General features: G+C 40.9%; 1 protein-coding gene across 2 annotated transcripts; it reads right to left on the reverse strand.

Moving 5' to 3' along the window:
* Positions 1-71,314: 71,314 nt before the first annotated feature.
* On the reverse strand, positions 71,315-199,269 carry ADCY8 (adenylate cyclase 8). 2 transcript variants are annotated; one of them, XM_063327542.1, is made up of 18 exons: positions 198,209-199,269; positions 167,297-167,446; positions 148,871-149,001; positions 146,133-146,244; positions 133,951-134,078; positions 124,531-124,689; positions 120,123-120,393; positions 113,759-113,956; positions 106,943-107,043; positions 101,720-101,921; positions 98,330-98,419; positions 96,819-96,991; positions 93,822-93,903; positions 88,115-88,273; positions 84,803-84,949; positions 78,001-78,093; positions 73,363-73,477; positions 71,315-71,864 (listed from the first exon to the last, which is right to left on the reverse strand). In XM_063327542.1, exons 1-18 carry the CDS (start codon positions 199,145-199,147, stop codon positions 71,377-71,379), a joined length of 3,738 nt encoding a protein of 1,245 aa, XP_063183612.1. In that variant the 5' UTR covers positions 199,148-199,269; the 3' UTR covers positions 71,315-71,376. The 2 variants fall into 2 exon arrangements, with proteins under 2 accessions (XP_063183612.1, XP_063183613.1); XM_063327543.1 differs by lacking the exon at positions 113,759-113,956.
* Positions 199,270-288,358: the final 89,089 nt, after the last annotated feature.

Here is a 288,358-nt window from a genome sequence, read left to right on the forward strand (position 1 = left end):
GATGATGTTTGCAATCCTCTCCCAGGTGCATAATACAAAGGAGTGTTAATTATTTAACGATGTGTACAGGCAGTCCATGGGAATGGAGAGAGTAGGAAATAAGCAAGACGAGTAGAAAGAAGCAAAGAGAGCAACCTAATGTAAATAATGAAACTTGTAAAGCTCTGTCCTAAAAAAACTTTAGTATTACCATAGCAACAGAATACAGGAGCATGGCATGGGCACCATCTCCATCCCCCCCAAAGACAGCTGCTGCTGAAGGGAAGTGAGCTTCTGAGATGAGCTTTGCAGGTTGTTTTTTTTTTGGGATCCTTTGCTTAGGAGGATGGAATCTGTTCCCTTAGATTTAGATGCCTTCCAGGAGATGCATAAACGTTCCTTCTGGCACTCATTCCTTTTTGGCAGAGCTTGGACTCTTCCCAGGGACTGCTTCCTGGAAGAGTACTGTCTATGCCAGTCCTGAGAAACAATCTTTCATACCTACTCCAGGCTCAAAGCCAAAATAGAGCTTCACAGCATATAGTTTCTGTACTCAGACCACAAATATCATACCCATGCCCTCTGTCAGACCCCAGACTATAGTTAAGCTAGAGTTCTGTGGACCAAGTCAGAGAGGACTGGAGAAAGTGAAGTTCCACCAATGCTACAAGACCCTGCAGTGGCAGAAATTGATTTTAGGAGTTGCACCAGGATGTTATTTGTGTGTCTACATGGGCCCTGAAAGCCAACTCTGTAGATAACCTGGGTAACAAAGAAATTTCCATTTAAACAATCCAACAGGTTAGTGCAGCTTCCACTGAAATTGCCAGGGGCTGGGTTTTTTTCTTCAATGGAAGCAACTCTAAATCTTTATTGCTTCATAGTGTTTTTTCATACATGCTAGAGCTTGGGAGAATTAAAAAATTCATATACCAAGTTAAAATAATAAATAATCAGTGAGGGGGCTTACAATTCACAGTACATAAGAAAAGATGGACCATTATAGCTTATTATAAAGTTCCCCTTGTAGCCATGCCTTGGGGTTCAGTGCCATAACATAATAAAGCCAGTGAAACTGTAATTAAACTCTGCTTCCCCAGCCCCTTGAAATTCAGGTGGGAAACGTGCAGGAAGGGGATATGATTCAAATGGTGATGGGAGGGAATGGTAATAACACAGAGTCAAAGAGAGGTCATTCTGAAACACACCTTGGGGACAGCAGGTGTGGTAATAAATTAACTGTATATACTTCTTCAAGGCAGGGCGAAAGAGACGCAGAGGAATTACAAGGAAGAGTAAATTGCACATGGCAGAGCCTGCCAAGCAATAACCTGCTGATTTAGGGTCCATTCTTGGAGGTGCTCCATGCTCAAAATGTCTACAGACAACTGGACAAACAGGACCAGGCTTGTTCTTGCAGTGCGCCCCTTTCCTGTCCTAGTGCCTTTCCAGCATGCTGCATTGATCTACGAGTGACAGAGATGGTTCCCCCTGGCCAATAAAAGGCATTGGAACACAAGGTGCCCTTGGAGAAGTTTTGGATCCATCATTCCTTCCATACATACACTGAGATAATTGCAGCGCCACCTAATCTATTTAGTGTCCCATGGCTGTGGAGCTGACCTCCTAGTCTAGAAAATAGCTCTTGGGGAACTGTGGTAGCCTGCTCTCCCCAGCTAATCCAGGAAGGGGGGGAATTCATCCCTTTCCATCCCTTATCATGGAGGGTAACTCAAGGGAACAAGGCTTTGAGGTACAGCAAAACTCGCTCTGCCCTCCTGTGGGCCATTATCCTGACAGGGAGGAGCACAGAAACCTGATGGTGCAGACACTTACAAAGACCTAAGACTGCAGTAGCTTGATGTTTTCACCCAAGACTCAGACAGACTCACACAAATAGGCTCATTACTGCTCATTTCATCCTTGTCCAATGTTTTATAAACTAGATATTGAAAATCAATGTACGACTTGCACCATTTTGAAAATCGTGTGGACAACCCCCCGAACAATCAGGAGAAACCCAATCCAGCGTTAGCAATTGCTGAACAGACAGTTTTATGGCTGCAGCCTTCAGGCTTTGGAACAAAAGAAAAGATTTTACTTGCAGCAGTTATTGCAGTTGAATGTTAATCACCCCAGACTATGAAGTTTTGTTGACATTTGCAGGCTCTGAAATTACCTGACCTAGATTCTGCAAATCCTTTTTTCTCATTTCAGGAGTCCAGATTTGAGAAGCAGATCTCTGTTTGTGACATTTTAATGACCTGCAATTTACACAAAAGAATGGGAGACTCAATAGAGAGCTTTTGACAGTACATTTTTTGGTAGGAAGTTTTACTCTACACTCCCTCTTTTGATCCTGTATCCATATGCTGAAAAGTTTTGTGTATGCAAAGATGGTAGGACTGAATCTTAAAAGGAAATCAGAGTGCTTTTCCATCTCTTCTCCCCCAGTGTATGTTGTTTATATAGATGCCATGTTATACTCTAATATAGAGATAGTCTTCTACGTGATAACATTTACAAAATACATCCCAGCTGAACTGACAGAAAGTGGGTAATTTGCCTGTCTGGATTTCTGGAAATAAGGAATTTTATAGTGAAACAAACTTGGCTAATCTTCTCTAAGAGCTACATTTTGCTTTATGTCTGAAACATCAATAGTTTTCTTCAGTTCTCTTTGAGAGAAAGAGACTGTTTAGCATTTTTGTCCAGTGTCTCCCTGCTGAAGGGTGTAAGGGGCTATGGAAAGAAATAAGATATCTTTAGTTAATGGATTTTACATGGTAATTAATGGGAGAAAGATTGGTGGCCTTGCTTTCTACGTACAAGTTTAATTCACTATCAAGGGTTGGTAGAGAAATCAATGATCATAACATGCCTTGGATATTCCTGCCTAAAGAGGAAGAGTCTTTGCCTATAATGTATAGAATAATTATGTTCTTGAGAAATAGCTGATTATCTTTGTACATGTCACGAGTAGAGATGACTTCCTTGACATCCAGATCCAAGCAATAGCACAACACATCCTGTCACAGAAATGGAATTCATATCAGGACAGGGCGTGAGAAACAGTTTAGAAAAGGACAGAAAAGGAAATGATGCCTCTATGTTATTAGATAGGAGAGAATCATATGTAAGAACCTATTGGAGTACAGGTTAAAAAAAAATGGGAAAGAAAATAACTCCTGTCCTACTCAAACTGGGCAATGCAGAAAGAAGCTAGAATTGTCCAAAAGAGGAGAAAAGTCTAAGGAAAACTGAGCAGGTCTCCTGCAAGGGGAAAGGCAGAACAGCCCAGTTATTTTCCAGGAGAAAGAGGGGAAGCTTTTATTAACTACTATGAACTGGAGACATCAAAGAAAGGTTCATTGCACAGATCCTGGAAGACATTGCAAATCCGAGGAGAGTTGTCTCTTGGTAGCAGAGAAGCAAGATGCTGGGGAAGATAGGTGAGCAATGTAAGGAGGATCCTTTCAGTTCTGTAACTTTGGAAGGGAAAGGAAAAAGAGGAGACACTTTTCATCACAGCTCATGTTGCCATTATGAGCCCATATGTGATTCCAGGTCAGAGACAATGCTTGAATACTTACAGATTTGAAATACTACAGTGTAAGATGTTTAGCAGTTACCACTTCCGCTCAGCTTTCATTGGACTACACAAGTGTCTTCTCCTCAAACATCTGTTTGCAATGTGGGAACGTAAGTGGCAAATCTTAATGAACATTGTAAATTGATTATCTGAATACTCTTGAAGTATCATAAAATTATGATCCTCCAAACACAAGAAAGTTGGTTTTTTTGGGAAAAAAAAAAGACATCCTGTAGGAAAAAGCACCTGTGAAGCATAAACATTTCCCAGTTATAAAGAACAGGAAAGAAATGGGAGTAAATAACCATGAATGTAAGTTACAAGTTTAAAATATAAGTGGTTGATAGAAAAAGCTAAAGAATCAGTGCAATAGAGACAATTGACAGAATTACAAACAATAAGAGCAAATATTTTAGGAGAGCAAAAAAAAGCTAAGGTCAGGTATAAGTCATTTACTGGATACAGATGCAAGATCATTTAATAAGTAAATGTAAAATCATAAATAGTAATGTAAAAATGTTCAGCAGATATTTCTGTTATGTATTTGAAGGACACAAAACAAAGAAGAAAACACCAACCCAAGTGATGTTGTGGATGAAAAAGAATTTTTTCTACTCTTATCTGAAGAAGCTATGAAGCAGCACTTAGTACCAGACTTCTTCAAGTAAACAAACCAAGAAAATAATTTACATTCAAGAGCTGAGAAGGGCTGAGGCAAGAATTACCCTAAACCTCTGTGATTAGTTCGTAATTCATCCTGGTAAATAAGGCATCATCAGACAATACTCCTGCGATTCCTATAGTTAGAGAGAAAAGGCATAAAGCAGAGAAGATCAGTCAGCCTGATGTTCCTTGGGGGCCAGACAGTGGGCCAGTGAATTCAGGACTCTGTCAATGAAGAGTTAGAACTTAAGAAGGTAATTGACGGGAGGCAAAATGCTTTTAATGGAAGGTACATCTTGTTAAACAAGTCCGTTATCTCTTTTTGATAAGATTATAGGTTTGGATGATTAAGACAGCTGTGCTGAGGTGGTACCTTTGGATTTCTCCAAGGCTCTTCACTTAATACTGCCTGACACACTGATTAAAATCTTGCATTAAAAGGAATCAACAGGGCACAAAATAGATGAAAAACTGGCTCACTAACAGACCTTGAAATGGAGTTGTTAATGTAGCTGTTCCTGAGTGAGGCCATTAGTATAGGACCAGCTCTTGGTCTGGTCCCATATGATGTTTTTATCCCTGATGTAGCAGGTGATAATAAATATTTGCTGGTTAACACATGTTGTGAGAAGGATGATTGGAAATGTCTGCTTTTTTGTTTTCATCCAGAGAATTAAATCTCATGTGGCCTAATCAAGGCACAAAGACAGGAAAGACAGAAAACAAATGTCTCCACAGGGCCTATACGGGAAAAAAAGGGTATGTTTGCATGGGAGCGATACTTTCTTTAGACACAACAGTGCGTGGTTCATTAACAAAATATCGCATCCAATTGAGATGACCATCCTTACAGACAGATATGTAAATAACAGAAAAAGTCCAGAAGAGGCCAAAACATTATCTGGAAGCTAGGAAATTAGCCTTCCTTTAGAAAGTTTAAAGAGCACAATCTATTCAGGTTAAAGCAAAAGTGGGAATGAAGGATTTGGTCCTATCTGTGTCCCTGGATATGGTTAAGAACAGATGTCAAATACATCAGCAGTTTAGGTGAAGCTGATCCCTTCCTGGAACAAGGTGAACCAAGGGACTGCTCAGGGTCCTTCCCAGACTTGTCCTCTATTATATTGTGACATGATGTGTTATAAATTAGAAAAAAATGGCAATGTCCTAGTTGTGAGATTACTTAAACATTGGAGCAGCTACTAGCAAAGGTGCTGAACTCACCTTTGTTTGAAGGAGATTAGCTATCTCTATTAAAACTGGACTAAGTTTTTGGGGAAGAATGCAATGGCCTGTGCCACTCTGCAGGATCCTGGTGGCCCGCTGCCTCCTGGCCTTGAAACCTGACTGTAAATCTACAGATTGGGAATATTTCTCTCAACATACCTTTGCTACTTGCACCTCCATGCATCTTCTTCCCTGATTGGCTTTTCCTGTGGCACCTGAACATCTCACCGTCTTCTATTAATTTAATATTCACAATCCTGAGGTTAAGGCTCTTCACGGTGCTTCTTCATTATACAGCACTAGCTTCACAAAATTGCCCTTGAAACTGTTAATCTGGACTTTTCGGGGGGCTGAGGTAATTTTAAAAGCCTGATGGGGTGGTAAAATGTTCAGCCGTATCTTCACGCTGCTCTGTGTATCCCCTGAGGACTTGGACACATCTCAACTACTTTCTTCTGTCACCCTTCGTGTCTGGCTTGGGTCTTCTTATAGGGTAGTACTGCAGTTTTCTTCCAAAATGTTTGTGTCAGGGAAATCTAGCTGCAGATAGATGATTTAAAGTATATAGAGCGTTTTACTTGTTCAAATGAGGAACACAATGTCAGAATTGAATCCTCCTCATTTAACTGAAGGGTGAATGGAGTGGTGGTTTGGGTGCAGACCTTGGGCTCAGCGCTGCGTGGTGGGGAGGAGCTGCAGCCAAAGGACTGCTCTGCACATCCCAGCCTCTCCCTGGCCCTGCGATGGGCTGCCACGGAGGACCTCTCCCAGCAGGTCTGGTTTCCCATTTCTCGAACCTGTTTCTGCAACAAGGGCTTATCTCTGATATATGAAGAAAAGCCAGTCATACTTGGTAAAATTCCAAGAAACTAAGTGTCTTGGAAGAAAATTAATATGCCTTTGCTGTGAGCAGTCATGCAATTATTATAATACAATCTTGTTCCATAGTTATAGTTTACTATTATATTTAATGTTTATAAAGCAGGTTGGAAGTAAAGTGCACACTTTTATTACTTTGCAGAACCCAATGATCAGAAATATTCTTACAGTCTAGTTCCAAGAAATAATTGTCTGGTTCTGGTTTGTTTGGAAATAACTCAATCCTAAATTATTGGGTTTTTTGCATCAAAGAATTTTGTCTTCTTCTTGTGCTTTATTTTTGCAAGTGATATCTCAAACTGCATTGTCTTGTAATAATTCAGCAAGATGTCAAGGCTAGACTGTAGCGCTAAGAAAAACGGATGGCAGGTTTGGATAATGTCACAAATTGTGATGTGGAGAATACAGTAGACAAAATTCACCCTCTCTGCAAAGAGTGTTTTGCAAGAATTCCTCATAGAAACTCCTGAGACTGAAACATTACTGTGAGTACCAATACTGATTTAGGGAACCAGCAGGCTAGGAGGGATTATTTTCTTTTCAAGGCAGTTCCATTTAGCCCTTCTGACTCTGAGAGAAAAGCTAGAACTCTTACATTATCATCAGTCTTTTGCCTTATTTTCTTTTCTGTCCTTGTATCACAGTTTTTCCCCTTAGCAAACAGAAGATACAACACAGTGCTGCTCAGTTAGAAAAGCTCTTTTGGAAAAGAATGGATGCTGTCAAATCACTGTGCATGCTCATTTTGTTTTCTGAATTCATTACTAGGTCTCTAAAGGCAACTTCTGATTTATTACTCCAGGAATAATTATTAAAATTATTAAGGCTCATGGTATCTGGTCTCCTGCTGATAATGTTTCTATTGTAAACATTTTAAAGAAAAGTTGATAACTTAGTCTATTGTACCCTATAAAACCTCATTCCCACTGATTTCAGTGGGAACAGGGTAGCATCAGTTGATTCCTACTGATTTCAGCAGGATGTTAGGAGCCGTCTAAATAGGAATTAGAAACCTAAATACTTTGTTATAGCAGGAGCTTAGGGAGTAATAAGATGGATTTCTGTTATAAGCTGGGAGCTCATCAGCAGGAAATAACTAAGGAGAAGAAAGACTTGTGTGTAACAGTCAGATAAAAGCTGAGCGTGAGCCACAAAAGTGATTCAGCTATGGAGAAGGCAAAGGCAGTCCTGGAGTGTCTCAAGGAAAGTATTTCCATCAGGAAAGCGTTAAGTTGTGCTGCATACTGCACAGTTCTTGTCACCCATCTGAAAAGAAAGATGAGTTTATACTGCAGGAGTCACAGACAGAGGTCATGGTGGTGACCAGGGAAGGGAGAGTTCATCATTTGCAAAGAGTCTAACTGAGCTGGGGGCTTCTCTGGTCCCGCAGAAGAAAGAGTGAGAAGGGATGTGGCTGTCGGCTACAAATACACCAACGGGTGAACACAAGGGAAAGATCAGAATTAATTAATTTCAGGGATACAACTAGAAGAACAATTAGGTACCAACTGCTTATGGATAAATCTGGGCTGGAATTTAGAAAAATGGTTCTAATTGTTGTGTCAGTGAAATTCTGGAAGACCCTCTGGTAGTGATAATGATTACAAAAATCCCTCCTCCTGTTAGTTTTTATTTTTTAAGTTGAAACGTGATCAGCTTAAAAACTGAACTCCACGATACAGGGCAGCTGGGGATGAGACTTGGCCTAGGAGATTCTTCCAGTCTCCTGCTCCTAGGGGATGTTCAGGATTATTTAAACACAGGATTGTCCTCCTCTATCTCTCAAGGAGGCAGGGATTTCCAGTGGGGGCTAATTCCTGCCAACTTTTTGTGTGCGACAAGAAGAGCCTGGATCACAACAAAGCCTGCCACCAGTCTCCAGTGTGCCCAGTCTGTGGAGATCTCCCATTTTTCTGGGGTATAGGGTTGTCCTTAAGGATGACTGGGGAAAGCTCAGGAATGTAAAGAGAGGTCAGTGCCATTTTTGAAAGTCTCAACAAAGATGCTGCTGCAAGAAGTAGGACAAATGAACAAAAAATGAGGATGAAGCCCGTTCTTTTGCAAGAGATGGGAAAAAAGAAGTCTGTCCTGCATGTCCCTTTGGGACTATTTATCTTTTTAAAAGAAATGGTGTTTTCTCTCACTATTTATTACTGCTTGTTCCTGAAATAAGAAATACTGATTCTGGAGTCCAAGGTGATATAAAACTTTTTGTGCATTGAAATAGTCTCATGGCTATCATTCTGACCTGATGGGGTTTTTTTTCTGTTGTTTTGGGAAGATGTCACAGAGCGGTGAGGTCAGCCCTGGCTCCCAGGCTAGCTTGCTCAGCTCAAGAACTCCATGTGCCCGGAGGGAGGCTGCTTATAACTTAACAAGCTGAATATAGCTTGTGAAATCTCATCATTTCCACTGAGCCTTACAGTGCTTAGACTTGTACAACTTAGGTGCCTGTCAAATGAGGCTTTAGGCAGATTTGCTAATGACCTTGAGAGATGGACAGTACTAAAGCAGCGCTGAATGTACAACATTTTCCATTTTAGGCTGACAGAGTTGGGGTTGTTCAGTCTGGAGAAGACAAGGCTCCAGGAAGACCTTATAGCAGCCTTCCAGTACCTGAAGGGCGCCTAAAGGAAAGATGAGGAGGGGCTTTTTATCAGGGAGTGGAGTGGTAGGATGAGGGGTAATGGTTTTAAACTGAAAGAGGGGAGATTTAGATTGGATATCAGGAAGAAATTATTTACTGTGAGGGTGGTGAGACACTGGCACAGGTTGCCCAGAGAAGCTGTGGATGCCCCATCCCTGGAAGTGCTCAAGGCCAGGCTGGATGGGGCTTGGAGCAGCCTGGTCTAGTGGGAGGTGTCCCTGCCCATGTCAGGGGGGTTGGAGTTAGACGATCTTTAAGTTGCCCTCCAACTCTAACCATTCTATGATTTCAACATGTTGCACTCCGCTGAGCACAGCTCTTCTGTGATCTCCGAGTTCAGGAGAGGGAGACTGAGGCATGATGGTAGCTTACAAGAGCCTTCTTTAATTAAAAAGAAAGTACCTTCTTTAATAAAAAAAAATGTGGAGGTATTATGGTGCTTCATTTGTTGGACATACCTACCCACTGTCTTCAGTCAATCTGAGCTGCAGCTCAGACTATTCAGCTTCCAGAAGCTGAAATTTGCCTTTAGTAATAACAGCCAACTAAATTCTTTAATATTCATTGCAGGAAGCACATTTACAGAAGGTGCTCACGGTTGATCATACTATCAGACAAGTAGGGGCAATGTGCCTGGCCACTTGAGTTATATTTAGAAAAGACAAAAAAAAATCCCATTTTATTCTACTATTATTATTTAAGTCACACCCAGGGGGTCCTTAAGCAAACTGGGCTCGTTGTGCTAGATTCTGTACATATGTAATGAGGAGTCAGGAGTCTGGCTCAAAGCCTCTCACAATCAAAGCAATAAAAGTGTGAAAGTGGGACAGAGATGCTGGTAATTAGCCTATTCTGTGAGCCTTGCTTAGGTGTTGTAAGAATTCCCTGCTCTCTGTGCAGATCCTAGGAAATAAGTCCTGATCAGGCTCATTTATCACTCAGATGTCAGAGTAGCTGCTGTAGCTGAAATTGGGCATCTATGGGACCTGTACCTTCTGTTCACTATAAAAGGAGTCCAGATGCTGATGCCTGTGCTGGGGTGTCCTCCTTTTCTTCAGATGAACTGCGTGCTGTGGCAGAGCTGTATCAAAATTTAGTTCATTCCTTGATGGCAGATGCGTTTTTCCTTAATTCCTTATAATTAATGGATTTTTGTAACAAGGTGATCGTTCACATACCTGGAACAGTTGAATACAGCTGTTAAATGGACTAGAGCTTCTGTGCATGCTAATGAAACCAGAAAAATAAGACACAGAGAAACAGGCTAGAAATACAGAACAAGAAGTAACACAATAAGTGTCAGAAAAATGCTAGTTGCTCTCATATAGTGTGTGGGAAATAGTTTGAGCAGAGGCATTACGATGATGGGGGACATATAATTTGTCAGTTCGATATTATCAGCAAATAAAGCAAAGCAGAATTGCAGTTAAAGACCAAAGAGATAATTGAAGCTTTTTGTAGCTCTTAGAGACTTTGCTGTAACTGCACTGGGCATATTGCATTAAGTTCTAACCACTGGAAATTAGAAGGCATTCAGGAGAGCAATAAAAATGATTAGGGGCCTGAAATTACTGACCTAGGAAAAAAAGAGGAGGTAGATTAAAGCGCATCCTTGAAAAGATGAAATGATGAGCTAATTGCTCCACAAAGAGCTCCACATGTGGTTTTCCACACCACCCAGAGCTTCAAAGGACCACAGTGTAGGTGAATGACAGTTCTGATGTGTTAGTGATGTAAAAATCCAGTTTAATCCAGAAACACAAGCTTTATTCATTTTTGATGCCTTCTGACCCTGAAAGGCTGTTTCTATAACCACAAACCCAAGGGCTGTAAAATCCCTTTGAATTTCTTCCTTCAGCCTCTTCTTTTCTAAGTACTTGGTGCCTTTCTTTTAGGACAGAAACTCAGATCATATTGGTGAAACACAATGCTTTTAAAATCTTTATGCAATACTGGCACAAATGGGTTATCTCTCTGCAAGGCCTGTGGGCAAACTTCCTGTATATGCCAATAGAAATTCAGTGTATAGATTGAAGTGAAAATATAGTCCCGAGCAAAGGAACTTTTTTCACAACTCCAAATTTGTCACTGCTCTATTTTGTGGTTTAATTGCCACCTAGAGCATTTGGATGCCAGCAGAAGTCAAAGAACTCATCTGTAAATATTTCACCAGTGCCAGTGGCAAGAGCCTCTAAAAATACACAGTAGAGGACAAAAAGCTCGGGCCGAACATCAAACTTATGTCTGAAAATGCCGACAATCCAGTGAATTAATTTCCCGCTTGATGGTATTGTCCTGAGCATAGGCCAACCCGCAGTGAATCAAACTGGAGGACTAGGTATTGTCATCGTGCACGCTACCCCCACGGGTAGTAGAAAAGTGCACTGACAAACAGACTGTTTTTCTGGAGGGTGAGCAGCGCAGGGCCAAGAACTTGAAGCTGACTAGGAACTCTTTGAAGCAGGAGTTATTATTCGCAAGAGCTAGCCGTTATAAATAAACTAAACCACATCAAAGCTGCGGAGGTTATGTGAGGATCCTAACATATCCTTGGCTTTCCAGAACCCACAGGATCTGGGCTGAGCAGACCTGAGACAAAGCTACAAGTGCAAACTCTGGCTGCTCTTAATGATCACACCGTTCTTAATGATGATGCGGGAGAAAGAAAGAAATCAGGATCCAGTTCAGCGGCATGGTGCATCCTGCCTTTAATGTAAATCAAATTCGGATGAACTCCTTTGCATGTGCTCGTGTCACTCTGGAATTCACAGGATTTAAACAAGAGTCATTTTGCAGAGTAAGCATATGGTTAAGTGCTCTCTGAAATAGAGATGCTTTCCTGGAACACGATTGAAATCAGAAAGAGAAAATACTAAGACTGAAAATAAACACTGTGATAAAATAATCCGATCTTCTCTCTACCGGATGCCATGAAATGTCACCCATGGGGTCCTGTGTCACTTCTGTGGAGAGCTGGAACATAATTTTCTTCTTCATTTAAAGATCTGCCATGATGGAGCTCTGGCCTTCAGTTAGTTATGCCAGTGCTTATTTATTCTGTCAGAGCATTAAAAAGTCCCTTATCTCAGCAGTTGTTCATCACTTTGATTATTAAAAAAAGAAACTGTTACAAAACCCCAATGCCTTTTAGGGTCAAATATGTAGGTTAAGAGGAATTGCTTGAACTGAGCCCGTTAACCAATCCCTCCCTCCCACTTCCTCTCTGGTCACACCTTTTAAAATCATTAACTCTTTAGCCATACGTCTGTTCCTCTTGCTTTGGATCTAAAACATGCTTGGGCTCTGTGCCGTAGCTCTAAATCAGGAAAGCACCTTAGGAGAGGAATAATATAAAAGAACATTAATTAATGGAGTAGCAAAAGTCTTCTGAGCTCCCAGTAACAGCTACCAAAACTTTGAGACAGATTTACTCTAAATGTGATCCAAATTGTACTTGCTGTGTGGAAAGCATGGGCTGCAAGGCTTCTCCCAGGTAGTTAAAATTCAATATTGTTCTATAAATTTGAAATGTCAAGTCATATCAAAGAATTTGAAGCCATCCAAGGAGCGCGCTGCAAACACTGCACGCTAAGTGCCCGCAGGTTCTCACAGCCTGCCAGCTGGGTATCTTCTACCTGGCACATGCTCACCAAAGGCAGGCAGCCATTAAGGAGGCAGGTGGAGGGATAATTCTCTACCAGATCATTCATTCATTCTCCAGGGGTGACAAATTTGCAGATAGTATCGGCAAATCAGCTCTCTTTTGCAGTATCCAGCGTCCAGCATACTGACAGCGGCCAAAAAACCAGCACGTCACTGTAGTTCAACATCTTCAAAATGACACCTCCCCTGCAGTCCTATGGCAGTGAATAACAACAAATTCCTGTAGAGGAGAAATAACAAAGAGTCCTTGTATTAATGTTACCCCTGAGCTGGCTCTTTTGCGCTGTGTGTGCTCGATGGACCTACTCCTATTCCTTCTTTGGAGGCATCAGCAGAGAATCTGTCTCCTTTTTCCCTTTGGAAGAGGACATGGTGAAATCCTGGCACCTGCGAAGCTGGTGGGGATTTTGCCAGGGTACCCTGAAAGGCTTTGAGACTGGGTGAAACGATAACCCAATTCTATTATTTGCTGCGTCTTTGTAGGTGCACTTCTGAAAGAGACTAGCTTCATTAAACAAGCGTATCAGGTATCAAAGGGTCGCTGCTGACATCAAGTGTGTTGGAAAAGTGGCCTTTACCACTGCATCAGCTGGGAGAGCTGAAAATGGCCTGGGTGACTCCCGTGGTGCTTTGGGAAAGCCTAGCAACTAATTTTTAAGATGACAGAGTGACACAGATTCACGTATCACCTCTCCCCCTTCATGTATCACCAGAAATTAAAATAATTTAAAAACATCAGTATGGTTTTCCTAGATTAGCATGTTTTATCTTCACGCGCAGAAGGAATCTTTAAACTGAATGTGATAAAATTTGACTGCCAGTTACTGAGATGTTATTTTATTTGACACTCAGTTCCATCTCCTCTGTTCCTTTCTTGCCCTGTCCTTTCTTTTTACTTCAGTTTCTCACTGGATTTCTCCTTTGATTCTTTCCCTTTTCCTCTTTAAATTCTCCCCAAAGTAGAGATCAAACACAAAAGGTCCAAGTTCTAATCCAACATTTAAAATCACCAAGATGACAGGAAAACGTTCTGTGAATACATTAGATATATAAAGAAGGAAAAGGGAGTGCATAGCTGCCCACCATTTAATGGGAAGAACAAAAAAAAGGGGTTATTGCAGAGAAGGATGAGAATAATTGCCATTTTTGCTTCAATTCTCTCCCCAAAAAAGATTACTTATGCCTAGATACATGACAAAATTAATTTCAACAAAGAGATTGAAATGCAAATGAGATCAGGGAGTGAACCAGAAGTCAACGGTTATTTATATAAAATAGATGTGTTCGGCTCAGCAGGGCCTGATAAAATTGAGCGGATTTAAAGAACTAGTTGAGGCAGCTCTGAATTGTTGGTGATTATCTCTGAGAAATCAGCAAGGGCACTGTGGTCCCAGAGGACTGGAGGAAAACATACATCGTGCCAGGGATTTCAAGATCAGCTGGTTTAACTTTGTTACCCAGGTAGGTACCAGAAAAGATTATTAAATAATCAATTTCTGCAGGTTTGTAGAATAATAAAAGATGCTTAAAAAGCAAGAGTGTAGGTGTATCAGTATCAAATTGGGCCAAACCAATTTAATTTCCTTTTTTGTGAAAGAGAATTGGAAAACCGTGTGGATACAGAAGATGAGATCTATTTAGCAAATTATAGATCCAGGTTTAGTGATGCTATTGGTGATCTCCCAATCGACAGTAGCACATAAACTAGGAGAACACAGTTTAGACCACTGACAGCCAATGTTCACTGGCACAGGAGAGGGACAGAACAAATAATGGGTGGTGTTAGTCTGTTTTCCTTCATTTCCACCTCCCCATTTTCCACTAAGAGGGTCCTGGGTTGAAGACCAGGGTCTAAATGATGTCAGTGGATATAAATACAGATTGAGGAGCTACAGAGAAAGAGTGGATTTTCACAGTGAAAGAGGGGTTCAGTGGGGCCCAGTCTGGGCTCCTGTGCTGGTCATAATTTTTGTGAGTGATTTTGATGATGAAGAGACAACATGCTCAGGACAGCTGAAGAGACCCTTGGATGGAAGTGAGCTGTAAGCTTTTGGTAGGACGTCTGCCTTGAAAATAGTCTTGATGAATTGGAAAGGGTGTCTGAAACCACTCAGATGAAATTCAATGAAAGTCAGGAGCTGGGTGCTGTATCTTGGGAGGAAAAGTGGAGAAATACAAAGTGGCTAATGCTTGCATTAGTATAGCAACTACCAAAAACAGTATGGTGAATATAGCAGATCACAAACTGAATCTATATTAAAATGAGGGTGTGTTGCAAGGTTGAAAAATTTTCTTCTGAGAGGTATTGAGTGAGATTTTGGATGTAAGATCGAAGAGGTATGAGTTCCAGAATAACTTAAAAAAGATATAGGCAACATCAAAAGAATCCAAATTAAATCCACAGAAAAAAATGAAGTACGAAAAGGATGAAAAAGTGCGTTCGTTAATCTAGAAAAGAGAAGGTTCAGTCATGGTCATTCAGCATGTAAAATGGTGTGATGAGGCCAACGAGAATTTCATCATTTGTGCTTATGGTAGGATAGGAAGAAATCAGTTCACATTAGTTAATCTGCAAGGAAAAGGTAAATTACATATTAGGAAAATGTTTCAAAATAAGAAATATGCAAAGCACAGACAGTGTGCAGGTTTTGTGGGATCTTCTTCACTGACAATTTCTAAGACTAGTAGGACAACAAGTTTTCATGGACAATCTAAATATAAATACCTGTCCTTAGGGTAAATTGGTCTATTGTCATTCTTTCTGGTCCTAGACTTCCAGGCATGCCTGATCAAGTGATGAAGTGAATTTACCCATCCGTGCTGCCTGCATACATGTAAAACATTGTCAGGATGTGCTGAAGCAGGAAAAGGGGTGGAGTGGCTGTGGTGCGACATCAGGAAGGAACTGACTCTGGCTTGTAGCGATAAGAAATGCAGAGCCCCATTTTTTGAGACTTTTTAAATATGGCTTGCACAGTACAACTTGTCCTATCTCTGTAGACATCTCATTGAAGCTATTGGATTGGGACTGAAAAAAAAAAGATGCTGGAAGAAGTTAAACTGAAATCTTAAGAGAACAGCGAATACACACAAATCCAAGTGATAATTTGCAGTAAGCCTTGAATGAATGACAGAAATGGCATAGTGCAGCATGGAAGCAAGGACGAAAACAGTGGCCTTGTGGCCATGAGCTGGCAATCAGAAAGGGTCCAAAAGGAGACACGTGATGTCTGTGTTTCTCCATGGTGGTGATTCAGAAGTTAGTAAACTTTAGATAATGAAATAAAGTGCACCCAATATTTCCTTAGAGCTACAGTGTTCTTCCTGGTACCCAGCTTTGCCCAGCACCCACACCTGACATTTGAGTTCCTGGACCTCTGCATGTCTTGACTATCTGGACCTCATTTTAGAGAAAAGCCAATATAAGCTTGGAAAAACTTTCCAAATACATGTCTATGCTAAAAGCAAAACACAAATACTGTACTCATGTCTTGAGTTCAGTATTTCAAGCAAAATGGATGCAGTGCTCAGGCTCTTCGGGGGGACAAGGACCTATTTAAACACTATCATTCAGCCTTGCTGATACCATCTAAGGTGTTATGATGGAGGGGTCATAAGAAGGTATATAGAGATATGAAGTTCTTAAGTAATTTGTCACATCACAGTTTAGAACAAAATTTGGACCTCATTACTCTGAGGTTTAGCTCTGATTTTACATTTTCGTCTGTTGCGAAGTAGAACACATCTAGATTTTTATAATGACTTTCCATTCTAGCACAGCATCAATGAAAATCCTTCATGACTGAGCTCTATTGACCTAAACTTGTTAAAATGCTATTTCTATTTCATTAACTCTGAAGGTATTATTGCACTTTTACTGGCTCTTTCTTTGTAAGACTTATGTTTCAAGGCAATTTTTGAAAGCAAATTTTAATCCACTCTCTCCCATTCTTGCATGTTTTTTTCTTTCTCTAATGAATACTAATGCTGGCAAGGAACACAAGGCTTGACCCAGAAATAAATTTATGCAAAGCTTGTACACTCTTGCTTTAGGAACCTAAAGGACCTAAAGGAACAATAGTCAAAGTCACTTCATTTCTATTTCCACTGTACAGATTAATTAATTTGTGTCCACAAAGTGCTCTGAAAATTTTGGCTAGTGGTGCTTATATAAGTGCTAATGTTAATATTGTGAAGATTTTTTTTCCTAGTATGTTTCAATAGACATCAGTATCAGGAGGGAACGCACTGAAATTAGTGGCTAGCTTGCTAGTATTCTGAGGCAGATTATTATTATTGGAGAAGGACAGAAGGTTTAGATGAAGTTTTGCTGAACACTTACATTCTTTGATCATTATTGATGCGTGACTGACAGCCGTAACAAAGGTCTGAGATGGAGCAGCATATCTAAGTGACTTGTGTGTGTCAATGTCTCACACAGGTAGTGTTTGGGGTAGACCTGTTGATCTTCACCTACCATTTTGAGGTGGGGTGGAGTAATTTACAGTTTCTTTATCATATTCATCTTGTCCTATATACAAACACTGCACAAAGGGCCAAAAGAAGTTTTCATTAGTGCCAGAGGACTGGAATTTAACTGAATTGCCAGGTTATACTTGTTGGGACAAAGAAAAATGCACACTCCACCGTGATGCCTTCATTAAGGACCCTTAGTGGGAGAGAATGGTGAAGGAGCTGGGATGTTTCTAGTGTCTGTTTTTACTTTGGGAGACCCTTGTTCCTTTCTCCAAGCCATAGTCAGCTGTGGCCAAGAAGGCCAATGGCATCCTGGGGTGCATCGAGAAGATTGTGGCCAGCATTTCGAGGGAGGTCATCCTCCCCTTCTACTCTGCCTTGGTGAGGCCACACCTGGAGTGCTGTGTCCAGTTCTGAGCTCCCTGGTTCAAGAAGGGCAGGGAACTGCTGGAGAGAGTGCAGCAAAGGGTTACAAAGATGATTAGGGGATTGGAACATCTGTCTTATGAAGAAAGGCTGAGGGATTTGTGTCTCTTCAGTCTGGAAAAAAAAACGACTGAGGGGGGATCTTATCAATGCTTATAAATACTTAAAGGGTGGGTGTCAGGAGGATGGGGCCAGGCTTTTTTCAGTGGTGCCCATTGACAGGATAAGAGGTAATGGGCACAAACTTGAGCATAGGAAGTTCCACCTAAACAGGAGAAGGAACTTCTTTCCTTTGAGGGTGTCAGAGCACTGGAACAGGCTGCCCAGAGAGGTGGTGGAGTCTCTGTCTCTGGAGACATTCAAAACCCACCTGGACACGTTCCTGTGCAACCTGCTCTAGGTGATCCTGCTCTGACAGGGGGGTTGGACTAGATCATCTCTAGAGGTCCCTTCCAACCCTACCATTCTGTGATTCTGTGATATATTCCGAGTCTCCTTAGAGCTGTAGTGTCGAGCTCTTGCAACGGTCATCTTCAAAGACCACCCAGGCTGTGGAGCAGTGGTGGAAAACAGCATCTCCTTGGCCTCTCAGTAATGCAGGGCTGATTTAAGTAGCTCTGATAAAATAAAACTCAAAAAGCTTGAAAGCACAACATAGCTAAATAAAATCATCAATGTTTTATACGCAGACATAGCTCATTTATCAGACCTCACAAGTATCTTCTCTCTAAGTGCGCCAGACTTTATGCTCTGGGTCATGGGACTTGGACAATATGCTGGGTTACGTGATACTTGGCCTGGGCCGCCTTCTAGTGCTATATGTTCAGCCACCCTCCACAGTCTTCTTCTGCTAGGGGCTTTGACCCTTCTCACTAGGATATTCTGTTGTTATGTTCCGTTTTTTATTTATACTGTCTGAAAAGCAATGCAGTACTTTCATACAGCTGGTCAGAAACCACCCATGAAGCAGCAACAAGACAACACACCAGAGCACAAAGACTATCAGCTCTGACTTCTCTTACTCATTGACCATTTCATTGTGTTGTGTTACATATTAGCTGATTGGCTTTATAGTTCCTACACTTAACAATGCAAATCGCACTTCTGGTATATGCCCACCCATACAATGGTTGTTACAGCTGTTTCAAAAAGCATATAAAAAGGTCAGTTGAATGCCAGGTATTCTGTTTCTGCTAGGCTCTAAATTGTGTGTTAAGTCCCGTCCATGTTGGACTTCTCAAAGTTTAGCTTCACAGACAAGATCTGAGTAATCAACTTCCCTGTTTGAGGAGTTCCCCTGATGAATAGATTCGCTCATTGCCAAACTTACTGCTAGGTTCACAGCCAGGGCTTCTTTAAACACAGTTTTCCATTTTCGTGGCACATCAGCAGCTGTGATGCAAGCCAGTGCCCCTCTTCCACACTGTGGTGAAGTAGTGCATCCTGCATGGTCCCCTTCACAGGAAAAGGTGAATCTGGGAGGTCTAATGAAGACAGTGGCGGAGAAGTCCTGGATGTGATGCTACGTATGTCCTACCTGTAGGGTAACTTGTGGCAGAAGCCAGTTGTGACCCTCATGTTCAGTACATGAAGCTCTGCAGGTCTGTTTTAAGTGTGTGTGCTTTGGTAGTAGCAGTTACTGCTTCCTATTTCAAAAAAGGGAAAAAAAGGAAGACTGGAGGAACTAGAGGCTGGTCAGTCTCACCTCCCATCCAGCAAGATCATGGAGCAAATCCTTTTGGAATCTCTGCTAAGGCACATGGAAACGAAGGAGGTGATTGGTGACAGCCAAGATGGCTTCACTAAGGGCAAATCATGCCTGACAAATTTGGTATCCTTCTACGACAGAGTTACAGCATTGATGGATAAAAGGAGAACAACAGACATCATCTACCTGGACTTGTGCAAAGCATTTGACACTGTCCCACGCGACATCCTGGTCTCTGAATTGCGAAGACATGGATTTGATGGATGGACCACTCAGTGGATAAGGAATTGGTTGTATGGCACTCAAAGGGTTGTGGTCAACAGCTCAATGTCCAAGTGGAAATCAGTGACGAGTAACGTCCCTCAGGGGTCGGTACTGGAACCGGTGCTGTTTAACAACTTTGTTGGTGACGTGGCCTGTGGGATTGAGTGCACCCTCCGCAAGTTTGCTGATGACACCAAGCTATGTGATGCGGTTGACACTCTGAAGGGAAGAGATGCCACCCAGAGGGACCTGGACAGGCTTGAGAGGTGGGCCTGTGCAAACCTCATGAAGTTCCACAAGGCCAAGTGCAAGGTCCTGCACCTGGGTCATGTCAACCCCAGGCACAAATACAGGCTGGGCGGAGAATGGCTTGAGAGCAGCCCTGAGAAGAAGGACTCGGGGGTGTTGGTGGACAGGAAGCTCAACATCAGTCAGCAATGTGTGCTTGCAGCCCAGAAAGTCAACTGCATCCTGGGCTGCATCAAAAACAGCATGGCCAGCAGATTGAGGGAGGCGATTCTGCCTCTCTACTCTGCTCTGGTGAGACCCCACCTTGAGTATTGTATCCAGCTTTGGAGTTCTCAGCACAGGAAGGACATGGACCTGTTGGAACAGGTCCAGAGGAGGGCCACAAAGATGATCAGAGGGTTGGAGCACCTCTCCTATGAGGACAGGCTGAGAGAGCTGGGGTTGTTCAGCCTAGAGAAGAGAAGACTCCAGGGAAACCTTGTAGCAGCAGTCCATTACCTGAAGGGGGCCTACAGGAGAGATGAGGAGGGACACATTTTCAGGGAGTGTGGCAATAGGAAGAGGGGTAATGGTTTTAAACTGAAAGAGGGGAGATTTAGATTAGATATTAGGAAGAAATTCTTTACTGTGAGGGTGGTGAGACACCGGCACAGGTTGCCCAGAGAAGCTGTGGATGCCCCATCCCTGGAAGTGTTCAAGTTCAGGCTGGATGGGGCTTTGAGCAACCTGGTCTAGTGGGTCTAGTGGGAGGTGTCCCTGCCCATGGCAGGGCAGGGCGAGCAAGATGATCTTTAAGGTCCCTTCCGACACAAACCATTCTATGATTCTATGATCTGCAATAATTGCCATGTGGTCTAAGCAAGACGATGAAGCTCATCTCATTCTCTGACCTTATCAGCTGGTCTGATAGAAGACAAGTCCTATTCCCCAAACTTTGCTTCCCTCTTTGTACTTCTATAAACAACTACTTTCCTATTTATAAACCAAGTGCTGCAGTGCTAAAGAGCCTCATAGAAAATTCTGGCTTATATTTTCCTTGGATGTAAGTGTGGTCTCCCTCATGTAGTGTCTCCAGGAAGCTCTTTCATGTGCTTTCATGCACAAAGAAATGTCATTCTACTGTTACTATTTATTATCAGGATATAGACATTTAAAAAGTTTTAAAATATCAGCTTTAAACTGGCCCGGTGATTACTCTATTGCTGTAAACCTGCAATGGGGAGCAAGGGACAGAAAGGAAGGAAACCTTTGGAAAAAATAATAGAATAATTCAGTATTTCTTTATGTAAAGAAAAATGGGTTCAGGCTTGTCAGTGTGCCATTTATTAAACACTATTTTACTTTTGTTTTGCTATTTACTTCAAATGCCAAAGAACCTCTGAATTGGCGGTGATGAATGGAAGTTTTCTGGCATGCAGCACCACTGAGTTCAAAAGGAACAAATGTGATCAAGGCCCACTAAAACACGTTCCCTGTTTCATTGTATGCAGCCTCTCTTGTGTGTTTATTTAACTTCCCTCTACTCATACATGACAGAAATGATGAGATGCAAGAGTACCTGGTAGCCTTCTTGCAAAAACATTGCTATTTTGACCCATCTCAGCAACAATAATGTATTCAAAACAGATCTTTGGCTTAATACAATCCTTGCTTTCAAGGTCAGCCAAGGTTATAGTAACAATGCCTAAATCTTGTATGGTGAATTATCCCCAAGCTTGAAAGCACTTTGTAAAAGAAAGGTTTTAATATTAGTAAATCTGTTTTCAGATGGGGACAACGAAGCAAAAGTGAAATAAGTTTCTCCAATAAGCAAGTCAGTGGCAGAGCCAGGAATGAAACTTACTAGCATTATAACTTGAGGGATCTTAACCAACGTTAGACTATAAAACTCCTGAAAGGGGTATTAAAGTTTAATTTCAGCAAAGCTACGAAGTTATGCAATAGCTGAAGAGTGAGGCACTTCTGCAGAAGCATTACCTTGTAGTTTGCACTAGGGAACAACTGGCTGAAAGAGATCTTTGGTGAGTCTTTTTCTTGAGTCACATCAGACTTGCTAAAGCTTACCTGTTCCTGAATCTCAGCAAACTAATAAATAGGTGTTCTGGAGTAGCTTGGCCATGATCTGATGGGCATGGGCTGCCCTCAGGCAGAACAGGCAGTCAGAAGGCTCTCAGCTGCTGCTATAAATAAAAAATGTTATTGCAAGATGTTCTCTGTGTTGTTTATGTGTGAAGGCAATGCTATTAGGATAGCAGCCCTAGTCTGGGAAAGTCTTCTGTAAATGTATGGGTATTGCGCAATAACATCCCAAATGCTTGTGCACATACTGCATGGTTGGGAAAGGAGATAAAGTATTGGCTTTCAGCTGCAAAACTAAGGTGATGGCCTTTTTTATGGGATTGTTATCTGTGCCGTATAGTCCACTGAGAAATGAGAGGTTTTGGTGTGAAATTCAGCATTTCCTAGATAAGGAGCTAGTACTAAGAGCCTTCAGCTCCGAAAACAGCTTCTTCTTTCTTCCTGAACTGTCTGAAATGGACAGTGCTATGTCCCTGACAGTTTAAAGCTACAATTAATTGGCAAATGATTGATAATACCCTCCTTGCCCCCACTGCCAGCCAAGAAATTGGTGGCAAAAAATTAGTAACTGGCTTAAGGCTATGCCCTGTAAGCTCATGGCAAAGGGATGGAGTGACAGCAGGGCATGGTTAGGATGTCCTCATGCAAAACCACTAAGTGTTGGACTCCAGGCTCAACAAGTATTTGCTAAAGGAAGCAGTAATGGATATAAATGCCTGGAGCAGGAAGGAAGGTGTGAGAGGAGGCCTGGCTACGTGATGGGGTCTGACTGCCATCGAAAAAGGGCCCTGGGGGAACTACCTTGGCATACTCTTTCCCATTCCATTTTTCCCCTTCTCCCCACTGATGTGGCAAGCTGATGGCTGTTGGAGATGGAAAGGGGCTGATATTTCCAAATCTGGGCCCTGGTAATGCAACGTGGCAACTCCTGCCAGTTGAGTGTAGGGACCAAACCCCACTGGCTGTTGTTTAAACCCTGCCACTGCTATGCCATCTCATGCATAGCCATGGAGGAAGGTGGCCTTGCAGAAACCCACTGGCCTGCACAATATTCAAGGATGAAACTATGCCACCGAGCCACTTTCTCAGCCCACATTACATCCCATGAGTCTAGTACAGTACCACAGATACATGGCACTTGGCCACCTGATGTTTAATTCCAGGCTTATGCAGTGTTTGACAAACCCTACCAGAAGTTAGCGAACGTGGTTCGGTCCTTCCAGTCCATCTGTCATAAAACAGGTTGCACAAAATGCAAGCTATTTCTTAAAAGGGCCATTTTGGATATTTCAGAGGAAGGTTTATCTCTGAAGTGATCACCTGAAAATCCCTGTCCTCCACCAGCTGTCACCCTGGTCTCTGATAGCCAAATCGTTTCAAATCCTTAAACAGAGGTTAATCGGCTCTTCCAAATCTTATCTCTTTAGTCAGTCTAGGGCAACTTGGATATCAAGACCGTGCCAGGCAATTGCTTGTGCACTTTACCATCTTGCTGAATCCCAGACCTTGACAACTTGCTGTATTACAGGGCAAACAGCTGAATTGCATGTGATGTATGAAAACCTTACTAGTTTTGAACTTTCTATTTTCATTTTTGGGGAATACCTCCTTGGTCCTGAATGAAAACTGGCAGAACAAGCTTCTTTGGGTGGCACATTATTTCTCCTTCTCACCAAGGAATGACTTTACCGGGGACAGAGAAGGGCTGAAGAGCATCCAGCTCCCTTTCGGCGGCAGCAGCTGCTGCTGCACCTTGGCCAGAGTCTGCTGATATGACTCTCAGTGTAGACATACAGACACCACCCTGTGCAGCCTGGGGGCCCTTCAGGTTAACAGTCCCTCCCTCTTCAGCATCTCTTCAGATTAGGCTTTGACATACATACAAAAGGAGGGACCGCTAGGAGATGCCCATTTTCCCAAATCCCTACTTTGACGCAAGGCAGCAAGAATGATTGCAGGCAAGTAATGGCCTGATTCGAGCAAGCCGTTGGAGAGGAATATCTGCCTCCAGTGACAGCCTGCACCCTGCCGTTGTCCTTGTCGTGGTGGCCCTGCAGCAGCCCTGGGGGAGCAGCTGGGGACTGAAATGACCCTCGTTAGAAATGAAGGGAAGACATAGAACTTGTGGTTCTCTTTCGTCACAGAGGGAGGGGAAAAAACATTTCTTTCTGAGGAGCTTCAATTGGCCTCAGCCTGTTCTAACTACAAAGATGGTCTGTTTGGTTTGGTTTTTTTTCTGTCCTTAGGAAGACTGAATGACTGTCGCCAGAGATGCTCTAAAAATATCCAGGCGGATCTCTGGACTGCTCCAGGGAGGCAGTGAGCTCCCTGCAGGAGATGACAAGCCAGGCTTAGATCACAGCAGAACCCAGGTCAGGGCTGCAAAGCACTGCTTCCATCATTGATTGCAGCCTGCTAGCAATTTAGAGGTGCTAATCAAAACTTTGGAGCAGTAACTTGTCCTTCAGCTAGGTGGGAGGAGATATAAGGATTAAACAAATTTCTCAGCCCATTGCTTTCATTTAGGCAAGCTTTGATCTTGTGCCTATCTTCCGAAAAGGTATCCTAAAGGAACAGTGACTTGTGGTCATTGTGGCTTTGTCCTGCACTTTTTTCCCCTTGCCCTGCCCTTGTCACTCCTCTTTTCCTTGCATAAGTAGAAGGGGCAGGTTTGTCCTTAAATTAACTGAAATGTCAGCTTGTACCTGTAGTTCTTGGCCTCTACATCTTTGTATTGATTCATACCAGCTGGTAAATTGATCTACTTCTCTAATTACTAGACTTAGATACTATACATGAAACCAGTTTGTAAAGACAACATTTTCCTATATTAGTATCTCTATTGGGAGAAAAGTTTTTTTATTTTACTTTCCCTAATGTCAGTTCTGCTTTTTAACAGTTTTATGTTAATTTATGTTTTGTTGTAATAGATTTATGCATGCAGAAAAACGCTTGAAAATTATCATAAAACCTGGGGAGGGAGGGATGAAGGAGAAAGGAACCACAGAATCATAGAATAGTTTGGGTTGGAAGGGACCTTAAAGATCATCCCGTTCCAACCCCCTGCCATGGGCAGGGACACCATGGATGCTATGGGCAGGAAGGACCTTTAGTTTCTGTATATGTGTCCAGCAGCTGTTTTCTGCTTTGATTTTTTTTTTGCACTGAGTGATGGAGAAGGTCCCCATTTAAGCATTTTGACTGATGTTCCGAGTCATAGGCAGTCTGCCGGAAGTGGCAAGTGGAGTTGTTGCTCTGAGCATATCCCACATGAACAAACTGCCACAGCAGAATCAGGAGGAAGATGCTGCACTCCCATGTGGTCTCTCAGTGATGCTCCATGTACAGTTTTGCTGCACACTGGTAGGCAGCAAGGTTTGTATTTGGGACGTTCAGCCCTGCTGAAGGAATTCCCTTGGAGTTGTGAGATGGTGAGACATTTGCATCTGGTAACCAGGCTGGGAAGTGAGAACAGTAGAATTCAATTGGTAGTGCTCTGTGAGCTGGCAAATGTGAGGCTCCCTCTGGAGTGAGTGCAGAAGAGCATGTCTGGGAAGGAATCATGAAAGAAAGTTTTCAATTTGGTACCTGGTCCCACTTTTCCAATGATTGGAGGGAACCTGGAGTTTGAGGTGAATGGAGACATGGGAGTGAATCTCACCTTTGTCATTAAGTTTGCGAGAACTTTTGTCTCTGTTCTCTGCCCCAGCCTTCTGCTTGGGAAGGCAAGTCCCAAGTGCTCTAGGGTTGACACACACTTCATCAATGTGCTGAACCTCGCCTCTCCCACAAGCAGCTGCACCTGCTCCCAACTGTTTGCATAAGCAAAGTGTGGAGATCATTTATTACTCCAAAAACGAGCACATTCTGTATCATGGACTCAGGTTTGCTTTGCCTTATGGAGGTTCCTTTCTCATGGCTATCTTGTCAGTGTGCCTCAGCTTGGCAAACAGGAAGTTTGTTGAAGGGAATAACAGTGCATGTATATTTAGGAGGGCACTAAGATAGATGGTTCTGACCCAAAGTGACTAATTGCTTCTGATAAAGGACTGGGAGACATTTGCACCAGTGGTTTCTGAAACTGCTGTTCCTGGTGGTGTACTGACAGGTAATGAATGAGGATGCTGCTGAACAGGGATGTAAACAAAAAAGACGGCAAGTTCAACTGCATCATAGCTAAAAACCAGGAGAGAAAGCAAACAGAGAGCAGTGCCTCAGAAAGGTAAAAGGACAAAAATGTGCAGAGAAGAGAAATGTTACTGTCTTGCTTCCAGGGTTGCAATTAAACAAGTGATAAAATGCACAGATACTGTGTCATTAATATGAGGTTCCAAGTGCTTTACAAACATTTTAATTAATAGTTCGCAGAATCATTCTGAGCCAGAAAAGTAGCATCAGCCTTTCATAGCCCATGTGGACAGGAGAATTCAAACTGCTGTTTGTCTCTTTAAAGAGGAGAGAGAGATGATAGACACAAATCTTTTATGGAGTTTTTTGGGGGTTTGTTTGTTTGTTTGGGTTTTGTTTGGGTTTTTTGTTTGTTTTTTATATACAAAATGCTGTTTTTCTGTGCACAGGAAAAACAAAATGAGTAAAGCATCCCCATTCTCTATTCGAAAACCACCCCAGCACTTAACACAAAAGTTCCTAATTTTCTTTCCAGAATGAGCTCTCGGACTCATTCAGTGTGATCCTTCCCTTTTTTATGCCCCCAGACTTCTTCCCTTCACGCCTTGCTCTACTCTGCCTCTTGCTCAAGCAGCCCTGGTATGAGTCAGTCAAACCACTTCAGTGCACCTATCTTGTTTCATACAGTGATATATCCAGGGTGGAACTGTTATGTTTTTATCTTTATTTCTATGAGGAATGTAACTGTTCCTACCAGTAGCCTACAAATAGAAAGATGATGAAGGCCTTATACTTCTTATCTGGGTCAAATGGTTTCCTAAATGCACGGATCAGACCCGAAAGCTTCTTGGTTTTTGAGTGGCTTGGAGGGATACCCCAGAAATCAGGATGTCAGCCCTTGGAAGACCCTTCTTCTTCCTCAGCTCTCCAGCTTTCCATGCTTCATATTGCAGCTGCAGTGACTCCTGGATACTGATGGATGCTTTCTGCTTTTCCACATCCCTCCCAGAACACTCTTCTCTACAGGAGCCATCAGATACAGCTCTCCCAGACTTTTCTTGTTCTCTCTGTGACCCAACAGGTTCAGAAAACCTGAAGTGCTCTTACACCTTCCTTTAATCGTTAGCTCAGAAGACCAGTCTAAGACAGCTAAAATGACGACCAAGAAGATCCTGATTCCGAGGAGCCTTTGACGTCAGCAAGAGGCTGGGACACCTAAAATGAAGACCAAGAAGATTCGGACTCTGAGAAGCCTTTGACATCACAAAGAGGCTTGGTTTCAACAGGGCTTGGGGATGCTGCTTTGCCCCTTCTTTAAGACAGTCTTGAGCTCAGACTGACTTTCTACTAGTGAATCATCTGTGTGCTCCCAAAGGGCAATTTCATCTAAATCAAATGTGATGAACAACTTTTAGGAATGACAAAAACTGTGTATTTCCTAGGGGCGATGTCCTCATCTGAACAACAGAGTCACAAGGGGATGGAATCTTAAAACAGGGACAAGATGCTGCTCTGTCTTTCTTCCACCAAATAGCGCTCAGACACTCACCTCACACATGGGAAGGCACTTTAGGATTCAGAACAGGGGGATAAACCATGTCTTTGCCCTGCTCAGGCCACTGGCATGGCCAGTAAACCACAAGTCTTCCCAGCGCATGGGTCTCAGTCTGATCAGTTGTTTGGCTTAGCAGGGCCTGAGGCACACAACCAGCAACGTGAAATAAATGTTTGCCCAACCGCTATTTTCAGGGCCCCCCATATCTCTGAACTGCATGTTTTGGGATTGCAGCCGAGCAGCTGTGCAGCCAAATACAAATGAGATGTTAATTAAGTAGAAGTAGGTAGGAGAACTTTTCTTTCTTCTTCTTGTAAGTCCAGGAGTGGGGGATGCCCTTTACCTCGGTGATGCCTTGGCACCTTCTTCACCTACCCTACCCTGCGGTGAAATGACTGGGATTACGCAAGCTCAGCACCTGTGAAAACATGAACCAATTATTTTTTAAAAGCTGGCAGTGAGTGCCTATCAAAGAGCTTTCTGACAGCAGCCGTGTTGTTTAGGAAAGGGTTTGTGTGGCACAATAATTATGTCAAGTTGTCCCAGCCCTGTAAAGACATCGCATACAGAAATGGCTTTGAATGTGCTTTAGAAATGCAGCTGGTCACATTCCCCTTCCCAGCAGCACTCTCCGGGGATGCTGGAATGGGAGGGAGATGACAGTGAAATGTTGGTGCTGGTGTCAAGATGCAATCCACACTTAGTTGACGCCAGCAGTGGTGCTATCCACCATGCCGGGAGACACCATATGATTAAATATGAAATGATCATGGGGCATTTCACTGCTCAGAGGTGTTTATTTGGGTGGAACAGCATGGTTGTTTCAGAAAAATCCTTTTCTCGCTCTGTCAGGGCTTGCATGGGAATGGGATGTAAGAAAAAAAAAAACAAAGGCATAGCAGGGTTTGCCCAGTAAGAGCTCACAAACAGCAGGGGAACAGTGGCAGCACACACAGGGGGTGGCAAGCAGCAGAGACCAGGGCAGGGCTGAGTCCCCGATGGATCCCCTTCCACAGAGAGAGTTGGCAGCATCCCCTGAGCCTGGTTCCTTTGGGTACCGCGCATCCCCCGATCTCTTGCAAGGAGGGCTGGAGGACTCCCTGCTGTGCAGATTGCCTCCCCAAGATTCCTACCTCCTCCCGGCAGCAGGCAGACACAGTTACCTGCCTTCCAGCCTGGGTTTAGCAGAGGAGCAGCAATTCCAAGGCCGGCTCCAGCAGCTCTCTTGCGAGCCCTAGTGATAGCAGGACCTGCCTGCAGACAGCCGGGGCCTCTGAAATACAAGCCTGTTCTGGCAGCGAGCACCTGCTAGGAAAAAAGGGAAAACGTTTCATTCCTATGCTAAGTAGGTTTCTTTTTCCATCCTCCTCTTCTCCCTTTCTTTCCCTGAGAGGACTGAAACACCATCACTGACCTCCATGAAGGTCTGCAGAGTGGAGAGACTTGTATTGTGTTCATCCCCAAGGCAGAGAAAAGAAAGGGGCCAAGACAGAAATGAAAAAGGGAGGGCAGAACTATTTGAAATAAAAATAAACATTTCTTCCTATGACATCTGAAATCTCAAGACATTTGCATTCAGGAGGTTGTGCACCTGGTAACAGCCATTTAGCCCCCCATTCCACTAAGCCATGAAACGCATGCCTTCATCCATGGGGAATGGTTGTGTGGAACAAGGATGGGCACCCAACTGCTGTCCTGAGTGGGGATGCAGTTCCCAGCCAAAAACCTGGCTTTCTACTAGAGCTCAAGAGTAGAAACATCCTGATGTTTTTGTGAGTTTTATTTATTCCAGAGGCCTCTTCTCCTGCATTTTATCACAAGTTCACTCTAGGCCTTAGGAATTGGGATACTGAGTATCGATACACGCACACAAGTAGCGCAGGTAGCTTCTTTGTCAAGTAACATTTTTATAACTGCAGTTTTGCTTTACAGGCAAGTCTGGTTCAACGGAAAAATCAAACACCCAACGATTCATATCCAAGTTCATATTCCCAGGCAAATGGTGACGGGGAAAACAGAACATGCAGCGTGTTTCGTAATTCAGAGAATGTCTAATTTACCATCCCCGTACTAGAGCAAAATTACTTTTTAATCTGAAAACTGGAATTAACAACTGGCAGGTATTGTTAAGGACAATATCTGCCCCAATACGTGCTCCTGGTGAATGTGCCTCTGCCCTACACAGGTCAGATCAAAAGGCAGTTGGTGTATCTCTTCGAATCCAGCAGCAGTCTCATATTAAGGGAATTGCTGAGAGCTGTCAGGATATTGCTTCTGGAGTTTCTGAACAACTAACATTTACTTCAGGCTTCTTCCCTCCCATCTGATGAAATTAGAACGACTATGACAGGGGGAGAAAAGAAAACAGACGTAGACAAGGATCTGAAAGCGGTGTGTGTGTACTTGTGTATGTATATATATATATACACACATACAAACACTACTAATTTTTATAGTCATCCTGAGGAGTTATTTTAAATCTTCCTTATTTTGCTCGTTGACATGAAATGGGCAAATTTAAAAAGATAATTTGCACTTTATGGGGCAAGTTCTGGTCTTTTGTAGTATTGTGCACGATATTTACATTTATACCACAATAAAACAACACACCCCCCCCCGCCATTTATATACTTATATTTACACGATAATAATAAGGAAGATCAGAATTTTGGAAAAAAGTGTATCCTGCATATGATAAAAAAACCCCTCTCAGTCTTCTTTAAATAAATAGACATTTTCCATCTGGCTAGTACTTGGTCTGAAAATACAGTTTTTTTCATGAGCAACTTCCAGAACTGATAAGTCTGAGAGTTCAGAGTTTCCGCCTTGTTCTCAGCCAGCTTCTTTTTTTATTGACAGTGTCTGGGCAACTATAGGAATATAGCAACAAATCTGTTCTTCCTGGACTTCTAATTGCTTCAGTCTTCTAAAAAGCTGTCTGGCAAGGGTGCTCCATTTATCTTCAAGACTGAAATTTAAGTAGTTTGGAGACAAAACAGTTGAACACAGGCCTCATTTTTCTTTTAGCACAGGCAGCAAGAGGTTTCCCACTGACTTAAAACAAGGAAAGCTGGATCTGTGTAGACTTCTGGATATGCTTCATCTAGGCTTAGGCACAAGCATTCAAGGAGACAACTCATCATTCCAGGAAAAATTACCTGGTTTACTCCATACTGACTGTGAAAAGGAAACCAAAGGGGGAAAAAAATGTCAACTTCACCGTATGTCAAGGTGATCCTCTTTATCACCATGACCATACTGTACCTTACCCTGTGATAATCCAGCTTCTGGTTCAAACCTCTCATCTGGGATGGTCAAAATAATTTAGAGACATTCACTTTATCTCCCAAAACCTGTACGTGGGGAGCATAAAATAACAAGTAGGGGAAAGGAGGAATGTGGGGGAAGGCCTGGTCCTGGTTCCCAGGTACTCTTTACAAATAACCATCCTCTTCCTGTAGAGGGGCAAACTCCTTCAGCTCATGTGCATTGTCTTCAGCCCACAGTATCCCAGACAGGCATCACCTCAGGTTCTCAATCGTGTCTCCCACAGTCAGCAATTAAAAGGAAGGCAAAGCAGTCCAGATGATTCTAAGTAAGGGACATTTTAGTCCTGCCTTGTTGCACGGTGATTACAGAGTGTTCAACAGCTTCCAGGGCTGAATCAGGCCTCTGGTCAATGCCTGGAGAAGTGGTTGCTCCCCTGGTGGCCCAGTCTGTGTGACCATGGCGAGAAAGATTTGTGTGTCCTTCTTAAAACACAGTCAGTTTGGTTTTTAGGTTTTTTTTAGGTTTTGTTTTTTTATTTTTAGGGTTATTTTAAGATAAGAAAACGAGAGTGATGAAACTTATTCTCAAGAAACCACTTTTATCTTGCTTTGCTTAAAATTTTTTTGTGAAATGATAGATAACAGGACTGAAAATCCTCACATGATAGCCAGTGGCATTTAAAGTTCAACCAAAGACTTTGACATATAAATAATAATATGAACCATATTTATCACCTGATAAAGCACTTTCTGCTTTCCATGTACTCTCATAACATCAACTCATTAATCCTCATAACAACCAACAGAGTGTTTTACAGTTGAGAAAACACATGGAGAGGCTCTGTTAAGAGACCAGAATAAGGCTATAAAATGACTTCTGGCTGTTCGAAAGAACACTAAATACTCAAGGTGCTGTGGCAAAATCTGCGATTATATCATAAATAAAAAACCTGTATATACAAGTGCAAATATACACTTCTCTATGTATACAGAGAAGAGAGAGTCTGAGGAGGAGGAAGGAACAACATTTAGCAACTTGTAAGTCTCCTACCGAGATGCGTAGGGCAGCGCCACCAGCCTGGTGGCTGATTTGAAGAGGAGAGGTACAAGTCCATGTCCTATCTTCCCCACTGCGAGCCAAACCTAGAAACTGCTGTCAAATGACAATAAAATGGCCATTTGTAGGTAGTATGAAGATCTGTCAGAAAACTACCCTGTGGTTTTAGCGCAGTTTGTTGCTCTGTTCCTCTTGTGGGATTTATAGTTTTGCTGAACTAAAGTCTGACACAAACACTTTGGTATATTAAGTCACAGTTTGTTATAAAAATCCCATTGCCTCTTTCAAAATATGAAATATTGTCTCAGCTACACCTGTTATCATCCATTATTTTGGCTGTTCGTTAGCATGAGGTTTTACGCGCTTATGATAAGCCGTGTCACAAACTTGCAACGTGCTTTGCTAACACAGCTTTAGGCCTGGACAAACTTTTCAAGATCTCATATTTCACCTAGCAGGTTGCAGAAGGCTTTTTGGATTGCTAACCCAGAGCTTGCTATTTCAGAGTTCTGCATTTTTCCTACTTTCCCTTCCGAGCCAGGTTTTATCTAACAGCCAGATGGCTGCTAGAAAACAGGAAGGCCTGTAGGTGGTCTTTATGATGAATATTTTAGTAGATTGGTACAGCTGCTTATTCGATGGTCAAATAGAGATTATGTCAGCCTACAGAAAACATGCAATTAACTAACGAACAGTGAATATAAATGTAACTGTGCATTTTTAAAATTTGTCTTCATTTTGATCTGATGTTTATAGCAGGAACAAGAGCAAAGGATTTTATAGCACATATCTTTTTAAAGATGATTAGTTATGGCCTTTTATAGCTTCAGTCAACAAATAGACCGAACCAAGCTGGTCTTCTGAAGTCATATTTATAAATTAATTGCTAATATTCACCAAGCTGTGAACTACTTTGAAATGTGAGAAGTACTGCATTAATCCACTGACAGAACCAGCAAGAGAAGGATTATTTTACACGTAGGTGTTCACAACACTGTATGAAGATTGCAACTGGGTTTCGTACCCCTCCCTAGCACAGGTATTCCCTCTTTAAGCATCTAACAGCTGGCTAAATCGGATCCGTGGCCAGCTGGTCAGTCCCGTAAGTGGGCAAGGCAACACAGAAGAATACTGAAGTGCTACAAGGAGTGCAGTAGTGCAAAATGAAACAGATGGGGTACAATTTTTCACCTCACCGGAAGATTCAAGACAAAAGCAAAACAAGAAACTAAACCAAATTGCTCTTTGGAGCTGTAAATGAATCTTATTCTGCCAGATTGCAAAACATAAAGCCTATACTCCTATAATATACCTACATACCTATGTTGTTTGTTTGGGTGGTTTTTAAGTAAGAATTTTGGAATAGGTCATCTTAATCTGCATGATTAAGACTAATGGATATGTCATTTGTTTATATAAAAACCATATTTTTAGTTTAGGACAATACACATTTCCAATAACTTTTTAAGAATATTTACCAAGGTAATTTCAGGGGGGCGGAAAAAAAAAAAAAGTACAATTAATATTAGTACTGAAAAAAGACCCAGGTGTAGCAAAACAGAAAAAGGCAGACAATGCACACAAAACCCATTATGGCCATCTTTACCATTAAATAACTATACAGTTATGGTCAGTGAACACCAGTGTTGAAGAGGCTCAATTAGAATCGATTGCTAAAGAGGTGTTCCTGAGGCATTTGGCTTCACAGTAGAATTAATGTTGAGGTTGCCTCCTATATACAGTTTCATATCTTCCCTGTCTTTAGACTACAATTAAGATTAGACTGCAGTTAGGTTTAACCCTAACTGTTAATCAATTGCTGTGCTGTCTGTGGAATGTAGCTAAACAGGAGTCTCAAATCTGTGAGCAGTTTTAAGTAGAAGAACAGTCTCACTGAAGCCAGGGAAAGCTGTTTCTCACACTTCTCACTCCTTTCTCACAGCTGCTGCGCAGTGGTTTTTTTCCCTTACTTGAATTGTTATCACGGAGGTGGTACCACCATTGCCGATGGGCTCAGCTTTGGCCAGCAGTGAGTCTGTCTTGGGGCTGGCTGGAGTTGGCTCTGTCTGACATGAGGGCAAGGCCCTGGTATCAACCCACATTTGCTGTGTAAATACACAGGAAGTAGTTTGGAAACATCAGCTTTGATTGTCCTTCAACTGCCTTCTCAATCTGAATAAAAGGTTACCTATCTAGTGGGCATTTGGGAGATCTCTAGGTTTTCGGTCTGGACACATGCAGATGTGCTAGAATTGAGATTTGAGATGCTTCTTCAGGTGGAGTGTGTGCAGACTTCATGTGAATGAGAACTGGGAGAAAGGAAGAAGGCAAGTGACACTCTATGCTGCCTGAAAGCTTGGAAGATTTATACTTGTGAAGACGACTCACCACACAAAATTTTGGCAAGGGATTCCTGTTATTTTTCAGATATACACATACCTCTTTCCTGCTCTGAAAGAATAAATTGTGTGCTGTTAAGATACTGCTCTGCTGTGTCATTGCGCTGTCATACGGTCCAAATCCACAACAAAGTTGCCCACTGAACGTAGAGCTGCATAAGCCCCTGAGAAGTTTAGGTCTTCTCAGGATAATAGTCCATGTGCACCACAAGCCAGCAGACACAGATTTAGATATGTCCTCTACAGAAACTGCAGAACATGCCCAGTCATACCCAAACAATGAGGGTAGAGGCAGTCCTCAGCCCTTCCTGAGGCAGCCACGTGGAGACAGAGCACTCCTTGGTTGCGCCTGCACTGGGATCAAATCTTGTGGAGAATAAACTTAGCCACTCATACCACACATGTCCTTGCATGGCTGGGTTATGGCAGCGTGATTAAGAATCCACTGAATCAGAGCCCTAGGGTGGCTGCCGTATGAACTGGAAATATCAATTGAATATGACAGCATGGATCGCACTCTGAAACCCTTTTTTTTTTTTAGCAATGACTGTTTCAGTTCAAATTTGCAAACTGTCAGCTTTGCTGGAGAAGTCCCTTTCTTGGATGTTCTTTAGCTTATCATTTTCCATGACATGTGTTGCACTGTAATAGTAAAAGCATTATCCTGAGAACAGCATTCTGTGGGTGCTCTCCTGCAAAGTGAGTTTTCTTCAACTTCAGTTCTGCTGTCACTTAGCAACCAAGAGGATAACCAGTGAAATTCTAAATATTATCTTGTCAGGGAGATCAAAACACAAAATGCATACTGAAATTGTTCGGGAAACTACCTCACCTTTTTGGTTTTGGGTTTTTTTTTTGCCCTTGCTTCAGCATCTCTCAGTGGCAGATGCACAAAATATTGCTAGTCATAGTGATCATGTACTGCAGTCTAAGGATCTGGAAGACAGTTCCAGGGACGGATGCCTTTTAATACTCTTTAAGTCAAAAATGGTCCAAGGAGATATGGAGGTGGATCTGCTGAAGACAGGGTTATCACTCAGGATGCTACCAAGAGTAATATCCTTTACCTGCTGATGTTGCGATGTGATCAAAGGTTTTGTTCACAGAGATCAGTGAAACTTCACGTACTGGAAGGGTTACATAGAGAACACAGCAAGATTAAGTCTATGCAAGAGTTTTAGAGAAGCAGGATACAATTGTAGATTGGGACTGTGGACAAAGAGTTGGAAGAATTGGGTCCCACTGGCTTAACCCATCATTTTTGCCTTGTGATTTGACTTCCCGGGTCACTCAGGCCCCAGAGTATCACATAGCGATTCTGTTTCACATCCATGACTGAGTTAAAAACATCTTCGTAGAGAGGCAGAGCGGCACAGAATATGCATTTAAAGTTTGATGGTTATTTAATCGCATTGTAAAAAAAGGTTTTCAGTGATTAATTATCCATTAAAACATGCTATTTTATTTCCAGTCTGAATTTGTCTTGCTTTAAAAGAGTCTGTATTCCGTCCTTTTCTATTACATTAAGCAATCTTTATAGTGGTCATCTTTTCCTCATGGAAGCATTTATAGTCTGTCATCAAATCATCTTCTCGCCTTCCTTTTTATTAAGTTTTGCTATTGACCTTTAATCTCCCTCCCTAGTGCTGTCTCCAGCCTTTCCTTAGACCATTCTTGGAACTATTGTTTCTTAGAAACTAGAGAAAATGAATAAAAAAATCTCACAAACTGGACGGTTGGTGGAACCCATCATTCTCCAAGTGCAAACCTTAGCACTGGGCTCAGTAACCTAGCACTGAGCTCCTCATGCAAAGATAATATTATCTTCCTTTTCCTGACTATCATTTCCTTTCCACAGTTGGGTATGAGGCTGGGTCTGTTTAGTTATTTATTGCAAAAAGAGTCAGTGTCATCTGGCTACCCTCAGGGAAGTAGGAGCTGCCTTTTTTTGAAACATAATTCTTTATTATGAAAGCACATCTTAGCCACTGTGATGAACCTTAATGTAGCCTGTATTAAATGACATATTGCAAGAGTCCATCTTGCATATGTTCTAGATCACACTGGATAATTCATCTTCCCTTAGATAAACTTATCAGGTTTTGAGTCATTCTATATCTTTACTGCTTACTGTTTGGTCATTTCTTCTGGCTAATAACTAGCAATCATAGACTATAAGATTAGAATGGACTTCAGTAAAGGGGCCTACAGGAAAGATGGGGAGGGACTCTTTATCAGGAAGTGTAGAGATAGGACAAGGGGTAATGGTTTTAAACTGGAAGAGGGGAGATTTAGATTATATATTAGGAATAAATTCTTTACTTTGAGGGTGGTAAGACACTGGAAGAGTTTGCCCAGGGAAGCTGTGGATGCCCCATCCCTGGAAGTGTTGAAGGCCAGGCTGGATGGGGCTTTGAGCAGCCTGGTCTAGTGGGAGGTGTCCCTGCCCATGGCGGGGAGGTTAGAACTGCAGGATCTTTAAGGTACTTTCTAAGCTGAACCGTTCTATGATCTAATCCATTTTGCTGAAAACAGACAACTAATATCTAATAAAAGTCTTGATCAGGTGAGGTTCAGAGGTTGAGCGAAGTCACTCCAGTTTCATAGCTAGTAGCACACAAGGGCAGGGGAAGATACGATCAGCATTTCCACCTGCCCATCTTGAATTCTTGGCGTGAGTGATCACGTACCTGCTTACAACTGGATCACTTGGAGGTGGTCTTCAGTAACGGTCCCCAGCAAGGTCCCAGCTCATGCTTTTGAAGCTGGAGGTCCTTGCCGACCTAACAGCAGCAAAGTTGTCCCCTGGCATTCTACTGGGATGGCTGGCAGAATTTAAGACAAACAAGCAGCTCCCTCAAGATGTGGCTCCTGGATTTCAGAAACCAGTGGCCCAAGCAGGCAAAGCTTTCCACGAGAGGAGACTGTTAAAAAGTAGCAGCAGCTACTGCCGTCGAAGACTATGTTGTCATCAGAGCAGAGGACTGTGCAGGGGCGTTGCAGCCTTAGGCCATACAACTGCAATTGATGATATTAATGTTTCCTGCTAAAATCCATGTGGCTAAGCTTAACTGGTTCTGATAGAGTTGTTTCTTATTAAATAGGGAGAAAATGAACAGGAAAAAAACATTTAGGAGTGTGTATGTAGTTCAGAATATCATGAAAGTAAATGAAGAAAAAGCAAAAGAAGTCATTTCTCTCCATTTTCAGTTCCATTAATAGTTGATACGCTGCCTTCAGAGGCCCTGAGGACTCTGTGAAAAAAACATTACCGTCCCCTTCCTGACAAAAGTCACAGAGATAAGGTGACTTGGGGAATGTCACACAATCATCATTAAATATGTGAGTTGTAAAAAACCCCCACAGGTGTCTGACTTTCATTTCTAAGCACTGCTTGATAGATAACTCCTACATTTATTCAGAAAATACATAGGGCTGCTGTCACTGACAAATGATTTATTTCAGCTCCCATTTGTAGCCACACAAATGATAAAATTAATCTATATGCAAGAACTCAGAGGACAAAGTCAACTCACTTGTAAGATGATGTTATGGAGGAAAACAGACTTCCAGTATGTTTTCCTGATCACTTGCCACAAAAGACCTGTCTGATCACCTATTCTCTACTTATTTTATTATTTCCTACTGCCTAACTTTGAGCTCCTTAGACCTCTAACCAGGAAAGAAGACCATGCTGACAAATTTCCAGGATCTCTGGCTAAAATGCTGATGGATTATCCTAAACTGACGTACACCACATGTTAGCCTGGACTCTTCCTGGGATGCAGTTCGTATAAAAGGGACATGCAGCATTAAGCAATATCTGAAGCCTCCCAATTGCACACCTCTTTGCTTTTATCCAATCTTCTCACTTTTTCTTCCATGTTTTCAGAAGTGCTGGACCTAATCTGACTTCTCTTCCTTCTGTTTTGGGGTTTTCTTTTGCAATGGGTTAACCTTGGCTGGATGCCAGGTGCCCACCAAGCCACTCTATCACTCCCACTCCTCAGCTGGATAGGGGAAGAAAAGTACAATGAAAGGGAGATCACTCAGAAATTACTGTTATGGGGAAAACAGACTTGACTTAGGGAAATTAATTTAATTTATTACCAATCAAATTAGAGCAGGATAGTGAGAGAGAAAACCAAATCTTAAAATACCTTCTGCCTACCTCTCCTTTCTTCCCAACCTCAACTTCACTACTGATTTCTCTACCTACTCTCCCTGAGCAGTGCAGGGGGACGGAGAATGGGGCTTGCGGCAAGTTCATCACACGTTGTCTCTGCCGCTCCTTCCTCCTCACACACTTCCCCTGCTCCAGCGCAGGCTTCCCATGGGGTCACAGCCTCCCTTGGGCATCCACCTGCTCCGACATAGGGTCCTCCACTGACTGCAGGTGGATATCTGCTCCACTGTTAACCGTCATGGGCTACAGGGGAACAGCCTGTCTTGGTGAGACAGGATGGTCTTCACCATGGGCTGCAGGAGAATCCCTGCTCCAGTGCCTGGTGCACCACCTCCCCCTCCTTCTTCACTGACATTGATGTCTGCAGGGTTTTTTCTCTCATATATTCTCAGTCCTCTCCTCTGGCTGCTGTTGTGCAGCAGTTTTTGCCCCTTCTGAAATGTGTTATCCCAGAGGCACTATCACCATCACTGATGGGTTTGGCCTTGGTCAGCCGCAGGTCCGTCTTGGAGCCAGCTGGCATTGGCTTTATTGGACATGGGGGAAGCTTCTAGCAGCTTCTCACAGAAGCCACCCACCGCAACACACCGCCAGACCCAATCACATTATAAGCTAGCAATAGATCTATTTTAACCCTTTGGCCACTTCTGTCTTCCCGCCATTTACTGAGTCTGATGAGCTTATATCCTTTGTGTGAAGCTTTATCTCTTCATGCTCTTCGTAGCTCTCAGGAGATCCTGGGTCCTGGAAGACTGTGATTAGCCTACAGGTGCTAAATACTTACATTATCACATAAGAGCCAACTCCAATAACCTGCACTCATATAAAACCCTCTCCTACTGATTGCCTAAAGTGACCCTTACAGTGCAACAAGAGGAGAAAATTCTGTGGATGCTGTCCTTTCCACAGCGTGACAAATACAAAGTGAAAGAGTAACGTGGGAGCAGATATCAATAATGGTCCAGATAAAAAGGCACAGCAAGTGGCGAGGGGTCCATATGCAGGGATGATCCGTATTCCTGTTTTTTATATGGCAGCTGCACTTTCCCCAGGATGGCACATACTCCCATCAGCCAGTACTTCCTCAACCTGGTGGGAGGCCGAACCTTCCCTCCTGAGATGATAATTTGATGCCTTTGTCTTCCCCTGCAGTCTGTCATCCTGTAGCACTTGTGATGTTGAAAGCCAGGGTGGGAATTTTAATGTTCCCTGTATGTACGTTTATGAACTATGAAAGAAATTAAAATTAGCATTTCTGTGCCATTGGCTGGGGGCCATAAGTTGGCTGAAGGGTATCCTCATTTATAACAGCATCGGCGAAAGGAGCCGATATGAAAGCTCATGAACTGTTTCCGTCCCCTTTTGATAGTGGTTGAACAACAAAGAAAGAGCAACCGATGTTCTCACATTAAACATTTTGTTCAATATTTAAACATCAAGGCCTAAATTTTTAACATGGTGCGGAAAGCTTCAGCTGTGTGCCTCCCATGGAAGGTAATAGGAGGCGTGGAGCTAAATCCCACCACCGCACATTTAATATTTATCCCTAAAGGTTTCTGCTGCTGCTGAAGAGATTTGAGCACATCGCACTAGCTGAGGCTTTCGGAGGGATTCCAATATCACCTAGATAATTATGCTTTTTGCAAAGAGCATATTAACTTTCTGCTTAGGGGAAAAAAGCCAAACAGTTGTGCCCAGCTGCAGGCAACAAAAGAAGTTTGTAAGATTTAAAGGGAAATCAGAGGTTTAGTTAAACAATCCAGCCTAAATAGTTTAATATACTGATCCAACAGGACTAGATAAAAAGATAAAAGAAGAACAAATAGAGCCTATATATTTAGTATCCTGTATTTTTAGATCTTGTCTGCAAAACATGTTTATTTATGTTATCCTTTATTTAAGCTCCTCTTTGCGTCTATGCAACTTCAGTGCTCAGATTTTCATCAAATCTCTGAAGAGTCAATGGCACATACTTGTTCTATGCTAGATCATTTGAGTCATTTTTCCAACATGCTCCTTGGTTCACACTCTTGTCTGGGGAAAGCTGTGCCAGTTTTATACTCAACACAGTGTATTTTTCCCTCCACTCTTCCTGAACTGTGCAATTCACTTGTGGGAGGAAAATCTATACCCGTTGCCACCCCACAGACTGCTGGGATACAGAGGAAGAAGCCTGGTGCCTTCCACGATGGTTCCCCAGCCTGTGATGCAGTGTTGGTCATGGACCATCAGTTTGAGGATGCAGAGGAGCACAGAGCAAGAGGCAGGATTACCCCAATGAGGTTAGGGTGTAAGTGGGAGGTTAGATGAGGAAGTCTGTGGGTTCTCCCACTTTTTCTTTTGGCATACAGATACACTGAGAAGTGTGGCTGTAGCACTTCATGCTTCCCGTCCTGTCCTTTTCTTCCCAAAACTGCTGAGTGAATAACTTTCATGGTGATGGGGTACTTACCTGGGCACACCTCAGGTGTTAGCTCATAGTATGGACTGTTTATGAGTCTGGTCTTGAAGCTGGACTCAGCAATGCAGGCACAGCCTATATTCCTTATCTTGTGAAAGATCCCATGCAAAGCCTTGCGTAGTTTTTCTCTCCTTGGAAGTAACTCATCAGCGCTACCTTGATTCAAACAGTTCTTGGCCTGTGCTGTTGAGACCAGTCCCAGAAGTAATCAGATGGCATTTGCAGATTCCTGAAGAAACCTTTATAGGGCTACAGCTGATTAATGAGATGTATCAATTAAACCAGTATAGGGACTACTATCTAGTAACTAGCTGAGCTAGTGATGGATCAATTAAGAGATTTCAGGAGTTAAAAATTTCCATAATCTGATTAGGGTTATCTGTGGTTTGTTAAATGTTGATTAATGGAAACTCTGAGATAAAGTTTATAATTATGATGAATTTTCAGTATAACAATATAAAAGCAATAAACACTAAGGCATGTGAGAAACTGAGAGAGGGCATTTAGCAGGGCTACTTACTACACAGCATTTAACCAGCATATTTCAGGGTATAGTTACTTTTTTATCATTATGCTTATAGTTTTTTAATACATATGAGAAAATGAAAATAAGATTCCTATGTGACCCTAAAAAGTTAGTAATTTTAAATGCAGGTAAAAAATTTTCATTGATGTATTAGTAAGTTCTCCTGTTGAAGTGTCCAATACACAATGCTGGAGAATTACTACAATTGTAATGCCAGACACCATGTGTTTTTCCCACAGAAGAGAGTCTGTGGGGCTTGACCCCAGTGCAGGGTGGCTATTTGAGCCTAAGGTGGGAATAGGAGGGCTGATCTTACATGCAGGTTCCAGAAGATTTCCTTCCTCCTCCCTGAATTACTCTCTTCACAGGCTGGTTATGCTTCTGTGCCAGGTCAACCTCTTATTCATCTTTAGGTGGAGCCAAGAGACCACTAAGACATACCACCAATCTTGCAGTCTGACTCTGTTATGTATAGAATCTGGTAAAATAATAATATCATTATTATGGTGAGCAGCATCGTTATTGCTGAGCAGTGCTTACACAGCATCAAGCTGGTGAGGGGTCTGGAGAACAAGTCCTATGAGGAGAGGCTGAGGGAACTGGGCATGTTTAGGTTGGAGAAGAGGAGGCTGAGGGGAGACCTCATTGCCCTCTACAACTACCTGAAAGGAGGTTGGAGAGAGGTGGGTGTTGGCCTCTTCTCCCAAGGGAATAACGACAGGACCAGAGGAAATGGTATGAAGCTGCGGCAGGGGAGGTTTAGATTAGATATTAGGAAGAATGACTTTACTGAAAGAGCGGTCAGGCACTGGAACAGCCTGCCCAGGGAGGTGGTGGAGTCACCATCCCTGGAGGTATTTAAGAAACGTGTAGACATGGCTCTTCAGGGCATGGTCTAGTGCCCAAGATTATTGTTTGTGGTGGGGTGTTGTGTGTGGGGTTGTGGGTGTGGAGTTTAGTAGGTGGGTGCTTTTTTTTTTTTTTTTTTTTTTTTGTGGTTGGACTCGTTCATCTCAGAGGTCCCTTCCAACCACTAAGATTCTGTGATTCTGTGATTCTGTGATTATCTTCAGTGGCAATGCTTGCAGCAATGAATCAAGAGGCGTATGAGCTGTAGTCTCCTGGTATGGTAGAGACATGATATGGGATGTATCAAATAATAAATAAAAAGCAGTGGAAATCAGACTATACCTCTCCAGCTGCAATTTTACAATCACTGCTCATAACTGTGCAATGCACTTTATTTCATTTTGCATACGGTCTTCCTTATATGCTCCTCTTAGCAACTGGCAGTATGAATATGTGTTGATTTTGGCTGAGGTATAGTTAATTTTCTTCATGGTAGCTAGTATGGGGCTGTGGTTTGGATTTGTGCTGGAAACAGTGTTGATAATGCAGAGATGTTTTCGTTATTGCTGAGCAGTGCTTACACAGCATCAAGGCCTTTTCTGCTCCTCACACCACCTCACCAGAGGGTAGGCTTGGGATGCACAAGAAGTTGGGAGGAGACACAGCCGGGACAGATGACCACAACTGACCAAAGGGATATCCCATACCATATGATGTCACGCTTGGTATATAAAGCTGGGGAAGAAGAAGGAAGGGTGGGATGTTCAGAGCGATGGCGTTTGTATTCTCAAGTAACCACTGTGTGTGACGGAGCCCTGTTTTCCTGGAGATGGTGGAACACCTGCCTGCTGATGGGAAGTGTTGAATTAATTGCTTATTTTGCTTTGCTTATGTGTGTAGCTTTTGCTTTGCCTATTAACCTGTCTTTATCTCAACCCACGAGTTTTCTCTCTTTTACTCTTCTGATTCTCTCCTCCATCCCACTGGGAGGGAGTAAGTGAGTGGCTGCGTGATGATGGTGCTTCATTGCCATCTGGGGTTAAAAAGTGATAGAATAGGATAAGGCCTTATATATCCTACTGCGTTAGAGCTTTACCAAGCATTTGCAGATGCATTTGTGACCTGTGAGAGCATTGCTTTGGTTTGGGACTGCTTTGTTTTGGGACAGCACAATGAACGATACTCCTGTGAAACCTTTCAGGAACCTGCATGAAGGCAGCACAGCAAATGGTGTGCTGCTCTGTAAGAGAAGATGGCTGGAGCTGCAACACTTTTATGAGTGAAGTTGCCAAACTTACATTGTTCTGCAGTTGCCTCCCTACAGTGACCAAAGGCTGAGGAATTACAATGCTAGTGAAAGAAAAAAACAAACCACATGCAGGCTGCCTCTGTAAAAATGTATGTGTGAAACTGGAGAGCAAAATCCCCTCCTAAGCCCATTACTAAATTATTTACCTGAATTTTAATTGCTGTCGTTGGATTGAGTCTTTTGGCTCAGACATATGCATTGAAGGCGTTTCTCTGAATCCCTTCAAAAGTGTTCTAAGGAAGATGTCATGTTACAATGCAATTCCTCCTTTACTCCTGTCTTGCTCTGCACAGGGAATAAGTTACCTCGTTCCTTTCTGGCATGCAGCATTCCACAGAAGTGGAAAATCACTATCAAGTGGAAAAATGTGTTCTTTTTTGATCCCACAAGTCACAAAAATGACTGTACAAAGTGAGGTTCCTTCTGGTCTCATGAAGTCGGAATTGAAAGTAACTTTAAAAGATCTGATACAGTGATATGCAACTAAAATGTTTTTTTTTTCTCAATTCATTGTCATTTATTACTTCCACCTAAAATCAATCTCGTAACCAATCAGTCACCCTTGAGAATAATGTCATAATTTCCTCCACAAGTTGAAAAGATGTTATCTGTCTGAGGAGGTGTTCTGAAACAAAGCCACCACAATCTGGAAGGATAGCAGAAAGTTAGATGGATGGTTACTCTTAAACCAAGTTTTAATTTATAAGGTAGTGAGTTCTGCAAACCAGATGTGATACCCATGTAAGACAGGTAAGCCTTCAAACCCAGGGGAGGAAGCAGCCCTGGCATACAATGAAGGGACCAAAAGTAGATGAGCCAGAGCTGGCAGCAAAGATCAGGAAAACCTCTAGTTGCAATATCTTCTCTTGAGGTTGCTGATTGGAGATGTGGAAAATTATATTAGGGAGGCAATGAACAATTCAACCCTTAAAGGAATAAGAAAACTGTAAATTTTAAAGCTAATTTAGTCACAGCCCTGTTGAAAGCTCATTCCTTGGGCTTTATAACTATCTCATAAGATTCACTGTCCATTTTAAACCCAGTTCACTTATTTTTATTTGTTTTACATGAGTCGTTAACAATAAATCATCATAACTTTCATCTACAGCAATAAAAGTAGTACTCCTGCAATCGCCTGCTCGTACTGTCATCCAATTTTAACTTTTTGTTTTCACTGAAGGTATTTACAATGACTACAATAACCTGTTGTTATTGCCACCAAGTGTAAATACTTTATGGTACTTCTCTCTCTGTCTGTTTTCACTGGGAAAAATCACAAAAATACTGGGCTGGAAGAACCTTGTTACTAAAATAGGAGCAAGTGTATCCAGACTGTCCCTGGCAGGTAACATCACAGGAGCACACAGAGAATGTGGGCAAAGCTGTGATGGATATAATGGCAGAAGATAAGCTGTTGCTCTAGTAAGGGGTTAAACTTTGACCATCTCATGGCAAACAGTTTTTGCCCAATCAGGACTCAAAATCACTATGGAAGGAGGGTCCATGGCCTTCTGCAGGTATCTTCTTCCCGTGCTTCACTACCCGTGTTGTGGAAGGGTTTTCCTCAGATTTAACCAGGTTTACCATGCTTGAAATTAAACTCAGGATTTCATGTGGGAGCATGTGGAAAACAGAATTAAGAGCACTGTTAGCAAACAGCTGACTGCAATTCCTTTCAGTATGAGCTCATCTGCTCTTGTTCCTTCACGCTCCTTCCTTTTTTTTTTCTTCACTTCTATTCCTTCAGCACTGATCTTTTCTTTTCAGGGCTTAATATGGTAATTCTTAAAAAAACTCTCAGAGGCCATATTTTGCAGAGTGTTTATCTTTTTTGTTTCTCTCTAGATGCCCACTGGCATCCCTGAGCTCAGTTCTGTAACTGATGCTTCAGTAATGTGAAGACTAGAAGAGTGATGATGTCCCACAGCTTACACACATCGCACCTGTTCATTCCTCATGGAAGGAAATTCTTCTTTTTGGACAGCAACAGCAGTCGCTGCCCAGATGTAGCTTCCAAAGTCTATTTTTTCCATGTTATCGCTAAGCCCATTGATCTTCATGTTGTATTTGCATATTTTCTTTCTCCTCCAGAAATGCAATGTGACACTTCTGTTTACTGAACGTCAGCTAATGTATAAAAAAACATGCATACTCTGTCCCTCATCTAAAGTGCTTTTACAAGTGCATGCCATTACATCAATCAAGCTGTTAATGAGAATCCTGATTAGGACAGGGCAGAAGAGACCCTTTTAAACCTCCACATGAAATGCTGTTTCTGCATTTTAGCCAGCTAATGGTGTGGAACTTTACAAGGCAGTTATCAACCAATTGTTCAGCCACTTTAAGGTGAATTAGAGACTATATTCCATTTGTTTATGAGAACATCACGTGAGAAAGTTTCAAATAGCTTTCTAATTTTCACATATCACACTTCTGTGTGCTCTTCTAATTCAGCTGACCATCTACATAGCTGGTAAAACATAGCTGGTCCTTTGCTAACTCCAGCACTTAGCCCGCTCCAGTTGGTTGCAATGGACATCTGGCAGGTTCATTTCCCATGGCAATGCAAAAACTTCTCCCCTTTTTCTTAAAATGTTTTATTTCCCATTGTTCTTCAGCTTATGTAAAATCATTTAGCTCAGTACTTATATTCATTTTGTATGTGCTTTTATTGCATTTGAGGCATCGTTAGCCAAGTAGATCTAGTGAATTGCTTACAAAATTTAATCTCATAAATTTCACTTTGCATAAAATATGAATTTACATTAGGTTTTCAAGGTGTGCATCTTCTGGGTAAAACTACCATTTCTTTGTAAGCAAAGACATTTGTGTATTATGAGCAGACACACATCTGTATGTGGTGTCTGAGGAGAAGTTCTAATATGATGTTGCATAAGGCATTGCCTTCATAAGTTAATGAGAGGAAAATTTAATCTATTTCATCTGAAGATGCAGCAATGTCAATCACAGTTATCTTGATTAGATGGCAAGAAGTATAATTGCTGTTCAAGTGAAATGTCTTCATTGATTGCTGACTGTGTAATCGTGAGGCTTGATAAAACACCCTGGCAACATGGACATTAACGCTATGCCGCTTTTCTGGGATTTTAAAGGAGGTGTAGTTATATGGTTGGTAAATAATTGTATTGAAGCAAGGTATTCAGTTCTTTGTCATGCTGCACTTGTAGGCGCTTATACAAGGTAATTGAAACATTATTAAAAGACAAATTTGTAAATCCCACTCTGTGTGGGCTGAGGAAGCAATCACATTAATTGATTTGGAAGAACTGGACCTTGGGCCTTTTTTTTTTGCATAGGTCAAAACTGACACTTTAAAAGGTTAGAGGGAGCTTTACACGGGCCAGAGCTGTAGAATAAGTATTCGAGGCTGCTCCTGTGAGTAAGGCAACATCTCAGGCCTCAGGTCAGCTATGACTTTTAACACATTCTCTGTGATCTTTTTCAAATTAGGCTTTTCATACATTAGCACTCCTAAAGTAATACAGATATTACACTTCTTCAGTAATCTTCTCCTTACAGTAAAGCTGCTGCATGGCCTCAAAAAGACAAAAGTTGAAGGAGACTAATCACATTTTGGGGTTCATATCCTGCTGTTAATGAAGAAAATCCCCTGGCTTTGCAGGCTGAATCTCCCTCTAACATACCTGTACAGGTTATTTCCCTTGCTGAGGGTTTGACAGACACTACAAACTAAAATCTTTCCATCCCTAGGGGTGACCTGATTAACTTTACTTTGAGAAGCAGGATATTTTTAAACCTCATTTTACACCGCTTCTGTCAGTGGTGACAATTCATTATGATAATGAAGGATAATAGCGAGGAACTTTTTTCCAGCAGCCACAAGAGATCATCTTTAATTCTCTATATAGTATCCTTATGAAAAACCTTAATTCTGCTTGAACAATAGACATCATATTAATAACAATGATAAAAAGGGAGTTTCTGAAGAGAAGTACATTAATATCAGCTTGAACATTAGCTAGAGAATTAAACAAACAATTTGCTTGGTGAAAAGCAAAGTGGAAAGATAATGAGCCATCAAGCCTTGAAAAATAAAAGCATAGTAGGATTTTATAATTACATTTTATTGAGGCCATTCGAGAGTGAGGGGAGGCAGAATGACTTTGGAAGATCTTGTGTATGGACACTAAGTATTGAAATGCTGACCCAGCTCTCTCTGCAAAGGATGGAGCCAGACCTCTGACCTTGCAGTTCTTCTTGAAAGGAAGAGCTGACCTCCTCTCCAGGATCCTAGTTCAGCTTTACATTGCATTACCAGAAAGTTTGTGTGATACCCACTGCCCTCAAATGCCAGGAGGGAGGTGCCTGTGGAGGGATATAACTTGCTTAGTTTTAGGTGTTTATAATATAGACTCCAATATGGGACCACGGGATCCCTGCATAATCATTGGAGATCTGTTCAGTAGAGTCAACAGGGTGTGGGGTGTGATTTGTCTTACTGCAAAGTAGGTGCCCACATTTGACCTTATGGGTCACAACCCAGACTCCACTGACTCGTCATTGACTACAAGGGCACTTAGACAGCTGGTCAAGATAGATGCCAATAGTTGGGATGAATTCCTTCTTGGGGTCTGGCTTGCAAGATGCCAGTCCATAAGCGAGTAGACAGAAACACCGTGGATTAAACTCCATTCTTAGTACTTCACTGTGGTCTCCCATAGCTTTTTGTGCCCACTTACCCCATGACGTCGGTTACTCTTGAGGTCCGGTGTTTTGACACATTGGACCCGCATCATCGTACGCATGGGTTGACGTAGAAATAAACCAGACCCAGAAGTCTTCAAGTAGAATTCATTTCAAGCAGTTGCTTGTGGGATTAAAGACTCTCTAAGTCAGTTTCTACCCATGCTGCTGTTTGTATTGAATTTACCAATGTTAAACAGTAATCACAGTGTCTTTGTAGCTGGCTGGGGGCTAGTCAAACTACAGGAAGGCCCCAGCTGGTTTTAATGAGATAGGAGAGAAGCCTTTAGTTAGGCATTAAGTGTGAGACTTTGCAATGAGCTGACAGGAAAGTCATGGTTTTATATCCCTGCCATGGGAAGCCTTCTGTTGGAATAAAAATGAGTCCTCTTCAGGGACTGCCAAATGCTGATGTATCTCTCTAGAAAATTTCTTTTTTACCAGTTCTGTAAAATACACATCCTCAATGTGCTAGTTCAGATCTTGTTAGAAAATCTTCCTAGACTTGAGGTGCACAAATGGGAGCTTGTGTTTGGAGACGTCTAAAGAAGTTTATGCAAGGTTTTGCAGAAACTTCTCTCACTTTAAAGAGGAGAGAATATAGCCTTTGTGCGGGGCTGGATGAGTTCCCTGTGAATACCTGTTGAGGGCTAGTTCTAAGCAGATGACAACGTATTTCTGATATCTTTTTAGGAAAGCACTATTTTTGCTAATATTTCCTATGCCACAGCAAAAGAGTGAAATAACTCATCAAGAGTATGAGAAGAAGTCATTGCTTAGTAGTTCAGAAACATTTCCTGGATGTGAAATGGCCATTTAAATATCCTTAACTTTTGAATTTGACCAGTGGTTCATTCTTCCTGTAAACCTATGTCTCAAGGCAGTGATTTCAATGCTAATTACATTCTCTCCTGATTAAAGCAGGTGGTTGAATTAGGGGTCTATTACACAGATCATTTCCTGTTCTAAGACTGGTAAATGTATAATTGTGCTGCTGTTCTTCAAGCTATCTAAGCACAGGTTTGGAATTCTTTTTCCTACTTGCAGAGCTGGGCAAAGATCTGTGCAGCCTCCTATTCCTGTGAATAAATGCTTTCTCTGCTGCCTGAAAATCTAAATCTCTCACAGCCTAAATTTCCTTAAGCATAAAACCAATTAAAAGCATAGAAGAATATCTCCCAAAACTAATTAGCCCTTCTTAGCCAAGCTTTTAAACCATTCGGTTTGAAGCTAGTGAGCCACCTCAAGGCAGAGACATCTGCCAGGTCTGTGCAGCCGTTAATGCGCAGCTTTGAGGCTCAGGTATTGTAGACATCAGCTGGAAAGAAATAGATTTGAATCTACACTCACTTGTTCATAATGGGCTGACGCTGAGGTATCCTGGCGTCATGCAACGGCGAGTGAAGGTCTCTATACTTCTATAACTGACTCCCAGAGGGACCCGAGGCAAGCAAGCACCTTGAGTGGTTCAGATGATGAGACATGAGCTCTCAGGTGTGCCACGCTTCTGAGAGCCACCCACCTAAAGGTCACGGGTTCTTCTACAGCATTTCAGCAGTAGAAAAAGAGCCATTGTGCTATTTTGCTGAATAGTGCCTCTCAGGGCTGTGACTGCCTTCGGTTCCCACACGCTCAGTGCCCAGATGCAGGGTCCAACCGCCCCATCAGGTACTACGAAAGAGGCTCTTTTTTCTTCTCACCTCCCTGGAGCTGAGGCACAGTCTGAATGACAAAGAGACACATTCATTCAAGTGAACAACACCATAACTTGAAAAGCATCAGACAATTGGGATAGCTCTGAAAATATAGAGAAGAGTGCTCAGAAGATGAAAGGAAAATGATCCTGGCAATTGCTGTTCCTTAAACTACAAATAAAGTGATAAGCGTGTCCTGAAATGAAAAAGTTAGTGACACTGTGTGCAAAAAAGCATGGGACATTTTGAAGACTTGACTTTTGACAGAATTACACTGCAAAGGTTTGCCCTCTGCAGCTCTCCTTAAACATCAGGATCTAGACGGACAAATGAAATGGGAGAATCGTCTTTGGATTTCAAGGAGATATTGTGAATCATGTTTAAATAAATCTTGTCCAAAGTATTAATTCAAAATGTCTTTGAAGGCAAGTTTGCTAAAAACTACTGAAACTGCAGCATTTTTGAAGAGCTGGCTGATGGGTTACCGTTAGAGTCAATCTTGTTTAACATCCATGTTAATGGTCTAAGAAGGCTGAGTAGGCTGCTTGTTAATGGGATTCTTAGACTATTAAATTGAAGGGAAAAGTGAACACCAGGCAGGAGAAAGTAATAATGATAAAAGGACACAAAGCTGCCAGCAAATTACAAAATGAGGTTTGGTTTAGAGGAAAAGAAGCAAAATGATCCAGTGAAAATGATTTTTGTTTTAGGCAGCAGGTAGAGGAATATTAAAAATTAATGGTGCTGAATAAAACGTAGAGACAGAAATCTATGGGAATGTTATAGGTGGAGGTCACGGTGTTTGGGTCATGGGGATGGCCCAGATGCTTTCTTCCTCTCTGTCCTATTTTCTAGAGCTCTGCAAGTTTTCAATAAGCTGCTACTGAAACTTTTTGGTCTGCATAAACAAACTGAGCAAAACAAGCTGATCAATCAGCTGAGAGGTGTCAGTCTTTATATCCAGAGCATCATTGTACAGAGGTCCATGCATTCAAAATGCTGAAGATTCAAAGAACAAAAAATAAGGCATTCGGTAAACCAGAGGAATTAAATAAAACAGAAAAGATTAGTTGCTAAATTAATCTAGCTAAATAAGGTCTTGTAACCAGGGCTGGGTGGAGTTGCAGAGCAGATGAACAGGAGCTGCTTTTCCATGCCATGGCACCGTGGCTCAGCGGTGGCTTTTCAGACGTGTCAGTGCACTGTAGCGCAGGGCTCCAAAACACGGTGAGCAGATGAGAGTGGGGCTGGGTGGCGGACCTGCACCTTTCATGATCACCAGCTGATGCATGGATAGGATATCCTGGGGAATCAAAACTGTCACTGTAGGTATCTGAATTGCCCCCAGAATATTTGGGGATTGAATAAAATGGGACATCAATTCCCGCCTGCCTTGGTAGGTACTCCTTCCCAACACAAAGTAGTATCTCTATCTGTAGATGCAGGACAGGTGTTTCTTATCTCCCTTCATTTTGGATGCTGTGCAGGGGACTCCCCGTGTGTCTGTGGGGCAGAGAAAACTGTGACATGCAGAGATTGCACCCTCTAACAAAGCTGTTTCATTACGTGCACCTGGCTCATAAACCCTGCAGGCCGCTCTCCTGCCATCACAGGCAACTGCAGTCCTCGCCAGTCACCAGCTGAGACGCAGCTCAAAGGCAATTCTTTTGATTGGAAACCTCCCAGGTCAATCTCAGTTTCATGGATGAGGTTCTCCTTGGGATGTTACTGAGCTCTTTTTTCTCTGACCATTTCAAAATCTCATCAGACCTGAATAATAGCACCCCAGCAGGTCATAAACTAAGGAGTGGCTTGTGAAGGTAAGGACTTCTTCTCCTGGAGCCGACAGCTCCATGCAGAGATGACCTACCTAGTGTCTCCTTGCATCTCTTGGCACAAGGTGGTGAAAAGAGTTGCACCTTGCAACTCTTTTTCACCACTGTGTGGGCTTAGGGAAGACTCCTAGGAGAACCTCCCCCGATATATGATCTGGGCTTACGCTGTGGGGCACAACAGAACCAGCTCCTGGGAAAGCTGCCGAATGGTGATGACGTCAGCTTAAAGCACTGGTAAAATAGCTCAGGAGCAAGAGGTGGAAGACTGAGGTCCTTGTAGTAGAGTGCATCAAGCTATTCCAGCCCAGGGTGGATGGAGGAGTTTGTGAACATGAGAATCTCCCTGGACATGGTCACCTAGAAAACAGCTTGTTTATGGCTTGTTCTTGGAAGCAAGAATTGGCATGGCCATGCAGCAGATGCAGAGTGAATAGGTGTCACTGTGCTATCTGGAGGGTTCTGGGAGTGAGTAGATGCACAGATAAGTCAGACGGGCTTGGGGTTGGGGTTTTGTCCAATGTCCTTCTCTGTGAGCATGGGCAGCCCCTTCTTGAAAGCAGTGGCCATAAAAAGCATAGATACTTTGCTGTACTCTCAGACTGAGTCCCGTCCATCGCTCCAAACCTACTTCTGCTCTTGATTTTTTCTCCTTGGCTTAATTTCTGTATTTGTCTGTTTCTTCCCTACAAAACCTCACAGGCAAAGACAAACACCACCACCACAAGGGCAGAAGACACCAGACTTCACACCTCTTATACCCACCCCAAACTTGTGCCACTCCTTTTAATCTGAGAATTTTGGAACTGGGATTATCCTATGCTCCGTGTTATGCTCCATGGATAGCACACAAAGGATATAGTTTACAAATCTAGAAAGGTAAAAGGGCCTTGGTCTTTGTTGGGGCTTATATAGGACAATAATAGATGTATTTAACGAAGGAAAAACATTAATGGAAATGCCTATTCCCATGAGGAATGCAAATGAGAAGTTTTTGAAACACGAAAGTAACAAGGAGAAAATCGTAGTGACTCTTCCAGCCATAACAGTACAATATGATTCTTCAACTCATCTTATTTCAAACGATTCTGCTGCCAGGGGTGGGGGAAAAAAGAATAAAAAAAAAAAAAAGAAAAAAGCGAAGCAAAGTAAAGGCCTGTAAGTAAGATACATTATTTTCCAGAGTGAATAAGTGTATTGTTAGTGTTCACAGACAAAATAATGTGGTGAATTCATGAAGTATGAATAAGCAGGGCTGTCATCACAGTTTGGCAACCAGGACTCTTCCATGTGTCCCTGAATTGCTGCAGAACTGAATGTGTTGCTCATTGCTGAAAATCAACAGGTCAGACACTAATTGGCATCACTTCCTTCTCTCATCATTTATGCTGTGTGTTGTGTGTGTTAAATGTTACTGCAGGGCCAGTGAGTGGAAAACTGTGATTTTACATTGAGTTCACCCATTTTGCCACATTCTGGATGAGGAAAAAAAGAAAAAAAATTATTCCAGAAAATTGGGACCTGAAGGTGTTATTTTGTTTTTAATGCTCAGAGCATGAGATTGGTTAGGGTGTTCCTTAAATTAAACATGAGGAAAATAATGACTTATGGGCTAGAAAATTCTGCAGGTGTAAATTAGCGTAGCATCAGTTGATGCAACACAGCTATACCAATTTGCACCAATTGGTGATTTACAGAAATTTACATTGACTTAGAACAGCATCCTGATTTCCTTTGCATACCTTCCCCACATGTCGATGCAATAGGTATTTTTGCTCTTCATGTTTGGACTGGTTGTTAATGAGATACGTGACAGGTGGTACATGAATTTATTGAAGTGACACTGATTTAAACAAAACAGTAATTACTGTAGCAAATTACTGATGATAACATTTGCCTGGCTCCATCATAAGGTAGTGCAGTCTCTTACTGTGTGCTATTACATGGTCAGAGGAGGTAAAGAGAGCTTGGAGTTCACGTGAGTAGAGAGCATCAGTGAATTGCCAGACTATTTTGCACACTGAATAGCATTCATCACCCATAGTAAGGCACTCACAGCTAGTTATGCCAGACATTACTTGAACAAATAGAGCATTTTCTGTCCTCAGAGAATGCAAACATTATGCAGTATGTTCAAGTGGGCAGATTACTGGACTCCAGTTCAAAGAATGGAGTTTTCTTGCCTGCTGCGTGACCTTGAATAAATTGATTTGCCTCTCTGTGCCTTAGTTTTGTCATCTATAGAATTGTGGCTATGTTGCCGATCTCCACTGGAAAACGTTTTGAATAAACTGCTGAAAAGAACATCCTAGTGATGCCTAGTTCATTATCTCTAGCAGACCCTAGCTGGAAAGCTTTAAATTTTAGTGCCAATCTCATAGTAGATGAATCCATTCTGTTGCAGTGATTCACCCTCTTGAACTGAGGTCTTGGGTCACAACACCACTTTTGACAATATATTTTTCATTGTTTCCTGCAAAACTAAGAGGGAAGTAGCTGATCTATATTACTGCAGCATCATGAATGAATTGCTTGATGACTAACTTTCCCACTCCATCTGCTACATGTCCTCTTCTAGGATATGTGGTCTCCCCCTTTAAACTTTTTTTTAAGTAATCCAGTGAATTTACACAGAGAATGCTCTTTTTTTCTCTGAATGATCACAGAATCATGAACACAAAGCATTTGTAGTTGTCTTGGATATTGGAGTTCACTTGTACTAAAAACTGAGATGCAGCACAGTCCAACAGGAAGACCCGTAGTGATACTCTCCTCTGGAAACAGCAGGGTGCTGATGGGGGTCTTTGAAAAAATCCCCTCAGGTGAACTCACTGTGTTTCAATATGCCACTATTTTATACAAAAGTCTAATATTTGGGTTTACTTCAGCAGTGACTGTGAAGTACCCCAAAGAACGCACTAGTTTAATGAATAAATCTGCTTGGGGAAGGGGGAGGTAGGGTGATCCCCCAAATCCACCTCCCTTATGGTTTACATTTAGCGTAGCCAAGGCACCCCCAAACAACTAACCTGGCCTGCTTGTATGTGCCACCTTTGCCCGAAGAGACATCTGAAAGGGGTTTGTAGTGGATTTACAGAAGAGTGCTCCTTCCTCTGCTTGGGTTAATGACCACTCCAAAGCTTTTGTTTGGTTTTGTTGTCAGGCTGACGACAGGCCATGCCCAGGGAAAGAGAGACTTGGTGCATCTTGCTGAAAACTCATGGGAAGACTTTAGCGTAGTATGGACTGCCTGAGTTTTGGAAATGGCAGACACTTCTGAAAGACGTAAATATCTGCCTGTTTTTTTATAGGATTCAATCTTTGTCTTCCTAAAGAGATAAACTTTAACTGGAGAGGAAAAGAGATGCAGAAATAATTGTGAGATAACACATTTAAAGTGTCTCAGCTGATGCTGTTTTCAGTGCCTTATTGAGAGACCGTGTCTCATTGCAAAGCTGTATCTACAGAGCCCTGCAGTCCCACAGACTTTTAAAACACTGTTCTGCTGAAATGACATAAAGACCATCAGGCCTCACAGGTTTATGTCACGTAGTCTGTGGATATTTTCCTTGACAGTGAAGGAAGCTGGAAGCAGCCTTGGCTGCAGCTCATCCAGAGATGATTGCATTATCTGCTCTGGGCCACCCTGTATTGGATAATAACATTTGGTTACTCATACATAAAGATCGTGTGGCACCGTTATTCAGAAATTAAACATGTTAATAAACTAGTACTGTGAAAGGGAACCTACTATGGCTATAAAACATTCAGATCAATTCTTATGATTTACCACCATAAAGTTATAGTGTATGTTCATGATGCCACTGGGAGAAAACATACTTAAATTGCCTGTGACTTTTGTAAATCATACCAACTTTAGCAGTCCTTTGAGGATCTAGCTTATGTTTATTCTGGTTTTTTTTTTTTGAAGATTTTCTGTACTTTCCCTATTTTGGATAAGAAGACTGCATGGAGAATGGTAAAGTGTACTTCTTATTATCATAATCGTATCTGTGCCAACAAAAAATGTTTCCCTCAAAATAAACAAGGACTTGCATAATCTTCAGCATTCATCATCTCAAGCAGTTCCATAAACAGATAAACCCAAGAATGATCTTTCTTCAGCTATTTTTTAAGGTTAAAGCTGCATTACCCCAAAGAATAGATCTCTTCTTGGAAAATGTTGGATAACAATGTACTTGCAGAGGTGAAATTCATCTGTAATGCAAGATGCAAGCACAGTGCAAGTGACACTGAGATCCTCAGAACTGATGGGCTGCAAACTTGTCTTGTGACCTGAGTTTGCAGGTAAATGCGTGGCTCTCAAATGCAATGAAGGTGTGTGAGATCACTCTTCAGCCTCACCCACTGGGAGCTTGTGAACATTTAATGTCTTCATCATATATTGGCTTTTCACCTCAGCATTTTCATATTTAATGGAATGCAAAATTCAGCTGTTAATCTTGTCTGACTCTTTGTCTTCAAACTCTGGAATGGGACCAGTCTCTCAAAAACCGCATTGGCTTCACAGCTCATCCAAAAACATTTTATTTGTCTGTCCTAGAGGTCATGGCAGTAAGGATGAGAATTCTGCTTTAGCTGCACTAAGTAAACTCTTATGTATATTTTACTTTCTCTACAGATGCATATATATGTGTGTATATATATGTATACGTTTATATAACACCTGTGTATACAGGTTTATACTGTATACATGCATATATGTATATTCCCCTGCAGCTCATTCAAGAAAAAATTGTTTCATGCTGGTTTCACCGGACCTGAACAATGTCGTTTTCCGACATGGATAATTTACATTTGAGGTGTTTTATCAGACAGAGAACGGCATTCAAAGAAAACCTCCTCTCGTGCAGAAACTGTATGAAATAAACCAAACTTCTTTCACAGAGATCTATCTCCAGTCTCCGCGAATTTAGGTCAGGATAGATTTTGGTGAATGAAGCCTTTTATTTTTTGTTCTGAATGGACGTTTTGTCTATTATCCCACAAGAGGGCAGCAAAGGAAAATGGTTGCCAAAACACAAGACAAAAACATTCAAGGACATTTAAGCATTTAAGTTTCCTACTGCGTTTAATAAGATACTGAAAATACCATTGTGTGGGAACTAGGAGAGCTTGTAGAAAGCCACCTGGTGAGAGAAAGAGAGATTTTTTTTTCCAAATACTCTCCAAGCTTCCCAATCTATTGAGAGCTTAATGAAGTTACTTGCTATTACCTTCAAATATACTCCCCGGTCATGTGATAATAGCACAGCAGCTAAGCAAGGTCTCCTGGGCTTCAGCATCCTCATCTCTAGTGCCAATTGCTCTATTCTCGCAGAATTTAAGTGCTTTCACCCAAATCCCTCCCTCCCTTTCTAAGCCACTCTTTGCCTGAGGAAGCACTGTCAAATGGGGAAGGTTACACTTGAAGAACAACCTGGTGACAATGAAACCATCTCACTTTTCACCCAAGATCCCACCTAAGTAATAAAGGAATCATGATTTGGGGTGGGGGCGGGGGCTGTTGTCCGGCAGCCGTAGCTAGAGCTATTCAATCAGGAGCCAGGGTGTTACAGCTGGTTCGAGTTACTGGGGGACTGTCTGTATGCCACAGCGGCCGTGCTGAATGCAAATAGAGATTTAGTCAAAGAAGTGGTTCTTTGCCGCATCCTACATTTTCATTCATGCATTCTGCAATCCTGCAGGCAATCAGGGCACCAGCATGTTAATTACCTTTAAAATATACAGGAGACTTTTCCCCATTTTGAATGTTTGAATGTTTCAGCTTCTAAATAAATGACAAACAGAAGGCAGAGGAAAAAAAAAGAAACTCGCACAGGAAAGTGAAGGCATCTTTCCAAGGGCTGCATTAGGGCTTGAATGCGGACCCAAATCTCAGCCATTCTGTTGTCTTGGGATGATGGTGTTTTCTGCTGCTACTGCTGCCATGTTGTACCGAACAGAAAGTGTGCTCTGGGTGACACCTGAACACAAATAAGAGGGACCACACAGGGACAGGTTTGTTTATTCAAAGCAGGATCCCACTCCGTGCTGATTGCTTCCAATGAATGCGGTAGAATGAGATGTGAAATGCAGAAAGACACAAGTGTAACATTACAATTTAGCTGAGGCTGAGGATGCAAATAAACTATTGCTTTAAATGATGCTCTTGGGTCTGGATGTGAGACCTGGGCATCCCTCCACCATATGCCTGATTGCCAGAAAAGAAACCTGAGTACCTGCCTCAGGGGAAGCACCAACGTGCTCCAACCCTCCGACCTGCTGCTCAGATGGAGAAGTGGACCGTGTCCCCACTGCCATCTGTGGTAGATGTGGCCGTACAGAGACGATGTCTTAACTGGGACTGGGGCAACTTTGGCTGCCTGGAAGGTCACCCTAAAGAAGGCTATTATGTTACTTCTGTGTGCCTCTGTCCCACCTGGTTTGCTGCAAACCAGCCTATTTCTGATTTCCTGGTGAAACCTCACTCCTCAAACTTAAACTGGCAGTTATACAATGAGGGGTGATGGCTTCAAAATGGAAAAGGGTAGATTTAGGTTAGATATGAGGAAGAAATTTTTCACTCTGAGGGTGGTGAGGCACTGGAACAGGTTGCCCAGAGAAGCTGTGGATGCCCCATCCCTGGAGGTGTTCAAGGCCAGGCTGGATGGGGCTTTGAGCAGCCTGGTCTAGTGGGAGGTGTCCCTGCCCATGGCAGGGGGGTTGGAACTAGATGCTCTTTAATGCTCCTTCCAACCTAAACCATTTTATGATTCTATGATTCTACGATAACCACTGTACCCTGTCTGCTGCTACTTACAGACTGACATGGTCCAACATTCACTACGGAACTTCAGGCTTTACGCCCCACTGCGGGCAGCACGCTGGGTCCTGCCGGGGACCTGCTTGCAGCTGTGTAAAAGTTTTCTCAGTACATCTGCCTGGCAGCAGGGCACCATGTCTTTACGTGGTCTTTGTGTCATGCTTCTGCTATGGCTTGCTGCGATGGGGTACATGATCCTGTGCCTTCAGGGTTGCAAGAATCAACCCTAAATCTCTTCCAGGGCAGGAAAGGCCCTGGCCAAGCCCCAGTTAAGACCAAAAGAATAGCACACATGGTATACAACCATGCACTCGGTATAACACTTTCAAGTATGGGAAAATGAAATCTTTTTCATGTTAGACTGAACATCTAAAATAGTAAGTATAGCTCGGCTCTCGAGAGCTCTAGCAGATGGATGGACTGGGAGTGTTTTTTAAGCCAATGTGCATCTCTCCAAGCAAAATGCCACTCTCCATTATTCTGAGCTGGAAGAATAATGAAAGAATCAATCAAATCCTCTAACAGTGACAGAAAACAGACAAAAATCCATGTGAGTCTCTTTTGAGGCTCTAAGAGGATTAGCCTTCTCAGGCAGGAACTCTACTATAAGGGTTTGTTTATGGGGAGGAAGAAAAGTTTGACAGATGTGTATGGTCAGTTCAGCAAAGCAGCCTGTAAAAACCATGTACGCTATCTGCAGTGACGCAACTCAGTTCTTTAGGTCAACGTTAGGATCAAGGATTCGAAATGCAATTTTGACACTGACATTAACAGGCCAAGAAGCATCACACAAATCCCTCTGGTGCTTAGGGCTTTTGATTTCCTTCCCTATTCATCCCATTTGTCTACTTTGGTTGCAAACTCTTCAAGGCTGTCACTATAGACACACTTCCAGGAGCAACTAGTGAAGTGATTAATACAACCTGAGACCCACTCAGAGTCTCGTGGAGTCCCACTGTGCTAGATCTGTGTGCGGTGATGGAGATGAGGGGTGCCAATGAAGCCTCTCTCCCTTTAGCAGTGTCTTCTGGGGTGACAGCACTTCATGTGAGATTGTAGTAGTGCAAGAACCCTGCTGAATACTTCCCCTCATCCACAGTGTGACTGCATGTGGCTCTGTGTCTGATAACATTTCCAGGGGCACTGAAGAGATAATTAACTCCATTTACACCATATGGAGTGGAGTAAAGTGGGATTCCAACCTTGGCTAGAGCCTGTATCACAAATCAACAAGAGTCTGGCGTACTATAGAGCCGGTGTAGGATGAATTAGCCAGACAGCTTGGACCTTGCATTTTGTTCATGGAAGAGAACGTTTTGGAGAATAAAATGCATAGGGTAGAGTTGTCATGATTTTCTAGTACAATAACTCCAGTAGAAAGAGTTTTTAATATTAACTTTCCCCTTTAACGTCAGAAAGTGCTGGGTTATGTGATACACAAGGTGAAACTACTAAGCAAGATTTATTTCTCCCAGGTGATTGAGATGACTTCCAATGACTGATGCCATTCACAGACTCGGGCAGGGTCTGGGGCTGTGTTCTCCTGGTCAGAAACAACGGAGGTCCCAGAACTTCATGAGTCACAATATGTCATGAAGGTTGTTTTAAACAGACTTTACTTTGCAGTTGCCAGGGGCTATCAGCAGGCACCCAGTCAATGGCAACTGGTACCTTTGTGGGGAACAACAATTTCTCTGTGCAACTGGAGCGTGGCTGTGTTCATTACTGCAGCATCTTGTGTTAAACATACAGAGATGTATACACTGGGTAGCTGCAGTCCTATAAAGTTCAGGGTTTACTGAGGTCCAGCAGGGAGAATGGTGGTGTTCTGGGTATTATTGCTCACGGTTCTTTTCTTTTAAGTCTTAACGACACACCTGGCTGCTTTATAGGACGAAGATACTCAAACAATCCCTGTCCCAGGCTGAAGGGAAACACAGGAAATACTGGGGATTGCCAGAAAAAAATCAGGTTAGAAAAGTCCATCTGTTCTCCCCGTCCCCGTCCTTCTCATTTTGATTCCTATCATCTCATTCAAAGCATGACGATTTCCCATCAAACCCACACATTTCCCAATTGATATGCCAAACCTTTCTAGGTTAGTTTGGGCCCTACAGCTGACCTGAAAACCTCAGAAATGTTATGTGACCTTCTGTGAAACTGATGTTATCTTTAAGCAAAGTCAGATGATTTCCATGCACTTTAATTTGGTGCTCTAAACTTTTTGCTCAGCTATAAATACAGTAGCATAATATTTTTGGGTATATATCTGGCTTCTTTGTTCCAGGCAGAGGGTGTTGGGCATGAGAAGAGCATCTGATGCTTATTTGTTAGGGGCCCACATGAGTTAAGATCTCCTTTTAAAAAATGATGCACTGTAGAGGACTGAAGGCAGCTGACCTTTTTGCACATTAGCGTTCTGTGTTGGTGAAAGAATGAGTGCTATTTAAGGGTGTCACAGGAAAGCAAGAAAGAGGGAAAGTTGTTTGTAGCTACTTAAACAATGATTACACAGTAAATGGATCTCAGAAAATACTGGAAGCATTTCTAATGCTAGTGGGTTTCCTTTGCAAGCAGCATAACAGATTTTCAGATGAATTAGACTGTGATAGTCACCAGATGAGATAGTTGTCCAGACCCATTTTTAAGACGACCCTACAGAAATTATTTGATTTTTTTTTCAAGCTCCCTGGTTCCAACAGGAGTTTGTATTGTCTCTCCCCTCACTCCCCACCCAATATCTTAGATGTCTTGGTCCTTATCAACTTAAAACTGAGGTGAGACTTAGAAGTGTCTTGGTTTCATGGCAGCTTGTCTCAGATATCCAGGTCTGAGGCTGTGTTTGCCCATGTGCATGTTCTGTGCGCAATTTTGCATCCTTTCTATTTCCAGTACCTTTGGCTCTTTATAGCTTTGTCGTTTTGATCATAGGACCAGCTGTCTTACCAAAAGCAAAGGAAGAATTTGCACTGAAGTCTAACAAGGGTTCGGGAAATGCCAAGTGTGGGAAGTTTCATCTGCTAAATTTGTTTTATATGAATGTGTATACAAGTATTTCAGCACCAAACTTGATGTGATGCAGCCAAACGCTATAGCAAAGGTCAGGAAAGGTATCTGTTATGATCTGATTACTCTGGAAAAAAAGGCTATTCTACTCTAATAGTCCCTAATGTGCTTTGGCAAGCACAGTAGTGAACGTCACGCTCCTGAGGGCTTGAATCCAGCAGGAGTACAAGATTTAACACAAAAAGTGCCAGGACTATTCCCTGGAGTGGCCTTTCAATACTGGTAGGATCATGATCATGAGGGCCAGTTGGCAGCAAAGATCAGATTAGGAGGAAAATTCACAGGGGTGTCTGAGATGCCAATAGCCATTTTATACTGTTTGGCTTGGGAAGAAGGGTCTCAGTTGAACTGGTTGTTGTTCCAGTAAAACTTTGGGCTTATTTATTCCTATGGATCTCCAATCCATCTCTCTGTGACTGAGATTTGCATCAGAAGACTAGAGGCCAGAACTGATTAAGGAGTCTTTAGGTGCAACTGCAAGGATTTAGGTTCCCATGAATGTTTGAAGAAATGCAATATATGTACCACTGAGGAAAGTCTTTGCTGTCTCGCTGGTTGGGATAGAAATTGCAGGACTTGGTAGACAGACAGGCTCCAGGTCATAGATTAAAAGCAAATAAAGTCAGAAAGAAATGTCAGTTTTGTGCTGGACCATAAAACTCACTTATTTAGATTATCTAGCCCGAGGTACTTTCAGTGCAAGATAATAAAAACCTTGGTCCACGGATGTAATTTGCAGAAAGACTGTACCCACGGGCAATGTCCACAGCTCTGTATACATTGTCCCCACGTCTCCTTGTGGTGGAATTGTGAAGAGGCTACCTACACAAAAGCAGCTTCTGGCTGGGTGGTGATAAACAGGCTGGATTTATCCTGAGCAAGGCTACTCCCTGCTGTGGGACTCAAAATTAGTAACTTGGTCAGCTGTGTGTGCTTCATATTTTTCATTGCTCGGCCCAATAGTTTCATCCTGCCTGCAGGTGTGAAAAGATATTGCTGTGGCACTTTTACCTGTTTCAAGTTTTAAATGCTTTCCTCTTCAAGTAAAAAGTGACCTTCTGCCCATAGAAATATAATCTTAAGTTTTCTAGGTAAATGAATTTAATAAGAGAGATTCATGATTCCCCTGCAAGCTGTCACACATTGAATCTTTTCACCTTTTTGGAGGAGAGAGGAGAGGTTGTAAGTAAAGACGTGCCTCTAGTCTGCTGCAGCTTAAACCTCAAACTAGTTAGAAAAAAAGGTTGTCCTATTTCAGAACGTTTATGTGGACACTACACCACCGTCAACCCACTGAGCTGGGCTTGCTGGTGTTTCCCTTGAGTCACAATGACACCAGGACACCATGAATAGGTGTCCAGCAAAGTACTTTCCAGTTCTCTTGAAGAGTTTATTTTGAAGAAGATCCTCCTCTGCTAGATGCATTAGGAAAAGACTAAACATCAGAATTTGTGGAATAAGCTGCATGAAGACAATCAGCAGAAGGGAATCATGGTGCATGACAATTCAGACAAAATTGTAATTACAAATTTTATTTTTTGTTTTAACCGAGCCCGAGGGGTTTAGGGGCATTAAACTATTCTCCCTCCATTTAGATGCTGCTGAAACCGCCTTGCCAAAATAACCCACGTGAAATCCTCATTTCATGTCCCTAAGCAGGATGATGTGTCTTTGAGAAGTCTGCCCTGCCCTGAAACTGTGTCTGGTCTGAAATAACTGGGTGGACTCAAAGCAGTTTTAAAAGGCTTGAAGTACGCTGGAAACTATGCTCCCTTCTCCTGAGGCACCAGAAAAGAGAAGAGTGTGGCTGGTGTGTGCACTGCGGTGAAACACTATCAATAATTCAAAGCGGCAGAGGCTTTTCTTCTGCCTCGCCATTGTCACTTTCCCATACAAATCTCTCGCCTCTGTCATTTGCTGGGAACTACTAATCCAAGTGAAATATTACGACTTAACTTGTTCTCATCTTGGTGACAGAATTAGGTAACAGTGCATTTTGGGGAGGGAAGGGGAAAAAATTTTTCTTGTCGGCCTTTGTGAGAAGTTTCAGAAATGCATCATGAATTACAGGTTGCAAATAGGTAATTGGGTTATTTGGAGGATACTTTCTGAGCATTTAACATGCCTCTCTTTCTTCCCTCCACACAACTTCAGAAGCAGCTTTTATTTCCATTCTTCTTTTACCGCACCCTGTGTTTTCTATTCAGCAGAGGCTTTTCTGACTGTGGAACAAAAGCCTCATCAGGCTGGGCATCTTATGTATGTAATATCATATGCTTATATAAAAATGCCAGGGAGACAGCATGGTAAAAATCTACTCTTGTAGTGAACCCTTCATCCATTTAACTCAAGGCCACATTTTAGTTATAAGGGAAAGTATGAACACCCTCATTGCATCCAAGGTCGTACAACTCAACTACCACAAAGACTTCCTGAGATCTCACTACATCTTCTGTGAACAGACTCCTGTTAAGAAACTAATGCTCATCCCCAGTGGGTCTTACAGCCCTTACTTAGAAGAAATGCAGTGGGGCATTATTGCTCTGAGCACCGGGGTAAGTAAGGAGAAACAGCACAGTGAGGGGTGGTGGGGGTGGGAATGGTGGAACGCAATTGGGGGAGTAATCCAATTTCTTTCCTGATGCTTGCCTACAGAGTTTTTTGCTAAAATCAATGAAGCAGTTATATAAGTGATAGGGAAGCTAAATAGCTTGGTAGAGTGTCTGTCAGTGAGCTGAGCCACTGGTTTGCAATGCTTCCAGTGACTTCCACAAAGGGAGACATATAACAAATTATGTTTTTTCCTGGCTCTGAATCAATTCATGAAATGGAAAAGGTTTGCCTTCCTCGTCTTCAGTCCGTACTAGCAAGAGCTGTGAAACATTCCCAGGGCTGAAGATTTTGCCTCCTGTTTTGGTTGTTTATCTCAGTGGTGAAAAGAGAATGCCAAATTCATGGATTTGGAAAAAAAATAATCTTGAAATGTACAGACTGCCTGTCGGGACTTTGCAGATTGTTGAAAGCCTCATTGTTCCCCTATCAGTGGACTCAGGCATTTCTATATGAAGGAAGCATAATTTCGACAAAGGTCACTATAATCTTGTTTTGGACTCTTCAGGAGATAACAGATTCACTGTTTTTCATGGTAGTTTGTTCCAGTGGTTAATCATGTTTGCTGTCAGAAGTATGTGCTTTATTTCCAATTTGACCTCGTTTAACTTCCCATCATCATTTTTGTTCTGCTTTTCTTCTTTGGTTTAAAGATGTCTGAAGAAACTACTATTTTTGGCGCATGAAAGTTTCCCTGTATTGGAATTAAATCAATTAACTCCAGCGAAGACTTCATTTCCATAAGCCACATTGCCTGACTCAGTTCTGCCACTGACCTCCGGCAGAGTTTTTGTGAACCCATTTTGTCATCTGTGGTGGTCTTAGGGATCACAAGATGGAGCAATTAAGACTGTTACAGAACTGTGAACCAGGGCTGAAAGGGCCTGACATCTGAAATGGACTTACACAGAAGTCAGGTGCCCAAATCTGAAGTCATGACCTTGAGCAAAGGTGACGATGGCTGTTGTCTAGATGTAGTGGTTTCTACCTCAAAGGAGGAACTCTGCTTGGATACCAGTCTCTGCTCCAAAGACAGGTTAGGAGTTTTGTTTTGTTGAGGTTTTTTTGTTTATTTTGTGGTTTTTTTGTGTTTGTTTGTTTGACTGGTAATTACTTAACCATTGGAACATGGAGCAAAACCAGCTTCTTCCTGACTGCGTTGGTGCTGAGATACAATACTTTCTGACATCCACAAGACACATTCCAGCATGGGTTTAGAAAAAAATGGATAATAGATTGGAGCTGTAAAGATGCTTTTTGGACTCCTCATTGAAGAATACGGATTGGGGTATGGCTAAGTGTCTGAAAGTGGAAGTTCACATTGCAGCTGTTGCCATTGAATTTTTCTTTCTTGTTTGTTTGTCAGGTGATGCTCCACAAGAGAGAATACAAAGGCAATGGGTTGCTATGCCTAGCCAAGACTGGCTAATGTCACTATGCTTTGCATGGGAACACAGCTTAAATGTGGAGACAGCAAGAGGTAAGAGAGGGTAAAAAAAAGGCGTGTTGTTTAAGTTGATTTTTAAGTATTGGACATGGGTGTGTTTTTTGTTTCTGAATAAATTCTGAATGAATAAATAAAATGGAAATTATGAAAATACAGATTTTTGTTTGTTTTGGAGGAAGCAGCATTTAAAAAAAACCCCAAACCTAAACCCATCAAAGTATTTGTTGGAGATAGTTCCATAAAAACTTGCCTGCTACCATCCATACAACGGTTTCTGAGAGCTAATGGGTCCTGCCAAGTTAATTGCCAGAAAAGGGGGAGTTTAATGAGGCAGCAGGTGACTGCATATGGCAGTGTCAGCTGTGGCATGGGGAGATATTCCCTGTGCCCTCATTACCCTGCGAGCAGGTCTGGGACAGCCAAGTTGCTGAGTGGCCATTATAACAACTTGCAGGTAACTAGGCTGTTAACGAAGAATGAGCTGTAAAGCAAGTGTCTTGACTTACTTTGTGGGATAGGTCCTGCTAGGGTCTGCTTCCCACCCTCATTCAGATGGGAAAAGTGTTAGGCTACAGGTAAGGTCAGGCTAAAGGAAGAGGGCCATGGGGAAAGAGCTGGTGTCGCTGCGACTTCTGGTCTTAGACGTACAAAGCGCGCCGACCCCAGAGACGCGGATGTGACTCCTGCCTCCCGGGCAGAGCTTTAGAGCATCGATCTGGGCACAGCCAGGGGAGGTAATCGCTCATCTGAAGCAAAATTACTTGGTGACTTATAGAAACTGCAAAAACTGACAGCCTGTTAACAATAGTTTTTGTAAGGAAAGAAGAGGCTGTTGTATTTTTATTATTTTAAGTAGCTGATGAGCTAATTAACATGATACTTAATATCCCATTGCTCTGAAAATATCCCTTGGCATATCCCATGTCACTGCTGCTGGGAGTGGGTTTTACAATCAAAAGTCATTTCACACACGTCATATGTTTTAGAACCTTAGATTTTCAGCAAACCAGATGAGATTTCTTCTTCTTTTTCTCCGTTTGGCGACAGCGGTGGTTTTTATTGTTTGCTTTTTTATTTTTTAAATATTGCAAAGCTGAAGGAGGCACTGATTTCAAGACCCTCAAAAGGTACACAGCCTGTGAAACAGGGGCATGTTCAGCATATCAATATTAACGTATTTATCAGCCAGAAAAAAACACCTTGGGCTGAGGGAGATCTGGGTCAGCAGAAGTAACATGAGTGGCATTTTACAGGGGATGCTGTCTAACCAGCCCTGCACATTGCTGTCATTTTCACACGGAAGAGCTGAATGAATCAGTCTCTGGATGTCTCTGTAACTCTGACAGCCATCACCTAAAAAAGAGCTTAATGGAAAATGGACAGAAAAAGGTATTATCTTTTTTTAAAAACTGGGCCTTATCTACTAAACTTACATAAAACAAGGAAATATTTTTTTCCACCAGGAGAGCTAATGAGAGCATTCCTTAAATCCTAACTGAACAGCAGTAAGTTTCAAGTGCCTAGAGATATGCATATTGGATTTTTACCCCTTCCCTCCCATCTGCTGACTGCTCTGCAGTCATATATTTTCCCTTCCTCCCGCAAAGTGCAGAGCTGGGGAAACCACAAATGCTTAATCGTGTCACTGCCACTAAGCAACAGCAAAAAAAAAAAAAAAAGATTGATGGGGAGGTTAACAAGTTGGCTGTGCAATTATAATGCTTACCATGTAGCACTGACGATGGTTAATGTGGTTATTTCCTGCTCCTCTGACCATTTCCCTGCGTGTTCGTCAAGTCGGCTCCAGAGCCGGGCTCTGCCCTCCCTGCGCCGCAGCTTGACAGGGGGCTATTAGCCACCTTTGCTGCGCTCTGTATTTGTACAAACTCCTTGACTCCCTTTGCATTTAGGAAAGTCAGCTGAAGTTCTGCCCATGAGGAAAGGATTAGATGAGATTCTTTTTATTTTATTTTATTTTATTTTTTTTGCTGAGCTTTTAAAAATGTGCAAATGACTGCGAAGTGATCAGGAACGAATTAAAGCTGAGGACAGGGAGTGATATTTCCCCGCTGGGTGCAAGGGCTATTTTTTGAATTACATTTTTTCCCAGCACACACTTCTAAATGGTATCACACCTATCACACTGTTCTCAGAAGAGGTAAAATCTCTTCTGTCTTGACTCCTAACATGAACTAAGAGTAGATACCTTGACAGGTATCAGTACCTAACTGTGACTTTCTGAATAGATATTACTAAAATTGATGAACGGCATAAGTTAATCAACACTAAAACCTTTTCGCTGTCCTGCAAACAAGCACTCTTGACACAGATATGTTAGCTGGAATATAGAAGTGATGGTTGTAAATATGCACTCGGAGCAGTACAGAGTAATGATTTTGGTACAGAACTATTGTCCAGACAGTCAATATTCCATCTGCTTTAATGATTAAGGACAAGTACTTCAAAGCTGGCATAAACTGCCCTTGATGTAGTTGATGGTATGTTGCTTTTCAGAGAAGAAAGCTGCAGATTTCAACCTGTTTGTTTAGAAAACATTGAAGTCAGCAGAGCCTACGGCACGGAGCTTGTTGGAGGGACCGAGGTACAAATTTCTGAGCAAGCAGCTGGCTGCTGTTTGTCTCTGTAGAGCACATTTGTAGAAATAAATAAGGTGACATCAAAGAGCATAGTCAGCTTCTGCCAAGGTTTCCTCCTCTTAATGGGGAAAATACAGGAAAGCTCTCACTATTGGCTAGCTGGTTTGGCCAAAAAGTTACGGTATCAAGGCAATTTGCCTTTATTAATCCAGGCATGCAGGTTTCAAAGGATATTAACCAGGTGTTTTGGCTTTATAGGTCCTTCTTGTATGAGCAATTCTACCCTGTATGAAGAAGAAACTCTGAAGGTAGAGTTGTGAGGGAAAGCTGAATACTCTAATGGTACCGTAAAGTCATGGAGTAAAACCAGAAGGCTGAGAGCATAAGTAATAGGTGCTGCTCCACTGAAAACAGATGCTACAATGAGGAACAACATTGCTGAACCTTTGAGGTCATCACACTTGAAAAAGGAACAAGCAGTGTAATTGCTGGGGCGACAAATAGATAAATAGTGTAGAAAAATAGTCCCAAGCAGGGATTTACCTGTGGCAGTCACAGGTGAAATTCCTCACTAAAGAATTATTCATGGCAATGAGCTGATTTAGCAAACTCTTTATCTGGTTAACACAGACTCAGGCTTCATTAGCAGCCAATTCTGCTTGGGTACACAGTTATGCTAACGGGAATTTTGAGAGGATAACACAGAAAGCCGTCCCCGTCTGTGATAAGAAGCAGGAGATTCGGGCCTGTGATAAGAAGCAGTGAAGTTGCCCTCCCAGCTCCAGTCTCCAATCCTGTTATCTAGTTAACACCTTCCATTCACTGCTAATTGTCATTACAGAGGTTGGCAGCACTGGTGAGAATTAGAAAACCAGTTCAGCTGGGATATTAGCAAGAATTAAATGTTTAGAGAACCAGGAGAAGTGAACCAATGCAGCACAGAAATAAGCTGCGAAAGAGAGGACAGCTGTTAATGAGCTGTTTAAGCCAGCCAAAACTTACTTCTTTGGTGCTTCAAATAGCACTGTAATTGTGAAATTAATTTAACTGCCTCAGTTGCTAGGCCTTCCTCGTCTTCATCTCCTATAGTGTCAGCACTGGCCTGGGTGAGCTGAGGGGCTCAGCTTTCCCCGTGTGGCATAAAAAATGACTTTTGTGGGGATTCAAAGGAGTAATGAATTTGGAATGAGGGCTCAGTTACTGGCAGCATCATCACTGGGTGTAACGTTTCAGACTGCTCTTTGCTCTCTGTGCTCAGACCTATCGTTCAGTGATACAATTTTCTGTGGAATTAATTTCATCGTTTTTATTACTTTTTATTTCTGAAGATGGCACTCAGCTGATTAAATTTTGCCCCACAAACCCATTCATCAGGTTATTTTACAATGAAAAGCATTATTTTTATCTTACTACAATTAAACACTTTTATGTTTTGGTGCCTCTTTTGTGAGTATACATTAGTGTCTTATAAAATGAAGGAATCGATATTTCCTAACCATATTGGCCACCTTTTAAAAGCGGGTTTGATCCAGTGGTGATGCTCCCAAGAAACCCCAGTTTTCACTAAGAACTGGGTAACAGCCTGCAAAAAGCAAGGCCTGTATTTACAAAGAATCCGAGTGTCGCACTGTATTGGTTGTGTACTGTCTCATCTGGGGATTGCTGTGTGATTACAGGTTCTGCTGCTTCCATCTGTGATTTACTTTAAAGATAATATTTACTGAGACAAAACCAGCTCCTTTGAGCATACAGGCTTGATGAGAGGTTTGTTTGTGCACTTTATAGCTCAGTGTGAATCATGGCACTGATGCGTGTAGGAGCCTGTGCTATATATTTACTATTTCCAAGGAGAAGTTGATTAGCCATCCCCCAAAATTTTATCCTGCTTTTGATGCAGGGCCTGTAACACCAAGGTGTGCCATTGCCGCATCCCAGCAGGACTGTGTCTGTGCTGGCACACAAATCATTTGGGGTGTCCTCAGTTTTGGCCTCTCCTCCTCTCGAGGTAAATGAGCAGGAGTTCATCAGTAAACTTCATCTCCTATTTTACTCCAATGCGTGCTCTTTTTACAGCCTCAGATAACCCTTGTTTTGGTGAGAACTCAGACTGGTGACATGCTAAGTTCTGGAAGGTGACTCCAGAGAATTTGATTACTTTCTTGACTGGACAATAGGCTCAGCTGAAAGCTCCAGACATGTCATTCAAGGTGTAATTCTGTCATCTGCTCATAGGTGGCTTGTGCAGGTCAAGATACCATAGTGCATTTGAGCCCTCCAGACAGTACTGACAGATATGACACAGTACCTACAGGAGAACCTCAACCTCCTGGCTTGGGTGCAAGAGGATAGGTGGTTACCAACATGCAATTTATCTGTCTACAGTGCAGTCACCTGCTTGTGAGGAGGACATCTTCGGCTATTTTAAGAGCCAGTGGACTCAATGGAATCAGTGGATTTAGGGCAAGCTCCACCTATTCTATCTCCCGGATCCTCACATCTGGGCAGATAGCACACGTTAAAATCCTTTGGCTGTATTGACTGGCTTTTCCCTGGCTCTTATGGAGACCAGGCAACAAGCTTAGGTGCATATCTTGAAGGCAACTAAAAGTGAGAAGAACCTACTCAATCTGCTTATGCCTTTGCTTTCACCCAAATAGTGTGGACAGTATTCCCTCCTTTCCCCATCATTAACTCCCTATACAGTTTATGTTCTAAATCCCTCCAGTCAGGGGTTTATTCTTGCCCCTTTCTGCAAGTAGCTGGCACAGCAGTGGTATCCTACAGCTACTATGTCTGGACATCGAGGTTAATCAAACCCAGGGAAGAGATGACGGCGCCTTTTGTTAAACTGTAGGAATTTGAATCTCATCGAAATATCACACGAGAAAATAATCACACTTCTTCTAAAAAAAATTAAACCCTTTTTATTTGTATATTTATTTTTATATATAAAAGAAATACAAAAAAAGAACACAAACAAAATGCTGATTATGGCAATTCAGTTTTGTCAGCCCCCTCTGCCTGGGCTGCTGCCTCAGGCCCACCGGGAGTGAGCAAAGTCCTCCGGTTGTAATGTCCTTTTATGATTCCAGAGTTATTGTTCTCATTAAGGATTTGCTTCTGTTTTTGCCTGTTAAGAGACTGTACAAGTCCTAATACAACAGCTGCTAATGAATACTGTCCAGTCAGTTTTCTTGGTTGTAAGATTAAAGGATTTGGTTGAACTCTTCCTAGAAGAAAATATGTTTTGATTTTTCCTTCCTGTTCACTGATACCTTTGACATAAATCTCTCCTCGGTAGTCGAAGGCAAATCCCCGGTCCTTCAGGATCAGATACGTTTCTTCAGGCACTTGTATTCTGTCACTAACACCTGTGCTGTCCATTCGACTTGCTAAATTAACCGTTTTGCCCCAGATGTCATATTGGGGTTTCTTAGCACCGATAACTCCCGCTACGACAGAGCCATGGCTAATCCCTATTAAAAAAAAAAAATTAAAAAAAAATTGGGAAGAGAGAGTCAGTTAGACAAGAATGGCTAAAAACTGTATTTGCACTTAAGAACCAGATGAAGCCTGGTTCAGATACACCTATCTCTAAGCTTAAAGAAGAGGTGTACATACAAAGAAGGTAAGAAAAAAAAGCCAGAAAAGCTAGAAAACATGAAAAGTGATACCCACAGGGTTATTTTACAGGACGCCCATCACAGCGGAACCACAGTTCTTGTGTATCATCTGTATTCTGTGCACTATTGCCAGAATCTAAGTATCCAGCAAACTGATACTTATGTAGTAGAAAAGAACTCTCTGGAAGGATTTCTGGGTTTACACTTGTTGAAGGCAACCTTCTTAGTGCTATGCAGTCACGAAATTACATTCTTATGTACCATGAAGTGAAAATATTGAAGTATTCTACAAAGTTATTGAAAGACTGTATCTTGTAAGATTGTTGCATAAATTCAATACAAGCAATAACATAGAAGAGACTATTTTTTTCTACAGCAGTGATTTAAGAATACATTTAGTGATAGAGAAAGGCAGATTTTTGCAAAAAGGCTTAGTTTTATAGACTTTTTTTAAAGAATATTTTTTTAAAATTCATGACAGAACTTATTTCCAAATACTGTTGCATTCATGCTCTATGAAATCTTTGCAAGTGATCCACACTTCCTAAGAATGGATGCATGTTCCCTGAGAAATCTTGGGAACTGAGAGTTTTCTGTTCAAAAATGTAAGGAAGTGCAGGTCACAGATAATGATGCTGCGACCCTTCGTGCTGTGACTGATGAATATACTTCAGCTTTTTTGTGTCAGTGTTGCCTGTAAAGGACATGTTTCTTCCAGGTGATTTTTGGTTTTGGCCAGTGATCCAGTCAACACGAGAATCCATCAGATTCACTCCTGCTATGTGCCATCTTTTCATGTCCCATCCTACTAGCCATTCAGAATATCCCATCCAGGATAATAGGTTCCCCATCACAGCAATTCAAAGCTGCTGCAACTGGGACAGGTCAAGTCTAAACTGCAAATTAATTTTTGTGCAAAACCAAAGTATTACAAGCAGGGTTTAGAGTAAGCTACTATTACCCCTTTACTGCAGAAGAATCTAAGACAGAGAGATTAATTAGAGACTGTGCAAGCCAGTATCAAGCCTGGGGTTAGGTCTGGGCTGCCCAGTTCACTTTTTGTGTTATACCTATGGGGTCTTGGCCAGACTTGCTAGAGACAGTAGCTTAACTATGGTACCCATTCACAATTCACTAAGCCTTAGAAGGCAGTCCTCAAACCAGGGCCCGTATTCTGCAAATTTCTTATTTCTAACTTTGCTTGGGATTAAGTAAAATGTAAAACAGAGGGCACAGTATTTGGAGTCTCTTAAATTGTACACGTCCTTGCGACGTTCCTGAGGTGCACTTACGGAGTCAGATACTTGCAGACAAAATCCCACTTTAGTTCTCATGTTTGAACTACGCTTACCGATACGGAGTTCAAAGTTGTTAAATGAATGCTTGTTGATCTCCTGTATGCTTTCATTCAGAGCGATGGAGAAATCGGCCAGAGCACACAAATGCCCCCATTTGTCTTCACATTGCTGAGGAGTAAGTTATAAACCAATATGTTAGAAAAGTTTTGCATTTGCCCAGCTCCCACCCATCCCTACCAAGTTCCGAGTATCTGAATTTGGAATTTGTAAGAACAGTCTCAACATACTAGATCCAAGAGAGGTAATATGAACTTCTCTTGGGGTAATGCTTGCCATTTATATTAAAACACTTGCATACCTGGATACGGAGAAGCTTAGGGTGAAGTACCAAAGAAAGTAATTTCCTGTCAATAATCTGACAGGCAATCATGGGAATTAACGAGGCTTATGAAATCTATATAAGGCTGAGAAAGAAAGTATAAAGAGGATGGAGATAGCTTAGGTGCAAGGGACAAAAACTAGTGAGAACCAGGGATGACCCACGTAAGCAAGAAGTAGAGCGAAAGAAGTGGAAGATATAATTCTCCTTTGGTGAAACTGTAACCCAGGAAAAGCACTAATTCCAGTGCTCCCCGGGATGGAATAGTGACAGGAACAAAAAGGCAAGCCAGGCAACCCAGGACCAGTTAAGTGGAAAAGAAAAGGGTATTCTGTAGCTCATTGTCGCCTCTGCTTAGAGCAGTCAAGTCATTCCCTGCTCCTTTCCCTCCATTTCCATTCCTACCCGGCAGTTGATATACAGATGGGGACCAGGAGTGGGTTTTAATCTTCCCAGAACACCAACAGAGCAGATGGTGGGGCAGGGACTCTAAAAGGAGGACAGAGAACTCCTTAATTATTTCTCTGAGTAGGCAGTGGAGTAAGGGACAGCCCTGGTCTTGTCCCAGTAGGGGTATGATGTCATGTCGTCTATTCTGAAGTCAGGTAATTCTTTCATCAAATTTCCAGTCCATAGGAATGAAGCATTGCCATCCCCACCCTGGGTCATGCAGTCCAGCCATTTGCAATTTTCATCATCCTCAGAGTTTAATACTGAACATAAGCATCTCCCTGGCATCACCCTGTTCTGTTCACGCTGTGCTCAGTCCTTGTCCTCAGTCTCACTCAGTTCACAGCATGCCAACCTCCGTCAGCAGCCCACACTTCCTAGATGCTGACAAGGTGATAGACATGTATTTTGGAAGATAAGTATATTTAAAATATACATAACAATTCCATTAGGCTGTTATAGTTCTAGAAAAAGGATGAATTAATCCGTCTTGGAAATGCTGCAAAGATTTTCTCCCTTTGAATCTTTACCCACATCAAGAGTCAAAAGAAGTGGTTAGGAGCTGTGTAGCTATAACCAGCTACCTCCCTGATGTTCAGTCCTTCTTTCCTCATCTCTGCACAGAAGCATTTTGAGTTGGAACAAAAAAAAATATCTCATGCCTGTCTAGTTTTGTGGATCTTTAGCTGTCAGCATCACTTGTTACTCTGTAGGTGGGAGATGCTCAGCTAGTTACACTCCACATGTTTTATAATGTATTCTAAACAAACAATGGCAATTTTCTAGTTTATAAAGCTTATGCTAATCTGGCTTCTGCTTTCCCGACGGTTGCAATCAATGTGGGCAGATCTGATCCCCACTCTGTGGTTAATCTGGGGCAGCACACCCTTTTTTGTGGTGCTCTTCCTTGGGGAGAAGCACCAGTTGCCAAGCAAGACAGATTTCAGCAACAGCCGACTTCTCGCTGGATGGTATTTTAGAGCCTCATCTTATTCCTTTGGAGACCCCGTTTCCAGGCATATTCTTGGATGTAATTATGAATGGATTTCTCTCATCTGACTTATCTGAGGTTTATGGCTGTGACTGTGCATGTGCCCTCTGTGGCTGATTTTTCCCTCAACTTCATTTGCATTCTGCAACTGAGGGCAGCATGCAGATTTCTGGCTTTGTGATGTTCTTCAGAAGGGGATCAGCAGAACTGCTACCTCTTTAGGAGACTGGTTGACAGAGTCCCTTGGGAGACAGTCCTGAAGGGCAAAGGAGTCCAGGAAGGCTGAACATTCTTCAAGAATGAGGTTTTAAAAGCACAGGAGCAGGCTGTCCCTGTGCACTGAAAGATGTGCTGGTGGGGAAGAAGACCAGCCTGGCTGAACAGAGAGCTTTGGCTGGAAATCAGGGGAAAAAAAGAGAGTTTATAACTTAGGAGGAAGGGCAGGCAACTCAGGAGGACTAAAAGGATGTTGTGAGGTTATGCAGGGAGACAATTAGAAGGGCCAAAGCCCAACTAGAACTTAATCTGGCTACTGATGTAAAAGACAGTAAAACAATGTTTCTACAAATATGTTAGCAACAAAAGGAGGGCTAAGGAGAATCTTTATCCTTTATTGGATGCGGGGTGAAACGTAGTGACAAAGGATGAGGAAAAGGTTAAGATATTTAATGCCTTCTTTGCCTCAGTCTTTAATAGAAAGGGCCAGGTGTTCTTGGGGTACCCAGACCCCTGAGCTGGAAGACAGGGATGGGGAGCAGAATGAAAACCCCATAATCCAAGGGGAAGTGGTTAATGACCTGCTGCACCACTTAGATGCACACAAGTCTATGGGACTGGATGGGATTCACCCAAAGGTACTGAGGGAACTGGCAAAAGTGCTCATCAAGCCACTTCCCGTCATTTATCAGAAGCCCTAGTTAACCGGAGAGGTCCTGGTTGACTGGAAGTTAGAAAATGTGATGCCCATCTATAAGAATGGCCACAAGGAGGATGTGGGCAACTACAAGCCTGTCAATCTGACCTCAATGCTGGGGAAGGTTATGGAGCAGATCATCTTGAGTACCATCACGTGGCACCTACAGGACAACCAGGCGATCAGGCCCAGACAGCATGGGTTTATGAAAGGCAGGTGCTGCTTGACTAACCTGATCTCCTTCTATTTCAGGGTGACCCGCTTAGTCAATGAGGGAAAGGCTGTGAATGTTGTCTGCCTAGATTTTAGCAGCCTTTGGCACCGTTTCCCACAGCATTCTCCTGGAGAAACTGGCTGCTCATGGCTTGGATGGGAGTACACATGAGTACACTTACTCCTGGGTAAAAAACTGGCTGGCTTGATGGGCCCAAAAAGTGATGTTGAATGGACTTAAATCTAGTGGGCAGCCAGTCACAAGTGGTGTTCCCTAGAGCTTGGTATTGGGCTCGTTCTGTTTAATGTCTTTATCAATGATCTGGACGAGGGGATCGAGTGCACCCTGGGTAAGTTTGCAGATGACACCAAGTTGGCCAGAAGTGTTGATCTGCTTGAAGATAGGGTGGCTTTGCAGAGGGATCCGGACAGGCTGGATTGATGGGCTGAGGACAGTGGTGTGAGGTTCAACAAGGCAAAGTGCTGGGTCCTGCACTTGGGTCACAACAACTCCATGCAACGCCACAGGCTTGGGAAAGAGTGTCTGGAGAGCTGCCCAGGGGAAAAGGGCCTGGGAGTCTTGGTTAACGGTCAACTGAATATGAGCCAGCAGTGTGCCCAGATGGCCAAGAAGGCCAACAGCATCCTGGCTTGTATCAGAAATAGTGTGGCCAGCAGCACTAGGGAAGTGATTGTCCCCCTGTATTTGCCTCCGGAAGGCCGCACCTCGAGTACTGTGTTCAGTTTTGGGCTTCTCACTACAAGACATTGAGATGCTCAAGTGTGTCCAAAGAAGAGCAATGAAGCTAGTGAGAGGGCTAGAGAACAAGTCTTATGAGACGCAGCTGAGGGAACTGTGGTTATTTAGCCTGGAGAAAAGGGGGCTCAGGGGAGACCTTATTGCTCCCTACAACTGCCTGAAAGGAGGTTGTAGCAAGGTTGGGGTCGGTCTCTTCTCCCAAGTCACAGGTGATAGGACAAAAGGAAATGTCCTCAAGTTGCTCCAAGGGAGGATTAGGATGAATATTAGGAAAAAATTTTTCACCAAAGGGGTTGTCAAGCACTGGAACCAGCTGCCCAGGGAGTGGTTGAGTCGCCATCCCTGGAGGTATTTTAAAGATGTGTAGTGTAGATGTGGTGCTGAGGGACGTAGTTTAGTGGTGGGCTTGCCAGTGTTTGGTTTAGGATTGGACTCAATGATCTTGAGGGTCTTTTCCCATGTAAATGATTCTGTGATTCTATGCTTCAGTTGAACCGATGGGTCTGCTTTCTTTTTGATGCGTAATTTATCGTGCTGTCTTTAGATATACAGCTACATCATCGCAAAAATGTATAAATGCAGCCTTACACCTGCATAAGTATGCCGTCAGTTAATAGATCTGCTCCATATACCATTGGAGGCTGTCAGCCAGATTCCAGCCTGAATTACAGTGGTAACTTTAGAGTATGTCCGAAGATATAGATAGACCTGCTCTAGATTCACATCAGTGTGATTGAAAGGAGATTTTTTTTCTCTCCTATAAACCTAAATTTGAGGAAAGAATCCATATGGTTCTTGTTCCGAGCACAAGATGGCATTTCAATTCATCAAGAAGTGCAACTGTTCTCTGCCAGAAGCCCCAAATGTCTATTTTCTTCTATCAAACACAACTCTATGGAAATCATAAAGATAACACTAATATTCTCTAATATGAATGGTTGGACACACCAAAAACTTTGCTTCTTAGAGAAAACAATTATCTTACCTGTTTTTCAGGTGATAATCCTGACACGGCCATGTATGTGCTGCCAATCGTTTTAATTTTTTCAATATCTTGAAATCTCTCTTCACCTAGTAACTAATACATACGTAAAAAAACCCACTGTTACTTCTGTAAGTCTTAATGCAAAATGCTCCTACAGATATTGAAATGAAGCATTACAGTTATGGTATCTTCCAGTTGGTCACAGCGCACAGTACGTGCTGGGTTCTGTGACACACTGAGCTGGGACTTCTGCAACATCATGTACTCACAGAGAGCATTCAAGCTAAATTCTGCCGTGCTCTGTAAAGCTGTTTGGTAAATCACATAATGGATAATATAAGACATGCATATTCCAGCCTAATCTAAATGTAGATGAGTCCTGCGTTTCCTGAGGTATAATCACTGAAAATTAGTGAAGGCAGACACTCTGTGTATGTATGTGTGAATATAAGAAGACTTTTAAGTGTTCTTAAATCTCTTTTGGAGGAACTCAGTTTGCAAATTAAGTGCTGCTACAGTAACAATCCGGGTCATGAGACCAGTGTTAAAGGGAATTCAGTCCACTTCAAATAACCATTTTAATAATTTTACACAGTCAATGGATGGAGGTAGATGCCTCCAAAGAACTTCTATGAGAAATCAAGTCCTCCTGTATCCCATGCTTCCCTCTACTTACTGTCAGACCTAACACTGGTATGCCCATTGAGTCATTCAGTCCACACTTTTGTTATGTATTTTCCCCTTCTACAAAAAATACAAGGAACAAATGGGAAGTGGTAAACATCTGTATCTATTTGGGACAGCTATAGGTGCTAAGTAGCCATAAAGAACTTGTCACATTGAGAACCTGCATGGGGAAGAATAAATTTAGTCTAGTGATTAAAACACTGAGTGGAATGGGAGTGACAGTTTGGTCCCTATTGCAAGTCCATATTCTCAGTTTAACTTAGGACTTTCCATGAAATAGAAGCCAGAGCCTTACATTCCTTGAGAGACTTAAGCAGAGTTCAGGTTGTGAACTCTATCAACAGAGCTTTATGTGGGATATGGGCACATATAACTTCATCACAGGATTTGTGTATTTCTGATGTTAAGCCCAGGAAACTTCATGATAAACAATACGATATCAAACACATTTAGGTATCAACATGTTTAGGCAGTCCTGGAAGAAAAAAATAAAACAGTTCACAGAGAAAAGGAATTTCGAACTTTCAGTTCGAACGGCTCAACTTAGTGGGGATTTAAATGAAAAAAAATTCTTGCTGTGGTCAGGCAAAAATTTAATGAAGCATTTCCCCCCTTTTTTAAACACTGTTGTGCATTCTTTTTCTATCTTGTGTGCTTGAGTTTCCTGTCAATTAAAAACTAAAGGGATTGTTTCATTCAAAGGGAGAAACATACCAAAGGCATAACATGAAATATCCCCTGCCATGGAACTAACCACAGAGTACGTCAGCCGGAGCGCCGGGGTCTTGGAAGCTTTGCTGTTCGTGTACAGATATCGCACCATCTGTCTCTAATGGGAGGCTGCACAGCATTGCGCGCAGGGAATACAAAGCCATATGGTTAATGGCTCCCATCCAAGTCAGGAAAGTCCAAAAACTTGACCTGCTTCTCATTTTTCTTCAGACTACCAGAGAAGCCCATTATCTACCTTTCCCTCCTACAAGGGCAGCTCTTCCAACTGCTCTCTTAAAGAAAAAGATCGCTTCTTGTAGCTCTGCTTTTGTGAGCAGTCTGAGAGCACCAGGTGTGTGGCAAGGGGAGAAAATGGTCTTGGTTAAAAACAGCCTATATTTTCATTTCCAGATGGTTGCTGGAAGCAACAGCAAACAGCACAGTAATCTTGAATGTATGATAAATATCTAAAATGACTCTTTTTAAGAAAGAAAGGACGTATTGGCTGCAAGGTAATTTAGAAGAAATAATCTCAAATTATCTTTTTTCTTCTCATTCATTGTTGTTTCCAAATCTCTATTTTTTTCCTGCTTTATCGTGTCCATTAGATAGCTTCTTTTCTTCTTCAAATAATGGTTTATTTACCAATTACTGTCTTTGAAGGATGGTGGATTTTGATATTTGGGAAAAATATTCCAACACAGTCCTAAATCATCTGCTATTTGTTACGACATTTTAAATAGGCTTGCTAATTTACCAAGATAGTCCAGGGAACATTTTCAAACACTAGAATGTGGTTGGTATTTGAAAAGCAACTAATGGTTTGTTGCTGCGTTTCATGTACAGCCAAGGTTATATGGAGGTCAGACCCTGGGATATACACATGCAATGAGACATGTACAAAGTAGTCCGACAGAAAATGTTCCAGGACATGGCACACAATTGCAAAGTAATCAGCAAAGTCTGAAAGCAGGATCCTGCGTTCCGTTGAAACTTCTATTTGTGGCAACATAATATATTAAAATCTGTTCTCATAAACACCATGTAAATCACTGCCGGATAAAGAAAATGGGGGAAAACAGAGCCCATGAACGAGAAAGCTCTTATTGAAGCACAAATCCCAACTGTAACATCACAAAGATACATAAGTGATAGATTAAAAACGCTAGAAAGAATATTAAATAAATAAAAAAAAAATCCTTAAAGACTCATAATCTTCAGGAGAAATGTTCCAATATTACTTTTTTGGTGCAACATCTGTAAGAATGGGAGTTTAGCCCTGTATGTGTCTTAAGACTACAATCATGTAACAAATGGGTAATTATAAAAGTAGATTTGCAATGTTCATCTTTGTTTTTTGATGTATGAACTGCTCCTGTCAGCACCACTGTGCTTGGGTACAAAATAGGAAATTATATATAACTATTCTATAGTGATGCTATATGTCAAATTAAAAAAAATCTTCTTTTTTCAGTCCAAAACACAACACCTCCCATTCTGCCTCAGTCAATAGGAAGCCTGCCTGGATAATTTGGAAATGAACAGATTTGTGAGCCATCAGGGGAAAAAAAAACAACCCTAAGTAAAGGCTGTGCTTTGAGAAGAGTCAATTACCTACTCCCCAAGACTGACTTTTGGACCAGGTTCCCTTGGGTCCCTAAGAAAGACCCGGTCACAGCCTGGCTCCTCTGTGGCCTCCTACCCCATGCAGTTGTTGGTGGCAGGTTCTGTTCCATAGTTCACTATTTTTTGTTTAACTGCCCTTGATTCTCTAACATAGATCTGTTACCTGGAAAACAAAACAACAGATCTGGACTGTAAGCTTTCTGTTTTGTAGTAACAAGGAAACTCTTCTAAAAAGAAGAAAGAAATAACCCAGATCTCCTTCTCGTGCACTTATCACATTTTCCAAACTAGGTCAATTTTTATTTTTACTACCGCTTTAATTCAGAAACATCTTTCTGGCCCTGTGGACGCAGCATCCCCACTATTATCTACATAAAGAATGGAGGGGACTCACAGTAGAAACTGATTTGAGATTAGGAACTCAATTCAGTTGTCTAAACATAGATGCCTTGTGTCCTCTAGAGCATGCTTCCCTGAAAAACCTCCAACGACTTGCTCCAGAACAGCATAAGTTTTCTGAGGGTGCAGTATGGGACCTGAAGATCCTATATAGGTGTCTCAAATCACCTAGGATATCTCAAATGGCACCAGGAACACTCCTGGCACCAGTATTACACTCCTGTGCTAAGAATTCTACATTTGGGTATCTCCACAGGGGTGTTCACGTGACGCTGAGGAGCAAAGTTTTCCTATGTCTAACAGATCTGCTCTGCTCTCGAGCTGCACATCTGCATTTTGCCTCCGGGGCTGTATTGAGACAGCAGGCAATCTTGGCAAGAAACCATCATGAGAAACAAGGAATAGTGACGTTATGTAGTGTCAGTCAGTAGTTACATGGAAAGATTACTGGCCCTGAAGCATCATACCTGGAATTACTTCTGGTTCCTTTTCCATGGGTAGGATTACTGACTTCAGTTGTTCTGTCTGGCATATCACCTTTCAGATTGCTTAGGCAGAATAAACTAATGGCATGACCATGATGGAAGTGGGTTAGCAATCAGCAGGGGATCACATAATTTCATTTACTACCCGTACCAAGAACACATCTATTATTCAACTAAACATGTCTGGGACATAATAAAGTCCCTAATTAGGTCCTTTATTAATTACAGAGCAGGTGTTAGGGGCCTGGATGCAATATTGTGTTAGGGCTTTTGATGAAAACCTTGTCTTCAGTAATTGCAACAGCAGCAATGGAATTTTGTTGTGAAGATTATGTGAGCGTGCATGACAAAATATCTTAAATTAATTCATAGCAATAGCCTTTGCATTAAGTTTGAGCCATAATACTTTTAATCAGATCTGGAAAGAAAAACAAAACTATTAATCAAGAAGAATGCTGACAGCTGTGCAAGATCTCAGAAATAAGAAGCAGGTATCTTAAGGGAGCCTACAAGAAAGCTGGTGAGGGACTTTTTAGGATGTCAGGTAATGGTAAGACTAGAGGGAATGGATCAAAACTAGAAATGGGTCATTTCAGACTGGAAGTTAGGAAGCAGTTCTTCACCATGAGGGTGGTGAGACACTGGAACCTGTTGCCCAGAGAGGTGGTGGGAGCCCCATCCCTGGAAGTTTTTAAGGCCAGGCTGGATGGGGCTCTGAGCAACCTGATCTAGTGGGAGGTGTCCCTGCCCATGGCAGGGGGGTTGGAACTAGATGATCTTTAAGATCCCTTCCAACCCTAACAATTCTATGATTCTATGATTCTATTTATACCTATAGGGAAAGCAGTGCTGGAGCTTATCATGTTACAGAGCTCTTCTCATAGGAGTGTAGGTTTGTGTTCTTCTAAAATTCACAGGGACACGTCCCCTGTGAATTCTTCTACTTCCCACTAGTAATTTTAGTATCTGTCCAATTATATGGATAAAATCTCAATTTCTTTGTCTTTCAGAGTTTGGTAATCTTAACCCTGGTCCAGTTTTTGTGAGCTACCAGTCTGTGAACATTCCCCATGCAGATGGCCAGGATGAGGAAGGATGAAGTTGCAGTTAAGACCCTGATCTAGGTTCATAGTTAGCTTCTAGCTTCTGGCAGGGGAACAAGTATCTTTGTTTTCAAAAAAATGTAGGAAAGTCAATTACCCTTTCATGCTTTGTTTTCCGCCTATGAAAATAAGATAATATAGCTCCCACCAGAGGAGCAAATTGAAAATAAATTCTTCAAAACTTTTGAGAGGCCTTAGGTACTTGCTGCTTAGGATGGAATAAAAAAAAAAAAACACAAAACCAAAACCAGAAACTTTTTTTCCTAATCTCTTTTTCTCAGTTGTGTGCCTTCCACTTTCATCTTTTCTTCCAGTACCTTCCTCTAAAACCCTTGGAGGTACTTGCTCTTCAAAGAAAACAAAACAAAACAAAACAAAACAAAACAAAACAAAATCTCTAGGCTAGATGCTCAAAGAGAGATAGATGTTTAAAGTAGGACTGAGGTAGAACTAAATAAATTTTAAAAAAAAAGAAGACTCTGATTCTCAAGTCTTCATTCGGCTGTATTCTAAACCCTGGAGAGGTCTGAACTCTGCCAATGCTTTATTTTCCTGGAAAAAAAGGAGCTTAATCTATGGACGACATTCTGGTCCAGATGCAAAGACTAATTTTGCCTTCTTCTCTTCTCTCAAAAACTCTATTTTTTGCTCTCTGATAATGCTTTTTGAGTTTAGAGACAAAGTGGTAAAAGATGTTATCTTTTTTCAAGCCACAGCCTAAGTGGAGTTTTTTCCTTCTCTGTTTTAGACAATTGCTCCATGGTTACATAGCTCATGTGGGATGTGAGATTCAGATACAGCTCCTTTTGAGGGAACAAATTCTGTTTTCTTGAACTGCATCTTAGTTTTAAGCTGGCATGTCTTCTCCAGTTGATACTCCACCACAACAGAGAAATGAGTTAAAAAATTCCTTGGGATAAACAGATTAAACAGAACATGGGTTTCTTGGGCAGGACATAATACCACCCGTCTAAGCACCTTTACTGACTCATTGGCAGAGTATGCAATACCAACTATGCAACTAGCTCCTGACTTCCCCTTCACTTATCAATTTTTCCTTGCTTCCACCTGGCAATATGTACATTGAGGATCTGACTTGTCTTCTTCAGTTTACCTTATCACCTCCTCAGCTTTCTTTCTGAAATTAACTGGACAGGTTACCTAAATAAATTATTTTTCCTTTCTGTGTCATTTCCATTTTATTTTTTTTAAATTTCCCTTCACCTCTGAATTCCTCAGTAAAGCAAGCAGCTTTACTTCATTCACTTCTGTATAACATACCTGACCAGACAAGTCTCCTTGGTGGTTAATATGTCGCCACTTTTCATTCTCTACCCAACGTTCGCTTCTGAGCTGTGTGCTTCACATTTAACTTGACACAGTTTTACCTTAAACATTCATTGAGTCCATTCAAGCAATGTCTTCAAAACAATATGTTCGTCTGTTTGCATTTAGACCACTACTGTTGCAAATACCTTCATCCTTCTTTTTTCTACAGAATTACGGCATGCTCTACTTCGAGAAACACTGGAGGAGGCTGTGCTTTTATTTATGTGTGTTTATACTCGAATAACTATTGATTTCAGTTTTTATCTCACTGGGTCATTCAGACCAAAGTTTGGCAAGACTAAGTGCAAAAAAGCAAAATAGACAATTGTAATTGGACTAAAAACCCCAGACAATTATTGGAAGTAGAGTAGTTACAAAATTTCATAATTTAAGATGACATATTTGGTATTTGTGAACTCATATTGTAAAGCACATCAGATTTTCGCTAGTAGCTGTTATTACCTCATCAAAGTCTGCAATGATTTCATTCAACAAGCGCAGACATTCTACTCCTTGGTTATTCATCTCAGTCTGGGAATAGAAGTCAGCAAATCCAGGAATAGAAGCAAACATCACACCAACAGCATCATAGGACTGTGAGTATAATTCCTAAAAGAACAATGAAGAAAAATTAGTTGAAGGGGTAATATAGGGAAGAGAACATAAATGGCTGCAAATAAAAGAGGTTTCCTATTTTCTGCATGTGTAATATCTTAATATCTGAGGTTAGCATTACTATATTAAGTGTTAGCCATGTTCAACGGGAGGCTGACAGCTCTCACATTTTTAGCACGGATTGTATGCAGGGTTTGTCCTTTCTTTGAAAGCACACTCTTTCTGCTTCTGAGATCAGGGGGCAAAAATGAAATAGAACTTTTCTTTTGATTTGTATGGGGAGCCACTTGAAGAAATGAAGGATTCATTTGCAAGCATAAATACCAGAGAATCAAACCCTGTTAGGCAAGTAGAAGGAACTTAATGTTTATTATATATTATTGTTTAAGTCTGTCTCATGAATGTTTGCAGTTGACATATATTTCTAAATTTGTTGATTAAGAGGGATCAGATGGCACCATTTAAAATGTCTAATATGACTTATTCGTAAAAAGTCCTCTTAGTTACCACATTTTCTGGTGGATAATTTATAGGTCACACTACTGCAGCTCTTTACAAGTTTATCTATTAGCAGGTTTTCAGTGAGCCCTTACTCTGTGGTAAGTTGTGGTTCTCCCAAGGTGACCACGGAGCCATTTGGCTTTGGGAGATGTTCCTCCTATTAGGCTTTGAAAGGAGGGAGAAACAGAAATGAGGGTGATAATGGAGTTACTGGGGGCAAAAGGCAGCTTACAAGAGATCGGACACAGGAGGCTATTAGGATAAACTATGTTCTGGGATAAGATTCCACTTACATTATCCATATAATTCACTCTGGTACTGAAAGACAGATTTATTTATGGATGGATTCTGGTCGTTATGTATGTGAAAATGTGGTCAGTTCTTCTCTGAGCCTAAACAAATTTTTAGGAGCAAAACTAATTTCAATTTTAAAAATGCCAAAGACGGAGCCCCCCACAACTCCTGATATGCTTTTCTAGTGGGTAATATACTACAACCATATGCATTCTCTTTTGTTTATTTTTTTTTCTACTTTCAGCTTCTGTAGTTTTACCCAATGGCAGATACTTTCATTTCTGTTCTGAGACTTCTCTTATGACATTCTGACCTAGAGTAGTTACTTCTCAATGTTCTTGTTAGTGTGCTTTAGTAAATTTCAGTGCTTCGGTCATCATGACAAAAGCACATACTGCTGGACGCCATACACTTGATGTGAACACCTCAGGCTCCCCTTCTTCCTTCATCCTGTTTCTCCCTGGAAAAGCATCCTGAATCCCTGCCCTGCACTTTGCTGTGCTGCTAATGCTGCTAGTTATCTAGACTCTGTAACAATACATCCTACAGCAAAAGTGGGGAAATTTTGCTAGTTCCCAAGGACACTGCAAAGCTTTGATTGAGAAAAAAAACATGATTGATTCCCTTTCTGTTCTTACACTTGCTTTCACTGAAGAACATCTGTAGGGTCATGGAAGCTGTATTCTAAGAACACTCATTCCCTTTCATAGATATTCTTTACTGTAAGGGTAGTGAGGCACTGGAACAGGTTGCCCAGGGAAGTTGTCAATGCCCCATCCCTGGAGGTGTTCAAGGCCAGGCTGGATGGGGCTTTGGGCAACCTGGTCTAGTGGGAGGTGTCCCTGCACAGGGCAGGGGGGGTGGAACTAGATGATCTTTGAGGTCCCTTCCAACCCAAACCATTCTGTGATTCTGTGATATAGAAAAAAGTAATACACGCATTAGTCTGTGGATGCCTATGGAAGACTAGACAATACATGCTAGGAAAAGTATATATGCATGCAGGCATACTCTTTCCTCAGATTGTGAAGACAGAAAAGAACTGGCTGAGCCTTCAGCTGCTTACTTTTTCTATTTTTGGTAAGAAGCATCAAGACAGGAATAACACATCCACAAGAAAACACTTACAGTACACATTTGGTAATTCATTTTTTGAGAGCACAGAAATTAACTTAATGGTCAGACATGAACTGCAGGATTGATTGTACTGAAATCTGGTAGATGTTACAGCCAGCCGGCTCACGCATAAATCATCCCCAAGTAGAGCCACTCTGGAAATTGCCTTACAAAAAGCAGAGGTGGTGGAATTGAATTCAGTGGCAAATTATTGAAGCATCAGCAGTGATCCATGGGGCATCTGTTTGCTTTTGAAGATTATTATGCATGTAAGTGTATGTGAATGAATGTGTAAGAGAGGACACGTATTCCCTGAAAATCCATAATGCAGATACGCCAGAACACACTCATGGGTAGTATCGGGGTCTGCTCCATTTGCAATGAAGCAAATGTTAACTGCCCCAAAAAGGCAATTCAGGGGCAATATGAAACAGTAGAAATGTTCTCTTGGGTCTGAAGATGCAAGAGGGTCAGGTCTGTTGCAGCCTGTTGCACAGATTCCTTCCATAATAACTGGCAGGTCTCTAATAATAGTTTTGTCTTAAGGTTGAACAGGGATTCTGTTAAATTCACAGTTCTTTTTTAGGAATTCTAGATTTTCATAGACCCAGAAGTTGGAAGGGACCCCTGAAGTTCATCTAATATTGTTCTGACTCAAAGCAGGGACAATTAGGTTAAGTTTATTGTGGCCTTGTTCAGTTGAGGGTTGAATATCTCCAAGGCTGGAGATTTCACAACCTCTCTGAGCCCCGATGAAATGATTACTTTCCTGGGACTTTTTTTCCCCTCTTGTATCTAACTGAGATTTTTCTTCCTGCAACTTGTGTCATTGCCTTTTGTCCTTCCACTTGCATATTAGAGAATAGTTTAGCTGTGTCTTCAGTTGAGGGCAATGATCCTCTTTCAGTCTTTTCCTCTTAAGGTTGAATGAACCCAGGTCTCTCAGCCTTTCCTTACATGTCATGTGCCCCAATCCCCTAATCATCTTGGTTGCCCTCCACTAGAAGTGCTTCTATATGTCTCCTACTTGTGAGCCTGAACCTGGAAACACCACTCCAGGTGTGGCCCTAGAAGTGCAGAACCCTTTATCTTAAAACCTGAATGTTTTTTTAATGTGGATCAGATCCCAAATATTGGCAGTGTTTGCGTAATGAATCCTTTTGAGACCTAGGTTCTAAGAATTTCCTAACAAATCTGCTTTTCTTTTGCTACTTAGAAAAAAGTGTTAGAAATAGAACTGATACATACTTCATTATCCCGATCCTTCTCCAGGAAGTGACGGGCAACGTGACTGGGTAAAATATTCCGTAGCATATTTTCATTGTGCTCCCTTAACTCCTTCATTTCATTGATTTCTTCTTTTGCTTGAACACGCCACAGAAAATCCAGCCTTGCTGTGTATTCCAGCTGTAGTTCCAGAAAGAAAAAAAAGGCAAAAATAAAACCAGACAAGATAAGAGTAGAGATTGTATTGTCATCCTGGCAGGCTGCTCCTGCCGTGTAACCACCTCCAGTGCTGCTGAAGATCTTTGACTCCGAAAGAATATGGTTTCATTGTCAGAAAAAGAGATTATTTCTTTGCCTTGTGTATGGTGAGTGTCTCAGAGGAATCTTAGGCAAAATAATATTTGTCATATTACAGTGGGTAGAAAATGTCACAATTATTTTCCTTTTAAACAACTCTTTATTAGTTAGATAATGGAGTCAGACAGGACATAAGGTATTGGAAGATATCAGTATGAAATAAATTTGTTCTCTCTTTCATGTGTTTTCAAATGAAATGGGTTTCATGAGACAATAGCACAAGAGTCATTCTAAACACTTTGCAGAGACAGAAAATTTACTTCTCAAGGATGAGCATCTTTCAGCAAATCTACATATAACAGCCCAACACACTCCCAAAGAGGACTTTCAAATCTGTGGCACCAAAATAAGGTATTTCTACTGTTGGGACATGCAGTTTTTTGCAATTTAAGTCTTTTAAAAGATAGTGAAATATAGGCTATTTGACAACCCCCTGAATACTCTGTCCCTGATGCAATGTGGATCCAGAGTTGCAGTCCCAATTTAGTATGTACACAGTGGCAATGCCTGACACCCTCACCTACAAACCAAAGTTTAATAGTTTTCAGTGCTGTATGTATACAGAACAAAAGGAAGATTCCTGCACAGCACAGCTTATGTATGCATATATATATATAAGCGCACATTCATATATACATAAATGGTGACTGTCTGCTAGCTGAAGCAGGAAGATGTCAAAAAATCACATTGTTTGCCCGAGAGGCACATGTCTCAGCACATGGACAAGACCAACACTGCCAGAACTTCTGGGTACGTTACACTGATGGAGACTTTTAACCAGATTTTAAGAGGGGTGATACCGGAGCTTGCACAAGGGGTGGCTTATTAAACTACGACCTTATTGAAAATGATGAAAATATGTCTCTGGGTAGTAAACTGAAAGATAAAATAATTTGTGAGGCTTGAGATGCTCTAGCTGGAGATAATAATCAAACACCCACCAGAGAAGCATATCATACCAACAAATAAATGCATTTTACAATTGGGAGAGACATCAAATGGTTTGCTGAAAGGTGCTGGGATTAAGGAAGTGGTTGGGATATAATTCACGTACGAAGCCAAAGTAAAGGGCAAGCCTGCAGTGGGTGGAGTGACTGAGAGGGTGTTCAGGCATTGTTTAGTAACTTGTCCACATTTCTCATCACCAGCAGTGATCAGTGCTAAACTGTTCAGAAGAAAATGTAAAGCACCTTGCAAGGGGCCTTATAGTTTGACTGTATTCCAGAGAGATTTCCTTCCTAAAAGCTAAAAGTGGCCCTGGCTTGACATAAACTTCCAAAGTTTGTATTCATTTTAGCAGTGATCTACTTGTCCTCTGGATGCTATTGCCAACTTTAGAAATGATTAATCTCTTTTCTAGTTCTAATATTTTGATCTTTCATCTTGTGTCTATTAATTCCCTAAATTAACTAAACAAAAAAAAAAAAGCTCAGGAAAAAATATTTTTAAACCATTTTTTAGACCTTTTTCAGTTTCCTTCCCCCTGCCTTTTGTGCTAGAAGACAGAGCCTATACCAGCTCATAACTGGCTTTTATCTCTGTGAAGGCAACATCGACTATAATTTTGCAAGGAGTTCTAAAGGTATTGGCTTGGAGCAGGAGCTGCTGGTGGATTCTGAGTTCTTTGATGCTTCAGATATTTAATGCCACTACAATAAGAGCTTTGGAAAAACCTGTAGTACATTTTTTCACAGATGATTTTTTTATGCTGCTGTACAAGAAAATTTCACAGCTCTAAACCCAACTCAGAATAGCATCAGCTAATCTTTACATTTCAGATAACATCATTCCAGTTATCTATAATCACATTGTAACACGAAAGATTTTTCTTGAATCATCAGTGGACAACTGAGATGAAACTGTCAGTTCAGAGATAAAAGGGTGTGCTTCATATGAGCTTTGAAAATAGAAAGAAAACACTTTGCTGAGTTCTGATATTTGTTAAAACTAAAAAAAATTATAAGGTTGAGTCTTGGGTTTACTTTTTGATTGTGTAAAGAAATGGGCACATCCTGGGCACAGTGGTGACAATAAAAATGACTGTCTGCAACATAAATCTTGAAATGTCCAGGTTTTCTTGCCCTAACAGCTCTACAAAACACCCTTAATTCCTATAGTGACTGAAGAAAATAGAGAATACGTATTACACAGAAAGCCTAACACTGACTATGTCTTCTAAATGCTGTACAACCCAGCCTCTCTGAAGACAATTGCCACGTGCAAAGGATCAGTGTTTGAGGGGCAGAATATTCTTCCTTAGAGAGTGAGAAAAGAGGATTTACATTCCAAAGGGACACTTTCAACCACTGAAAACAGTCTAACTCCAGATAAAACAAGCAAATATCCTTTCTTCACTACACTAAAATCCAAATACAGAAAGGATAATGAAGAGATCTGGGGCATAATACCAGAATTAGGTATGTCTCCTCCTCTCTTTTTCAATTGGGAAAATCTCCTCTTTGCATTTCCTCATTCCTTCTCTTTTTCCCAAGCATGAAAAAGGTTCAGGAGGTCAGGTTTGTTGCAGATAAATTGCTGTGTAGGAGGGGGGTGTCAGATCTTCCTCCCTTTCCACAAGGCTCTGTAGAACTAAGCTGCCAAAGTTCAAGGCTTCCCTTGTACCAAAGAGCCACAGAAGTAGAGGAACAATCCAGTCAGTCAGTCATCACTTGCCTACACCACAACATTCATCTGGCATAGGCAAGAACTACACTCGGATCTACAATCTAAAAGCAACTAGAGAGGGTTTTGCCCTCAGCGTTTTGCCCTCTGTTTTATAAGGCCTCTTTTTAGGTCTAATTGGGGTGGAGGGAGAGGAGGCACTGAGTCTGCTGTGGGCAGTTTTATTCCCTCTTTGCAATTGGTAAAACCTTCCCTTTTAAAGCCATGGCAGAAGGTTTCACTCAGGGTTAATAAGTTATTTATATTGCGTGTTTTCACTAGAGATGTATTTCTAGTAGAGAAGACTATATACGGTATTGTATTTTGATAAGATTTCAAGGGATAGTTTATGTTCATACAAAATGTTCAACTGAACTCATCAAAAAGATAAAGCAGTAAATGAACACATTTTACAACAGAGTAAGTCTAGTCTTGAAATTATCCTCAACACTCTTTCATGTGCTTTTTCGCAAGTTCAGCTTGTGGAAACACTGCTGTAAAATATGTATTACTTGTGTTAAAACGATGTGCTTCTAGATGAAATTGGATTTCTAATTGGGACTTAGTCTATTTAGCCTAATGTCATGTAACAGTTACACAACAACTTTTAATTATGGGTTTAGCACAAGAGACCCATGAGATTTATTGGCTGAAGTACAGGTAAGATTTTAAGAAAGCTCTGAGTCTAATTAGATGGTCTCACACAACTTTTTCTTGAATCTATTTTAAAATTCTGGGTACAAAACTGGGGATTAATTTTAAATCACAATGCATAAAGAACAATAGTTAGCTGTTCAGAAATTAAACGCCCATAAACTTAATCTTACAAAAGTAATCTTTTTTGTAAATCCACCTAGAATGAGGCAAGTTTTAAGCTATTCTACTTCAGAATACTTTTGCAGTTTGTGAGAAGTAAAACTGTGCTGGAGGACAGCTTTATTGGACTTACTGTGCTCCCCATCAATTCAGACTATTGCAGAGATTATTTTTTTTTACATGTGCTCTGGATGAATTTTTTTAATATATATTTTAGTTGGCATTAACTCTATAATCGGAAATTAAAAAATACAAGGAAATGTTCCTGAGTACTGCTGTTGGATATTGTCAAATTGACAGAGTGGCCTTATGAATCGTTTGGGAGAACAATCAGCAGTTAGCACATCTCAGGGACTGTTTCCAACAGTAGTTTGAGTGCAGCCACCCTGTTTTATGGAACAAGGAAAGTTAATAGAATAGGTAAAGACTGTGCTGTGATGACTGGCATCTGGGCTGGAAAATACTTTCAAAAACCCCAGATCAGGCTTTTGTAGACAACTCAGTCAGAACTGTGATCCTGAAGAGCATTGCCTGGATTATGCCTAATCCTTGGTCTACCTAAACTCCTTTAGTGTTTTCTTTCTTGGTATTTACCCTCACTTTAGACCATTCTCAATCTTTGCGTATCTTAAGAATCATCAGCAATATTATAAGGCTTATCATGAATTTCGGATATTTAGATCTTATTTGTTGCATATTTTTCCCAAATGGGCTTTATGTCTTGATAAAGATCTATCAAAAAGTACATTGTTTTTCATCAAACTTAAATCTGGGCACAAAGCACATTTCATCCTTTGCTTCCACTGCTCACTCATTCCTCATTTCCTCAAAAAGAAGATAAAAAGGAAGAAAATTAATGGAATATTTAGATCTCACCTTTTTTTGCTCTTCTATGGAAAGAATGGAGCCTGAAGATACCTGCACAACTTACAAAGTTATTGCGTTGTAATATATCGTATAATATTGTGTTATTCATCACAGCAACGTTCCTCTCTTATTGCCTCACTCAAATTTGGATTGAGAAATGCTGGTATTAATCAGCTTAATGCTCTTTAAGGGAAAATCTTTAAAGAAGTTGAACATGCAGGACAATGTCTAAAGGCAATTGTGGTTGCTGCTTCCTTTAATGTAGCTTGCCTTTATGTGAACAGACACTGCCTGAAATCAGCATGTCCGACATGCAGCAGCCTAGAGGTTGCCAGCCAGAAGTGGTGGAGAAAACACCCTGCTTTAGGCAGCTTTTACTCAATGCATTTGTTGTTTTAAATCGCAGTTTGTCATACTTCACTCTCCCTGTGCACTGTGTATGAATTCTTGAAATACCCGGATTCTCCTCAAAGATATTAATCTTAAAGCTCTGAGGCCCCTAAGTCCTGGTTATGATCTTGGTCCATGTGAAAGGATTCTTGCAAGTGGTCTGTGACCCAAAGAAGTTAGTGTTGATGTTTAACCACAAATTTTCATCATTTCCTCAAGCCTGGAGTTTTTCCTCTATGAACATACTAAGCTATTTCATGGGAGTTTTATTATTTACTGTTTGCTATTCCCTTTCTTCATTTTGGTTTTATGCCTACTCAAGTGCACTGAAGCAGTCAGATGCTGCTAGAATCGTACATGTACCTAAGATTAAATTCCTGTTTGTTCCTTCAATTTCTATTAGAAAATGCAATATAACCTGTGTATTGCTGAATATAATATTGCACATGTTCTTTAAGAATGCTAGGCAGTGTCAGATGTGGGCTTTTTTTAATCAGATTCTGCATATGGTTTATTAAATTGTTAAAGGTCATACGCTCAAGTGGATAAAAGGCAGTTGATATTTTGAAAGTAATTATTGTCACATCATGCAATAGCAAGTGATACAGGGAACGGTTAAAGCAAATGTTTGCATTACCTGTTGACCATGATAAAATACTGCTAACAGGAACATTGCCATCAGTAGTAAAGATGCCTCCTTTGTACCCAGGAAGTCTGTGCTGGAAAAAATATCCAAAGTAAAAGACAGTTATTGATTTGTCAGTGTTGTAGTTATTCAGAAATTTCATTTCATAATGCACCCTGGTACTTTTTGTTGTTTAAAAATACCCTGTATTTGAAAATTTAACTTATCAATAATTCATTCAGGAGAACAGGATTGTAATTAGAGTGCTCACGGTTCAGGGACAAATGTATTAAATAACTAAATTTTAGTCTACAGTAGATACACAGAAGGTGATGATCTTTCTCTTTCAAATGCGGTATGCAAACCCTGTGTCAGTCAGTCTCTTTTCCTGGGAGCTTGATCAACAGCCATGAACACCACAGGCCCTGCGGAGTACAGGAGTCGGGATCTGGATGGGAAAACGTTGAGGCTGGAGCTGGGAAAGGGAAACTTCCAGATTGTGAAAGTAAAAGCCCAGTGAATGGGCCTAGAGATAAAAGATGGACCCCAAGGCAGGTGCTGAAAGTTAAACATTCCCACATTGTGAGGAAGGTTCGGAGAAGATGACAGGTGAGTTAAGGAAAGGGCATGGATCAAAGGGGGAAAACAGTAATTAGGACTGGTTTTACTGAGAGGAGAGCAGAGAAGTGTCTGCCTATGACATGGCAAGTAAAAGAAACGCTTGCAGACAGTAGGAAAGCAAAGAAAATGATCCAAGAAGATACTGGCTGCATGAAATCTGCTGTATGAAATTGCTGAGATGCTGTGTATGGATCCTGAAGAAAATGTGAGAAAATAAGGTGAAAGGGGTCCAGAGCAGTTAAAGGGGGTTTCGATTCTCAAGAGAAATTACAGTTATGTGGAAAGATGACAAAACTGAAGAAAGTGAGTATCTCTGTAATATCGGGACATTTTAAAAAAGGCGTGTTTCCCAGGAAAAAAGACATAAATGAAGAGGTTGGGGAAATGGTAGGGCCAATCCTATAGTAAAACAAAAGGGAGAAAGAACTAAATTTGGAAGTGAATCAAACATAGATACATAGCAATTATTTTGCTGAAGGGAGATGAGGAAAGCTGAGGAAATGGTTAAGAAGTGCCTAAAGCTTGAAGTTATGAAAAAAGTTAATAAAGGAGTAAACAAGAAGCAGAAGTTGGAAGAGACTTTGGGACACTCTTCTGTCTATCTTGAGATCTAAGAATAAAGCAAAGTCCAGACCTGGAATGCATTTTCTGCAGTAATTCTGAAAAAACTGTCAGGTGATATTTGTCAGAGGAGGACTTCTATGACAGAGAAATTAGAAAGAGAAATAGCAGAGCTTTATGGGCACTAAACCAAAAGGAAACTTTCTTGTGACAGAGCTAACTGAACTGAGTTTATGGGCCTAATGAAGAGTTTTCTGTGAGGAAATGTGCCACTATGCGATGAGTCATCGGCATAGAGCAAAAGACAGGCAGGAAACATCTTTGTCATCTGCAAATATTTTGGAATTAAAATGTTTCCTATTTTGAAGCCGTCAGAAACACAACCTCCCAAAGGTTTCATTGAGAAGGACCCCTTGTACACTGGCTAAGGGCAAAAGCCTTAAAGGTCTTAAGTTATGAACTCATCTGTTATTGTGTATCGTGGTAATGCAGCAATAGCCACAAATAAATGAACTAGATGAGTTTTGTAAGGAGTTGCAAACCCTCTTATTCAACTAATTGGTATAACTTAGAGAACAGATAAGTTTCTAGGCACACAGACTTGAACCTCATGCTTCCTAATGTCAGACCTGAAGTTCACGTCCTTGTCCTGAGTGTGGAGCATCTCAGCTGAGTTCTCTATGTCCTGGCCTGTTGGCTATTCTAGAGGGTATTCCCACCTCTTTCTTACTCTTCTGTGACAAAAGTCACTGGAGAGTTTCATTGACACAGGGAATAGAAACTACTCTGAATTCTCTAAGTTTTTCACACAAGGGAGAGTCTTTCTTTGCCATGCCCAATTAGTGACAAAAATTAAAGACAATGATCGTGATTTCTACTTCTAGTTACTTAACCAATGTATTGCTTACTGCCATTTGCCATATTTGCTCGGCTGTGCTGTGAGTATGTTGTATGTCACATTATTACTCTGTAGCAGTGTAACTAGCATTGGAAAAAGGAATTTCATCCTAAATCTTTAGTACCTTGCTACTGTAGGAAGCTAGCAAGGAAAGATACGCGTGCAAAGCCTTACTATGTGTAAAGATGTGGCTTTTGTGAGAACTAATTGTACTGCATATCCATGCTTTTCTGTCATTCTGAGGATCTGGCACGCGCTTACAAGCACAAGCAACTGCAGTACTAAATTGGTCAAGTATCAAAGACTGAAGAAGTGTTTTTCTGAATGAGCTAAATCACTTTTGCTCTAGTTTCAGTTATTGCAACACTCCATGCACCTCTGACTCTGCAAATTACTGTAGTTCTGTCCTCCTCTTCAACTCCTCTTGCTGTGAAGGAAGCCTGGGAGGAGGATTCTGTCCTTCAAATGCCCTCCTACAAAATGGAATCATCCTTGTATTCCTTATATCTTTTACAACTACGTGTTATAGTTTGAAATTCATACAGTTAAACTCCTGCCCCTAAAAAATCAATTGTTTGCTCCTGTTTTCTTAAATTGAGGTGAGAGTTTCAATGAGGACTCTGCAGTTTTCAAGAATAGAAGCAACCAATGTATATGCACTATAATGCATTTTTTTAGCAACAAGGATAGGCTATGGGAGACACAAAAGATGAATCTTGATCAATATTTAAATGTCCTCATAAAATGAAGATTTAAATAAAAACACCTAAGAAAGAATCACATTATAAATCTTTTTGGATTAGTCATTGCCTCTTGCAACTGTCATTCCATACTTAACTATGGTGCTCTCCAATATGCGTATATTCTGGCAAGACTTCACCCATTACCTTATTAAAAAGCAGTTCCTAAAGGGGACTGTGAACACTTACTCTCCATTGTGATTAAAGTTGTCATATTGCAGAAAAAGGGAAGCATAAATGGTCTCAGTCAGCAGAGAATAGATCGCAATCATGATGAGAAGTACTGCCAGCTTCAGCACAGAGTTGAGACGAAGAAAGACGGCACAAGTCACCATTGCCAGCACACCAGTGAAGACAAAATACTGAACAGAAAACAGCAGTGGTTACTTCTGGTGATCAGTGACTACGTATTCACTCCATAAATATCTACATAAATGATCAAGTGATCAGAAGTATAAAAAAAAATTGCTCTGGATTTGAGTGCTCAACTAAGTCTTCTTAGGGTACAGGGCATTTCAAAAATAATGGCTTTGCTAAAACAGAGTGTGAAATTACAAATTCTCTATTTTTTCATGGCACCTCCATGCTAGCAGAAATCCTCCTCTGAGCCTTTATGGCATTTTCATTGTATTAGAAGTGAAAGGGAATCTTGTATAGTGAAAAGAGGAAAAGGAGGGTTGTAGTAGTTTGCTAATGAAAAGTCAACTGAGAGAAAATAATTTCTATTTCTTTGGATTCTGAACTTCCACAAGACCCACATTAATCAGGATGGGAAAATCATATTCCTGCTTTAACCCTTTTCCGAAGAGAAGATAAAACCACAGGTTTGGGTGGTTTTCTACTTTTAATTTTTTTTTATTTTTAATATTGCTGGCCGAGCTTAGTTAAAATGTGATGCCTGGAAGTTTTATTCATATCTCATTTTCTAATCTCTTCATTGTCTCATTTTTCTCAATGATTAGTCATCTGTCAAATGCAATCCATACAGCTGATACTGGATATACAGAGACAATCATGGCCATGAGCTGTTCAGATTTAAAATAGCAAACATCAACACGCACAGCCCAAATGTAGTTTAATTTAACTCCTAACATACAGCTTTAGGAGAGACAGCATTCATTTTTTCTGAGTACAGTTTTTCTCTAGTACAGTTCCTCTGGAGGAAAGTCTGCATCCCTGCGATTTACAGCATAGTGCTGGCAGTATCATGACACTGCCATATGACTTTCTAAGCAACACACTTCTTTTATCTACGCATGACCAATCCATTGAGTTTCTTGCCTACTTGCTCGTCACAGACAGGACTTTTTTCGCTCCAACTGCAAATTTAAAATAACTACAGCAGAATGACTGCTGGTTTTGCTATGTAAGAATTCATCTCCATTAGCTTCATACAAATAAAGTAGCGTGCTTTATTGCACTAGGCTCATTGAATCATTGCTGGATGTGTTTCCAGCATAAAGGTTCTGTATGAAGTTCAAAGGTTGAAACTTGGTTGTAATGCCCCATTGGACCATAAGATTAATTCCTTCTGTAACCCGCCTCTGCTTTTTCTATCAGCATATGGATAGACACAAAGGTTCAGCTTCACAGTGCTGTTGAGGCACCTGACTCCACCATCAGTACACAGGTCATTGATTCTAGGTAGAGGTAACCTTTATGGGTCTGTGCCTCAGATTCAAAAGTACCCTCAGAAATACCTCAGGATAGGAACAGATGTCTGTAAAAGATGCAGATGAATTGAACGTCTGGTTCTTCAGGGCTACCGGTTTGTCAAAATCACACCATAGCTGTGAAGAAAGAAAACAAAATCAGGGCTATATTGTGTGCACTGGGGACTAAGTGCTCGTGTGGCTGTCTGTCTGGGTTCAGGGGTGGAACTGGCTGACCTGCTGCTCTCTGTGCTGGGTCCCTAACTGGCACCAAGGACTAAATAGACCGGAAAAAGACATACTGCTAAGATGAAATGGAAAGGGAGGAGCTATTCATGCTACAAACATTCAGCACCTGAGTAGCCTTCCTATACTCTCTTGTTGCCAAAGGGGAGAGATGAGCTTCTCCAGGAGTTTCAGAGGACTTATATTGGACTCTTAAGAACTATCCTCCCAAACTACTTAGCTATAAACTGCAGAGAAGATCATTAAATTGGGAGCATAAAATCAGGTTGTATGTATGCACTTGTTTACAAGCAGGTTTTTTTTCTGCTACATCGCTATGGACAGTGTTATCCTTCTAGATGTGGGACAAAATCCCATGGCATCATGAAGAATTGGCTTGTGCCGGAAGATAATGTGGTCCCATGGAAGGGAATGAAAATTCATTCATGATGCAATGGTTTTGAGAATGTAATACTGCCTTTTGCTGTTATGACCTGCATTCACTTTAATGGTATTTCAAACCAATTGTATTAAATATAAACATAACAGCAGTGTGGAGTTGCAATACATCATGCTCTTAGAACACAGGGAAAAAAATCCTTAATGGTTTCATATTTTGACAGTTAAAGCAGATGGAGTCTCCTGTTACGTATATTAATCCAATCTGTATGTTTATACTAGGTCATTTCATCAACCTGGTATGTTCAAGCTAGTTCCCCCGTCTGTCTTTCCAACAGAGTTAGAGAGTTTGTTTAATGAGGCACAATTTCTTATAATTAAATTCTAATGAATTTTGAACTTGGAACTCTCTTGTTTGTTCTTTCAGCAATTCAGTCATCTCTGCAATGCAGCAACATTATCCAAGTCGTCTGTACAGTGCAGTCCTCCGTGACAACAGAGAGTTAATTGGTGGTACCTTCTGAAAGTTTATGAAGTGTACAGCACCCCTCTGCATGGCAGAGTGCCCTCAGAACCACTCTGGGTATCTTTTTAAAAGACCTTCAGGATCAGAAACTTTATTCTAATTTCATAACAATAAGCATGTACTTGATGTAAAGAACCACAAGACTCATTTGCCCCCCGGGTGAGGCCAAAGCCTTATGGCTTTTACCAGAAAGCATCCGAGTCTTAGTCCACTCCAACTGGGAGCATTTGAACTCAGTGGATGCATAAAGCTGCAAGGCTGAGCTGCATTACCTGTTCTTAAATGCATGCAGGTCCCTCCTGAGCAAACTATTATTATGGCAGAATTTTGACATATGAAATAATAAGGCTACATGAATGTTGTGATTTCCTGCAGAGGTCAGGACTTGGTGACTCAAGTCATTGCCATTCTAAATATATGACAATAAATATAACTGTTTACTGCTTTATAGAAACCCACTGGTATGACAGCAAAAAGAATTACATTTCCTTTGACATCTTTTGGATTAGCCACCCCACAAGATTGCAGTGGACACAATCTTAAAAAATAATCCACAACGTCAGAGGAAAATCTTGTTATCATCATATCCATAGCAAAATGGGTATGGATAGCCCATTAGGGATCGTCTTGTTTCAAAAGCAAGATTAATTCTAACAAAATCTTTCCTGACAGATATTTATCAAACATGAGTTAAAAAACTCTAAATTCTACAACACACCACAGTGATATATACCGTAATGTACCACTGTCCCTATCTTCAGGACGTTTTCAGCCCTATTGAACTTCTTGTCATTTACCATATTTGTATTTTCTCTGTAAGGACAGCAATCAGTAGCTACATTCTTCCTTCTCTGACTAACTCTCCTATCAGTGACTGCATGGTATTAATAAAAAACCCAGACAGATGCTGAGTCCTCTTATATTGGCAACCTGAATTCAGCCATGAAAGAATGACATCAATAGAACATAATAAAATCTCATATCTGTTAGCAAAAGATGAGGCAAACCCTTGAAGTATCAGACTTCAGCATACTTACTCCAATGATATAATCATAATTATTATTAATTATTACAGGATAATTATTGTTGCTGTTGTGTTGTTATAGTTGCTATTGTTATTACTGTGACTAAATGCTTTCCTGGTGTCATCTAGAAAAAATAAATCTTTACAAAGAATAAAGTTCAGATGAAGAGCACTGCTATCAAAAGGTGCCCTACAAAAGCAGAGAGTGATTAAAATTTTACTTTTAATCTATCAGTGAGATATTTACCTTCTTCTTGGCTCAGGCTTCAACACCTGCCAGGTTGTCTGACATGATAATTCGCCTAATCCATGCAAAGCTGTCACATATTTCTGAAGACATCCAGATACTCAGAGCTCTATTGTATTTGCATACAAGACCCCACTCTTTTATCCTGTGATATTGTATAGAGCTAGGCCCACAGTGTTCAATTACCAATATCTTTATTTAATCACAGCTACTAAGCAAAGCTTGGTATATACCTTTTCCTCACAGATATGCTGATAAACTTTGCTCTAGATTTGTCACACTTTAGAGTCTTAGTGGAGATGTGTAAATTAGGAGGGACATCAGAGTAAACTCCCTGTGCGGGCAGTGGAGAGAGAAAGATCTTTTTATTGAGACCAGTACGATCAAAAGAAATCTTTGTGGATGCCTGTTTTTCTGCACTGCCTGCCTGCACTGACAGAGAAACCTGAGAGTGACTATGCCCATAGTTTGGTACTTGAGCTAAGGTGAATCTGGGCTGAAGGGGTTTGTCAAACTGCTAAATGAGAAAGGCAAGATATGTTCAGAATTTACGCTTTATAATTTCTTTTTACATGCTACGGTTACTGGCTCAGCTTGACCTGCTTCGTGCTTTCTTTGAAGGTATTTCCGGGTTTGGTTGACACTTCTCATTTTTTTAGTAGTCTAATTAATGGCAGATGAGGAATTTAATATCTATAAGCATTACTTGGATTGACAGTCTTTAAGAAAGTATATCAGCATGTCAGAAAATTACAAATGGTCCTCAAAGGATAGATATATTGAAGAGAAAGTAGCAAAATGGTTTTAAAAATAGATGGTACTCACGAGGGAGAAATAATTAGATATTTCAGAAATACATAGTTTAAGCAACAGATTGAATTCCCTGAAGCTGTGGTACTTTATATTTAAATCATAGCTGGCTTATAAACACATTAGTTAGCAAGTCCTGTAGCAGGCTTAATAATTCATAAATCATCTTTTCCTCTATAATATTCCCTGGTTAACCTATAAGCTTACAATATTGATGATAGCTCCAAGAAAATTAATCAGAATGGATGCAAATATAATGACATTTCTGGCCAGGTAGGTCTCATTAATCCAGCAGCAGGTTTTCCGGAGCATTAAGGGTAAACATTTGTAATCCTCTGCCGTAGTGATTAGCACAAGAGCGGAGTGCAACATGATCAGAATAGAAAACTGGATGACCATTGGTATCACCCTGGGAAATAAGAAAAAGAGAACCCGTCATTAAACCTCAACACAATACCACTGATAATAAAAATAAATGTGTAAACAGTTAAGACTAGGAAAAATCAGTTGTCATAAATCTGAGACAATTGGCCTAGGAAAAAAAACCCAGAGGAAGCAAAGATCTGTTCATGTTCCATAGCTCTGCCCTTGCTTCACATGGTTTCTTGCTGAGAAACTGCGTTGAAGAAACAAGCCAGGGAAATCATTGGCAGTGCCTCTTGTCTATATAGAGTTTGAGTGGCAGGAATGTCCTTTCTTGTGGGACTCAGTTGTCCCTTAAGTTTCTTTCAGAACAAACCTATTCAGCCTCTAAGATCTTGATACCACTTACGTATGAGCTGGTTCCTGCTCTAGTAGACTAATTTGGTGGCAGTGTAGTAGAGTGTTATTTTGTATACTGCCCAACACAGGTGTCTTTCTTAAACTCATGCTGTACTGAGGGTCATAGACCCTAAAGTGAGTACAATAATGCAGCCTGTTTTCTGGAGTAAGCCAGGATATAATAATAACAGAAATGCAGGACTCCACTCATTTTAATTATTAGTGGGTCCTCTGTAGCTAAGAATCTCATTGGTTTCTGAAAAAGTAAAAGAACTAATCTACCGTTTTCATGGAAGTCCTTTAAAATATACAGCATATGAAAATGTTTTCTATGATCTACAAGTTTAACTAAACATGTTGTTTGGCTTACCCTACAAACTTCATTCTTACAAATGTGATCCTTAATCAAGTATTGCTAAATGCATACACAGAATAGATAGTTCAGTTGCTTTGAATAGACCATTAAACCTCGTAATTTCTTCTGGTCAAACTTTCATTATATTTTTCTAAATTTATGCCCTTTTCTTGCTTAAATCCGGGACCTGAAGTCAACCAAGTAACCGATGTTTTTGGGAAATGTGGTAAATTGTTTTACTTTGCTGAGAAGAAAGCACTCAGCACTTCACAAGTCAAGTGTTTTTGTCCCTGTTTGTGCCAGTCATTGTCCTTCTGTGTCTCTTTTCCCAGAAATCAAACACATGCGAACTAAAAGTAACTCCATTGCTCCTGGAAACCTCTCTCTTCCTCACTCTACTTTCCCTTGTCTTTTTGCTATCAAGCGAATGATTAAACTTGAGGCTTTGAATTAAGTAATTAAAATTTCTAGTAAAGTAGTTGTATATGTGCCAGTACACTGCAGTGATTAAATCATAATGTCTCACAGAAAAAAAGCTTTGAAAGAGGACTATCAGGGTGCTCCAGGGAAACTTCTGCACTTCTAAGTGCAGTATTCTGCAATAGCCTTCTTGCTTTCCAAAGCCAAATGACTGAGATCCTCTTTGGAACTGATAGTTTCTATCTATATCTCAGACAAATATAGACAGTCTATATATGCGGATGTAGCCTACCAATTCTGCAGACCTAGCCTGACCCAGCTCCCAATGAAACCAAATTAAGGCTTTCAAAAAGATTGGGGTCAAGCCTCAAGAGGTCAGACCTGAGGACACTAAACATGAGTTCTTATTTTGGCCTGCCAAACTCTACATTCAAGACCCAGTGCTATTGAATTCAGATACTATAAAGGGAGCATTTAGGAACTTAAGTTTGGGATTTCAATCCAAAATGCAGCATAACCTGTTTAGGTGCCTGAGAAACCATGGTCTTGTATTTGTTAATAATAAATATATAGGCAACAAGAATTCTTCCACTATAGCTGTTCGGTTGAACATTGATGTGTTTCTCTCTTGTCTAAGCCTGCTTGAGATAAAAACAAAACTGAAGTCTGCATATTTATGACGTCCTAGAGGATCAATCCAGTATCTGTGTTAAGATTTTGTTGGCAGCATGCTGATAGGATCAAGTACAGCAGAAGACACAGACAAGGTTAGAGGAATAGCAACAAACAGCCATAATACTCTTCTGTTCATGGACTTCCCCAGAACTGGGACACCTGTGTTGGATCCCCTCTTCATTCAAGAAGAGATTCAAAACCAAATGCCTTTTTTTCTAGGGGTTTCCCTACTGTCAAGGTCAAGTGAAGTTTGAAATGGATCTTTTGCCTTCCCTCTTTACGTACAGTCGCAAATCAAGAGTTGAGCCTGAAGGAAAACTTACATAAAACAGAAGATGCAGATGTTTAAATGAACAACAGTTTGAAATCTATTTTTCCTCCCTCACAAGAATAACACAGTGAAAAACTGACAGAAATAAGAGTAGTTCAACAGTCTACTCTAGTATGATCTATTGCCTGTGTGAGCATATAGAAAGTTCATTGCAGGAAATGAATTAAACTCCCAAGCCTCTCAGATGGAGAAGATGAATCACTGCAAGGTTGGCAATGTAACATAATGGCTTCATAGAGGATAATTACAGCAGAAATATGGCATTAATTTATGTCACTTAGAGTAATTTCCCCAACTCGATATTTCAAAGAATGAAAATTATTGCAAAGATTTTTAAATGCAGTGATGTGCCTGCCCTGTCAGGGAAAGTATGAATGGATCAAACGTTTATCCTGCGTGAGACAGATATAAACTGAGATAAAATTCTGAAACTCCCATACGCGGTAGATGCAATAATAGAAAGATGACACAGACTAAGGCAACCTATCTGGGAAACTCCCTGAAGATCCTTAGTAAGATATGTTTTATGATGATTTAAATAATGTTTTCTTTCACTGAATTTCCAGAAATCCCCAAAAGATTCAGCTTAGAAAAATATTCAAATATTTAAGCAAATATAAAATGCCATCCTTGCTCAACAAAGGTCTGAAGCATGCATTGAAAGACACTTAAGTGTGTTGTTAGGAAATGAGTAAATTACCACAAGGAGTGTGAATTACGGTTTGTTAGTTGTTTCATGTAAATGATGTCCATGCTTTTCCACCATGGTAGTTTACTTCTCTGATATCTACCAGAGATACAGCAGATGAGCATGCAGCTATCTCCAAGACTCTCTGAATCCAAATTCTGCCTAACTTTGTGATCACTTGTTCATGTGCTCATACCTTGAAGTGTTTTTAGATCTGGAACTCTGGAAATTTGAACTTCCAGATTATTTCCTCATTCAATATGTTTAAGCTTATTGAAACCTTCTGACTCAAACCCCCTCGTCCTGTTATTTTAGGGTTGCTCATCTGTTGACCTCCACTTATTTAACTGGCATGCTTTTTTAAGACTGAAACACATTTTTTGAAGCAGAGTATTAGAACTTGAAAAACTGAGACTAAAATTTGCCTTCTTGAATCTTGACAGTGATCTTCAGCTCCTGAAAGAACATAAGAACTGCCATAAAACACCCATGTTGCTACAAATCTTCTCTCACAAAAGGGATAGTGGTAAATATCCTTTCCTTAAATATCTTCCCAGGTTTCAGCAATCAGCCTTTAAGGGCATTCTTGAGGCCAAGGTCTCATACTTCTGTTTAAAAAAACTCTGCTGATCTTATCTTGCAGGAATTTATATAGTCTTTATTTGAACCTATTTGTATTTACAGCCTCTTTAACATTCAGTGACAGAAAGGTCCACAAAGCATTTCTGAAGTGCAGGGAATAGCACAAGACTACTGTGCAAGATGGGAAAACAAGTGAGACAGCTGCAGGCAATGTGGTTATGTGACTCCTTCTCCCTTAATTCCAACAGCACTAGACACCCTCGCGAGAATTAGCAGAGATGAATCTGTGTAGGTAGAAAAAATGTCATTTTTTTTTTTTCTGGTATACAAGTGATTGATATAGCAGCAGAAATTTTTTTGGAAAACAGGTTCCATTAATAAGATCCATAAATCTTCTTGTGCATACTAAGAAAAAAATAAAAATAACAGCTACCATAAGTGACGGATTTTGAATGTGTTTTGGGAGAAGAACTTTAAAAAAAAACAAACAAACTTACTAGTATTAGAACAATATAGGACATAAGGAAGGGGAAGGTCAGGTACTACTCTGGGTACTTTCCCAGCTGAGAACTACATAATACATGGGACACCACTGTTGCAGAGTGCAGTTGCCTGCCTGCATCTCACCACCATTTTGGCGTTCTTAAACATAAACATGGTGAAACAGGTCTTCCAGAGATGATTCAAGAAATATCGCTGCATTACTGTAACACAATGAATCTCTTATTTCTTATATGCATAGTGTATTTTCAAGGTTATTCTACAGGTAGCCATAAGTTAAGGTTCATCTGAGTGTTAGAAACCACCTGAGAATTATTTTTGTCTGAGCACTTCTATTTTAGCACTTGCTTTGACAAAGGCCAAATGGGACCATAGGCATGTTTTAGTGGCAGTCATATTCTGCTGTCTCTGCTATGATGCTAGAAAACTGATGTTCTCACTCCTTGTCTTCTCACTCTTGTGTTATCGCTATTAAATAGTAGACAAAAATGCCAATTGATGAGTTTGTGTTGAAAATGTGGACGCACAGGTCTCAGCTATGTCACGTTTTCGTCTCCTTCATAGGAAGTTGTTGCTTGGTCAGCCCCAAATAAAAGCAGCAGTGAAAAAAGATCTACCAGATCATCTCCTTGCTGCTTATAGTGGCACAAGATTGCTTTCCCCAGTGGGATAATACGTATCATCAGCAACGAAGCACAAAAGTACAATTTTCTTAGGTAGCACGTAAAAAACAAAACCAAAACAATCCCTGATTCCCGGTCACTTAGCAAAGAGGCACTGTTATGAGTCTGGATCATGTTTTACTTCAACACTGGAAGCAGCAGGCCACATCATGTCAAACTTTTGTAACCCAAACTTCCCATTTATCTCAGTGGGGCTTCTGCTTAAAAACATAACGTAATGTCAGTAGATGCTGCTGCCTTACGTGAAAACATGTAGCTGCAGATAACATGATACAAAAGTAGTTAATATTGGGAAAAAGGGAAGAAATATTTATGAACAGTTTTGGGGAACAAGCAGATTTTACTGGTTCATTCCATGTCAGTCCTAGAAATGTTATCCTGCTGTTTCCCCAAGAGCACCTTCAGATATGTAGAAATATATTTCTGTATTTACCTGGAAGAAGGAAGTAAGCTTTGGATAGCGGTGATAAATACAAGAACAATAAATGCGCACACCAAGTTTGATTTGAATACTTCATCCCGCATTTGAGAATACTAGAATAGAAACAAACCAGAAGAGTAAATTAGCTGTTAACCCAGGCAGTAGTTTAATAAAGACTGATACATATAGGAGACTTCGGGGAAATTATCAGGAAGAGCTAATAAATCAATAAACCTGAATTTGTTTTTAAAAACGAAACACAACAAATAAATCATTAATAAGCTGGTAAAATACTTAAACCAAGAGAGAAAAACTCTGTAATATTTTGCTTTAAAAGTCCTCAGGTAGGTACTAAGGGCTTGTGCTGCTGACTGGAATACTAAATACTTAATAGCATAACAAAAGGAACCATGGATTTCCTCACCTGAAGGCAAACACTGAAGTCACTTGCAACTCTGCGTGCATGACATCATGGAGGTGTCTCCACGCTTGCCAAATTGAGGCCATTATGTTTTCTTTTTTACTTTTCTTTTTGAAGAAAAATATGTAGTTTGGGACATTCTGTGATTATTTGGGATGTGGGTCATGATCTCTGTGTCCTAACTTACCCAGAGACTGTGCAGACACTTGGCAATATGGGCATTCTCCAAGGAGAAAATAAAGATATTACGTAAAAGACAATTTGAGGTGTATTATTATTATGATGATGATTTATTGCAAAAGTATTTTTCTCCAGCATATCAAACCATTGATAATACTAGTGGTTCCCCTTTTATAGGAGTTACCAAGAAAAGGAGTAACGGATACATTGGTGAATCACAGTAAGTCAGTTAAAAATTACCCAAGTCCTCAGCTGGTATTTATCACTGCTAATTCAATTAAACTCCAATTGTTTACAGCAGATGAATATTGGTCCATAGACATATTTTTGTAAATCTTTTTATCCTATACTCATGCCCCTAAATTTTGTTCACCTAGTAAAAAATCCCACAGATGCTTGCCCCGGTAATTTTTTCTCCTCTGAACAACAACTCCATTTTATTTAATCTCTTGCAGTTTTGAAAGCACTGAGAATTACATGTCCAGACAAAAGGAAATCAAAGGCAAAGAGATATCAGATATCAGACTCTTTCTCCAACAATTCAGAAATAAGGCAAACTGCAGTTATAAATGCCTAGAGAGCATTATCATAGAGAAAAATTAAAACCGATTAAGAAATGTATCAGGAACATACTTTGAGAGAGGTCAACTATGAACCGCATTTTATATGTAATCTGCTTTTGAAGGAAGATCCTATCTAGACTTAGATGATATTCACTATACGGACTTTTGGTTGGGACTTCATCTCAGCTATAAACGTCTGGTCAAAAGAGTCTCAGGCTCCTGAAATGGGGAAAAAGCTTCTCTCTTCCCTGCTCCCATTTGTTGTGAGTAAGAGAGGGGGCTTATTTGTTGGTGTGCCTCATTTTGACTCCTCCTCTGCTGGATTATATCCTGTGCCTGCTGTTGGCAGAAGCAATATCACTTTGACATGATTTTTGATGGTGGTTACAGGCAACTCAGCTTAATTTTGCTGCTGGAAGCACAGAGGCAGTGACCCTGATTTCATGTGTGGGAAAACAGAACTGCTCAGTCCGCTTAAATAATGGACCAGGGGTTTTTTGTTTGTTTGTTTGGTTGGTTGGTTTTTTTTGTTGCAGCACTAAGAGAACCAAAGGGAAAAGAAAGGTATGTATGTTCCTTAAAATATAACATGAAATCCCATAACTGTTCCTTGGGGAAATTATAGAAAGCTAATTGAATGAAACACAAACATGGAATTGCCTGCTGTGTTGAGCATTATGTCAAAAGGATGAATGTTGTGGTCTAATCAGTAACAATGTTGTGAAGAGAAATTGTTAGCATCTCTGAGGCAGCACAAACATTAATGATAAATGTAGCACTTCCGTAGAAAGCTACCCCTTAATGACTTGGAGAACTAACTGAAGGACGGACTAAGCCTCAAGGCACTTCCATAAGTATGGGGAGGCACGTAGCTGACTAGAGCCATGAAGAGTGGTAGGAAGAATCGTGATGTGCCCGACTCTGCCATGAAAACCTTAGCTGCTACCTGCACTGGCATGACTTGCTCATGGCATAGCGAAGGCTCACCCTCCTTCCCATGGGTCCCATCTGCCTCCGCTGTTGGGAGGGAACTGTTTATCTACCAGCCAGCCCAGCCAGCTAGCTGAAACTGAGCTTGCGTAGGAAAGGCCAAGTTTCCACTGCCAAGTCATGCTGCTTATTTCTCACCTCTCCTCTCTTTCCCAAGGGTCTTTGAAAGGGAGTACTGGTAATACAACAGGCTTTCCATGTTCCCCTAGACAAGGTGTTTGGGCGCTGGGGAGGATGGTTTTTGGTCTCGCTGCTGCTCTTGAACTCAGAGAGGACCTTATGGATGAAAAGGGAGACCGTGGTTTTTTTTCTTCAGAGCAATTGTGTTTGTGCCATTGGGAAAGCTTCTGCAGTACAGGGGAGGGACAGACGATGTATCAGGAAGCCCAAGAAAGGAGATGAGGTAGATGAACTCCTGAGAAGACCAAATAGTCATCACAGATCCAGTTGTTGGCCAATGACAGAAAAGAAAATGCTGAACATGCACAGAGTTTGCCAAGAGTTTCTTACAGACCTTCTCGCCATTGGAATTTTCTGGGTTGAAGGAAAGAGGTGAGGCTCATGTTTGCAAGGATACAGCACGCGAGAAGGGCAAAATTTGTTTCCTACTCATTTAATTTCTATTTATCTCACCCATCAGAAATTCTGAAACAGAGAAACTCAGATATTTATGTCTAATATTTGACCAAAGAAAATCTGTACTGTGAAATTCAAAGCACTTTTTGATATTTTCAGTGTCCTCACCTCACAGAAAACATGTAGACGCTTCACCTCTAAGCCCAGTCTGATTTATGATCCCAGTACAAATATGCAGGAAGACTTAGAATATCTTTATCCAAATCTTTACATTGGAAAATTTCCTTAGCAAAAACCCTACCAGCATGTAAAATTTCTGGCCCCGTTACTATGATTTATCCTATATGAAAGTATATGGTACTGATATTTCCGAGTCACTGCTATTAAGGCAGAGCATCATAATGATATCTTTTAATTATTGGAAATCATCTAAAGTAATATCAGATTTTTCTTATAAGCAATTCCATTTTTGGAAACCCTTAGTGTATTTTCATGCTATCATTAGAAGTCCTCTCCTGTGATGAGTCTTTTGCTCTATCTGCCTATACCTTATTTGTGAAAATAACCTCTAGCAAAATTGAGAGTGAATGAATCTCTAAATGAGATATCAAGTACTAATGAGTGAAATACAGATTAGTAATGACTAGTCCATTTGGGTAAAGAATCTATAAAATATACCAGGTGGGGATCCTGCACAAATTCTCTGAAAAATGAAACATTACAAAATTCATGTGCAGATATATGTAGTGCATCAGGGATATAACCCATTCATTAATGTAACCGTTACTCCTTGCTGTGGGATCTACATTTATTCTATCACCAAGAAGGACACAGAGCAATGAGAAAAGAGAGCACTGGGAAGATGTACAGATGGCTTAAACTGCTCTGATATACCAGTCTTTTAAACCACTGTAAACCAGGAGCTGTGCTAGCTCCCATGGTAGTTTTGCGCATGCTGATTCCAGAAAAAAAAATTATTTTTATCTTTTGAAACCTTAAAGGAAGCAAAACAGCACTTTCATTGCTAGCATAAATCTGCTCTCTGCAATGTTTTACAATGAAAAAAACAACCCCAAAACAACCTAGCCTGTTTAAACAGAAGTCCAGCATAACATTTCAGATCTATTCCAGTCACCCCAAAAGATTTATGATCTGATGGCGTGGTAGTCCTGTTACTAACGCAGGAGAAAGAAATACAGTTTACTGTTCACATGGTTGCTCACTCCTCTGTGGTTTGAGGTACAGAGCACTAACACAATTCTTATTGAGCAAGGTTAATGTAACACTTCTTGATCAGGATCTCAGCTATGGGTACTGGTTGTTCTGCCTACTCAATAACCGTAAAGTCTGAGGAGAGAAGTACTTACAGGTAAAATAAATAAGTATTAGGCAGACGCCAGCGCTGTCTGAATGTGTGATGTCTGAATGTGTGATGGCTAATTGTGAGGGCACAAGATTTTACACAGGAGAAGCTACTTTAGTTCAGAGCTGCCTCTGAATTGAAGCTGCCCCTGGTCTGAAAAGAAGGTGAGTGTCAGCAAATGAGAACGGCAGTGTGAGATGGGAGGGCCATAGACATACGCTCTCTACTTGCTCAGTAACGCTGCAGGGAGCAGCTCAAGATGCTGATGTAGAAGGTCATGTAAGCAGTTGCAAAATGTTAATGACTAGAAAAAAGCGTAATTCCAGACTGGAAGGTTAGGGGTGGGGAGGGCAGAGAGAAAAGGCTTCTGAAATAGCTTTGTGAGACTCCAATTTAAATCTGAGTTTGTTTTGTTTTGTTTCCTAAATGAGCAGGAAGAAGGGAGAAAGTGACAGTAATATAAGATAATATGGAGGAAATAGTTACTTTCTGTAGCAGTTCACTCACTATTTTTTTCATGACTGTCTGTTTTTTTCATGACTGCCTGTAGACTATAGTTTAACGCTAAGGCTACTGGGATGAACTTGTAGATACTGCACAGGCAAAAAAGGAGGGAAGGGACATTTCCCACATTGTCCCACGAGACATTGCCCCTTCCTCTAATGAAAAGGACGCTGTGATTCATCTTTCCTTAATCCACATCATCCCTTTGCATTCTGGTGCACTCCCGATCTTTTTATGTGCCCACCTGTTGGTGCCCCAGCACCCTGAACACAAGCGAGGAGGTTGCTGGCCAGCAACTCCCCAACTGTTGGAGGTGGATGAACCAGAGCGCGTAAAACAGTGCTGATAGTTTTTAAAACTAAACTAAACTGTAATGCTAAACCCTAGCCTGATTTAGAAAGATTTAGTCTGCCTACAGGAAGGATTTTGTGTTTGTGTTGCCTGTGCTTACTGGTTGAGACCAGCACCTAAAGGAAATACTGAATGAAAGCACCAGTTTCTAAGCATTGCATTACAGGTTGGCATTGGAAATGTCATACTGAGAAGAAAATGTATTAAAAATTCTCAAAATATTTGCTTTTAAATAGATTTTTTTGTCATCCAGGTGCAATTCAAAACATTATCGATATTTAAAATCTGGCCTATGTAACATGATGGATTAGAGCATGGTTGTTTTGGGTTTTTTTTCCTTCTTGCTTAAATTGCATTTAAATGAAAATCTACGCTTTCTGTACAGATTTTTCTTGTGGCTGCCAGTTGTGAAGTCTAAAAAGACAAGAAAATTTATATTCTGAATACAGGATCTGATTCTGGGCAGTGTTCCTTTACTCCAGCCCATGTTGAAACCTCATTTTTATTAAATAGTAATGTAAGACTAGGTGGACTATTGACTAGCTTGCTCATTCAGCAAGTTGTTTGTGACCAGGTTGTTTTCTCTTTTGCACAACAAAATTTCTAATATATCATCCCCCATCTTCTACATTAAATGCTATTTTGTCTAGACTTTTTTACCCTATCTTCTGACCTTGTGCCTTGAAAAGATTAAAGATTACTCATGATTTTTGGGCCTTTCAGAAATCTTGGATTTCACTTCTGCTGCATCCCTGTCAGCTTTACATGATGACTGCGCTGAAAGATATATCTTCATATCTTCTGTTGCAGCAGTAGTGGCAAATTCGGCTTTGGGGATTCTACCTTATGTCTCAGTGTCACAAATATTCTCTTTGGGAAATTGAATATTTTCTTTTTTTTTTTTAAATGAACCTTTCTTTTTCCCTCTGCAGGATTGTTTGTGAAATAAGGACTTATATATATTTCAAGCAGAGTTTTTCTTCTCCAGTGGTTTTTGTTAAGCTCTCACCACTGATACCACCTGAGGACTGGTCTCCCATAAGCCAGGTAAAAAAAAATGTTTTTCGGTGGAGGTTAAAATGACGATGGAGAAATGGGCCTCCATGCTTGCAGTTCCCCATTATTTTTCTTTCTTTTCAGCCTAAGTGTACATCCTATCACAGACTGCGGTTGCTGCACTGTAATAGCATAGAGGTCAATGAAATCACTTGAGATCTGCACAAACCCACCCCACGTCATCAGTTTGCAAGGAAAATTCTCCCATTGCCTTATCTTTTTTAACTTATAACTTACATCTGCATGTAGATTGAAATAGAAATTTACTACTCTTGAGTAGCAGCAAAGACACGAACAATATTTACCTCTTAGAAGCAGATGTTAAAAAAAGGATGTTTAAAACAAAGAGTTGACAAATTAGTTTTGACTTGAAATAAACACAGCAGCTGCCTAGAGAACATCAGATGGATCCTATGACTAAACAAAAGAAACACATCTATATAAATATAGATATATGTTTTGAATAGAAGTGTCAGTTTATTAATATGCTCAATCACTGTTTGTGCCAAAGCAACCTGTCATCTGATGGAAAACTGCTTGTACTAGACAGCAAACGAAACCCGGCAAATGGCTGTTGTTTTCAGAAGCAGAGTTTGCTCAGTGTAGGCATTTCCCAACAATGAAATGTAATTATTGCAGCATTATAACACCTGCATCATGGCACTGTATGACCTCTAGCTCAGTCCCAACTTCTGAAAACTGAAACAAAAAGAAAAAGAAAAACAGAACCAGAAAACAAACAATGCAAGCTAGAACCTACAGCTTCTCTAGGACATTTATTACAATCTGAGTTGCGAATAATGCAGCTATCAAGACCCAGCTACCTTATGCTCCAGGCTGGAGTCTTTAAACATCAGTGAAAAAGGCTTGATATGCTCTCTTCTCAATTTATCGCCACTCCGTAAGTCGATGGTGTGCTCTATTCGCTTGTTAATTTCCTCAGGCCCAGACTGGACATGCAAAGCTTGTGCAAGATGGTTTGGAAGCAGATTTATTGAATTTCTTGTTAGGGCAGCCAGAGTCTAGGGGAAAGCACATGCAAACAGAATAAACCTGCTGGTCCCCTTGGGTTAAAAATGCAATGTTTTAGATCATGTTGCATTGCAAACCATTACAGCATTCCATGCAATTCATTCAATGAAATCTATAAAAGTTTAAAATAAGAAGTCTGTTCCACTAAACACATACAGTACATTAAGGGGAGAACTTTAATGCCCTCTTTTATATAGACTAAGAGGTTTGCTGTTGCACTGAACACTGGAAATATATTTCCCTTTCCAGATTCTGGTAATTAATTATTACAGCATGCATGAGGGGAGTACACACCAAAATCACAGCAGGGTACCTAAACTCAATGGTGTGTTTTAACAACTAAGAACGGAAGCTACAGAAAATAGAAGTCACGAACCAGGAGTAATGATATTTTTCTGGATCTTAAAGTTACTGGATGTGTGTAGTTAAGGAACAGATTAGTTAGGCAGGAGTGAAGAAGGTGACATTTCTGATTACTTCAGCATGGGTTTTCAAATAATATGTTCTTCTTCACTACTGGTATATTTCAGCCAGTCTAGATTACAGTTAAGCTATATGATTTAATTTAACTGTAATTCATATTATTATTTTAAATATTATCTCAAATGCATTATTCCTTTGGTATATCATTGACTAATTAAAAAAAAAAAAAGAAAATACTTTTGCACAGCTTCACAAAGGAAAGCTAGCAGAGGTAGTATGGAGGGTGCTTCACCTTCACAAAAGAGGTAGAGTTTGCTTTCATGAAAAGAATAACTCAGTCCAGTTTCATGGTACCATTTCATTACACAAACCCCAGTGAAGCTGCACTTTCCCACTTGAATGGGAAAATAAACTCTACTACCTGTGATATTACCAAGGGTTAACAAATGTTAATGAATAATGGAGAGGATATAAACCTTCATACATCACAGCATAAGACATTTCAGAATTATTATGGACAAGAAATACACTTCTGCTTGAGAAATATTATGCTATAGGTCTTCACTGGAAAGATCTTCTGCTATATCTCCTACTGGGCATTGTTGGGAACAGGAGTTTGGGATGGATTTGTCACTAGGTTTCTTTGGAAAGTCCATTCTTTTGGATCATGGGATTATGTACAGCAAATGATACAGTGAGGTTTCCCTTGTTAGTTTTCAAAGTGTAGTCAGCAATTATATTCTAATGAATCTTGGAGAGCACATTAAAACACAGGTTGGGTCTCAGGTACCAACTGCCAAACGCCAAGTGACAAATTTACAATCCTAATATAAAGTCCAAGGACTCTGTAGTCACAGATAGTATCTTGTTTTCTCATATTCCATCTTTTGATGAGTAACTTAAGAGCCCAATATTTAGGCAGAAAAGGATATTAGGACTGAAATCTTCTGTCTATTGAAGTGAAAAGCAATCTTCCTGTTTGCTTTAGTAGAAGAAACTTCAACAGAGAAGATTTGGCAAACCACTCTACTCAAATCTCCCCATCTTCTCTCCAAAAAATCAGTATCATCAACATTTGGAGAAGAAAAAGTATCAAGGAAACTTTTCTCATACTAAAGTTTCAGATATGTCTGGATCTGTATCTTAGCCTTGGAGTTAGGGTGGAAACTTTAAGGTTAGAGCCAAATCACATGATAACAATCCATTGAGCCAGGTAGATAAATATTATATTACTAACACTAAAGCACTACTTCAGTTTAGGTGTTCTTATCTCTTTTAAACCAAGCTATGCAGAAAAGTCATCATCAATGTGTGCTGTCTAAGATGACACAAGTGGCTTTGAAGTGACTGTCAAAGGAAGAGATCACATCAGATGCTGTTGTGTGCATTAATTCCTCAGAATTAGTTCATATTGCTATATCTCCACTGGCAGTGAGGGTGGATAAGATCCCTAATGTTTTTGTTGGGCATTGTGTTTTATTTACCTGAGCAGAATGATCTCAGTTCACCCTAGTAAGTGACTACATTTTACTTCAAATTATATTTTAAAATTTGATTAACATGAAGAACTGTCTTCTTGCTGAACGTATGAAGTGGTTTACAGTTCGTGGTAGATGAACATGACATATCACCACTATGGCAACGATGCCCATAGTATCGGTGCAAAATTGGACCCTGAAGTTACATTTATTTTCAGAGGATAACAAGGAAATTCAGATTTGAGTTTAGTGGGGTTTTCTCTCCCTCACACCCACACCCATACCTAAGAAAACGGGTTCCCTGTAATTAGTAATAACAATAATGAAAAATACAATGCAAATTATTGTCCCAAAAACATGTTCTAACCACTTTTTGTCTCTGTATCCTACTCTTCTCTAGATCTTTTAAGTCTGTCTTACGCCAGTGTAAGGAAATATTAGTTCTCCCTATTACCTCTCCTACACTTTTGTTTACAGCTTTTTGAAAGATACAGTTGTCAGTCCTACAATGGGCTTTTGAACTTTCCTGATGCTGACAAAAATCACTCATCACACAGGAACACATACACGGTTCTGTTAGGAAAAAGCCCAGCAAAACTTGCATCTGACGCTAAAAGACAGGATGAATTAAAACAGACAAATAATAAAACTCCAACTTTAGATATTTTATATAGAGATTTAAAAAAGGTAGCTGGGATTAAATTTTACTTCCTTCTCCCAAAGTTTTCATGCAACAAATCCAAGCATCCTGGCCTCAAAAAGAAGGGAAATTTTTAGTTTAGAAAACTCTAGGAAGGCTTCAAATTATTTTTCTCATACTGCAAACACCAGGTCTTGAACAGAAATAGGGAAACACAAGGTCACATGTTTAAAGAGACAGGATACAGGTAGGTTTTGGTTCAAAAGGAAACACCTAAATAAAGTTGTCTATGTGCTTGGTGTCTAAGCTTCTGTTACTGGCAATATACACTGTCGATACTTTCAGTTGCCCAATCATATGTGGGTATGGTCAGCCAAGATGCCCTAGGGTGTCCTGGACAACGGTCTGGAGCTAGGAGATATGGCACACCACCTACAGGAACTCCATGCACAGCTGGCCGGTGGTGAGGACCAGCTGGAGCGTACTAGGGTACCTCAAACTGCATTAGACATCCACAGTTAAGAAGCTGAACCAAGCTCTTACTCAGCATCTTTCAGCAGAGGTGTTTAGCACTATTTGGGACATCAAATACCTGGCTTCTAACTGATGGTCCAGATCATCACAGGTCTTTTATAGGCCCCTTGTCACATGGATGTCTCAGGCACCCTATAGAACTGCATATAGCACTAGACCCTTATGTTTATGAGCCGAGTTGCGTGAGAGATCGACACCTGGGACAGTTGGCAGACATACAAATGCAGGTGCCTGGGTTTTGAACTGAATCCCACCCTGTTGTTTATATTTGTCTGTCACCTTGACAGTCTTTAAGCATAATTTTTGTGAAAATTGGTAAGAGTCATTGCAGCCATCACTAAAATATGCTTATACAAGACACAGACATTTTAATTTGCTTTTTTCCTGATTCGCGTCATTACAGGCCCATCAGATGCCTCCAGCACCACACACAGTGACCATGTTATGCTTTGAGCTATTTCTTTTGGAATGCCCAGAGAAGAAATCCAACTTCATTGGCTATTAATTTCTTTTAGAGGAGGAGGCCTTAGAATCATAGAATAGTTTGGGTTGGAAGGGACCTTTAAAGGTCATCTAGTCCAACCGCCCTACAATAAACAGGGACATCTTTAACTAGATCAGGTTGCTCAGAGCCCCGTCCAACCTGGCCTTGAACGTTTCCAGGCGTGGGGCATCCACAGTCTCTCTGGGCAAATGGGCCTTCACTGTCTTAACATAAAATAACTTCTGTCCAACTTTCTGTGCTTTAGAAAAAAAGCCCAGACATCTGTTTCAATAACAGAAAACTCCATCCATATTGGGCATGGTCTGAATTTCAGAGCAGACACTTGCATCCTTACCACCAGAGCTAAGACACATGGTGCTAACAGTGCTCTAGGCACATGCAGCTTTTGTTAATGTCTGTGACTGCATACATAAAGAGTGGGTATTCTGTTCCTTACTCATATTAACACAACTTCAATTCACTGTTTTAGGCTGCCCGTAGAAAATGAGGATGAGGTAATGAATTGAGGATTGTGATGAATTTGAGTTTGGCAAGAGAACTCACCACAGATTTTGCCATTTCATATTCTTCCTAATATAACTACAGCTAGAATTATGACACGTGATCGGAGTTGCTCAAATTTTATTGTAACTTGGGTATTGGGTAAAGAAACCATTTAAATAGTATTGGCAAATATTCAAACATACAGAGTGATTCGTTGTTGGGTTGCTGCTACTTGGATTCTCAGAGTTTGCTGCTGCCAGTGACCTTTAGGTGGCATAATTAGTGTTATTAAATGATTATTCTGTCCAAGGCTGACACACCTCTGGGAAAACCTACTATATCCTAATATAATTTAAATCTATCATCTGAATTTTGAGCTGAAATACATTACTTATCAGCAGTAATGCCTATTGTCTCACTTCAAAATTGTAAATCACATAATAATTGAATCACACAGAGAATAGCAGATTTTAAAAATCTTGCCTCCACCAAAAAGCTTATTGTAAATCTGTGTAATATAAAATTATAGTTATTTCCAGCAGAACACCAAGTTCTTAAAAAAACAGTGAGAAACTATCCCAAAAACTGATTGTTGTCATAAGACAGAAATTTTCTTTAAACCAACTCTTTAGTTATACCTATTTCATCAGTTTTCATGGACTTTTTACCGGTTTATTGAGTGGAAGTTGTTCAATAATAGAATAAAAACCCTGATCCTTTATTTCATTCCTCCTCTTTGTTAGTATCAAGGTCAGGTTTAGCTGAGAAAATGATCAATGAAATGATAGCCTACTCTGCATTGATTTTTTTGGACTACAGAAACTGGAATGTTTTAAAGGGAAAGAAGAAGAAGCACAGAGAGATCAGAAGATATTCACAGCACCATGCACTCAAACCTCTATTCCTAATGAAATGAGAGTATAGGGACAGGTCAACAAACTACAGTGAATACTAGAAGGCAGCGTACATGCAGATACACAGATGTACAGGACATATATAAAACAGGTGTTTTACATAACAGCAAACTATGCCATGCTCCTGTTCCGTTTGAAGAGACAAAGAGACCACCATGGGCTGACTGATTGTGAAGGTTTATCACTTCTGAGCAGATTTGTAAGAAGCAGAAGACAGTTGACAAAGCAAGACCTCCACACAACAACGCTTGAAGTTCAACAGACAGTGGAGACAAGTAGGACTAAGGATGTGCAGCAGAAGAAAGGATATATCATGTCATTACAGATCCCTCAGAAAAATGGAAGAAAACTCCAGCTGACCTTGTTTCATAAAGACTCATCAATCTTTCAAACGCAGTGAAGAGAGGGGTGTCTGAGGGCATTTTAACCTTTCCATCTCTAACTCCTCTAAGCAAGCAGACTTTACAAGCAATTTTTATGACTGAGCTAATATTGCTGTTTCCCAGGGTGCTAGCAATTAGCCAAGCAATGCTTTTGGAAAAAATCTGATCAGGAGCAGTTTTTATTATCTCATATTTCTGTTGAGCTATGCACGACCTTAGAGTCTAACTTACCTGCTACTGAACATAAATTATGTCTTAAAATCTAAGTTTTGTATGTTTTTTTTATTAAAAAAAAATTTTAAAAAAAAAGGTAAGAATGGACAAACAGTTTTCACAAGGTGGTTTTTTAAGGCAGATCTTTTTTCTTTCCCTTATATATCACAAGCTACACTATGCTTCTTCCTCTGGCAAAATGTCCAGTCACTCAGGCCTTTACTTTGATGGCAGCGCAGTGAAGCTATGCAATGAGATACTCACTCTGACTAGAATGTCCCAGCTAGTTTAGTAACATTATCTTTATTTTCATTTACTTCTTTGTGGACTAGTACAATTAAAACTAAGCTGTGTAGCATTTAATTTCAGTTGGAAAAATCACAAAACCTCTGGTCCCCTGGAATTTCCCCAGCCTGGATACGTGATTTATTTCTGCCCTGAAACAATTTGTTTAATCCTCTGCTGTTACAGTACGCATTAGAATAAAGGTTAGAGATGAATTTGTCTCCTCTGAGGCTTCCGTTATTGAAATGCACTCAAGCATGCGTTCATACTTGATGACATTAAAGGAAGTTTGACTTACGTTCTGTTTTCCCACTATGTTATCAAATGGAAGTTCAGGGCTCCACGATCCTTCAGTAAATGTTGCTCCACTGTTTCTTCTGTTGGAGGAGCTGACAGCCTCTTTCACAATATCTTCAGGCAAAGTCAACAGACTCTCCTCAGGTTGTTTAATTAAATAAGTCTCAATGTTATGTTTCCTCAAGAATTCATTACGCTCTTTGCCATGTCCTTCTTCAACTTTATAATCCCCATTCAGGCAGTCCAGAGTGGCTTTGGAGATGTGAATTCTCCTGCATAAGTGAAATAAGTAGTAGCAAATACTGATTGTGCTCTAGTACACACAGTTAAGAAGGATTTTATGAACTCTGCATCATTTTTAACGTGATGGATAAATAGAAGGTTTTCTATTGTATATGAGGATTTCTATAAAGGAAATAGTTTATTCAACAAACATGAGCTTAATTTGGGGACAAATACTGTCAAGGTGTGTTCACATCAATAGGATCTCATGGATGCACAAAGTCGTCTCACAGGAAAAACACTTTGATATTCACACCTGATACTTTTTCTCACAGTAATAGTTTAATGGGAGACCTTCCTGAGTAAAATACTATTCAGAGTGAACGAAAATTGCCACTTCAGGTAAATATGGAGAGAAGAAAATATATGGTACGCATTAGAGCAGTTTGTGTGAAAGCTCTTTAATTTCCTTCAGTTTCCTGAGGTTGCTTAGACAGTTGAAATTAGTGGTCTGATTGCATCTGAAGTGAATTAGGGAAATAGGGAAACTATATAAAGACAGGTGGGGTAATAATTTCTCTAAAACTAAGTGATGAGTTTGAAAAGCTTTTGCAAAAGTGAAGTTGAATCCAAGAGATGACACACAAAAAGCTCAAATTTTACAAAAGCGTGATAAGGCTTTAGGTGTCTTACAATCAAACCTGGAGCCACTTGGACTTAACCATAATTATGATTGCTTGAGGACACAAAGAAGTTCAGGTAAAAAAAAAAAAAAAAGTAGGTTTTATTTCTATTTTTAAGAAATCTTCAACTTTCTACATGTAGGGTAAATTGCAGACACCTCCAAAACACATCCGCATGGTTAGCGATGCTATACTTTATAATGCAGCTTCATAAATGCAATAAGAGGAGATGTTCGTTAGTTCATTAGGCACTTGGCTAACTCAAGCAAATAAATGTAGTGACTCCATTAAAATACTTTAAAAGCAGCTCATTTCTCAAATTTGGATGCATGGCACTTTGAAAGTCAGGCTTGCAGAAAGATTCCTAAAATTCGGTCAGCTAAAATTCTTGATAATTTCTTAATGACACATGCTGAGGCATTTTTCTCAAGCACCACAAATTGCCTTGTCTCCACTGAAGGAAATGGTTCTAGCATGCCCATTGGGAACTTTTTTCTGGAAATTAAAGGATGCCACTGCAGGGTTAAATTGCATAAAATATCGCTGGAGTAGAAAGGCTATAAGCACATATAAAGTCTTGGTTGTCTTAAGCATTGTGAAACACCCAGGAGTATCAGAATTTAGCACAAACTGGGTCTATGTAGAGTATTAAATACCAGTATATAATTAAAAGATCAAAAATTTGTATTTCAGCCATTCTTTAACCTGCCTCAGCTTAAGCCAATACAGGTTTTGTACAACCTCAGTGAAAGCCATGCCATTATGATGTCCACACCAAGAGATTAATACTCTTTTGTAGTCAAATGTCAGTAAAACTGACAATAAAAACCAGTAAAAACATCTCTCAGATATAAGCAACTTTTGGCATGGACTTTAAAACCAGATCATATGATCTTTCAGGAAGACAATGCATTTCCTAGCTCTTAGAAACCCAAATAGACAAAATTGATTTAAGTGAAGGACTAATTAACCAAAAAAAAAAAAAAAGGAAAGAAAAAAAAGAAAAAAGAAGAAAGAAAAAGAAAAAGATACATTAGTTGCCAGGGTGACTATCTTTGTGCTGAATTTCCACTAATGCAATTTGTGAAGACTGGATTATAAAGCCCTGAAATATGGATTTTATAATGGAAATGATAACAGCTTTAACTGGAGCGTAGAGCTGGCTATTGATGTAATACTCTTAAATGGACCAAATATGAATAAATAGTTGGTAGATTAAAAATATTTTCTGGTTTCACCTTTTGTACAGCTTACTTAAAAGAACTTAAAATGTACAGCGGAAAGATGTCTTTCTAATTTTATACGAATGCAGTAAATTGGGAATCTGAGCATTGAAGTAAAGAGGTATAGCCTGTCCAACTATTGAAAACATATCAGGTCCGAAGTTTTAGATGATAACTGTCATCGATACGTCCTGGAAAATTAATTATTAGCTAGGTCTTATGCCAATTAAATATCATAGATAATATCTAGGTATGCCAAGTGAAGACTATTAGAAGATGAGTTCCTGGCAGAAGACTGTCTCTGAAATAACAATGTAGGATCTTACGCGGTTTCCTTCTCAGGTGTTGTGGACACATCTTTTTCCTCTTAGAAACCCAGAAATGATTGCTTTTTATCACTGCTCCTGAGTGCCTCCTTCCATGACATTTGGACTGCCCACTTATGTTCCTTGACTCAGTGGCAATCTCTCCCCGCATCACCCTTGCTTATGAGGTCGCAGGGTGATATGGAACTGGTGAGAGGAGAAGAGCTGAATCCCGCCTCTCTTGCCCCCAAACTGGGTGGAGGGATCCTCCGCATCCCAGGCAGGAGGGCTGCCTCCCTCCACTGTGCGCTCAGGAAAGGGCTGGAATTCATCTTCGTTCTTCTTTCCCACTGTGGGAACAGGGCCGTTCATAATCCCAGGGCAGCTTTTCAGGGCAGCTCTGGGAATGGGAATGATCTCAGAATTGTGGCAGGCAGGGGGGTTTGAATGCTAGTGGCAAGGAGAAGTAAGGAGAGGCTTAACTGCTCTATTACATCTGCTCTGCACACTAGGAAAGGCTGATGTAAATCACTGTTTGAGGGACTTAGTGAATTGCTGTCACATCCAGGCTTTGTTCTGTTGGCAAACTGATATACAGGAGTGGAAATCACTCTGCTCCAATAGACTGCAACCCAGCCAGGCACTTTATCAGCAACAGCAAGGTGGTGTGTTCTCTGGGTTATTCATTAATAGCCGTACTACTCGCATGCATTAATAGCAATAAACTAGACTTTTTGCAGGTGCGGATGGTGAAACTTAGCTGATTGATTTGCTCGTGTTAACAAAGCAGCATGTGAGCTTTCTTAGTCATCTGGGGTTATCATGTGGGATAAGCAGCAGGGAAAGAATTTTTTTTCTCAGTTTTATACACTGGTGACATATGCAGAGTACAGAAGTTGTTTTCAGAGCATGCGATGTTTCATTTTCTGATGATTCTAAGAATATATATTACTATAAAGATCTACTTTGGGGAATGGTAGAAGGGGCCTGCATTTGCAAGTACTATATAAAGCAAATATCTTTCTAACTTCCTGAGAACATGACAGCTCTGAAAGATCCTGATTTGTGTGTAGGGAGTATAGCACATGACTCAGATTTGATGACTTAGAACCTCTCTCACTCAAAATACAGCATCACTTTGACTTTTTCCGCATAAAGATGACTGCTGCTATTACTTCTACATTCCATGGCCAAAAATCAAATTTTCGTAGGGGGTCTTTTGCTACATCTTTCACCAACGGAAAGTGGAACGGAAAATGAACAGATGATTCCTGCAATTATTACTGTTGTTTCAAATTTAGGATTTGTAACTTCCAAGCTCCCATGAGATATACACCATGTCAGGCAGAAATAACATTCTACCTTCCGGGTGGATCAGCCACCTCAGACAAAGCAAAACTAGGCAGCTCAATGGAAAACCATATATTTTCACATATAGACAGGCTGACATAAATGTCTCAAAACATCTACTAAAGCATCAAATTATTTAAAAGACTTCCTAGGGAGCCTGCTGTCCATAATGCCTTGTTATTAGTGTAATGACCTATGAACACATAATTCTTCCCACACTTTGTGCATTTGAAAGAAAATAAATTACAGCCTTGTGCCTCAGAACAGCATTTGAATACAAAAGACAAGAGATGAAGCCTGGAAAAACTCAAGAATGGTCAACATTTAACTGGGAAATTTGGGCTGCCTCTGAGTACTGTATGTGCTGAATACAACCCCTGACTTTTTTCAGGAAATCATAGCTGGCAAAGAAAAAGAAATATTTTTGTCTTTTCCAATGCCTCTGCAAGCTGGTCATTTCAATATTTTGACCATAGCCTCACAAATCGCTGCCAACTGCGAAATAGCAAAAAAAAAAAAAAGGTCATAGTTGATGAAATAATGTAAGACAGTTAATCTGTTGGCAAGGTTAACAGTGTACTGTGTTGGCAATGTTTTCTGACTGTGGGAAATACACGTCGCCTTACCCAGGAATTCCACCTGACTCGAGTTTGTTTGCGATATCCACGTCCCAAGACCAGACATCAAACTGCCACTTTCGCAGGCCCAGCACTCCACAGAGAACCGATCCCGAATGTATCCCTATTCTCATGTCAATGTCATGCTTCGTTCTTGACCTAACATATCTGTTAAACAAAACAACAAAAAAAGAAAAATAGGCTCATGAAAGTATATGCCACAGTTTTCATATCCTTTAGAAAAGGGTACAATGTAAAATACAATGTAATTTGTTATAAAGACCCACTTAGTCTGTAAAATGAAGAGATAGCTTTATAGTAGAAAAGTACAGGTAGTGATAAAATGACTGTAAAAGCCAGATTATCATTAAGCATTTAATTGTATGCATGGGTCAGTGGCACATGTTATTATTCTGATCAGATAGAAAGAGAAAGATACGGAGAGAAAAAGATGTCTGAGTGAAGTGTCTGGACTCGTTGAGTCCTTTAGCTTGGAATTATAAAAGAGCATTCAACAACATTACAAAACCTACTACCATCAAACCCGCATATACTTTTATATTCTATTGTGCTTTTTTGAATATTTTTCAATATTTCAAAAATCACAGAATCACAGAATGGTAGGGGTTGGAAGGGACCTCTGGAGATCATCCAGTCCAACCCCCCTGCCAGAGCAGGGTCACCTAGAGAAGGTTGCCCAGGAACGCATCCAGGAGGGTTTTGAATGTCTCCAGAGATGGAGACTCCACCACCTCTCTTTACTTTATTGACTGAAATTTTCCAGAGTGTCCGAAGGTGAATTATTTTCAGTAGATTTGTCCAGAATACCATTTGCTCTGTTATGACAATAATGTGATTCTAAAATTAGTTTCTTCATTCTGCGTGATGGGAAAGACCATTTCACCTCTTCAAAAGTAAACACATGCAGGCTATTTTTTAACAGTCTCAAAAAAGGGACTTTGTCCCAGCACTGTTTTCAATTAATATGTCTATTGGTTATAAAGGTAATTTTACTGTGCTAAAACAGTATCTTCTTTTTCTGATACAAGACAACATATACCGTTCATAGCCACAAGTACCCTAGTAGTGTCTTAGACCTAAGACTGCCTATTCCAAATCAGTATTGAGATCCCCCAGCACATCACCGTGGGAAGCTCACAACTAAAATAATTGAGCTGTATCCATTGGGATGACAAAGAGAGCACTTTTCCAGTTCTGCCTATGTGACAATTATTTGCACCAGAAATACTATTAGAGCTAGCGTTCATTACTATTTGAATAGCATGCTCAGGATAGGAAAAGTGCAGCGTTGCTACTGTTGGTCTACACACAAGGATGCTGTTTCTCTGTACAGAGTCCCAGTTCTACGGTCACTGAAGTCAATAGCAGCACAGCAAGATCACACAACAGAGCAGGCAAAGAATAAACAGTTCTATTTCACAACTCTGAAGCTAACTACCGTTGCCTCAGATGCCTCAGTCATGACCTTGACAGAACCTCTTGAGCGGAGAAAAGGGTAAATTGCTCACTGCATTCAATACTTGGCCTTTCATCGTTGCAGTGGAGCATCAATTCAGTTGTGGGGGGGGAAGAAATGAGAGTTTCAAAATAGAGCGAAAGTAGTCATATAAAAATGTGAGGGATTGAAAATCAGTAATTCATCTTTATTTCCCTTTCCTGCATATTCCGAAACCTTGGAGAAAAGCATGCATATGGTATGTCCCAGTGCAGTTTGCCTGCTACAGGAGATCTGTTCATCATATCAGGAAACTAACACACTTCAGATGTCTAAAAGAGATTTAAAATGAGTTAATCATAAAATAATAAAGAAGCAGCTTTGGCAAGGGATTTATCTGTGTTCTGATATTCCGAGTTTATAGTTTTCGTCTACAAATTCTTTACTGGTTTGCAAGCAAGAGGGGTTGAAATACCAAAATTAAACAAAAAAACACCTGTGTCTGGAAGGTGGGACATGGAAAAAACTCCTCCACACTGAAGTAGTGCCTAAAATGTTGTGAGAATAGCTAAGAGAAGAGAGAGCGTTGTAATTTGTAATGTGTTTTGAAGATTTTTTATAGATATGCTACAAAAATATCTAAACTCACACTCATAACTGTCAGAGGAACTATCACACAACTCCCCACATGATCGTTTCCCCAGCCTGCCTTTTTCTTTTGTTCAGACTAAGATAATTATTTCTCATTTTATGTCTGATTTCCTTATCTTGAAATAAAAAGCTAACTGGATATGGAGGAATAATTGAGAAAAAAACCTTTTCATTGGAAAATGCACACAATAAGAGGACTTTAGGCTTAATAAAATGGTTTAATAGCATATATTTATGTAATCTCTCTCTATATATATATATATACACACACACTATTAGACCAATTTAGATTTTTAATACTATAGTATTTCATTGTTAATAACTACTAGTATTTAACATTGGACAAATACTAGAATTGGGCAATCATCAACGACATGAAATCTAACAAGTCCAAATGCCAGATTCTGCACCTGGGATGGAGTAAAAAGTATATTTATTTCTTCTGCCTCTTAAATCTACTCAACTATCAATGAAGCTTCTAATTAAAAAAAGTATTTGCTTTTACAGGCTCTCTGCAAATACTTTGACAAAGCGTGTGCACGAAGCTGCATTATTGATGATCTATAAAGCAGTCCGATACCTGCTTACCGCACAGGCTGGCTGATATCTTATCCGGGATGAGGCAACTGTGACTGATGCTATTCATACCATATCTTGTTTCAGTCAAGTCAGTGATAAAAATTTCATTGATTTTAATTGGATCTTGGTGTTTCCTTCTGGCCACCATTCTTTGAAAGGTATTTGATTTTTGTACTGCCAATCAGAGACTTTCCTATTTACACGTAGAAGGTGAGCCAAAAGTCAGAAATCTGCTTTTCAACCTTCTCTGTAGCTGCCAAAACCTGAATGCCCTGGAATTCATGACTTGCATCTTCAGACAGTGACGCATTGGCTACATCTGTGCTGACCGGTTTAACTGTGCAAGGTTCTGTCCATGCTTTGGGTTACTTAAAACAGCCCCAGAATGTTTGAGTTTTGTTTGTTTGGTTGTTTTTTTCTCCTGGCCAACTAGCTCTCTCAAAACCTCGTCCCAGGTTCAAGAGTTCATGTGTGTCAAAGACAGTTTCAGTAGATAACTGCCTGATTTTGGAGGCAAAGAGAGTTGAGAATAATGGAGTTAGTCAGTCTGTGCCACTTTTTCTTGGTGACAGCTGACATTCCCTGGGGCTGTTTAATTTACCCATCAAGATATAGCCACTGTCATCCTCATGCAGATGTAATAGGAAAGTCTGTGTATTCTATTTGAAGTAAATTAGGGTGATAGCTGACCCTGCTCTGAGCAGATGGTTGGACTAGTGATCTCCTGATGCCCCCTCCAGCCTGAACTGTCCTACGATCTTAAGGCTCAATTATATAGAAAACTTTTGGGTTGGACTCCACAGATTTGTGGAATTTTCCTAAATGAACTCAAATGCTTTTTGGTGCTGACTTGAGAGGATAGGAGGTGACCTGAGGTAAGTGCTCGTCTTGGTGTGATTGTGGGAACTGTGTCATGCTTGTGAATGAACCATCCATTATATTTAAAAAGCAAAGTAACAGGGTGTGCTAAACTACTGAACAGTTTGAAGAATACAGCTAAGGTACTATGACTCACAGGATATAACACTTTGTAGATGGACTTTACACAGCATTGAATTTACAATTTAAGGTTGACATTATCCCAAGAAGCCAGTTTAAAATAGCTCCGGGGTGAGTTTACCTTGGAACCGGAGCTGGTTTCCAATGTCAGCAGAAACTATTATCTGGAGAAGTTTCATATCGTCAGACTTATCATTAATATAACTGACTTGCTCTGAGTTCAGACGGATACTATGGCAACATGGACAGAGTTAAATCACTGCTGTGTTCCTGTTTCTTATGTCTGTCTGCTCTGAGAGGCAGGAAACAAACATAGTACAAGGGACTACAAACAATATTATGAGAAGTCTGCTTTTTCATTTGAAAGCTATTTTATAAAAAGCTGTATAAATATATACACTTCTATGCCATCTTGCCAATATAGCTTTGATTCTATTTGGTGGCACATTCAAAGAAAAGAGTTCTCAGAGGTACATGAATCTATTAATCTCTACCCCGTTCAATTCATGTAGTCACCCAGCAGCAAAACCAGGGAAAAATATACTGTCCTGGCACCCTGTTCATTCACAGTCAGTGGCTGAAATGGACACACGGAGGTGACGTGGGTGATCAAGTCCTAGCGTGAAACCTATTCGCACCACGGCCTGTGTGAAAAATGCTGGCTGAATTTGTGGGTATCTTGTAAAGCCCCTTTCTACCACCATACAGAAACGAAGGTAAGCAATAGGTTTTGGTTTTGTGAAGCATTTTTCTGTCTTTTGTGAATCAGGGCTCATGACAACCTAGGCTGAGCCTTGTGTGTTATACAAGAAATAATCTGTGGAAGGAATCCAGAACTGGATCAATTACATTATTTTATAATTACATAATTAAGTAATGATTTATTAGTTGTGGAATATGAAAGTAATTCCTGGCTGCTGCACTGCCTAAGTAACTTCTTTAACAAGCATTGATCGCTTCGTGATTTTTTTTTCAATACCTGACAGATGACATTAAAAGCAGTTTTTCCTGTGAAAGGCAGGAAAACTGTCAGGCCAGTCACTGAGATCATCTAAAATAGTTGTGGTGTTCTGGGGTACTTTTTGTTTGTTTGTTTGGTTTGGTTTGGTTTTATGTTTTGTTTGGTTGGTTTTTTTTTTTCTTTTTTTTTTTTCATCTCTCATGAACTGATGTTAATATTAGTAGTTAATTACAGACTTTTAATGAAGACAAGCTGTTGTCTCATTTCTGGAGTTTAGCTTACATTGTATGCTGGGACTATTTTTTCTGTCATAATAGTTACTTTTTCAGCTGGCATTTTAGTGGGAAATAGCCCAAGAGATGAAATCACTCCGAACTCCTTGACTCACCAAACAAATAGGTTTGTTTGAATTTCCACTCTTATGTGGATTGCTGTGGGATTTCCATCATTACACCATGTGAGCGAGTCCTTGAGGAACTGGGCCTCCCACAGTGTCCCTCCCCCCTCTCTTCCCAGTCACAGGGATTTTAGGAAAAAGGACATTTGAGAAGGTGGTGGTGAAAGCAGCAGCCTTTAACCCCTGGAGGCAGCTCCTGCCGCTTGGTCTGCCACTGTGTCCCAAGCTGAAAAGCAGAAGGGACAGCCACATCGTCCGCCCTGGTACCCTGTGGCACACAGGCTGGTACCTTTTACCCACTCGTGCTTGTTTGTATTCCAGTAACTTGTACCTGATGGAAGTATTTACTCTGGTAAGAAATCCAGTTTTGATTTGGAAACACTGAGGGACAGAAAAGCCATCCTTTCTCTTAGTAATACCATGGCCCATTTTTAAATCTAGTGTTTTCTGCCCATAAAATATTTTATGTGCTGCTACCAAATAACTTCTCAATCCTTTTGTTCACTCAGCGAAAGAGATCAAGCTTCTCTTATTTTATTCTCTTAAAGGCACTTCTGCTTCACAAATTATTTTTGTGACTTCTCCATCTACCCTTATAAAAAAAGTTTAACAAGCTTTTTAAAATGAGGCCACCACACTAAGATTCATTATTCTCATCTCAGTCTTGTTATTGACAGACTACGCTGGTATAATTTCCACTTTAGAAATACTCTCTCCTCTTCTTTAAGATTATTTCCTTTACCTCTCTTCACAGTCTTTCTTTTGCTTCCCCTTCCTTTCTTGCTTCCTCTCCTTTATCCTTTAACTCACTTTCCCTCTTAACTTTCCTCACTTTGCTTCACGTAGCTATTCCTCTCCTCGCAGCACAACCCAAAGAATTGAAAACCCCAAAGAACAAGCATGCTAATCTTTGTCTGGGGCATAACGTGATATTTAGAAATTATCTCAGTTCAGAATTACTTTTATGTTATATTCTGTATCTTTCTCTTATCTATTTTAGTATATTTGAAGAAGCGATTGTCTCACCAAATCTAACCTCATTTTATTGGTAGGTCTTAAACTAATGTTTCATATTTGACTGTCAGCAAATAGATAACCCCGTCTTGAATTTTATCACGTATCCCATCCATAATCCCATCCATCTGGCTCTCCAGCACAGCTTTGGAATTTCACTAACACGCAATGAAAACACCGATGACTGCTTTCTTCTCACAAATCTTTCCCCCCTCATATAGACATAAAGATAAAGATAAGATGGCAGCTCTTTTTTGTAGGTAAGAGCAGTCTCATATTTAGTTTCTCTGACTGTTATCTCTGACACCCATTTAGCTTGGGTGATAACTGCTAAAATGAAACATTATCATCTGATGACTAAACATTCCACCAGTATCTCATTTCTATCAACTCTCAGCACAGACAGACATTAATACAATGAAGTTAAATATAGGAAGAGTTACGCTGCATGTGAAAAGATATGAGAACCAGCTGAATAAATGAACCCTTGTGAAGGGTTTGTTCTTTTCATTTTAATTTGCATTTCCAACTGCAGCTAAAGACAGTGTACAGGAGGTTGGGTTTTGCAAGACAGAAGGAGTTAGGGTTCTTGCTCATGCACAAATGTGATGGGGCAAAACTTCCTTGCTTTAGAGTAAGTATCAGAATCCATGGAGCCTTCCTGTGGCTGAAAGTTGGATTTCAGTAGTACTCAATGGTTATGGGGTCAAAGTACAAGAAGAGAGAGTGGAATAAAAATAACCGTTTTTCTTTTATAAGACTTGTAACACGACGCAGTGATACAAAAAAATCATTACAGAGAAAATAATGATCTTGGATTCTTTTGTTGCATTCTGAGCAGTTCCTTACATCTGCAGAGAGAGGTGTGGAGCAGCAAGACTCACGTCTAGATTCGTGGTATATGAGCTGAAGAGATCAAGTTGTAGAGTCTCAATTAACAATGAATTAAGACTTTAGCTGTATGGATACAAGCTGTATTAAAACACTCAGAAGTCCCTTGTGAGTCAATCTGCCCATTAGATTTGTTTTACATGTTTTTTAATGAATAGATTTGAAATTCTTGTTCAATTCCTGCTGACCATGCACTCATCAAGAAGACTAGAAGAAAAATTCAGTAATGGTACCCTGAGATGGTAGATTTTGGGGCAGTGCCTCACCAAAAGTGTTGGCCTTGATCCTTGCAATGTTACCAACTACCTGTTGTCAATGGATAGAACAGGAATCTTGGAGGACCTGCAGGGGAAAATCTGGTCTGCCTAATTTAAAGCTTCCTTCTACATTAATTGGATAAAGAATTTAAACTGGTACAAGAATCAGGGGTTCTAAAAGTGCCTGGATTACTCTCCACAGCCTGGGTGCCTAAATCTCAATTATAGGTGGGATGTTGTAGCATAAATACTTGTTTTTGTTTTAATGTCTAATTCTTAAGCTAGGCTAAGTGCTTGAGCTAAAATACAGCTAAGACTTAAAAGTTAAAATAGAGCTTTGCAAGAGGGAGGAGAAATACCTGTTCATGTAACCTTTATGAGTAGTGAAATTTTTTGGAAATTCCCTGTAAACTTCCTCTGATTTGCAAGAAGGCTTTCAATTTGCCTATATAATTTCGATGTAATTCTGAAGTCTGTCATTTCTAGTAGGTTTTAGATCTGATAAAATTCTGCAGTGACCAATATAGCAGAAACTCAGTTTTCAAAATAAGTTGGTTGTTTGGTTTTTTTTTCAGTTTAATTTTGAGAGATATCTACTAATCTAAGTTCTAATTAATAGACTGTGGATAACTCTGCATTCTCTCAGAAATGTGGACTAAAGTATTTGCAATATCCCATGGAAGGATTTGTCCTCCCTGTGAACTATATGAGCACACATTAAGATAAGTATATAAGGCTTCTATACTCTGAACAGAAAAGCCTGGGGAAAGAAATTGTGCTCATTGAATGACCAGAAATTCAGATACTGAAGTTATCAAATAAATTAAGGCAAGCTGAACTGAATTTGTCTGGAATGTCCAAAGTCCTCATGGACTCTGGTTTCTCAGCTCCCATTGAATATAACTGTAATTTAAAATACTAAAACTACGGTACCATTTCTACTGGATTACTGCCTTTGAGACCCAGACTTCCACATGTGTAAGGAGGTTCAGAGAGATTTACTATTTTAGAAGAAATATGACTTATAATGGGTTTGCTGCAGATGGTATTACCAAGCAAATACAAATGATCTGATGTGTGTCTCCAAGAATTTTTTACAATGCTGGTAGCTTTTTTCGTCTGTGTGTGTTCTCTAATTTGTGTTTCACTTTCACTGTGGGGATTCCAGAAGCAAGATATTGATTACTTTGTGCAACATTTAGACTGTGATAATTGAATCCAATCTTCTTAGAGATCATTGTTGTATAATCATTATTCAGTTATATTTTCCATTAATTAATTTTTGTCAAATTCTCTCTATATTAAGATCTCAGTAATGTAGGTACAGTATGCATTAACTGTATGTAATGAGACACAGATTAAGGGAGGAAAGCAGACTGGAAAAGAAGCAGACAAAGAGACTGGACAGCAAAACAACCACAGAAAGAGGGAAGTGCTCGGGTTAAGCAACACTGCTTTAGGGAAGACAGCACCAGAAGAAGTACTTGGAGAAGAGGAACTCAGCAACATTCATATAGAGGATAAAAAAGATAGATAAAACCTCTCTTGGAGCATTAAATGTTGGCCACTGTCACAGTAATTCATTGGACAAGCTCTATACATGGACTGCTGAAACACTGTTATTATTAATCTTAATTGCATCAAAATACAATAATTACCAACAACACAACTATGTTTACATGATGGGAACATATCCCTTAATTAAAACACTTCCAGCCCTTGTGGATTTAAGCACCCACCTGATTTAACAGGTAAAATTTGCTCATCTGGCAAATCTTAATGCTTATGAGTTTGTCTATGAGCTACTTTCCAAGCTGAAGTATTGCCACAGTTGTATATTTAGGGTTTATATTGTTTTATTTTATCAAAGGGATTATTGGAATCAATTCAGTCTCCTCCTCATCAACCCTCTCCTAAAAATTACAACAGCACAAAGTGAGAACTGTTAACATCTGTGAAACCTATCACTCGCAATGCATGCACAGCTGTCGTGTTACACGCTCTGAAACAGCACAGGTTAATGAAACGCATTTAGTACCTCTTCCCATGCATTACATGGATCCAAAAAGTCCTGCCCTTTTCACAGTGATAACCCTACGGTCTCTGAACCACCATAGGATTTACATGTCTAGTAATGGCATTCTCAGACAAGAAGTTCAGGACGCTGTCAGAAACAATGAAACAAGAAGAAGAAGGAAAAAAAAAAAACAAACAAATGCATTACCTGATAGTTTTGATCATGCTGAGCCCCATTTCAACACAGCAGTGTGCATGGTCTTGGCGAGGTTCTGGGAGCCCTGACACACAGTAGTAACAGTCTCCCAGGATCTTTATTCTGAGACAATGATGTTCCTATATGTAAATGTATCAAAAAGAGAGAAAAGATTTGCAGTTATGTCTTCATAATTTTAAGATGAATGTGAAAGTGGTTGAAAAAAGTACTGAAAAGAAAAATTCAAAAGCTCGTTGATGGATGTTTCCTGATTGTGATTAGAACAATCTTGATTTATTTCACATTTCGAATAAAGTACCTTTATATTTCCAGTAAAAAGGAAAATAATGATTTTTGTGTTATGCTAGTCAGAGATGTCCTTGCTGATGGTGAGCAAAGTTTCATCAGAGTCAGCCTGGAAGCGAGGCCAAGGATTCCGAAATGCCAGCTGAGATAATAAATAACCCATTTTAGACTATATTCCTCCAGGGCATCCTTTCTGCCCCCTTTTTACACTGGAAATAAATGAAAAACCTCTTTCCTCCCACTGATAATCCTCTCTCACCTACAGTTTCCACTGTCACCCTCAAGCATTCCCAACAGCTATAAGAGCTGATCAAGTATCTGCATGCTAAGATATCAGAGGAGGTGTCTTTCATTAGGCTTGTACTGTGGAGAAATTATATTTATTTGGCATAAAGTCAGAGAGATCCTTTACCTTAGGAGAAAATACTGAGTTTAATTTTTTAAATACATATTAACAGCATCATTATAGACTGAAACAGCATCTTACTGTGTGATTGGATCATCATTTTAGAAGATTCTTTTCTAGTGAGCAGAACTACCCAAAACTTTTGCGGTTTCCAGACAAGCGAAATAAATGAGCCCAAGATCAGCTGTAAACTTGCCCAATGTATTCTGCCGGCTTGGCACTCACAGGAGATGATCAGTGCATGGGAGCAGAGACTATAATAATTTGAGGACAGAGCTGCAAGCGTCTAGAGGCAGAAGGTGTTACAAGTTGAGTCAGGAAAGTATTTTTATGATGGAGAATTGTTGAAATAATAAGTGCAGTATTAGCATTCAATCAGTAAAGGCTCCAGTGACAGAACACTAAAATTAATACCAGTCATTACTGGGGAGAAGACTTGTTAGATGATAAAAACCAGTTTGTTAGATGATAAAAAAATTTGGCCTACGGTATTTATGTCAGCTTTTCTCTTCTCTTTCTCTCTGGCAACCTGTGGTGGAGGCTGCACTAATCAAAGGAGTGGGGATACACTAAACCCCCTGGGGATGAGAGAGCTTTAAGTAGGACGTAGGAGCAAATGTGAATGCTGACTGTGCCTCAGGAATTGAGCACTGGCCAAATGAATGGAACTCAAGGTTATTATTTGAGATTTTGCCTAGGAAGAATGAAGCTTTGTAGTCAACCTCCATCAAGCCTTTACAAATCTCAGAGTGGCAAAGGGAACCTAAACACTTGTACCCAACGCTTGTGCAGAAGTCAGCTGAAGTTTTAAGCATGCCAGCAGGGGTCAAAGCTGCTCTGGGCACAGAGCCAAAGTAAGCTGATTCGCCCTGAAATCTCCTTAAACCATCAGTCGGAGCTGACTGTGTTTGAAGCTTTGGGTAAGTCTCCAGCTAATACCATTGCTGGCTCTCAGAGTGCAATGCCTAGCTGCCCAAGTTTCACAAGGAAATTCAAGACTAAAGTCAGGTTTCTTAAAGGTCAAAATTCATATGTAACTCCCCTCTTTCCTTGTCCCCTTCTCTTCAAGCCCTCTGCAGACCCACACAAGTGAACACTTCTGTATTTTTTATATGGTTGCAACTGAAATTGTACATCCTGAAATCTACCAAAACATTCATTTTTTACATATTTCCTCCCAAATGAAGGACTTAGAGATTCGATTTTACTGCACTTTCCACATATTTTTTTTTCTATAGAGTGAAACGAGGAACATTAAAGTTAATCAAGCAGCGAGGACTCAATGGCATAAATCAGTGCACGTTAAACTGTTAGCAGGCTTCCTTAAGCTTCTCTCTGTGTCCCCTGGTTAGCAAAGTTCAAAGAGATAAAGATATTATAAAACACAAATTCTAAACTTCTTCGGTTTTTCTAATAGTGCCATTCAATTGATTCATATTTTAATTGACATTTACTTTTACATCTACCAAGTAAAAGGAGCATTTATAACGCCATATCAGTTTGACTGAGGTGAAGTAAAGCAAAAGGCAGCACTTTAAGTTCATTCAGACCCACTACAAATACATTACAGCTGATAACCACATAGTACAATACAGAAAAAAAGGGAAACTCAGGCAATTTCCAAGAAAGAAAGCAAGAAAGACAGGCAAGTCTCAAGTAGTATCATATTTTAGTATTATAATTACATTTTTACACGCAACTTTTATTATGTAGCCTTGCACCTGTAGTACCTGCCTGTCTGATGATGTTGGAATCCCCCATTAAGTGAGCATCTAATTCAGCACGGTTAGAGAACATAGTTTTCAACAGAAAAAAAAGCCCTCAGCTGTTTGGCTCTTAATGACTCATTTAAACTGGCTGAAGTGCTGATTCCATTAAAGACAGATGAGACCTCTGTCACCTGGCTGCTTGTGTCCTCATTTGCTGAAAATCAGAACAAGGCAGACCACTTCAAAAAGATGTGATTTTTATAAGAATAAGAAAGAAGAATCTTAATGCATAACAAGGCCTGCTAATGAGGGTTTGATGTATGCAAATGTGAGCGCATGTGTGTGACACAAGAAATCCGTTCAGCTGCACGTGAATGTATGCTTTTTCTTGTCGCGGTATGTCATCTCTACACTCATTTGCCAAAGCTCAGGAAGTCATCTACCGAGTGAAATATCCAAATGGAGGTGACTATATATAGGTATGCATATGTCAGCCAGCAGTCGAGGCTGCCATTACAGTCAAAGGAGAGCCAGGCAATGCCGAAAGTGAAGCCTGGGAAGGGGTTCAGCTCACAGATAAAGCAGTTGGCTGGGCTTCAGTTCAGATGTCTACACGTAAACTTATGGTGTATCGGTAAGACCCCCTCGGTGTGTGAGGCACCCACACAGGACTAGCAGACATGACATAAGGCGTATGTCCCTCCGGAGTGGTGCAAGGGCCAGGAAAGGTGTTTCTATTGCCACAAGAAGCCACAAGGAGCACTTAAATGACTCCTTGTCTTCCTTAACTTTCCTGCTAGTCAAATCATCATGACTGTTAAACGTGAACTGTGTTACAGTCTGAGTATATTGGCCTTATCCTTTTATTCTTCCCTTATTATTCCCATCATACCTATCTTAAAAGTAAACTGTGGATTTTTTATCACTGGAAATGTTTCAGCTAGAAGAAGATAATTTAACAACTGCCAGGAAGGACAGAGGGCTAATGGCATCTGCCTTTGGCAGAGGGAGGCTGCGTGGTCTCCTGAGATTCCCGCTCATAGCTCTGTAGTTTAATCACATCTACAGTTTAGATTAGATGCTTTGTCAGGCTGGTTGTATTAGTACATTAAAGTTAGATTCATGGCTAATGTGGGTAGCCATGCTGTAGTTGTAAAAAGGAGACTAAGTTGTGTAAGGGCCTACTTGTCTTTCAGTGGTATAAAAGCATAATAATAGCATACAAGATTTTCTTCACACTCTAGACCTCAAGCCCACTTCCTAAAACATCTCACTGCAACGGTATCTAAGAGTTGCAAGTTGATATTAAATTAAAAGTGAATGAAAAATATAAACATGTATGAAGAAACTGTAAAATGAGTGAAGAAAATGGCCATACAGGAATTTTGATGCAGCAGATACTACACTACAGTGTTAAATCCTTACACTGTTATGAGGCTGTTACGATCTTCTCTTTATTTTATTCTATTCCTCTTCCCCTTCCCATCAGCAATTCCAGAAATTGTCCTTGGGCATGTATATGACAGCTGATATTGTACAGACATTTCCATCAGTATCCATCAGCCTCACGCCCCTCTCAATACTCACTCATTAATGCCATTTACTGAAGGTATTAATGAATTTCTCAGTATGTCACAAATAAGGGCTTTTTTCCCCCTTATTTGCAGCTTCTCATATGCTACAAATGAAAGATTAAGGGGCCTGATTCTGGCAAGATCAACCGAAATCAGTAGAAACTTTGCCTGGTGATATTGAGCAGCCTCAAACACTCAGCTAGTAATAACAATAATTCTAGATCAATTCAGTGGCAATCGATAAGAAATCTTTTTCCAAATCACCTTAATCCAGTTTCCAAATCACCTTAATCCAGAGCAAAAGAAAATATACAGATTTTTCATAAATAATTACCTCACATGTGTGAATGATTTATGTTTAAGCTTATTAAATACACCCTTAGTGACTGGAAAGGAAGCAAAGCAAATTAGCATAAAGTGGAGCTGAAGAAATCAGTTGCTCAAATATCAAGTTACTGAAAGACGCAGTCAGAAACTTCGTTAATGTTTCTTGTTTCCTTGGGCTAAATTTCTGGTGAGGGGAAAAAAGTGATTGTGTTTTGTAAGTTACGCCACTTTTCCAATTCTGCCTGTGGTGAATTAATCACTTCACCTACTTTGGAAGGGAATCCCGTAGGCTAACGAACAGCCCACAGAAAAGTCCACATTCACAATTTTTATAATTTCAAGCTAAAACTTTAGAACACTGTGGATGAGAAATTACTGAGGCTGAGCTGCAGAACAAAGAGATCATACACGTTAAGTCTCCTTTTAAAAGTTGGCCAGAGTGGGAGGAGGCAGGGAGTTGGCCTTTGTGTACAATAGCTCAGTTCCTGAAACATTTACCAAAGGTGTAGGAAAACTGGATAAAAGGCCTTTTCTCAGCACAAATGAGGTCTAGTCCAACGGTCTTAATCAGCAGGCTGTTTTGGGGTGGGCTGGAGAGAGATGTCCATCCAAATTCCTCCTATTGCAGCTCTGTCGCTTTGGAAAACAGTGCTGGGACCTTGACAGAGCCAGACGGAGGGAAGTTCCTGAGTTATGGTTGCAAGGACTGTTTTTATTTATTATATACATAAAGGGAGAAAGGCGGCGCACTCATCCTCTGCCTGGACCAGGGAATACTTAAATGTAGTCCTTTATTTAATTCTTTTTTACATAATTTAACAGATCACACAAGACCTGCTTTCTTTTTGAGACTACCCTGTAGCGGCATGGTTAGGACTTCTCCAGGCTGTCAGAAAATATGGGTTTAGGGTCTCTTATGCTGCAGAAGGAACTGATGCACATTCGTGAGTTTTCTAATATGTTATATCAACACTTCTGTCCCTTAATGTACTGTGGGAAGAAAAACCACTGTGGCTGCTGTGTCTGGTGAGCAACCATCCTTGACAGGTACTGTTGATTAGTAGATGATGCCATAAGTGGTTTTAGGCACAGAAATCCCTGTTAGAAAGATTCAAGGTGTGCTTCTTTCCTGCTAAGGCAGGATCAATTCTACATGGAATTCTGCCCCTTAGGGATTTCTAGGACTGCATGTACATAAAGGGTAGGGTAGACATTTCTTAAGAATATAGAAACATAGAATTGCCTAGGTTGGAAGGGACCTTTCAGATCATCAAGTCCAACCACCAACCTAACTCTGACAAAAATTATCACTAAACCATATTGCTAAGCACTATGTCTACCCATCTTCTAAATACCTCCAGGCCTGATGATTCCACCACTTCTGTGGGCAGCCGGTTCCAATTCTTAATAACCCTTCTGGTGAAGAAATTTTTCTTAATATCCAATCTAAACCTCCACTGGTGCAACTTGAGGCTGTTTCCTCTTGTCCTATCGCCTGTTACTGGGGAGAAGAGACCAGCCCCCACCTCACTACAACCTCCTTTCAGGGAGTTGTAGAGAGCAAAAAGGTCTCCCATCAGCCTCCCTTTCTGTAGGCTGAACAATCCCCACTGCCTCAGTCGCTCACAAGAATATAATTGTGAAGCCTAAATTTCAGTCAAATCCCAATTTAGTCAATGAAGTGGGTTTTTTTTAAGGTTTGATTTACATAACTCTTAACTCCTAAATGACGGAGGAATTTTGAAACTGAAATTTTATAATCTCTCATTTTCATCTGACTTTTTTCATAAAATGCCTGTAGATTATCACTTCTAAAAACATTTTGTGGACTGGGTATTTTTTTGAATGTGCAGGTCTTTTGATGATTTACTGGGCTCTTTAGCATCTGAAATACTGTAACTTTAGTTAAAGCGCGTTGCTTAACAATGTTGTTTATTCACTCACATTAGACAATTAATTATTAACACGTGAGAAAGGAAAACACTCTAGAATAAAGCACTGCAAAAAGAGCATTCATGGAATCATAGAATGGTTAGAGTTGGAAGGGACGTTAAAGGTCATCTAGTTCCAACCACCCTGCCCTGGGCAGGGACACCTCCCAGTAGAGCAGGTTGCTCAAAGCCCCATCCAGCCTGGTCTTGAACACAACTTCTCTGGGCAACCTGTTCCGGTGTCTCACCACCCTCAGAGTAAAGAATTTCTTCATAATATCTAATCTAAATCCACCCTCTTTCAGATTAAAACTGTTACCCCTCATCCTATCGCTACTCTCCCTGACAAAGAGCCCCTCCCCGCTTTAAGTACTGGAAGGCTGCTATAAGGTCTTCCTGGAGCCTTCTCTTTTCCAGGCTGAACGGCCCCAACTCTCTCAGCCTGTCCTCACAGGAGACGTGCTCCAGCCCTCTGGTCATCTTTGTGGCCCTGCTCTGGACCTGCTCCAACAGGACTATGTCCTTCTTATATTGGGGGCCCCAAGAGCTGGATGCAGTGCTCCAGGTGGAGTCTCAGCAGAATGGAGCAGAGGGGCAGAATCACCTCCCTCGACCTATTCATTCCTTCCCATTACTGTAAATTCATACATATCCTCATAATTAACTAAATATCACATATGTACACTCATAATACAGTTAACTCCTCTTAATACGGTATCCCATATACGCATGAAGAAATTCACACCTTTATTTACTGGCATATATGTTTAAATAGACAGGGATTTTTAGGGAGTCTCTAGAGTTGTTTGGGTTATATGCTTGAAGATCATTTCACAAAAGAACAAAGGACTGCCAGCTCAGAGGTTAAGGGAAAAGTAAAGTGCTGGAACAGGAATGTCTTTATTGAGGAGACAAAAGAGCCTTTAATGCCCTCCACCTTCCCTTTTTGATGCCAGCTGGTGCAGGTGGTGTACTGGGGCTGTACAACGATGCTTTCTTGGTGAGCCTGCCAGTTAGGCTGGTTTCCACCCCTGGAAACACTGGTCACAAGTAAGACTGGTAATACACTGTTGGAATAATTTTTGGCAGGTTGTCTGCAATCTCCCAAGAGAGAATTTAACCAAGGTTACAGAAAAAGACCACTTCATTTAGAAAAAAAAAAAATAGACCATCAGTTCTTTAATAAGTAAAAGCAACCTGTGATTCACATTACATAAATAACTCTCCCTCAAACACCAGACTAGTGACATAAGGAGGAAAAAGGCTCATATTAAAGTGTAAATTTTCCATTCAGCATCTACAGCTCCTCTGAGTAAGAAGTACTATTATTCTGTGTTACCGTATGACAGCTGATGAGACTGCAAAGAGGTGGAGTGTCTTACAGAGCAGTCATTTTACTCTTATATGAAACCCATGGATTTTAATTTTTCAGGGGAAGATTTCTGTTTCAGCATCAATATTTCATACTAAGAATGGGTCCAAACTCAAATCTAGGACTGTCTGTATTCATCTTTCTACATGTGTCTAAACTAAAATGCCATGCCTTGATTTTATCTTTAGGTCTCAGTGATGATACATCTCAGCTGCTGTTGCAACGAAGCTTACAGATGTCTGCTTCTCTGTTTAGGGTTTTACTCTTTCCTCTTTGTAATATTGGAAACTGAATCTCCACACAGCGTAGATACATTTAGAAATTTAACCCATCATATCAGCTGACATAGCTAAGATACGTCTAGCACTGCAGAGAAGGCAGAGGAAAAACAAACGTCAAAAATAAGTATTATTTCATCAAAGCAGGATCTTTTTTAGGCTTAAGTATCTTACCAAATGTCATCTTATTTCCCTTCTCTCCTCAAAATTTCTGCCTAAGGAAAATATTAATATTAATTGAGTTTCTGTTTAGGCCTTTCAGTAGAAGGATATGTAGAGAAATGTTTTCTTCATCTCTGTTTTATGCCAACTTATTCCTTTCTAACTGTCACTTTTCTCTTTAATAACTATAAATCTTTCACAAATATCATAGAGTGATTAGAAAGGGGAAGTAGCTGTACATAACAATATTATGTTTCTTATAAGAAATATTGAACTGAGTTCTAATTTTCATTCAAAGTCTTATGTGATAATGATACAAGTATTATGGAATTCATTGTTATTAATTATATGTGCCAACATATGCCATAATACCTCATGTAACCAACTGAAGATTAAAAAAAATCTCAGAGCTCTCATTGCTTCTGCATTGCACAAAAAAAAAGGCTGAATAAGAGATACAAGAAACTAAGCTAAATTACATTTTTCAGTAAGCTGTGAAATAATGTATTCTTTAATATTATATGATTTAGATAAAATGATAGAGCAGATCAAACAATCCTTTATATGGGATTATAAATTACTACTTTTATTTAGAAGTAAATAAGATTTTATAAGGATTTTCCTTAAAATCTAAAGAAACTGCCTCAAGCTTTCTGCAATTTACCTCTTTGTTTTGACTAATTCTTAGCAAAACCGAAGAGTTTGAGTAACAGTATCTATTTTAAAGAGGTATGATGACTCTAGCTAAGCTGATTAAGAACTAGTTAAGTGATAGTTCTGAATCTAGATGTGAATACGTAATCCTCATTAGTGGCACATCCTTCTAGGGAGGTTTTGAAAGGACTGCTTTCCAAAAGGCCTGTCAAGGATTTACAGGCAAGTATGGAACCATTGCTAATAACATTTGCAGAGGGAATAAGACTGGTAGGCAGGCAAGGTGGTCATAACCAGACAGCAAGACCATACAAAATCCAAAATATTATGTTTCGGTACAATAATGTCATCACTGTAAGTTCAGAAACAAGTGATCTTTGGGCAGTGCTCAAGAGAGGACAGGAGGAATAGTGATGATCTGCCTCCACCACACTAGCGGAGGGTAGTCCAGGAATACTGCTTTCAGTGCTAGTACCTATGCCTTAAAAGAGATTCTGAAAAATCGGAGGCAGTCTAGAAAACTAGGCCCAAAAATTATTTGAAAGAATAAATCTAACAGACAAAAAAGCCTCAGAATAAGGCTAGTCTGATTCTTTTATCAAAAGGAACTCTGAAAAGTGACTTGATCAAAGCACACAATGTATTCCCAGAGAAAATCAGTGGCTATGAGATGGACCTTTTGTCTGGGAAAAATAGGTCACAGCAAGAATCAATGGATTCAGAGTCAGGAAAAATCAAATGAGAAAAAAGCCATACTGAATTAACAGTGACTGGTAAGGCTTCAGAATAGATTCACAAGATAGACAAGTATTTCTCCATCTCCTGGGACCTTAAGATGAAGTTCGGGCATTTTTCCATAAGATACACCTTTGCCAGGTGTGAAAGCTTCATACAATATAATTTGTGTAGGTTGATAGGTCCATGTAAATCACAAGTCCTTAATATTTGGGTCATGGACCAGTCAGTGTCCACTTCCAAAATTTTCCAAAGGCAAAAGTTATGTATTTTAGGCAGCTGGCCCCTCCATAAAAGTCCATAACCCTGAGTGAGAAGTCTTGGTTTCCAATAAAGTACAGAGGGAGAGTTCAACTCCTTGGGTTGGACAGAAACACCAAAAGCAACGTAGAGCTTCTGTTCCTCTCTAGGGCTGTTGGGAATCTCTATTGTCAGGACATCAGGCAAGTTATCATGACATCCAGGAGCCACAGCCAAGGAACACATCAAAATGCCTTTCTTTTTAATACAGTTTCATTAGTCATGGTTAGATCACTCTAATCTTTGTAGTTAAATCTGTTCAATTTCTGCAGTGATTCTTCCTTGAGTCTTCCACCTTTCAGAGGGTTGATCTAGCCAACTGGATTAGTCTCGTCAATGATATGCAGAAGAGAAAAGCAAATACACTGACTGGGAAAGGAAATGCATGAAGGAGCCTGAAGTCTTGAATTTAGTGACTGGGAAACTTGCCTGAGAGGTGACTGTCCTGATGATGAAGTTTTGCACACAGACAAGTTTTTTCATCCCAGACTCCACAAATTTCTGGGTAAGAAATTAACTTCTCAGCTATTTTAGACAAACTGGCATATTTATTACTGTTTCTTCAAAATAAACTCACCTACTTCTTTGGGATGCATTCAGTGTTCTCCGTGAACATTTATCAGTTTAGGACTGTGACAGAAAGATTTTTAGAAGGTTTAAGTAGGAGATGTATAACAAACCACAGATAAGGGGAAAACCTCTGGGCATTTAAATAAGCAAAATTTTCAGTTCCTATAAAATATTAAAACCAAGCAAGGAAGTGCCTTCAGGGTTAAGCAGAAATGAGGGAGGATCCTCTGGATTAAACTTTTAGATGTAAATGCCTTCCTTGTTCTTAACTCCTTTATTGGATCTAGTCCTTCTATACAAAATCTCTATCAGTTAAATATCATTTATGGAGTCATTAGAAAATATGGTTAATGTTCATGAAAGAAGAATCTGTTCTGCCAAGCATGCTAGGCAAAATTGAAGTGTAAAGCAAGGCAATAAATCATATGGTGTACATATTCTTCCTAAAATACTTCTGTGACATACATACATTTCAATTGGTTTGAAATACATTTCTTCAAGTTAGGGTAGCTATTTTTGTCAAGTCATGTAGAAGCGGACATTACTCCTATAAGCTTTCTAAAAGACAGGACTCAGGTAATTTCTTTCACTCTGCTTGGTTTTAATGTAGATCAGAGTTGATGGGTGGTTTTTTGTTTGCAAAACAAATATTGTAGATTGCATTTACCAATTTACCAGTGTCCAGGCAATGGGTTATGGCATCAGTCTGTACGTGAGAAAACACATTGCTATCTGAGATAATAATAGCTGACTCAAAAGAGCTGTGAATAATTACAGAAGTCTTGCCTTTCTTGACTTTGATTTGCAAGCTAAGAGACAACACCAAGTATCTTACTGATGCAACACGTGCACAAATACCTCATAGTGCCGAACCAGAAACGTAAAAAAATCAGTGAAAGATGTAGATGTGTGTGTTTCAGAGCAAGTCACTCTTGGCTCCCTTTATAGTAAATAGAGACCATGGTTAATGATATTCAGGAGGTAACTTCTGTTTTCCCATAGTAGATGTGTGTGTTTCAGAGCAAGTCACTCTTGGCTCCCTTTATAGTAAATAGAGACCATGGTTAATGATATTCAGGAGGTAACTTCTGTTTTCCCATAGTAGGTGTCTACTTTTGGTTGGTTAAATTATGAGCTAAACTCCATTAAGTGTACTTCATTACCTACACTAGCAGCCTTATTAGCTATCTCAGATGTTGACACCTAAAGATAATCACATGAAATGAAAATTCGACCAAATAAACATAAAAAAGAAGAAAAGAAAATGCAAGCCTAGCAAAATTGATTGTGTTTTCTGCCTATATTTTTGTGCTTTGCTCTTTTTCTAAGCAGTACTAATTAAGTAGAAACTAATTTTCCTAATGTAATAAATTCCACTACTATGTTCAATTAATTTTATTGCTGCATTAGATAGAATCCAACCTAAGGACTGTAAAACCTGCTAGTAACTAACCACTGCAATGACTGTGGTGGTCGATTATATGTCCTTTAAATGAATAGGTCTTTAACCTTCCACAGTTCTTAGAAGAAAAGCCAAAATAAAGCTATGGTCTTAAAAAAAAATTTGTATTCCAGCAAGGACCAGAATTACAAAACTTCCTTAGAAACTGTGGTAGAAAATCTGGTCTCATGCCATTCTTGATCTAGCACTACAGAAGCACGACGTTCTGATGACTATCTGAGCTTTCACTTTCACGGGACCCATCACTTTTGATAAAACTTGTCAATTCCTTCCAACCTCAGTGGCTGTATAAAATCCCAGTGGGGAAAATCTGAAATCATATTGTTCAAATTCATAGAGTATTTCCCAAAGCTTCCAAATACAGAGTTGAATTCACTTCCTTTTGCAAATAAACTGTGTTTAACTCACATGTGCTAGTCGATCAAATCTGGCGAAGAGTTCATTCAGCATTCGGACCAACTCCTGAGCTGACAGAGTTGTGGAGAGGTTGGTGAATCCTTTAACATCTGCAAAAAGAATGCTAAAAAAAGAAAAAAATATTAATATCGCTGTCTATTTCCTTTGACAACTGAATGTGCTAAGTTACTTTCTAGTAATTTACAAGTGAAGGACCACTTTAAAGTCATGTTATCTTTGCTCTAGACTTGGAGATTCTGGAGTACTGAATACAAATATTGAAGGGACTAAAGAAATACTACCAGGTATTACAAAGGGTTTTGCCAAAAATATGTTATGCAATTTTGGAATTTCAGGTCATTCAGGAAGATATAGTTAAACGTTAATGAGCACCATTGTCCCCATTGATCAGTGAGAAGACTGAGGCATAGGGGGGTTGCATAAACAGATACACTTGGCACCCAGCTAGTGCTCTTTGAAGGTGGGTTTATTTATATCTGTTTTTTACAATGGGTTTTATTTCATTTATTTCAATTTTTAGTGTGGTTTTTAGGCTTTACTTATCTCTGTGTCATACAAGACTCAAATTCTAAGACAACAGACAGATTCATGACGATCTTGATATATCCCAGGCTCAGGACAGCTTTATTGCATCTAATTTTAGGGACTTGACAGATGTACCTCCGTTGGAAGTATAGTGCCATCTATTTAAGGTATGAATCTTTGTTTGGATGATTCCTTGTTCCTTCCACTGACTTCACAGGGAGCCCAGTGTGATTACTCTTTGAATTTAGGTGCATCAAATTGTGCACCTAAAGTTATGGTAGGATCTTTGTCAACAAACTAGTTGCAAACAGAGCTCTAATCTATATTTCAGCAGCCAGTGAATTTTCTAGCTGTGCAACTTTGGTTGTTCATTGTGCCGACAGTGAGCAGAAGCAAATATAGAGAAACATAGACACACACATAAAGTCTGTGGTGTGCAAGCTGTCATCCAGACCAAAGCTTGTAACAGCTCAGTACTTAGCAGCTAAAGAAAGGAACGTATTGCCTACTTTAAAAAGTAGGAACATTCAAAAAGACACATATCATGCTGGCACAGACTGGAAATAACCCAAATGAACCTCCTTAGCACTTCAAAGTCAACTAGTGCCTGGTGTTACCACCTGAGTAGCTGAAGGTCTTTCATTTCTGTTGAACGAGATCACAGTTTGAGAGTGTCCGAGAATCATTAATGTAACCAATAATAAACACAGTAATGATGAGGTGGACAATAAAATATGACTAATGATAATTCAACTAATCTTCAAACGTATGGGCTGGTAAGGGTATGGGTGACGATTAAGTAAGAGGATCACTAACTGGGTAAGGTTTTTACCAGTGAGAAAAAACAAAATTAAAAGGTAAAGCACCAAACTACCTGAAGAGGAATGCATATTAATAATAGCTTAACTTGATAAAAATAAGATTTCTACAGTTTTCATTATCAAAACAACAAAAAACCCTAACTGGATACTAATTTTGTGGATTCATATTCCGTTGACTTAGGTAGTGTTCAGCACTCAACAGTTAGAAAAAAATAGAGTGAAACCCAGTTTTGAAAAGATCTAGTCCCTGGCATCTGTACTCTAAAGCACGGAGAATTTTCATTCTAAATCTCTTTCTAGCATAAATTATGTTTCAACTTTTCACCCCTGACTATAACTCTTTCCCATTCAAACACAAGGGGACATCTTCTCCCTATTTTGATTCTCCCACAACGACACTTGCTCTGAGAATGAAATAGGGTAATGGAAGACATTTTAATTTAGTGCAATTCAAACCTTTTGTAAGGGTCCCAGATACTTTCCACCAGATTTAATAAAATAATATGTCTGAGCTACTGCAAGGCCACAGAAGCAGCAGATAATCAATTTACTCTTCTGCAGAAGTTCAAATTATGTTTATTGAACTCGTCCAGACAAAGTTATATTTGGGTTCATCAAAAGACAAAGTTCATGCTTTCCTAGCAAACCAGGTCCCATCATATCCAAGGATGTTTATTTTTCGCTTCCTTCAGTAATGGCTACTCATGCATTTGCCCTTGTGGTTTAGGACAAAATTACGGCAAATGTTATTGGCTTAGCTAAATATTCTGATGGTCAGGAACCCCAATAAAATCAGAGATTCTGTAATGCCATGGAACGGTAGCTGATCATTCTGGTGTAAATCTACAAGGAGGACTTATTTCTTTGAGTAGCAGCTGACAGGATTACCATCACCTTCCCGCTAACTAATTTCAGGAGAGACAAAATTTAGAGAGTGGAAAAAAAAAGAAAATGGAATTGTGAAAATGACAATAAGAATGAATGAAAAAGGCTACTAAGCAGAGGAGCCAGGTGATGTGTCTATGTCTTTGAGAGCATCTTACAAGTCTTTATCTCATTTCTCAGTGTGTGAGGTCAAACAGAAAGCTATGGCAGAATCTTTTCTGTGCAACCTTTCTGTTCAACCCTGACCACTTAATTAAAGTGAAAAAATACACAAATGGTCCAGCCCCTAATGTTCAGTTCAAATGGATCTTCCCAGGGCAAAGGCATCCAGCCATCCTAATGAGTAAAAGAAGGCACCAAATTGCTTATCTGCTCAGGGATTAAACAAGGGTACACTGATTTTCTAATTTAATAAAGCAACAGAAGGGAAATTCTCAAAGAAGAGACACTTAGCTGCATTTGAGACCTTAAACATTAAAGAGAGTCTCCTCCACACACCTGACATTCTCATAACGATGAATGTAGATCTTATGAAACTGGTGTTGCAAATGTTCATCTTCTACGTTGGTCATATCATTTATCATTTCCAGGACTACAAACCGTGGTAAAACAGAGAGCACCAGCCGTTCCTAAAACAAAGAGGAAACCAAAGTGTCGGTATCAGTCTGAATTAGTACTTCACAGGAAACTGATTGAATTCTGCCCTATTTAAAGAGCTGGATAACTGGCAATTTAAGATGTGACCCTCCCTTCTAAAAATTCTAGCTCAGACCATTTGTGATAATTTACATTACCAACCTGAGTCCAGAACATGGACCCTTCTCTCTCCTTCCATTCCTAGTTCTTCCCTCTAATGTTTTAAGCTTGCTTGTTGTTTACTTAAAGATCCATCCTACTTATTACCTCCATTACAAGCTTCATCACTAAACATTGCTTATAAACCTATCAAGCACTCCATTCCAGGCAGTGGTAGCTTGATTAACAGATAGAGGCCAGAGGAATTTGAAAGTCCTCAGATGCAAGTAGGATCACATTTTTATTGTTACTTATTTATCAGAACTTACATACCGTGTGTTTAGTATTCATAAACTGTATAGTTAATAATAAAGCTGGAAAACAAATAAAGCAAAAAATAGGCAGAGGAACCTGACTCCTCTTCACTAAGTGAAAAGGACAGCATTTAGACTAAGATTAGTTGTATTGTCAGAGATTAAAGACAGGGATCACCTAAGAAATGTTTTATGGGAAAGATTTAGCCATAGACTAGTTTGTATGTTAATAGGGTTACAATAGTTAACAGGAACTAAGTTTTAAAGTGGCTTGTCAATCTCAGAACCTCCTCAACAGTCTGTGGCATGGAAGTGCTTACGTAATTTTGACAAATGGGACTGGGTTTCAAAGTTCCTTGAAACTCTATATGTAATCTCAGAAATAAGCATTTATATGTGACAGTGAGGCAGGTTTCCAGGATGACTCATTTTGCTTGCAGCCCACTTAACTTCTTTTTTGTAGATCCCCCCAGACAGATCTGGGCTGAGCAGTTCTGCTGACCCAGAGCTGACCGTTCTTTTTCCCAAAGGCCTTGTACGACCTCCCTGTCCGTCCCGTAATGGACTCACGTCTGTTCACATCATACAGTAATGGCTGTACAACAGCAGCCACCAAAACAGTTCATGGAATATATAGCCTTCTCCCACTCCCAAAGGTATGTGGGACTGGGGAGAACGAGTTGTTCTGCAGATGACAGCCTATTCCTGGCCATTTAGGTCCTGAGGGAGCAGATAGGCTTTCACTTATTCATTGTATGGACATTCATGGCAGAGTGCCATCAAGAAAGAAGAAACTACTTTATTGGGATGTTTGCAAAACAGGCAGTTGGTTGCTGGTGCTTGTGGGAGTCTCCATTGCAAGGGTCCTCATGTGTCTTCAGCTAGGTCAGCAGAGTCTCCTCATATGACTGTTCTGCTCATTTCTTATAACCTGGCAGGTCCATGATCCTGTGTGACAACCCAAGTCTTACATAGTTCATCAATATTGGTATATTTTAACCACAAACTAAACATTTCTTAAATATCTAAACTACCTACAAAAGACCAGTTCCGGTTCCATAGACCATTTCTGCAAAAACAGTTTCCATTGGGTATTTACAAATGTCTTATCTATGCACAATTTAATCACTTCAGCAGCAGGAGTGACCTAGAAAAGGCCCTGGATGGGACACTCCACCCAGAATATTAATTAACACATTTAAACATATAAATGGGGCTAGACAAAGCAGGAGTTGCATGTGGGAATTTCTAGAACTGCCCCAAATTCCCAGCTCCTGTGAGAGTCCATCAATGTTTAATTGTGAAGTTTCAGTCAATCTCCTGCTTTCAGGGTGGTTTCAAGTTAGTAATCTGTATATATTAGTGTACATACACATTGTACATATACAATTAGTTTTCCTGTGTAAGTATACACATACGTGTACATATATTTGTGTATATATACACAAAAGTGCTGCTTTCCATCCCCTGTCATAATACAACTACTAACCACATTTAAGTAGGGCCAGGCAAGCTCTCAAAAGATTATTAAATTCTTTCATGACAGCACTAGATCATCCCCTGAGAGATTTCACAACATCCCTGTTGCAGTGGCTCATCAGTTTGACAGCTCTGGCAGATTTTGCAAGTATCCCACCCAAATCTGCTTCTCTGCAAATTAAGCTTTCTTTTTATCCTTTCAAAGTAGGTATGGATAATCATTGATTGCCTCTTCCCTGTAACAATTTTTCTGTACTGAAATACTGTTATTGTGTCCTCTTGCCCTCAGTCCTTTTCTAGATTAACCAGATTTCCCCAGTATTGGGATATATCGCTCCAAATCACTCTGAGGCAAAGCTAGCAGTTTTTCACTGAACTGGCTCCAAATTATTAACCATCTTTTGCTTTATGGGATTGCGAAGAGTGAAATGTTATTGAACTAAAGAAGATAATGTCAGTTCTGTGAGCTACTTATCACCAAATTTCAGATGACATTTTGGGGGATACAAAAGGTCTAGGGAAAGCCAGATGTGAACTTCCAAATCAGACACATATGGAGACTGTAAAGAGGTGGAAGACACCAATGAAGACTACTCTTCCAGGCAATGCCCACGGAGGAACCACAGTGCAGTGGGAAACTCTTCCTGTATTTTCAAAGCAGTGTAATGGTACTACTGTGGAGAAAGCACTTACTTAGTACTGAGCCATATTGGGGGTGTGGAGGCGGTTTCCAGACTAACTCTTCCCTTTTATACTTAGGAAAGGCAACTACCCTTTCTCCATCCCACTCCACCTCATCCATCACGCTTTCAGAAAGGCCCTTTGCAAGTTTGGGAATTGAGAGCAGTGTTGAACTTGGACACAACGTGGGAACATTCACCCCAACACTTGTAGGAGGCAATATCATTTCTAACTTACGACTTTTACAGTGAAGATCATGAAGAATTCCTGCTCTGAGCGCCTTAGTAGTTAGTAAACAATCCTCAGCTACCATGAAAACACATTGTGGCTAAACACCCTCATTTGTCTAGATGGCAGCCCCAGCTGAGGTGAACTGTACTTTTACTTAAGAAGGCAAAACACATGCTGCTATTAGCTTCTGCCGGAGCCGAGGTGTGTAACACTCCATCCTGAGATGGCAGCTTTCTCCTGGGCTCCTGCCTGCATAGCATGCTAACGTGGAAGATGAGAGAATGGAGACAATACTAATCTTAAACCCACCTGTCCTGCAAACCTTTACTAAATCAAGGGCTGCCTTCAGGAGGGAGAGAAAAACAATGATGTGAGGCAGTGATAGTTGATATATCTATAGAGCAGGCAGTGAGCTATCACGCAATGAGCTCATCCTTTATTCTGGTAAAAAACCCAGCTCAGACCTTCTGTTTCCCCATACAGGTTGTACTAATTGTAGCACATCTGCATTGTCTTGATTTTTTTCCATTCTTCCCACCTGGGAATTCGACTATCCTTCACTCTTCTTCTGATGTGACAACACTGGGTGTGGTGCTTGTGATAGCAAGAAGAAAACCAGTCCCTCAGGAGGTCCTTTACACTCCTGAAAACCCAGGTTTTCAAAGGAATGCCTAGCCCTAAGGTAGCTCCAGTCTCAAGAAAATGTCCCATGGCATCTTAAGATGGCATGTTTGGGAACGGCTGGTGATTGATACTCCAGGAACCAGAAATATTTTTGATATTTTGCATTGTTCAGCCTCCTATAACAGAAGGCACTTAGGCTGTATATTCTCCTATTTCTTCACTATTAAGATACATTTCTTAATATGACGATACAATAAATCTATCCTTCAAATAAATCAGATCAGTCTTTCAAGAAGCCATATGATTAAAGGGTTCAATGGGTTCCTGTGAAGATACTTTCACAATAGCACAAAATCCTTTCACTGTGAAAAGAAATATGTTATTTCCTACCTTATCCTTGTAGGAAGACAAATAAGAATACAAATTCAAAAAGAAAAGAAGATAAAAGAAAGAAAAGAAGATAAAAGAAAGAAAACAAACAGAAATCCTGGTTATTATTGAACTGCTTATGAAATCTGTGATCAGAGAACATAAAAAGAGGCCATTTCATCATAGACATATGGCTAAAATGGAGAATATACTTTTTTAACAACAGGAAAACCTTATACTCCTTGTTTGCATTCACTGAAGAAGGTATCAAGCAATGGTTCTAGAATATTTATTTAAAATAAAACATAGTTCACTTGACACATGCACACTAAGCCAAGAAAAATTTGCCCAGCACATTCAATATCTTACCCTTCATGCTACTCATTAAGGTAAGTTAAACGTTCTTGGCTGCACATAAGATCTGGCAATGACCCATAAAACCAGAGGTTAATTAGTATGCCTCTGCTGCAGTTTTCCTCTATTAATACTGTAGCACGTGAAGAGCTCTTATCAGGATCACAATCGAAAGTGCATATACAGCTCATGTCACTGTTCTGTATTACGTATGTCATGCTACAGAGGAACACTACAAGAAAAAGATCGTGTAAGTGTTTGTATCTATATATATTTTTATGAGGCACTCCAACCACTAGTCGATTCTCTGGTACTGACACATTTAAAGGACAGAAAATTCTTCCCTCTACAGGCATCAGCTGTCTTTTGCTGTTCCAAGCTGCTCTTATACCACGCCAGACTGACAGGATGGTAGGGACGCTGAACCAGGCCTCTTCCAGAAATCAGACACTAGTGTAGATCATGCCCATCCTTTCTTTTCCTACGGCTGATGCTAATATTCTATGGACCAGGATGTGTCCCTCTTGACAGGCCTTTCACATCATTTTGCTTCAATCCAGCAGTGAAAAAAGATTTTCAGTTATCTAAGAATGAGTGTCAAGTCATTGTACCCTTGATATAAGGGTCCTTGCCACATAACTCCCCTTTTAACTAGTTAAATTCCCATTTCACAGATTTAGATACTGTGGCACAGAAGAACAGTGCAAATGTGCAAAAGAGCAGTAGCAGATCACAAGGAAAAAAACAAAAATTTTTATAGTCTTCTGTTCCTTACTATATGCACGATGAAAGAGGCCTTATATTTCTTGTCAGTCTCTCCTAGAAGGCATACTCAGAAAGGGAGGGAAAGACATGAGGAAAAAATACCTTCTCTTTTTCAGAGAAAGGCCTAATAAGGAAGTGTCATGATCTCTAGGGTGAAGGAAACTACTTTATCCATCTTTGTTGAAAGCTTGCTAGTTGAGCAATTGGCAAAGTGGAGACAATTCAAAGGTGAGCAGCAGTAGTGGTAAGTGGTTCGAAAAGGAAGAGAGATATATTTGTTCAAGAGAAAAGACGTAGAAGAAAGAAGATAGCAACAAAGGGATGTTATAAAAGAGACTGTGATATATTCTCCTGCTAACCATTCATGACATGAATCAGCCCTAGTCTTTAAGACGGAGCAGTCAAAGTTTAGGGTAAATAAATGAAAAAAGAACCTTTAACCAAAAGAATAACCAAATAAAAGAAAAAAGACCAGTAGAAATCATTGAATGGAACAAACGGATGGTAGAATTCAGGTCTGGATTCAGACACCTGAATTTTGGTGACTACAGTGTAGGTCACTCTCCAGTGAGCCTGGTGAGATACTTAACAAATCAGATGTGTCTACCTCGGTGCCACTGCAGGTCTCTCTGGGCCCCATTGTCTGTATTGACTAGGTCTCAGCTGGCTGTATTGGCAGCTCAAAGGTGTGAAGAGCATGTAGTCACCTAATTTAGGGTTTAGACCTCACTCCTACCCAATCTACTCCTTCAGAAAATTTTGAAACAGTGAAATAAATCCTGCAGTGGAAAAGCAAATTAACTTCATGAGTCACATGTCTGTTTAAAGTCCCAAGACTGTAACACTGTTGCTTTCTCTAATGCCCACTTCTCCCTTTATGCATCTGCAATAGTCATTCTTTGTTGAATAACTTTTCTGTGGTCCATGTGCACTGATCCCCTGTGTCTCTCGTACTGAAATCAGGGGGTATCAACAGTGCTTACAACTACACAAATGTAGCTAGGCACATTCATGGAAAAGTGTGAACGTGGCCCTGATTAGTAAATAACAACCTTTGGAACATTTTTTTTTTTGAGAAGAGATAATTAACCAGCACACAAGGTCTCAGTCCTGTGAATAAAAACTGAACTGGAGACCTTTCCACTGGTGCTGATCAAAGAAAACAAAATACCAACAAGCACAAAACATCAACAAGCAACCTGGGGCCTGCAGGATGTTGCCAAGAGGAAGGTCAAACTCCCCAAGGTTTCCCTGCTGATCATGTGAGGGCATCACCCCTGCGGGGTCTGCTGTCTGTATAACCTCCCTGCACCGACTCCCCTTAGATGGTTACACGGCAAATGACAGAATGCTGCCTACACTGACCTGGGATTTTCCTTTGTTTCTCAACATCTTTATCAGGGTTGGCTTTGCCAAGGGATAAAAGTCCCCTCTTGAATGACAGTTTGATTTAGGTTTTGTTCTTCTTCCTCTACACATACATTCAAGATGGGTGAACTTACGTGTATCTTGTGTGAGGAAGTCTTTGGATCAGGGAACAAGTTGCTTAAGGCTGTTCCCAAGACGCTTCTGTTAAATTGGAGTGGACATACCCCAGAAATGTTTAACTTGACAGAGACTCCAGAGAAACTACTCCACAATTTTCATCTTGATTTTTAAGAATCGTTTTGCTAGAACCATTAAGCTTGGCTTTAACAACATTCCCAATTCATACCATAGAAGCTTTATTGTTTCAAGCACTGAACTTGAAAGCATGAGAAAAGGCCTGATCGGAGCCATGGCTTTAGGCTTGCTGGAGTACAAGAGCTTTTGTTATGTTTAGGAGAAGTAGATAAAAATGGTATTGTTTTCTACTGAAAAACTGACAATGATCAGAATAGATGTAATTATTGTAGATGCCACTCTAGAAAATGGGAATTAGCAACTCTCATTATGATGAACAGCTCTAAAGAGAAATTTCTTCATTGCTATGTAGTACGCAATGGACGGTCTATTTGCAGCTGTACGTTCTTCTGCATTATCTAGACAATGGCAGGTAATTAATAATATTGAAGGAACTGAAATATCTAATATGTTAAGACTTGTGGGGTTATGAGGTTGCCTGTTAACTTTTACTACTTACTGTGTCAATATGCAATACGAGCTAGATCAGCTTTCTTTTATTTGAATTCAGGCAGTTACCATTCCCAGTCATCCCATCCTTGGCTGCATGTTCCATTTAGGCATCTGCTGTTCTCAAAGAAAAACAATGCCAGATCACACAGGAGGTTTTGGAGTCTCCTTTTGTTTAGCTGTTGGCTGTGAAACATAGTTAGAATCTCATCCAAACTGATAACCCAGTGTTTTTGAGAGTCATGACTTTTTATAATGGTATCTAATTAGTTTTAATCAAAAAGTATTATAAAGTTCATGGTAATGCAAGAAGGAAAAAGCTTTTTCCACACACTTCTTGTCGGAAGGACATTTTATCCAATTGTTTCCTCAATACTATTGTCCGTAACAGCCTGTAGCACATGCTGAAGGGAAGGACTGCAAGATACTGCTGGTCCTTTGCTTTGCTTGGATGATGAATGGTTTGAAGATTCTAATACCTGAAGCCACATTACAAAGTCTTGGCAGAGCTTGATGATTAAGAGTCTATTGCCAGGTGTCAAAGGAGGTTCCTTTCTCATCAGCCAGTTGGTTACGTGAGAATATAGCAATCTTAATGCCTGCTTGCCCTGTGCTCCCCGAGCTGTAGAAGGCTGATTCTAGGGCTGCCAGTTTGTATTTTCATGCCTTCCCAGTATCATTTTGGCTTCATAAACACTTAGCTCATCCTGCAACATGCTGGGAAGTGGTGGAACAACCCTCCCTGTCAATTCTTTTTTGGCATGGTACCTGTTACTGCTGCTGCGTGTAACTTTTATGTGAAAAATTGTATTCACCTATAAAATACTTACAAAAATATTTATAAAACTATTTTTCAAAGTAACACAATTAATCATGAAACTAAGTGCAGCTGATCCTTACACTGTATGTCAGAAGCTCAATGAATCAACTCACTGAAAGACCACATGATCACCACTAATTTCCCATACCAAAGGAGTGATTGGGAGCATGTGTCTGGGGACAAAGGCTGCAGTGGCCACCTGTTAGATCTGCTAGGCTACATCACGACGCAATCTCCTGACACTGCTTTGTCATTTGAGCTATCTCTTAGCTTAGACAAGAGGAACTACAGTGCCAGTGTCAATATTGAGTACGAGCAATGGTTAACAATCCCAGATCCTCTGGATCTTCACATGTGATTTTCTACCTCTTGAATGAAGAGCGCGTTATAATTACATTGCGTGGTGAAACCCAACCATGTAACAAAGACATGCGGTGAAAAGCGGGAGTTACGAAACAGCTTGTATTACCACCCTGCCTTGTTGACATGAACATTTACGCTTACAAGTGGTGCTGTCCAGCCCCACAGTAATCCATTAGACATATCTAATACATGGAAAGGCAAATTTTATGGCTGTGTAATTTTGTTTCTTCCGAATCTCATGATGATTTTTTTTTATTTATTTATTCTCTATTAAACAATTGTAGAGAACAAAAATATCCAGAAGAAAAACATTTATATGGAAATAAGACACATATCTCAACAAAAAGTATTGCACTGTCTTCTAGTGTTTTGACTTCCACAAATTCCAGTTAGTTTGGAAGGATGGAGCCATACCTTAAGAACAAGAGAAAGATAGCTACATCTACTGGAGGCTGATTCCGTAATGGCATAACCTTAAGCCATTCCTTATTTTACAGGAATAGAAAATGAGATCAATACAGCTCCTACAATTCAGTTTCGTTCTAAAATATCAGAATAGCCCCATCTGACTTTAATGTCTGTAGTGTTATGCCCCGGTACACCTTCATTTCTCTAGGACTCCTTTGACTTGTCTGCTCTTGAATCTTCATGTAATTGTTCTACTTTCTTTTTCTACTTTCTGTTCATTTAGATGTTCATTTTTCCATTTTGTCACTTTTTTGCTGTTTTAGAAACTACTAGGCAATTTCAGCAAAATATACATTTCTCAACAGTACTAGTTATTGCAGCTAATGACATGGAAAATGGCAGGAAGAAAATTCACATGCCATTTATTTTTCAGCTTTATAGGACTGTAGAATAAGATATAAAAGAGCTAGGAGGTCAAATCAAGGAATACACCTTGTCAGAGACTTACAAAATTTCAATACTAAACAGCACAAGCTGGATGAAACCTCCTCTGGGAAGTTTCTATAGCTGGGAGTAATGGTCACTTTCTGAAAATCAAATCCCTTTTAATAGGCTTGTAAGTTGGTACTTAAATACTGACGGTGTGAAAGACCTTCAGCCTTTTCATAAATGTTAATCCAAAATTTTTATTTCACCTTAAATTATCTCAGCAATGGCATCAGTGACTTGACTCTGGCTAGCTTCAAGTTGGTACTGCTCACAGTCAGATAATTTAAAACTGTTATCTGGACCACAGAGTCTCTATTAATTGTGAAGCTTGTAAGGACGTTTTTAGAGTACTCCTACATTCATTTCAGGGTACGAAGGAAAGTTGGTATAAACCTTCTTTAGTACCCTAAAAGTTCTGATCCTGAACAAGAAAGAAAAATGACCTTAAAATGATTAAGTATATTCAGAGCTCAGGAAAGGTACTAGTCTGATGAATTTGGAGCCTGGAATTCTTTATTTAAGCAGAGATGACTGTACTGCAGACCAGCTGGCAGAAGTGTCTCATCGCTGTCAGGGATTGAAACTATTTCATTCCCCTTCCACATTTCACCTTTGTCCACTTCCCTGAGACAATCAGCAAGGGTCGCTAGTCAGTGGAAGCTGTGATAATGGCTTTTTTTTTTTATTAGACACCTCTCTCTTTAGCAAGGGGCTGAGAACATGGGAGGCACAGGTCACCAAAGCCTGATCAACGAGCTATCAGTCCTGTTCACTATCGACCAGCACAGCATTTGAACAGCCTGGTTTATAGATGAAAAAAAAAATACAGATTTTCAGAAAGTAGTTTTATCACTAGTGAATCCTACTAGGGAGGGGAAATAGAGGTTTCCTTCTCACCTATTTCTTCTAGGGAAAGTTCCCATGCCTGAAGTCCTGAGACTCTTTGGGATTATGTTTCCCCTGTATAAATTGCAGTTCAGGGCCTGATTCCCATCTCTCCAGCACTGGCTGTAAATCTCGCTATTCTGTTTGAGTCCATGTGACTACTCCAGATTTGCAAAGAATGAGAGAGAGGGCAGAGGATGATTTTTATCTTCATTTTATCTGATTTCTACTTGAAGGCAAAATGTGGGGGTCATGCTCTGATGACGAGAAACGAACATCAGCAGCAAATGTGAAGGAACAACATCTAAAATCTGACATGCAAAATGTTGTGTTTCCTACTGCAAGTTGGTCGAGCAGATGGGGTGTTTTGAGACAAGAAGACGCAGAAAATATATATGTTGGTCCTGTGATGTGTTCCCTGGTACCTACAAAAGCATAAGTGCATGTAAAGATTGCTTCTCCCCACCCCAATAAGGAGGAAAGTCTGTCAATGGACTTAGGAAACTGGTCACCTACTGAATCACAATATGTGTATGGATTGTGAAGAATATACATATTCCTTCGCTTGTTGAATTAACTAGTGTGTTATACTTTGAGTTTGATCCTCCAAGTACCAAAGGAGCAATGCTGAGAACAAATTCCTATTGGGATTGTGGTTCTTTAAAGAAAGGCACCAAGATTAAAAAAGTTTTGATAACTGTGAAACATTTCTGAGCACCTCACATTCAACAGATTGTTTCCTATAAAGAAAAAAGCTGACTAACATGCAATATCTAACCAGAGGTTTACACAGAATTTTTAATTGTGAATTTATTATTTGCCCTTTAAAAATAAAACCTCAATTATTTTGATTATGCTTTTTATTTATGAAGCATTTTAAACTGCTTTTGTAATGAAAAAGAAAAGGTCATGTGGTCTCTAAAATTCAGATTACTCTTTTTTTTAAAGCAAATCTGTACTTTATCCTCATACCAATTTAGAGGGATTTTCATATTCTTAACACCAATATGAAAAAGATGACTTTATAGTGTTTAACCCTCTTAAAGTGTCCTTTTCAATCCCAGTCCAATCTGCTCTTACTTTAGAGGTTGCAAAGTCCTGATAGTTGATTAAAATCTAGATCTGTAAGAGCTTGATAAAACCTGCACAACATGTAAGCTTCTTTAAAAAAAAAACACACAACACAACAGAGTTCATCAATCTCCAGAGAGCTTCTTAAAGCTGTGGGAAATAGAGATTGTTGCAGAGTAAAGTGCAAAAAAAATCCTCTGGAAGTAGAGGTAGAAAGGAAACAAATGGTCAAACAGAACAGCTTTCTAATGGAAAAAGAGATTAAGATAGGATTACAGTTTTTCCATGGATAACAGGCAGAAGAGACTAAATATGCCAACAGCAGACTGTTCTGAAGACTAAGGGGTGTCTTCTCCTTCTACAGCCCTCGTATCCACACTGGAAAAATATAATGTGTGTTCATACCCAGGAAACAAAACAGCCCTGTTCTCACCCAGACAAATGGTTCTTTAGGGTGGTTAAGCTCAAATCCTTTGTGGAAATCAAATGAAATATTATCCAAACTGCTTTAAGTTTCAAAATTAGCTTTAATTGAATTTGTGGAGTCCCCTATGAGAAAGGGATTAGCTGGAAAGTAGGTGTCCGGTAAGCCAGTGGCAGGACTTGCCAGGAGGAAATGTCTGCTAGCGTGTTCTCATAGATGACTCTTCTCATTAGACCGTTTAATGAAGGAAAGGGTTTTCTTCTTGTTTCCCACTAATCTGACCAAACCCATAATTATGACTGCAGATGCCTGTCTTCAACCCACCTTTATTGGAAGCATCCCCAGGAGCCAGGTGGGTCAGGTATGATGTCAGCCTGGACCTTCTCGCCTGAGCACTCCTTGCAAAACAAGAGTCAGACACTGGTTTTTCCCTACCAACTCTCTGTCTTAATCATTCCTTCTTCTAGCCTTCACCTCCGTCTTCTCTGCCAGTGTGCTAGACACCCAAGAAAATATTCATAAGGCTTAGGGAAGACACTGAGAAGTTTTATTTCCATATAAGAGGACCTTCCCTTGGTGGAATTTGAGATGATGCCTGTGGAGAAAAGCACCTGCTTGCTAAAGACCGTGTTGGAGGGGGATGTGAAAAATACAGCTAAAGATACTAGTGCATTGTGGCTTTAGTACCTTCTAGCACTGGCTAACTCCACTGAAACTGCACAAATGTAGGGCTAAAATAGAATAATTTTCTCTATTTGGCTTCTCAGAGCTTAAAAACTGGAGGATTTCTTTCTGCTTTGAGTCTTAGTCCCTCCCAGTAGCTTCGCACAGCAGTGGCAGTGCAGCTTTGCTGTGAGCTCTGCGCAGCAGGTAGGGAGTTTTCTTTTCATGAATGATGCAGAAGCTGCTACAGTGAGAACAAGAACAAACACCTCACCAGAGGATGAATATAAGCATCACACAGATCTGGACCGATTTCACCTGTCATCTCAAACAACTGCAGAGAAGATCCCTCTTTCATAAGATGCCATCAGGTGCTCTAAATCTACCAGAAATAATGCAAATAAAATGTTTCAGAGAGTATTTATGTTTTTTGGGTTTTTGTTTTTGTACACTAGTCCAACCCACAGATTATTCATGTTAGCAGGATACAGTCCTACAGCTTTGCTTAGATTGAAAGCGGCCTCCCTCCCATATTTCCCTATTGCTTTGTCTGGGCTTCATTTGTCTCATTCGTCTAGAGAGGTCTTGGATGGAGAGTAGAAGTGTGGCCATCACATAAGAGAAGCCTCTTAATTATGAGTAAAATGACTTTTCTCTGAATAGTGGTCCTGTAAGGTTGTGGTCTTATTACAAGATAAGAGGTAAATGCTGGGCTGATTTTTAAAGCTATTTATCTACTTCTGTGCTGTTCCCTTCCAAGTCATTTTAAGCCTCCATTTCCAGCTTCAGTCATAAGAAATTTTTTTAAGTCAAATATTAACCTCCCTGCACAATAATTGTTTTCAGATATGTAAAACGTGGCATATCTATGTGTGGTGGAGAGACAAAGTTGTCAGAGAGACTCTTTATAATTGAATGGTTATATTTGAGGGTTTAAAATGTTAGACAAATTTCAAGTAGAGGTGAGTTGCTGGAGAAAGAGCAGCTGAGGACACCAGAGATACATTATAAATTCAGTTCTTCATAAAGTCATCATTTCAATATGTGTCTGGATTTAATATGTCATTCATTTAAAACTTAGGGATTTTGTATGATGAGAAATAAAAATGAAAATGAAATTTAATTCAGGTTACTGCTCTTCTTTGAGGGCAATTTCACAGCATGTTCACAATGAGGGAAATGACATATTCCTTGTTTTTGAAAGTTTTGCAGTAGCTAATTAAGAAAGTAAGCTATACTTTCTATTTTCATTGCCCAGATACGATGAAAGCAGAATTACCTGCTGTGTTCTTACAATAAAATCAAGGTAAAAAGGAAGACAGTGTTTTTGAAGTGGTTATGAACAAAGTACAGCACTGGGTGCCAACCTTTTTGAAAAACATAGATATTAAATCACAATATTGACCTAAAATTTCAAACAGATAGTGGAAAATGATGATATTCTTGGAACAAAATGGACTTAAGAAAACTGAGAACCTCATGTTTGTTGTTTATTCATAATTGCGATGTGTTGAAAACAAAACTGGAGGACATTGTGTGGCTGCCATTTCTGGTTGGTTGATATAAGCGCATATATTAAGCACAAGTGGCTAACTACATTTCATTAGAAAATATTTAAATTAATGATTTTATCAATAACTGGTAAACTGAGATTTTTTTTATAACATATTATTTTGTCTGTGCTACCTTCTCTGTCTTGCTTCTCTGACATTTCTATCTTTCTATGATAGTTTTTCTGGTACTCATCAGCAGTGGAGTCCCATTTAACTAAGACAAGCTCTGCAATGTTTTAGATCTTCACCAAAATTATAGTTTTGTAATGAAAATTGGGAAAAACGTAGACACAGAGGTTTCCTCAGTTTCACAGAGTTCTGGGATTTCCAAATGGTGTCACAAAGACAATACCATACAGTTAAGTGCATAAGCAACATTGACAGTGACTGCTGGAGTAATTCTCCTTTGTATCCACAGTACTGTTCACTTTATTGGCAGAGTGATTAGAGTTAGAAAATTCATTGTAATCGAAAATGTTGATAGGTACTTGTTAACAATGCCAGGTGCTTAAAAAATAAAAATTTAAAATTTAGATCCTTGATGAAGTAGTCACTTTTGAAAATACAACTAAAACTCCTAACTTTCTGAAATACTTCTGAAAATTTTACTCAAGAGTCGTGTTGAGAGTAAATGGTGATGGGGAAGGAAGGATGAAAAAAGATGTAGGAGCTTAATTGCATAGTTTTGGAAACACAGAAACTGGAAATTAAGTCACTCAAAGGGTTTGAAAAACTTTGGCCAAGCTCCCTAAAGTCTTTTCCATCACAGGGGTCTGCACTTTGCCCTCTTCCTTCCTGTGCAGTAAGAGAATGAATTGCAATTAGTGTAAAAGCTGAACTTGCATCTGACAATGAACCAATGGAGCTAATTCAGATTTACGGATATTCATCTGAGACCGTAATACGGCATACAGACATTTCGACAGAGCCAAATGGCTTTGACTGTCAAACTGGAAAACCCCATAGCAATACTGAAATAGAGCAAGGAGTCCTTAAACCCTGAAAACCCTGCCGAAGGAAGAGATCATAGACTGCTGGAAAATAACAACATCTGTGAAACAAACTATCACATCCAAGTGTCCAAATTTCAGCTCAGAGTAGCATAAACAACAACAACAAAAAGATTCTTTTCCCCTTAGTGGGATTTTGGTGTTTTCGCCTTCTATTTTCGTTGTACTCTACAACAACGTATGATGGCAAATGAGTGAATGAAACTGCTTTCACTGAAAAAAATTCAGCTCATCTATATGAAATTCATCAGGAAATACAGAATCATCTCTTGCTTTGCACCACAAGACACCAGCTGACAGAAATTTTATATTTGTATTCCAGAAAATCTGCACTCATTAGGGGATTCTTAAAAATCTATGAGGCCCAAAAAGATCCTTACTTATTAGTATTATTGTTTCCTTGTACAGCCCCACATGTCTGATGGTACTTCTTGCTTGCCTCTAAAACATAGATTATACAAAGTTTGGCTCATGACTGGGTGACTTTCCATGACTGGCTCTTTTAGGTGTTACACAATACTGAATAATGATAGCAACAGCATTTACAGTTATTAGAATGATAGATGATTAGAGATGACAAATCTAAGGGATATTGAGAAATTGGAAGGGTCATTTTGCGAGTGCAGAAACTGGATTTCCTAGTTTTAACAATGCACAGTAATGAACAGAAGTATATCTGAGGCATTTATATAACCTTCATGGTTATAAAAAATTGGAGTCTTATTCTGCAGTTACTTACGGAAGAGCATACCATTCCTTGTTGCATTTTTAAACTCATGGGTTTTTTCTTACTTTAATTCTACTGGTCTTATGATTTAAATAAAGTAAGGACAAAACAAACCCTACGGGACCTATCTGGCAATCTGTCATACTTCATAAGAAGTGTCATACATAGGACATGTCAATACAATTACCCATTGTAATTATCTATTATTTCCAGTTTAAGAAGTGGAAGCTGTGTGTGGTGGAAACAAACCTTGAGAGATTTTAAATATGTCACCCATTACTATCAAAAGTAGCAGTACCACCACCAAAAGCCACAAAAATGTTGACCCTGCTGTAAGAAACCTGAAGTTTAGACAGTTTATGAGAAGTGGAGGAGAAATAAATCAAAGTGAAACAGAATTCAAAATTCCTGGAATTATTATCTGCAGGAATTACATACATAATTATTCCTCTACTTCCTCTGCACAGTTTTAGCTCCTCAGCCATATTTTTAGAAATTTTCAGAAGCCACATCACAACTATTGGACTGCACACACTTTTTCCTTCGTTCTGCCCCACTTCGTGTATCAGACCTATCTTCTAGGAAGTCACAGAATGAATTTATTAAACTTCACCAGGATTTTATCCTTACTTTTTAAAATGTGATATGCATTAACAGGTAATACGACTTTTACATTCATGTGAACTACAGATCTCCTGTGTCATGAAATATGTGTCTTCAAGATAGAAAAATGCCAGCAGTCTAGCAGTCACTGAATTATTGCCTGCAGATACTGATCAAGTGACCATGAACAAGCTGCTCAAGAAAAGATGTCACCTAAAATGTGACATTGCCAGTCTTCTTAAAGAAGATATGTTTAGAAATTGCTTAAATGAGCCACTACTTCAGAAGCAAAGGGAAAGGACAGAAGACTGAGGGAAACAGGTTATCCATTCCCCAAGACATTCCAGTATTGGAATATTTTGTCATTGTTGTTGTCCCAAATACAAATGAAAAACTGAAAAACCTATTACATGTATTTTCTATGTATATATTTATAGGCGTGCACAGTTACACAGTTTCAAAGTTCCAACTAAATTCACTGGAAATATTTCAAAATGTTTTTTTCCTAAATTTTGGGTTAGTTTGTCATTAAACTGTGTTTTAGAAGAGATTTTTCATTTGCTATCCTGATGTCTGTCTGTTTCTCTTGTGGGCATTTTTCTTGGCCCAAATACATTTTCCCTGATGCATTTCCAGTCACATGATGTCGATGACACACTACTTTGTTTGGTTATAGGTGAGCGTCAACTGCAGTGAGGTAACTCTCCAGGAAGTTCTGCCTTCAGGGGACAGCACAATCCTGAAGCCTTGCAAGGCACTGGGCCAAGACAAAATGCACAGTTCAACATTGACTGATGAAAAACAAATATTTCAGATCCAACCCCTACTTTCCACCTCACCAAAAAAAAAAATAATTCTGTTTTTTTTTAAACCCACCCAAAGGGAAACAATCTGTCTTTGTTTTCCTAATAGGAACATTTTCAGCAAAATTGAGTTTCTCAAAAAAAATGTTATCTTTGTAAACATTTCATTTTTCATGAGAAAATAAAATAATTCTAATGGAAAATCCTCAGAATCACTTGGAACAGGGGAATCTTTTGCTAGTATTTTATAAAGATTTTTACAATGAACTCTACAAAACAATGATCAAAGTAAAGCTTACAAAATAATATTATTTTTGAAAAGCTTAGACAACAAGAAAAATGCAAAAAAACCCCAAACAACAAACTCGCAAAAACCCCAAAAGTCATAAAAATGTGATCCAAGGGTTAAGATGAGAGCAGAGCATCCTAGACAGCATCCCTCAAAGCTTCTTCAGTCAACAGTGGCTGGAGAGGTGTTCTGGCATAGGTAACTTGCACTGCTCAGCACAGTCACGCATCCATACTGAGTCATTAGTCAGTAAAGCCTTGAATATGACATCTTCCTAGATCTCTGCGTAAGAGCATGGCTTTCAAGAAGTAAATGAAATAAAATTGAGAAGCAACGTACATATCTATACAATGGGACAAAATGAATAGCTAAGTTCATTTGAGGATGAAATAGCAGTGTAAAATATATATATATACACACACATATATATACACAGGTTGTATCTTGATCTTAATGCAGGTTTTTAAACAGCAGGTGAATTTTCTGATATTTCAGTGTATAGCATGCTACATCTCATTTCTGCTCCCTTGATACAAACTAATAAGTAGCAAACTTCTTTTTATTCAATGCCTCTTATTCTGGATTGGAAAAGATGATGTATCTAAGAACAACCACCCCTGCTCGGATCAAAAGTTTACCTAACCAAGTATGTTATTGCACACAGTAGGAAAGAGGAGATTTTTAGGGAAGATTTTAAGAACAGAGAAAGTACATAGTGATACTTCCCTGCAGTGACCTCCCAGCTCCAAAAATTCATCTGTGAGCCAGAGGCGATGTTTTAGCATTTTCTCTGCCTAGATAGAGTTCAATTCCATGAACTTGCTTAGTTTTCACTTGACTGATACAAGTTTTAGTGTCTAAAACTCTCTGAAACAGCTTAATTTAAGCACCCGCCAGTTGCCGTTTCATTCTGCCTCTTCTTCTTATATGGGAAAAGACAATGAACAGCCATTCTCTACTCATCCTGTTTCCCAGTGAAAATCTTTCAGATGCCATATTGGATCAATACACACCAGGAAAATAACAGCATGAAACTCACTTAACCTGCACAAATCAGGTGGCATCATATTGGAGTCAGCGAGGCTACAAAAGCCTGGTCAAGTCTTATTAACAATTCCAGTTAATTCAAAAATAGGATTGTTTCTGCAATACCTGTCGCTGATTTTCTGTCTCTAGTCTCAGTCTGGCTTCTACACATCTTCTGGTCTCCAGGAAGGCTTGACGTTGTGCTCTGTCTGATAGGTAGCTAATGAAGATTCCTGCGGTGTTCATACACATAAATAACACTGCCTGAGCCGCTATCTGCAACGAACAACAAATAGGATTTGATCAGATAAGAGAAGCAAAAATACCTGTTTAAAAAGAGAAAGAGAGAGAGCGAGCAAGAGAGAGCAAATGACTCCTCTGCAGTCATGTAGGCAGTAAAACTAAACCATTAGGAAAGTTTACATAAAAGAATCTCTTGGATCTTAATTAGAGGCATCAAACGTGTAAAATTCTCTCTGCCTTGAGGAAGAAATACGCAGTATTCGGGGGCATTAAACTCCAGCTGAACCACAAACGATGTTTCCAAGAACTGACTCACAGGGCTCTAGTCAGGAATGATTACAAACATAATTAACAATTTGTTTTTGCACTGCCTCTTCTGTACAAGCAACTTTGTGATTTGTTCCATGGCTTAGTTAGAGAACAAGGCCATATTAAGGAAAACAAAGAGTATCGGTTAACTAGGAATTAATATTGGTGATAATAGTTATTTTGTTATTATTGACTAAATTAAATAAATTCATTTTCAGCCAATGCTAAAGCATGAGTTGGCACAGCTGGATTCCTGAACCATTCAACAGGGGAAGCTGACGGGATAACCAAATGCTTGCGTAGCCTGTGCCTGTGCACACAGACCTGTCCTTCGCTGACGCCTCCACAAAAGCCACGCTCTTTTTCCTTGTAGAAGGTGCAGCACAGCTTCTTCCTTTGCAATACGAACTTAGCCAAGTGGGAGTGGATCCTTGGACAGTGTAAATTTCAGTGGTTTATTTGTCTTTCATTGATACCTCTTTGTGCTCTGTATGTTTGGAAGGCAGGGCACATCGGCACTGCTGACGTGAGGATTGTTTGGGAGACAGAGTAAGAAACTTTTAATATTTGCAGGCAGTAGAGACAGAACGCAGACCCGCAGTTTCAGCAGCTTTCTCCAATACCTCATCCCTGTTACAGGCTGTGATTTCATGTGAACTCCTCTCAGTTTCCAATTCACCCTGCTTTTTTTTTTAACTCGCGAGAGGGTCAGGAGTGAAAAATAAGTCCAGAAGCCATTAACATTCCTCAAATGCAGCATGTAGGGTGAAACTGCTCTGACTGCTACCTCAGCTAGAGAAGCCATCAGGGCACAGTGAACCAGCTGAAAGTCTGGAAAACCAGCTCCCCGTCTTCCTGCCAAGGTCCAGTCACAGCCCCCCGGCCGATGAGGTCCCGCTGGGTGCACCCTGCCTTGCGGGATCACATCCCTCTCCCAGTGGGAGACCAGCTGGGGAGCAGGCGGGGGCTACATTACCCCACGTACCTGCCCAGCAGAGCCACCCAGCTTCTGACAGCGATGGGCCATAAAGCTATGGGTGATACCTACAGGATCATGCCAATGTCAGAACAGCCACACCAGGACAGATCAAGTGTTCATCAGTCAGATTCTGTCTCAGCAAACAACAGAGAGTGCCCAGGTAGGAGTACAAGGATAAAACAGTAGACACAAATACAAGAATAAAGTAAACATCCAGTGATGCTTTGTGAGAACAGTCTTGAACACTCCAGCAATCTGTGGTTGCAGAACACCGTGGGCTAGAGGTTGCATTTTTGTACTGATATCTGATAATAAGTCTCCCTAAAATCAAAGTGTTGCTTGTCCTAATAAAAGAGAGAAAACATTTAGGAGAACTCCCTGATCTCATTGTGACGCTGTGCCGCAGATCTGCAGGTCTCGCTCCTCACATTCACATGGGTTTGAAAGTGAGATTTTATATCAGACCAAATGCATCTGGCAGAAACTTCAGCTTTATATATTCCCGTATTTCTGAATCTGGAGTATTGTTCTATGATAGTACAGGGAATTAATTTACAATTTGTATGCCATGATGAGATAAGAATGCATATCCTGGCTCCAACTGAAGTTTTCTCTAACCTTTGCCAGTAATAGATGTAATAGGCAAAGCTTGAGAGAAACAGGGCATGATTAGAATGATCCTTGCATCTTCCTGGCTTCCAGGATCCTGTGGTTTACGGCACCTCTGAGCTGGAGGTGGCATACTCTATCCATCTGCTTAACTTTTTCTGATGCCTTTCTGAAGTTAATTGTACTTTTGGCCCCTATGGCACTCAATGGCAAAGATTTCTACAATTTAATTAGGCATTTTGTGATAAAAATGTTTCCTTTTTTTTGCTTTAATTTGCAGCCTTATCATTCCTTTGAGTGTCGCATCATGCTTATAATATAAGAGACAGTGACTAATCATTCCCGATTCATCTTCCTCTCACCACTCCTGATTTTACTGACTTACAGCATTACCCCTCTCAGACTTTTATTTTTCAAAAGGGAGGAGTTTGAGACTACTCAGTCTCACTGCATTTGTCACTATTCCACCTCTGTGCTTACTGCTTTTCCCCTGTTATCTATCTACCTTACCCTCTTTTACTGGAGTCAGGGTGCTCTGGACCAGCCAGCTGCCCCCACTTTCCACCTTTGCTCCAAGATAAAACCGAGAATACAGCAATTCAGCCCATGAGATAGATAACTCCTTTCTGGTGCAGGCTCCTAAGAGGCGTGTGCTGAGCTGACATGAGACAGGACGAGTTGAGAATTACGTTGTTCAGCAGGACGACTGAAATCAGCTGTGGGTGGCTGGAGGAGCCAACGTTTCATACCTTTTTGACTGACTTGAAGATAATCAATCCTCACACACTAGGAAAGCTCAGGTATACAGAGAAAAAAAAAAAAAAGAAAAGCCTTTCACAGCATTTGAAACGTGCGTTTCAACAATGAAGGCAGTGGCAGGGTGCTCTTGTTTGCTTGCAAATGCGATGGCAAGTTCCTCATGAACCCGGTGCAGTCACCCACCTCTGCTAATGCTCAGGGCTAGTGCCACTCTTAGAGCAAAGGCAGTAGAATTTGGCCTTCAATTAGATTTCATGAGCACATAGTTTGATTCAGACAAAGGGAATTATGGAAAACATGTTACAGGTAAAACAACAGCTTACTCAGAGGCAGAATCTGCTTTTTTTACACATAGTAGTCTGATTGAAACCAATCCAAAGAGTAAAGCGCTATGCCTTGCAAGGATACTAATGTCTGGCTCCTGTTAATAAAAGAATAAAAAAAGACATATAAGACTCGAGTCTCTCATTGCCACTTCTTTCTCCTACGTTTTACTGTGGCCAATTCCAGAAGTCTTGCAGGATTTTCTTCTGCCTGTTGTCAGGGCCACAAGCCAGGGCGAACTCTGAGTTTATAAGACATACACAGTTTCATGTCTTTTTGACTGGCCTGAAGATAATCAATGCTCTCACAGTAGGAAAGCTGAGGTATAATGTGAAAAAAAGAAAATCTTTTCACAACATTTATAAGCTCTTTAGTGTATTTGTACCTTGCACAGCACTCAAATAAGCAACTGCAGCAGAGACAGCAAGTGATCTTAAAAAGCCATGAGTGATATGTTTTGACGTTAAATAGGGCTCTGGGGAGGTCTTCTTGAATATTTATAAAATGCAAAAAGAAGGTACCCGTCACCACGCTGTTTGGGAGTATCTGTGTAACAGGATCTGCACCGTCCCTGCTGAACCTGCAGTTGCACAAATGGCATAATAGGATGAACAGAGCTAAAGAAAGTTACTTGACAAGATCATGCAGGTAGTTAGAAGCAGCTGTTAAAATTTTTGCAAAACTCTGCTTCCCATATTTCTCATAGGAGGTGATTAAGAGCTTAGTTCACAGAGAAATCACTTGGCAAATAAATTTGCATTCGTAAAGTGTCCTTCGTACAGGCACCTTGGAGCCCTTTGCAAAATCAATATGAAAACTAGCCAAAAACAAAGGCAATGAAGGAGCAGATGCAGGTCAGACAAGAAAGCTAAGTTTAAATTTGACAGTACACATTGATTCAAATAATTTAATTTTTATCTGTCACTCATTGCATAAAAAGGGCTTAGCCAAGACAACTGAAACTGGGATAATATTTTGAGTGGATTTGCAACCACCAGATCTCAGACAAAGAAACACTTAAAAGGCTCTAGACACAGCTGGTCAGGAAGAAATATCAGTCAAAGTATGTACAGTATAGTAACGTAAGAGAACAGGAAAAACAGAATTCATTGAAAACACAGTGAAGTAGCTCACAAGTCTGTTGTGAAGTGGTACGTGAACCACGATCACAGACAGCTTATCAAGACAGAATGGAATGTAGTTCAGGAAATGGGAATTTCTGAAGGGTACAGGTGAGTTAGTGAGAGCAGAGCTGGGCTAAGCGTAACAACAGCAACTTGTAGGCATTTCTGCTATAAGACCACCTAACTGAGTTTGCCTTGATTTGGAGTTTGCACAGATTCCTGTGAGTTTATGAACAATTGGGAGTGAGTTAGAGAAGGGTTTGCAAATGCCAGAAATTTTAAAACTTCAAAAATCATGACTGAAATATGTTTTGACACAAGTTTCCCTCTTTGAAAAGGTGCACATGTCCATCAGGGACAATTACATAAAGCCATAAGGCCAGCTGTAGAGTCTCCTAATTCAGTGCTCTCTAAGACCTGTTTATGGAGTTTAGACATCTATGGAGTGTATAACAATTGAGTTCAGCATTTCCAAAGAGACCATAATCTGAGGAAAAGTGAATACTTAGAAACATTCAACAAATCCAACAGATTAGAAATATGCTGATTGATAGCTAGTCCTAAAAGATAGTAATTGCCGCAGACAGTCTTCATCATGAGTAGTTGAACCAACGGTAGCATACATTCACATGGAAAGCACAGTGGAGGAAGAGGAGAGAAAGCCGATAAACTTTAGAAATAATTCCAAAACGCAGGAGGACAGTGAACATGTGTGTCACTACCTCAAGTGCAGAAAGAAACCCTAGTGTGCTCTGCAGAAATTAACCTATTATTAACCTCCTCAGCAGGTAATTTTGTTCTGCTGCATAGAAACAGAGCAGTGCTTGGGCTGATCTCGCCAAAATACATCTGAAAAGTAAAGAAATGGTTCTCAATGTAATCTCCAGATGGACATTCTCAAGGCAGATCAGTCCTAAAGAGCAGAAATTTCATTAATCCACGAAATGACCCTGTGGAAAATTATTGAATTCTTTTCCTATTTTGCTTCCTAATTTTGGATTGGCTTCAACAATGGATTAGAATACTTCTTGTATGGTTTGGGAAACCTGAGAAAGTAAAGATGTTGTGCTTCTTTAAGAGTGTTTTCAGCATGTGCCACATAAAGAACTGGTTGCTATGGTAATTATTATTGGTTAATTAGGTTTGGAGAAGCATTTTGATTCATCGTTAGTTGTTTAACTAAAAATAGCTGCTCACCACAAAGTTGTTTTTTGTAACTAAAATGTCTCAGAAACCTCATTGCCCTCTCTCCCTTCACCATCACCCCCTTGCTTAGGTTACTTCAAAGGAAAATAACTTATGCTTTTATTAGAACTTATCACTAGGAATGAACTGAGGGTTGCATGAGAAGTGTGGGATTTGAGACCAAAATGCTCTACTTCGTATAGAATAGGAACATCTGGCAGCGCAGACTCTACCACTCTCTCTCTGCTGGGCTGCAGCAAGCTGCTCTCTCCAGCTGAGACCATGATTTTATGAATCAAAGCTCCTGGCAGTGAAACTAGTACCTGTATCTCTGTACTGCCTCTTGCCCACCTTGATCCCTCAGCACAACTTCCCCTCTGTTGTGCCAGATCAATTATTTGTGGGACCATACTGTGAACTATATCAGGGAACTTGGCCAACTTAAAAAACAAACATTTGGCGTTGGCAGTGATTTTCCTATCTAGAGCAGTCGTCTGATTGAGTTCACAGCACAGCCTCCACAGGGAGAGGAAGCACGTGAACATTCATAGTTGGCAGTACTGCCTACTCATTAAACTGAAATCATTGCTGCCTTATTGTTAAATCACCTTGTAAGGAGGTTTTTTTTATTCCCCAGGTTCACTCCTTCTGATTTCTCCTGGGTCTAAATGCTAAATGCCAATGGCCATGATAGAAGGTTGGTCCTTTTTTTTTTTTTTTAGATTGTGGATGTTTCTTCATCAACATTTATTGGAAACCGACCTATCTGACAAAGGTGACCAAACTGCTGCCATGACTTTCCAGAAAGCTTGTCTGTCCCTCATCCTCTATATTGTCCAATGCATAAGTACAACAGCTGTTTAACTCCTAATCACAGCTGGAGTGAGTGCTAACTCTTATCTGATCTACATATACGTAGCTTAGTGAAAGACAGGAGATACCATACACCTGAGAAAACAGGGATGGAGAAAGGTATATTGTTTATTCTTGGTAAATTTAGTCAAGCACAAACTACGAGGGTTAAGAGTAGTGCTTTACTCCCCCTGTTGTGAAAGGAGCCATTTCTATCAGTGTTACCTCCTGATTTTGTGTTTAGAACTGAGCTTTGTGGTTCATCTGTGCACAGCTCCCACGGGAACATTGGCTCATTCTTCAAAAACTCAGATCTTCTTTATGTCTCTAGGAGAGCTGAGATCTTTTAAGTCTGGTCTTGCTGCTTCCAGAACAGGCATTAGAGGACTTCACTATGTACTTAGGGACACAGTCTGGCCTTTAACGTGCATGAAATCTGTAGCTTGCAAGGCAAGTTGGTCCTATCAAAACACAGGGTATACGCCAAGGAATTATTAGATTACCCTCAATGAGAGTAACTGGTCTCAGACACATTTTTCTCCATTCTATAGAAGAACATCCTAACATGCTTATTGCTCCGGCACTGCTAATGATTTAGAAAACAAAAACCACTTTCCCTCTGAACAATGACAAGTTTGCATAAAATCAATTGTTCTAGTTCAAGACAGAATTCAGAAATATGTATCTTTAACATTCAGAACAAGAGTTTAATTTGCTGCTAGAAAAATAGCTATTTCCTTCTTGCTCTTCCTCTCACTGAATCCATTAGAAAAGTAGGAGATTGAATGTCTGATTAAGTTGCTCATAGGTAGCTCAAACCATACAATTTGGTAAGTCAGTCAGCTATCAACTGTGGCAAGACGTTTGCAACACGGTGTGGTACAAGAGATCTTTCAGGAACATCATATCATATCATATCACATCATATCATATCACATCAGACACATGAGGGCTGACATAGCTGGAGTGATGCAGAGGCACTCAAGCAAATACATAACCCTACTAGCACCATTGGGCAGCCCCAAATGGCAAATATTTTTCAGCACATCTCCTCTAACTCCCCTTGAGTTTGTTTAAAATTTAGGGTTTGGGCAAAATCTTAATAAAATAAAAAAATCTATTCTGGGACGTTGGATTACCTTTTTTTGGTGCTTTTCTTTTTATAAATGTTAAAGTGACTAGACACATCTGGGACAATGTCAGTAGTAGGGTCATAGCCCATGCATACAGAAGAATGGACAGAGATGGGTAAATGAGCTTCAATTTTAGTAACTGTTTTCCATGGCTACAGGGTACTCTGCTGAACTCTGTCTCTGACCCTCATCTAGGAACTGATCCTGAACTGCACAATGAAATCTGGTGATCACGTCTCCTGTTCACTGAGCAGCACAGCACTCTTTTGTCCTCATTTTGCACACAGGATGCTATTGCGGATACTTGAAATGTTCCTATTTAAAATGGACAATCTTATTCTTTGACGTGAATTATCTCCCCTATTCCGTGTTTTCTGTGTCCTGGTTGGGTACCCTCCGCCTGTACTCTGAGACGGCTGCATTGCAGGGCAATAACAAGGAGAATTCTAAAGCCAAACCTTCCAGATGTCACCATTTTATTGTCCAAAAACTTCACCCCATTTGGTGTTTTTAGGTAAATGTAAAAGACTCAGACAGGAATCTCTGACGTCTTCTTTAAATATATGTAACCTTGAAAACACAGTATACGTACTACAGAATTACTTTAAATTACCTGTGCTGTCTAGCCAGGAGTAGATCCTGTAACAACCCACAAAAGTCAGTAAAAACCAAGGCACTGCACAAATCCTGGCTCAACAGACAAACGCACTGGAAGCAGCCCATGGCAATCAAGGTAGGTTAAGAAACTGTTGAAGTGACGCTATTGCCCTGCTCAGTGCTCAGAAGAGAGTGTAAAGCAGCTGTGGAGTTTCTCTTTCTGCACTTCCATTTTTCAGACTCATGAAGCTCAGTCTGACACTAAAATTTTCCCTACACGTTTTTTTATGCGGTTGATCTCTCTTACAAACTGCACATTTACTGTTCAAAACAAATACCAAAGTAATTACATTCAATAGAAGCCACATTCCATTTAAAGCCACTGGAGAAATAAATTAATCCTAATAACAGTTACAGCATCTAAACAAAGATTTATAATAAATTAATCTGAAATGGGGAAGAACACTTATAGCATCCTAGATATTAAGAATGAAAAATTAATCCCGGATTTTTTTGAACCATCCCTTACCAAAAGTTAATTGCATAGCATACATGGATATCTGAATTGTAAATACCTGTCTCCCAATTCAGATGTACCATTATCTGGGGACGAGGCATAGATAACTTTCCAGTGACAAAAAAATTCATCTGAAACCCAGTCTGGAAATGTCTGAGAGCGTCAATGAGTTCTAGGGTGAGCCTGGACACTGTAAAATTAAGATGTCTAAAGCAAAAGTCACTTTTGGAAATTTTCCTCAAATTATCTCAGTAGTTCTGTCTAAGTCAATGCAAGATAGCCAAGGCAGAACTCCTAGTACTTCCCTTAATAGATTATACAACTGATTAGGAGTAATGGTAAAAAAAAAAAAAAATTCATCAAGGCTGCTTTGCAGCATTGGAAAGAGTTTAAGTACATTTTAAGGAAAACAGAATTAGGTAGTCTGCATTTCTGCTAAATGAGTTTGGGGTGGTGTTCTGCACAGCTGCTTTTATTGCTCTAGATAATGGCTCTTATCCTAAGTAGGATGTCAAAAGCGAGCGGGCAATAATTATGTTTGTAGGGCTGACAACAGTTCATCTTTTCTGACACATTGCTGTTTCCATCTGATCAAATGTATGCGTGTCCCAGCAATTACCTGCAGTATGTCCGCCATGTCTCTTCCCAATGGCAGTGGGAGTCATCATGATGTGTGCACAGGTGACCCTGCTTCAGGTGTTCTGCAGAGTTATAACAGCCGGCACAAGAGAAGCTTTTCATTTTTCTTCCTAGCTATGTAAAGCCAGGTCATGTGTGTTTTCCTCTCAATTATCAAGCTGTGGCCATAGGTGGAGGAAAGAAGCAAGATTTTACAAATAATTTTTTCCCCTCTGGTATTGCAATGGAAAAAGAAAATAATAGCAAAATGTGATGATCTAAAATTACTCTTGGACTCTTTATCAAGAAATAATGACAGCCTTATGAAAGCCACTCCAGTCCGGGTGAGAGTGAGACTAATATCTATTAGAAAGTAAATTGGTTTAACTGAAATAGTACTGAAAATACCGGTAATGAAAAATAGATGAGGGATATCATCGTGTTGAGTGTCCTTTTCCAAACAACCCCTGCCCTTCAAAGCCTGCTCATACTCTGATGGGAAGCTCTGATGATCAGCTGTTTGTGTTAATCAGTTATACCTGCTGGCAAACAAACCACCCCCCACAGCTGTTCTTTTTTTAGAATATTTACCAAAAAAAAAAAAAAAAAAGGCAAAACAGTGCTGGAAACAAAGGCTCTTTCCATTTTATTATCAGCATTTTTAACTAAAGGCCAATGGCAAGGCTAAATTTTTCCTCCAGTTGCACCTGTAGGTGGCTGTCATTTTGCACAGGTGCCGTTAGAGACAGAGTTTTCCCATTGAATCTACAGCTGACCGATGTGTGGGAAGACTAGAGTAGATTTACAGATCCGGGATCAGGCTGCAGGTTTGCTAGCCCAGACATAATACGGAAAATATCTCCTCTATCCAAATTTCCCATTACGGCTGCTATGCTTCCATTTTAAATTATTTTTGGAAAAGTGACCTGAAAATCCCAATGAAAGCAATTTGGTATTCCCTGTGTTTGTTTTTCCCCTCAGTATCTCCTTTTGTTGTTGACTATGATGAAAATCAAGAAAAGACAGAATTTAGCAATGACTTTTTTAGAGTCCTTTCCTAGTAAAATATTTGGAAAAAGAGAAATAAAAAAAAAACCCTACTTTTCGCCTACTTTTTCAGCTGTCCCTGATGCTAACATTGGGCTGTAAACATGGCAAATCACAGCCCCTGAGGCCTGCCCTTACTTTGGAGAAATCTTGGGTAGCATAAAGGTGGTGGACTGCAGTCTGCCTTCAGAGTACGCAGAATTTTGGACATCCTTAACCACATTGAGAACCAGTTCTGATATGACCTTGGGAGACCACAGGAAATACACATGGATGAACCTGCAAGGAAAACTTTAGGATGGCTGGGGATGGGCAATAGGGCCCAGGAGACTTTGTCCTCCAGAGCTGAGCTGAACACAGTTTAGGCACCGTGAAAGACATGAATCACTCAAGGTTCAATGGGAATTTTATTGATAACTATCTAACATTACTCACTATTCTCTTTAAGTCTGCTTTATCTCAATATTTTTAACTCTCAATTAGGAACTATCCTGGAGATAGGCAAGGGACATGGGAGCAAATGGAAATGTACCAGACAAGAGCCATGAGAGGTTACAGCATTCCAGACCAGCTGGATTAAAACTTTATCTCAGAGAGTTAGGCGAGGACAAACATTTTCCTTTGTGAAACCTGTGGGTGTTGTTTTGCTATTAGTCACGGTGAATGCTTCAGTGTGGTGAGCTAGAAGAAGTCAGACTGACATCAAAAGTACAGAGAGTGCTGTGGGAAAAAGTTGACTCAGTCCTTTGGCTGGCAGAATATGCCACAGACAAATAATGAAAGATTAGGTTTCTTCTGCCACTTTGCTAGCAGAGGAGACATATAGCACAGGGTTCATTCTGCATTGACACTGATGTGACCTAGGACTAATTCCTTTGAAGGCAGTGGCTTATTCTGGTGTAAAACAAGGATGGGATTAACATCAAACCCTGATATTTACCGTGGGCCAAATTGTCCTTGCCTGATAATACAAACCATGCCTTTGTTTTCACTGCTTGTGTAAGCATGGGAAATAGAAACGGGACTGTTCACGGAATATTAAATAAATGATACAAGACAAAACAACCGCTGTCTCTGGTGTTGAATAATGAATCCTGCTGATACCAGTGAGAGCTGCTGGGAGTATTAAATCTTGGTGGACATAAACGAAGGAGAGAAGCCCCCCAGATGTTTTACATCAGCATAGCTGTGTATAAATTCATACAGGGTTTGATCCAGTGCACGGCTGAAGAATGCTGTCCACATTTTTGCAGGTTGCTTAAAGGCACCAACCCAAGAGCAGGGTCAGTCTTAATCTGCTCACACAGAAATTCATTGGCTTCAAAGGGAAATATGCTTGGGCAAAGCAGTGCTTGGTCTTAATGAGTATTTAGCTCACATATCTACTATTTAGATCAATATAGTCATGATATGTAAACAGTGCTCTCTTAGGAGCACTCAGCAGATGAGTCCTTGAAAAGAAATTGTGTGTGGTCTTGGACATGCTGAGGTATGAATACCAAGGCTGACGATGCTGTGTTTCAGGGCACAAAAAACACCCCAGAATTTAAGTCAAGAATTACCTGACAAAGTGGATTTGTACTGGAATTTAAGGCCGTGGAGAGAACATTACTTCTGACCCTTAAAAAATAAAAGCAAAGACAATCTGTTTTAGAAACTGACCTTCCCATTTGTTTGATGGTTTTCGGAAGCCAGACAGAGCTAATAGTTAAATCTATGAAAGGGCCCGAGGAGAAAGGACACAGTTAATGACAAGGTGAGACATTTTCTACTGTTTAATGCTTGATCCAAAGCCTGTTCTGTTTGGTGGAGATATGCTTGCTGGCTCTGATGGCTTTTAAAGCAGTTTCCTCCAACAATCTTGGTTTGTTAGCTATGAGAACACAAGTGAAATGAAGCATTTCAGGTGTCCCAGGGAATTGTTTATGCCCCCTTCTTGATAACAATTTGCTTGGTTTTTTTCCCTCGAAGAATTAACTGAGCTTTTAGAGCATAAGTTCTGCCACTCAGACAGTCAGTACAGTGACCACCCTTTCCAAGGTACATACAAATGTTTCAAACTGCAAAAAAATCAGAATTTCTATTCTTAAAGGAAAATAAGGCCCCAGTCAGGCCCCATTGTTGAAGTTCTTGTATTTTAGTTTAGATAGTACAGTGCAGAAAGCAATTAAAACCATGTCTATAGACAGCACTACGAACACGCTAGGTGTCAATATTAAGCTGATGTCTGATGGCCGACGCTGTACAGTAACCACATGTGTAACCTATGTTAAATTCCAGGCAAAAACAAGAACAAGCTCAAATGACTTCTTCATGAACATTCCCTTCTCGTGAACACCCGTATCCATTGGGTAAAGTCAGCTCAATTCATCATTAAATGAGCATAAAACTATGCAATAACCTTGCAATAAACACCCAATGTAGTTGTATCGTAAATAATTTTTGTCATGCATTCTGGCCTTTCTTGCCTTCTGACATGTTCCTATGTATTATTTCCACAAAGAGTTTATAAAAAAGAGGAAATCTTTAAGTCATGCCAATTATGTTTTTTTAAGGAGAAAAATATTAATAAAAAAGTAGTACCAGTCAGACTAAATACCTCACAAGATGATATTAAAAAATAAATAAATTTGTGAAGAATGTCTGGAGACAGGCAAGACAAATTTGGCGAACCAGAAAAGTTTTATGAATGGCTATTTAAAAAAATTTCCTTAATGAAAACCAAAAAGTGTTTGTGTGTGTGTGCGTGTGTGTGTGTTTTAACATTTTCAGTTCTTGGCAGAAAAAGAAAAACAACCCTCACATTTTTTTCCCTTTCTCTAGTTAGTAGCAAAGAGGTGCAACCACTGGACTTCTGGGCAGCTCAGCCTTGTAGGTGTGCAAATGCCTTTCTTAGACTGGTACAACTCTGGTGGCACCCAGAAGGGAAGATGTGGCTACCTAGAGATATTTAAGATTCAGAAGACACCTATAGTATGTGGCAGCATGAGATAGCTCTCAGCTCCCAGCTTCCACTGAGTACAACTGGAAATTGAAATGGAAGAGCCATTACCACTCAGAGTTGCAAAATCCCTCCTCTGGGAGATGGGGGCTCCTGCTGACCTCAGTATTCAATAAAAACTCTGCTGAATCACAAGGGCAGACACTGCTGATCTGCAGGACTTGCAGTTGTGAGAGGTGGTAGCTCAGGAGCCAGCCCTGTCCAGGGCTTGCAGGAACACAGCAGTACCACTGGATTTGGATGGGATCACACAGACATTCTGGAGAAATGTGTCCTAATCCATAAACTGTGAAGATGTGCCTCTCTTCAAAATGATGATAATGATAAAAAACCCCAGGATGACGCACTTCTACCTACCACCCTACTTTCACAAAGAAGAACAAGAATACCTGTATTCCACATGTGTGTTTTATGCTGTTTTTACTCTGAACAGAAAACCCAGCACAAATATGCAAAATATTCATTGTTACAAAGAGATTCCTGTATCTAGCAGGATTAGAAATGGCTGTCTAAAAATCTTTCTTTAAAGGTTTCTCTATACTTGTTCTGAACGGCCGATGCTGATTTTGTGGTCTGGAAATAAAGGCGTTTTGCTGAAAGACTGAATTGCCCTTCACAACATGAAAAACATGATTAAAATACTCTGGCAAAGTCAGAGTTTATTGGCCTTGAAGAGAACATGAGCCACCATCATGTTCCCTGAATTACAATTGTGTGCTGCTAAGGCTTTTTTCTTTAGTGAAGAAGGAAGGGAACATCTTCTGTCTGTTCAAAAGTAAAAGCCCAATTCCCTGCTTTCCAGCAGGGTGAGATGCTCAGCCCTGGGAAAGGTGCTGTGCTAATCCAGAAACAGAAAGCACCTCAGGTCTAGTAGCCCATAGCTGGTGTTACACATGGAGAAACTTTGCAAGAGAAAAAATACCCCATGAGGCTTCCCAGTGCGTAGGCTGGATATAGATGCAAAAGACGAGCCAGGATGCTCCCACCTCTCATCAATGCTCCAGCTACTCAGCAAGCATGAACTAATCTCTATATTTACTTATGGCACTGTATGGCTATATTGTTCCCATTTTTTGTGTGTACCATATATCTAAGGATAGTTCTAAAGTCAGCTGTAGTCCCAAAGATGCCAGAGAAAATATCCATATCTTTCAATGTACACAAGTACTTACATATTTTGCTTAGAGCAGGAACAACCTGGAAAATTCTTATTTTTTGTAATTAAGTGGCATACGCACCACAAATGTATAAAGTGAACAGAATCTACAATAATGATGATCGTCTGAATATGTTTATATATTTATTTTAGAGATATAAAAATTAAACACATCAGACCAGGTTTACGACATAAGAGAAGGAAGACTGAAGGTCAATTAAAAAGAGCTGATGATGACCTGAAAAATATTTTTCACTGTGCAAAAATGGCCCCTCTTTATTGCGCAGATTCACTCTTTGCTGTTTCTTTGCCTTCAACAGGACTTTATTGGCAAAACAGTCCTTTCACCAGTTGTTACCGTCTTGGAAGAGATTATTAGATTCTGTCTTTTTCTTGCACCATCAGCAATATTATTGGCTAATGGTTGATCCAACATGTCCTTAGCAAACCACAGATATAAATCCTTGCGGCTGTGGCATTTCAGGCTACATAAATGAAGCTAGTTCAGACTAATCCATCAGACTCTGTGTGGCAATCATTAGAAATACAAAATGATTTGCTCCTTTGGAAACTGGGGGTTGAGAACACTTTGCATCATAGCTGGGATTAGGAGCCAGTATCATTTAATTATAGAAAGTAGGGCATGAGAGGACCTTGACAGGTCATTTAACCCATGCCCAGGTCCTGGATATTATCTAAATCACTCCTAAAAAAATGCCTCTCTAAACTGCTTAATCATACCTCGGGGTCAAGTCTCCCAAGAAAAATGAGGTTATTTAAGTTATTGTTATTGTTACAAGGTTTGTCCTACTATCTAATTTAAATATTCCTTATAATAACTTAATAACACGTCATCACTTGATAGCTATAGGTGAAACAAAAACCAATTAATTTCTTCCTGTCTGTAGGAACCCCTTCCATATTTGAAGGCTGTCCCAGTCTCCCTTCGGCTTCCTTTTCTCTAGAGCAACCCTCTTCCTACAGAAGTAGTGAAAATGAAAAATATCTACTGAAACTAAAAACAGTATGTTTAAAGATCATCAGTACTTTGTTGGGAGAAGGCTAGTTTCTAGCTTTTTGAAAGGAGGATAGTGTCAGTTGCTCAACATATTGTCCTGGCATTGGTATACTGCCTAAGGGTAAACCTGCCTCTAGCTTTCCCTGTCAGCTAAGATTGCTGAGAAAGCCATAGTGAGACCACAGTTCACACACAGGTTTATCAGATATCTCCTATCACTTACGTAGTGATCTGACCATCTGAAACTGAATGGTTGGTACTGATAGAGGAGCTCTTTTTGCTGGTGGAAAGAAAAGGCATGTGCTACTGCTGTTCCTCAAACTCTCCCACCTGTAACATTGCACATACCACAGAGATCTAGCAGGTGGAGACAGGATTGTTCCCCATATAGTGTGCATGTGCCTGATGTTTGCTATCAGCTTGTGCTCGGGGACTGCCTGATGTCATCAGATGGGGATGGAAAGAGCAAGGATGCTGCTTTGAGCTTCGAACCATAGAACAACTCTCATGAAGAAGTGATGTGACAGGTCAGGTGATGACATGTGGTGGACTTGGTTGCGTTAGGGTTACGGTTGGACTCGATGATTTTAAGGGTCTTTTCCAACCTAAATGATTCTATGATTCTATGGTACAGACCTGCAGTTAAGTCCAACAGTAGGACTCGAGGCTGGAATGGACTGAAATGAGCGCAAAAGGCATGGTTCGTGTATTAAACCAGGTCTCTCACTGCAGTCACAGGAGCTGTGCCCTGCACTGGCTGTGTATTTGCTTCAGGCTGGATTCAGAGATATTAATTCTGCCCTGCAGATCCTCAGCAGATCTTCGTAACTGTCTACTTGGAACAATACCTGTATTGCTATCACAGAATCACAGAATAAATGAGTTTAGAAGGGACTTCTGGAGTTCGTATAGTCAAACCTCCTTCCTCAAAGAAGGATCACCCAGAGCAAGTTCCCTGGGATTTTGTCCAGTCAGGTTTTGAATATCCCTAGGGATGTTCCTCTACAACATCTCTGGGAAACCTGTTACAGTGTTCAATCACCCTTAGAGTAAAAAAGGTATTTTATGTTTCAGTGGAACTTACTGTGTTTCGGTTTGTGCCCATCAGCTCTCACCCTGTCACTGGGCACCACTGAGGAGAGTTTGGCTCCATCTGCTTTACTACCCCCAGTAACATATTTATACATATTAATCAGATTAACCCCACACACCTCCCCCTGAACCTTCTCATTTCCAAGCTGAACAGTCCCAGCTCTTAGCCTTTCCTCATTTGTCACATGGCCCTTCATAGTCCTCCTCCGGACTCACTCCAGTATGTCCATGTCTCTCTTGTACTTGATAGCCCAGCACTGAGCATAGCACTCCGGATGCATTTCACTAGGGGTGAGCAGAGGGGAAGGATCATCTTCCTCAGTCTCCTAGGAATGTTCTGCTTAATGAAGCCCAGGAGGCCCTTGGCCTTCACACTGTTGGTTCATGGTCAATTTGCTGTCCACCAGGACCCCCAGGGCCTTCTCTGCAGAGCTGCTCTCCAGCTGGTCAGCTGCCAGGCTGTACTGGTGCATGGGGTTATTCCCCCACAGATGCAGAACTTTGCATTTCCCTTCTGTTGAACTCCACAATGTTCCTGTCAGCCCATTTCTCCAGCCCAATGAGGTCCCTCTGAATGGCAGTGCAATCATCCAGTTTACTAGCCACTCCTCCAAGTTTTGTATTGTCTGCACCGTGTAAGACTGCTTAACTCTATTGAGCTTGGTGGCAGTTCGTGGAACTTAAGGAGTCCCATGAAATACTCTTATAACCACTATAATGAGATACTCTTATAACCACTTAAATGGTTTAAGGAGTCCCTTAGCTTTAAGGAGTCCCTTAGCTTGTGGAGTGATGAAAATCTCAGTTGCTACCTCCCCATACATTTAAGTCCCTAGATCACATTGAAAAATGGGCTCTAGGCCAGATGACTGTCGTGGGAATAGCTGCTACCACCACCTATCTTTCCATGTTTTGTAAACCACAGGGTTCATACAAAGTCTGTGAGAATTTTTTTGTGTGTGTATTTATGATTTGGATTTTTAATCTTTTCCTTATTCGTAGGATGCTCTAGCATTTTGGTTTTTTATCTGAGATTCCTTGAATTGTCATTTTATGGTAAAGGCCACTATGCTCTGACTAAGCATCTTGCAAGTTCTGTGCAAATCTGCAACTGCTGAGTCCATATTGATGTTAGCCAGAAGACAACAGTTTGATTTCCAGATTGCAGTTTGAGTTTTAAATGATAGTAATTAGAAAAAATGTCTCTTAATTAATGGTGTGCGTATTTTCCATTTTTAAATTGCACCTATAAACTCTCTTTAGATATACACAAGCTTTAGGAACAGAGTAAATATTATTTTGACTTGCAAATGTAATTACTGAACCTGAAAGCAAGTAACAAAAAAAAGAATAAAACATTAAATTCCACAGCATTGCCTTTGCTGAGTATTTGTATCTACCTAATACAAAAATATGTAAATCTATGAAGTGGTTTGAACCTTTAGAAATGTAAATATGGGATATTATTCAATTTTATTAGATATATTGGTTGGGTTTGGTTTTTAAAAAATCAACTATGTCAAGTTTATTTACAGTAGTCTCGTGTTGCGGAAGAAAACCAGAAGTGATCTCAAATACTCTTCCATCTTATACATCACCAAAAGAGTTCTTTAATAAATAACACTGGGATAGACCATTTGTAAATTCAATGAGGAAGTTTGCATGTTCTGGTGTCATGGAAAGAACCTGAACAGCAAAAGCTTTGTTAGCTGCTTGAAGAGGAAGGAACAGATACCTTAACAATCTTCCTACTAAGTTTCAAGGCCTCAGGATATCAAACGACTTAAACTTATACCCATCTTTATGTATGTGACTGCTTTTCTTGATTTTAAAATAATTGGCATAATGTTAAGATGCATTCTTTTACACTCCTTTTCCAAAGTCACATTATCTCTAAGAGCCGTCTCTTTAAAGCTTTTAAATTTTATTGTGTTGATTGTTGATGGGATTTGGAGTAACTGAATGCTTACGTTAGATATTCTCCTACGGAGGAATAGCAAAGAGTGGCTGTCATTAAAAAAATGTACATTACTATCCCTTAAAAATAAGTAGACAGAAGTACATTTTTACACAAAAGAAAGTAATAAGTCATTGGAAAAATAATTTCTAAGCACGAAGAGCTATTAAGATTATAAGAAGATTACTGGAGGCCCTATCATCCTGTACTATCATACAGGAAATGGGAAGACTTCATGTGTTTTTCTACCATTTCTTGTGGCCTGGTGGCTAGTGGAACATAGCAGACAAAAGCAATTACATTAGCACAAGTGAAATACACATAATAAATTTTCCTTCTCTTCCCATTATTGTCAACAAGCTGCTATTATTCTGGGGACTGTGGAGAACATGGAAACTATCATGGCATCAGTCAGAGTGACATTTAGCTACATTCTGGAAATGTCAAAAAAATTTTTACAGCAATGTCCTTGGGCAAGATTCATGTGACTTAAGTTCTGCCTAAGTCCCAAAGAGCAATTTTCATTGGCTACTCTGAAGGACCTTCAGATCTTGGAGGAATCTACTATAAATATCTTCGTTCCTTTTTGGGATATACTGCTCCCTTAATGCTTCAAGTATAGGCACTTAGCACCTTGATCAACCAAATCAAGTGTACACGTCCTACTCAGATTCATTGCAATTCAGAGGAGGGCAGGCAGGCAGGGAGGCTGCATCCCTGCAGTGCACTAAACAGCATAAAGGAATGTCTTTGCAACGCAATCATCTACGCTGCTAAACCACCAGAATGGTTGCAGGCACTGTTCTGCCCTTGGTCAACCAACCCTCCCTCTGCAATTTCCATGTGTAGTTTGGCAGTCATTGTAGACCTGCTTTTCCTATGGATTGGATGCAGGCGCCGTGTTTGGGAAGAGTTAATACAGCTACAGCCTTTGGGGAGAGGGATGGACTGAATCCTGAAACGTGTCCTAACTTTGCGTAACTCTTTGGGTGGCACGAGCTCAACAACCTTCAGACAATTTCACTCAGTGCCCAGGAAGGAGTGGATTTCTTCTTGCTTACAGCATTTCACAAAGATCAGGTCTTGATTTCTAGGTTTCCCTCAGTTCTAAGTGAGGCAGTTTGGATCTATGGGCACCAATCCTAAGAAAGAGACCTATAAAGGCAACAAATTAATCAGGGTTGGAATCTTCTCCATTCTTCTCATTGAAACTGGGCCACTGCATGCTGTCCTCAAGTGTCGCAAGTCTAAAGGGCGGGGAAAATGGCCAGTCTGGATGAATAAGGAACTTCTGATGGAACTTAGGAATAAAAGGAGGGTTTACCACCTTTGGAAGAAGGGAGAGGCAACTCAGGAGGAGTACAGAGATCTCGTTAGGTTATACAGAGAGAAAATTAGGAAGGCAAAAGCCCAGCTGGAGCTCAATTTGCCCACTAACATTAAGGACAACAAAAAAAAGCTTTTATAAATACATCAACAAAAAGAAAGCCAGGGAGAATCTCCATCCCTTACTGGATGTGGGAGGGAAAGTTGCAACCAATGAGAAGGAATGCCTTCTTTGCCTCCGTCTTCAATAGTCAGACCAGCTATCCCCAGGGTGTTCAGCCTCCTGAGCTGGAAGATAAGGATGGAGAGCAGAACAACCTACCCATAATCCAGGAGGAAGTAGTCAATGATCTGCCTCTGCACCTAGACGCACATAAGTCTATGGGGCCGGATGGGATTCACCCAAGAGTACTCAGGGAGCTGGCAGACGAGCTCACCAAGCCTCTCTCCATCATTTATCAACAATCCTGGTCAACAGGGCAGGTGCCACATGACTGGAAGGTGGCTAATGTGACACCCATCTACAAGAAGGGTCAGAAGGAGGATCCGGGGAACTACAGGCCTGTCAGCCTGACCTCGGTACCAGGAAAGATCATGGAGAGGATCATCTTGAGTGAGCTCTCATGGCAAGTGCAGGGCACCCAAGGGATCAGGGCCAGCCAGCATGGGTTTATGAAAGGGAGGTCCTGCTTAACCAACCTGATCTCTTTCTATGACTATGTGACCCACCTTCTGGATGCGGGGAAGGCTGTGGACGTTGTCTATCTGGACTTTGGGAAGCCCTTTGACACCGTCCCCCACAGCATTCTCCTGGAGAAGCTGGTGAATCATGGCATAGACAAGTGTACTCTTCGCTGGGTTAAAAAAACTGGCTGGATGGCCGTGCCCAGAGAGTTGTGATTAATGGGGTGGAATCCTCTTGGCGGCCGGTCACCAGTGGTGTCCCTCAGGGCTCAGTTTTGGGGCCAGTTTTGTTTAATATCTTTATTGATGGTCTGGATGAGCGGATTGAGTGCACCCTCAGTAAATTTGCAGACGACACCAAACTAGGTGGGAGTGTTAATCTGCTTGAGGGTAGGAAGGCTCTACAGAGGGACCTGGACAGGCTGGATCGATGGGCCAAGGCCAACTGTATGAGGTTTAATAAGGCCAAGTGCTGGGTCCTGCATTTCGGTCACAACAACCCCAAGCAGCGCTACAGGCTTGGGGAAGAGTGGCTGGAAAGCTGCCCGGCAGAAAAAGACCTGGGGGTGCTGGGGGACGGCCAGCTTAACATGAGCCAGCAGTGTGCCCAGGTGGCCAAGAAGGCCAACAGCATTCTGGCTTGTATCAGGAATAGCGTGGCCAGCAGGAGTAGGGAAGTGATCGTGCGTCTGTACTCGGCCCCGGTGAGGCCTCGCCTCGAGTGCTGTGTTCAGTTCTGGGCCCCTCTGTACAAGAGGGACATGGAAGTGCTGGAGCGTGTCCAGAGGAGAGCTACCAGGCTGGTGAGGGGTCTGGAGACCGTGTCATATGAGGAGAGGCTGAGGGAGCTGGGCATGTTTAGCTTGGAGAAGAGGAGGCTGAGGGGAGACCTCATTGCCCTCTACAACTACCTGAAAGGAGGTTGGAGAGAGGTGGGTGTTGGCCTCTTCTCCCAGGTGAATAATGACAGGACCAGAGGAAATGGTCTGAAGTTGTGGCAGGGGAGGTTTAGATTAGATATTAGGAAGGATTACTTTACTGAAAGAGTGGTCAGGCACTGGAACAACCTGCCCAGGAAGGTGGTTGAGTCACCATCCCTAGAGGTGCTTAAGAAATGTCTAGATGTGGCTCTTCAGGGCATGCTCTAGTGGCAGAGATTGTAGGTTGTTTGGTTGGACTCAGTGACTTCAAAGGTCCTTTCCAACCATGAAGATTCCATGTGAAAGCAAGAAGCATGGGGCTACAAGGAGGCCAGCAGAGGAGGTTGCTGGCACTGCATCCCAGTGCTTGTATAAACTATATGGCATTTACTTTCAAGTCCCCCCAGCACAGATGGACTATTGTAAAGGGATGTTGGTGTCACAGATGATTGGGCTGAAGTAGAATAGAATAGAATAGAATAGAACTTCAGTTGGAAGGTATCTACAACAATCATGTAGTTCAACTGCCTGACCAGTTCAAGGCTGACCAAAAATTAAAGCATGTTGTTTAAGGGCACTCTCCAAATGCCTCTCAAACACTGATGCTTGGAGCATTGACTACCTCTCTGGGAAGCTTGTTGCAGGGTTTGACCATGCTCTCAGTAAAGAAATGCTTCCTAATGTCCAGTCCAAACCCCCTGTGATGCAGCTTTGAAACATTCCCACCTGTCCTATCACTGGATACCAAGGAGAAGAGCTCAGCACCTCCCTCTCCACTTGTCCCCCTCAGGAAGCTAGAGAGAGCAATGAGGTCACCCCTCAGCCTCCTTTTCTCCAAATTAGCAAGCCCAGGGTCCTTAGCCACTCCTCATGCTTTTCAGCCATTAAGAGAATTATGTGGAACCAAGTCTTTTTAAAAAAGAGTAAAGTTATATGCAAACATTCCCACTCCATTCAATGTATTCACTATTTAACAAAAACGTGTGGGGCTGACAGAAGTCAACGCAGTATTCCTCTTTTGGTGCATCATGGAAGATGATGGGCATGTTTTGCATTAAAATCTCAAAGCAATTCAATGTATTAGTCACATATTACAGCAACTGAGAAAGGCAAATTTTCAAATAAAATGAAGCATAGAAACATAAAGTGATGTGTGTGGGTCAGCACAGGCCAATGATAAATTTAGTGATGAAATGGGACTGATCCTCGCTCCTAGTCCCTAGCTGAAATCTGTGGTGAATAACACTCCTTCGTCTAAAAGAATATGCATGTCTGGCACATTAAATTAGATTCACGCTGAGCAGGTGTGGGATGATTTCTATGTCAATTATAACTATATCTATTATTCTTATGAAGATTATTAATACTAGTAATCATTAGAGATACTTTCATATGTGATGGAGAATCATAGGATAAAAGTGTGTGTAAATCTAGATCTTGTGCAGTTATTTCAGTAACTGCCATAGGATTCAAGTAATTTCTTTACCTAAGATCCTTATGCCAGAGTTATAAAATACGTGGTACACAGGATAATACCATGTAGTTCTTCTGCGCTGATTGATTTTCCTGGTTATTATTATTTCTTATTTGCATTGTGACCATAATTCTGGATTGATGGATGAGGCTCCTGCTGTGGTAGAAGTAAAGCAAGCGGCACAGAATAGATAGCTCCATCCCTGAGTAGCTCCCAGGTAAACAAACCAGCAGAGTTTGAACAAAGGAGAAATAATAAAGTGCCTGGAGATCAGATCCCTCCAAAGAAATAAACTGATTTTCCTAATTAGGATTCTGCCACTGTTGAATGCTTCCACTGATTTCAGTAAAGAGGGATTTCTGTATTTTATTTTTAAGGGACTATGCTGTTAAAAATAAGGAAAATAAAGATACGGAAAAATACAAAACTGTAAAGTAACGATTAAATCAAAATTGAAAAAGAAAATTGAGTAGGTAAAATAATTAAATCATTAAACTCGTTCAAATAGTATTTCATTTATACCTGGGGCTACTGTTCTCTAAATTAAAACTAAGAGCATCATATAAAATTATAACATCAACACCAGACTATTTGGGAGAAGTACGATTATTTGTTGGGATTGTGAAAAAAAAATGGTTTGGGTTAGTTTTGACTTTTTTTTTTTCTTTACACTGATATGCTTCAGCTGTTTCTCAGACTGCAGCAATGGTTAATTAATGAACCCAGCAGCCTTCCTCTCTCCTCTAGGGCTAACTGCGTGAAACCTTGCAGCAGAAAAAGCTGGCAAATGAAATAGCAGCATTTTTTAAAATAGTCGCTAATAAACATAACTTGCACAATGAAATATTACTCTGTCAGCCAATGGCTGCCTGGCTTTGCAGTTCCCCCTGCGTACATTGCCTGATATTTTTTGTTCTAGATCAGGCAGCACCACACCGGTATCTCTGTCTGCAGACCTGGGTGTTTGGAGAGATAAGAGTGACAGAACTCACTCCAAGAGATTTCTGGAGGAGCTGGATGTCCGCATTTGTGTTCTCTTTCAGAAGAAATGCAGATTCAGAGCAATTCAGAGGAATTCAGGATTCAGAGGATTTCCCTAAAGAGGGTCCTGAGAAGTGTTCTTCCGGGCTCACCTAAAAATCCTAATGTCTGTGGGAGTTTATCACACTTTGTTGGCTTTAAATCAGGTCCCTAAATCAGGATGTTGGGAGTCTCTGGGTCAGTCAGGTCCTAATAAGATCCCTTAGTAAGATCCTTAGTTCCCAGAAATGCTAAGTACTCGGTACTTTTTGTACTTGATCCCTTTTGACCAGCCAGGTCTCTTTCATCCCTGATCTGAATGAGTGAGGCTGGTACCAAAATGCTCAAGATTCACTGCAGCACCAACTGGTCCATTTGCATTCATCTCCCTCCTTGGGCCAGATTGCAACTCTACAGTCCCTCCTGCACTGGGGCTGGCTACCAGCTGCACTGCACCAAAAACAGAGCAAGTGCAACACAGTGTGTCTCTGATGGAAGGGCTAGATGGAAAAAAAAAAAAAAAAAGAGAGAGGTTCAGAAGCCACAAAACAAGGTCCTTGTGCACCTCAATTTGCAGACACGTGACTACTAGAGTTTAAGCCAGCAACCTATGTTGAATGCCTCCATGCTCTTACAGATCTTTATACAACATGCAAAAAGAACCTGATGTCTCCGATTGAATATAAAGCAGCCAGCACGATGAATGGGAGGAGAGCTAGCTAGAAGGGAACTATGAACGGCAGGGAGTATGTCTGAAACTTCTTTTTCCCCCAGGACTTGAAGATTCACTGTGAGGTTTTTCCCTTATCTTTGGGCTGCTCAGACACAAACCCCCTTCCCCTACCGCCCCTGAGGGCACTGCCTATATCTTTTTGTTCAGACTTTGAACAGGGACTACCATTGTCTTTTGAAATGGCTGTATATCTTCTGTATTGCATCTCAATGGCTGGAGGCTCACCCCTAATTCAATATCTCCTGCCTCCCTAGGAAATGTCCTCCCTGTAGGCTGTATTTGGTTTTGAGGAGATAGAGGGGCAGCAGATAAGGAGGGAGAAAATAATCTGGGGAAGCTTTACCACCCTGAAAAAAGAGATTCAAGATTCATCAGGTCAGCGAGAGGGGACCAGATCATACAGTCTGCTGGTTGGGACATGTGCTTGAGGGAATGATTTAATAACATTATATAAAACACTAAAATGTTCAGCAAGGACACTGCCAGAGATGAATTCCTTAATCAGTTGGTTACAGAGTCAGGATTATTCTTTCTTTCTTTTTTTGGCTTGATGGATCTTAACCTTTTATCTTCACAGAAGTACATCTGTGCTGGGAATGGGGGAAGGTTTAATTTGGAAACTCTCTGGTGGGGCAAAAGAGGTGGATTTCAAACCCCTCTGGGGAAAAAGGGATTTAAACCTTGGTCCGCCACATCCCAGGTGTGCCACATCTGCCACATCTTCATCACTGTGTTTGTTACACAGAGGAAGAGCACAATCCCCTTCTCATCTGGCTTTGACATCAGGCAGGCACTGTGTGTGTAGTATAATCGCAAAATGTGCCCCCACTAGAACAGTGTTTGGATTCTGGCTAGGCTGCATGGTAACTTTAACATTGAGTCATTGAGGCACTTCACGGGATGCTCAGAAACACAAGTGCAGTTAAGTGCAAGAAGACTGCACTTAAAGAATTGTGATGTTAACAAGGTGCCTGCACGGATGGGGTGGTAGGAAGGAGACAAATAATGGTTTTCAGGTTTGGAGTTTCCGTCAATCTAAGCATCATTTTAAAAGCTTAATTCTTTTCTGTATACTAAATTTCACCTTTGCCATGAAACACTCTAGTTTTCCTTCTGCTTAGCCAGCTATTGCACAAATAAGGAGAATGGAGGAATGAGTCCTTCCACTCCCCGCCTTCTCTCCTCTCTGGAAAGAGAAGCATCCAGTAAACAGTTCTAGTTTTGCCCCTGTTCAGATCACATCATTGACAGGGTTGAGAAGTGCAGTAAGAGGATCGACTGGAGATGTTTATCCCCTTCAGTCTTTTGTGCAGGCTAATAAGGATCATTCCAGCATGATCTGCTGCTAACTGTCAGCTCTAAGTGCGCTGCTCTGGTGTGTGATTATTTTGCATTAGACATTGCTATTTTAGAGCGGTTCTTCTTTCTAGGCCATGAGAAACACAAGCAAGCAATAAATAAAACCTTAAAAACAACCCAGAAGTGTCCTGACAGCAGAAAGTGTCACATCAAATCTAGCAAAGCAACTTTCACTGGGGACAAGTGCCCTAACTGTTGTAGGCTGAAACTCACTGATAGAAGCAGGTTTCATTCATGTTTCTGCCTGAGTTCCTCCATTTTGGAGGAACTCTCTGAAGGAAATTAATCATCAAATTGTAAATATAATTAATGCATTTGTCCTACTTAGCACAACAATGATGCAGCTGCTTTAGAGAAAAGTGTATCCAATTCTAATCTAATTATGCTGTGACCCACTGATACTGGTCAGGTGATATTACAAGATATAAAAGGAAACCGGACCATAATCCAGTCTAAAGGTACACAATCAGGTTATAAGTCACCCACAACGGACTACGGCAAAAAAATGAATAGTAAATAATGCTATGAAAGCAACCATAGGAGTAAAGATGGAGTGTTTTGATTCTGATTCTCAGATGGTAGCCAACTTTGAAATATCCTTATACCTTACAGATTTAACAGATACTCCACAAACATTTGGCAGAAATTTTGAAGAGATGAGTGTGTTTTGTACATACTTATGTACTGTTATCTATGATCAGATTTTGGAAAACACGTAGCTGAAATATGCACATAAAAGCTGTCCGTTGCCACTGTATGATTGTACAGATTTATCTCTATAGGACTCCTTGTGACTTCATGAATCCTGCTTTTTCCGCTATTAATAGCCCTGAGAGAGGGCTTTGGGAAGAAAAACAAGCAAGCAAAAATCTCTCTATTAATTCACAGAACTGCCTAGACTTGGAAAGACAGATGCTAACAGAGGGAAAAGAAGGACTTTCCCTAGTCTTGGTATTACCCGCTTCAAGGTTGTTTCTAAATGTATTTTTAAATTTTGATTTAATATGCGTAATTTAGGACTTGATCCTTCAAGGCATCCATTATGCAGGTGACTTACTCACAAGAGTAGGCTTACTGACTCCAGTGGAATTTGCTCACGTGAGTGAAGAATGCACAAGCAAAGGATTAGAATCCAGAGTATGTTGTAGCTTACATAATTCCAAGCCTGTCAAAATTCATATCTATATTATCATCTGCCTACGTTACATAACACTAAGGAGCTCTGAGTTGTTTATTCTTCCCCATATGCCTGAAACACATATGCCGTCTAAGAAATTTTGGATTGTGTACCACATTACCACCAAGGAAAATGTAAGAATGAATGCAATACAAATTAAACTTTCATTTTGGATAATATCAGAGGCAAACACCAGCCCAGCATGGTATCTGACCAGGCACACAAATCAACGTACTTTACTTGTTTACCAGTAACGTCTTGCATTTCTCGTTTGTTTCCTGACAGAATCTTTAGTCAAGTCAGTAACAGTGTTGCCTTTACCTAAATCATGGTATCAGGCCCTTTTTTCATAGCTCTTCCTGGTTGAGGGGCAGCACATTGCTCAATATTTCAGGATGGGGTCAGTTGCATTTAAGGGTTGTCATATCTCCCCAAAAGCACTGAGCACTTGGTAGAATTGAAACTCGTGAGTCTATGTTTGTTTTGTTGTGTTTGGTTGTTTGTTTTTTTTAAAGAAAAAAAAACAAAACAAACCAACAAATCTCAAGGCAGTCTTTCCTCTTCGCCTTTACCTAGGATACTGGTTCAAATTAATTTTGAGATGCAAGGAAAGAAAAAGCAGATGACCTCTTCAGTCATCTGCAAGATACATCATTACTGCAAGAAAAAATGGGGAAGAGTGGGCTTTGTTTGTATTCATGATAATGCATACTTTGTTAACTTCAACAAATAGCTGAATCAGGCAGTAGTACTGCATGCTTGTGTTCAGCATTACTAATGATTTGAACTGCTTGTGAACATATTTATCAATGAAAACTAAGATTAATTAAGAGATTAAGGGAAAAGAGGTCACTGCACTTGATTTTCCTCTTGTATAAACTGTTGCAACTTTATGAGTTTAGATAGACTTATAACTGATTTGCACGCGTGTGACTGAGAAAAGGATCAGTACCATTGTGCCCATGGATACTATTGAGTACAGTAATAAATTGACTCCAGGATAGACAATTCTTTCTGTTTAGAATTGAATTCAATATTTCCTCTGGATGAAATCCTGGTCTCATAAAAATCAGTGGAAAAGCCCTTATCTGTACCATGATCAGAGTTTTGCCCTCTGCTTTTTATTTTTTTTTTTTCATTGTATACTTCAACTCCTGGTTTTGGTCCAGTGTGAGCAGCCGTCTGCATCCTGAGGCACAGCAAGATGGTCACAGATATTGCTACATAATCAAATAGTTCATTTAGTCTTGTAAGGCTTCTCTGAAGGGAAGATGCGGTATTTTACCTGGGAAAATAAGCTCTGTGATGAAAGAGAGTGCTTTGCCTGCAAGATCAAGAAATCTGCGTTGCCTGAAAGATTTCCTATATAACCTTGATGACACAGTCATTTAGATTCTCTGTGTTCACCCATGAAGTAATAGTTATATACCCTTCATCAGCCATAAAAGCCTTTATTCTCTAACACTTGAAAACGCTCTGCAATCCTCTGGAAAAGATACAAAAAACGGTGCAACACTGCAAAGTAACTAAGCAGGGCTGCGCCTCTCCCCGGGAGCCCGGCCCGGCCCCCCACAAAGCCCCTCGCCCGAGCGCTGGGAACACAGCGCAGGGAGGCGCGGAGGGTGCGCAGCGCCGTGCGCGGGTGCGCAGGCGGCGGGGGCCGCGGGAGGCAGCGGGCAGGCTCCCGCCGGGGCCGCTGGAGGGAGCCCCCGGGCCGCGCAGCGGCCGCGCAGTAGCCGCGCAAGCAGCCGCGGCTGCTTCAGCACCGCGCCAGAGGACAGCGCCCCGGCCGCCGTGCTGCGCGCCCCGCGCATCCCCTCGCGGTGGGTCCGCGGCGGCCGTTCCGCGGGGGGGGGGGGGGGGGGAAGAGAGTCCCCGTCCCCCTCCGAGCTCGCCCTTCCATCGGGATGGGGAGAAAACCCCGGGATGGGGAAGGACCCGGCCTCTCCCATAACGGGTTGGAGGCAAAGGGCCGAAGCGGCGCCTAATTAGGCGATGTTAATTGGGCTCTGGGAAGGCGTAAATCAACACCGACGTGTGGCAAGCTGTGCGGATCCTGTTAAGGAGATTTATATGTGTAGTTCATGAAGGCAATCATCTGGCTGGTAATCTCTCATTGTGCACTGCTCAAAGGCAAGTTCATTCACACAACTGGCAAGGTACCGGGGCTGCCAAAAGAAGATATTAGTATCTCTCCTGAGACACGTCTTTGTTTGGAATGTCTGTGGAAAATGTGTGTGTGTGTGTGTGTGTGTGTGTGTGTGTGTGTACTGGCTAAACAGCCGTGACACCTGTGCATAATGAGAGAGCAGCGCATTACTCATAGCTCCGGGATAGGACATGGAAGTAAATTAAGAAATCAGCATAACTCACACAGCTTTTGACCCAGCAGTGCATGGGAGAGGAACGCGGCGCGTGGCTGCAGTTCATTCATCAGCACATTACCAAGAGCTGGGGAACAACTCTGCGCAGTCTGGTTGTCACACAGCCATAGGGCTCAGCCAGGCGCAACACACTGGGACAGCTTTTCCCAAAACAGGGTGAGCCTGGCCGCTGGGAAGTGAGGTCAAGACAGCCCACAGCTAACAAGTGTGTGGAGGAAGGGGACGGACAGCGGGGGGTAGGGGTGTCAGAAGGGCTAGAGTCTGAGGGAGGTAGACGTACCCCAAGAACCATCATCATCAAAACTTCCCAGTGCAGGATCAGCCACTTGCCAGCTGCGCATCCCGGCACTCATCATGTAAACAACATGCCACCAACACCACATTCCTCTGCATCCTCTCTCCTTTGGGGATTATCTGCCAGTACCTCCACCCCCTTCCCCCTGACTCCCCAGAGCTAGCCAAATGGCGATGATAATCCGCTGTGAAATATTGGTAGCACTGTGGCAGTCTGGGGGGGGGGGGGGGGAGGGGAGGGTAAGAGAAGGGAAGGGAGCAGCAAGAATCTCTAGGATTAATTTACCCTAGAAAGGCAGTGTTTTCTTGCCTTGCAGGGATGTTGGGAGTTTGGTGCACTCTCACTTTCATGTGGAAGAAGCCAGGTGAGTGTGAATTCAGGTTAGTCCTGGTTTTAACACCTCAGACCCCGTACTTCTCAGAGGTTTGCACTGCACCACTCCCCCGTGTAACCATTACTCTGTCCTAGACATCACTTGTAAAGACGCAGCACATTTGCCCCACGACCACCAGCAGAAAAGGCTTCTTGGTGCCCTCCAAAGACAGCCTAGGATCTCACACCAAACCTCCAAGGGGAACTTTCCCCTGATTTCACTGGGGCATTGCTTTGCTCTCCCAGCAAAGGAGTGGCATACTTTGCTCCTGTTTTCCCGTAGCCCAGACAAGCTGCACTGCACATATGAAAGTACCAGTCCTCCCAGCAGATTCAGAGTTAAAAGGCATGAGAAAGTAGAATGACAGATGAGCAGTGGGAGAGCTTGGCCAAGACAGGGTCGTGTCATGCCATGGACCACTGCTGGAAGTAAGAGGGGGAATGATAAATGACCCATCCTCCCCACTTGCCCCAGGATCTCCCCTCCCCAAGTCTATTTCAAGGGACAACAGTGAAGTGAATGTACAACGAGAGAGGACAGAGTGGTCAGGAAGTGTCCTCATCCCCAGCTTGAGGTGAAACCTTGGGACAGGCATTGGAGGAGTGAGGAGGGGAAGAGGAGAAGGTTGCATTTTGCCTACGGTCTCCCCTCCAGGTAACAAACCTCTGAGCACCTGACTAAAAGGGAGAGGATCTCTTAGGACACCCCACACCTCCTCTCACCCAGTCTGATGGGGCAAGAGGAAGGTTCCCACCCTTTCCTCACCACGGTACCTGGTTGAGGGAAGTCACGGCCAACCTGGGGATAACCAGCTGCATGACGAGCTGCAGGACAGAGGTGACCAGCCCAGCCAGGATGGCCCACGTGAGTGGCAGCGGGAGCATGCTGTAGGTTGCAAAAAGCGTGAAGAGCACATAGCCAATGCCGTCCCCAAGGAGGCCACAGCCCAGGCCGGCTGCCAGGATCTGTGTGGCCATGGCCACCCAAGTGACCACACCGCTGTACTGCAGGTAGGTGTACGAGGTCGTGTCCTTCCTGACCACCACTAAGGCACAGATCACCACCTCGATGCCAGTGAAGAAGCCCAAGAGGATGCCCTTAATGGGGTCCATGGGAGCAGAGGCCAGGGTCAGGTGGAGGAACAGCAAGGTCAGCTTGGTCAGCACGTCCAGGATGTTCATGACCACCTCGGATTTGCGCCGCTGGCCCAAGAAATAGCGCTGGTAAAGGCGCTCCAAGTCCCGAGACTTGAAGGAGTTGCGGAGAGTGGGGAAGATCACCCCGCGATAGGTATAGCCCCAGTTGAGGAAGAAGTCGGAGTTGCTGGGGGCACAGTCCAGGGGCAGAAAGCCCAGGTCCCCGCTGCTGCTCGTGCGCTCCGGGAAGACTTTGGTGCCTCCGTTGTTGTGGCGCTCGCCGCCCAAACTCCGGCCGGCCGACTGTCGCCGGAGGTGGTGGTGGTGGTGGTGGTGGTGCGGCGGGTGGGGGTGGTGGTTGGGGCAGCAGGTCTCCTCGGAGCTGAAGCCCTTGCCCCCACCGCTGCTGCTGCCGCCGCTGCTGCTGCTGTGCTCCTGGATGAAGCGCTGCTCGGTGATGTGGCGCACGGCCGTCTGCCACAGCAGGCGCTGGGGTCTGCCGCTGCCGGGGGGGGTCCTGTTGATGGTGTAAAGTTCATCGCTGTCGCTCAGGCACCGCACCTCCGAGAGCTCCATGGCGGTGACTGGCGGGGGGCAGAGCACCGGAGGGGGGGAGGGGGGGGACGGACGACGGGACGACCGTCTTTGGGGAGGGGAGCGGGGGGAGGGATGGAGCCGCGGGAGAGGAGGGAGGGGATGGAGGAGGGCGGGCGGCGGCGGCGGGGTGGCGGTGGGGGGATCACATTTATAGGCAGGTCCCCGGGTCCGGCTGTTTGGCTGGCGGCGGGGCTGGTTTGCCGCCGGGGTCGGGGGGGCGGCTGCGCCGGCTCAGCGCAGGCGGCCCTCGCCCCGCGCCCGCGCCCGCTCCCGCGGAGCCCCGCGGAGCCGCATCCCGCGGACCCCGGCTGCGGCGCAGCCCCGGCGCCCTGGCGGGCTGGGTGCGCGCCCTCCTCGGGGCGGTGAGCAGGGAGGGAACCGAGCCGCGGGTTCGGAGAGGAGGAAGAGGGAGGAGCGGAGCATCTACGGGCGCAGCCCCGCTGCCCGGCGGGCGATCCTTGGCCCCATCCGGAGGCTGGAGGCGCGGAGGGGTGGGGGGGAGCCGCCTTGCAGAGACCCGTTCACAGCGGGCAGCTCCTCTCTCCGGGGCTCCCGGGGCTCCGCTCCGAGCTCTGGTCCCCGGGAGCTGCTGTAATCCCCGCGGCTGCGGTCAGCGGGAGCCCTGCGAGCGGGGGCGGGAGGGGAGAAGCGGCCGGGTCTCGGGCATCCTCGGTCACGGCGCCGGAGCCGCCGGCCGGGGGCTGCCCGCCCGCATCCCCCCGGCGGCGGGGCATGCCCCGCCGGGCGCGCCGCCCTGGCTCACGGGGCGCCTCTGCCCGGGGAGGGCTCGGGGCTGCCATCCATCGCAGACGCTCGGCTTGCTTGGTAACGAGAACAAAAAAGGAGGGCAAGAAAGAAAGAAAGGAGAGGAAAAAAAAATCCCACGAAAAAAAAAAAAAAACAAGCCTAAAAAAAGGCGAAAGAGCGAGGAAGAAAAATCCCGCCCTAAACTCAGAGCTCTGGGAAGACCGCTGGGAGCATCCCAACTTCTCCGCGGGTCAGGGCAGGGAGGGCTCCGGCTCTGGGGCTTCCCCCGGCGGCAGGGAGGAGGAGAAGGAGGAAGGGGCGAGGGACAGGCGCGCAGGGAGCTGCGGGGAGCCGGCGGCGGGCGCTGCCCCGGGAGCGGCGGGGACCGGTCCGGCAGAGCCGCCAGCCGCCGCCGCCGGAGTGGTGCTGCGGGAGGGCGGCCCGGGAGGAGGCAGAGCCCGGCGCGGTCAGCTGATGCCCACGACGTCGGCGGGGCTGCCCGCACCCCCCCCTGCCCCGTTAAAGCAGCCGCAGCCGCGGCGACGGGAGGGGGGCAGCGGGGGGAGGCTGGGGTGGGGGGCGCGGAGCAGGTTCCCTGGTCCCAGGAGGCTCCTCCCGTGTCTCACTTCGGTTTCTCCAAGCTGCACTTCGGTAGGTGCCCCGGACTGTCCCGCGGTGCCCAGCAGAGCTGATGCTGAAGTCGGGCATCCCTCCACCTAGAGCCACCTCGGGCCTTGCTCGGGAGCCAGCGCTCTTGCCCGGGGTGGGGGGACCGTGGGAACCACTCCACTTCCACCTGGGCCACCTCAGACCCTCTGGGAAAGCTGGCAGGGCTGTGGCTCTAACCACCCTGTGTTAAGTGAGTGGGTTTGTATGTTTGATGTCTCCTATCCTGTCAGCATTTACATTAAAGCCACTGGATTAAGACCAGAACCTGTCCTGTGCAGAGACTGGAGTTAGAGCTACTTCTCGCTCCCCCATATTGGCAGATGAAATTGTTCCTGCTCCTCTGCTTGTGGGCCCTGTCCATGCCAGCAAACCTGGATGCTTTGTGCACGGTGGCACAGCCTGGAGAACAGGATAGGAGGTATCCATCTTTCCCTCTCCCATCCCTCCTCTGCCCAGAATAAACCTTATTAAAATGTCAGAGACTTGTCCTGGGGAAAGGCAGTTTTGGAGCTGAAACCCCAAACTAGAAGCAGCTGAAAGAGAAACAGTTTACACATTGGACTCTTGCAAACTAAGGGAGAGGTGTTATCCTTTGTGTTCCAGAAGACAAGAGTGATGCCTGGCGAATTCTTTAAGATAAATGCACAGCTGCCTTCTGTCAGCAGTGAGGATGTGTGGCAGTGCCTGGAAGGGAGCTGTATTCTCTTCCTTGGACCTCTGACTTCTGTTGGGAGTCCAGGTGCTTGAACATGGCGTGTGTTCCTCGACTTTCCATGGGACTGAGCCTCCATGACCACCCCTCCAACTGTCATTATTTAATTCACCTTTTGTTATTATTGTAAGGAAGGCACGGAGATTTAGGAAGGATTTCACTGATTGTTTCTGTATCTGCACTACAATGGATTTGGGGATTCCAGCCAAGTCTATGTCCCATGTGTGAGGCAGGTTTTGTACAGATATAAGCAGAGGAAATTCTTGTCCTCGAGAGCCCAGATAAGGAATGAGTGGTGCTTTTGTGAACAGGGATGGGTCTTTCCTGTGGTTCAGCATGACCCTGCTAACCTGGAAAGGGTTAATACTAGTTTCACAATAATAATAGAGACACACATCCTTACTCCTAGAGAAATCCCGTAGAAATAGCAGCAGTACTTGAAGATAAAAATGTTACTGTAAGTGGGGAAGTCTTATATAAAGATTTATATATTTCTTTTGTAAAATAAATTATAATTATTAGTGGTATTACCTCAGAGCACAGAAAGAAGGCACCTTGTTCATTCAGATTGCTCGACACAAATCATTCCAAATCAAAGGAAAAAGAGACAGATATACAATGCAGCTTAAGGAGACACACATTCAAAAGAGATAAGATGAAGCCAAGATAGGGAGCTCCTAGTTCTCTAATGTTGCTGTAATTGCTGAATCACAGTGCTGGAAGGGTCCTTGAACCCCATGGCAAGAGTGAGATCTACCTTTACCATCGTTCCTGCGATGGAGGTTCTGTACCTCCCCAGGCGGTCTATTTCTGTGCTTCTCCATCCTGATAATTTTCATATCTAACCTGAATTTTCCTTCAAGTATTCACTAAGCACCTCACTTCTTGTCCTGTCCACCATGGACAAGGAGAAGAGATTATCCTGGCAGTAGTCTATACATACGTAAAGGATGTCTCTTCTACCCATTCCCTCCTCCCCTTCTCATTTCTTAGGCTAAACAACCTAATTTCTGTAATTTTTTTTCTGCACAGGTCACTTTTTCTAGGTCCCTGATTGTTCTTTTTGGTTTGTTCTGTATTCTGTACACTTGTTTCATGATTGTATTTTCTTTCTTCCCCTCTGTGAGATGCCGACAACTCAACTCAATTCTACAGTGGAAAGATTACTATGTCTTATGATCTTCACTCCTATTTATACATCCTGTGAGATGTCTGCCTTCCTCCCATCACAGGCTTATCCACAACTGATGACCTACTGAAACTTCTTTGCTGTCCTCACGGCCTGGGCAGGTGTTACTTGCTCCATATGTGCATAACAGCCTACATGAAGTATCTTGCATTTGCCCTCGCCAAAATGCATTGTAGTTTTTCCATCCTGTGTGCCCAGTTTGCTTAGAACATTTTGAACACTAAACCTGCCCTCCCCCACGCCAGCAGTCCTCCCCAGCTCTGTGCCATCTGTGTGTTTGGTGAGCCTACTCTCTCCCCAGTGGTGATGGCAAAGTAGTGCAGTGCATTGGTGCCTGGTGACAGGACAAGGCGCAACGGACACAAGCTGAAACACACAAAGTTCCATCCCAACATGAGGAAAAACTTCTTTACTCTGAGGGTGGCAGAGCACTGGAACAGGCTGCCCAGAGAGGTGGTGGAGTCTCTGTCTCTGGAGATATTCAAAACCCACCTGGACGCGTTCCTGTGCAACCTGCTCTGGGTGACCCTGCTCTGGCAGGGAGGTTGGACTAGATGATCTCTGAAGATCCCTTCCAACCCCTGCAATTCTATGATTCTGTGATTTAGGTAACAGTTGGTGTACACATTTCTTGCATGTATTTCTGAATCTCAGCCTCAGAAGTGCTGGACACCTTCGTGCAGGGCTACTGAGAGGGGACAAGATCTTCTGCGCACTACAGGAATGCTCTGGGCTGTGCAGAGTAAGGAGGATGGCTGACCATCCTGGGGAGCCGGAGAAGGATAAGAATGCCGAAGCCCTGGCTGCTACTGAAGGGTGGACGAGGTGGGGGTCCAACAAGGTAATTTCACTCATAGCTCCTGAGTCCTGTTAAGTCTTGATAGGGCTCAGTGGGCCCTAGATTAGTACCATGCATTATTCAATCTTTGTTGCTCTTGGATTTTTTTTTTTAAATAGAGCTAAATGACTTGGCAGTGTCACAAAATCACTAAAAGCCATTTAAAAATAATACTGTCACTAGAAGGCTTTTGAAGGATGAAATCAGGCAGAATTCATTCCTCTTCTGTCACCTGAAAGTTTATGTCACACTCCTCTCCTCCTTCCCCCTCTCTACCCACAGCAGTAACATTTATATACAGTTTAATGTTATGATATTTAATCATGCAAATAATGATCTCATTCACTTTGGTGGGACTATTTATGTCCTCAGGATTGCAAGCCTGGCACTGTGCTCTGCAAAGCACTCCGGGGCTCTCCAATGAAGGTAGTTTCAATATCTAACACATTATGAAGGAACACTAGTGTTGCTGTACATCTTTATTTAAATACAGATTTCACAGAATAATTTAAAAAAGGAAAAGTGAACAATAGACATATAGCCTATATATCTCTTCATGCACACACGAAATGTGAAACTTCAATAATGGTGGAAATGACAGAATATGAGCAAATTAGCTTTAATTTCCTCCTTACCTGTTTGGTTGGTGGTTTTTTTTTTTTCTATAACTTTTTTTTTCTTTTCTCCTTGGCAACAATTTAGACATTCTAATAATAACAAAAAAAAAAAAAAGAACTTCTGGTATTGATTGAGTCTCCTTTTTAAAAGCTGTCTATCATTTTTCTTAAATGAATGCATATCTCAATACGATGTCTGTATGAAAGCAAGTAAAGGGCACAAGGGAATGGATTAAAAATTGTAACACTAGCTAGTAAAAGCACTCAAACTGATTAATGAAAGCCAAGGTAAAAGAAAAGCAAGGCTTCGTGGACTGAAAGATCAGAGAGAAAGAGGACAAGGACACATAGCTTAACAGATGATGGAAACAATCAACATTTGCTGGAGTTTGCAGATGATTTTTCTCAGTTACAGGGAAAATAGCAATGAAATATTTTAAAGTTTGCAGGGAACGAAGCTAAATTATTGCATACCTCAATGATACCATATGGCAGGAAAAAGAAATTTAAAAGAAAAGAAAAAAGAAAGCAAAAAAATTGGTCAGTTCTGGAATGAAGAGGGAGCAAGAAATGTCAATTTTAATGCCCATATTTTAAAATAAGATTTTTACTTTTTTTCTTTTTTTAGTTTTTCTTTTTTCTGTGCATGCTATAGCTTCTCCATGTTGTGGAGCAACAGCTCTCTCGTACACAAATGAATTTGTTCTCTCTCTCCCTCCCTTCACAGATACTCATACCCACGTACAAGGGTCAGCAGACAGTGTAAGCATGTGGATTTTATGGAGGAAGATAAGGGGTTGGGGACGAATAATCCACCTTTTAATCAATGGGTGGAGCTGTTTTCCCCCTGTCTCTTCCTGGTCTACTTCTTCCTCATCCACCCAGATATTACTCCAGTTTTTAAAATGGATTAGGAGCTGTGACCATTGCAACTCTTTTACTTAGGACTTTGTCAGCACTGGTGCTGACCAGGAATAAATTTGCCAGGCTGTTTTGTACTGAAAAATATTGGCCTGACTATTCATGCAGTTGGTGCAGTTTCCCTGAAAATTAACCTTCAGAAAGGTATTAAACATGATGGAAATTTTCAAGTCTTTCTTAGGAAAAAAAAAAAAAACCAAAACATTTTTAAAGCAGAGAATTTAAGTTTTTCATTTCCAAATGATTCTTTCAATTTTTCATTGTGGATGATAGGGTTTTTTTTCAGAATCAGAGATGAAACGTGATGGAATCTTTAAAGCAAAGAAGATTGATTAGAAAAGAAGACCATGACTCTTCATTGGGAAAGGAGATCCTTTATCCTAATTCAAAATCAAGTGCAGCTTTAATAATTTGAAAAAACTTCCCAAAACAGAACTGCTGTTCTTCGCATTGCTCTCTGGGCCACCCAGAAGCTTCCCTACACCCTTTCACCCTCTTCCAACCGTGTTTCAGAGAGTAGCTGCTTCTTCCCTTGTCTCTCCCCTTGGCACACCATCACTCTCCTGTAAAGCTGTTAAGACCAGTGAATCCCTGGGGCACCTGCATTGCTGAATGAATAATACTTTTCACAAAGCAGTAGACAGTTCTTGATGCTTTATGGGATTCCTTTGAAGAAGAGATATATTTTTTTTTTGTTTTAATACAAAAGACTTGCATGTTAATTGCAACAGAAGTTAAAATGAAATGAACTATTAAATTCACCTCTCAATGTACTACAAGTGAAATCTTTATAATCTACAGCAAACAGACCATTCATAAGAATTTTAGTCTTGATTTGCTATCTGAAGCAGCAAGTGGTAGGAATGATGGGTGAAGCTACAATTGAAATTAATACTAGAAAGGAGACTTGAATTTGAGCTATTCAAAAGAAATTAAAAATCTAAAAAAAGCACACAAGTCTATTCTGTATAACTTTTTCACTTGGAATAATAATGCTTAACTCTATGTAGAGGTTTTCACAAGCTCATCTCAAAGTGTTTTTCTTGTTACAGGATGGAGATGTTTCCTGCGGATGTATACGATAAATCTAATTACGCTGCAAATAGGGAGCTGTTATATTGTATGAGATTTTAAATCTAACCAGATCAGTATCTTGCAGTTACTGCAGTATAAGACATATCCTAAGAGGAAATCCCCCTGTCAGCCAGATCAAAGAGGGGAAAGTCTGGTAGGGTTGTGTATGCATGCGCTTATGTGCGTGTATTAAACCTTGGAACAGGAACAAAACCTAGAAACGTTCATGTTTCCAAGGGAAAGGAAATTCCTTTTTGTTTCTTCTCCTTCTGTCTTGGGGAAAATAATTCTATTCAATTTTTAAATAAAATATGAAGCCAACTTTTCAGCTCCTGGGAACTCTTTTCTTTGCATCTCTGTTTTTTTCATGAACCAAGGAACCTGGAACCTTCCAGGGATGTTGGTGTTGCAAGTAAAAGCTACAGAAATGCTGTGACTCTGGGCCAAAAAAGACTTGCACTGTGTCATCTTAGATAGAAAGCCCCTGAGTTGAGTTCTCAAGCAGCTCTTTACAGAGCTCAAAGGATGCCAGGCAGGTTTTTGAAAGAACCTGGCTTATGTTTCTGAAACATTGCTTCATCAGACACTTTGCATATGCAAATGTGTAGGACTTGTGTTTTGCTGGCCTGCAGATAGGCACAAGGTTTGATTCAGCTGGGTTCCTAGGCAGTACTTTTCCCCAGCAACAAAACTGTTACCCCTCACTCCCTTATCGTCTATATGAAGGTTTCTTGTATTAGAAAATGAACAGTATGTAAAATAATGCTTTAAGTGACTTGCTGTATCACAGAGACAGCACTGATGCCTGTTGTGCTGATATTAACAGTGATTTATTTCAAACTGAGCTCCCATCATAACCGAAGCATGTTAATCTGCTCATTGCCAGTCAAGCTGGGAATGGTAGGTGTTCTTAGACAAAATGTTTAGGAGGAATCGTTGGTTGACTCATGGCAATCTTTAGTCATTCTCTGAAATGATACTATTAACGTGTATGGGATCAGCAGAGTACTTGTTTCTCCTTTCTATTACCTTGTTTTTACATTCAATAACATCTTCCTTGGCATAGGGGGAGGATAACAGATTCATGTTTGAGCAATCTATTTGACATTGCATTTCTCTAAATCACCAAAACCTGTCATTTTCTAGTGTTACAGGATTTGCTGTAGCAGATTAAATCTGGTCTGCTTTTGATAGCAATGGCAGGTTTTTGGTCTTCCAGAAGAAGATTTAAAACTGGCCTGTAGGTTGTCTACCGTACACATGAGATTAATTTGATCTTCTCTTACATGACTAGAAAAGGTGATGTCAGCCTTAAAGGCTGCATCTACCCTGTTTACAACACTGTGAGGTTACTAAGAGCCAAGGAGAATAACACCTAATTGCCAGGTAACACAGGGATCTACAGAAAATCCAAAAGCCTTTTCAAGGAAACAGGCATGGAGAATGTCTATATGCTACACGTATAGGGCTCTAAAGCCAGTTAAATAGCTTCATATGAGAATCAAACCACAGGTACTGTTATTGTGATTAATATTTATCATGGCAACATGAATAATTTACACAGAGGGTGGTTGTGGCTGCTCTCAGTTGTACAGGGAAGCAAACAAAATAATTTGTTCTAGAATCATAATGGGAGACCAAATATCTTAAATTCCAGTGCTTTGTAAGGAGGAAGTTCCACATTACACTGCACTCTGCTGCATGTTTTTTGGCATCTCTCTAATCAAGACATTTTCAGTGAATGTTTTCAGCATGCAGCAGCTCAGACATTTGTTTTAGCAGTAAAAGAACACTATAGTAGTACTGCCTGTTGATCCCAAGTGTTACTCCGATATGGTTCACATCATAATATATGAGAGATGTCTCTGAAAAGAAAGCCCAGTGTGGTTTTGATTGCTATAGGGTTTTGCATATTTTTTTTTTCCTTTGAATTACAGTCTCAACTTGTGACTACAACCCCATTGCATAACTCTCTTTAAAAATGTATAACAACAAAAAATTTCTGGTTCCAATGGATTTGCAGCCCAGGATGGGATACAGCACTTAGACATAGCACTTAGACCGTATGGAGTAACAGATAAGAAGTATGTGTGGGAGCAGTTGTGGCCATTGCAGTTAAGGAATGGCCTTTACATAGCAGTTGACCTCTTTTGAGATTTCTGCAGGAATTATGGCAGGGAAGTATTTAAATATTTAGTGGGCAAGACGATAGCTTTCCTCATTTTTACAGAAGCTGACAGAGCCTTAGCAAAAGGCTGGCAAAGTGGTGAAGCTTTAGTGACACAAATTCAGGATAGAATATTGAAGTCTTTCTCCAGATTTGAACTAAGAGTTGTCCAAAACCACTCCAGCGGTAAATGTACTCCTGATCATTCAGCTTGTATATTTTTTCCAGCTAAAATAGGGAATTCTTAACAAACATCCTGGTGGACCATTTTGTCTGTGATCATAGATCATTTACTTTTTTAAAATTCAGTAGCATTGCATTATTTACACTTTAAAATACCTACCAGGGGTAAAAGCCTGGATGGTAGAATAAATTATGTTCTTACTAAGTACCAGGCCAAGCAGGAGCACCAGTAGCTGAAGGGCACAACCAGATTTAAAAATAATTTTGCCTAATTCGAGATATAGCCGAGAAAAACAAAGAGAAGAAGAGAAGATGCAATTCATCAGGGGCAAGTGGAAGGTACTGTATATAAGCAGAAATAATCGGTTACACTAGCACATGATGGGGAACAGCTGCTTAAATAGCAGTTCTGCAAGAAATGATCTGGGGGTTATTGAAATTGAGCCAACAAAGTCATGCTGTTGCAGAAAAAACAAACATTGTGGTGCATAAGCAGAAAGGTAGTCTTTTAAGGCTTGTGAAATAATTCTTGCACTCTGTTCAATACTGGTAAGGTCGTAGCTGGACCCTGTCCAGTTGTAAGGGCACAGCATGGGTTGGAGACTCTCTGGGGGATGGGTCCAAGGGACGTTCCCCTGGTGGGGCTGTGCAGTCCCAACCCAGGTCACCAGGCACCTTCGTGGGGACAAAGACAGGCTGAGGCTGAGACATCAGCCTGCGAAGCTGGGTACTAGCATCTTATAGCGTCAATGGGGCAGGGACTGATGGCCCTGACATGGTCTGTGATGGGATCCTCGGCCATGGGCAGCGGTGGGGTTGGCCCTGGGTGAGGTGGTGAGGGTGGTGAGACACTGGCCCAGGTTGCCCAGAGAAGTGGTGGAGGCCCCATCCCTGGAGACACTCAAGGACAGGCTTGATGATGCTCTGAGCAACCTGATCTAGTCGAAGATGTCCCTGCTTACTGCAGGGGGGTTGGACTAGGTGGCGTTTAGAGGTCCCTTCCAACCCAACATATTCTATGATTCTATGATGAGGGCCAGTAAAGAGCTGTTGGTGCCCTCAGGGGTCGGACACCAGTTTTGGGAACTTGGACTTTCCAGAAACAGTTAAGAAAAGCATGATCTGAGATGTAGGAAATGGAACCCTGTAGAAAAGTTTGAAAGGATGACTTATTTGGCTGTGTTCAGGTGTTGCCTTCATATGTTGTCTCCTAATAAAATTAAAGAACAGTATTATAAGAATAATAAAGAAGTAAAGCAATACAAAGCAATCATTAATGTTTTATAACTGTAGAGGATATTGCTGTTTAGGTATTTCTATCAGACTGATACATATTTCACTAAAGAAAGAAGGCATTCAAACTGCATTAGTAATTTTCTGAAGAGTGCGGTGGATGTTACTTAGATGTGATGACACTTGTTATCACCATATGTAAACTTTTTGCATAATGTATTCTTGACTCATATTCACCTTTGCATTTCAAAACTTCATTTACTCTCTGATAATTTAAATAGTACAAAGAGCAGTACGGGAAGGGGACAAGTTAAGAATTTCTTTTTAAAGAAATGTCAGCTTCTAGCAGCTCAATTTTAACAATTTCTGCAGCACAGGGAGGAATTCTTTTTTTATCCTTGATGGGCTATTAACTGTTGAAATGTAGCTATTCATCTTTCATTATTTCAATAGCTCAGAGTCATAGATGCTTGTACATTTACTCTCATAATGCTTTGTATTTTTGCAGACCTCAGTATTTTGTATGAGCTGAACAGACAAGGCCATGTTCTCATTCCGTTGAGACTCTCTTGACTCAGCAAAGAGAGAGCCTGGCAGAAGTCCAACTGTTTCTCTCCAGTCAGTGTTTGGCATAGGGCCAGACCCAACATCGTTGCCCATCGCTAGAAGGAGGCTAATCCCCAGAAGGCAGGATTCACCCTTTGGGGTGCAGCATGTGTCTATATGTATTTTATTTCTTACTGTATTTTAGAATAGTGGTGTAGTAGAATGTTAGACCATTCAGCTGGACCTCCCTTTACTATCTCTTATTTGCTGTAAGGGTTCCTTGGGAATGTCAGAACAAAGGCTGCTGAATGGCAGCGCTGAATCTTTTAGCTCTTCTGAACTCATTTGTTCCTAAGACACTCCACTGACACCTGTTCTGGGCTTCTCAGTACAGAAATGCTTGCAAGCATCTTACTTTGCTGCACTCTCCTGGGATGCTCTATTTTCACCCAAAGAGTAAATCTATTCCACCTTGCCAGCTTGTCTCCCAGTTTATTTTTATATAGCCGTGGGGTATCAGTGCAATGCTGAACTCCAGATGCCTGAAGCTACAAAATTCTAACGTTGGTATCATTGAATGATTGATGCCATTACTGACAATCTATGTTCTGAAACTCATTTGCTTGGACACTGTGGAATGGGACTTAACAAAAGGACGCTTCAAAGATAGGTCATTGCAGAGCTCTTGCTGCCTCTTTGCAAAGTAGCAAGCAGAGTCATTTTTCCACATATTCTAAAGTGTGACATGAGGGAATGCCTATGACTTGTGCATCTGTGTTTCAGCCTTGCTCCTAGCTATAGACCAGCTGAGGACACTCAGGAAATGATCCGCCGGGGTAAATCTTAATCTAGGATAGGACTTTCATTTTATCTCCTCTTTTTTAATGTAGACTGATGTTTCCTGCAGAGGAGGTATATTGAAGAGCTGGATTCCCAATAAACTCTTAGCTCACCCCAGGATCACGTGGTGGATGTTGTTTCCTTTGTCATGGCTTTCAGAAGCTGATGGTGTGGTGAGACCAAAGCACACAGGGCAATTCTCACTCCAACGGTCTCATGAGTCATACAATGATTATGGCGCAAGTCCAGAAAAGGAAAAAGAATAGTGGTGATAGGATCTGGGAAGATGTATGTGCTGCCAGCTTGGGAAGATCTTTGTCCTGTGGGAGGTGCCAGTGTTATGAGATTCATGAGAGAAGATCAGCAGCATGCACTTGTGCCACGTTACACGAAGTGAAGAAAAGAGGCCAAAGGAGAAATACCAGACTCTACTGTCCTTTTTGTAGGAGAGGAATTTGAGGAAGGTTTGGTTCAAACCACTGAGAGAAGAAGTAAATTGTAAATGAGAAAGTATCAGAGAAGTATATGACAACTATGGCCCAAGGCAGGAGCTTGAGACAGCACCAAAGAACAGCGCTGCTGTTTTACTCAGTGCTTGTCATAGCACAGTCAGGCATGTTTGACCAAAGACTTTTTTCCTCACAAAACCCTACCAAGAAAAGATTTGTTGGCATTTCTTGTCAAAATGAAAAAGGCTTTCAAAGGTATTTCTAGCAGAGATGTAGATGTTTAGATGCTCACCTGAAATAAGGGAAATCAATCTTCCAACTCCTATTCTGTCTGATGCTGGGCAGGATTTGAAGATACATCTTTAGATGTCTTGTGGGCCCCTCATCACAAAGGTACTGAGAGTCTTTGTCTGACCCACTGAGTGTGGAACTGTTTATACAAAGGAGAACTGCTTGAACATGAGCATGAAACAGACCCATACAGAATGACTCCACCCTTTCCCAACTCCTTGTGACTGTGCCTCACGCAGAAGTAGTTCGTACCAGGAGTTGTAGGGGGATACCACAATGTCATTCACTCTGCCCCTTGACATGCTTCATTCACCTAAGCAGTTGATTCACGTCATACATTTAGTCAGGATTACCAAGATGATTTTGATAATATCTTATTTGAAACCGCTTCACTGTCTGAGTCCTTTGGATGTAGGAAAACCTGCTGGGCACCCTCAAAAATTTTCCATTTGTATTAGAGTAGCTGCCTCAGAAAAACAGAATGACCTTTATGTTTTTTTCCCCCTAAAAGTACAGTGCAGACAGAGGAATGCTGGATGGGTTGGAGATAGTACAATTTGTATGGTTCATGCCATTAAACTTGGTAAAAACAACAAGGATGATATATCCCTCAATGTCTTCCCTAAAATACATGCTTTGACATCAGAGGTGTTTGCTGTCCCCACAGCAATTTTGGAGGCTAGAGTTGTATTGTACTAGGCCTTTGATTTCACTGCAATGAAGAGAGTGAAATGCAAATGAATATTTCTAATGCAGAATAATAATCACTGTAGTTGGATGAGCAGTAAATGTGCAGAATGATCTAGGCTGAAAACAGGTGGTTTCAGCAGAGCTGTGGGATCCTAAAAACACTAGGCAGAGTTTCAAGTCAGCAGATTAGAAAAACAAAAGATCATTATCCATGTCACAGCTAAATTCTCTCATTTATTTGAGGAGGGCTGGTGGCTAGGATCTCAACTGCCAAGGCAGAGGACACACTCAAGAGACCCTTTATCTAAATGAGATCTGAACTTATATTGCTCCTCCACAGCTTGATGCCTTGGAGGTGAAAGCTACACTTAAGTGCTGGGAAGTGGGCTATGAGGATTAATTGAGTGTCCGGGGAGAATGGAGTGAGTTTCTTGCATTTCTGCTTCATGCTTTTAAGGAAAAAAAGGGTGATGTTACTCCACTCAGAGAAATGAGACTGCTGATAGGGTAAGAGGCCCCTCTCTGTTAAGAGAGGCAATTAGAGGGGAGAGGTTGCCTGCCCTTATGAAGGCCTGGGAACACAGAAGAAGAGTGGGAAGTGTCTGGGTGAAGAAGCGTCGCACAAAGAAGTCAGGAGCCAGGGGATATCTTGGTTGAATGTTTCATGACATATAGCTAGGAGAAATTTATTTCTCTAAGGAACACTTTCTTGCTCCTGTCTCTCCTGGGATCTGTCAGAGCTGCTTGGCGCTGTGTCTATGAATGGGCTGTTCGGTCTGGAACATCTTTTACTTGACTCTGCCTCTTTCGGGGTGTCCTGCTGATGGTAGCTGATGTGTGGCGACACGCTGACATGCCATCCACTATGGTGGAAACATCGTCAGGGCCTCCCCCTTCCAACTCCCTTTGCAAGGCTGGCGCAATCTTCCTCATCCACCTCAATCAGGTCATCTAGTGGACAGGGACAGAGAAACCCAGACAAAACTAGGAGCAGTTCAGCAATCACAAAGTTCAGTATTGTAAAGGATTAAGGATACCGTGATGTTTGAGTTTCAATTGGCAGAAACACGGGGTCAGCCCAAACTATTCAAACATTTCTCAGCAGTTTCTGATTGAAAGTTTCTCTTCTTCTTTAGTCAGTAATGATGTGCAGCATGAGCTCGCAGGGATAAGTCCTGAACTCTTGTTATCAGCCTCCATGACTAAACTAGGAAACAGAGTTGAACAAGTATATGTAAGGATGGAACTCAGACTGGCAGCAAGATGGGCTGAATATGTCACCTGGCTTTTACCAACTGTGGCAGCAGTTACTGCAGTACCTTTAACAGGTCTGTTTTGACTGAGATCTAGAGACTTTTCTGACTCATCTGCAATCAAAAAATCATCCATTCTCTTTATTTCCTGTCTTTGAATAAAAGAGTTTCTGTTTCCAGTTGCCAAATACAAAATCAATCCCACACGCATCCTCCTGAAGACAATGAAACTTAGCGTGTATTGTTCTACAGCTTCATTCCTGACTGCCTGTCGTATTTTCAAGTCAGAGATAAGACTGAAGGGAAAGTTTTGTTATTCAGTAACCTCCTCTATCTCTCTGCTTATATAAGATTGACTCCTTGTTCCGTTTTGCCCAGTTTTCAATGACTCAAATGAAGCACTGCCTACCATTGGCATGTTTCTCTCTGGCTAACAGATATTTCCATTAGTCTATTTCTTAGAGGTCAGCCTACTGGTATTTTTGCTCTTTGTCATTCTGTAGCTTCTATTTCTCTTCCTCCATGGTAAAATAACTTTTGTCCTTCCATCTCTGGAACAAAATAACAGATATTTTTGTCTCCTGCCTATTTACTTTGATCAAGTAATACATGATCTCTTCAGCTTTGTTGTTTGTTTGAAATAGTGCAAACCCCTGTCTTTTTGTTTCTTTAAGTTGATTCGGTAGGCATATTCCCCAGTTTGGAGCCCCACACATTCTTCAAGATCTTAAAACTGTGTTAAAGAGCAAATCCCTCGAGCATTAGAATACACAAGATAGGTTTAATTATTTCCCTCATGGGGCTACCAAAATGACCCTCCAACTTAGACGCTCTTTGCCTTTTAAGCTGTCTCCTCGGTATGCAACAGAGCAGGTGGAAGGAGTTTCAAGGCTGGGAAAAGAACAGCCTGTGTGTACACAACATTATGTTTATATTTCTCTTTCCTCCAAAAGAGAGATTTCTTGGGATAACTATACCTCTATTATAATTGCCAAGGATATGGATGAAAGCTGATGCATCTGATTAGAATCTATAATGTTTTGAACTGTAGGTTGCCTCTCAGATGCACTGGCATCATCTAGAAAGAGGAGAAGTCAATAGATCAAGGAAGGATTTTATCAAATAGGTACTATATCTTTATCCCACTGTTGTGGCTCTATTTCTTTGTTTTTCTGATTAAACTAAGTGACAGTAGATCCAGAAGTAACAGACCAGGACAGGTCCGTTCCTCAGGACAATTCCATGAATTTCTTTTGTAGCTGAGGCAATGTGCATTTCCAAAACGTAAAGTTTTACTAGCCCATGAGGGTGTCCAGGTTCAGATGCCTTTTTTGTCTTGCATGTAATTTAAAAATCCTACCTCACTGAGGATGAGAGGAACCCTATCACTGTGCTATCAGTGCTATACTTCAGTACTCTCTCAGCCTCCTGCCGCCTGTAGAGGTTGTTGTGCCAAATTTTTCATACACATGCTCTGTTATTGCCTAATTTAGGATGTAACAAATGCTAGAACAAAGCATGTTGTTTGTTTTCCTTCCCAGTGGGCAGTGGTTTCTTGGTATTGGAAATCTTAGCTCATGTATGTCAGGAAAACCAATGATGACTCCCCACAGTAGTGTTGTATGTTAATAACAGCTTAACTTTCCAAGTCTCCCCCTGCCAGGTAGTCTTCTAAAGCCTTTCCTTCTTCCCATATTGGAATATTTAAGCTAACTTTGATGTGCTATTATGTTATGAAAAAGTTTTTTCTCCTCTCACATCATGCAAACAGCAGAATAGCACATTGGCACTGAGTAGCTGTAAAGATATGTTGTCCCACCGGTGCTAAATCATTTTCTTCCTTCAGATCTATTGTTCCTGGTTTTCTGTAGTCTCAGGCAGATTATTTTCTGCCTGATATTTTGAAAGTTTTCAGTGCAACCTGTCAGAAAGCGGGATTTTCAAGAGCAATTATAAAGCTTCTCACACACTATTTACACCCTGTTTATACTACTTTATGGGAGGAAGATACCTTCATTCGTGTCTGTGTCCCACTATGTAGTCCAAGGCATAAAAATGGAATCAAATCAAATGTGGTTCGCTGTCAGGGAGAGGGGAGGGCTGACTGTTCTTTAAAGGAGAGAGAGACAGGAGCCAAGCGTGATCCTTGTGCAGGCAGTGCCACCACTAATGTGGCAGAGTCCCTCATGGTCTTGACACGATGGACAGAGCTGGGTGCAGGTAAGAGCGTCCACTGGCAGCCCCAGACACGGCAAATGATGAACCATAGCCAGGGTCCATGCAGTGGTTTCAGTCATGAGTAGAAGGTGGTGAAGCAAGGGACAGGACTGGAGATTTGGTCTCCAGCAAGACTGGGCTCCCAAGTCCATCCAGTAGACAGCACTAAAGATAGGGCTTGGACAAGGTACAGCATGCATCTAAGGGGTTTGGTTCATCTCGGTGTCAGGGCCAGAGATGGTTAGAGACTGGTACCCCTACAACAGAGAGAAATCAGGTACTGAAGGCCCAGGGCTGAGCTGAATTGGGCATCCTGGGCCCATAGGTAGATGGTGCAGGTGGAGGCCACAGCCAAGACTGGTCAGTGACCTTTAGGTCTATTAGGGCCCTTGGGGCTCTGACACTCATCTGCTCAGGATGGTACTTGATTGAAGGTTAAGGCACCTAAGCCTTCTTATCCATGTGCACATGTGATAGTTGTCCACGCTCCATTAGAGCTGATATGCACCTAGGGCTTAATAAATCTGCCTAAACATAGGCATAGGCCACATACAAGCATATCTGAAACGTCTACAGGGAGCTGACTGGGGACCATGTGGACATCTCTGAAGTGCTGGAGGCCAGGTGGGAATCCCTAGGACATCTCAGCTGTCAGACAGTCATGTTGTCAATGGCTGTTGCAGACAGAGCTGAACAGTTCATGGCATTCAATATTCAATACCTATTCCCAGTATCTAAGCTCGTTTTAGATACCATGAATGAGTTGTCTGACAAACTCAACATGGAGATGAGACTTTTCCAGGCTGATATAATAGCGGGGTTTTTTTTTGTTTTTTTCTTTTTTTTTTTTTTTTGTCTCTCATGCTCATCTCTGGGAGTCCTTATCTCATACTGATTTTGGCAGATGATTGATGTTCTTCCCTTTCCCTCTCCTTTCATCACATGGACAAACCATTCACTGAACTCAAACTCAAACTAGGACAGGGATTTTATTGGAACATGGGCGGTAGGTGGGGAAGAAGACCATGTTTGTCCTGGAAACTCTTTGATCCAGTCCTCCCCCTTCTTCCTCAGTTATATGCACTCCAGGCCCATGCTTGCTGCTATGCTATAGCCCTAATACTGATACTCAGCTTCAGAACCAGCTTGTGTTACATTGGCAGCACATCCTTGACTATGGAAACTGGGATGCTGACAGATAAACTTGTCCAGAAAGCAGAACAGTGCACTTAAACTATAATCATCATGAGTCACTACAGCAGCTTTTTAGAACCAAGGGAAGTATTTTGACTCGTGCTCCATTTTCAGTAAAAAGCCAGAATGTTCTGCAGAAATCAGACACTATAAAAAATAATAATTCCCTTGGTAGCCCAAATTTTCCTCTACTAGGTAGTTCTGATGTAAATTTTTCAGCTAGCACTTGGAATAATCTTGTTTAAGACATGATTCTTTCAAAATTTTAACATCGGGAGAAGGTAAAGATGGGATTAAAAAAACTCAGTCTAATCAGTGAGAACATGATTATGTGAAAGCTAAACACTCTAAAAAAAAAATAGTCCATACAAAGGTTTCATTTGGTCTTTCCTTGATGAATGTTTTGTAGAGCATGACTAGTTTTGGTTCCTCTTTGTTAAAGCCTATCTGAGACACAGGGAAAAAGAACAAAGTCTTGTTAAGAACTATAAAGTACGCCATAAGAAGATGCTCTATTGAGGAGATAACTGTATTATTGAAGCCTGTAATTTTAGAATCGCTTCCTGATAAACCTTGAAAAAAGAACATGTATGAAAAGGAAAAAAAAAAGTGTTCTGCAATAATGAACTGAAAGCATGTAATATAACTTGTTGGCTTTTGTGGAGCACGGCTGGAAAATGTCAAAAAGCAGTTATAAACAGTTTACAGCACTGGAGAAGGGATAAAAATTGATCACAGACTTTGGGGTTTGTTTTTGATGAAGCTATACTCCCAGCTCATCATGTCTGATGCCACATGCTCAATGTACATAGGTGCATACAAACAAATTGCATTTGCACTATGCAATCTGTAAGCCATACACTGGCACAGCCAACAACGTTTCACCCAAATGTCTGCCAAAGGGCAGGGAAAACCCTTTGTAATTTTTGCCATTACGCGTCTGATAAGACAGAAGCAGCTGTAGTCCAGATTTTAGGTCATTAGTTTTAATGGTCTCTTCAGTTAAGAACCTGAAGGATAAAAATAAGCCTAGAAGAACCTCAGATATTTACCTGGGAAACACAAGGAACAGCAGACTAATTGGAGTGAAACAGCTGCATGGCAGCACCCAGCTGCTTTGATGTGAGATAGCTCCTTCCCATCATGGACCAGCCCCTAATGTTCACAGACGCCTCTCAGAACTGCCGCACCAGAGCTTGCTGCTCTGATCCCCCTGCACAGTCAACATCCGCGGCAAAGCGGAAAGCCTGGGAACAGTTAGCATTGAAATTAGTTAATCTGGGAGTAGGAGAGGGTGCTTTTTCATTATTTCTCCTGCCTTAGCTCTTACTTATTCGTGGCAACACTAGTGGTGGTTTTTCCCATTCTTCTAAGAAATGGACAGTAAAGCTTATTAGTTTTGTACATGCCAGCTCCTCTTTTTTTCAGAATTTCTATTCTTAATCTCTCCAGTTGTAGAATGAAAAAACTGTCAGACTTCTACTCACCTTTTACCAGTCAGAAGTATATGTCAGGTTGTTTTCTGTTATTAGTGTCTTAAAGCAGCCTGGAAGTTGGAAACATTGCAATAAGAAGTTGTGACTTTTCTCTCAGAGGAGCTTAAAGGGAGTGCTAATGTATTTGAACCAGATTTTAATTCATCACAGCTGCTACCTGAGGCTGCAAAAGTCAGTGAGCAGTTGAGTTAGGCTTGTTCCTGAGGAACTCTCCTCCTGCCTCTATAGGGGGAATGGACCAGCCTCTTTATAATCCTTCAGATGACTTCTAGCTGTTCTGAAGACAAAAACTCTTCCATATGGCACTCTAATTGCACAATAAAAGTGATTTAATTTGAAATAATTACTTTGTTTTCAAAGTACCACAATTATTTCAGCCCAGAGCCAGCTTTTGGAATAGTATCTTGTAAAAGAGTTCATAGATGATGGAGGTGTCTGTTTAATTTTTAATTATTGTGTGCATCCTTTGGTTTACCTACTTGGTATTGTTTATATTGCTAGAAGGAACTAAAGACAAAGGGCTGTTGGTAAGAGCAGTCAGAAATGAAACAGGGGCAGAGACAAAATATCTTCAAAGAAAATATCAGAAGACCTTAAAAGAACAGAGGAGCCTTAGGGGAAGTGCCTATTTATCTGGCTGCAGCCAAGTACATAGGCATGTTTTCTTTTCCAGTGCTGGGGGTCTAAGATCAAAAAAATAAAAAGAAAAAACATTTCTATAGACAGTTTGGGGGCAAGCAGGAGCTGGCGTAGGGGAGTAAGTGAGGCAGCAAAAAAGCTATTTGAGGAAGATGTTGCAGGAGTGAGACCAACAGAGGCAGAGGAGCACCAGGAAGCTCCAGGCAACGAGCCTGGCTGTTCGAGTTAAACAGGAGCATCCTAAATTTGTGAGGAGATTGTGAACTTTAGTTAGACTTGATGAAGCTTTGCTCTTGGGCTAGCTCTCTCCTCTGGCAGCTGTTTGAGTAAATAAGCAATATTTCATTTTGACAAAGATCTTTTACATCACTTTCCTCAGCAGCTGGTCAGAAGCTTCCCGGAGGAGTTTCTTGGAGGTGTAAGTGTGGCTGAGAGAGTGAGATCGAGTTCCCGAGCAGCTGTACCTTGACAGAAGTGAAAGAAAGAGTGCTGATTGCCTGACAGCAGTGTATAAAAGGGACTAAAGGGGTGTGATGCAGAGTTTGCTTTGTGTAATGATGGAGATTTTTATTTCGGGATAGCTTTAGTGCAAGAGTTATTCCAAAAAATATCTCTGGCAAACAGCTTATGCCTTTAAGACCTAGTCATAAGATAGTCTAAATTAAGCAGTTCTGCTGCTGAAACATGTACTCACACAGCCTTTGGGATTACTTTAATGATCCAGGTGTGACTCCACATTAGCAGCTGCACTGATGCAACTTTCACCTGTAGATCAGTTTGCGGTGATGTCCCTGCGTTTCTGCTGTCACTCAGTACATCCAAGCTATGCTTTTATATCACTTCAGAGGCACGATCTCATGCACTCAATTATCCTGGTGTAATGTGAATTGTTGAGGTCATTCTGTTGTTAATTAACTGGTCGTGCCACATTAAAATAGTCTCCCTGAAGTCCTCTGCATTACAGATTAATGTGAGCTTCTCCACAGACCTAGCAGTTTGAAGTGTCTCACCAGCAATCTAAATGATGCTGACGTGCTGGGTTGGTAGTTATTCTCTGTATTGCAGAAGGGAAAGATTTCAACATTTCAGCTGTGTTCCAATGTCTGTTGGAAATACTCTCCCTGAAATACCAAATGAAATCCATGTGCCATAAAGAGAATAAGTAGAAAAATGAAGATCATTTGGCTATGCCTGAAGAGCTCATGGGAGCCCACAGGGTTAGCAGACAGACGATGAGAAGCAATAACATTATTGCTTTTTAAAAACATGGCTGAGACTTTGGGAAGCCACCTGTAGGGAACCTCTAAATGCTTGGTCCCACTAAGCAACTGACCATATTGTTTTTAATAATCTCCCAATGTAAACTTGGGGAAGTTTATTCACAAACATCATTGTAATTTCCATGGGCGACTAATCATTGCTATTATACTCATGCCCAGCTGCAGCTGGCTGCAGCTAAAAATGGAATGCTGGATATTTTTTTTTTCCCTGTAGTTTGTTTTGGTAATTAAGATTCTGATAATTGGAGCATTATTGTGAGAGTGAGAAGCATGAAAGCTTTGCAAAGCTCACCTTGTGATCAAGCTTTTCATCTGAAAACCTTGGCTCAGGGCCTACTGATGGGCAGGATTATTCCCTGCTCTCATTCTTCCTTCGACAGTCCTTTCAGGATCCCAGAGTGCTGATACAAATGGCTGCTTCCCTTGGCAAGCAGCACTTCAAGCCTTCTCTCTGCACACCATTTACCTGATTTCTCTAATCAACACCTCCTCATGAACCCCACTTGTTTTCCTGATCATTGGTAACTCTTTGTCCTTCGGTTAGGATATAAGGAACATGAGAACATAAAGAAAAAAATAACTGCCGTGAGAGCAGTTAACCACTGGAAGAAGGGCCTACAGAGATGGTGGAAGCTCCATCCTTCTGGATATTCAGACCTTGACTAAACCCTAAATCAGGGTCTGAGATGAACCCTAAATCGGGATCTGAGCTGCCTCAGCCAAATTTGAAGCTAGCCTTGCTTTGAGCAGGGGGGTGGGACTAGACATTTCCAGGAGTCTTTTTAAACCTAAGGTTTTCTGTGATTGTGTTCTTATCCTAGGGTGCTTTTTCCATTTAGTACTGAAAGGCAGAAAAGGTCATTCAGTCATTTAATGTGAACCCTTGCAGAGTTTTGGCTATGGAAGCTAGGAAGTCCTGAACTGAGTCCAAGAAGAAATTCAGGCCTCAAGCACCTCTTTGTACATTTAGAGGTTGTCTTTTGAGGCCTACATCCCTGCACATATGTAGAAATTTATTATAAAGTGGGAGGAAAATATTGCCAAATCAGATGGCAGCACATCTTAAACCCAAGAAGTGTATGCAGCTCTTGGGCATGAACGGAGCTGATGTGGCCTCAGCACAGTATAAACTCAACTACGTGTTGCTGGGAGCCACCAAAGACCAGTGCTGTGTCAGGTTTTGCATACATGCCTGTGGGGCAACAGTGTGTAACTCACTTGAATCAGACGAAGTTGATTGGTATAAGGTAAAAAGAGGGGCTTTTCTGTCCAAAAGTGGGGGTGCCCGGGCACAGGATCATAGAATTGTCTAGGTTGGAAGAGACCTTTAAGATCATCAAGTCCAACCATCAACCTAACACTGACAAAACCACCACTAAACCATGTCCCTCAGCACTTCATCTACACATCTTTGAAATACCTCCAAGGATGGCGATTCCACCACTTCCCTGGGCAGCCTGTTCCAATGTTTGATAACCTTTTCCATGAAGAAGCTTTTCCTAATATCCAGTCTAAACCTTCGCTGGTGCAACTTGAGGCCATTTCTTCTCGTCTTGTTACCTGTTACTTGGGAGAAGAGACTGACCCCCACCTGGCTACAATCTCCTTTCAGGTAGTTTTAGAAAGCGATAAGGTCTCCCCTCAGCCTCCTTTTCTCCTGATTAAACAATCCCAATTCCCGCAGCCATTCCTCATAAGACTTGTGTTCTAGACCCCTCACCAGCTTCGTTGGCCTTCTTTGAACACGCTCCAGAATCTCAATGTCTTTCCCGTAGTCAGAGCCCCAAAACTGGACGCAGTATTTGAGGTGGCACCTCACCAGTGCCGAGTACAGCAGGACAATCACTTCCCTAGTCCTGCTGGCCACACTATTCCTGATACAAGCCAGAATGCTGTTGGCCTTCTTGGCCACCTGGGCACACTGCCAGCTCAATCAACACCCCCACATCCTTTTCCATCAGGCAGCTCTCCAGCCACTCTGCCCCAAGCCTGTAGCGTTGCATGGGGTTGTTGTGACCCAAGTGCAGGACCTGGCACTTGTCTTTGTTGACCCTCACATCATTGGCCTCGGCCCATCGATCCAGCCTGTCCAGATCCATCTGCACAGCCTTTCTACCCTCAAGCAGATCAACACTCCCACCTAACTTGGTGTCATCTGTAAACTTACTGAGGGTGCACTCAATCCCCTTGCCCAGATCATTAATAAAGATATTAAAGACAACTGGCCCAAACACCAAGCCCTGGGGAACACCACTCATGACCAGCTGCCAACAGAAGCTGTTATATTCCCTAGCATCTTTGGAAATCTCTAAGCATGTTTTACAAGGTAGTAAAAAAGTGGTGGAATTAAGGTTATGAAGTTCATCAGTCCATGGACCAAAGCCTGTATGTTCCTGAACTCCATGGACAATTTTCCAATCACTAAGTGCTTCAACTCAACTGGAACTCTCAAAAGAGAACGTTTCTCATTTTTTGTTCACTAATGAACCAACAGTGGTGCCCATCATGCTCCTTTTTGTCTCGCTTTATGTAGAAGTCAAATGATTAGATGATTCAGCGCAGAACTAGGGAGGTTCAGCTTGCGTTTTCTCCTCCACCTTAAAGGTTTGGAAGTTACTAGCCAGTCAGCCTTGCTAAGGAAGGGCATTCTCCCCATGCTTCCACAGAGGGGCTTCTGCACCTTGAAAACCACACAAACGAGGACATAATTGTGGTATTGTGGTTACGGCACACAACAGGGGAGGGGGGAAAACTTGGTTCTGCTCCTAATTCCCAAAAAACTACTTCTGTGTTCTATTACTTGCATTTCTGTAATAACAATTGTTAGGTAAATTACAGGAAAGTCTACTAGAGGACTAAGAATGTTATGCAATTCAAGATGCAAATAAAACACGTGATTACACTTTGCTTAGTCCGTAGGCTGTTTGAGAGGCATAAATTAAAATCTATGAAGCCTAGTAATGAGATATTAACATTCTGCTTCGGTTCTTCTCAAGATTTTTATTAAAAAATGACTCGAAATAAATGAAGATCAGACAAATTAATTTACATATGAAATGAGGTCTGCTTGGAATTGTCTGATATTTGAGCTGCTGATGAGATAGTTCATTACAAAACCAACAAAAAAACAAGGTTTACAGAAAAAAAGGAGTATCATTTTGTTATTTCAACTGATACTCTTGGAAAGAATAAACACATTCTAAGCCAAACAAAACCTGCAGAAGTGTTATGGCTACAGTTATAGCTACAAGAACATTATTCATAATAAAACAATAATAATGACGTTTTAATTGTAATAGCCTGAAAAGGTCAACTAACAATTTTGGGGAAAAATAAATGAAAGAGCTACAAAACTGGCTGAATTTCTCAATATCAAAAAAGTCATTATAATTTTGATTAGAGGGTTTTTTTGCTTTTGATATGTCAGAGAAACTTGTGCAGTTTCAGAAATTAGAGAAGACTTTCTATGTCTGTCTGGTTTTTAAGACATGACTTTAGTGAACACTAAGTAATCTTGAGAGTAAACATCAACAAATCCAGCAATCTGAATATGGGACAGAGATACTAAATGTGATGTGGGGAAAGAGATAAGATCTAGATTTCTGAGTAACAGAGCAGGAATTTTCTAACTTTCATCTTTATTTTACATGGGATAATTGGAAAAAAGTAAAGCCATTATTTTAAAATTATTGGATGGATATATTTCAACTGATGCCTAGTTAAGATACAGTTTTCAGAGTTAAAGACCCTACCTGATGTGAATGTTTGAATAGTCTTGGAATTTGATCCTGCATGTCTAAACTGGTAGATCACAGACTCTGTGGCATCAGAAATAATAAAAAAAAAATTAAAAATAAAAAAGTTTTGAATGTTTGACCCATGGCCTGCCTTAGTGTTCTTAAAAGTCCAAAATGCTCATGACCATACTCCCACTGAGCTCAGTGGTAACACTCATTTTGACTTACATTCATACGTTGACTTGTATATGGTACAGAGACATAGTAGAATTTCATTTGCATTTTTATAGTATTTGGGAAAGTAAGATTGCTTTCTCTAAATGTGTTCATTGTGGACAAAGTGAACATATACACACCAAAAAAAAAAAAAAAGAAAGAAAAAAATACACCTAATTTCATTCCATTCTCTGATAGTGCTAGATGTTCTTGGGACACCTGGTGTTCCTTTGATGATGACAGATTGGTGATACTATTCCCTGAAGAAAAGCCCAGGGAATTCTTTATTATTTTTCTTTCTATTTCAGACATTTTATTAAGCATCAAGCTCTGCTTTCACAGTGAAGGCTTCCATTTGATTAAAAGCAAATGATTCTCTAAGTCAGGTTTGTCTGTTTGAGAGCCATTTCCTATGTGCATGCAAGCAGGTCTCTCAAACTGTGACCCTTCCTCATCCCTGACATGTTTACATTGGCAAGGTCACAGAGAGAGACGTAAATTGTTTGGTTTGAATAAAAACAATCAGAACATTTAAATCACAAGCAGATCACAACCCGGTGACATGGCAATGGAAATAGCTCAAAGTGCTGCCCACATTTTTCAAATTACATGCTGTTATAGTGTTGATTTATGGGCAGTGATATTTTAACAAAAAAGAAGCTTGAAAATATCTGCATCTGGCGTTGGTTAGGGGATGTCTGGAGGCAGCTGGGACTGATCCAAGCCCCAGCTACACCTACCCTAGTAAACTGTCCCTGTCCAAAATCATTCTTTGGTACTCTGGCTGACTGGCAGAGAACAGCCCATGACCATACTGTTAACTTTTCTTCATTTCTAAAGGGTGACTGTGTACGGACTGGTTACCGAGAGTAGTTTCTGCCCTCTGCTATGTCCTAGGAGAAGTGTTAGATGTCCCAGACCAAACCTATGCTGGTCTGAAGAATACAGCAATACATACAGTCTGGGTCTGGTACCCATTGATGGTCCCTCAATCTGTTTAATTAATTAGGAAAGTAGCTATAGTCTTTGAGTGTTTCTTGCTGTTTCCAAGAAACTTCACTTTCCTTGGTCCAGATTCATTACAGCTAGTAGGCACTTAACTGAGTGATTTTCATGTAAGGCAGTTGCTGAGATGGCCCTATTTTCCCTCATGGAGAGAGATGGAGTCCCTCATACAGACAAGGTAGGCAAACAACATTGCTTTCTTGGAGATACATGTCTCTCTCTCCAGAATACGTGAGACTTAGATTGACAGCTCCCTGATGTGGGCACCTCTGCCTGGTGCATCGAATTAGCCAGGATGAATCTGGGGCTTTGTGTTTTCTTTCCCATGGGAGTTGGGAAATGTACGGACTCAGTGAAGTTTGATGCTCAGAAAGTAACCGTCCAGTATATTTTAAGTGCTCAAAAATGGTTTAAGCAGGTGTGCTCAGTGGAAGTACTCACCATCCAACATTTCTACTAACAGACTCAATTTTAAAGTATACATTTTTAATCTAAAAATAGGACGTAAACCCAGACACCATCCAGACTGGCAGCAAGATCAATCTAGCCTCAGACAGGCAAAGAAAATTGAATGTTCATACAAACTGCTGACTTATTAACTGGAGTTTACTATCAACATTGCAAGAAATACAGAGCAAAAGTTGAAAGCTAGGTAAGGTTTTCATTTACATGACCCTTGCTACAGAGGCACTATTACTAGTAAGTCTCCAGATTTGTATTAAAGGCTACCTCCAGCTGAGCCACTTTAGGGTGGATAACTCAGTGGTTTAGTGCAATTAGAAGTGCTTAGCTATTCTTTGCATGTCATCTGCAACAGAAAATGGTTTGCCTTCACTTCACTAGCCCATTAAGCTCAGGAATATCTTAATACCACAGTTCACATTTGGGCAAACAAGCTTTGTCCTGTACTTTGAATGAACAAAAAGGAGGATAACTGTAATAACACAAAGCTGAATCAAAGCTAACAATAACCTCTTGACCTTTGGTTTACTTTTTCTTGTTTGAGCAATCATTTTGGTTCTTCTAGTTGAAGTGGCCTATGTGTTTTAGGAGCAAAAAGTGATGGAGAGAAGAGATATCTGTCGGATAGCCTGACAATAATACTGATATACTGATAATAATAATACCAATACAATCACTGCTCATGCTGGAGTCCACTGCTTTCATTTTCTAGGTGGGTGAAGAGACACAGGGCAAGGCTAAGTGCCTTTTCCAATGAGAAAAGTGTCTGGCCTGTCAGAGCCCCCTGTTAGCTGCAGGGAGGTAAGAAGATTAAATCTCTTCAGTCCTCTTCAAACTAAAGTAACTTTGGTTTAGAGAAGCAGGTAGACAGAGCAGAACTAAGCAACGCCTGATACTTTGTCTTGCAGGAGAGAAGTGGGGAGTAGGAGTGGGGCAAGCACTGGACTAGCCTACTCCTATTTTAGTGCTCTGTAGGCACCCTGTGTGATGGCTCATCCCTTTCTAGTCCTCCTGCTTGGCATCCAGGAGTCAGGAGACAGACAGTGGTAAAATTCAAGACTGCTTTACGCAACAAGATACTTTGAAACCAAAAGAAAAATTATAGTATTGAGATTTTTAATTCATCTTCAGATCTTCGAAACATACAGCACCTTCTATATTCAGGTCTCTTTTATTACAAAGCGGAAAGAGAAAAAAATAATTCTAGGAATTAGAGCTTCAGGAAATACAAGATATTGTGAGACTGGCAGTTTGTCACTGCAGGTGTTAACCTTGCGCCCACATTGCAGGGTTGTTACCTCTCCTATATAAGGAAAAGCACCTACAGTTCAGCCACATCCACTAAGGCAGATACAAAGCCCATGAACTTGTACTTCTTTCTGATTTGTGGAGGCTAAGACTCTTGTTCTTCTGCAGTGAGATCTAGGGATGAAGTCTCTGGTACCCATTAATCCTCCTATTGAATTTAAAGTCTTTTTGAATTTCAGACCTCGGTTTTCTTCAGTGAGCAATCAAACAGTATATCCCTCCATAAAGCCCTGCTGACTTGGCTCTGGGTCTTTTGAACTCTCTGAACTGAGATTCTCCATTCGCAGTATCCTTTTGTAATTTTCTGTGGAGGTTTTAGCAAATCTCTTTCTCTAATAATAAGTCAAGATGAAAACTCAGAGTGCTGAGCCTGGTTATTCTGAAATTATTGGTACAAACACAAGGTTTAGTCTTTTTCTCTTACCACTGGCTAGAAGAGAAATTGTTGTTAGAGGGAATCCAGCACTACCTGTACTTTCCAAACACATTGCATGTAGAGATAATTTCCATTTCATTTTAATACCAAATCCAGTATTGTCCTTGTTTTTTCTCTTTAGAGTTTGGAAAAAATAATTTCTTCTTCTCACAGCCTTTCTTTCTCTCTCTTCCACCTGGGACCTTCGCTGTGCCAGACCTTTTCTCATGTTTGAAACAAACTTTCCATTCCTCTGGCTGATACATTGCCTTAAACTTCCCTGACACTTGCCTTGCATCTAGCTTTCCCAAGTTATTTGCTCTCGGTAGATGATTTGTTGCCATAAGAACTAGCATTCTGGGCCATCCACTAAAATAACAAAACAAAACAAAAGAAAGCAAAACAAAACCAAACTCACAATTTACAAATAGCTGAACTTTTCTTCCACTTCATTCTGTGTCCCCATCTGTTCATTTAAGAGAAGAAGAATCCCTGTAGGGACAGCTGCTTCTACAGTCCTGACAATCTCAGGAGGTCACTAAAGGAAACATCCCCAAAAGTTATTTAGTGAGCTGTCACTTGCACAGAGCTGATGAAACTTTTCATTCCAAGGGTCCTCACCTCTCCCAGGGCCCATCCTTTACTGTGGACTGCAGTGAAATAAGAGTCAGATTGTTTGGTATTTATCCACATGCCACAGAGGCCACTTGGCCCACTCAAAGCACACCTCACACAAAGGACTGAGGCAGCTGGGAGTTTTGGCCCAAGGATGTTCCCTTTCCTGGAGTCCAAAAGTGTACATGTTATCCTAAAAAAAAAAAAAAAAGTAAAGAATGAAAATGATAACAATATGTAACAATATGAAAGTGATTCCATCTTTGATTTGCTCATCAAGCCAACAGAATAATAATAATCATTAAAATGATTGCCTGGATACCTTTTTTTCAGTTGTTTCCCTGTTCCCTCCCCTCTCCCCCCCGGCCAGATAAAGGTAGGTCCATCATGTCTTGAAATGCCACTGCCAAATGCAAAATATCAAATGCAGTCTATGAAAAAACAGCAGTCCCAGAAGCATCAACAGTTTAATTTTTTTTTTTAATTGGTTTTCCCAGTTAAAGTTAGTTGGCAGAATTTAGGTAAAATTAGCAAATAATCTCCTTCAACTCAGACCTGGTGAGGTTTTTTTAATGCCTAATCACATACCTAGCTAGACCCTTTTGTCTGTCTCAGACAGAGGAACACGACTTTCACCTCCATCATACAGCTAAGGGGCTGATAGATGGGTTGACCTGCCACAGCCCAAGGAAATCAAAACGTTGTTCCTCAGGGATGTACCAAAAGAAGCTTATTTACGTAGATGCACCTCGGTCACCTTTAAATAGCAGTGGAGGTTGGCCAGCCACTATAGTGTTAACTCTGCTCCTCAGTTGTGCTGGACCCAGGTTAAGCTGGCTTCCCTCTTGCTGTTGCTACAGGGATAAGAATCTCCTGGTTTTAAATCCACCTTGGGTATGACTCCACAAGCAACTTTTCTCTTTCAGTACATTACTGACATCCCTGGAAAGAGCCTGCCTGCAGAGATGACACCTTCCTGCGTGCCAACAAAAGGCCATGCTCATCTATCTTCCACTGCTCTATTTGAGGACTAATTCTTGTTTTGGAACATTTTGTTGTTCTTTGATTTCATTCTTGATTGCAAAGCATGCTTATGTGAAGCCAGATCTGAGCATCTGGAGTGTTTATCCACTCTCCTGAAGTCCTAATTGTTTGTTAGTCACCTCCTAATTGATTGCTGTGGAATCATGATTAGGAAGGCTCAGACAGAGGATAATGACTTCATGTGGGATGTATGCTGGAAAGCCCAAGTGATATTAGGCATTCATGTAAATCACTCTTTTTATAAACAGGAGTTAGGTTGGGGCCAGCCTGGAGGAAGGAGTGGTGGGAAGAAAGACCTTCGACGGATCACGCGACTGCAGGAGCTGACAGGTCCAGGAGTGATATATAGAACCTTCAGTGACATCCTGCCTGTGCGGACAACTGCCTTGACATCTTTCAACCTGCTGTTTTTTTAAACACCGCTTCTACCACTATGTTTGCCCATATCCCTTGTACAAAAAGGAAGAAATATCCCCCATTCTACGTGGAGCTTGGGGATTTCTGTGTTACCAAGAGAAGAGGGGAAGAAAGCCCCAGTGACGCTGCCATTTCAAACACTGAGACTGTTTGTCCTCTGCAAACGGAGGAGCTCCAGGCTGAAGGACTGTGTGGGTACGTCAGGTGTTGATGCTTCCAGAGAGCTCTGCCTTGGTGAGCCGTTCACCTTTCCTTCTGCACCCCACGTCCAGGCCGGGGCCAGCAGGTAGGTGCCCTGAGGAGCAGGGGTCTGGTTGTGTCTCCACATGGCTGTGACCAATTCCTTAAGCAGTCTGTGTCACTGTTTGGGGCAGTTTGCGACTGGACGCCTCTGTGAGGGGCGGCCGGGGCTGCCCCGCGCCGGACACAGCCGGTCCCAGCCGGCTCCAAGGGCCCCAGCGCAGGACACAGCTGAGCCCCTCAGCCAAGCTGGGGGCGCCGGGGGGAAAAGAGGTTTGCGAAAGGGCCGAAGGCGGCCCAGGCAGAGGAGGAGGAAGGCAAGGAGGGAGCAGCAGCAGAGGGAGCCCCAGGGCGGAGGAGGAGGAGGGCAGGAGGTGCTGCAGGCCCGGAGCAGGGATCCCCTGCAGCCCTGCAGAGACCCCGCTGGAGCAGAGACCCCCCCTGCAGGCCGGGGAGGGCCCCAGGCCGCAGCGGGGGGATATTTCCTGCAGGAGCTGCGGCCGTGGAGAGCCCAGGCGGGAGCAGGTTGTCCCTGAAGGACTGCAGCCCGGGGCAGGGCCCGCGCTGGAGCAGGGAGAGGGGTGAGGAGGGAGGAGCGGCCCCGAGGGGCTGGCACGGACGGACCCACACCCCCAGCCCCAGCCCTGCGCCCCTCGGGGTGGGGAGAGGGGTCGGGAGGGAAGAGGAGAAGCTGAGACTGGGGAAAAGGGGGAGTGGTGGGAAGGTGGTGGTTTAATGTTTGCCTCTTTTTCTCACTACCTGAATCTATTTTAAATGGCAATGAATGAAATGAATTTTCCCCAAATTGAGCCTGTTTTGCCCATGATGGTAAGTGATCTCTCTGTCTTTATCTTAACCCATGAAGGTTTCAGCCTGTTTTCTCCCTTGTTCTCCTGAAGAGGGGGAGCGACAGAGCAGCTGGGTGGGCATCTGGCTGCTGACCAAGATCAAGGCACCACACTTGCAGCCCCTCTCTTGTACCATGAAGCTAACTGTGATTTGACACAGGAAACTCATTCTGTAAGAGCTCTTGTTCAGCTCTTAGCCAGATATTTATTCTGAATTCGTAGTATAGCCATTATGGTTTATAGACATGACCATGGCAAAAAAAATATCATATCTTTTATTAGATTAACTATTAAAACTGGAAAAGCAGACAAAAACCAATCCAAACAAGTTTGTGGGTACACCAGCCTTTCTTCAGATCAAGGGTCTGTTGTTGTCTATAAGTTTGTTCTCTTTTTCTACCAGAATCTAATGCTTGAATAAAAGAAAGTTAAGACCTTCTAAAAAGCCTGAGTCGCTGAGTCACTGTGTGAGATCAACATCTTGCCTCCTCCTTACTTGTTGGAGACAACTCTGGGGGGTGACCCAGGCCATCTTAAGAGTGAAGTATTATAGTAGCGATGAATTGCTTTTTTGAAATTTATTTTTTCTATCACTTCAGAGGGAAGTTAGACAAACTTTAAAAGGATATTTAGCTTTTATTTGGCTGAAGTTAGGTGTGATGTATCCTACCCTTAGCTCCTTCCATAATCAATAAGGATAACAAGGTAGATATTTTGACTGGGCAGCACTCAACACCATCTGGATATTTTAGATACAATGCAGGGGACCAGTATAAGATATTACATGTGGCCAGTACACAGGGGCCTACAAGGGGTATTTTCGAAGCTCTAAGTTAGCTACCAGATATGTACAGGGATCCACAGAAATATGCTCCATGGGTATCGGAATCCTGAAAGAAGCGACCCATTGCTATACACAGGGCACTGCATTTGGTTTTAAAATGGGGCCTTCCTGCAGGACTCTGGAGTCTTTAAGTGCCTTAAAGATGTCTGGATGATTTGCAAAAAATATCCATCCAGGTAAGACATTAAATCTCACAGAAGGTAAAGGTGAAACTCATTTGAATGCTATAATAGCTCTCCCTTGACACCTCTTTATCTTTAGAGGTCTAGATACCACTGTAAATCTTGTCTGATAGGCTTACAGCCATACAGGGAGTTAGATGCAATAGTGCTTCACCAGCAGCTAAAAATAGAGTGCATCTTTATTTTCTCAGCCTTTTCTGAATTGCTCTTTGTCTCACCCATTTGAATTTGAAGAGAACACTGCCATTTGCCTTGTCCTTGTACTCCTTTAGCACAAAAACAGTCCCTAAAACTTGATACCTCCATAGCAAATGGCATCCTGGGACTTCTTGGCCAGGCAGTCCAAGCAGACTGAAAGTGTGTCTATTTCCTGTATCCAGTGGCACAGAGGAGAGTAACATGGATATCAGTCTCCCCGGCTGAATGACCAGATGTCCATTTACAGCTGGGAAAATCCAGGATAAATGAGCATACATGCTGTTGCCAATAGCTATTGCTTTGTTCCTGGTATGCGAATGTGCCAAGCTTATCAACAGCACCATCAAGAAGTTAATTCATGGCTACAGACAACAGATGCTGAGGCATCCTGCACTCCCCTGAAACCTGTTTATTTGTCACCAAAGGTAAAGCCTGCGCTGTGCAAAGAGCAAAACTCCTGAGGTAGAAGCTCTCAGTAGGCATGATTTAAGGGAAAGCTCCTGGTTTAGAGTACACTCAGCTCCTGTCAGCACAGCACAGTTTCTCCCGGCCTTCCTATGTTGTTTTTTTTTTTTGTTGTTGTGGGCATTATTTTAACACTTGTCTGCCCTGAATCAGAAGGTGCTTTGGTAAACTCTGATGAATTTGTGGTATAGCCATTATGACAACCCATCAAGCTAAGCAGCAGTCCATTTTGCAGAGGCTTGGAGCAGGAGCACAAGGAAAGACATGGTCACCTCCAGGATGAGCACATACAGTCTGTGCAACCACCATGGGAGGCACAGGAGACATACATCCTAGCAGCAAGCAGGTGTAGCTTGGTTTCTGTTTCTGAACCCTCTCTGAGGTGGGGAGAATGACTTCTTCATCTGGGCGAGATTGTTCCAGGCCCTTGGTGGCAGAGAGAAGTTGAAACCTTGACCACACAGATGTGTGCTTTCTTACAGGTTCCCACCTCCAGATTCCTCCTCCATGACGAGACCACCATGCTGCAGACTGCAGGTCAGTGCGACACAAGGGAAGCACTGAGAGGAGCCTGTCCTCTCCCTGCACTGCCAAAAGCACATCCCAGCTGCTCTGGCTGAAGGCAGTGGCCGTGTGCGCTGCTGCCTCATCCTTGGCAGCTTGTAGATGTTTTCTATTTTTGGCCACATGCTCCAGCTGTCCCCCTTCCAGCTCCATTGCACCTTTAACCCAGTACTGAGCTAAAGGATAGGAAAGGATTATCAAGGTCTGCTGACCTTTAGGACTGCATTTTGATACCTGCTTTTAAAAAGTAATATGCAAGTGCTCAGTGACAGTGCCTGTGCATCTCTTTAGAACACTAATTTTTTTAGTCCTTGTTTCTTCTCAGTTTGAATAGCTTGGAACTGATCTTTTCCATTCAGTCTTTCCCCTCTGTGTGCCAGCACTAAGTTCACAACTTCTGTTTGTCCCACCACGGTCTACCAGTGTAGGAAAGGGGGGCCTGTAGTGGGGCCTTTGCTCACATATAAATGTATCTGTTACTTTATGAAACCCACCCACATTTGTTCTTAAAAAATGTCAATAAATATCAATACCGAATTAATTTTTAGATCCTGGGGTGTTACCTTCTAGCATCTAGTTACTGGTCCTGGGTGAACTTCCTCAGATCCAGAGACATGAGTTTCATTTGTTTGTACAGTTATTCACTTATTTATGAATCAAAGAACAGAGCAGATGAGCACCATGTCCTGCCCTCAGATGGCAGAAAGCAGTTGAGTGCAGCTGAAATCAGCTTAGTTAATTGATAACAAAACAGCTGAGGACCAAGCTGGGTGAACCTCTTTGAGTGCTCTCCAGGACAGTGTTGCTTTGTACCGTTTCCAGTTTTCTATTTCAGTTTTAAATTAAAGCAGACAAATTTTGGGGGAGTAGCGGAGAAGAAGTAGGAGATTAAAAGATATTGACTGTTACAGCTTTTTCAGGACCACAGTGCTTCTGCACTTGAGCTGGGCTTTTCTCTGACCTGAATTTGCAACTAATTAGGAACTAGTCAGAAAGAGATATTATGACTGGTTTTACTGTAAATACTTGTATCCTAAGGGCTAGAGAGCTCTGCTGCTGTCTGGGAGATGTGGTGAACCTGGTAAGTGGAGAAGCATTATCTGAAAATCAGGTAAATCTATAGTCTCTGATGCTTGACCTATGATGCAGGGAGAGGCTGGTTGTTCATTTTCCTTTGGTAGAAAAGGAAAGCAGAACTTTTAATGTCAGGGCTGATTAGGCAGCTGTGAGTAATTGAAGGAAGTGCTATTGTGTTTAAGATCCTGGGAAAGTAAATATGAAAAAAAGGGGGGGCAAAATCATCCTCAACTGTAAGGAAGACAGGTTTATTCATGTTGGAGTTTTGTGAATGGTCCTAGATAAGTGCCAGGGAGGTATTAGCTGCTGTTCTCATTCCATCCTGGTGGGGAGACTGGGGAGTGATGAAGTGGTCAGTGGGACCATGTACAAGAGAGTCTCTCCTGGCCATAACACAGGAGAAGCCTGCACAGATGGGTTCACGGACACACTCTTTAATCCCACGTGTGGCAACAGATCTAGATCTCCCCACAATGATACGCTAAGGTTCCTTGCCTGCTCTTTATTAACAGTTGTTGTTGTGATCCCAGCTTCGTTTCTCAATTACTAAAAACTGGTTTGTCTTAAGAGGATTGTCTTTGTTCACAAATTCAGGAGTTTCCTTCATTTGTAGCTCATGGCCTAGAAAATCCATCAATTATATATTTGAATATAGATTTGAATGCTCTTTCTACAAGCTGTGGCCACTGAATGCTTTGTCAAACTCATCTGTAAGAATTGCCACCCTTGAACTCTACTTTGTGGGGAGAAAGAGAAGATGGTAAAATGAAATTGTAATTCCTATGCCCGATGTTAGCAACAACTGTGTGATATATTAGCAATTCAGGGATGCAGCAAGGGATATTAGAAACTGCAAAACTTTCCCTCAAAACTTTTTTGAGGGTGGCTGTTGGCAGGACACACATTTCCCTTTCAAAATCTAGTCCACTCCCTTGCTTTTCATGTTTCTTCGTTATGATGAGATAAGCAAGAAGCATTGAATTAGAATTTCTGAATGTTATTCCTTCCTCTATGACTTACGTACCACATATCCTAGAAACATATTCTGCCTTTTCCAAACTGCTCATTATTTTTGTCTTCCTGGATATTTGGGTCTTGGATCTAGGATAGTTTTGTCACTGTATGTAAGGTAATGCACAACGGAGTCATTGCTTACCTCTTTTGTAAATTCCTTTTTTCCTTATAGGGAATCAGGTGTATGTTTGTATGTGTGTGTGGGCAAAGCACAAATTGCAATCCACATTTTTTAGAATACCTGCTATTCATTAAGTTGGTAGCAGATAACTATTCATACAACATATTCAGTTATTAATTCACTCAGCTCACTCACACAGTGACCCGTTGGAGCAATAGCTGGGAAAACAACCCCAGCTGCTCACTCAGAAAAGTAGTTAAGTTTCTCAGTAAGTGTTCAAGCCCCTCAGAAGGTCCTTTGGTTCACCAGGTATATATATACTCCTGTAGTCTTCATGTGCATATGGCTGCCACCCCCTTTTGAATGTGGCCTGAGTTACACAACTTGTGGTTGATTTTAGTGTGTGCTCATGTCCTTGTACAGATTCAGCAGATTTTTGGTGCTGTGAGTTCATCAGCTCTTACAAATTCAACAGAAGATTCCTAGTACCTGTCAGTCCATCACAAACTTTCATACAAATGCCTTTAAGTTCATTGTTTTCCTCTCTCTGGCCTGTTGTTTTCTGGTAACTATTTCTCCATCTACACCTACAGACAGCTACAAGATTTGTTCACAGAAACAGAAAGAGCCTTTACAATCTCTCTTCCCTTGGCCATGAAATATTTCTCTCTTTAGACCATTGCACTGAATGTACATGTGCAATTTCATGTTGTATTTCACCTGATCTAAAGTCAGGTTGCCACCAGAAGCGCAGATCTCCCACCTCCTCCCATGCATAAAATTTAATGTTTGTCTCCAGCGTGCCCTTGACCCCGTTGTTTAACTGAAGGAAAATTAATATTTTTTTTCCTAAGTTAATTATTTTTCTTGTAAATCAATGAGATGGCACAACCAGGAGATTGAAGGCAACAAGGGCTATGGGTATTCACAGCTGGGATGCATGGGGAAAGAGGTGCCATAGTGTTGGTGATAGAGTTGGATCACACTAACTCTGATGTTAAACATCTGCCCAAAACCTAGACGATAAATCCTTGAGCTTTTTCACAGCAGCGTTGATCATCAAATGAATGTGATCATCAAAACCTTCTGCAAAGTGCATTTTTATACATTCCCCCTATTATGTCTTCATGGATTCCTAAAGCTATGCAAACGTGACTGAGCACCTCAAAAGAGTGGATTGTGTCACAAATGTTTAATGCGTACAGCAAAGCTAAAAGCAAGTTGCTTCGCTATTAAAAAGGTAATAGCAGTATGGCCTCGTTAAGTTCTGGAGAGGTCAACTTGAGTTTTACATTTGAAGGAGAGAGGTGAAAGAAACCCGCAAAGCAACACTAAAACACTAAACTATAAAACACTAAAGATAGGGATAAAAATCAAAATTCAATAACTCTGTTGTCTGACAGCCCTTATAAGGTCAGAGAGGATAGAAATGCACAAATGCTTGCTGAGCTTTTAGTGGTCATTGTACAATTACCACTCAGATGAAACTGTTAAATTCCAAACCGAATATGCATCATTCTGATGGAAAATCAGAAAGTGGGGAAAAAAAAGAAAATACAGCAATTACCCTTTATTTTTATGCCAACAGGGTTTTAAGCAGAGTCCTACTGGAGAGATAATTTTTCATAAGAAAGATAAGATTTTACTGCTTCCAGGTATTTGTTTTAACCCTGAGTACTCTCTTGTTCACACTCTGCTTTAAATCTGTCCCCAACAGGGACCAGTGAAGTAGAGTGGTTCACGCACATTCAAGTACCTCTCTGTAGTCTTAAACTCCTGTTTCTGGAGGCTACACCACAGTTCTGAGGAGCTCAGATGACCTCAGAGCAATGTGGTAGCCCTCATGAAGATTTATTTCCTAATGCTGATGCAAGAGTGTCAGTCTGCACACCTGAAGGCCAGCTGTGTATTTGGTACTGTATGCTATCAAGTGGTCATTCATATGAGCAGAGGCAAAGGGCAGGACTCAATTACTGTATTCCAAAAGAAAGATGTTATAGAAAGAGGAGGGGACCCACACAATACTTCTTGCTGGCTCTATTGAAGCTCTTCTGCAGATCACAGGCCATCTCAGATGCCCGGATCCCAGGCACCTCTCTACTGTGCCGTGGACAGGTATTTATAGTTCAAAGGGACTGGAATAGCAAGAAGCACAATCTTGACTTGTCTGCCTTCTGGCTATCAGCCCAATGGAGACATTCAATATCCCCTTTGTCTGAGATGTTTGGATTATTTTCTTTGTTTCTCCCCTAAAAGCGTAGCTTGAAGTGATTTTGGTAGCTGCTGTAAGCACTCAGCCTTTGAGTAAATTAGACCTCAGGGTCTGCTGTTTGGCACCTTCCCAGTAAAAGAGGAGCTCAGAGGACAATGGTTTCTGAGGTAGTCTTGTCCAGCATTACGTGAAATCTATAGCAGAGGGAAGGGGAGTTCAACCTGTCATCCTATTAAAACTGCCTTTCTGTTGCAACAAACAAAAGAGACTCTTGCAATAAGCCAAATAAAACCCTTTCTTGTATGAGTTTGGCTCAATCCAAGGACAAGGAAGCAAAATAATAAATGATCAGGTATTTCAATGTGGTATTGTAATGCTTATACACAAATCACCACTCCCAGGGCCATACTGACTGTGTTGTTTCCTCATTTGTGAGTGCTTTGCTTTGTACCCTCAAGCATTCATCAGTCTGCATGGGAGTTATTTCTGCACAGACAAGGAAGGGAGCAAGTTATCCTAGTTTGATTGCTTCTACCTTAAGGACTGATGAGTATAAACTATATCAAGGGAAAATTTATGTCTGCCTGAAAAAGTCTACAGGTAGTTCAGGGCATCGACTTCTTGGGCTTAGTGCTCCAATGCTCCACATCATGTATAGACATTAATGCCCAAGCAAAATTCACATCAGCTGCACAGAAGGTTGCATTGAGATACATAAGAAATTGTTATGTTTTCATTCTTAATTTAGAAACACAAATTGCTAAAGGCCTTTGGGCCTGTTTTCCAGTTTTACTTTTTATGTCTGCTTGTCCCACAATCACGAGTTTCTGTTTAATAAACAATGTTATGTACTTTTGAGAGGATGCTACTATATAAAAACGGATCCATAAAAAATGTATATAGGGATGCAACTCAATATAAGAAAGACTAAAAATAGCTCGGCTCTACCTTTCTGCGGGGCTGTATTTCAGGAAGTTTAAAAGAGATGATTTAACCACCCTACTTTCCATAGAAAATGCCAATAAATACTGCAACAGCTCTATGAAAGCGACTCTTCATCCTGGCACAATTAAGTAATGTCTTCCTATTCTCATGGACACAATGCTAAAGAAGACACTGAGTAGCTAACGGAGCCAGGCAATGTGTCATATGTGAAAAGTATTGGTTTGGCTGTCTCAGGCCTAGCCTCTCAGTGCCATGGCACAGTGCAAATTCTCAGGTCAGCATAAGGAGGCAGCCCCTGCCCAAGTTCCTGAATATCCTGAAGGAGAGAGAGCTCAAACACTCACAGCTCTGCTACACTCATGGCTAACAACATGAATGAGAAATTAACAGGTCATGGCACATATATTTACCATGTTGAACTATGTACCTCATGATGAGAAGTCCTTACATGGGATTTAGGTTTCTTCTTCTCACATGGTCTTCATTCTTTCATGCTTACTTCCTTCTTCCCTTTTATTTTTTTTCATCATTGAGGAAGAGAAATGATAAAAGCAAAGCTTTCTCAGGCAGTTATTTACAGCAACAGAAAGAGAAATGCCATTTGCAGGTTACTTAGAATTGCAGAATAAGAGAATTATTTAGGTTGGAAAGAACTGTATGTCCTTCCCCATATGTTGGGTGCTCCAGACTCCTGACCAACTTGATGGCCTTCTGCTTAACTTACCGCTCTTTGTCAATGTCTGGGGAGCCCAAACTGGCTCCCTCTGGTTTAGTGTCATCCATTAGCTTGCAGGGAATGCGTTCCACCTCCCCAACTCAGTTCTTTAAGAAGAGGCCAAACAGTATTGGCCCTGTATCAAACCCTGAGGAACACTGCTTGTGACCAGAGGTTTGTAGAAACCTTACTAGTTTTACTGAGCTGATCATCTACCAGTTAGTTCCCATTGTTGACACTCTATCTGGCATCACTGATCATCCAAGTTCCCTCTTCAGGGGAACAAATTGTACTTTCCAAAATGAAATTCCCAACGTCCCAATCACCTCCTGGAGACTCTAGTGAGCTGATCATCTGAATCCTTCGCATTTTCATTATTACATATTCTTTAATGAAAACTGTAATGAAATCTGTGAAATCTAATAGCAGTGTACAAAAAGGATGAAATTTCCAGTTTGGGAGAAAGCAACCTCATTTTAATCCTGGCCGCAAATATTAAAAATAGAATTAAATACAGAAGAAAAAAGGTAGGAAAATGTGATTATATATGTACACAACAGACCTAGAATCCATATAATACATTTAGCTACTTTTTGTTATGCTTCTCCAGTGAAGGGCACATGAAGTTGGCAGTGTTCTTTGCAAACCTTTTGGCCAAAGTGCATCTATTTTTTTTCCACCAAAATACTACCTGCAGAGTAAGAATTTAAACAAGGATAAACACAGCAATAAAAAATTGTAAATCAATGTATATAGTGGCATATTGCAGACATAAACTCTGTCTTTGGTGAGACAGGGTGAATTCAGTAGACCACTGACCTGTGGCAGAGCCCTTAGAAAATAAAACCATCTAGAGATGGTTTATTTTACTTTATTCCAAACTTGCTATTTTATATCAAATGAGATCTTGGACTTAAGCCATGCACATTCATTCCTTGAACCTTCTCACATCTGTCCATAACTGCTGCTTACGCCTTTACTGCAGAGAGGAACTCACCACTTCAATGTTTTAAATGATTTGTTCCAGCAGAGGCAATACTACACAACATTCAGACTTGTGTTCCAATGATTTAACAAGGATGTGAACAACAATGGCCAGTGGCAGTGTGGGACCTAAGCAGATGAGATTGTCAGAAACAAACAAATGAGATTTGTAGTAGTTCTGTTGTTGTTTTTTCGTATTTTTTTTCTAAATTACTATTTTCTACTGCAGGTAAGAAAATTGCAAGACAGGAAATGTACTTTGGAAAATAATTACTGCTGCAGGCAAGAAAATATCAGTGCAATGTGCATGTACTGCAGATTTCTTCCCCAATATAAGTTCTGATCTGTTTCCAGTCTTAGTTTCATATTCCTTCAGATGACACATTAGATAAGTGAGAGAAAAAGAAAAAGAAGTTTTAAAAAATGGTGCAACCACAGAGATAACACCACTAAAATAAACCTCCATGCATATATTATTTTAAGTTCTACTTTAATATTTCATAATACCTAAAACCAAATAGCTTGAAATAATTTGTAAACATCTGGATCAAATATCCCAGGAAAACCTCATCTTGTACTTAAAAAAAAGAGGTGACATCTATGGGAGAAAAAATAGGAAAGACATGAGCCTTGCTTTTCAATTTCCATCTTTGGAAGTAGTCCCACCATCTAACTGTAGACATCTGTATCTGGGTGCCTATGTTAGAACATCTTTCCTCGGATCAGAATAGCTCTATGGAGATGAACTGATTCTTTGGTGCTGGCCAATACATACGCTTTAGGCCTTAGCTCTGTATCACCTGTTGAAGTAGATGATAACTTTTCTCTCGTTGTATATAGAGACTGAAAGCAGGGGGATTTGCTTCCTAGTTTCAACACTGAGTTTGATGTCTAATGTGAGGTGATGTGAAGATACTTATTTGTATGGATGGAGCTCATCTAACCTACTGCAAACGTTTATACATGGCCTGGTCATCTCCACTCCTTGCACAGTCAGTGAGACAAACGTGGTACCACACGCCTCACCCAAAAAGGAGGAGTCTGAAAGTGAACACAGAAATTTTGCTCTAAAAGTGCTCTGTCTCTCCACAGACTAAATCAGGAATTTAAGTTATTTTAAAATCAGAGAGAGAGCATTATATGGTGTGTGCAGCTAAAGTTAAATGAGATTAAGGCTGTCCTACATATCTGGCATTAAACTCCCCACCTAATCTTATCAAACTTTTGTTAGCTGGTTTACTGACAGGCTCTGATGTAAACAGAAACATAGTTCCCCAAACAGTTATTTATCAACTGTGGTCTTTTCAATATTGAACAAAACTTTGCTGAACAACATGGGCCAACCTTTTCTACTTCCACTATGAGAACGAGATTTAGAAATTACAAATCCGTTAGCTCAGTGGTCAATATATCGTAGCCTTGGTTTAGATAATTATATATAATCTGAAAACATTCCAGGCTAATTTCTAAAATAATTTTATGGGAGCTTCATTGATCTGCCCAAATAGAAAGCTAAATAACAACTGAAGTAATCCATGGATTCTGTTAAAGTAAAATTTTCAAGTTTGGATACCTAAATGGAGGCATAACATCCATATTGAGATACCTAAAGGATTTATTGAAGCGCTTAGCAAATTCAGATTTTCAAATTTGAATCAAAGATGATGCAGCTGCCTAAACACAAACATGTAGCGCCTTTTGAGACATGCTATCAAGGCATCAGCAAGACCCCAGCTTGTACACCACAAGGTCTATGAGAAACCCTGCTCTCTCAGCTGCATACTGGAAAGCCAGTCCCCCCCTGTCCCAGGATGGGGAGCTGATCCTGGCCCATAGAGGCAACACAGAACAGAAGAGGATTTTCAGATAGGACCTGGAAATCATGACCATCTCTGTAGATGCCATGCTGTAAGCAACCAGGTCAGAAAGCTTTAACCTCAGCTATTGGAGTAACACACTTAATGCCTTAATGTAAGGCACTTTGGAGCTCTGTGTGGTCTTTTATACTAATGGAGATTGCTGGTAATATTTAATATCTTTAGTAAAACATCCAATCTCCGTGGGATTGCAATTATGCATAAAGAGGCTACAGAGTGAACAAACACAGCACACACTGCAGGCAAGTGAGATCAAGTTAAATTTGTTAGAGATAGCGGAAAAAAAGGCTGCAGGTAGAGCAATGCACTGTAATTTGCTGCCAGGCATATCTTACCTGGGCTGTCTTTCACCGCACAGGAAGGATCTTGAGACACTTTACCAAAAGGGAAAATTTCTTACCGAAGTAGCGTTACTGCTGTCACTGAAGTATAGAGCAGTAATTATTTCACAGGACACAATCATGTTATGAGGTAGTTTAGACTTGGGAATTACGAAAAAAACACTATCTTTGCAGTCACTTGTGTGGTTACTAGTTGCTAGCTAGTGACAGGAATTATAAATAACCATAGATAATAAAAGCTGGAGCATTGGTTAGCCATCCATCAGTAGCCACTTTTTTTATCACTGGAGCTTTATATCACTTTTCATATAATTTGATTTATGTGTGATGAGGATTTGCACAATGCATTAAAGTTAGTAATCCAATTTACAGGCAAAATAGAAGTAAAATCTTCCTCATTTCTGAGGTTACTCAGGTATTTCACCCTTTCCCCTCAAACTACTTCTCCCACTGCCTGACTTCTTACCTCTTCTATCTGGACTTCTGTAAGGTCTTTGACATGGTCCCCCACGACATCCTTCTCTCTAAATTGGAGAGATGTGGATTTGATGGGTGGACTGTTCGGTGGATGAGGAATTGGTTGGATGTTCACATCCAGATGGTAGTGGTCAATGGTCCAATGTCCAGATGGAGATCAGTGACAAGTGGTGTCCCTCAGGGGTTTGTATCAGGACCAGAACAGTACAATATCATTATCAATGACACAGACAGTGGGGGTCGAGTGCACCCTCAGCAAGTTTGCAGATGACACTAAGCTGAGTGGTGCAGCTGACATGCCTGAGGGACGGGATGCCATCCAGAGGGACCTGGACAAGCTGGAGAAGTGGGCCAGCGTGAACATTATGAGGTTCAACAAGGACAAGTGCAGGTTCCTGCACCGGGGTCAGGGCAACCTCCAGTATCAATACAGGCTGGGGGATGAAGGGATTGAGAGCAGCCCTGCCGAGAAGGACTTGGGGGATAAAACGCTGGACATGAGCAGGCAATGTGAACCTGCAGCCCAGAAAGCCAACCATATCCTGTGCTGCATCAAAAGAAGTGTCGCCAGCAGGTTGAGGGAGGTGATTCTCCCCCTCTACTCCGCTCTGGTGAGACCCCACCTGGAGTATTGTGTCCAGTTCTGGAGCACTCAGCACAGGAAAGACACAGACCTGTTGGATGAAACATTTCTGAATACCATGCAAACTGTATAAGATACAAGCCAAGGTTTTAAAGAGTTTTCACATTTAGTATATATTTTCACATTTAGGATATTCAATCACTGTCCAGTTCTAAGCATATTGGGTAATAAAGCTTTTTTGGGAATTCTCAGAACTGGCATTTGCAATAATCTACTATTATTTTACCCAATTGCCTAGTTTAGGTAAATCTTTAAAAAATTCTCAAAATTAGTTCTTCTTGAACCTGTTAAATCTAAATAGTTATGTGATATTATTACCTCACCGATACCACTCCTTTTCAGGAAATGATCGTTTAGTTTTCAATTTTTCCTTTTACACTCTTCCTTTTGGTTTTGTTTGTCACCCATTTCTTGATCCCTCACAACTTCCAACAACGATGCTCCATCTGCTGAACATCACTTTGGAGGATGAATATACCTGACATGATTAAAGATGCCATAACATTTCCATTAGCAACATCTAGTAAAGTACCTAGACCTTCAGGTTTCAATATCTTTCAGTCAGAGCAGTGGCTTTGCTAGTTCCCAGGGATATTTGGATTCTTGAAGAGAGTGCAATGTATTCTGGACACACTTGACAATGTCCCTACAGTAGTCTTAGTGCAGGTATGACATCTGTGAGTGCAGAGCATGTGTGGCCTAGCCTGTCCTCAGTGTGTCAGACCCACTAGTCATGAACTCTACAGCAGATTTCACCAACAGCAATGAGGGAACCCTAAATACTCACTCTGACTTCAGTCAGTCACAACAGTGGCACTGAGTAGCGCCCAACCTCATTCTTCCCCTGTGGATCCTGGTGTTCAGCCTGTTCCTGCTCTCAAAATATTTCTCAAAGACCTTTCAAAATGCTAAGTGTTAAGTCTTAATACATATGTTGCCATAGTGATATTTCCTTTTTTCCACTACACTAATGACATATAGAAAAGTCCAAGGGAGTAGGGTGATGTAATTTTCTTCTGCAAGGGTCAGGCTGACTGGTCCCTCTCTTGAGATACCCTCCAGACATTTGTTATTCTGGCTGCAGTTGTTTACATATGACATTTACTACCTTCTTCTGCTTTGGAAGAGTAGGTGTTTGGAAGATAGACTGCATATTTTTGTAGACCTTTTTTCCATACTTACACTCCCTTAGAACTCCCAGGTGTGCCATTTGGGTCTGATGAATTTTATCACTCTGTAAGTTATTATTTTTTTTCCTGATATTTCAATATCCAAAAATATTTCTTTTTCCATGCCAGGAAAGAAGAAGTTCAAGGTAAGTATTTACCCAGCAGTCTCCTTCATGAAACTTGTACAAAAAAGCTGCTAAGCCTCTCATCAATGTGTGTATAGTCCTTCATAGATCCCTTTAGCCCCTGATGATTCAGTGGAATTATTGATCTCTTGCAGACTTCCTGATTTTCTTTTTTTTTCACACCATCAGCTATTTGTTCTTTGAAATCCATCTTGTCCTTCCTAATTTTGTTCTAACTTAATAGCTGTTTAGTTAATTTATTTTCCTGTTTATTTTCTTCATTAGGGTCAGATAATAAAGGATTTTTGTTTGACTCATTTTGCTATTTGGAAGTTGACATTTAATCTTGTCAGATAACTTCTGGCCTCCCTTCTGTTCCTCCTTTCCCCTTTTGTTTGTGGCTTCTAATTCCATTCCAGACTTGATTTTTAGAATTTTTTTTTTTTTTTTTATGACTGATTTAATCAGTTGCTTTATTTTTCACTGTGGGATATTTTGTCAAATTCTCCAGGGTTTTTTTTTCTCTTCCTTGTGAAGTTTTGTGCCATACTGCTCCTTTTGGGACTCTTCCCGTTTCCTTGAGTGGAAAGGAACTAGGCAGTGTTGGCAGTTAATTTAGAGGCTCAGGACTCTGACCCATGCTGTCTAAGACGGTGTCCCATACAAGTGACTCCCCTCAGCCACATAGGCTGCCTTTCTGAGGAAGGACACTATCCAACCCCGAATTTAGAGGAGTTGAGAGAATGCCTAAGTTCCAGCCACTGCAGTTCATTGTCTGAAGCGTCAGTAAAAATTCACCTTCTTCTGTGATTGAAGCCACATCTTTTGGCTACTGGACTATGAATTGGAATGATTTATATAGAGAGATGAGGTAGGTAGGTAAGAGACAACCTCTTAAATAGATTACCGGAAGTCAGGTCTCAAAGTCCTCTCATACTGGCACTTCTTGAACTATTTTCTATATACTACCTCAGATGAAGACAAAAACCTAGAAGAGTGAGGATGCCCCTTGGAGGTCTGCATATTCCACATCGCCTTCTGTCAGCCCACATTTCAAATAGACTCTCTCCCTGCTGCCCCAACAGTTTGTAACTGTAACATGGACATCATACACACCATGACTGTGCCAACACAGTCTGTGCCTTTCACTGAGCAAGTCTGTCTCCATTTTGAGACACAGTTAGGGTCTGGTGGAAACTAGAAGATGCTATTTCCCAAGACAAATAAAGAAAAATAAACTCTGACCTCAGGGGTCACATAAGCAAAACACTGCTCACCAAGGACTTTACGGATAGTCTAAATATGACAACATTACTGTTTCCATTCACTGAATTCTTAAAGCCATGCTTTTCCTTTCTTGGGCTTGAAAAAGTTAATGGTCTTTTTTCCCTTATGTTTTGAAGAGGGAAAATATGTAATGATAGATTCTCCTAATGGTCATTCAGAATGACGTGTTTGCTTACAGTAATTTGTGCAAATTGGAAATCCACTTTTCTCCCGGGGAAATGAAATTATTCCCTGTGTTGACATATTTCCCTGGACAGCTGAAATAAATGGGCAGTTCATGTTTCTTGGAACCACGCTGCAGGCTGCCTGCAAACTTATCTGTTATTACTTACAGGTAGTCAATCAGTTGTGAACCAGTGTCACACAAGGTGAAGGCTTTGGAGTGTAGTAGCTGTGTATCTGCCTGTGCCCTTCGAAAACTAGTGTGAATTGCTGCAGAGAAGGCTAACCTTAAGCTAATGGAGCAATCCCCTTCTACTCAAGCATGGAAGGAGCACATATCTAGCCTCAGCTCCATCACTGTGTATTTGCCTTATGCAGTAATTTTTCCTGGTGTATGCAGAACAGTGGTTCATTTCAGTATTACAAATTTCCTGACTCATCCGCTCCTCCCTTTCAGTTTAGTTTTATTTTTCAGTCTCACATCATTTATCTCCAAAGGTTTGTTTGATTACCATAAGTGGAAAATATTTTAGTTGATTATGTCATATGTAAAACAGAAGACAAATGTTAGTCATGCGTAGAACTTTATTATTATAAACTAAACATGTGTCTAGAAAGTTGTTAATTTTCAGTCCTCGCTTTCTTATTATTTTTACACACACTGCATGGAAAATTTCCAAATGCAGGTGGTGAATGTAATTTATCAGGTACTGCAAACAGTAAGTCTTTTTTATAAAGACAACAGTTCTATTTCACACAGTTTTATCTGCATACAGCCAATGTATCATGAACTTAGCAACTTCTTAATATACTTTAAAATCCCTTTTTTTTAAAAAACAGGAACAATGAAAAGAAAGAGCAGTGAAATGCATGAATTCAATATATTTTCAGTGACATGAGCGTTATCATTTTTTATATTGCATATCATTAGCTTTTTAGTCTTGAATGACAATCTTTCTGATTATCAAAAAAAACCAACCCGAAACAATTTTGTTGTGTGCTAATTCTAATAATGAAATATGAATGGGATTATAATTGTATGCTTTCCATGAGGAAGCATCAATAGTTCTGACTGAATATATTCAGTATATTAGAAAAGCTATTATAAATTATGCATAGTATAAATATAATTAAAACATTACCCCAAGGCTTTTTATCATTACTTTCAGACTCATCTCTTTCCTCACACTGTCTGCCCTTCCCATATAATTTCATATCTACCCACATAACAGGCTATTGATATACACGGACTTTTGCTGGGATTTCAGTAGCCATTCAGCACTGCCTCCGTTCTCAAGACACTTAACCGAGTATCACAGATGGTTTTGGCATTGACATGTAGATAGGCAAGTGATTCCTAGGAAAGACTGTACAGAATGATCCTAAATCCTGTCTTGGTCAGTGATCGGCTAAAATTAGGGTATCTTGTTGTTTCGTTTTGTGTTTTTAAACAAGGCAGAAAAAGACAGCATGCTTTGAAAGGTGATAACTCAGTCATTCTGAATAGTGGTTTAAAGGCCAAAAGGATTTGGAGTCTCCACCTGTGGGCTCCTGTTGTGGCCCACAAAAAACAGTGAGGATGCTGGAAGCAACGGGGAGAGGTGGATAGGTTTGATTCCCCCTACTTTGCTCATCCAGAAGTTTATTGCTCAACACAGGAGCCTCTGGGTGAAAATCCATGGCCCGTACTATGCCGATGTTCAATGTAGCTCATTGAATGATCTTTTAAATGAGCAAAGAAGAGACCGGCAGCATTTCTATTCCTTGATACATAGACAGATAAAAGGCATTTGTGCATATGAGTAAGACATATATCCATCCTTTAAGAATTTATTACTCCCACACCTTGTGAACTGCTGCTTGCTATATTAAAAATTATATTTACCCTTATCTTACTCAGAGGAACAGAGAGGAAATGGAAATGAGGGGGACCTTCCTATGTATCTAATCCAATAAGACTTGCCCTTTTTACCTGCTTCAGTGCACAGATCCTGTCCTCCTGGTAACCAATACCTGTAATTGAGAATAGGAAAACACAGCCTGCTCTTTAGAAATCAGTGTGTATTGCAGCAAGGACACCACCACAGGCAGGCTCACCACGGTCTGCTAAGTAGGATCGTGGAAGAGGATAGGCAATATCAGGAAGATATGGCTCTGCACACACCTCTGTCCACAGCCAACCACACTTAAATAGGGAAATCTGTTGCATATTTAAAAGGGAAAGGTAGTGTATCTTTGTGCCCGTAAGAGGAACATAATTAGGATGTGTTATTATGAGACTAATGTCTTTGTCAGGGCTGCTTTTAGACTGGGTCAAGACCCTATTGTTTTTTGCTCAGATTAGTGCTATGAAAATACTAAAAAAATATTAATAATAGTAAAAAAAATATTCGAAAGTGTGCATTAGTCTTTCCCACATTTCATTTTCACTCAGTTTAATGTCCATGTGATTTTAAAAAGCACATAAGGAAAGTCTTTACAGTCTGAGTTGAATTAAAAGAGTTTGAAATAATTACTCAGGGAAAGGTATTCCACTTTTGCTGGTACTCCACTTGTGCCAGGATTTTTGATAAGTGATAGAATCAGTGTCATGCATAGATTGCAGTGAGAATCAAATTTTATTTCAAAATGAAAAAAACCCACAAAACAACAAAAAACCCCTGCATTTACAAATAGACTAGTTTTTCATGGTCTATTTATCTAACCTTTGGGAAATACACATTCTTGTTTAAAAATGCATTTAAAAAGAGAAATAGTGCAGATATTGTACCAACATAAATCAAAACAAGAAAATAACAAAATGTTAAATCCCTGTACATCTAAGAAGTCCAGGACAATTGCAGTTTTTCTTTCCAAACCTTCAGTAATAAGCGCAATAAGAATGCCTAATTTCCATAAATATAATATTTCACTTGCTATTTGACAGGACTGTTTTAATATCGCCTACAAATTAGTGAAGATGTTTACTTCTCCCAGTGTTTTCCTATAACTGCAAATGCCCTTGCAGAATGCCTTTTCCATAGTAATTTTTCAACATTTAAGCAAAGAAATGGAGGAGAGTCACCTAAAGACAGGTGAAGTAAATATGAATCATCCAGTCGTTCACTTGGCCAAAGCAGTGTGCTCTCCCCATATGCCCCCTACACGAGCAGTCACTTATGCATGTCGTCAGCTCTCATCGATGCTCTCTTCTAGCTGTCAGAGGTGGCCCATACGTGCTGGCATTTAAATCCACGTGCATCTGTGGATGGCCAGAATTGCTCCAGATGTAGAAGTGATCACTACTGTCACATAATTTCAGACACTTGGGTTCACACCTGTGCTTTGATATAATTTGTCAGAAAGATCCTAGAACAGTGAAGATAACTGCTGGAGAATTTCTGCATACCTCTTATCCTGCCATCCTGCAAAGAGCCGCTTACATGAAGGACTTGAGCCTGTACCTAATGCTGCTGGAATGAACGAAAATTTACACATAAACTTCGTATGTTTTGTAGAACTAGGCATGGAAAGCTGGTTTTGACTGCCAGTATTTCTTAGTTAATGAGCTTTTCATCTCCCTTCCTCCCTTCCTCCCTCCCTTCCTTCCTTCCTTCCTTCCTTCCTTCCTTCCTTCCTTCCTTCCTTCCTTCCTTCCTTCCTTCCTTCCTTCCTTCCTTCCTTCCTTCCTTCCTTCCTTCCTTCCTTCCTTCCTTCCTTCCTTCCTTCCTTCCTTCCTTCCTCCCTCCCTCCCTCCCTCCCTCCCTCCCTCCCTCCCTCCCTTCCTCCCTCCCTCCCTCCCTCCCTCCCTCCCTTCCTTCCTTCCTTCCTTCCTTCCTTCCTTCCTTCCTTCCTTCCTTCCTTCCTTCCTTCCTTCCTTCCTTCCTTCCTTCCTCCCTTCCTTCCTTCCTTCCTTCCTTCCTTCCATCCATCATCCATCCATCACTGTGTATTCTTGAAGAACACATCAAGTGTAAATATCAAGTACCACAAAATTTATGAGGAGGTTGCTGATATTTCAGTAATGAGAACATCTTGTAGTCTAAGAAGAAAACAGAGAGAACTTTGAAGCATAAAATTGTAGCAAGGCTGCAGAGTAACTTTGCTGCTCATAAATCATGCCTCTGAACACATTACACTGTAGCAATGGAAGGTGAGCTGGGACTACAACCACTCCAGCTTTCCCCTTCTTATTCCCACTCCTGGGAATATTGTAAATACTAGAACTTTTTATATTGAATTCAGAGATTCCTTTGACAGGTTGTTTTGTGATGAAAATTCAGAGTGCCTGAACTTGGTTTAAGGAGGGGTGTAGTTTTGGTTGGAAGTCTGGAGAAAAATATCCATGTTCAACTGAGCTTTGCTTTAATTGTTCTAATGTCCTTCCAACCCTAAACTGAAAGTAAGATGCTAACAGTAACTAACAGGGCTTTAAGAGACATACTGAATTCAAAGTGCCATTTCCCATTCTCTCATTTTGCTTTTTAAATGTCGTAGCTCTATGCAATTTATTGGAAAACAGTAATTAGGATGGGGAAACCAAGGCACAGCAAGTTACCCAGTTAGCCCAAGGACACGTGGGACTGGGTGAAAGAATAAAGCAAAAAAACCAACCAACCAAACAAGACACCCAGGTCTCATCTCCCCATCCCCTGCTGTAGCCACTAGAAATTGACCCCACACCTTAAATTTCCTCTGACGTGTCTGCGCTCTGCAGTGAAGGACATTTAAACTTTAATTCTCCTCCTGCTATTTTCCAAAGCTTTTTTAAATTATTTTGTTTTTTAACGCTTATCAGCCTCTGGGTCTGTTTGAAATTATTTTGTGCCATCTGAGAAGTCATATTTGCATAGGAAGGTTTGATAGCAGGAGGGAACATTCCTTCAGAACAAAAGAGGTGCTCAACACGCTGGCGTGTCCTTTGCTGCGATTGGTGTGACGCTGCGGTGTAGAAGTGTATTTGTAATGCAACCTTTCCTATTAGCAACTGACCTTTCTTCCTGATCAGACCCTCTGCTTCTTAGCTTTTATATGAAGTGTGGAAAAGAAAAGAAAAACCCTCAAACGTCTTTTCAAGCAGGGAATCGGAAACTAGCAAAGGACTCTGCGATGATGAGGAAAATCTAAAAATAAGTAACAGCAAAGAAAGCTGGCATACTATAAAGTAGATTTCAGGAGAAAATCCAGTGTGGGAAAAGTAGAAAAATGGTAAAGAGACACACACACACAAAAAAAAGAAGTTTTAATAAGAAAAAATAAAAATTTGGAAAACAAAATAAAGAGAAGAATGAGCTTCAGTTATGAAAATGACACATGGAAGCTCACGTATAGAAAGGAACTGAATTAAATTAAGATTTTACAATAAGAGACACATTTTCTTGGCCAGAAACCAGCTCATAATTTATTGCAAAATTACTCAGTGCAGGCGCTATTCCTTATCATGCATCTCACCTGTGTCTTTGAAAGTCTCCCCCAGCAGGAATGGGATGCTGAGATTAAAGATTTGAGCGAAATATTCCACTGTGTTTTCAGTCAAGAAATCTGCCTTATAGCCTGGCCCATGCCCACACTCAATTTAATCAGGATTCATTGGAGCTCAGCATTCTGTCCTTTGGGGAAAAAAAACAAACACCACCAGTTCAAGAAGCTTGGCATAACAGTAGAGGTGTGACATAGCAATACATTATAGTACAGCCTCTTTGCAGTGATTTGTGTGAATAACGTCTAATCTAGCAGACTGCCTCCAAACCTGCCAGCTGCCCTGCTTGTGAAACATAAGATTTACCACAATGTCAGAAATAACATTTGTCAACTCATTTATCCACTCATGGACTAGGGCCAGCGCCAAATACTTCAGAATAAGATAAAATAGCTCTCACAGGAGACAGCTATATGATAATCTGCCTGAGTAATGCTCTTATCCTAAATCTTAATAGTTACTGTTTGTCTTGAGCTTTGTATCATCTGCCTTTCTTCATCTTAGCTGTTTTCTTTACCTTAGATATTCTGTGTCTTATTATTTATAAGTATTTGCACTCCCTCCTTACCTCTGGCTACATTCTTGCTTGAATGCCTCCAGTGGAAACGTATGGGTGTTGAAATGGTGTCTGGCAGGGGTGAAAAAAGGGAAATAATTGTATTGGCTTTTGCCTCGCCACCTTTAAAAGGAGACGTTTGAGAGTCTTCTGTTGACTTCCAAAATGCCACCTTTTCTCACAACGTAAAAGATGCTGCTGTGTTTTGCTACTATGTGGGGTGCCCATGATAAGGGTGCGTGGGAGTGTGACTCCACGTTGTATCTATCCTAAGCAGCTATTTTTCTTAAAGACTGCTGAAATTTAAGGTACCGGCTAAACTTTGTAGCTTAGCAACTCCATTCATGTATAGACCTGCATCTGAGGCTCCAAGCCAAATCCAGCTTTCTATACAAACAGCAGGGAGAGCCTGTTTTAAAGGGGGTTTATTATCTGACTGGTCAAGACGGAAGCAGAGCTGGAAAAGGTAATGCAACAGATAAACATTATGATCTGAGAGAAGTTTGGCAAAACTCCGTGTTTGCATCACAGATGACCTTTTATTTTATCATTTGGCTGTCATTTTCAACATTTTAGGCATTTTGTTGGAGCAGGAGCAAGTGGACAAAAAAAATAAAAACGTGAATGTGGATGTTAAAGGCTGAGTGGAGGAAAAAGGTATGGGGTAAGCAAATTGATGTTATCGTTATGTGGGAAGGAAGTCAGATGGCGGACAGAAAGCAATGTCCATGGCTGAGGTGGGTGTGGCATTGGTGAGACACTGGAGTCCTTCACTCTCCTGTTGCTGGTGGCTTATCCCATTGACCTCTACATCCCCCAGCCCACGCGTCTGGGACAGTAAGAGTTCATGCTCTTCCCCACAAATTCTTGTTTTTCTCATCTTGGAAGCAGGTGCGGGTACATACAAGGAGAAAGGGGAGGAAAGACCGTGTCTGGATCACGATTCCTCTTTCCCCTCTATAGTCAGATTACTTTTCTGTGCCAGCTCTGCTGTCTATGTGATGCTACAGGAGGTACTTTTATCAGTGTAAACTTTACACCTTCTCCCCAAGGATCTTAATGACCTACTAATTTTAATGTTAATCTCTCTCCAACAATGTGAACAAAATAGTTGCATGATGGAGGGATCTTTTAACCTCCTCTCTATAGCTTGCTGCCACAAACTTCTCTGACATTCTCTGCAATGACAGCGGATCTCTGATTCTTTCTCCTAAATGACTGCAGGCTCATAGAATAAAACACTGGTTTTTATTTTCTCCAAGGAAAAGACAAAGGTTGATCCATGTGTTTAAAGGTACAGCATTACCAATTACAAGTAATTTTTTTTTAATGAAGGAAGTAGGCTTAATTGTGTTCTAAACCACATTAGTGCAATTCCTTAATCTCAATGGTTTTGTGCGAGCGTAACAGAGCTGAAAATAAGACCCAGTATATTTAACTTGGTGTAACAGCACACATGGGAATTATTTAAGCATAGACTGATGATATGACTAATGTTCCATCCTGACAGCCTGCTCTGGTGCCTCCCTCAACTTTGCTTCCAGTCTTAGAGCTTGTGAAGCAGAACAGCATGCTAAGCAATGAAGAGTTCCCAAAAAATAAACTCAGTCTCTGGTGCAGATCCTTCAACTTTCTGTACCTCTGTTTTCTTGCTGTCCCTTTGCAACAACAGCACTTAATTTTTTTTTATTTCATGGAATCATAGAATCATAGAATGGTTTAAGTTGAAAGAGACCTTCAAGATCATCCTATTCCAACCCCCCTGCCACTGGCAGGGACACCTCCCGCTAGACCAGGCTGCTCAAAGCCCCATCCAGCCTGGCCTTGAACACCTCCAGGGATGGGGCATCCACAGCTTCCCCGGGGAACCTGTTCCAGTGCCTCACCACCCTCACAGTAAAGAATTTCTTCCTAATACCTAATCTAAATCTCCCCCTCTTCCAGTTTAAAACCGTTACCCCTCATCCTATTGCTCTACTCCCTGATCAACAGTCCCTCCCCATCTTTCTTGTAGGCCTCCTTCAGGAACTGGACGGCTGCTATAAGGTCTCCCTGGAGCCTTCTCTTCTCCAGGCTGAACAACCCCAACTCTCTCAGCCTGTCCTCATAGCAAAGGTGCTCCTGCCTATTTCTTAATTTTGACCGTACAATTTAAAATATTTCAGTTTGGAAACACTTACAACGTCTTTCACAGGTAGTATAGCTTTGATATATGCATATCTCCTTCCTGTACACTAGCAGGCTATTTTGTGTCTTGACTGATAGATCATATGGTCTTTATCAGAAAAAAAGACAGTGTATTCTGGGTGTTCTCAATTCCGGTCATTGTGGGAGATGTAGTTTGGCAAAGAAAGGTGGAATGATGCAACTGGATTATAGTTATCATGAGGTACTCTGACAAAATTTCGAAATATAGAACTTTCATTTTTTGTGATCTTTGGGAAATTTTTGTGATTCATGTTAAAATTGCATTGGAAAATAGATAGCACCTTCCCCCCAAAAAAGGCTTGTAGAAAATCCAATTTTCCATCAGCCCCCAAACAGCTTAAATGCAACACTTTCAGCCATCACTCCTTGCTATGCCTTTTCACAATGACTGACCTCCAGTCTCAGCCACTGCTCTATAAATAACCACGCAGCCCTGATAATAAAGATAGGCCCAGAGAAAGGCACTGCAAAATCTGGAGGCAGCCAGGCTTACCGCTGATTCTCTGTGGATAGAGGGATCCAGCTGCCTTGTCTGTGCGTAAGCTCTAATCTTGAGACAGTGAATTTGTAAATCCAGTTGTATTTAAGTCTCTAAATGTGTCTGTGTTACACAAAAGACTGAGACTTTAAACCCCATTTCCATATAGCCAGGTTGGCGGATTACTTTTTCAGAACTCAGGAGGAGCCAGGCAGTTATATAAAACCTTTTGAATGCTTGTTTTCTATATCTAATCATTTTAGATACCAAAAGAGCCTGTTCATCCAGGTGAACCAGATTCTCAGGGTCAGGGAACAAATCACACAGATCTGAACAGGAGCCCCTCAGGTAACCTCCGTCTCCCAGAGCTAGTCAGGTCAGGGCACAAACCACATGCTCATTCAGAGTCCATCAAATTTTCCTCCCACCACCGTATTGTGTCTGTGTTTCACCCCCATTTCTCAGCACTTTTTGCCCTTCCTACAGATCATGCCAATTTACCAAAATAATAAAATAAAATGCACAGGAAGCCTTGCGTGCTCGCACAGAGACTGTCTCTGCTATTCAAAGGAATAGGAGAGTCTCTAAGTTCATCACTCATATTAATCTGCAATAATAAAAAATAAAAGTAAAATACATTCTTTCATCAGGCATTTGAATGCCATGATCTATTGCTTTAATAAAGAAAAGAAGAAACCAAAAGGCTTTATGTTTGGAGCAGTGTCAAAATGAAAGCTTTCTTCCTTTCTTTGAAATTAAGGGTGTTTTTGTCTTTTTTGAACGAACAGCCACTGCCTTCCTGTGTCATGCTGTCATTTGCATGAATGACTCTGAACTTAGGAAACTGAAATGTCTGTAAGTTAAGTATCAGCTGCTATGACGAGACTAATGATTTCATTAATAGTACAAGCTCTGCAAGGTCATGCCTGTGGCCCTGAAACCATGGAAAGATTTCCAAGAAAGATGAACATTACAAGCACAGGGCTGAAGCCACAGTCAGTCAGTGTAGGCACTGAAGCAAGTGGATACTCTGGTTGGATGAGGACTACATCTAATTCCAGTGCCCATTCCCTGCCCTGACACGAGGTTCAGTGTATGGATGAGGGGACAGGTACTTCTCCCAGGAATCTCTTTGTCCGGTAGTATTGGTCAAAAGGTGAGGTGCCAGGAGGAGGAATTCAAGCACATGCAATGTTACTCCTTAATTTTGTATTTCCTATAAAACTCCTTATTGCTCAATACTTGGTTTCCTCTGTTCAGCTTTCTATTTGATGAACTTAATAGTGTGAATTGCTAAAAAGATCTCACTGTTGTCTTTTTTTTTTCACTGTACAGAAGTTTTGTTTTTTTTCTGCACCATTACCTTGTCATTTTCCACACTGTCAGGGTGTACTCCTGGGCAGAGCTGTTTTTCTAGGCCATTCATTCAAAAAAAACATAAGCTGAATATGAGTTTTTCTTAAAAATACTGATATTTGGGATATACTAGTACGTTGAGGGAGTTGCGCTATTGTGTGCAGTCAAATCATGGTTCTGATTTTTTTCTTTGAAATTTTAGAGGTCCATATCAAATATTGCATAGTCTACAATAAAAGCCAAAGGTGCAATTAGTATAATGTTAAAAGGTATGAGTAGGGTAATCCTTTTTATTTCAGTCACAGGGTTTTATCTAGCTATCTCTGCACAGAGTCTAGTAACCTCTGTCTGGTAAAAATGTTTCTTTCAAAAAGGCATCCAAACTTGACTTTAAGATATCAAAACATGATATCATGTCTGGATCTGTACTACAAATGAGGAAGGTCTGATGGTGAAGAAAGATAAAGGTAACATTCATGGATATCTGTACTGGCTTATCTGTTACGTGTTAAATGACCAACATGAAAGTATAGCTGAGAACAGAAAGAGGATTGTTTTTATTATTTGGAATCTGGTAGCCTCTAACTCCCTCTGTTGTGCCAGTTAGAGGCTCTGAGATAATAACTGCCTGCAGAATTTCACAGATATTAGCCTTACCCTCTACTTTCTCTGGATGGTGAGCACACAGAAGGTCAAAACAAGCTTCGTTTGCATGTGGTTGCCCACCATGTAGTTGGCAGGACACGTATGCTCTGCCCATCCACCCAAGCTGAGGTCCTTCTCAACAGGAAGAAAGGCTTCATTCTGTTGCCTCGCAAGTATCATAGGTCACTGGAGAGTGGTCTACTGCAGCTGACACCAGCTGGTCTGGTTAAGTTCATGGCGGCAGTGTCTTCCACAGCTGCTTCTCAGCTCACACCATGCCAAGGAGCCTGTAAGCGTGGAGATCAGTGGAGTCACAGTGCCACCTGAATACTTGGCAGTTCTTCCTGCCACAGGCCTATTGTCTTGGCTCGTGTTGCTGTGGCTTGTTCAAAGGCAACCTCATACCTCATTAGACCCTCTCCAGGTATTGCCTCAGCAGCTGTGGCTTGGAGGCAGAGGTAGAGTCCTCAATGCCAGAGTTCAATCTGACTCCAGATTCCTTACCGTGCTTGCAGTTGCATGCTGTTTTCTGCACAACGATTGCAAAATGAAAGGGGAGCAGATGGCAACAGGATGGCTCAGGAAAAACCCAGTGGAAACGCCTGCACCTTCTCAGCAGCTGCAGTTCATTTACTTACCCACAGGAACTCTGTGGCTACCAGTGAAGGAATCCCTGGCTGTTCTTTTCTGGGAAATCTTAATAGCTGCTGTCTGTAACTTGAAACTGTACATATGCAGGATTCAAGAAATAAAGTTTATATTTTCTTGATTTAATTCAGTGGTTTCCTTCGTAGTTCCTTTTGCCTGGACCTGCAGGTCCTGGCATCCCAGCTCCTTGAAATTCCACCTGCAGAAATCATGACACTTCTAGTGGCACCTTTATCATTTCACAGGCAAGTCTACCACTTGCTGACTTCACAACACCGTCAACCATTTTCTGTCCAGGATTTTATTATATCAAGAGAAACTCAGTAAGTGTGTACTGTCACAGTCACAGCAAATCCATGAATCCATGAGAAATGCTGAGTTCTTGGACATGAAAGCATCTGAAGGGGAATCAGTATAAAAGCTTAGCATTTGGGGACCTGCCCGGCAATGCAGCATTGCTGTCTGATACCTTACTCAGTTTTGTTAACCCTGCCATGCTAGTCAAGGACAGCAAAGCACATAGAATCTGGCTGACTGACCATAAATATATAAGAGCTGACAAGTGGCTAAAAAAATACAAAAAAGCACAGGTGTCATCCATCCTAATCATGTCACTGTGGTCCTCAGTGGTGATAAATAATGCAATCTTTTTGGTGATTATCTTTTCCATGGAGATCTAGATGATATTCCTTTCTTGTAAGAAAAAAACTGGCCTCAGAAGAAGTGTTGGAATGTTCAGCTTCAATATCCTTTTTTCCATTTAGGATGCACTCACTGTAGTGACAGTCCCTGCAGCACCATAGTGCCTGCCCATTAACAACCTCATCTTTCTTGCAGACTCTCTTTGCAGTAACAGTTGTAGATATGGTCTGTTTCTAGTGCTTTTGGTGTTCACAACATAGCACAGATGGTTATACATATGCTGTTAAATGTGTCCACTCTGGGGAATAATCCCCGGTGGCCAGGTCAAGTACTACAGAGTGGTTGCAGCTCCCAGCTTGGGGCTGGTCCCTCTACAGTGAACTTGCCATATCTACATTCCGTGATTCTTGATACAACTCCCAAGGTAGGTCCCAAGACACAATTTTCACTCGTTATGTATTTTTTTCAATTCAAAATATCAAAATTCAATTATTCAATTATTATTCAATTCAAAGTATCAAAAATAATGCAGGATCTGTGCTGTATCCTGTAAGATACCCTTTTGCTGCCTGGAGTGTGACATAAGAATGTGTAGTGATGCTGGAGGATGGAAAACCTGCTGGGACAGTGTTAGAAGATTGAATGTTCAGTGACGCAAATCCCAGTCTCATCCCTACTACCCATTACAAGAGGTTTCTTTGGAGAAGAACTCTGGACCACACGAGTGTGCCTTTGTTTCAGAGGAATTTTGTTGGTTGACTCTAAAGGAGAGCCTACCACCAGTTATTAAGTGTGTTCAAAGACACAGGATTTGGGATTGAAACTGATGTGTTATTTGACAGTGGACTTCAAAATCCCTGGCATGGTAGAGACCACCGCTGAGCACGTTGCCAGTGGAGAACTTGCATAGCAACTTCCCTCTGTCACCTGAGGTCAAGTATTTCCTCCCTTGTCTGGCTTGGAGGCTTGGGTGTCAATGGGAATAAATGTAATTGGGGAGACAAAGGAAACATCCTGGCCTGCAGCTTGGACAGGGGTAATTGTCCCAAGCCATAGCCCTTGCTGTCACATCAAAACCAAAGTTTGAACAAAGAGTCTAATGCAAAGGGAAAATCCCATAAAGCGTGGTCTTATGCCACATAAGCTGCAAGGTGAAGGGCCTAAGTTGAAAAAAATCTTGACTAAAGTCCTTTTTTGAAGAGAAATCTCAAGCATAGGCTTCCAAATTTGTATTTTAAACAATGCTAACAACATCCGAGGACAAGGACTGTTAGGGAAAACAAGCAGAGAGAGATTAAAAAAGCAGGGGTGTAGATGGACACTAGAAGAGATACAAACAAGAAGAACAGTCATGTCCTGGCTCAGGGCTCACACATCATGGCACGGGTGTTAGGGCTCTATGATTCTATAACCTGCGACTACAGACAGTTTTAGCGTATCACCCAACTATATCCAAAGCATGCAGCATCTCCTCTAGGAGTTTTAAACCATTGGCTAATCAGCTTCATTTTTAAAAATACGTGCCAAATTTCCAATTTCAATTTGTGTGGCTGAAGCTTGTAGTCATTAATTCCTGTTATGCTTTTCTCCACTAGATGAAAGAGCTCTATTTTCTCCTCATTAACACAAACATTTTGTAATCAATTCATCTCTCAGTCATCTTTTGACAAGCAGAACAGATTCAGTTCTTCAGGTCTGCCACAGGAAGGCATGTACTCCAGCCCCCTAATTATTTTTGTAACAACTTTTTGTATCTGTTCCAGTTTTCCCCAGTCTAGTGACCACATCTGGGTACAATGTTCCTGTCTTGATTTTTTTTAATCCAGAAATAACAAACAAACAAATAAATAAAGGGTCTTTCTGTTCCTCCTCCATCACTAGCTAGTTCAAAATCCTGCTTGTATTTTATCAATGGCATCCAATTTGAAGTTCCCACTGAGTGACTTCTGCATGACAATGCCTAAATACTTGCCAAAATCAGTGACTTTTCAGGATATAATTCTACCATCCTATGCTCTGGCTTTCATTCCTTTTCCTAGGTTGGCATTTGGATGTAGTGAGATTTCTTTTTGTCTGTTTGGATGGGTGCAGGTAAGCCGGGGAATATAAATTGCTCCACATGACAGCCTCAGCCTCCCTGTTATCTATCAGTCAGGCAAGCTTTAGGGCACCTGCAAACTATACTGTCATTTTAAAAGAGACGGTTAACAACAGTAATAGGAATTGTGCAGGAGTGAGTGGGGAGGGCAAGGAAACCTAACTTTCCCACTTTCCGCTTCATTAGAGTGTGTACGTCTATGCATGACTGAGAGCTGTGAAAGGCTGAATAACAGTGGTCACCTCAGGTTTCTCCATAGTTGTCCCCATATGAATACCAGCCTCCCTTCAGGAAGTGTTCTTCTGCCTCTTTTGCCCTCTCCAGACTTTTACCAGGTCTTGCAAAAGTCATAGAATCATAGAATCATAGAATCATAGAATTGTTGAGGTTGGAAGGGACCTTTAAGATCATCGAGTCCAACCTTTAGCCTACCCTGACAAGAGCCACTTCTAAACCATGTCCCTAAGTGCCCCATCTACCCTTTTTTTAAACACCTCCAGAGATGGTGAATCCACCACCTCCCTGGGCAGCCTCTTCCAATGTTTAATAACCCTTTCAGTGAAAAAATGTCTCCTAATATCTAATCTAAACCTCCCCTGACGTAACTTGAACCCGTTTCCCCTTGTCCTATCACTTGTCACCAGGGAGAAGAGGTCAGCCCCCATCTCTCTACAACCTCCTTTCAGGTAGTTGTAGAGGGTGATAAGGTCTCCCCTCAGCCTCCTCTTCTCCAGGCTAAACAACCCCAGCTCCCTCAGTCGTTCTTCATAAGGTTTGTCCTCCAGACCCCTCACCAGCTTTGTAGCCCTTCTCTGGACACGCTCCAGAGCGTGGAGTTATTAGGAGTTATTAGTGGAGTTATTAGTCCAGAGTCCAGTTATTAGGAAGGAAATAAGGCACTGTGCTGGTCGCAGTCAATAAATCAGTGTGGTTCACAGGAAAAGGAAAAAAAAATCCATGGATAAAACTAGATTTTTTTTAATATAAAATAGGAAAAGAAAACCTTTGACAGATTCAGGTTTTGTAATGACAGAAGAAGGTATTCATTAGAAAGGTTATAAGGCACCACTGGGATGCATCTTTATGAGAATATGTGAGTTAAAACAATGGCTTTCTTTGATTCTATGCAAAATCCAAAACCAAATAAATAAGTAAAATGCCAAGGTCATTTATTTCATTTTCATGTTCTTAATTTTTCAGGTAAAAATCCTGGAGTTTTATGCTTTCTTCTCATGCTGTCACAAATATATTCTAATGGCATTTTGGTTCTACTGCAGTGCAGCATGAATTCTCCTGCCTACGTGTGTTCAGCAACAAATACAAAATAGGCCCGACCCACAGCAAAAAGACTCTCCCAACAACATTTGACTCTTGTATTTACAGCAGAATTTCATTCAAAGCAAGCAAGCTCACAAGACTGAATCTAATTTTCTCACATCACTTGGAGACCATAATGCTCCAGTGCCCTCATTTTGAGGAAAACAAATTTGAAAGATTTTCTAGAACAGATCAACCCACATATTTAAATAGTAAAATTGAATAATGGAATAGTTAAGCCATGTCAGCTGCAAATGAGTATGCAGTAAGATTTATAGACAGAGGCTGTGCTCACACAAGTGCATTCACAAATACAAATTGTTTTCTATGTAGACCAAAGTTTGCTTACATAGATTGATGGTAGATCTTAACTGGTTCTCTGGGGCTCTTTGCTTTCAAGACAGAGGAAAGAAATAGAGAAATTAAATCACTTTAGCACTCCTGTTTCCTCTCTGCATGCACCTCCAAATCTTTCCTTTGCTTTATGCCAGTAGTTACTTGTGTCACTGACATCAACCCAAGCTCGTCCCAGAGTACCGAGAGCAGAATAATTCTGCCTATAAGACCTCCTGCCCTCGCCAGGCTGAAGCCGGCAGTGCAATGCTGATAATTAACCCTGGCTGTATAATATCCTTAGGCAGTTTGGCTGTGACAACACTGGCATGATGATGTGGAAGTTACTGACATAACATGAGGATATGACACGAAAAAGGGCTGTGGGCTTAGCAGTTTGGGGTTTTTCCACCTGTACTAGCTGGCATAATGAAAGATACCATTCCTTCCTTGGCTCTGTTATATCCACCTTTAGATGAAAGAACAGCACGATCAATAATTACCCTCTAGGGAATTTGCTCTATCATTTGAACATCTCTGATTGTTGCCAGGTTTTCATCCATGTTTCATAAGAGAGAATTGGTCTTTGTTATACGCATTCCATGAAAGCTATAGGATGCTTCTGAAAGGTGTACCAGACTGAAAGTTATAATAATATCGGTCTAAAAGTTCCTAACAAAACAAGTTTTGTGTGGACCAGAGAACTTGTGCAGAATTTCATCAACTGGCTAACAATCTCCTTGAAAGCATGTCTAGTTAGATTTAATGGTGTCAGAATTCTCTTTAATATCCCCCAAAGTTTTCTATTCACAGTAAATGTTTTGCTGTTATCATAAATCAAAAGTTGGATTTTGTTTGTTTGCATCTAGAAGACAGAGAAAGGAAATAAAAAGAAACAGAAGGAATATTAATTCCTATTTCTAGTTACTATTTCCTGTTGTATTTGTGAAATAACTCAAGCGATTGACTTACAGTTTTGAAGCAGATAAAGAAGAGAAAGGTTTGTTTTTTGGCTCAGAGCTTGAAACAGAGCTAAAAATGAGGTTTGCATGACATCCTTGGTTTTGCTCCCCACTTCTTGTGTGACCCTGGAAACCTGCTGTAGGATGGAGGAGGTGAGTGGGTATTGACAGACTTGACTTGCATCAATATCAGAGAGGCTGACCTCCATCTTCCTGGAGCATGTGCAACAGGGAAACTCAGCTGAGGTCCTTAACGTCTGCAGAGCTTTATGGGTCAATGATCATGATCTTGTAAAGGAGTCACAAAGAAAAATAGCCTGTAGCTAAAGAAAACTGTTCATTGCCCAGATCCAGAGAACAAAATTAGGTGTTTCTACCTAGTTCTGTTAGGAAATACAGCTCACTTTATGCATGAATGAAACATAGGATGCTTTTTTGGTCCTAGTTCAGTAAGACCATCTTCAAGGCACAAGCTGTCCAGAAATCACATCACCCTTCAGCAAGTAACTACTACAGCATAAATACCCATAGATAAAAATGCATACCTACAGCTGTCAGGGGCTGCAAGGTCCCTGAAATATTCAAAAGTGGCTAGGCAGATGATGTACCATGAATGCTAGTTACTACAGTACTACTAATGACAATTCTAGACTGAGTTCTCACCACTGCTCCTATCATTAGCGGTTGCTCAGAAATCTCTTGCTGATCCCATCTGTCTACTTCCTTTCTAAGTACTGTGTCATAGTCTTTGAGCATGACGTTGGCAGAAGATTGGAAAGCTGATTCAAGATCAGTCTGATTTTTCACTTGGGCCTTAACGATTGTGCCAACATAAGTATCCTTCATTTTTAAGACATGTGTCATCCTTGTATTATGAGTTTGGATAGTATCAATAAATGAAACAAAAATAATAATACCTATTCTAGAGAGGTATTTGTGTCTGTAAGTGTGTAAGAGTTAGTGGATAGCCTCTGACATTGCAAAGAATGTTTGTTTTCTGTTTCTGAGAGAACATGTTCTGCTGCACACTAGAGTATCGTGCCCTTCCTTTTCATCATCCAGAAAGTCTAAATTTAATTCACCTATTCTGAAATTCTGGTAAGGTTTGAAGGGAATGATTTTGGGACATTTTGTCATCCTCCATTTTTCTTCATAAATTTTGTGGAATTTCTTCCAAATAAAAGAGCACCTGCAGTAAGTACTGATTCCCAGGGAGTCTGAAAGAAGGATTAACAGTCAGGTAAAAAAAAATCTCAGCAAAAGTCATCTAGCTGTCTCTTCTGAAATGCTTGTGTGTTTGACTGTTTCCTGTGTAGTGCTTACCTTCATGGTTAGGCTTCTTATTCAGTAGAAAGGAAAAAGCACAGAAGAGAATTCCCTCAAGAACAGGGCAGGAACACACGTCGCCTTCTCTAATTTTTGAGTGTCATTGCCAATACTGAGAGATTTCTTATAAAACAGCAATAGCTTTTCTGCAAAGTTGAAAAGAAAAAAAGCACAGGCAGAGTCTTAATAGTTTTATTAGATTAGATACCTTTCTCTCCATATGAATAATGAATCAAAATGCAAGCAAGAGGTAGGGAAGCTGGCAAACCCCTTTAGCGACTACAGCAGCACCTGCCTCACAAGACTGTAGCCAAGTCAATGGAGCACGACTTTCTCTAATGGACTGCATTTGTGAAAGGGAAGTTTCTTCAGAGCTGAACAAAAAAGGAAGAAAGGCTTGAAATTAAATTGAGTAAGCTACAAAAACAGAGGGTGAGAGCCAAGCTTTAAAACACGCATGCATCAAGGGACAAACATAATCTGGGGAATCCGCTCATCTGGGCTGAAATCCTCCCCCGACTCTCCCGCAGAGCCTCATCAGTAACTGGATTGATTAGATCCCTTACGTGCTGGTTACAGCCTCTGCTGGCCGCCCACACCGGCGTGTCCTGTCCATGGCAATCACAGGAAAATACATGACAGATGCTTTGCATAAAAGAGCCCACAAGATTTAATATGTTCACTCATGCAGCCCACAAGCCACACAACACTACCCATCCCACCAAAGCACACTGGAAGAAAAAGACTTGAAAGAAAAAAAATGGCCTAGAGCCTTCAAAATGTTAAAGGGTGAAGGAGAGAGCTGTCAGCGGGCATGACTGCATTTACACAGTCTACTCTCTACTGAAAACAGTCTTTTCCCAACTTTCCATGTCACTACATGACTTAATTTCTTTTACCTCCTACTGTCATCTCCCTCTTTCAGACCATAAAAGCATAAGAACAGACCTATTAGTCATGATTCTTGCAGCATGAAACTATTTTCATCTGAGGGGATTTCCTGAGGCTGATGTGGTTTTCCATTTAGGAATACCTTATATATATATATATATGTATCTCTTCCAGCCTTCTCCAGTCTCTCATATTTGGGAAGGAGTTCCACAAATCTATTGCCTGTAACCTGAAGAATTTCCCTTTGTTTATTTTTAACCCACGTCCTTTTAATTTTATTTGAAATTAAATCGAATTCAGTTCACTCCTCTCCACATGTTTGTGGACCCATTCAAAAAGCTCTTAGATACACCTAAGTTCTGCTACTCTTGTTTTCGAATGTAAGCTTCCACAGATCAACTTTCAAAAGTTGCTGATTGACTACAGAACCTAAACCAACTTGTTTTGCAGTGGAATTTAGCACTTTAGACCGAGACAGTTCAGCTTAGCAAGTTAGCTGAGACTCTAAGTAGCTGGCTATGGAAAAGCTATGCAGCAGAGAATTAGTTGAAGACTTTTATTTCTTTTTTCATCCCTATGCACAGCAGCATTTTTGATGGCACGTGCATGCTGGTTTGTGTTCGTTGCCTGCATGCTTTTCCTTTCAGTCACTGGTTGCGTGTCAGAGGATGCAAAGGGCTACCTCCACGCTTCTCAGCATGGAACTCCACTGCATTTTTCAGTCCTCACAGGTAGAGGAAATCAAAATAGTTCTTGGACTATGATCTGGGGTGAAGGAGACACCTAGGAGAGTTGAGCTTGTTAACTCTGCCTTGACCGTAGCAGGGCTGGGATGAGAAGGAGGTGGTAACTGCTGCCACAAGTTCACCCATCACAGACACGGGTGCAAGTGCAACAGCAGAAGCTTTCAGGTTGGCTGTACTGGCAGGAGATAAGTCGTGCTTGAATAACCCAGTTCCTTACATGTGTACTGGAGGTGGGGCTGCAAACAGCCTTTCCCAAGGCTACTTCTCGCTCCGCAATGGGCTGCCCTTGTCTGTCAGCTTAGTCTGAAGCCAGACCCGCTGTATTTGTTCTGGAGGAGGGTCATATTGAGAAAGATTCCTCTTTTTGGTATTGATAAACAGCCAAAAGATTTAGTTATTAGGCTGAACTAATGTGAAGTAAGATGACAGAAAAATGCTTATGGAACTCCTGCACGAAAAGTTTCTTTCTGTCGCAGCCAGTGAGGAAAGCAAGAGCGCAATGGGACAGTCGGTTCTTACAACTTCATATTACCCAGTCTGATACAGAGCAGCTTGAAGACCATTTTATCTGATACACAGCAGTTTGAAGAAAGATCGTTTTATCTAAATTATTTGCTCCTCAAACCCAAGCAAAATGACCTGTCCAGTTTGGAAAGGAGGATGAACTTTTCACCCAGTATCTCCAGATTCCTTAAAGCCATCAAAAGATTGCTTGATTTAGCCTGGTGCTATCTTTCACAGTGCGAAACTCTGGAGGGATTTTTAAGGAATCTTAAAAATGAAAAATGTTAAAAAGAAAGTCAGCAGAACTCAGGCGTTGATCCTGCATCCATAGGACTTCATAGCAAAATGCCAGGTCTGTTCCCCATGATGAAACCTGGTTAGTTTTTCTACAAACAGCACTGTCTTTCTCATTAGATTTTCAGGGAAAGGTGTCTTTTTGGGAATCCTCTAAAAAACCCTGTAACATTTCAAGTTTAGAAGTGGGTGACTGCTGAAAATAACTGACCATTAAGATAGTTACACGCTGTGAAACATTTATCTATGATGAACTGTAATTATATAAACGATTACTCGGATGTCAGCCGCAACCAGGGGACATTGCGGGGATAAGGCTGCCATCATACCAGGCACTCTGCTGGCAGCACTGTGCCCCATGCCAAGGTAAATGAAGAATCAAAAGGGAAAATAAAGACATCCACAAGTGACATGGCTTCCTCATGGTCATAGAAAGCGTTGCTGGCAGCACTGGTCTCCTAATCCGTCCTAATACTTTCTCCACTTTGAATGAATCGACATTGTATTTGCTTTCAATTCCTGCCCACAGGCTTTATTATTAATTTATTAACATTTATCTATTATTGATATCTATTAATTATTGATAATTATTAATTTATTAATTGTATTTTCTCAGTGAAAAATTACAGTAGATCAACATTCAACTTGAACACATGACAAAAAACATTTGTGAATGGAAGAGTAAGACCAAAGAAATTAATACTAGGAAGCAACTATTAAAACCTTTTTTAGCATGAAACCATAAACTGCTTGTATTGTTTATTTGTTACAGAATTCACTCATATAGCAATTTGATTAAATTTTTACTTTGGTTGGGTCCACATAGTGATCCCAATGCTTTTCATGTAGTAATCCAACACAGTTCAACGGTCCAATACTACAATGGGCTGCTCATGAACAATTTATTAATTGGTTACTTTGCAAGATTATACACATTCTTTTGAGAAAAAAAAAAAAAGCAAAAGCTGTTTCTTAGTTTATTAGTTGTAAATTGTTCTCCTGGTTGTGTTCTAGAGGATCTAAAACACAAGCCATATTGGTAATTGCATTTTTTCCTTTCACATTTTCTTTTGCTTCAGTTATATACAGCCTTCAACTCCTTAAGTTGAAGAACTAAGAAGTTAAGAATTCCTTAAATTCTTGAGTCGTGCCACTATTACCCCTGTACGAGCCCCAGGCAGTGACAGAGTGGTTTTGTGTGCATTTAGTGCTCCCTGAGAGGCTTTTCCCTGACAGCCTGTAGAAACAAGCTCCTTTTTATACATATGGCTAAGAGCAGCACGGAAGCAATGCTACAAGCTCCCTGAATAGTCCAGCAAGAGATGAGAAGATACATCCTTCATTTTCAGTGTCTTTTCCTAAATATCTTTGATGACACTTCCAGGGAGTCCAATGCTTCATATGAGAGTGTTTTGTGTTATGGTCACAGGGAGATGAGTCAACGTTACCAGCTATTTCAGTCCTAAATGGCTTTTATTCTCCACCAGTATGGGCTGGATTGGATCCATGGACCTCATTTTGGTTCTTGCAGTGGTGGTAAATGTTGTAGGTAAAGTGGATGAGGTGAGATACCCTTGGGGTTTGCTTCTGTGAGAGGAGAATCAATTTAGCCCATTTTGGCAAGTTATTTAAGCAGCAAAGTGTTTTGTATGCTTATGTGTTTAGAAGCTGGCAGAACTGAAGCCCACGTCCCAATAACATTCCTGTTTATTCCCTTCTTTAGGCAACCTTTTAAACAAGACAAAAGGTTCAATTCAACCTTAAGGCATGTGCACAGATATCCTCTCTCTCTTCCTCCCTCTTCCTCCCCAATGACTTAATTTATTTGTTAAAATAGAATAAACTGCAAATCATAGAGAGCTGTCTATACAATGAAAAGGAGGTGAACAAAGCTAGGACACTCTTCGAGGCAGCTCAAGCAACCTCTGAAGGGATATCTGAGCAACAGAAAGGACTTGGCTAGAGGGGGCCTTGATCTTTGAAGTTGTGTCCCCGTGACATTTCTGTGCCTCTCAACCACGTGCGTTTTCTCTTAAATCCTGGCATGTACTCCTTTTTCCTCTCTTACACCTTTCCCTAAAACAAAACCCCACAATTGATTTTGTATAACCACCTCGAGAGGAGAGCAATCAATAGTTCCTGAAATTTAATGCAGCACTTTGTTATGCTTGCAAATGGAATAATGACTATGTGGGGCCAAATGCTGGGCCCGGGGCTGGTTTGCCCCTCTCAGATATGGGCGGAGAAGGTTTTCCTCTCATGCTAATGTGTTGTGTTGAAACAGGGGTCAATAGTTTCAGGCTTGATCTTGATTAGTATTTAAAGTCATATTGTTGGAAAGTATTAGCTGAGGCATTTTAACCCTACAGACAAGTGAGAAAACTAAAACATTTATTTGTTGGACAGATTCCATTAGAAATTCACTAGCTAATACCTGTAAAAGCACATTGTTCTGCCCTCTGTGGTGCTTTAAAATACATTCCTTAATATAGTCTAATTTGCATTTAATTCTAGAATAGAATTACCTTGTTGCCACTGCCCGCCCCAACCAAACCCTGACTGCCCGGCAGGCTGGACGGAGTAGACTGAGGTTTCATCACCTCTCCTGCTCTTCAGAAGCCGTGCTCGAAAGGCAGCTCACTGCAGAAGAGAGTCTCCCCTCTGCAAGATGCTGCAGGGCCAGCTGCGATAATGGGAATCCTGAGGTTGTGGAAGATGCGGGCTGACAGGTAGCTGGGGGAGAGAGGTGCTGGCAAGCCTAAAGATGGCACAGAGGTTGAAGCAGAGACTGAATCAGGAAAAGTAAAAGTGGCAGATCTTAAGCAAGCTTGCCCGTGATTTATACTGAAGGTGTCTCGCATTGTGAAGCATCCAGCCCCTCTTCGTGCGCATGCCATGCTCCTTCCTTGCATGCTCTGTTTAGCAATGAAGTCACTGACCTTTTCATTGTCTTCATGATGCTTCCAAGGACTGAATGTAGGTTGTTTTCATCTCCCCAAATGCTGGCAGTCCTCTTCTCATTATTAACCATGCTGGGTTTATATCAGTTTTATGAGTCCACTTCTGAAGGCGAGGAATCAGTGGAAGAGGATAAAAGGTATCAGAAGTTGCTGTGGGGAGGTTACTGAGAAACAAAATTAACTGAAACCTGGATTTCTGCACAGGAAAGAGAGCCACGCAGGAAATATCCTTCCTGATGGCAGGAGCAGCCTGATCCATGCTACTGGATAATGGTTTTCTGACGCCTAATGATTTGTTCTTCAAGATCAGTACTTAAAGGGGACCAAAGTGCTGGGGACAAACTTTTTAGCAGGGCCTGTTGCAATAGACCAAAGAGTAATGGTTTTAAACTAACAGAGGGAAGACTTAGACTAGATCTTTTACACTGAGGGTGGTGAAACACTGGCCCAGGTTGCCCAGAGAGGTGGTAGATGCCCCATCCCTGGAAACATTCAAGGTCAGGCTGGATGGGGCTCTGAGCAACCTGATCTAAGTGAAGATACCCCTTTTCATTGCAGGAAGGTTGGACTAGATGATCTTTAAAAGTATCTTCCAATCCAAACTATTCTATGATTCTATGATTTACACCCTCTTGGAATTCCCCATTGTCTAAGGCTTTAACTCCTGCCGACACGGTACACAAGAACAGCTTCAGAAGTTCCCAGATCTTGCTGGGGTTTACAGGGAGTGGATTTCTCAGCTATCTTAAAGGAGACGGAAGCAATAATTAAAATATATTATGCCTGTGAAGTGAGAATAAAATGAGGGAATACAGGGTAAAAGTGAAAAAAAAGAAGGTCTAAACATGCTCCAGAGCTGTCATGCAAAGGTAAAAAAGAAAAATGTTTCCATTATGTAAGCAAGAGCTAGAAAAAAATCCCAGGGAATGTACATCCCTGGCAAAACCCAAATTTTTGTTTTATCATTGCTTTTTCACCAGGAGGTGGGGCTGTTAAGCACTGAATTTATTCTGTGCTGCACTGAAAAACTCTAGATAAAATGAAAACCATCTTTCTCTTCCTTTTCCCTCTGAAACTCATTGTGAAAATGTAAGTGAAAAGCTTGAACTTTCTAGATATTTTAAGCATTTATTTCATATTCTGATGCAAAAATGGAAATAACTTTAAAATGATTTTGTAGTGGTTTAAATGAACTGCCTCTAGGAGCGAATTAAGTACCAATAGCTAATTAAAACATATATTAATTTGGGAGACTGGAAAGCTCAGGAGGTTTGTAATTATTACTATTCCCAAGTTTCTATTGAGTCTATTTCTAGGATAGCTCTGCAATTCAGTTACAAGGATTAAGTCACAAAAAGAAATCACAGGATCCTGCAATGTGGCTAATTGCATCATAAAAAGAGAAACACTTTTAAGGTCACTTGATTCTAATTCTGACAAGCTGCCACAAGGGATGAAAGCAGCTTTTCTAAAGTAAAGAGCCTGAGCTGAGGAAAGTGCTTATTTCTGGTGCTTCCCTGGCTCCTGCTTTCACCACATTTAAGGGAGATGTTACAGACCCTTTGGGATGGGAAGGTGCTGCAGACCCTTTGGGAAAGGAAGGAATCATGTGGAACAGCAGGGAAATACGTGCAGGCCTGAGCCCTCACCTTTTGCCCTAGCCTTTGAGCCAAGATGCCTCAAGGGCAGGTCCACTTGCCTCTCTTCACTGGCAGAATTGCCATTTAAAAGTTGAAGATGCTCTTCTCCATTTCACAATACACATGTGATGGGCATGTAATTACTGGGACAGACTTGCAGCTAGGATGACTTAAAGGGATTCTTGTCCCCATCATGCTGTGTTGCAAGCTCTCACCTCATACGGCAGGAAACATGGTTATCGCACTATGTCGATCTGCTTCTGCACCTGCAGAGAAAGCATTTCTGATAGACATCAACAGAGATTGTCAGTCCTTTCCTTGTCCTCACAAATACCCTGAGTACAGCCCACCCTCAAACAGAGCTAAAGATCTGACATCCAATGCAGCCATTCAAAGAGTCCTTGCCTGGTCATGGGACTTAGGTAGATCCCATAGCACCTGCCACACCAGAGGTGGCCCTAAGACATTCACAATCTGAAGTCACAGTCAGGAGTTAACTAACTCAGAGAAGACCATCAAGACATTCACATTTGCCAGGGAGGGTACAGTCACCAGGCAAGGGAAGTCAAGAGTTATTTCCAGCCACTGGTGCTGTTGGGTTCAGGAGTAATGACTGATCATTGCGTCCCGTGGCCTCTGCCAGCTCATCCAAATGCTTCCTCCCACTCACAACACAGCACTCCCCTCTCCTCCAAGATGACTCATGCTGTGTTCACTTCCATCTACAGCCTGGTGCCTGCTAGGCACTAGGAATAAAGCACAGCCAAAATGTGGCCTTGGTGTCATGGCGAGTTCTATCTGCAGCATATGGAAGTCCCAGCTGTTATTTGGTCTCCTCTGTGGCTTCATCTAGGCACCAAGCAAGATGGAAACCCATGAACAAGAGAGGTTTTGTGATAGTCAGCTGCCTTGTGTTGTGTCCTACCTGAAAACATCAAAGTTTTCAACCCCAGAAGAGTCTGAAGGCCACTTAGCAGGTACTTGTGATCAATTATTCTTAAATAAAATTCCAGTAGTTTCAAAGGTTAATAATAAATTTATTAAAATAAGGGTGGATACCTTGTTCCTGTCCATAAGTAGATAGAGAGCATTAACTAGACAGTGAGAGTTTGATTTTCTTATCCATATAAAAACAGGCATCAGGAGCTGGCCTGTTAAAACTTCCAGAAAGCCCTGCAGAGGGATATAACAGACAGACAAAGCAGCTTGCTCTGTTCAGTGATTTTGATGTTTGTCAGTATTAGGAATGAAGGGACTGTGCAACGTTCAAGTTTCAACTCTTGGGCTGACAAATCACAAATTTAATTCTTTAGTGGGCAAAGATTTCCTTTGTGGGCAAAGATTTCCTTTGTGATCTCCGATCTGTCACTCCACACCATTTCTAAATACACCATCTATATCCAGATGCCATATATACCCATCTGCCATAATGTGCTGGTGGTGTAGAGCCACAGAGATGCTTGAAAATATTTAATGCTAATATTTGGGAAGCATCAACACTACAAAATCCTGGTAGACCTCTTTGAGTTTCCACTCCCTGTTGCTTAGACATAGAGTGCAGCAACAGAACAAGGTCAGGACACATTGCTATAAAAGGGGTTACTGGTGTTCCTCTCCTTGTTCTAGTGAATATTTAAAATACTATATATATAAACTAGATCAGATATTAAAGGAAGAAGTGAGAGGTTAAGAGGTCATTAACTCAAAGTTCCCTATAAAGTTTATGGGGCTATCTTGAAGGGATGGGGCATGAATTCAAGCCCTCTCAGGTAGAGCATGTCTGGTATATGTGCTTTAAACACCAGATCATTGCTTAATAGAGAAAATACCTAGCCTGTTTTCACCCTCCCTTTTCTGGTTGGATTTTGAAATGATTCAACCTTCCTGGAGCTTTTTAAATGACAGTAGCTGTTCAGGTGTTTATTTTGACATTATGCCTTTGGCTGAAACCTGCAGATGACTTTAAAGTGCCAGCATCTCACTGATGTACAAGAATATCTTGGAAGACCTTGACTAGAAAAACATACAGTTATCTGTTCAGAGATATTAAATTCCTATTGTAAAACACTCACACTGGACTGATGCGAGGGCAAAGTCATAAGCCATTCTGAGGAGGAGCGATATTACTGCAGTGGGATATAAATGTGTAGATGGGAGTTTTACTGTGGATTCAATGAAGCCAGAATTTCATCCTACACCACTGAACTCATAAGTTAGAAATCTTGTCTATAGCACATACTCAACTGACCATTGTGAGATTCTCTGCTCCTGACCTGAAACAGGGCAAAATACTTGATGTATGAATTCCTTGATTATCACTAGTCACACATGTTTTTTGTTGTTGGTTTGTTTTTTTTTTCTCTTTTTCTTTTAGCTCATGGTCAAAATAAAAACACCAATAAATCCGGAACCTATTTTAGTTTCCATAAATCTTCTTTTATTTTGTTTTCCTTAGCTAGCAGCAACTTTCTAGTCCTGAAACTTTGTTTTACCTCTGGCTGAAATTTCACACTCATTTAATATTAAAATTTGACAAACGGGAAGCATTAAAGCTGAATTATCAAGTAGTTTGAGGCTACAATTTAATCTACAATAAAGCAGACTCATTCTAGTAGGCAATGTCTTGCGGTATTTTACTATCTGTGCTTAATATACTCTTTTGTTTCTTAAAAGTTACTTACAGTTTAAATAATTAACCACAGTTTATGCTTGACATTACAATATTATTCTTCTTTGCATACAGACATGGCTGAACTGATTTGATTGTGAGATCCTCCGAGCAAAACTGCTGTTGCTTCTTTCTTACACATGACTGAGAAAATTAACAGGTAAAAGCAATCATACAGTGAATCTCATTCAGGCAAGAGAAGGGGCATAAGATAAAAACAATTATTTGCATCCTGATTCTGATTTGAATCCATCGTTTCTTATGGTGGAAATAAAAGAAGAAAACACATGAATTGTCACATCTGGAACCTTCATATGCAAATATTCTTAACCTTTACTCAACACAGAGTTTAGTCCCCACCAGTGAGAGGTTATGATATTGTAACCTCTAGCATCTTTGTCTCACAAATGAAACATGACAGTAAAAGCCCATAAATTCCCAACTCTGATGGTCATGCTGTATTTCCTGCAAGGGTCTTACATGCACCAACGTTTCCAAACATAGATCATGAGTTTGGGGGAGCGAGATTTGATGAGGATGCTGTTGTTGTCTTCCTTGTGCCAAAAAGCACAGTTGTCTTTCAAACAAGTTCTGTCCCCAGCTTGAAGTTAACTGTAATGTCAGTGCTCATGAAAAAGCAAACAAACAGCCCAGCTATGATGAGTTATGCTGCGTGCAGAAAGCGCAAATGGAAAGGTGGCAACCCTAGCCAAAAGAAAATAAAAGGACAAAAAGGATAGCAGATTTATTTAAGTGTTCTGACAGGTTACTAGTAATGAAGAGAAAATGATGGAGACCATAAAAGTCGCAGAAAATGTGTTTGTGACCAGGAGTCAAAGATCTGTTTGCTTTTCTTGTGCCAGACTGCTCTTGCAGTACTGTGTACTTTTATGATTAACATTTATTATTTCAAAAGTTTTGTAAGTGTTCCCAGTATGGGAAAAAGCACAATGTGGCAAAAACTGGCACAAGGGCACACTCGGATCCCGGTCCCAGTTTCTCAAATGTCAAATGTGCTCAGACTTGAGATTTCATTTGGAGCTCCTCTCCGAAGGCAGCACATCTCTGCTCATACCATCAATCTATTTATTTGTTCTCCCTATAGCGTGGGCTATTTGCAGTGATAGCTTGCTTTTACATCTTAATCTATGCTGCAACACAATTCAGAGGTGCTTCTGTTCCACTGGGATACATAACAACTACCGGACACATAATAGTGAAATAAATCCCCAATAAAATGAATGTGAATGCTCCCTTTATCTCGAATGATTTCATCATTTTGAAAATCAGCTAAACATGGATAGCACCTTTTTAATCTCTAACTTTTCATCATTTCCATGAAATTGGAATTTCTTTTCTTTTGTTACTTGTGAAGCATAGTTGAGAATATCTCTCTAGATGGAGGCAGGGAAATTTTTTGGCTTCTTTAACCATGAAAAGTCCACCTTGGAATCTTTCCTGAGCTAAAACATTCATTGAAACAGGGCTTGCTTTGTTATGTGAAGAAATGGAAAATGGCTTTTATCTTTACAGCTGTTGCATGGCTGGTGCATATGTCTGTATTGATATCAGCAGAAGTTATAGTCTGGTTCTATCTATTGAGGATGAATAAATGTTTTCACGTCTTGTAAATGCTACTAGAGCATGACCCAAAGAGCCTTATAGATGGTGATACAGTTCCGGCTGTATGTGTACATCTGTCCTTAGCTTCCCCAGAGCATAATTTAGGAAGGTATCTGTTCACTATGCATCCCTTCCAAATTAATTTATAGTTATAGAAATAAAACTATTTTAGTTCACCTGATCATCTATTTCACCTATTCTCTCTCATCATGCTGATGTAACCCAGGAGCCCTGCCATTTGCTTCTTCAGAGTTTTATTAGCTTTACAGAGGTAAAAACAAGTATTTGGCCCTAGACAGGATTAGATCCAGAGCATGCTTATTACTGTATAGATAAATCTGCCTTCAGTTTAGTTTTTCTCTGTTAGGAAGACACAAAGAAATCTTTCCCTCCATTCTTTGCAAGCTTTGGTATATTTTTCCATTTACATAAGAAGCTTTTTTCCTTCTTTACTTTTTTTCTCTTTCACAGTGAAAGAAGCCTTCCATTCTTTTGAAAGAGCTAGAGACCATTAAACACTGTTGAAATGAAAAACAAAATCCAACAGAAAAGACTCAAAACCTGGGAGGGGGTGGAAGAGCCTATTCCCACCTTACGCACTATGGACTTGGTGTCTTATACATAAAAGAGAAAAAGGAGCCTTTGAAAAAGGCAAATATGAGGAGGAGGAAGCAGTAGAAATCAGACTTGGCCAGCCAGTACAGCAAAACAGAGCTGTGTGGGTGTTCAGTCTTTCCTGCACCAAAAATGCAACCTGCAAAATAGGCCCTTGGTCCCTGCTCTGTCCGCAGCCCTCCCACTTCTGTTTCATCCACCCCTGCTCCTGAAGAGCAAGCAGAAACACCAACTGTTTCATAACACTAACACACTTTATTGTGGTAGAAGAGGAGGAGATTGGACTTGTGGGGAAAAAAGTCAAGGGACCAGGAAAACTGCTCTCCTGGGTTGACTTTTGGTTGTTCTAGTTTGTAACAGGAGCAACAAAGACATCAGGAGATGTCTGACAGGTCCCTGTCTGCTGGTGAGGTACCTGATCTGCTCAAATTCCTCTCCACCTTATTGCTTATATAGTTTGCTTTTGTGCAATTAAATTTGCGTAAATTCATGTAGGTTCCTTGAACCTGATTCTTTTTACAATAGAGCCCCTTTGCATTTCCTTGGCTCTGTAAAAGGGAACTTAATATCTTATATTTGCATTGATTTTAAGGACTTCTGCTCCATCAGAGTATTGAAAAAAGAGCTTAATGACTCTGAATATCTACCTCTATCCACTGGTTTACTTTAGTCTCAAGGAGATCTCTGGCATTCGTGTGTTACTCTTGTCCAAAGGATACATAGGTGTTGTGTCCCCAGTAAAAGAGCTCTGAATTCCTAGGAGAGCCTGAAGTCATCTGTCAGCCGAGGTGGTTGCTGAGGCACTTTCACACCTACTTAATGGCGGTGAGGTTAGGTTGGGATCACATTCCTGAATCACATGGAGTCCACGTGTGAGCACATGAGACCGCGTGACCTGTCTTTCAGTGATTTTGAAAGGGATAATGTGTGATCGGTGTTCTGTAATTTTAGAACATACTTTACTCATATATGACAGGCCAGAGAAGAAGTTGTGAAGCAGAATTTGTGAACTTGGTCACAAGCACTGTCTGGATGAGGAATGTCTCTATTCCTACAAAGCAATGTTTTGCATCCAGCTTGCAGGTGTCTTCCTGTCAGTTAGAATGACCAGTTCTGGGTGAGTTGATCATCTGTATACCTGAGTGCTACAAAGGAGACAGTGGAGGAAGTTCTCGTGCTTTGGACCCAGTTAGTTATCATCTCCACTTGGAAATGTGGAGATGGAGAAGTGAAGGGTGTTACACTTGGAGAGAGCGTGAGACCGTAGGAGTTCCCCGCTCATTACTGTTTCTCAGACCACAAGACTATGGCATTCTTGTGCTGCACTTTGATAAGCCAGACTTTGTCTTTTAAGCCTTCTTCTTTTGTTTCTGGCTTCTTTTTTTTTTTGTTTGTTTGTTCAACGTTCTTATGCTGAATTTTAGTAACCTCTGAAACAGAGTAAGAAGTGCTATATACCTTCTCAGCAATGTTCCCTTGCTTGTTCCCTCCTTAAAATGAGTTCTTCAGTTATTTTTTTCTTTCCTCAGGAGGATGTCCTGTTCTGTATTTTGCTTAACGAGAAGCAAAGAATTATTTTTCTACTTTTTTTTCTTTCAATAAAGTCAGGACATACAAGGAATTAGAGCAGGGCAGTAAACTGTATGCTTTCAACACTAGGGAGATACGGACAGTAGAAGCACTTTACTGGTAATCGAATAGCAGCAAAGTATCCGTGGTATGGATGCAGCTGTACTGGAAATGTTCTGTTTATTACTAGTAAAGGAAAATAGTCCCCAAGTAAGGAACAAATCTTTTTTTTTCTCTATAACTGTATTTAGATTTCTTGACCTCCTGATATTACTTGGGAAAACACACAAGTTGGAAAAAATTCACATAGAGATCGGATTTCTGTAAAAATCAGATGAAAATAATTTTACTTTACACAATAATCATGAAATATAAGCAAATAAAAAAAAATTCCTTGCAGATATAACATAGCAAATGCATATACTGCTGTGACCTATAAGAAATGTGTATAAAGGAATAGGAATAAAAAAAGAAAAAAAAATCCTGGGAGGGAAATTATTTATTTTATTGCAGAAATCTTACCTAATTTACCTAAGTTCGACAACTGAGTTTCAAGTAGTATTTGAATATCTTAGTTGGGAAGCTTTACGGTCCCATTCTTCAAGGACAGAAGAACATATTTGGGGTGCCAGGACCATCTTTTTTTACTTCAATCAATATTATGTAACATTTTAACCTAGGAAAATGTAATTGGATATGATTACACTGTTTTCTTGCAATCTAAATAAGGCAAATATATTTATTTCTGCTTGGCAATTAAGTGGTTTCTTCTAACTTTTTGCCCATCTAAAGCATTGACTCAGCTCTTTCTCATGCATCTGATATTCTCTGATCCTAGACATTCTTCTTAGTCCAACGAGTTGGCCTGTACTGCCTTATGTGTTACTCATGTATGCTAATCTCATGCTCTTATGCATTCTTTCTGCAACGGTTGTGACATACTGCTTTCCATACTATTTTACACATATACTATTATTTAAACTTAAGAATTAGCATTTTAGTTACACATAGGACCTTCCATTGGCACAGCTCTTTCAGTGAGTAATCACATCCCTCGGACCCAGGCCAGAATATCTATTTCAGCCAAAACTTTTCACTTAAGTCTCCAAATCTTCTTATTCACCCTCTTCAGGGCGAATTTAGCCCACTTAGCCTAACCAGGACTTAACAAGTTACAAAGGCTTAATAAGTTTAATAACTTTAACACATCACCTGAGCTTCGGAAATGAGTCGAAAAATTACGCTGAGAGAGTGCCAGAGATTCTTTCAAGACAGCAGGTGTCATGGGATCACGACTATCCTATCCCACCTCTGTAGCTCATCAGAGGCTGGGTTTGCTAGAGCTGATTGAGAGGAAAACGGTTGATATAGAGAGACTGAGAGAATGCAAGAAGTTCTAATTTATGCAATTGCAAGGTAAATATTAGACCATGTTATAATTTAGATAATACATTGCTTCCACCTAAGGCTAAGCTGACCCTATGAATGTCCATCAGCTGACATCTGTCAAAGTCAGGATTATGAAGATATACCACCCATGCACTAAAAAGGGCTATTACTAGTATAACTTGCCCTGCTAATGGAGATGCTTTGTGCTGTTGGACCAATGTGTGACATTGTTATCAGAGCCATGTACAAACCAGGAGAACTTTGCTGCTGTAATATACAGTTCTGCTTGGGCCACTAAAGCACTTGGAAGTTGAATAAACTCACAGGGTCTTCCTGCCGTTAGCTGATGTGATTGTATCTTTATTACTCTCCAAAAAGACCAGAGATTTCCTCTGTTTTAATCTGTGAGATAGACAATGTAATCTGGGCAAAACTTATTATCATTCTAACCATTAATTTTGTGTGGCTTGAAGAAGAAGGCATTCTTCCCCCTGGTTGCATCATTTCACGTGCTTCCCATTTTTAAGAGAGTACATCATGCAGGAAATAAAATCTTTGATTCCGCAGAGCTGAGTATTAACTATCCTCAGAAGCTATTGCATTGTCTGCAGTGAAAGCATTTGATAATTTCCAGTCACCTCATAGTTCTCCACCAGCTGTTGACAGTCCTTTTGACAATCATGAAGGAGATCTACACTTAGTACTGAAAGCACTAATACCTCTCCTGAACAAAAATTGCAGGAGCTCAGGGCGTCTGAGTGGGGAAACTGCTGCTACTTACAGTCATACAGTTCTAGCTGTTATTTATTTACAATGTATTAGTTTCCAAGAATCTTTCATTGATTTCAAATTTGCTTTGGTGGGAAGAATCGGAATATGCCTTTTCAATGCAGCTCAGATGAAAGGTTAATGAAGAAGTCTATTTCATCACAAAAGCCTAGGAAAGCATTGCGGTTTTCAGGATAACCGCCACTGTTCCTTGGTGAATGTTGGTGCTACTCTAACATGTGTAATTAGAAGTATCAGAGTCCAAAAGTCACTCTGGAAATCACTCTCCAGGGATCTCTGTCCCTACTATCTCCTCTTTCCTTTGGAGGGACTTGGTAACCCTAGAAGAGCTTGCAATCTCCATGGCCTCTGAGTTCAGGGACAGCAATTTTTTCTGGCCAGTAAATGAACTGTAGCTCTGGTACAAGGCTCCTCTGAGCCTTACTTGTATACTGTGAATCCCACAGGAGATCAACAAGACCATAGATCTCACCTAGAATATGAGGCATCTTCAGACAAAGAGCTTAAAAGAGAATCAAATACCACTTTTTACTGTCATATTGAGCCATATTGAGATACTGAATTGGACAAGAATGATTTTTGAGTTAGATAGGATAAAGGGCAAAATAACTGTTATACGCCTAGTGTGTATAACACACTCACTAGATAGATAGATAGATAGATAGATAGATAGATAGATAGATAGATAGATAGATAGATAGAGTGCAGCAATGATAGATGTTGAAGGGAGCAAAATTTACTTTCCCACAGGATCCATAAACACCAGTGAGATCTGTGCACTTATTGCATGAAAGCAGTTACCTGTTGTGCCAGGCTTCTGCATAAGGATGACTGGATTTCATGCCTATGCGATGACTAGGTTTCCTGCCTATGACTTACAGAGACTTTAAAAATGTAACCTCTCTTTGTCTTTGCCTTAATACAATAGGAAGGGTAGGGAATTGCACCAATATTGTCCTGATGACACAAATGAAGTTAAAACAGAATGATAAAGATGAATTAAAGGAAAAGCAGACTTCATTAGACAAAGGCCATGGTCACAGTTACAGTTTGGCTACTAATGCATACTCATAACATTAGAATTCCAATATTTTTCCTAAACTATAGGAATGCACAGTTCTGTCCCTTCCTGAATGGTGCAACCTATTTCCCAGGGAATAACACTGAAATTAACTGTCTCAGCCAGAAGAGACTCCAAATTTGCTGTCATGAACCCCTTCACTCAAGGCACCTTTGAGGTTTCCTAGATCAGTATTTAACAGTGGGGTTGATGGTTGGACTCAATGATCCCAAGGGTCTTTTCCAACCTAAATGATTCTATGATGCTATGATTCTAACAGAAGTGCTGTCAGCCCAGCACTTCACACATTTTATATACATTTATATGTGTTCCTTTCTATACGAGGTAGAACCACATTTTGTTTATGAATTAAGCATGGCTACCCTGTAGTGGCTATACATAACTTAGAGGCAAGGCATGTGAGGGACCTGTCAGTAACAGTAAGAAATTGGCCTAACTCTTGGTTTCTTCCTTTAACCACTACGCCATGAGCCTGCCTATTAGCAGAGAAGGTTTAGGTCGGAAAATGGTAGCGACTGATCTTGCAGCTTCATTTGCCTCCCCTACACCCTGCTTAGATTTCAGGTGTGAAGAACTCTGTCAACAATCATGTCTTTCCGTAATACTTACTCTGTGCAACTGAGATTGGAGCTCATTGTGATACACCTTGTTGAACCATATCCATATTTGAATAACTTTGGTGTCTTGTGACTTATTTAAATGTAAATTTCCTGTAACGAGTGGACATCCAGTTCTTTTTTGTCCCCATGAGTGGAACTGTTACCGTAGAGAGCGATTCTGGATACAGCGTTGTTGCGTGAAACGGGGCCAAGCGGTTTTGGCAGAAGATAAACCCCCTTGCGTTCTAACACTCCTCACCGAGGTGCGAGGCCAGGTGCGGCTGGGTTTAAATTCTGAGTGATGCCCAATTCAGCACTATCAGTCCAATTGCGTTTAATGTGTATTAAACTATTACGATTTGGATACACTAATAGTGGACTGCACCTTCAGTCTAGTCGTACTCCTGAACTAGCACGGCCTCTCTCAAGTTTTGGTCGCGTTCAGTGAGAAAGCTAAACGACTAGCTACTTAAACAGTGCAGTTTATTTAAACAACAGATATACAGGTTCTTTTGGATTGCCGGTGATAAATACACTGTCTGCAAAGCACGTGCAAATAAAGATATTGCTAAGTATACAAACGCGCGACAAAATTATAAACGATACAGCCTGGCTATAAATGTAGGGTAGAGATTCTCTAGAGAAATTTCTAAGTCCCCGAGAAAGCGCTCGGTGTAATCGAAGTCTTACCCAAAGGCGTCCCTATGGGGGGGAAGAGAGGCTCAGCCCGTCGACTGATCCCGGAAATCAGCGGTGGAATTCTTCGCGATGGTGTCTTCCCTGACATCCCCTCTCTCTTGGGCTATTTTTATATTATTTTTTTATCTTCAAAGTGGAGTTTGAGTGACTTTAGTCATACGTACTTTTATTATGATTAATGTATTCAAGGAGGAGTGTTCACGCCTCGGGGGCGGATAGCCTCCGGGATGGAGGTGTGTTTTGGTACATTGTGGTGAGCAAAGTTCGCACAAAAGGACAGCATTTCATCAACATTAGACGAAATGTTGGCTCGGGTAGCGTGTAGGCCACTTATCAGTTCCGTAGTACCATCTCGTCCCCATATCTGCTATTCGTCACAAGGGAAGGCCACGGAACAAGCGTGTTCCGTTCCATCCCTCGTGTAGTTTCGCAAACAACCTTGTACAGGGAATCACAGATGTTGCATTCTTCATGTGCTAGCTGCGGCTGTATTCTACCTCAGAAGCCTCTTGATTTTATGACTTTCCTTAATGTGTGAACAATGCTGTATTTTTGTATTCTTGGCCAATTTAGTAATTATTCCACAAGCGTGCGGCACTGACTGCCAGCCCACAATAAAAATGACACTGGACAGGAAAACTCAGAAAGAGGCTGCAAGGATGATTAGAGGTCTGAGATTTTTTTTTGCAGTGAAGTGTTTAGAAAGCTGAATTTAGTTTGTTTAAAGGAAAGAAGTTAGCAGCAGACTTAATCGAAGCCCAGAAGTACCAATGGGGGTGGATATTTCTGATGCCACAGTTCTCCTTAAACTAGGAGAGAAAAGTTAATAAGCATCAGCATTTAGAAGCTGATACCAGACAACATAATTTTAGGTAAAAGCCTTAACTGTTAGCCCTGAGCAGGGAGTGATTTAAAAAAAAAAAAAAAAATTAAAAAAAGACTTTCCATTCTATCAAGTCTCTAGACTCATTCTTTGTTTGGAAAATGATGGTCCAGATACGGAATTCCATGGTGAAATTCCTGCCTTGTGCTGTCCAGGAGCCTAGTTCAGATCAATGTTTTGTCCTTAACATTCATGGCTCTGTGAAATGAGGCTTAGGTCTTTTTGTATACACCCAGAGGAAAAGAGAAGCCCAACCCAGGAGACAAAGGCCAATTATGGAAGTGGAGATGGAGAGGAGAGTGAAGTGAGGTACCCATGTCAAACCGTGGGTGGCAAAATCAAAAATAAAACCAGGCTTCCTGACTCTCGGTGTGTTTCTATATTCATTTGGCCATGGAAGTTACTATTATAGTAACTAGGGCTTGCTAGAAAAGTGTTTTTCTTTTTTTAAAACCATTGATTCTTTAGAAATATCAAGCAAACACATGAAGATTATTTCAAAAGCTTTGGATGAAACTCAGAAGTTCTGATGTCATGGGATTTGCAGTTTGCAGTCACTGTGCTCTTTGTGATTTAGTTTTTTTGCCCCCTGATCAGGATGCCCACTTTGCCCACTGTGCTTTTGTTCTCCTGTTCTTATTGAGCTACTTCAGTATGTCGGGAGAGTCCCACAGCCAGAGGTACCATATGGAAGATGTGTACGGGTCAGTGAGCCTGAATATAGAAGGAGAATAAAGGAAGGGAAGCAAATAAACTATGACATCAGGGAGCAACTTGGCATGGTTTTAATCAGAATTGTGACTTCCACCCACCAATATTCAGATTTCTTCTGAATAAGTTCATTTTTTAATTGTCATTTTAAAAAAAACAACAACAAAACACAAACGTATTTTTTTCCATGCAGCGTAGATATTTAAAAATGGATGAAACTGACAAAAAAATTCCTTTCTTCAGTTTCAACAGAAAAAAAAGTCAGTCAGCAATTACATTGACAGCCAGTAGTAATAAAGAATCAGAGTTTCGGTGTGTTATCATCTAATGCCCAGATGTTTATCTGACAGGTGCCTGAATATTTTTGATGGGCATATTTTCATTACATAAAGACTCATAAAAATCGTATTTTCATCTTTGAACATTACTAGCTACCTACTTGCTTTGAAAATATTGTTTCTTTTCCTAGATTTTTTACTAGCCACCATATAGTCATGAGCAGGATGAAAAGAAATAGGTAATTAAAAGAAACTTTCATTAAAATTTACAGCATAATGTGGTTTAAGAATGTAGGATACTTCTTTTTTTATGTAAGTTGACCGAGATATTTCAAACCAAGTATCACTGTAGGCAAACTCTTTCAATGGCCAAGTCTTTATATTATTATACAAAATTATATGTTTTTTATAAACTATAAAAAAGCATATATATTATACTGTAATTATAACACATGGTATAGATGCATGTTATATATTTCTAAATTTTATTAAAGATACATAAATATATAATTCTTATAATAGCTAATAGTTTATATTAGTTATATAATAGTTTCATATGTTATGTTTATTAAATGATATTCACATGACCTTCAGTGAAGCATGTCTTTAATATTTTCTTCGATGTTATTGTCAGATGAGTAACTTGTAACTTTATTCAATCTGGAAAAATATTGCACTTGAACGTTCCCATGTGAAGAAAATTATTAATGACTAGATTGCTTCAAGTTTCCATGACAACACATTGCTGTGCAGGATCAGGTGGAATTTTACAATGGTAAGTTGTTTTAAGAATTGAATTCAGCATGAAATAGAGCCAATGTATCATTAGAAACTGTCTTGGACCTGTGTAGGAATTAATAGGCAAGGTGCAACCCTTCTGCTTCATGAGGCAGCTCTGCTTACAGGGCACAGACACTGAGCAGCCTTCCCCTTTTCCACCTGGGACAACCCTGAGACTGGAACCCAGCATTAGCTTGCTTTGGGGTGCTCTGCAACAAAAGATGTTTGAGCTGCACCTTGAATACTGTGTTCAGTTTTGGGCCATTCACTACAAGAAAGACACTGAGGTACTAGAGTGTGTCCAGAGAAGGGCAACGGAACTGGTGAGGGGTCTGGAGAAAAAGTCTTGTGAGGAGCAGCTGAGGGAGCTGGGGGTGTCCAGCCTGGAGAAAAGGCTCTGAGGGGAGACCTTATGGCTCTCTACAACTACCTGAAAGGAGGGTGTAGCGAGATGGTGGTTGGTCTCTTCAGTGTCTTCTCCCAAGTAACAAGCGAGAGAATAAGAGGAAATGGCCTCAAGTTGCACCAGGGGAGGTTTAGATGGGATTTTAGGAAAAATTTCTTCATGGAAAGGGTTATCAAGCAGTGGAACAGGCTGCCCATGGAAGTGGTGGAGTTGCCATCCCTGGAGGTATTTAAAAGATGGGTAGATGTGGTGCTGAGGGACATGGTTTAGTGGTAACTTGGCAGTTAATGGTTAGACTTGATGATCTCAAAGGTCTCTTCAAACCATAACGAATCTATGATTCTATGATTCTGTAAACGAGGGTTTGTGCTTTATAGTTTAAAACTAGAAGTGAAGGTCTCCTGAAGAGACAAACTGTCAGGTTACGGGAAGCTGCCTTCCTCTCTTGCACAAAGTCCTTTTCATCTCTTCCTCTAATGCTGTGGCTCCTCAGCATTTTGATGCTGGTAAGACAGGAAGGATGCTAAACTGCAGAAAAATGCAATCATCTATGGAAGTGATTGAATTTGGTTTATATCCTTACATCTCCTTTGCTACCTGGATGGTTAATCAGATCAGTTCCATGTCTTTAGTCTTTGTTTTCTTTCTTAAATACCCCCCCTCTCTAACACCTTTCTCCCATAGTATATTAATTAGCAGTTTCCTGTGGTACATAGGTACTGAGAAAATTAAGAAATTTGATGGTCCAAATCTCATGGTCCAAATTTACAATTAGCAATGGACTTCTTATGTGACCAGAAATTCACTTAGGTCACCTTTCTATTTCTATGATGTTTCCCCTCTCACATGCTTTTTCTCTCTCATCTACTTTGTTGTATATATTTTGGAGGTAAGGTAGCGACAGACACGCTTGGAACAGGAAATGAGAGGTCGTCACAGCACTGAGGCTGAGCTCAATTGATGTGATTCAGGAACATGCACATTCTATCACAGTGTTACAGAAAGGAGATGAGACCAAAGTGCAGATAGTCATCTTACTTCAATGGATTTCCATCTGGTATATATCATGTTTCTGTACTGCATCCATCACAGGGAGTCTACTGTCTTGACTGAGACCTGAAAAAAACTATCCTATCTTTGTAATATCAAAGTGCAGTAACTGTGGTCTTCTGGATTAATTCAGGGTTGTACTACATTCACAAAGTAATTTGTGAAATATTGTTTAAACTGTTATCCAAAGACTTAAGGCTTCTGCAGTGTTAAAACTAAGCTAGTTACCTTTGTTAATGTCTGGCACAGGCGGTGGAGTGTCCTGAGCTGGTACAGGTGTGGAGTGGCTTGTGGGATTTGAGTAGCAGCGGCACGTGTCACACAATACCCGTTCCTGCACTGATGTTTAATAGAAAAACATGCCTGAAACACATTCGGCACGTTAAGCAGCGTTGCATCAATTAGCTTCAAACAAAGCTCTCTAAAGGCACGAGATAACATTTCGCTTAAGAACGGCATGATGTGAGCTGTCTGTTTCAATCTCTGAGCAAGCTGAAATTCAAACAATTCAGACAATCTATCAGAGCCCTGGCTGAGTCCCTCTCGTGCCCCACCTTGGGCGCCAATAAATGTATCGTGGTTTGGGCCGGACTGGCAACCGAAACGAATGACAGATGCTCTCCCTTACCGATCTCTCCAAGGAGAAGAGAGAGAAAGAGACTTATGAGTTTACAAGAAAATAAACTACTTTAATGAAAATATTAATAAAATAATAAAAAGAAAAATAATGAAATATATACAATATATAAAAAAAACCAGTACCAAGCTCCCAGGATGATGATCATGTCACTGGCAAGCACTGGGGAAGTCCCAGACTGGACTCAGCAATGACAGGAACTGGATTCTGGGTCTGGATTCCGGAATGCACAGATTGGGATCAAAGGCAGACGAACAGAGTCCTCCTCGGACACCAGCCATTGAAGAACGAGGGCTGACCTTTTGATCTCTCAGCTTTTATACTGAGCATGGGGCAGATGGGATGGAATACCCTGTTGGTCAGTTTTGGGTCACCTGTCCTGTCCGCTCCTCCCCACAGGTGTGACCCCTCTACGCTCTTCCACTTCCCACCCTCCAATGGGGCAAATAACAGTTAGCTGACCTTGGTTTTTATAGCAATAAGTATAAACAAGAACCCCTCTGCATACCATTCCTTGGCATAAATCACAAATAATCAAGTCTTATCACTCTGAGAGTGAACAGTGTCTCCATAATATGCCGTTAATTTCAGAGAGTTCAGTTAGTTAGAAGAGGCTTAGCCAAAAAGTAAAATTACTGAATAGAAAATTGGTTCTGTTTTACCTCAAACCAGGACATTTAAAAAAAAAGAAAAAAAGTTTATTTTTAGAAAGAAACCAAAATCAAAACAAAAACCTTTCCCTGAGAATTTAGTTTCTTAGCCATGAATAAGGTAAAATTGAGGTTATTATTCACCAAATGACCATTTATGTAAGAAAGATGGTTTTATCCTAACACTCTTCTTGTGACTATTAAACAGTTTTATATTCGCTCTGACAGCTCAGGCCTGTGGGATTATTTCTTACCTGATATGGACCTTAAATAGACATTTAGCCATTATGACAGCTCATTGGTCTGGAAGAGAGAACAGGTTAAGGTATCCTTTTTACAGCAGTAATACCTTTTGGTACCAAACCGGTCTTACACATTATTAAAAACAGTGGTTTGGGAAATTGGAGGGTGAAGGAAAAGTTTTTACAGATTGTGAATCTTTTCTGCTTCTCTGGGTAGGACTCATTTTACCTAAGTTTAATTATCTAACAATTAGTTGTTCAGCCTCCTTATAGAATCTGTGAAGGGGAGAAACATTAGACGACAATTCATCTCATCTCTCTCAAGCCCATTTTAGGATGAGATCAGTAATTTTTTAGGATGTGGCTGTTGATCTACAAATAATAGGAGAACCAAAATGAATAGTTTAGACTAGAAGCTTGCTTTTTCAGCTAGACATAGACCAGTCCATACTATGTTTTTTCTCCTATATTTTGGACATCCCTTCGTATTTTTGAGTTCTCTGAT

Source organism: Chroicocephalus ridibundus, chromosome 2, assembly GCF_963924245.1.
Source record: "Chroicocephalus ridibundus chromosome 2, bChrRid1.1, whole genome shotgun sequence".
Taxonomy (NCBI): Eukaryota; Metazoa; Chordata; class Aves; order Charadriiformes; family Laridae; genus Chroicocephalus; species Chroicocephalus ridibundus.

Coding starts and splice junctions, on each gene's coding strand:
- ADCY8 (XM_063327542.1), bottom strand. CDS start 199,147: ATGGAGCTCTCGGAGGTGCGGTGCCTGAGCGACAGCGATGAACTTTAC. Junction 98,420..101,719: donor TTGGAGCTATCATCAATATT/GTAAGCTTATAG, acceptor CTTTCTTCACAG/CTATGGTGTGATTTTGACAA. Junction 73,478..78,000: donor GATTATCACCTGAAAAACAG/GTAAGATAATTG, acceptor CTTACTCCTCAG/CAATGTGAAGACAAATGGGG.